General features: G+C 41.2%; 1 protein-coding gene across 3 annotated transcripts; it reads right to left on the bottom strand.

Moving 5' to 3' along the window:
* Nucleotides 1-40289: 40289 nt before the first annotated feature.
* nlk2 (nemo-like kinase, type 2) lies at nucleotides 40290-226547 on the bottom strand. 3 transcript variants are annotated; one of them, XM_087977282.1, is made up of 12 exons: nucleotides 225769-226544; nucleotides 225563-225648; nucleotides 129306-129435; nucleotides 117834-117889; nucleotides 106684-106790; nucleotides 97144-97229; nucleotides 88913-89122; nucleotides 85533-85634; nucleotides 53949-54035; nucleotides 53245-53443; nucleotides 50914-51007; nucleotides 40290-42053 (listed from the first exon to the last, which is right to left on the bottom strand). In XM_087977282.1, the coding sequence occupies exons 1-12, from the start codon at nucleotides 226207-226209 to the stop codon at nucleotides 41999-42001; spliced, it is 1653 nt and encodes a 550-aa protein (XP_087833408.1). In that variant the 5' UTR covers nucleotides 226210-226544; the 3' UTR covers nucleotides 40290-41998. The 3 variants fall into 3 exon arrangements, with proteins under 3 accessions (XP_087833408.1, XP_087833407.1, XP_087833409.1); XM_087977281.1 differs by having other exon boundaries at nucleotides 225563-226545; XM_087977283.1 differs by lacking the exon at nucleotides 88913-89122 and having other exon boundaries at nucleotides 225563-226547.
* Between the last annotated feature and the right edge of the window lie 26545 nt (nucleotides 226548-253092).

The following is a 253092-nucleotide window of genomic DNA, read 5'->3' as shown; positions in this document are numbered from 1 at the left end:
TCCGGGATTAATAAACGCTCAATTTTGTTAAATAGCCTATAAACTCTTTTCAAAGTGAACACGTGTGACTCCAGCCAGTCTGAGGGACTCTGAACTTGTGTTTTAACATGTATCGAGGATCAGCTTGAGTTTATTTTGATAATCACAGCTGAAAACCGCTATAGAGAGAGGCTGAATAGGCTGGGGCTATTTTCCCTGGAGTGTTGGAGGCTGAGGGGGTGACCTTATAGAGGTTTATAGAATCATGAGAGGTCATGGATAGAATAAATAGACAAGGTCTTTTCTCTGGGATGGGTGAGTCTAGAACTAGAGGGCATAGGTTTAGAGTGAGAGGGGAAAGATACAAAAGGGGCCTGAGATGCAACTTTTTCACGCAGAAGGTGGTACGTGTATGGAATGAACTGCCAGAGGAAGTTGTGGAGACTGGTACAATTATCACATTTAAAAGGCATCTGGATGGGTATATGAATAGGAAGGGTTTGGAGGGATATGGGCCAAGTACTGGAAAATGGGACCAGATTAATTTAGGATTTCTGGTCAGCATAGGTAAATTGGACTGAAGAGTCTGTTTCCATGCTGTATATTCACCTTGATTCTATGACCCTTAAACACCTGTGGGCTCTTGACAAAGTTAACGGTGCCATTTAAACAAGTTGTTGCTCTCTAGGAATTACGGATGGAATTAAGCCCCGGCTATGGGCATCTTATTTTTTGGGTGGTGGGTGAAACATTGATATTAAAATTGCATTTATATTTTTAAGGAGGCGGGGGTCTGGTAGACACAGCTGTGAATGTTCACAGTAATGTGATGGAGCCAGGAATTAGACATGGCTTCAAATCCCAGCATGAGAGATGGTGAAATTTGTATTCAATAAAAATCTGGATTAAAAATCTAGTTTAATGGTAACACGTAACTATCAATTTTGATTTTAAAAAATGCCATCTGGTTAGTGAAGGAAATCAGCCCCCTCATTTGGTCTGGCCTACATGTGACTCCAGAGCTAAAGCAATGTAGCTAACTCTTAATTGTCCTCCGGGCAATGGGGGATGGGCACTAAACGCTGGCCTAGCCCATAACCCATGGACACATCTTAAAATATCAACTTTCAGGACTATACAGATGTGGGAAAATTAAAGTTATTTGACTGGGCTATGCCATTGGGAACATTTGATACAACCTCCAGGACTATGTCCAATCAAAGATAATAAACCTGTTACAGATGGAAAACATGGCTAGGAATCAGACACAAAACAGAAAATGGTGGAAATATTCAGTACATCAGGCAGCATCATTGGAAAGAGAAACAGAGGGTATTGCATGATTATTTGGTCAAAACATAATGTCCAAGTGTGTGGGGAAACAACAGAAAATTGGCACTGGGTAATAATGCTGATTTAATGAGCTGGTGCAGTCATGATGGGCTGTATGTTAACACTTTTGTGATTCCGAGTTAACAGGTAGAGGCAAATGAGCAAGAGGCTTCTTTAAAATCAAGGCATCCTTTGGATCTAATTTATCGATGGCCTTTTGCAGCAGAGGGGCACAATCAAACACTTTGCAGATGAGGAAGGCTTATAGACTTGGTACTGCATCACTATAACCCTTACCTGCACATTGCCAAACCACCATTATCACCACCCTGACCCCATCTGCACTCCTACCACCACACACCCAACTCCTCTACCACACCCCTCCATTCACAACTCCCCCCATTCCCAATCCTAGTCTGTCATTGGAAGGTTACCTCAGACAGCAGCTGAACTGGCCCCTGCTGTCGTTGGAACCTGGAGCCCAACTGGAAAATCCCAGTCAGCCTCCGTTAACTGGCTTTAAGTGTCTATTCATTAGGTTAATGGACTACGTGTAGGTGCTTAGCTCTGCTATTCCCCAGCTGTGCCTCTGGGAATATGGCATGTGTGCGGGATGGGATCAGGGAACCAGCATGCAGATAGCATTGCCATTTCCAGTATCTACAATTCCTGGCTCAGAATCAAGGCTCTGCTGCTTGGAAATTCCTGTCTGAAGTCCTCTACTTCTCCCTGTTCCTTGACCAATTGTTTAATAAATTACATGGCATTAACGAAACTCTGGTCACTTTCCCTAATTTTCCCCATCAAGCCAAGAAAACTTTCATTCAGCTTAGGTTTTGTAATCTACTCCTGGAGGTGCGAGGGTAGGTTTTAAGACAGTGGACTCCTGCTCTAGTTAATTTGCTCAAGAGCCCTTGGGAAACAGAATCAGATAAAGAATGCCTGGGGATCTAGACATCAAATACATTGGTGGACTGCTACAACTTTAGCAGTCCACCAGTCTTCACTGTTAACTGAAACACGAACATCATTTGCAATACAAGTATCAGTAACTCTACCAGCTTTACATTGTCCTCCTCCTGACAGTATGTTTAAATGGAAGAATACTTAATCCATGGGTTTTACTGCTTCACAGGGACAGGACCCCTGTCTGTTAATTTCCACCTGCCAGGATTACTACCAATGGCTATTTACAGCTATTTCTCTTGGGTTTCTGCCAAACCCTCCATGAAATTCAAAGGACAATCTCAAAAATGCACATTACTATTAAAATTATACAGGCTTGCTGTGCTAATTTGGAATATATAGCACGTTCTTGTTAAAGGTTACATCTATTTTTGACTGGAGCCTTTCATGAAAATTTAAACACATTGTAATTGCTAATAAAGTTAAAATGCTCATTTATTACAAATGGTAAAATACTTCAGATGGTGGAAACCTGAATAGAAAAATGTTGGAAATACTCAATAGATCAGGCAATATCTATGGAAAGAGAAACAGATTTAGTATTTCAGGTCAGGAGCCTTCTGACAGAAGGAATATGAATAGATTTTCTGCTTCATACTCCGTTGTGGCAGGTAGATGTAGGGTTATACACAGCATAAGGAATATTATGTGATGTGGAAAGGAGCAAACCAAAACACTGCATGTTAACACTAATGGCTGGACAACATATTCCAATCTATAATGAGTTATTTTTATTCTATCATGGAATGTGGGCATTTTTGGCCAATCTAGCATTTATTCCCCAACCATAACTGCCCTTGAAAGGTGGTGTTGAGCTGCCTTCCCAATCACAAGGGACACTCGCCATGCTGTTTCGGGGAGAAAGCTTCAGGACTTTGACCCAGTGACAGTAAAGGAATGGCAATATCGTTCCAAGTCAGGATTGCGAATGGCCTGGAAGGGAACCTGGGGATGTTGGTGTTCCCTTGTGTCTGCTGCCCTTGACCTTCCAGTGATAAAGGCTGCAGGTTTGAAGGTGCTGTTGAAGGAAGCGTGGTGAGTTGTTGCAGTGCATCTTGAAGATGGTACATGCTGCTATTGGATGTTGATGGGAATGAATGTTTAAGGAGGCAGAGGAGGTGCCAATTAAATATGTTCAGACAGGATGATTTATTGTACAGGCACACAAATGTTTATTGGAAACCTTTAGGGCCAGCTAGCAATTTAAGTTAAATTCAGTAAGTTCTCAACAAGTCTTCGCCGCAATAGTTAATTCCACTACTTCTGTTATCTTGTAAATTCCAGTTTTAGTTTGACTAGTGGCTGGGGTTTCAGAACTCCAGAATCAGAAATTAATGTGTTTTCATCATTAAAAAAACTTGTTTTGAACATGACAACTAATGTATTACTATCCAACCTGAAAAATATTTCAGTTTGTGACAACTCTGACGACTCCCAGAAAAACTTCTTGTTACGTATACAAATACAGCTATTTTTGTTCATATCAAGATTTGACACAGGTCGTTTTTGGTGATGTTGGTTTTTCAGGGGAGTATCAGGTGAGACACAGGGAGACTGGACCTTGGGGTAATCACTGTTATCCAGCAAGTGTTTTTCTTCACCCAGGAGATACTGTTGCCACCTCTATTTTTATTGTTTTTTAAATTAATGACTGCCTGTTATTCTTGTTTGATTCAGAGGAAGCAGTGTCACTTCTCTCAGTCAGTTAAAGGGTCTGCATTGATATCTTTCCTTTCACTAGGACATGTCATTTGTTTGGTGCAGATAAGGCAGGCCAAGTGACCTTCTTCTACACCATAACACTGATTTTGTGAAGTCTGAATTGCTGTCATGGTCTTTTTGCAGGCAATTTGTATTCAGGAGCATCCCCAGTCAATGATAAGAGATTAAACTGATTGAGTGGTATTGGTGAGAGATAAATGCTTGTTGTAACTCCTCTGGTCTTTGAAAAGTGCCATGGGATTCTGTTAAAGCCAATAAACAGGAAGATTGGGCATCAGTGTAGCACATCTGACAATGTAGCTTTCCCATAGCATTTCGCTGAAGTGTCAGTCAAAGTAAGATGCATAATTTTCTCCCTAACAGTTAGCAAAGCTAAAAGAGAGAGAGTACAGTTTCAGAGTTAATTTGCTTATCTTTTAGAAGACTTTTTGGGATGAAGATAGAACTAACTACGGATGACTGAGAAGCCACAGGAGACTGTAGCTTTCCACAGTGCTGGTCATATTACCCTGTCAGTCTCTATCACTGTGGCCTCATATGCACACTCTTTTGTCTCCTTCCAAGGATCAGGAATGGACTTTAGCAGCATCTCTAAAGCAGCTGCACTTTGACGGTCACAGATGCCGTCTTTGCAGCAACTTGGACTTCCTCTGCCCATTTCTAAAAAAAAACTCTCAACTGTTCAGTATCCTCTTAAATGATATTTTCCATTTTGATTGCTCACCAGTCAGGGTTTCTCATGAGTCAGTAGATACACTTTGAGAACTTCTCAAAAGTGTGTCTGCTGTATTCATGGGAGTGAAAAAAAAATCATTAAAACACAGTTTTAAATGCAAATGTACCACTCTAAAAGAAGTGATATTAAGAAGTTCTCAAGTTTTCAAAGTTATAATCTACAATGTTAAGCCAACAAGGTAAATTTCATACCTCACCGGCTCCTTAACTGTGCATGACTCTGACTCTCTATTTTCCATGTTACAATTGCTGTGTCTGAGTACATCACAGAGGAAATACTCCCCGTTGTAAAGGATATTTCTCTCCAGGAACTGCTGTTCGAAAATTACTCTGTGTGAACACCAGCATGAATAATAATAGAACTGCCAGAGCAAAAAAAAATAAAACTGAGCAAGATCACCAGAAATTACATTACATACTGTTTTCCTTTTTGGGTTGTGTGTTCAACTATTTAACACTGAGACCTTACTGGTTGTAGCTATATAATTTTATTTGGCAGAGGCAAAATTTAATACACTATGCTACATGTACAGTTGTTTATAATACGATTGAGCTTGATGTTGTGTACTATCTTTTGGGTTGAAGACGTGACCATTCCCAGGGAATGACCCACACACGTTCAATCATGGGCTGATGTCGGATTCTCTAGTTGAACATACAGCGTTGCATAAACCCCCAACTCCATACACAAATACACATACATAAACACACACACACACACACACAATTAACTTTCAAAATTAACATTATGTATGAATATGAATAAACATTCCACTTTTATAATTAGAGATTTATTTTACATGAAAAAAGATTATTTTGACACTGGTTGAACCTTCTCGTTGTGCTGCATATTTCACAGGTTACGTCATGGAAGAAATGCACATCATAAACAAATGACAATGCACATGAAATAGCACCATGGATTGCTTGATGATATTATGACTAATTTGCATAATTAATAATCATTAGGATATAGTGGGCTAGATTAAATTATAATCTTTGATATTCACCAGTGTTTTCGGTGAACAAATTTTAAAAGTTGCATAGAGTGAGGAATATAGTATGAACTTGTGGTAAAGACTAATGTAAATATATAGAAACCTATATGCAGCTCAGTATATGTGGATATGTGTCAGTGGATCCAAACCTTTCTATCCCACTACTGAAGCCTGCTTGTTTAATTCTATAGTTTCACGAATTGCCTTACCATTCTCAAATTTTGCTGTTCTAGGCGACTGCCTAGTTGCTTTATGGTGGCACCAGCTCTTGTTCTTTAACCTGCAGCGTGCCCACTGTGGCTCTTCCACAACAAATGAGATCCAAACCTCCCACGAAAAAAGAACTGCAACATAATGATCATAATGATGGCATAAATCTGTTCAGGCACATGGCATGAGCCCTGCTTAATCAGAATTAACGCAGGGCTTTTCCTCTTCCTACAGTTTGTGTTTCCAAGGTCCTTCGTGTGAGGCAATAAGAGCACTGGCTGTAAAATGAAAACAAAGTTCAAAATCTCCACCTCTCGGACTCTAACAAAGGAGAAATAGGCTTTGCAAACCTAACATCAAACTGTGATCTAGCAAAGGTTCATATTGAAACACACTAAAAGGTTATATTCTAACCTGTAACAAAAGTTCTTGGTATGCAGCAGAGAGTAGATGTAAAATGTAACAACGTAACTATACTGTGATTTGCGGTAATAAGATGAATCATTCAATTCATTATTCTAAAAGCAGTCTATTTTGAAGCACAGTAGTTCCAACAAAAGCTTGAGTCATTGAATTTTTTTTAAGTCGAGTCACTGTATTTAAATCTCCCAACACAATGGGATTCCAATACACAAGACAACAATAAAACATCATGAGGGGCTGTGGCTTAATTTCAAGATTCAGCTGGCCATGTTAAGCTTCTTGAACATAATTCAGGAAGTTTAATACTTTTATAATTGGATGTTATGGTATGCAATCTTCTAACCTTTGTGATGTTTATTATTCTCTGTATTTCCTCGATGCCCATGTTAAGTCGGACCATTGCTTTGATGACAGGTTCTCTGAATCGGCCTCAAGTCTAATACTTTTCCTGTCCCAGGAGGTTGGGTAGGAGGAGAAGAAGGGCTGGAACATGTACAAAAATAGGGTGATTGCCTTTTTCAGCTGATTCATACATTTATATCATATAGATTAACTTTTGATATTTACAGTGAAACTTACCTGAATCCAATAATAACCACTAGGGGTAGCTAGTACTTCACTGCAACTGTGGCTCTCTCCTTTGTTTAATTAGTTCTTGTTGAGATCATTCTATATAAATCTACGAACAACTGGAGCCCTTTAAAAAATAATGATTACCATCTAGGCAAAAGTGAGGACTGCAGATGCTGGAGATTAGAGTCAAGATTAGTGGTGCTGGAAATGCACAGCAGGTCAGGCAACATCCGAGGAGCAGGAAAATCGACGCATCAGGAATGTCGATTTTCCTGCTTCTCGTATGCTGCCTGATCTGCTGTGCATTTCCAGCACCACTAATCTTGACAATGATTACCATCTACCGATCCTCTTCATAAAGTCTTTCCTTCATTTAGTTCAAGACCAGTTAGAGGAAAGATATTATTCAGCTGGAGAGGGTTCAGAAGAGATTTACCAGGATGTTGCCGGGTATGGAAGGTTTGAGTTATAAAGAAAAGCTGGATAGGTTGGGACCTTTTTTCACTGGAGCATAGGAAGTTGATAGTTGACCTTACAGAAATGTATAAATGATGAGGTATACAAATGGAGTTAATGGTAGTTGTCTTTTCCTCAGGATGGGGGATTTCAAGAATGGGGGCACATTTTTAAGATGAGAAGAGAGAGATTTTAAAAAAGACATAAGGGGTAATTTTGTTTACACAGAGGGTGGTTCGTGTGTGAAATGAACTTCCAGAAGAAGTTTTGGGTGCAGATACAATTACAATGTTTAAAAGACATTTGGATAAGTACATGAACAGGAAAGATTTGGAGGGATTTGATGCAGGAGCAGGCAGGTGGGACTAGTTTAGTTTAGGATTATGGTCGGCATGGGTTGATTGGACCGAAGGGTCTCTTTCCGTGCTGTATGACTCTATGAACAGTGTTTTCGATATTTTCAATCAACCTATTCAGATGTGCTTTAAGACACTACTGGAGTCAGGGCCTCCTGGCTGAGAGGTAGGGACACCACCACTGCACCACAAGAGTCTAGATTATCATCGTCTTTAAATATTTATAGATATCTTTTAATCAATCTGTCGAGTGATGTTATGACACATCCCTGGAGCAGATGGGACTTGAACCCAGGCCTCCTAGTTCAGAGGCTGGGACACTAGCGCTACACCATAGGAGCCATCTTTCATTGGAAATCTATTTTGGAAGAAGGTCATCACGGAAGATCTGAACGCAGGAATTCCTGTTTAAAGGCAGGTGCATTAACCCACTAAACAGCGGCACCGCTCCAAAGCCAGTGCCATGGATATTTTCTAATCAACCTGTTCAGAGCTGAGACATTATAACATACCTCTGGAGCTAGTGCAACTTGAACCCAGGACTCCTGGCTTAGAGGAAGGGACACTACCATTGCATCATAAAAACAACAAAACTATCTGAAAATGTTATCACACATAACCATTAGTAGCCTTTTTGTTCCCCACTGTCAAACCCCCTTTTTAAAAATCTATTAACTACTAAGTTATCCATGTTTAAATTGATTCATTTACATGCAATGTCTGTTAATGACAATGCAATAGAACAAAAAGTGACGGAGAAGTAGGGAGTGGATTAAATCAAAATGGAGTTGGATAGGAAGACCAGTTTTTTAAAAAATATCTATTTTCTTCCTAATCAACCTGTTCAGGGATATTAATACACAGCTCTGGAGCAGGTAGGACTTGAACCTAAGTTTCCTGTATCACAAGAATCCCAGTGTTACATTTTACTTTGATAGATTTGTTGCAGGTGTACAAAATCATGACAGTGTGTCTAAAATTGATCCTAAGTCATTGTGGTGCAGTGTTAATGTCTGAGCTAGGAGACTTTGGTTCACATCCCACTTGCTCCAGAGGTGTATTATAATATTAAAGAACAGCTTGATCTAGAAAATATTTTCGGGCAGGTACTGAGAACCACCAGGCACTGATTTAAGGTGGTTGGCAAAATGAAGGAGTGAAGTGAGAAAATATTTTGCATGAATTGCTTGTTTAGAATCTGAAATGCATTGAGAGTGTGGTGAAGGCAATTACATTGTGGTTTTGAAATTAGATTAGCAGTAATGGGCCAAATAGTCACCTGCTGTTCTAATGCTCCATGGACAATTATTCAAATCCCACCTTGGTAGATAATGAAATTTGCATTCAATTGTAGAGACATACAGCATGGAGACACATCCTTTGGTCCAACTCATCCATGCTGACCAATTTTCCCAAGCTAAACTAGTCCCATTTGCTTGCATTTGGCCCATATTCCTCTAAACCTTCCCTGTTCTTGTTTTTTAAATGTTGCAACTGCACCCTACATCTACCACTTCCTCTGGAAGTTCATTCCACAAATGAACCACTCTCTGTTTAAAATCAGGGATTAAAAAGCTCATCTAATGGCTAGCATGAAACAATTGTTGATTGTTGTAAAGACTCATCCGGTTCACTGAAGTCCTTTGGGAAGAAAATCTGCTATCCTTACCTGGTCTGGCTCACTTGTGACTCCAAAACCACAGCGGCGACGTTAACTCTTAACTGACACTGGACCAGCAAGCTGCTCAGTTCAAGGGCAATTAGGTTTGAGACAGGCAATAAATGACAGTTATGCCCACATCCTAAGAAAATGTAAGAATAAAATCTATGCTTCTACAGTAACTTACTTTCAGGCTGCATTTTGTAATTTGTGAGTTCTATTTGATTACATACAAATGTTCACATTGTGTACTGTACAAATCACACTCCTGTATGTCACTTCAAATCTTCTTGAATTAATTTTGTTCTTGTACAACCACATGACGAACATGTCATTCAGTCTTACTAAGCCTTTAAAATGAAGGTTTTGCACTGCTCCACATAAACTCCCTCTGGCAGAGTCAAATTTAATAACAACAGGTGAAATAATGAATTAGCACCACATCACGTTGCAGCAGTTAATTTAGATGCAAAAGGTTTTGATTGAAATCTACAGGTAGTAGATTTCACACACAAAGAGCTTGATTCATATCAGGTGAATGTTATTGCTCTGTCACTAATAACTATAAAATTAGGGCCCCCTTGTGTTGCAATGGTAGTGTTCCTGCCCCGGAGCAGGAGGACCAGGTTCAAGTCCCACCAGCTCTAGAGGTGTGTAAAAACCTGGTTGTAGAGGAAAATAGAGTTAAAAAAACCTGAACAGTTGCCTTGCAAAAACATTTTTTGTATAGACTGATGCCACACACCATCCACCTTGACTCCTATGTCTGCTGCCTGGACATGCCTAGGTGCGCTTTTTGCCACCAGGATGCTGTGGACAGCTCTCTATGTAGCAGTCCTCCCACTTTCCATTGGGGACCTGGGGTGGAGACTGTTGCATGCAGCAGTCCCACGTAACTGGAGATTGCAGTGGTTCACAGACCCCCAGCCCAAATGTTTATTTCTGAAAAACCTTTTGTTGTGCTTTTAGTTACACTTCAGCTCCATGCCCTTGATCTTTGGGTGCGAGGTGTGGGCAGATTGGAGGACTGCTTGTGGGTTTGCTCTTGGGCTTGGCCAGGCTGGTTATAGTTGAGACTATGGTGCTGGAAAAGCGCAGCAGGTCAGGCAACGTCCGAGGAGCAGGAGAATCAATGTTTCGGGTAAGAACCGAAACATCAGGATGAAGGGCTCTTGCCTGAAACATTGATTCTCTTGCTTCTCGGATGCTGCCTGACCTGCTGTGCGTTTCCAGCACCACACTTTTGACTCTGATCTCCAGCATCTACAGTCCTCACTTGCTCATGACTGGTTATAAACAGGTCCAGACAGTGGGCCATGGAGGGGGTCATTTCTGTCGACTATCTGCCCATCTTCTGTGGTTACATTTGTGTCAGGTGTCCTTGGAAAGGGAGCATCTGGTGTCCAATAATGCTCACAACGCCTTTAGAGAGAGGTGTCCCCTCCGACGCCATGTTGATTTGGTCCTTTTCTGCGCTCCCTACACCCGCTCCCACCTCCCACTCACCTTTCATCATTCGCATTGCCCATAATGGGCTTTGCTTTTATATATTCAACTGGCTACATGGAAGTTTACGGGTGGTGGTTACGAGTTTAAAAAAAGGCAAAGAAAACGTCACTGTGATTTTGGTGGTGGGGAGGTCGCTCAGCTGTACATGATAGCATTTCTGTGTAGGAAAAAAATAACTGAACAGTCTTCATTTACCTTTGCTAAACTTACCATGGGCAGCTTCTGAACTGATATAATTGGTTCTGGTGTCCCGGAGTGGAAAGAGTAAGTGTGGGAGGAAGGGGGAAGGGAAAGGCAGAGGAATGAAGGGATGCAGGAATGGGAAGAGGGAACGCAGAATCTTATTTTAAATGGCTAGGGGGAAAGTTGAAACAGGATAGAAGCAGAATAAAGTATCTTCCTTTAAAGGTGAAGCATCACTAATATTCTTTTACAGGGCATTTGACCCACTGAAAACGATTTTTAAATTAAAGAGTCCACAATCAAAATTAACATAAGGAGCTCTGATATATGTAAACTTATTCAAAGTTTTGGTTTCACAACCAATGTTTTCATGCTATATTGGGAATTGAAATATACCAGTAAGTCAACATATCAAACTCCCCTACCCTCAAAGAAAAGGCTCCATTCCACATCACAGCCCGCCTCTTTGCATACTCATGTTTCATATGCAAGAATCTCACAACAAAAAGCGTTGCCTTCTAGTGCTTACTCTCGAATGTGATTGTGAAATGGGAAATTCAGGTGCCACTTTGCAGTTTCTTGTTCACATGACACCTTTTAGTTGACATGTCAAGGAGGCAATTAGTACACACACCGCAATGCTCATGGTTGCTCAAGGCCATAATATTAAATCTGCATTCTTAGAGGAGAACTGACCTGTCCATGTTGTGCAAATTGAGGACACGTGGGTGGTGTTATGATTACTGCAATTGACTGAGCAGGATCTCAAGATCCAAGATTTTGATACTGTCCCCAAAAGAAAAACGCAGTTAATTATTCTGTCCACTTTGCGTGCACTTGCAGCCATTTTTTGAAGTTATTATGCAGTTGACTTCCAATCCAACATGGTGACATTCCAACACTGTTTCAGTGTGAGTGCCTTGCAGGTTCTGGCCTGAGACATGGATTTCCCCCTGTCCTCACCTCTCCTGTTAATGTTTCTACCACTGTGACCCTGATGACCTTTCAGCCAGGCTCTCTGTCCCTTTTCATTGAAACCCTTTGCACAACTCTTTGTGTGCCCACTTTACTTGGAAATTCCCAGGTCCTGTGGGCCCTATATCCTCCCAGTATAGAGGCCAGAAGCATCGTGACCTGTTTGAACTCACCCTCCTTTCAGAGCTTCCAGTCTCCTCCCAATCACTGTGATGTCACACTCTACAATCTCCAACTCCCTCTATCACAGTGACCACTGTATCAGTGACCCAGGGCCATGAAGCCGATTCCCATTGCTAGTAGTCCTCCTCACTCCACTAACGATTGCTCCCCTTTAACTTTCACACATCACTATTTGTATAAAGCACATTCACTGTGTTTATTGCGTAAACTGCTGCAAGTCTGACACCAACATGCCTTCTCTCTATCCAATTGATACACCGGCCAATCAGTGCTCCCCATTGGTATCTGACTTTTCCAAGGGTGATTTTCCATTTCTAGTGAGTGCCAGTCCCATAGAAAGTGCTGTTGCTATGGTAACTGTTGTTACTGATCTATTTCTATTGCCGGTGAACGGTGAACCTCTGGGACTATATGGTCATTTTGTATATAGCAGTGAGATCACACTTTCCTGATCAGCTGCCTGCAGTGAAGGCACAACTTCTCTAGTCAAAGATACATGTCTGTGGTTGCAACAATTGTTCATATTCACTGCATATAATTGAGGTAACAACTGCTCACTGTAGGTTCCAAGTTGACCCGTGGGCTGATAATTGTTGAGAGAGGTGGAAGTTCGCATTTCAACTGGATTTTCAATGCTCAGTATTGAACTGACAAGAACTTGTCAGTTTTTATCAAAGTGAAATTTGGCTTTTTGTCACTTGACCTTGATTTTGGCACACTCCTGTTACTACTTCTGGCTGGAATAGCTTTCTCATGTTTGAAAAGTAGTCTGAACGTGGAATAACATTAGTCTTCAGATTGGACAACCCTCCACACCCTCTGTAGGTGTATTTCTCCACTCAAGGATTGGCTTGTACAAGTCTTTGTTGGATTTGGTCAATTTTGTTATCAACTGTTTGGTTATTTCCAGGCATTTCAGCCTTTCCAATTGACTGGGAATAGTGTGGAGATGATGCATAGTGTTGACTTTCTGAAACCTCTATGAACAGCTGATTATTTTTTTGTTCTTGAATTGAAGACAATTGTGACTTGCAACTGAATTGTGTTTTGATGAATTCTATAATCTGATCAGAAATCATTGGCATCAGCTAGTCTAACTTCCAGTAGTCACAACAGTAGTTCAAAGCGACAAGATAAATGGTTCCTGTGAGTGTAAAGACATTTACTGTAAACTTCTTCCCTGTCCAAACTTGTGGATGGCATGTATCAAAGTGGCTGTTTTGCCCATTTAGCTCAGTATCTTTTACAAGAATTTGCCGAGTCCATCAGGAAGGATGCGAGCCTGAGAGGGGTGACTATTCCTGGCAGCGGGGGCCTGCAGGTTAAGGCCTCCCTGTACATGGATGACGTCGCCGTTTTCTGCTCGGATCCGCTGTCCGTGCGCAGACTCATGTGCATTTGTGACCAGTTCGAACGGGCCTCGGGGGCCAAGGTAAACCGAGGCAAGAGCGAGGCCATGCTCTTCGGGAACTGGGCCGACCAATCCTCGATCCCCTTCACCGTCAGGACCGACCACCTGAAGGTGCTGGGTATTTGGTTCGGAAGGGCTGGGGCGTGCGCCAAGTCTTGGGAGGAGTGTATCAGCAAAGTGAGGCAGAAACTGGGCAGATGGAAGCTACGGTCGCTCTCCATCGCGGGAAAAAACCTGGTCATCAGGTGTGAGGCACTGTCATTGCTATTATACGTGGCACAGGTCTGGCCTATTCCCAGAACCTGTGCCGCTGCAGTCACCCGGGCCATCTTCCAGTTTATATGGAGGTCAAAGATGGACCGGGTCCGAAGGGACTCACTGTATAAAGATCAGGGCAACGGAGGAAAAAATACACCCAATGCCACCCTCACCCTGATGGCCACCTTTGTGTGTGGCTGCATCAAGCTGTGCGTGGATCCCCGGTACGCAAACACCAAGTGTCACTACGTACTGAGGTTCTACCTGTCCCCGGTGTTGCCTCGCTGCCGCGGAACGCTCCGAGTAGTTGGACCGTTCCGTATCACCTGTCCTTCGTGGAGAAGTTTATAAAGAAAAACACCTTTGACCACAAGTCCATCAGGAAGTGGTCAGCACGTAGTGTCCTTGAGACCCTTCGGGAAAAGGAGAGGGCGGATCCTATTGAGCGGTTCCCTGAGCAGACTGTCAAAGCCATTTGGCAGAATGCCTCATCGCCAGAACTTTCCAACAAGCACCAAGACATGGCTTGGCTGGTGGTGAGAAGGGCTCTGCCTGTGAGATCCTTTATGCACGCCCGGACTCTCAGCCGCACCGCACGCTGCCCTCGAAGCGGCTGCGGGGGGGATGAGACTGTCACACACCTCCTTCTGGAATGTGCCTATGCAGAGGAAGTCTGGAGAGGAATGCAGTGGTGTTTGTCGAGGTTCGTCCCGAGCAGCGCCGTGACGCGGGACTCCGTGCTCTACGGTCTGTTCCCCGGGACGCACACCGAGACGAACATCAACTGTGCCTGGAGGATCATCAACTCGGTGAAGGACGCTCTCTGGGCGGTCCGAAACCTGCTGATCTTCCAGCTGAAGGAGTTGACCCCGACTGAGTGTTGCAGACTGGCACATTCAATGGTCCAGGACTACATGTTGAGGGACGCGCTGAAGCTTAGGGCAGCTGCCGCCAAGGCGCGGTGGGGAAAGACCACTGTGTAAAGTCTGCCTGCCTAACGAAGAACAGGAGGCCCATGCAGTCATTTGCGCTCTGCTGACGCCTCAGCTAATTATATGGGCATATGATCAAAAAATGTACAGACCTGCATAAAAATGATAAATTCTGATCTCTGTATGTATATGTTTACATATGTATGGCATGACCAATTGTACAGACCATCAAATTATTTTATGAATAAAGTATATTTTTGAAATAAAAAAAAAATCTTTTACAAGAACTGCACTGGTTGATGTCCTCCTTAATCCCATTGCTCAGACTTGGCCATTAGAGCATTTCTCTTGCCTTTCTTAGACTATACTCAATCACTTGATGGTTTGCATGCATGTAGTTCAGCTACGGGGCAGTGGGGTTGCTTGGTGCAGGTGTCCCAGAGATGTTCTCTGAAACAATCCTGAAGTAGGCGTCCTGTCTCCCCGATGTAGAGGAGACCACATTGCGTGCAACTGATACAGTAGATGACATTGGTGGACGCGCAGGTAAATTTCTGTCAGATGTAAGTAATCTAATCTAATCTAATCTAATCTAATCTAATCTAATCTAATGTGGAAAGATCCTTAGGGTCTTGGACGGAGGTGAGAGGAGTGGTGTGGGCGCAGGTCTCGCATTTTCTGTGGTGGCAGGGGAAGGTGCCAGTATTGGGGTGTGGGCTGGTGGGGGACGTGGCCCTGATGGGGGAGTTGTGGAGGGAATGGTCTGTCCAGAACGCTGACAGGGGTGAAAGTGAAATATGTCTCTTGGTGGGGTCCATTTGTAGGTGGTTTCATCAGGATTTTTGCCTGAAACGTCGATTTTTCTGATTGTCAGATGCTGCCTGACCTACTGTGCTTTTTCAGCACCACTCTAATCTTGAGGATAAATTGAAACCTAGGATCATGGGCCCAGCCCATGAGTGATATCACAAGAAAACTGTAAGTTCATTTTTTGCTAGTAACTTGACTGTAATAGGTTACTTTCAGATTGAAGGTAAACAGGAGAAATATTTACAGATTACAAACTAAAAGACCAGTGGTATATTTTTGAAATTACAAATAAAAAACTAAGCAAATAAAATAGAGATGCAGGGCCAGATGGTATGATATACCTGCCTGATGTGGGAGCTGGTGGACCCCGTTACCAAGTGCTGGTTGCTTGAGAAACTCCAGCTCAGAGCTGATGAGTTGGATTCTGAGTTTCAATCATCGTGCCATATCTGGGAGGGGAAGAATTTCCTGGATGCTGTGTTACTGGAGGCAGTCACACCCCTTAGATTAACTCCCTCGAATTCAGTCAGTGGTCAAGGTTAAGGTATGACTACAAGCAAGGCAGGTAGAGGGATCCAGGGGGTAGTGCTGAAGGAGCCTTAGCCCTTGATCTTGTCTAATAGATTGGAGATTGTTGCTCTCATTGTGGGGGCTGTAGGGAGGATGAGCAAACTGACCATAGCACCACGCTAGAGGGAGCCATTCAAGTGAGGGGGTAAAAAAAGAGAAATGTAGTTGTAATTGGGGCTAGTACAGTCAAGGAAAACAGACATCGTGGTCTGTGTCCAGGATCAAGAGTCCAAAAGGATATGTTGCCTGCATGGTGGCTGGGGGGTTCTGCTGAGGGAACATGAGCAGCTAGGGGTTAAGCTAAAAAGTAGGACGAGAAAGGAAATAATCTCCAGATTTCTAGGTCACAGCTAACTGGCACAGGGTCAACAAGATTAAAGAGGTAAACCTTTGGATGTGCTTGCCGGTGGGATGGTGGGAGATGGATTGGCAGGGCCCTCAGCCATGGGGTAAAGACTATGACTGCAGATGCTGGAAACCAGATTCTGGATTAGTGGTGCTGGAAGAGAACAGCAGTTCGCCCCTCAGCCATGTTTGATTCATCTCCTGCACTTCAGCCTCACCTCTTCTCTTCCTTCTCAAACAGTGATAGGGATGCCCCTCTTCCTCACCTACCATCCCACCAGCATCCATATCCATAGCATCATTAGCCACCATTTCCACCACCTCTAGCAGGATCCCACCACTGGACATATATTCTCCACCCTTCCCTTGTCAGCCTTCTGTAAGGACTGGTCGCTCCGGGATACCATGGTCCATTCCTCCTCTACCCTCAACATCTCCTCACAACCCCACAGTACCTTCCCTTACAATCACAGAAAGTGTAACACCTGTCCATTTACTTCCTCTCTTCTCACTATCCAAAGCCCCAAACACACCTTCCAAATGAAGCAGTGATTCATCTGCACATCACTCAATCTAGTCTACTTTATTTGCTGCTCCCAGTGTGGTATCCTGCACATTGGGAGACAAAGTGTGGTGTAGGTAATTATTTTGCAGAACGTTTACATTCTGTCTGCAAAAATGACCCTGAGCTTCTAGTTGCCTGCCATTTCAACACACCACCTTATTCCCTGGCCAACATCACTAACTTGGACTTGCTGCAGTGCTCCAGTGAAGCTCAGCACAAGCTGGAAGAATATCACCTGATTTTCACTTTGGGAACACTGAAACCTTCTGGATTCAAAATCGAGTTCAATCATTTTAGAGCCTGAGCACCTTCTCCCATGCCTTTACCCCAATGCCACACACCAGGCCCTATCACCACATGGGCTACTACTACAACCATCCCATTGTCAGTTACTAATGGTCCCCACTACCAGCTAATCATTCCAGCACATTAATCCTTACCCATTCTGTTGTCTACCCAACTCTTTTTCTCTGTCCTCTGGACTCTATCTCCACCTATTGTTTAGCTTATAAGTCCTGCCCTGATTTGCCTTTCCAAACTGTAGCACCTCATGTTTATCTAAATTAAATTTTATCAGCCCATCTGATCAAGATCCCATTGTACGCAGAGATAGCCATTTTTGCTGTCCACTACACCTCCAATTTTGGTATATTCTGCAATTTACTAACAATATGTCGTAAGAGCACATCAAAATCATTTATACAAATGACAAAAAGCAGTGGACCCAGCACCGATCCTTGTGGCACACCATTGGACACAGTCCTCCATTCTGAAAAGCTACCCTCCACCACCACCCTCTTTCTTCTACCTTCAAGCCAGGGTAGGACTTATACAATTAATGGTAAGGTCCTGGGGAGTGTTGCTGAACAAAGGACCTTGGACTGCAGGCTCATAGTTCCTTAAAAGCAGAGTTGTAAGTAGACAGGATAGTGAAGAAGGCGTTTGGTATGCTTGCATTTATTGGTCAGCGCATTGAGTATAGGAGTTGGGCGGTCATTTTGTGGCTGTGCAGGATATTGGTTAGGCCACTTTTGGAATACTGCGTTCATTCTGGTTTCCCTGCTACAGGAAGGATGTTATGAAACTTGAAAGGGTGCAGAAAACATTTACCAAGATGTTGCCAGGGTTGGAAAGTTTGAGCTATAGGGAGAGGTTGAATAGGCTGGGTCTATTTTCTGCAGAGCATCAGAGGCTGAGGGGTGACCTTAAAGAAGTTTATAAAATCTATGAGGGGCATAGATAGGGTAAATAGCTAAGGTCTTTTTCGCAGGATAGCAGTGTCCAAAACTAGAGGACAAATGTTTAAGGTGAAAGGGGTAAGATTTAAAAGGGACATAAGGGGCAACGTTTTCCACACAGAGGCTGGTGCGTGTGTGGAATATGCTGCCAGATGAAGTGGAGGAGATTTCTATGAGTATAACATTTAAAAGTCATCTGAGTGGGTAAATGAATAGGAAGGGTTTAGAGGGATATGGGCCAAATGCTAGCAAATGGAACTAGATTAATTTAGGATATCTGGTCAGCATGGATGGGTTGGACTGAAGGGTCTGTTTCCACGCTGTACAGCTCTATGGCTCTAAACCATTTACAGAGAGATAGTGATAGGATAAGTAAGTTGTCAAAAAATTGGTGAATGGAGTTTAATGTGGGAAAACATGAAGTTGTTCATTTTGGAAGGGAGAGTAAAAGAAGACCTTGGAGTGCATGTTCAAAGCTCCTTGAAAGTGGAGTCACAGGTAGATAGGATAGTGAAGAAGGCGTTTGGTATGCTTGCCTTTATTGGTCAGTGTATTGAGTACAGGGGTTGGGAGGTCATGTTGCGGCTGTACAGGTCATTGGTTAGGCTACTGTTGGAATATTGCATGCAATTCTGGTCTCCTTCCTATTGGAAAGATGTTGTGAAACTTGAAAGGTTTCAGAAAAGATTGACAAGGATGTTACCAAGGTTGAAGGATTTGAGCTATAAGGAAAGGCTGAACAGGCTGGGGCTGTTTTCCCTATAGCGTCGGAGGCTGAGGGGTGACCTTATAGACGTTTACAAAATTATGACGGGTATGGATAGGATAAATAGACAAAGTATTTCCCTTGGGGTGGGGGAGTCCAGAACATAGAGGGCATAGGTTTAGGGTGAGAGGGGAAAGATATAAAAGAGACCCAAGGGGCAACTTTTTCACACAGAGGGTGGTAAGTGTATGGAACGAGCTGCCAGAGGAAGTGGTGGAGGCTGGTACAATTGCAACATTTAAAAGGCATTTGGATGGGTATATGAATAGGAAGGGTTTGGAAGGATATGGGCGGGGTGTTGGTAGTTGGGACTAGATTGGATTGGGATATCTGGTCGGCATGGACAGGCTGGACCCAAGGGTCTGTTTCCATGCTGTACATCTCCAAGACTCTATGACTCTATAACAGAATATTACTTAAATGGAGAGAAACTACAGAAGCTGCAACACAAAGGACTTGAGGGTACTTGTGCATGAAACACAAAGCTAGCACAAAGCTAATCCGATGGTTAATGGAATGTTAGCCCTTATTTCAAGGGGATTGGAGTATAAAAGTCTTACTATATCTATACAAAATGCTGGTACATCTACTGTACTGTTAATAATTTTGTTTCCCTTAAGGAAAGATATCATGTCACTGAGAAGGTTCACTAGGATGATCCCTGGTATGGGGGGAGTGCCTTATGAGTAAACCATCACCAACATATGAGTCCTTTGGCAGTCCTTCCTTCCGTTCTTGCCACTGTTACTTTGTGGGAATACTCTGGTAGTATTGCCAGAGTATTAATCTAGAGAACGAGGTAATGTTCTAGAGACCTGGGCTTGAATCCTGCCATGGCAGTTGGTGGAATTTGTGGATGTAGGTTTGCTTGCTGCGTTAGAAGGTTCATTTTCACATGTTTCGTCATCATACTCGGTAAGAGTGCAGGTTCATAGCTCCTTGAAAGTGGAGTAGCAGGTAGATAGGATAGTGAAGGCGGCGTTTGGTATGCTTTCCTTTATTGGTCAGAGTATTGAGTACAGTAGTTGGGAGGTCATGTTGCGGCTGTACAGGACATTGGTTAGGCCACTGTTGGAATATTGCGAGCAGTTCAGGTCTCCTTCCTATCAGAAAGAGGTTGTGAAACTTGAAAGGGTTCAGAAAAGATTTACAAGGATGTTGCCAGGGTTGAAGGATCTGAGCTACAGGAAGAGGCTGAACAGGCTGGGGCTGTTTCCCTGGAGCATCGGAGGCTGAGGGGTGACCTTATAGAGTTTTACAAAATTATGAGGGGCATACATAGGATAAATAGACAAAGTCTTTTCCCTGGGGTCGGGGAGTCCAGAACTAGACGGCATAGGGGAAAGATATAAAAGAGACCTAAGGGGCAACATTTTCACACAGAGGGTGGTGTGTGTATGGAATGAGCTGCCAGAGGAAGTGGTGGAGGCTGGTACAATTGCAACATTTAAGAGGCATTTGAATGAGTATATGAATAGGAAGGGTTTGGAGGGATATGGGCCGGGTGTTGGCAGTTGAGACTAGATTGGGTTGGGATATCTGGTTGGCATAGACGGGTTGGACTGAAGGGTCTCTTTCCATGCTGTACATCTCTATGACATCTTCGGTGAGCCTCTGGATGAAGCACTGCTGATGTTTCCTGCTTTCTATTTATATGTTTGGGTTGGTGATGTCATTTCTTGTTCTTTTTCTCAGGGGGTGGTAAATGGGGTCCAAGTCAATGTGTTTGTTGATAAGGTTCTGCTTGGAATGCCATGCTTCTAGGAATTCTCGTGCATGTCTCTTTTTGGCTTGTCCTAGAATGGATGTGTTGTCCCAGTCGAAGTGGTGTCCTTCCTTATCTGTATGTAAAGATATTAGTGAGAGAGGGTCATGTCGCTTTGTTGATGTTCACGTATCCTGGTTGGCTAGATTTCTGCCTGTTTGTTACAGTTCTTGCACGGTATTTTGTAAATGACATTAGTTTTGCTTGTTGTCTATATAGGGTCTTCCAAGTTCATGAGCTGCTATTTTAGTGTGTTGGTGGGTTTGTGGGCAACCATGATGCAAAAGGGTCTGAATAGTCTGGCAGTCATTTCCAAGATGTCTTTGATGTAGGGGGCGAGTGGCTAGAGTTTCTGGACACGCTTTGTCTGCTTGTTTGTATTCAATTTGCGTGGAATCTGTATTCAATAATAATGAGTTTAATGACGACAATGAAACCATTGCAGATTGTCAGGAAAAATCCATCTGGTTTACTAAGGCCTTTTAAGAAAATAAATCTGCCATCCTTACCTGGTCTGACCCACATGTGGCTCCAGGACCACAGCAATGTAGTTGATTCTTCTTAACTGCTGTCTTCACAATTAGGGATGGGCAATAAATTATGGTCCAGCCAGTGATGCCCACATCCCAAAAATGAATACAAAATATAGGCTAAACACGTTAGGAGCTCATTGGAGCTTATAAGAATGAGAGGTGATCTCACTGAAACATATAGGATTCTTATGGGGAATTCTTATAGGATTCTTATCTTGACAGGATAAAAGCTGAGAGGATGTTTCCGCATAGGAGAGTCTAGGACCAGTTAGCATAGTCTCAGAATAACAGTTTGCCAACTTAAGACTCAGATGAGGAAGAATTTCTTCTTTCAGAGGATGGTGAGTCTTTGGATCTCCTTGAGGTTGGGGGGGGGGGGGGGGTCAGAGTCCTTATGTATTTTTAAGGCTGAGGTAGGTATGAATCCAACAAATGGAAAATTTAGCCCTGATACTCATTGATTCCAGTTTTGCTAGGGCTCCTAGATGCTACACTCCATTAAATGTAGCTCTGATGTATTGCATCTTATTGCTTAATTCACTTGATTTGAACAAGTGTGTTTGCCTGTAAATTTAATGTCTGAAAAACTTAAAAGCTGAAAGACTTCTCACCTTGACATAGCATCCTCAACTGTTTTCATATGGATTACTACTCTCGACAGCATGTCAGCAATATCCATCTGTTTCCATTGTTTATTTTTCACATCCAACAAGCTGCTCTTAATGACTTGTTGTTAGACAACACTGTTACTTTGTCCCTCCCAAACAGATACTGGTTTGATCTCACACTCTCAACTACTCTGAGATGATGTTCACAAGTAAGACATCCAAGATTTGTAAAACAACATTGTAATATTTTAGGGATGGTCAGCAATCAATAGCCAAGTAGCTTGTAAAGCATCATATTATATTTCCACTGGAATATTCAGTGTTACCAGTCCAAGCTTTTGATTTGCTTCAGATAGGATGGAATAATGCTGCTTATCTGTGCTATCTGAAACTTCAGATCTTTATTTTTCTCATTGCATTGAGTTCTCAGTTTAATTTGTTCTCTTGGCATGAGTATTGTTCTATCATATTGCCTCTACCTTACTTTTGAGGGTTTCAATTTTAGGTTACCTTCATAAGCCAGTTTGCTCTCATTTGTGAATCCCTTGTTGTATGAGGGCCAGTATCTATCTGGCGCTTCACATTTACATGATGTCTACATGATTGCCTTCTGATAAACTATTGTACAGTACAAAGGGATTCGTCAGAATCATCAGATGACATCTCTCTAGCAGCAATCTTTATTGGCTTATTTTGCTTCATTCTGGTGAAACATTTTTGAGCAAGATGATTCAGCTTCTTGCACTGATAAACTCCTTTCCCCACACTAGACTTGCTTCTCTTTCTTTTGTGTGATGTCCTCCACAATATTTGTACCCTATCCTTTGTAGCCTCAATCTTTTTGCTGGATTTTCGGCAAACATTACTTCCCCCCCCGCCAAATCAGTTGTTCTCAATCAATCAATCTCTAATATCTCTCAGCATAATACAAAGCCTTGTATGTTCTCCTATTAATATTCTGTAACATATCATCGACTACCTCAGAGCTTCTGCAAATGCTGATAGCTTTCTTGTGACCATGTTTCTCCTGTTTCAGCAGATAGACTCTCATGGCAGGATCAGACAATGACATCTCTGATAAGATCATCCTTCAGTTGTCCAAATGCTGAGGATTCAGCTACATGTATTTTTGCACTCATATACTAATCAATAGTCTCCCTTTCTTCCACAACTGACATGGAACACATATTCATAAGTAACATTAATATGGCATTCAAAACATGGCTTCAAAAGTTCTGCAGGCTGGGTTTTCTTTCCTCGTTGACATTTAGGTTAGAATACAGCTGATAGAACTTTTCTCCAGCACTGGTGGGAGGGTTACTATTCTTATTTGCTCAATTTTCATTTTTTTGTAGTTGTTTAATAGAGTAGAAAACATTTCAATTCAGTCTCATATCTCATTTCATTTGCACACCAGCAGGGAGTAGAAGGTGTACAGCCAATCTACTTACCCATTGGTTCAGAGTTATAGACTTGTTTTTTTTAACTTCTTCCTTGCTCTTTGAGTAGTTGGTTCTCTTACAGCTCTGAAAATTCATTCAGGCACAGCTGCACCATTCCTGACACTAAGTTTCAAGTGATGTGTGTTTAATGGCTACCACACATTGCATACAAAGGCATTTACAGCAGAAATAGAAGTCACGTGAAATAACTCCACAGACACCAGTATCTTGTCACCAAGTCACCCTTTATTTATATGTGGAGAATCCTTGACACTGATCCAAGACCTTCCTGGAAAAACTTCTGGGTATTTAATTAGGACTTAATTCAGGCAGCCACTTTCTGATTGAAAAATGTTGAGCCAATCCATGTGAATCTTCCTCAACCAATTTCACCCCATCAAACTTCGGCCTGAGCCTTTTATTACAATCAGTGCTAACTGAACCAGCTGTTTCTCATAAGACACTTGAACCGAAGTTGTATCCTTATAATCTGTAAAGGTTCCCAGTCGAGCTGGAGGTCTTGTGCAAATTTTAAGGGTTGGAGTCTAGAGAGAATTTTGTTAAAGACAGTGCCAGTATCAACCTCCAGGTGACCATTTAACCAGATACTTATTTTGATCAGTTCTGATTTGGATGTTGCTAAGCAATTTAACTGTTCCAAACCAGATGTAGGTGGATTTTCCAGAGTATGCATTCTCTTGGATACCAGCCTATGAGTTCTCTTACTCAACTCAGGACGGGTGGGACTGTTTTGCTGTCTCAAATCTTCATACCGGCAGCAACGACAATGGCTTTCTGGCCTGAATCCTGAAGAACGTTTTATCAGTTTGGTCAAGGCTTGGCTTGGTTTTGGGGTTTTGTAGTGGGCTGACCTAGAGTCCCTCTGTTTGGTATATGTCCTGAATGAGGCCTTTACTCAAGTGGAGTCTTGTGAACTCAGTAGGGCTGGTGAGGGTATCCATTTTCATTGGAATACCCTGCAACTCATATACTCCGTTTGCAACATTTCATGCATATGAAAGATTGGAGAATGATTATTTCAACTCACTGGCCTCTAAATCATTAATTGAAGTGTATGGTATTTTAAGAAGCAGAGAGGCATTCCTAAGGTTCTAAGGATTTCAGAATTTTAATAAGTTTGTTTTTGCTGGGTTGCCAACATTTATAATCTTCTAGTATGAAGATATTCATATTGAATGTGTCTTGGGACCAAACTTTGTTGCAATTAATTTTGTTGATTACAATCATTTTTGTGAGCTAAGAATGTCAAAGTGAGGATCTGAGCTGATTACAAGTTGGAGCTCTCATTTGGAATTCCTTTACTGGTACAATGCTTTAATACTGCAATTGTTAAAGTTGTTTATTTATAAATGTCAACTTCAGATTAGATTAAATCCTGAGTTTAGATTCTAACCTTGATTAGTGTCACTCCACTCCAACTGGATATGGCATGAATAATTGATTCCAGTGAAGAGTGGAACTCGGTGTACCAAGGATTCCTACAAGAAACTTACTAAATCTACCTACTGTAATTTAAATGTTTTCACAATACAAAAGATGCAGCCCACCCTCTGAAAATGCTTGCAATTTAAATGCTTAAGAAGCAACTCTATCCCAACAAATTTCTCCCAAGGTGAACAATATAAGCATCAGTCAGATAGAATACACAGGTGAAAACACACTACAACAGATCAGTTATTGCAACGCATGTGCAGCATTAAATCTATTTGTTTCTGTCTTGTGGTATTTGTTCTGCTTTTTATTTGCAGGTACAAACACAATAAACGTGAGCCTCCAGTACTGACTAGCAGGGATTTGTGCTTGCAATGATCAGCACTGTTGTTACTTTTTTTCCAGTTTGATGTTATCCTTAATTTCCCTGGTTAACCATGTATGGCTTAACCCTCTCCTAGAATCCTTCTTTGTTACTGGAATCTTTCTTTGCTGTGAGATATGATCAAATGTTTGCAATTCTTCAACTGTCTTTGCTGTTAAACTCCTTTCCCAGTTCATTCCAGCCAACTCTGCCCTCATTCCTTTGTAATTACCCACGATTTAAGCTCAGCACAGATATTTCTGACTCATGTTCCTCCCTCTCAAACTGAATGCTAAATTCTACCTTGTTATGATCACTGTTTCCTCACATATTTACACTATCATTTATCCCTAGTTGGATCCACAACATATTGTTTGAGGAAAATTATGCCTCCATGGCTATGCCAATCTCGAAGATTAAAGTACTTGCCTTTGTTACATTCCCTTATTATTTCAGTGATGGAATATAAACACCAACTTATCAATGTCACCTATGTTCTGAGAAGAAATTGTCTGTTCCCTTTTGATGGAAAGCAGTTTTAACCTTAACTGTTACAGAAAAATTGGAGTTTTTTTTCACATAAATCATGGTAAAAATTTGTAATCTTAACCCCATCCAACACCTTTACCAAAGGCAGCAGATTGTAGGATTGTTGGAGCTTTCATAATAGGTTGTTATAGATGATGTTAGTTGCAGGGTAGTAAAAAAGGCAAGAAAGTTCCAGAGATGCTGAACCATAGTGGCTCAGTGGTTAGCACTGCTGCCTCACTGTACCAGGGACTTGGGTGGAATTGATTCCAGCCTTGTGTGACTGCCTGTGTGGATTTTCACCAAGTGCTCTGGTTTCCTCCCATAGTTCTAAGGTGTGCAGGTTGGGTGGATTAGCTAAAGTAAATGTGGGGTAGAATGCTCTTCAGAGGGTTGGTGCAGACTTGATGGGCTGATTGACTTCTTTCTGAAGCGTAGGGATTCTTCTGATTCTAAAACAAAAGTTATGATCAGCTAATACTGCCATCCTATGTAGCATTCATCTCTCGTGGTTTATCATCAGCAATCTCTTTGTGTGCAAACCCCCCTTTTCTTTCTTTCTCTGGTCCCCAACTCCAACGTACTCTATTCACTCCCAATTCCCATTATCTGCATAAATACTACCCTTTCCCAGCTACTTAGATTTCTGACCCAAGGCCATTGAAATGCTAAGCTGTTTTTCAGTCCAAAGATGTTGCCAGACCTATTCAGTTACTCCAATACTTTGTTTTTCTTTCGTATTTCTAGCATCCACAGTTCATAGCTTATGTCTTTATTAAAAGCAGTCAGTTATCATGCTCTCTCGGATCCCTGATCCCCTGGCTATGACATTTTCAGTTCACAACTTCAGCAATTTTATGGGCAAAGATTTTTTTTTAAACCGGAGTGTATAGGGGCAAGTCTAATTAATAGCAAATTCATTAGACTCTCATTCTAAACTCAAAATCTAGCTGACTCTAGGTCAGGGAACTTGCTTTAAATATTCTGTTTATGACTTCGAAATCTGACCACAGTAGCTTGGAAAGGATTTCGATTGCTAATTGAAGTCTTCCAATAGGGGGCAGTCATAACACATCAAGTGGCTTCAGCGTCTGTGTTTGACAACCTTAGTTGGCCGTTTTGACAGCACTAGATTGTCGTCAGTAAGCAGCCTGTCCTCAGGTATAATTAACTATCATTTCATTCTTGCCCATTTACAAAATTCAAGCCTGCAATTATGGATGAGAGGGAAGCTGCAGTGGAGGAGCTAATCGCTTAAATCATTGCTCCTTGTAACACGGCTCCAAAAAGATTTGTTAAATCAATAGAACCCGCACTCAGAATCAACCTTAAGAGATAAAACATATTAACAAGGTTGTTATTATAGGATACCAAATGGCTAATATTCAAGAGTCGTGTAAAATGAGTTGAGCTTTTCACAAGATTAAAGGTGCTGAATTATTCAGTTATTATAAATCCAAATCTGAAGGGAACTGTAATAAATGTTATGTTGAAAAATGAGAACACGAGAAACGTGGTGGGATTTAATTTGTTAAGAGTCTCATAGTCTTCCTCGCTTATTTGGAACAAGCCATTCTCTTCTCTCCCTTTTTTTGGAACTGGAACAGTTCATCATTAATCGGAAACAAACTATTAAAATAATTGCTTAGCAGACTTTCTGTGGCTGCTGCAAGACAATCACGGGAATGGAATGGAAACTTTTTAGTTAAATTACAGTCGCGTCTCGGGTCCGCAGAAGTCGGTCTAGGCATCTTCTCATCAGAAATGTTATGACACTCGTCTGGAGCAGGTGGGACTTGAATCTAACTTTCGCGGTTAGCATCTGTCAAGTACATAAAGCTTCCCGAAATATTACCAAGCTGATATTTTAGCGGCTTTCCATTACGCGGAAGTACTGATTTTTTTTTTGTTCAGAAATATTAATTTTTCGTGTTATTCTTCAATTATTCTTTTACGGAAAGACTAACTGCACTTGAAGAATACAGGTGGTACATTTCAATCTGACGTACTTTAACCTCCACTGTCCACGTTCCTAAAACTTATTAGTCTTAGAATGAAGCAGTCTCTGGCTCAGTTTTGCAGATTGACACATTCCAAATTCTAAGGCTACCTGGTGAGAGGCGCACTAATTTATTTTGGGCAGCTGCGGCAGAGATGCAATGAGAGAAAGGTCACTGTCTTATATATATAAAAGACTTGAAAGACAAAGTGTACATGCATAGAGGAGTTAGTGGAAACCATTGAACTCCCGGAGCTGTTGCCTGATAGGGAATGGCTGTTATAAACATCAAGAGCATTGAAATTCTGTTGACAACATGGTGTAGAGAAGTTTTTTGAAAAATTGCATCATATGCAATTTCAACTCAATGTTTGGTCTTTGATGTATACTTTGATTTGATTTTTTCTTGTCACATGGAACGAGAGACAGTGAAAAGTTGTTTTGCATGCTAACCAGACAAATCATACCTTACGTAAATAGAACTGGGCAACATAAAATAGTTGTAAACATTAAGAATATTACAATTTTACTGAGTTTTTAAATTGAAATTTATCATGTGTAAAGACAAGTCAAATTTTGTTGCAACTTCTATTATTTTCAAGTTTAAAACTTTGGAACGCACCTTTTCAAATGTTATGAATAAAGTGCACTTTGGAAAATGTTTCGAGCTTCCACAAAACAGAAAACGAGAATTTAGGAGCACGTCACATGGTAGCAGAAACGAAGGTACAACATTTCCAATCGAGATCTCTCATCAGGTGCATATAAACAGTAGCAATTAGGCGGCAACTCCAGAAATGATATTTTAGCAGCAACACAAAAGAACAATCGGATCTTAATCCCTCTTGCCACACACTGACGTTCCTGCCATAAGTACAATTTGCATCCAGCGCAATTCCCATTCCTTACCAGAGACCAACTCGTTATTTCATACCAAGACAGGAATTGGTTGAGAAACTCAGCAAGTCTGACATTATCTCTACAAAGCAAAGATAATGTTTTGATTCCAGTAACCCTTTTTCCGGAGATCATTATTTTTATAATTAATGTCAGTTTGCGTTTTGGTCAGAATGAAAGCCAAGAGGCACAAACTAATAGTCCTCACTGGGACAATAATGTCAACGAAAGTTATTTAGATCACAAAAGAGTCCGACATTTGATTGATATAGCACGGAGGTGCATCTACACTAAGTTTGAACCATCCACAGCTCAAAAGTACTCATTCACTTTCTTCCCACCAGTTTTCCTCTTAGCAACAGAGGGACTACGTATCTTTGCGACTGACCAATGATGGATCAAATGTGCAACGTATATGAGGAAAACAATTACTTTAACTGTTCAACATATCCCAATTGCTTTGTGACATTATATCCATGACCATTCTACATAAGATAGCCAAATCACCTTAGCCTCCAATCGTCACCTGTACTTGATCTTGTCCTTTTAGTGCCTATTTACCTGATATTAACCACTTAGTTTAGTTGCTCTTTTTGGAGAAAGCGATGGGTACAACTTCACAGTTGCATTTGTCTACATGAATTATGAATGAACAAAATAGAATTTAAAAATGTAACTTGCTCCCAAGTATGTTTCGGAATAGCCCAAGATCTTGAGATACAAATAAACTTAAAACTAATTTTGGTGAGACAAAAATAAGCCCATCCAGTCATTAATGCTTTCAGTTTACAAGTAGCTAATGTGTTCAGAAGTCTAAATAACTAGACTTCCGTCAGCAAATGTATTGACAGAATTGACGCCTCAATCAACATTTGAACTTTGACCATAAATGAAAGTGGACGGTGCTCTCGTTAATCTAGGATAGTTACAGAGGGGGATAATAATTGGAAATTTAGGATTAATGGCGATAAATATGAACAATACATTTTCGGAGAAAGAATGAGGAGAGGCAATACCAGGCAAAAGTATAGACAAAATTAAAATCATTGGCAGAAGAACAACAGGGAAGTTGCAATTTTTTTTTGAAAACTCGCTGTTGACTGTGCTTTCCAACATAAGTTCCAAAACAGAATAGAATTTGTAAAAGAAAATTTGACAGGTCAGTGGAGAAACTAGTCGTACTTAACAGTTAGCTAAATTTCAACTATAATCCATTTCATTCTTCCTACCCGAATAGATAAACTACGTTTACCTCACCTAATGCCTGAAATTCATTTCTACGAAAGAATTTTGAATTCCAGGATATAGAAGCGAGCGTAACTGGGTTTTAAGGAGTTAAATAAGGATAAATTGTGAAACACGTCTTGTTCACCTAATGAGTTTAGATCATTCGGCGTGATCTCATCCAGATCATGAAAAGAGAAATATGTTAATTAGGTAGATAGAAAGAAAATATTTCTGCTGTTGGTGCAATCCAGAGAGAGAGAGAGAGAAAATGTTTGAATTAAATTAGGAAGCAATTTTGCATGATAGAACTCACCACCTTCTCCCAAAGACTATGGATATTATGGTAATTCAAATATTCAAGCCAGGGTATAACACTTGTACTACAAAATCAGATAAACAACTTAGATACAAATCTGATGAATCACTGAACAAAATAAAAACCGAAAGAACTGCAGATGCTGGAGATCAGAAACAAAAACATATAGCTGCAAAATCACAGCAGATCTGGCAGCATCTGTGGAGAGAAATCATTGTTAACGTTTCGACTGGAATGACGCTTCCACAGAACTGATAGTAGCTCGGAAAATGTCGGTTTATGTGCAGTTTTTTGGGGAGGAGGGGGTAAGGAGTAACCGATAGGTGGGGATAGAGCCCAAAGAGAGAAAAACAGTTGGAGAGACAAAGTAGTGGATAACAATCTGGCCAGGAGGGTGAACTGCTCTGAAATTGGGGGTGTTAGTTGCGAACAATGGATTGTGTGTAACAACAGACTTTGTGATAACAAGACCTAGTGTGGGGTGGTTAGAGTAAGAACATGGGACAGCTCAAGCCCGAAAGTTGTTGAACTTTGATAGAGTCCAGAAGGGAAAATGAGGTGCTGTTCTTCCAGCTTGCACGGAGCCTCACAAACACTAAAGCATGTCTGAAACAGAGATGTTGGCCAGGGAACAGGGTAGTGTGTTGACATGGCAAGTAGGTGAAATCATAACCGAAGGGCCAGTCTTTTTGCATACTGAATGTAGGTGTTCTGTAAAGTTGAATGACCGAATAGTTTCCCAACTATCAATCGTTTTTAGTTTACAGTCAAATCTCAGGTCCAGTGAAATTGGTCATGTGTGTGTGGTTGGCTTCTGTCAAGCAGAAGGCTTCCTGAAATATCAATCTGAAATTTTAGCTGTTTTCCATTACCTAGAACAGATTTCTTTTTGGAAATGTTCATATTTCACAACTTAATTGTACATGGCTCTGGCATACTGGGTTCCAATTATTCTTCTGCATAACAACCAAATTCACATTAGAAATGTAGGACAAGTATTTTCATTTTGAAACATTTAAAACCCACTGCCCACTTTCCCTAAAGTTGCTGGTCTTCAAGCTGTTTAACTGTTCCCAACCAACAACAGACTTCCAAGGAAAACTGCACAAATTGCCTTAAGGATTAAATTTGGGAATTCAAAACAAAACTTGGGAGGTGGAATAAAGCAGGTGATAGGTGCACTGTAACTGTACTTTAAGTATTGCAGGGCAATAATCAATTTAGGCCAGTTGTGACATGTATTTCTAAATTTAAACTGTATATTAATACATCATTCATTCATTTCAATAGAGGATGAAATTACGACACATCTGGATAGTAGTAACAGGATAGGTCAGAGTCAGCATGGATTTATTAAGGGGAAATCATGCTTGACTAATCTTCTGGAATTTTTTGAGGATGTAACTCTAAAGATGGACGAGGGAGATCCAGTAGATGTAGTGTACCTGGATAAGGCAGGAAACAGAAGTGATAAACTGCTCCATTTCGGAATGGCAGGCAGTGACCAGTGGGGTACCGCAGGGATCAGTGCTGGGACCGCAGCTTTTTACAATATATATTGATATAGTAGATGGTATTAGTAATAACATTAGCAAATTTGCTGATGATACTGAGCTGGGTGGCAGGGTGAAATGTGAGGAGGATGTTAGGAGATTACAGGGTGACCTGGACAGGTTAGGTGAGTGGTCAGGTGCATGGCAGATGCAGTTTAATGTGGATAAATGTATGGTTATCCACTTTGGTGGCAAGAAAAGGAAGGCAGATTACTACCTAAATGGAATCAATTTAGGTAAAGGGGCAGTACAAAGAGATCTAGGTGTTCTTGTACACCAGTCAATGAAGGTAAACATGCAGGTACAGCAGGTAGTGAAGAAGGCTAATAGCATGCTGGCCTTCATAACAAGAGTGATTGAGTATAGAAGCAGAGGTTCTTCTGCAGCTGTACAGGGCCCTGGTGAGACCGCACCTGGAGTATTGTGTGCAGTTCTGGTTTCCAAATTTGAGGAAAGACATTCTGGCTATTGAGGGAGTGCAGCGTAGGTTCACGAGGTCAATTCTTGAAATAGTGGGACTACCTTACACTAATGAAGGGCTTTTGCCCGAAACGTCGATTTCAAAGCTCCTTGGATGCTGCCTGAACTGCTGTGCTCTTCCAGCACCACTAATCCAGAATCTGGTTTCCAGCATCTGCAATCATTGTTTTTACCTTACAATGAAAGACTGGAGCGACTGGGCTTGTATACCCTTGAGTTTAGAAGACTGAGAGGGGATCTGATTGAGACATATAAGATTATTAAAGGATTGGACATGCTGGAGGCAGGAAATAGGTTTCCGCTGATGGGTGAATGTCGAACCAGAGGACACAGCTTAAAAATACAGGGTAGACCATTTAGGACAGAGATGAGGAGAAACTTCTTCACCCAGAGAATGGTGGCTGTGTGGAATGCTCTGCCCCAGAGGGCAGTGGAGGCCCAGTCTCTGGCTTCATTTAAGAAAGAGTTGGATAGAGCTCTCAAGGATAGTGGAATCAAGGGTTATGGAGATAAGGCAGGAACAGGATACTGATTAAGGATGATCAGCCATGATCATATTGAATGGTGGTGCAGACTCGAAGGGCAGAATGGCCTACTCCTACACCTATTGTCTATCAGAATTACCAAAGTTTAAATTATAGTTCTAAAAGGCAGACTAAGTGAAAAACAAAAAAAATCAAGGTATTATGCTCCAACTGTTAATCAATCCCAATTAGGGTACAAGCCATGGTTTGAACATACTGTTATGAAATTAAAGGAGTCTGTAACTTAAATGGCTACATTTCACAAATTAGCTTTTATCGGTCTTCATTAACCTGCCACAAAGTTCATCTAAGAACAGATTTTGCATTTGCCTGCAGAAGCACAAACCGGTGAGATGGGAAGATAGATCGAATCTTGGATCCACAGGAAGGGAAATACTTAAGGGTTCACAATTTTGTTTGCTTTGAAACTAGAGACAAAGCAATTATTGGCAGAAGAGGCAGATAATTAAAATAATAAATTTTGCAGAAGGGAGTTCTGCAGAGTTATATTAACTTCCAAAACAGAACCAGATCTCATGATTAAACATGACCAAAAGTAAAAATATTTTCAACAATTATAAAGGCTCAAGTAAAATACAGGAAAACCAATTCTACCCCCTCTACTCAGAAGTACCTTGTTTGACTGCAACATGCCTACCCCCAGTAGAGAATTGCTAAACTAGAAAAGACCAAGGATCAAACTTGAGAATCCTTTGGTCTATTTAGCTCAAGGACTCACCAAATTAACTCAATGAGCCATTGGAGAAATTCTGTAATGAAGTTTTCAGTTAAGAAAATTAATTGTCAATAACCTTCTCGCTTTTACGGATTGTGAAGTGTAGGCATAAAATCAAGAATATTCTTGGGCGCTAGCATTTGGTGCAATGTGCGCCAGCTCTTTGATAGACTGCATTGGCCCATGATAAAGATTTAGGATTAATATATTTTATTACATTTCTTTCAATAGGAAGTGCCTTCTGAAAATTGTCTTAGGCCAATGACTGAAATCAACTTATGGAGAGGATAAGAATTGAATTGTATTTTAGTTAATATCTAGGATTAATTAGGATCAAATGTTAATTTGGCTAACCTCAATGTCAGATCCTGTAAATTATTCAAGGCAATTTTCTAATGGGAAAACAAAACTTGAAAGTAGGATTTTTTTTTCTCTTGCTCATATGAAAAAGGAGTGGTTTTATACATTGGAAGGGTTTTAAAAGAAAAAATACAACAAAGCTTTATATCTGAACATGTTAATTTAATACATTAAGTACCAGGCCTTCACGGTGAAGTATTAATTAAAAAGATGTATTTTAATTGAAATGATTAAGGTCAAGGTAGCTTCAAATGAACGCAAGCTTAAGAAACAGATTACAAGTGGATCTTGATCAAATGGACCAATGGGCTGAGTGGCAGATAGAGTTTAATTTAGATAAATGTGAGGTGCTGCATTTGGACAAGCAAATCAGAACAGGACTTATACACTTAATGGTAAGGACCTGAGCTGTGTTGCTGAACAAAGACCTTGGAGTGCAGGTTAATTGTTCCTTGAAAGTAGAGTCACAGGTAGATAAGATAGTGAAGGTGGCATTTGGTATGCTTTCCTTTATTAGTCAGAACATAGAGTATAGGAGTTGGGAGGTCATGTTGCGGCTGTACAGGATATTGGTTAGGCCACTTCTGAAATATTGCGTGCAATTCTAGTCTCCTTCCTATTGGTTCCCTACAGTAAGGAAACAGGTTACTTGGCCCAGCAAGTCCACATCAACCCTCCGACAAGTAACCCACTCAGACCCATTCTTCCACTCTATAATTTACCCCTGAATAATGCACCTAACACTATGGGCAATTTAGCATGACTAATTCACCTGACCTGCACATCTTTGGATTGTGGGAGGAAACCGGAGCACAGGGAAAATGTGCAAACTCCACAGACAGTCGCCAGAGGTGGGAATCAAGCCTGGGTCGCCTGGTGCTGTAAGGCAGCAGTGCTAACCACTGAGTCACTATGGCACCCATCATTTAATTTCTAGGATATGTTACTTCCAGGATCATCTGCACCAACCCTCTGAAGAGCATTCCAACTAGACCCACTGATGTTGAGAAACTTGAAAGGGTTCAGAAAACACGTAAGGATGTTGCCAGGGTTGGAGGATTTGAGCTATAGGGAGAGGTTGAACAGGCTGGGGCTGTTTCCCTGGAGCTTCGGAGGTTGAGGGGTTTGTTGAGGTTTATAATATCATGAGGGGCATGGATAGGATAAACAGACAAGATCTTTCCCCTGAGGTGGGGGAATCTAGAACTAGATGGCGTAGGTTCAGGGTAGAGGAGAAGATATAAAAGAGACCTAAGGGACAACGTTTTCACGCAGAGAGTGGGGTTTGTGTATGGAATGAGTGGCCAGAGGAAATGGTGGAGGCTGGTACAATTAAAGCATTTAAAAAGGCATCTGGATAGGTATATGAATAGGAAGGAATATATTCCAAGTGCTGGCAAATGGGACTAGATTAGGTTGGGATATCTGGTCAGCATGGAAGAGTTGGACCATACTATACATCTGTGACTCTAAGGAGTTTAATTGAACTTGGAATGGGTATAGAAGCAGAGGTCAAGTATAAAATTAACAAACACAATAAGAATTTACAAAAGATAGTCTTTAGCCTGTGCCAACAGAGTGTAGAATTGCCTGCTATTAAAAGCAAAAATGCGATTTAGCCAGCTTTAAGTTAACATCCATATAGGAACTGACCAATGGCAATAAGCAAAAATAGGGATAAATACTTTAGGAAACAGTATTATGCCTACGATGTTCAGACTTTGAAATTGTCATCTGTTGAATGTCAGGTCTCAATGTCTAAGATTTTGGATGACTGTCCTTGGGTGTCAGAAAGAAACATTTGCAGAACTTTCCTCAAGTGAAGAGAATGCACTAATGGAAAAAGGGAAATTGATGTCTGAATGCCATTTTTCTTTTTGATGTTTTTCTTCAGTTAGCAAACCATTATAATCAAAATCTCCAAGTAAAGCAGGGCTTCTCCTACCATGTCATTTTCTATTGACTTCAATTTAGTAAATGAAATGCAGCTTTATGGACAAATGTATTTGTGAATAAGTTATACATCAATTCCAGTATTCATTGAAGTGTAGCTATGAAGCTGCCCCATTGTGCAGGATGTGGCCACTTTGAATGCAAGCTGAACAATGACCAACGCTTCATCATTACCTACTTACATAAAAAAACTACAGTACAGAAGAGTCAAGCCACATGATCATATCAAACACTGCAACTGTTGATAATTGAGTATGTAGCAATGTGTAGTAACCTTCTTCAGATTACATATAGCATATGCATGCTATTTCCATTGATGGATTAATACTAAGGTTCAGTTTTATTTCTTTAAGAAAATCTTGGGTGTCAGAAAGAAACATTTGCAGAACTTTCATTAAAAACATCTTCCTTTAATTCATTATATCACTCAATGTCTTGCTTCCAAATTGCTTAGAGATTCAGGTCAATAATTGGCACAGAATCAGAATCAATTTCAAATAACTGTATATACTATTCTTGCCGAAAAATATAGGAAACAATTCTAGTCATTAAGCAGTGGCCAAGTCAATCACTAAAATGAAAACGCATGAATTGACTGTAATCCAAAAATAACATTTTGTGATTCAATGTTTTTGGAAGGAGCCGGGCAAAGAAATTTCCACAATTATTAACTCATTATAACCCCCCTCATCCAGAATGTTTGGGAAAAGTCTTTGGAATTTTGTGGATTACAGATTGATGTTAGAAAACCTAAACACGTGTGTGAACTAGGAAACATGAGACAAATATTTACCTGAAATTTAAATCAGTAATAAAATATTATAAAGCAACAAAACTATTTAATTGTTGTATTCTCTTCCGTCTTAAGAGATGGAAAGAGCGGGTGGGGACAGAAAGGAGATGGAGAGGGAGTAGACCAACTGAGACACAGAAGTAGCATGAACAGATAAAGAAAAATGGCTTTGTAAACTTTGCATTTCATTTTCCTATCAGCATAATCTTTTTCCTAGGACTCTTTTCCTAGAATCCAATATTAGAGGGCATAGGTTTAAGGAGAGGGAGGAAAGATTTAAAAAAAGGACCTGAGGGGTAACATTTTCCACACAGAAAAAGTTACATATATGAAATGAGATGACAGAGGAATTGGAGAAGGCAGGTACAATTACAACATTTAAAAGACATCTGGATAGATATATGCATAAGGAGGGTTGAGAGGGATAAGGGTCAAAAGCTGGCAAGTGAGACAACATTAGATAAGACCATAAGACATAGGAGCGGAAGCAAGGCCATTCGGCCCATCGAGTCCACTCCGCCATTCAATCATGGCTGATGCGCATTTCAGCTCCACTTACCAGCGTTCTCCCCGTAGCCCTTAATTCCTCTAGACAACAAGAATCTATCAATCTCGGCCTTGAAGACATTTAGCGTCCCGGCTTCCACTGCACTCCGTGGCAATGAATTCCACAGGCCCACCACTCTGTCTGAAGAAATGTCTCCGCATTTCTGTTCTGAAATGACCCCCTCTAATTCTAAGGCTGTGTCCACGGGTCCTAGTCTCCTCGTCTAACGGAAACAATTTCCTAGCATCCACCTTTTCCAAGCCATGTATTATTTTGTACGTCTCTATTAAGTCTCCCCTTAATCTTCTAAACTCCAACGAATACAATCCCAGTATCCTCAGCCGTTCCTCATATGTTAGACCTGTCATTCCAGGGATCATCCGTGTGAATCTCCGCTGGACACGTTCCAGTGCCAGTATGTCCTTCCTGAGGTGTGGGGACCAAAACTGGACACAGTACTCCAAATGGGGCCTAACCAGAGCTTTATAAAGTCTTAGTAGTACATCTCTGCTTTTATATTCCAACCCTCTTGAGATAAGAGACAACATTGCATTCGCTTTCTTAATCACGGACTCAACCTGCATGTTTACCTTTAGAGAATCCTTGACTAGCACTCCCAGATCCCTTTGTGCTTTGGCTTTATTAATTTTCTCACCATTTAGAAAGTAGTCTATGCTTTTATTCTTTTTGCCAAAGTGCAAGACCTCGCACTTGCTCACGTTAAATTCCATCAGCCATTTCCTGGACCACTCTCCCAACCTGTCTAGATCCTTCTGTAGCCTCCCCACTTCCTCAGTACTACCTGCCTGTCCACCTAACTTCGTATCATCGGCAAACTTCGCTAGAATGCCCCCGGTTCCCTCATCCAAATCATTAATATATAATGCAAATAGCTGTGGCCCCAGCACCGAACCCTGCGGGACACCGCTCGTCACCGGCTGCCATTCTGAAAAAGAACCTTTTAGCCCAACTCTCTGCCTTCTGTTAGGCAGCCAATCCTCAATCCATCCCAGCAGCTCACCTCGAACACCATGGGCCCTCACCTTGCTCAGCAGCCTCCCATGTGGCACCTTATCAAAGGCCTTTTGAAAGTCTAGATAGACCACATCCACTGGGTTTCCCTGGTCTAACCTACTTGTTACCTCTTCAAAAAATTCCAACAGGTTTGTCAGGCATGACCTCCCTTTACTAAATCCATGTTGACTTGTTCTAATCAGACTCTGCTCTTCCAAGAATTTAGAAACCTCATCCTTAATGATGGATTCTAGAATTTTACCAACAACCAAGGTTAAGCTGATTGGCCTATAATTTTCCATCTTTTGCCTTGATCCTTTCTTGAACAAGGGGGTTACAACAGCCATCTTCCAATCATCTGGGACCTTTCCTGACTCCAGTGACTCTTGAAAGATCTCAACCAATGCCTGCTATTTCCTCAGCCACCTCTCTCAGAACTCTAGGGTGTATCCCATCGGGGCCAGGACATTTATCAATTTTAAGACTTTTTAACTTTTCTAGCACTATCTCTTTCGTAATGGCAACCATACTCAACTCTGCCCCGTGACGCCCTTTAATTTTTGGGATATTACTCATGTCTTCCACTGTGAAAACTGACGCAAAGTACTTGTTAAGTTCTCCTGCTATTTCCTTATCTCCCATCACTAGGCTTCCTGCATCAGTTTGAAGTGGCCCAATGTCTACTTTTGCCTGTCGTTTGTTTCTTATGTACTGAAAGAAACTTTTACTATTATTTCTAATATTACTGGCTAGCCTACCTTCATATTTGATCCTCTCATTTCTTATTACACTCTTTGTTATCCTCTGTTTGCTTTTGTATCCTTCCCAATCTTCTGATTTCCCACTGTTCTTAGCCACTTTATAGGATCTCTCTTTTTCTTTAATACATTTCCTGACTTCCTTTGTCAGCCAAGGTTGTCTAATCCCTCCCCGGTTAATCTTTCTTTTCTTGGGAATGAACCTCTGTACAGTGTCCTCAATTATACCTACAAACTCCTGCCATTTTTGCTCTACTGTCTTCCCGGTTAGCCTCTGCTTCCAGTCTATTTTAGTCAGTTCCTCTCTCATGCCCTTATAATTACCTTTATTCAACTGTAACACCATTACATCCAATTTTGCCTTCTCCCTTTCAAACTCCAGACTGAACTCTACCATATTATGGTCGCTACTTCCTAAGGGTTCCCTTACTTTAAGATCTTTTATAGAGTCTGGTTCATTGCAAAGCACTAGGATGGGATACCTGCTTAGCACATAAGCATTGTACTAAAGGGTCTGTTTCCGTGCTGTATGACTTCATGCAGTCACTACATCCCCGCCACCCTAGCCTGAAGGTGAGATAAGCAGATGCCTTCTTAATTATTTTGTCGCTGCAACAAATTGAGTGGTGAGTCTATGAGGTGCTTGGTCTGCTCAAAACATTCCAGACTACTGGTATTTCTCAATGCAGACACTGGGACGAGAGAGGTGAATAGCACAATGCTTTTGAAAGAAAAACTCTAATTCAGGGAATTATGAAGGCTTTCTATTCAGGAAAGGACACAAAATGTGGAATTAAGTAAAGCAAGAAAGTAATATCCTTATAAAACACTGTAGATGCTGGAAATCAAACACACAAATTATTTGAAATCTCAAGAGGTCTAGCAGCATCTGTGGAAAGAAATCAGTGTTAATGTTTCAGGTACAGTGACCCTTCTTCAGTACAGAGAAAGTGAGGGCTGCAGATGCTGGAGATCAGAGCTGAAAATGTGTTGCTGGAAAATGTGTTGCCCTCCTGAAGAAGGGCTTATGTCCGAAACGTCGATTCTCCTGTTCCTTGGATGGTGCCTGACCTGCTGCGCTTTTCCAGCAACACATTTTCAGCCCTCTTCAGTATGGCCTTCTTCATACAATAATATCTTTATGTTCTTTTCTACATTACAAAATAATAACACAACCAAACTCAAAAGAAATGTTGTCAATAGCTAGATACAGAAACCACAAATTGAGAAAGAACATGAGAGAATATGACTAAATATTAAAATGACAAACCGACTAAGTACCACATTGATTTTCTTTTAAATGTCACATTTAATGAATTTCCACCACTGTACTTCAAATCTACATTGTACAAAGTGACCGGCAAATGTGTCACATAGGACGATGAACCTCAGGTGAAGTCTTGAAACTGGTTTCTCAGCAGGCTCTTAGGACTTTTCTTGCTCTGTTTTCAGGAAACAGAGATCTTCAAATACAAGCCTTTAAAACTTAATTTATTATTAAAGCTCTGGAGGCTTAAAAACTTTTTCTTTACAATTCATAAACCTCTTAATTGTTCTTAATTGTTCCTAATTGTAAATAGATGCAATTTCCAGCATGACGAGTCTTTGCCACAGCAAGCTGTTACTTCATTTAAGTTAAAATTTTAAAAGGAATAAAATATTAGGGATCTAACTGAAATCTGTGCACACCTTTGCTCTGGGTCACTCGCAGCAAGAGTCCAATGCTAAATACAGATATGAACTACAGTTATTTAACAGTCAAGTAATGATGACCGAGCCTGGGGTCATATTCTCAGCTTTGAACACAATTGTGTATTTAAGACAATCCATAAAGGTTCCTTCGTACATGTGAAAAATCTTTTTTCTTAAATATAAAAGCTGGAAGGGACATTCAAGTTTTAAATCCCCACGCTGAATTGTTTTTAAAAAAAACGTGGAGGTAAACAAACCAAGTTGTATACTCCTGGAGGTAGAGCCTTCAATTTCTGTTCATATATACATATACACAGAATAGTTCAGTGTTCCAGTAGATAAGGATTTGTCAGAAAGGATATTAAAACTGCACTACTGTGACGTTTCAGATCAACACTTCCACACAGTTCTGCCTAAAGACACAAGACACAATTAACATAATCGCCTATGTGCTGCTTTTTTTCCTGTTACACTGTCCAGTGCAGAAAATAACTTTCACGGAATATTTCACAGACCTAAAATGTGCAAGCTAATTCCTCTATACAGTAATGTCAAGACTTTTAAAATCTACCCAACACTGGACCTATATACACAAGTAATGTGGGATGATGCATGCTTGAGGTTTGACTGCAGAAATAAAACAAAATGTTTTTAAAAATTGGTTAAATATAATTAAGGGACTGGGGAAACATAAGTTACTTCTGCTAGTGATAAATTCACACTCACTCCATCTCTTCCTAATCACAAAGTTATACAAACAACAGCAAACCACTGTCACAGCTCTGAAGAGAAGCTATAGAATTGATCTGTCAGGTGACATGCCCATTTCATTAAACAGCCTTATCAACCGATATGACATCATGATTGGTCGGCAGAAACTCTGTATTCTTAGCCAGTCTCAGTTCAAAGTGTCTTCAGGAATGGATGAGCGTTGATTCCTTAGAGATCCTGTACATGCCTGTTCCATGTCCCACTTAAAGCCAAGACACCCAGCTCATTTTAGTGCAGCTTTTGTTTTTCCAAAGCCCAAAAAGTGAAGGCTGCACACAGTTCCATAAATACATACAAACTGTGCAGCTCTTGCTAAAGCTGCTTTATTTCAAAGCACAACCACCAATTTAATCCCTAAAAAATACAAGTCCAGCATATTCCTAAAAGTATATTCTTTACAATTCAGTGGTTTTTTAAAACTTTTTAGAAATTTTTATAAGTAAAATTACACACTTGTCCCGACATAAATGTACTGCAAATTTTAGATTCTAGTGAGAACCTAAAATGTTTGTCATCAGTAGTTTCTTCCACTTACTCCCATACCAGTGGAGATGGGGGCATCTCAGAGGGCTGAGCAACTGTGGAGCTGTTGAAAGGACAAATGAAAAAAAATCGAAATAAACGTTCAGGGTTTACAGTGAAAATACAGTGGCATGTACATTAAAAACTTATACACATTCATTTCATATTGCTCATTTCCAACTAGGCAGTAAAAAAAAAAGAGTAGTTACCAACTGAGTCTGAGGTCACCTTGGGATTTAGGAAGGTATGAAGTAATCAGTGCCAGTACAATGGATGAGAACGGGACGACACGATGGCACAGTGGTTAGCACTGCTGCCACACAGCGCCGGAGACCCGGGTTCAATTCCCGCCTCAGGCGACTGACGACTGACTGTGGAGTTTGCACGTTCTCCCCATGTCTGCGTGGGTTTCCTCCGGGTACTCCGGTTTCCTCCCACAGTCCAAAAGATGTGCAGGTCAGGTGAATTGGCCATGCTAAATTGCCCGTAGTGTTAGGTAAGGGGTAAATATAGGGGTATGGGTGGGTTGCGCTTCGGTGGGTCGGTGTGGACTTGTTGGGCCGAAGAGCCTGTTTCCACACTGTAATGTAATTTAAAAAAAATTAAAAAAAAAAGAACACTGGTCTAGTCAGGTAGGGTGGAGGGTATCATTATGGTCAAAAATAGATGACCAAATGGTGGCTGGAGGCAAGGTAGTGCAAGGCAGTAGCAGCTTGTGGAAAATGTCACACCATAGACCAACAGACTATGGATATACCCATCTCACTAATTTTTAAATTAAAGTGTTACAACACACTACATATGGATATTATAAATTACATATAAATTGCTAATTTGTTTGAAGAAAGGTCTTAACCAAAAAGTTTGAAAACTATTGATATACAGCTTTCTTGTAAAATTTTAATATTGAGCTTAATTATTTACATTCAGTGGTTAAGAAAATTAACCAAGGACAGTTTATTACATGGTAAGTAGCTAACAGATAAGTCAATACCAAACCAATTCAAAACACTACACCTTACTTGAGTAATTAAAATCAAAATTTGAAAATCCATCATCAAAAGTGATGTACTGCAAATATCTTTAATATATTGAATGGAAACATAAATAGTATCAATGTTGTGAATGCATTATTTTGCTAAAAATTGAGAAAATAATCAAATTTGGGATGCAATGGAGGCATTTGTCCAAAATATTGCTAAACCCAAAAACTGGAAAAATGACAGACTAGACTTTTAGTCTACCCTTCAACCATGCAGATTTAAAAAAGTAAATTATTCATCCTTTATTGCTAACTAGAACTGCAATATCTTTTGTATACTACTAAAGGTCGAATATTTCATTTTCGATGCAACATTGGCTCTCAACTTTAAAATATTTGATGTCAAATGTAGACTTCAAAATTAATAATTTCTTATCAAATGCAAGGCTAGAAATTTTCTTACAACTCTTTGATGCTGAACACTAAACAGCAGAGTTAGACGTGTTGAACCATGTCTTTGTAGGGAACTCAGCTATGGCTGTTTGGCAAGTGAATAATTAGCCTTAATTCTGTGGGTTGGAAAGGGATTTCACTCATGGTCACAATTCACAGATCCCACTGGAAATGTGCCTTTGTGAAGACAGGGTGAGAGTAACATGTCAGAGTACAAGTCGGATGTCATCTACAATCAAAAAGCAAATCAATATTCATACTCAGGTATAAATAATAGTCACTACCAAAGACATCAGACAATATGTGGAATTGAAGAAGGAGAAAGTTAAAAATACAATTTCCTTCTTCCAGGAGTGAAATTCTGCAAATCAACAGAAGCAGAGGTCAAGGAGGCACTGATAAATTAAATTGCATTTATTTCAATGCAAGAGGCTTAATAGGGAAGGCAGATGAATTCAGGGCATGGGTTAGGAACATGGGACTGGGATATCATAACAATTACAGAAACATGGCTCAGGGACGGACAGAACTGGCAGCTTAATGTTCCAGGATACAAATGCAATAAGGAGAGAAAGGGAGGCAAGAGGGGAGGGGGAGTGGCGTTTTTGATAAGGGATAGCATTACAGTTGAACAGCTGAATGCTCCCAGAAATACATCCAGGGAAATTATTTGGGCAAAACTGAGAAATAAGAAAGGGATGATCACCTTATTGGGATTGTATGAGAAACCCCTCAATAGTCAGCAGGAAATGGAGAAACAAATTTGTAAGGAGATTTCAGTTATCTGTAAGAATAATAGGGTCATTATGGTAGGGATTTTAACTTTCCAAACATTGACTGGGACTGCCATAGTGTTAAAGGTTTAGATGGAGAGGAATTTGTTAAGTGCGTATAAGAAACATTTTCTGAGTCAGTATGTGGATGTACCCAATAGAGAAGATGCAAAACTTGATCTACTTTTGGGAAATAAGGCAGGACAGGTGACTGAGATGTCAGTGGAGGAAGCACCTTGGGGCCAGTGACCATAATTCTATTAGATTTAGAATAGTGATAGAAAAGGATATACCAGATCTAAAAGTTGAAGTTCTAAATTAAAGAATGGCCAATTTTGACAGTATTAGGCAAGAACTTTCAAAAGCTGATACGGGGCAGATATTCACAGGTAAAGTGACGGCTGGAAAATGGGAAGCCTTCAGAAATGAGGTAAGGAGAGAGTCCAGAGAAAGTATATTCCTGGTTAGGGTAAAAGGAAAGGCTGGTAGGTATAGGGAATGCTGGATGACTAAAGACATTGAGGGTTTGGTTAAGAAAAAGAAGGACGCACGTCAGGTATAGACAGGAGAGATGGAGTGAATCCTTAGAAGAGTATAAAGTCAGTAGGAGTATTCTTAAGAGGGAAATCAGGAGAGCAAAAAGGGGACATGAGATAACTCTATTTGCCAAAGCTAAGGAGAATCCAAAGGTTTTTAAAATACATCAAGGGCAAAAGGGTAACGATACTAAACGAGTATTTTGCATCAGTGTTTACTGTGGAAAAGGACATGGAAGATATAGAATGTGGGGAAATAGATGGTAACATCTTGAAAAATGCTCATATTACAGAGGAGAAAGTGCTGGATGTCTTGAAACGCATAAAGATGGATAAATCCCCAGGGTCTGATCAGGGGTATCTTAGAACTCTGTGGGAAACGATTGTTGGGCCCCTTGCTGTGATATTGGTATCATCGATAGTCACAGGTGAGGTGCCACAAGACTGGAGGGTAGCTAACATGGTGCCACTTTTTAAGAAAGGTGGTAAGGACAAGCCAGGGAACAGACCAGTGAGTCTGACGTCAGTGGTGGCGGGCAAGTTGTTGCGGAGGGAATCTGGAGGAGAGAATTTACATGCATTTGGAAAGGCAAGGACTGACTAGGGATAGTCAACATGGCTTTGTATGTGGGAAATCATGTCTCACAAACTTGATTGAGTTTTTTGAAGTAACAAAGAGGACTGAAGAGGGCAGAGCGGTGGACGTGATCCATATGGACTCAGCAAGGCGTTCGACTAGCTTCCCCATGGGAGACTGGTTAGCAAGGTTAGATCACATGGAATACTGGGAGAATTAGCCATTTGGATACAGAACTGGCTCAAAGGGTGGCGATGGAGAGTTGTTTTTCAGACTGGAGGCCTATGACCAGTGGAGTGCCACAGTGATCGGTGCTGGGCCCTCCACTTTATCATCATCATTTATATAAATGATTTGGATATGAACATAGGAGGTACAGTTAGTAAGTTTGCAGATGACACCAAAATTGGAGGTCTAGTGGACAGCGAAGAAGTTACCTCAGATTACAATGGGATCTTGATCAGATGGACCAATGGGGTGAGAAGTGACAGATGGGGTTTAATTTAGATAAATGTGAGGTGCTGCACTTTGGGAAAGCAAATCTTAGCAAGACTTATACACTTAATGGTAAGGTCCTAGGGAGTGTTGCTGAACAAAGAGACCTTGGGAGTGCAGGTTCATAGCTCCTTGAAAGTGAAGTCACAGGCAGATAGGATATAGTGAAGGCTCCGTTTGGTATGCTTTCCTTTATTAGTCAGTGCATTGAGTACAGGCGTTGGGAGGTCATGTTGCGGTTGCACAGGATGTTGGTTAGGCCACTGTTGGAATATTGCGTGCACTTCTGGCCTCCTTCCTATCGGAAGGATGTTGTGAAACTTGAAAGGGTTCAGAAAAAAGATTTACAAGGATGTTGCCAGGGTTGGAGGATTTGAGCTATAGGGAGAGGCTGAATAGGCTGGGGCTGTTTTCCCTGGAGCGTTGGAGGCGGAGAGGTGACCTTATAGAAGTTTATAAAATCATGAGGAGCATGAATAGCATAAACCGTCATTCCCCTGGGGTTGGTGAGCCCAGAACTAGAGGGGATAGGTTTAGGGTGAGAAGGGAAAATAGAAGCGAGACCTAAGGAGCAACCTTTTCCACACAGAGGGTGTTGTGCATCTGGAATGAGCTGCCAGAGGAAGTGGTGGAGGCTGGTACAATTGCAACATTTAAAAGGCATCTGGATGGGTATATGAATAGGAAGGGTTGTATTGGCCAAGTGCTGGAAAATGGGACTAGATTAGGTTGGGATATCTAGTCGGCATGGATGCGTTGGACTGATGGTCTGTTTCCATGCTGTACATCTCTATGACTCACTGAACCCATATTTTGAACATTTATTGCCTAAAGTTATTGGTGCATATGCTTAAATACATCTTCTGTTTTGCGCTGTCTGCACCTGCCCTTGCAATCACCCCAACAAAAATAAGTTGGTAAAAAATTGACTGCTGATATTCACACCTTCTATACAATTTATCCAAATCTTTGATAATTGAAAACAGAAACAAACTAAATGATTGTTTTCCAGCACAAATCTTTAGGTATTAGATTTGGGATACAAGATTAATCCAAGCAAATATGAAGTCTGTCTACAGTTAGCAAGACTGAGAATACTTGCCATCATGTGTGGTTCTATCACTGTGCTGAATGAGATATTTCTAACAGATCTAGCAACTTAATGCTTGGGCATCTGTGAAGTGCAGTGGGTCATTAGTGGTAGCAGAATTATACTCCAACATAATCTGCACATCATACTTCAGCATATTCCCCCCATTCTACCATTACCATCAGGCCCAAGGTTTATCTCTGGTTTAACGCAAAGGGCAGGAGGGCATAGTGGCATTTCAGGAGCAGCACCAGGTATACCTAAAAATAAGGTGTCAACTTGGTGGAGCTACAAAATAGGATTAGCCATGTGCCAAACAGCAAGTGATAAACATTTGAAGTAGAACTAAGCAATTCCACTACAGATGGATGAGAACTAAGCTCTTCAATGCTGCCACCATCTAACTATGAACAGTGACAGAAAATTAAACAAAAGGAAGAGGCTTTATAAAATATCCCTCTCCAAAACATAAGGCTGAAGCATTTGCATTCACCTTCAGCCAGTGTTGAGTGGACGATTCATCCCGGTATCCTCTTGCGCCCCAGCATCACAAATGCTAGGCTTCAGCGAATTCTATTCACTCCACATGATATTAAGAAACAGACAGAAGAACTGAATGCTGTAAAAGGTTAGGTATGCTGATAACATTCGAGGCTTGAGCTCTAGAGTTTTTTGCACCCGTAGCCAAGCTTTTCCATTCCAGTTATAACACTGATATCTATCCAATAACGTGGACACACTCTCAGATATGTCCTGTACACAAAGAACAGGACAAATCCAACCTGGCAAATGAGCACCCAATTAATCTACTTTCAAATCATCAGTTAAGTGAAAGAAGGTGTAATCAACAATACTATCAAGAAGCACTTGCTTAGCAAAAATTTCATGGAAGCTGAGTTTGGGGATTTGCTTGGGCCTCTCAGCTCCTGAGTTTTAGCTTTAGTTCAAACATAGACAAAAGAGTTAATTACAGAGGTGATGTGAGTGCCCTTAAAATTGAGACCATATTTGATGAAGTGTAGCATCAAGGAGACCCAGCAAAATTGGGTCAACAGGAATTTTGGGAAATCTGTCTGCTGGTTGGAGTCAGACTGGACAAAGGAAGCTGGTTTTGATTGCTCGGGGTCTGTCATCTCAGCTCCAGGTCACCTCTGCAGGGATTCCTCATTGTTGTGTTCGATGATTTTTTTTTATCTTATAGGTCAGAAGTGGCAATGTTCGCAGATGACAGCACAATAGTTAGCACTGTTTACAGTTTCTCAGATCCTGAAGCAGTCTATGTCCAAACGTAGCAAGGTCCGGATAACATCCAGGGTTGGGCTGACAAGTGGCAAGTAACATTTGAACCACAAGTCGTCCTGACAGGAAAGAATCTAATCACCACCCCATGACATTACCATCACTGAATCCTCCACTATGAATATCCTGGAATTTACCATTGACTAGAAACTGAACTGGACTAGCAATGTAAGTACTGTGGTTACAAGAGGAAGTCAGAGACTAGGACTCCAGTAGCAAGTAATTCACCTCCTGACTCCCAAAAGCCTGTCCACCATCTACAAGACATAAATTGGCTGTGGTGGAATAGTGCCCACTTGCCTAGATGAGCACAGCACCAACATTCAAGTTTGCCAGCCTCCTTAATTGACACATCATAACTCCTTCCACTACTGATGTTCAGTAGCAGCATTGTGTATCATTACAAGATGCACTACAGAAATTCATTAAGACTCCTTTGACATCTTTGTTCAAACTCATAACTAGCACCATCTAGAAGGACGAAGACAACTGATAGATGGGAACACCAACACTTGCAAATTCACCTCTCAGCCACTATCTTGACTTGCAATTACATTACTCTTCATTCAGTGCCACTGGGTTAACACCACAGATATCCCTCCGTAATGGCACGGTGGGTTCAACTACAGCAAATGAACAGCAGCAGTTCAAGGCGGCAGCTCACCACCTTCTCAAAGACAACTAGCAACAAGCAATAAATACTAACCTCTGGGGCAGAGCATTCCACACAGCCACCACTCTCTGGGTGAAGAAGTTTCTCCTGAGCTCTGTCCTAAACGGTCTACCCCGTATTTTTAAGCTGTGTCCTCTGGTTCGGCACTCACCCATCAGTGGAAATATGTTTCCTACTGCCAGAGTGTCCAATCCTTTCATAATCTTATACGTCTCAATCAGATCCCCTCTCAATCTTCGAAACTCAAGGGTATACAAGCCCAGTCGCTTCAATCTTCCAGTGTAAGGTAATCCTGCCATCCAGGAATTGACCTCGTGAACCTACTCTGCACTCCCTCAATAGCCAGAATGTCTTTTCTCAAATTTGGAGACCAGAACTGCACACAGTACTCCAGGTGTGGTCTCACCAGGGCCCTGTACAGCTGCAGAAGCACCTCTTTGCTTCTATACTCAATTCCTCTTGTTATGAAGGCCAGCATGCTATTAGCCTTCTTCACTACCTGCTGTACCTGCATGCTTGCCTTCATTGATTGGTGTACAAGAACACCCAGATCTCTCTGTACTGCCCCTTTACATAAATTGATTCCATTGAGGTAGTAGTCTGCCTTCCTGTTCTTGCTACCAAAGTGGATAACCATACATTTATCCACATTAAACTGCATCTGTCCACTCACCTAACTTGTCCAGGTCACCCTGTAATCTCCTAACATCCTCATCACATTTCACCCTGCCACCCAGCTTTGTATCATCAGCAAATTTGCTAATGTTATTACTGATACCATCTTCTATATCATTAACATATATTATAAAAAGCTGCGGTCCCAGCACGGATCCCTGCGGTACCCCACTGGTCACTGCCTGCCATTCCGAAATGGAGCCGTTTATCACTACCCTTTGTTTCCTATTAGCCAACCAATTTTCAATCCAATCTAGTACTTTGCCCCCAATACCATGCGCCCTAATTTTACTCACTAACCTCCTGTGTGGGACTTTATCAAAAGCTTTCTGAAAGTCCAGGTACACTATATCTACTGGATTTCCCTCGCCCAACTTCATAGTTACATCCTCAAATAATGCCAGAAGATTAGTCAAGCATGATTTCCCCTTCATAAATCCATGCTGACTCTGTCCTATCCTGTTACTACTATCCAGATGTGCAGTAATTTCATCCTTTATAATAGACTCCAGCATCTTTCCCATGACTGAGGTCAGACTAACTGGTCTATAATTTCCTGCTTTCTCTCGCCCACCTTTCTTAAAAAGTGGTACAACATTAGCGACCCTCCAATCCTCAGGAACCGACCCCGAATCTATTGAACTCTGGAAAATAATCACCAACGCATCCACGATTTCCCGAGCCACCTCCTTCAGTACCCTGGGATGCAGACCATCAGGCCCCGGAGACTTATCAACCTTCAGACCTAACAGTCTCTCCAACACCAAATCCTGGCAAATATAAATTCCCTTAAGTTCAGGTCCTTCAGCCACTGTTACCTCAGGGAGATTGCTTGTGTCTTCCCCAGTGAACACAGATCTGAAGTACCCATTTAATTCCTCTGCCATTTCTTTGTTCCTAGTAATATATTCCCCTGTTTCTGTCTTCAAGGGCCCAATTTTTGTCCTAACCATTTTTTTGCCTTGCACATACCTAAAAAAGCTTTTACTATCCTCCTTAATATTCTTGGCCAGTTTACTTTCGCACCTCATTTTTCCTCTGCGTATTTCCTTCTTCGAAATCCTCTGTTGCTCTTTAAAAGCTTCCCAGTCCTCAGTTTTCCCACTTATCTTAGCTATGTTATACTTTTTCTCTTTTAACTTTATATGTTTCTTTACTTCCCTCGTCAGCCACGGCCACCCATGCCTCCTCCTGGGATCTTTCTTCCTTTTAGGAATGAACTGATCCTGCAACCTCTGTATTATACACAGAAATATCCGCCATTGTTCCTCCACGGTTCAATATCAGCCTGCAAACAACTATCCCGCACCAAAGACAATCAGCTGTTAATAGCGAAACCATTATTACATCAAAGAAATGCCTGCATCATACCTGATAAAGCTTTTAAATGCAGCAGACTGTGGGTTGATGCATAGTGGAACCCTGTTCCCTTTCTGCTGTTCCAGAATGAATTGATGAATGAGCTCTGTAGAGCAGAAAATTAAATATATTGTCATAACAATATAACTTCCTGCTGTTTAAGCCATTGTGGCTTAAGATGTGAATAATTGAACCTGTTAACTATGTATACATGTAAACCTCTGCATCATTAAGGCTAAATCTGCACTGGAACTTCAAAACATAATAAAGGGTGATCCTGCAAGTTCCTGACACACACTTATTAAATGTTTTAATATTGTAAACTGGCTGGGGGCATTCTCAGAGCTATAAATGAAAACATAAAAGGAACACAGGGCAGGTCAAGAAGGAAGACATTAAGAGGTGCAAACAGAGCTTGGTTACATGAATGACTTCTCAGAAGGCTTTAGAAGGGGTAGTAGTAGTAGTAGTAGTAGACAGGTGTATGAGCTTTGAGGGGTCCTTTCAAAGAATTGGACCGAGGCAATGTCTTTATCACCACTAGTGGGATGAAGGTAGCAGGCAAATATAAAAAGCCACAGTCAGAGGACTGAGGGGTTTATAAAAAAAGTTTAAATAAAAAAAGAACTGTGGATGCTGGAGATCCAAAGGAAAAACAAACTGCCGGAGAAACTCAGCAGGTCTGGCAGCATCTGTGGACAGCAAAATACAGAAGTAACACTTCAAGTCTAGTGACCCTTTGTCAGAACAGCCATATGCCAAATGAAACGACTGGAAAATAGTGCAAAGACAGGGTGTACCAAGGCCCCAGTGACTTAACGATGAGGCAGATGCTTTTAAATCTAAATATGGGTGAACTGGGAATTGTCCAGAATAGGGATAATGGGGAATTGTGACATGAATGCAGAACTGGATATTAGCTGTAAAAATTTAGAAATCTTAGGAGTTAATGAAGGGTGGAGAATGGGAGGTTCACAAGGAGGACATTGGAAAGAAATTTAAAGTGGCATTCCAAAAAAGGCACAACAATAAGTTTTGTTGATGCAGAGGAGCAGATGTTGTAGAGATGGAAGCACGTGGCTTTGCTGATGGAAAGGATGGGTACTTCAAAAGCTTGTTTAAATTGAGTCATATGCCAAAGAAGTGCAGTAAGTGGTAAAAGAGGAGGATGGAATTAGTGACAAGTGGGCCGAATTGGAGTTGGGGATCAAAGGTAATAGTTTTGGTTTTCCTAATATTCACCTAGAAGAGTCTCAATATCAATTGTGTTGTTGTGTCCAAGAGTTGAAAGGAGGCCAGGCATTTCTTAGATATCTGACTTGTAAAAGAAATTATGTGCAAGGACAACTGACAATATCGTCACATGAAGCTGCTTTCATGCATTTGTAACATAATTGGATGCAAATGTTGTTATATTTTCAAACCTCCAACATCAGTGATTTCTTTACGATCAATTGGAATGTATTTCTAGTTGAAAAGTGTGACATTGAAAAAGCACAGCAGGTCAGGCAGCATCAGACACAGGAGAATCGACATTTTGAGCATAAGTCCTTCATCAGGGATGGCTTATGCACGAAATGTTGATTCATCTTCTCCTCGGATGCTGCCTGACCTGCTATGCTTTTCCAATGCCACACTTTTCGACTCTGACCTTCAGCATCTGCAGTCCTCACTTTCTCCTGGAGCACATTTCTATCAACACATCATCAAGCAAATTTGCGAATTACTGAACATTCAGTACTCAATCAAGATGGCTTTCTGTTTCATAAATTAAAGTCACAGGAAGGTGATAAAACTCAGGAATGGAAAACAGACAGCAATTCCATACACCACCCAAGTACATTTGAGCATACTTCCTCACTGCAATGTCCCCAGCTATATGATTGCCATTAAATGTTTCTCTGCTGAATGCGATAACTCATGAGAATGCTATAATACAGTTACATAGGCAAGAACCAGTTAACTGAAAATTACTATGTTAGCAAAGTGTTAAGTCTGGATAGCCCCAAAGCTGAGAAATTATTCAGTGTGTTGCAACCTGATACATTACCACATATCCGTCAAGTCAATTAATTTGGAGTGGAATCCTTGACTGACTGTAGTGTTCTACTATACTACCACCAAACCTTAATAGAAGAGGTGATTAACTTGCGACCTGCTTTGTATGACAATTGAATAGTGAAATAAGTAGCCCAACAACAGTCTTAAGAGGAAGGGTATCAAGAATAATACATTCTGTTCGATCAATAACAAAATGTTACTGGTTAAAAATAACTAGTACACAATTTTAGGCTTCAGATCAGAACGCTCTAACTATAAAATAATATTCAAAATTACACTGACCTTTAACCTGCCGAACAGATGTCAGGTTTTTTTCAAAGCTGTCATCAAATTTTGGATTAGTGATGGGCTCAAAATCATTGGTGTAAACACGTCCTGTAGAGGTGGTATAACAGCATTTGCACATACAAGTGTGGTACCGGAGCCGTCCTTCATCCAAGTATGGATGAGCCAGGGCATCCTTTGCAGAGATTCTTTTTGACTACAGCATAAGGGAACAAAAGCTTTATCCAATAACTTGATAATTTTATTGTAATTTGATGTGAGAATTGAGTAATATTATACACCTTCCTCGAGATGATGTTCTCATGAAATAAGCCAAAAAAGTTCATTTAAACCATATCTATCAATATTAAATGACCCAGCCTAATCTATTACTTTCTATGAAAGACATTTAAGTGGTTTCAAATGGGATAATATTTAGAGTAATTTGTAAAATGAAGTTGAAATGACATATGCAGAGCTGCGAAAAATGGTCATAACACCCCCAACTACAGAATTTCCCAACATTATTGCATCAACTTAATTGCAAGACTACAGGAGGCTCAAGATAGTAATCTTAAGGTTCAGTAACTGAGTACCATTATTCAAGAAATCAGTATTGGTTGAGAACTTTTTAATAAAGTATTGTAATGTAATAGAGAATGCAGACTGGCTATGTTTTCACATCAAGAAGGATTTTACAGTATAAAATACAATATACTCACAGGATCAAAAACTAACATTCTGCAGAGGAGGTGGACAGCTTCATGGGTAGCCTGGCTGGATAGTGTGTAAAGGACAGGAAGTGATGGCTGTGGGGAGAGGGTGTAATAATGTGGAAACAAAGATTACCAGTTGTACATGAAACAAGCCTTTTTTTTTATAAAGTAAATACACATACCATGGGGTAAAGTTAAGACAATAACATGACCAAAATAGTTCTGTGTTCTGCTTTACTTATTTTGTTGTTCAAAAAGGTCCTATTTAAAATCATGTTGACACTGTGTTCTAGTTTGTATTGTATCAAATATATCTTGCACTCATGTTTCTGCTTTCAAACAGTGATGCTCTTTATTCTGCCATTACCGCATTCTGGACCAATGGTTTGTTTCTTTATACAAATCCCCGGTTAGACCTTACTTGGAATAAGGAGCACAGATCTGGGCACCATACTTTAGGAAAGATGCATTGGCCTTGGAGGGAGCACAACAGTACACGTAGGTTTAAAGGATGATACCTGGACTTCAGGGATTAATTTAAAAGGTGTGATTATATTAATTAGGCTTTTTTCTCTAGAATTTAGAAGGTTAAGATATGATCTGATCAAAGTCTTCATGGTATTAACAAGAAAAAACAGGTAGATAAACTACTTCCATTCATTTGGGATTCTAGGACTAGGGGGCATAGTCTGAGAATTATGGCCAGACTGTTCAGGAAAAATGTTAGGAGGCACTTCTACACAAACTGTTAGATGTTTGGAAGTCACTTCCATAAATGGCAGTGGATGCTGGATCAATTGCTAATTTTGAATTGGAAGTAGATAAATTGTTAAGCAAAGGTATTAAGGGAACATAGAAACATCAACAAATACCAGGGTATTCAAAAGTATTCATATTGAATTAGGTCATAGATCAGTCATGATCTCATTGAATGGCAGAACTGGTTCAAAAAGCTCAACAGTCCACTCCTGTTCTTATGTTCTTCTTTCTGTGGACATCTTTGACATTTAGTCTCTTCCACTCTTTGCCCTATCTTCAATCTGCCCACTCTACTTTGCAACAGTAAAATCTATCACATTTCTACCTCTCAGTTTTGAATTAGTCTTGCTGGACTTGAAATGTTAACTGTCTCTCACTAGCAGATTGTAGCACTATTTCAGATTTCCAGCATCTGCAGTATTTTGCTTTTACTGAAGTAGAATTAGGACTCTAGGAGTATTTACTTTGGAGTCTGTGCTTGGCTTCACACCCAATTTATGCTCCAGACTAAGTGGCTTCTCACCAATGCAAACTCGAGTGTAAAGCAGGAAATGATACTTATTTTACAGAGTTGACGACTTCTCACTTATAAAACTTTGTATTTTGCAAGCTTGTGAAATCTTGTTACAAACCAATGCAATGCACTTAAAATCCCATTACTGATCTCACTATATTCACAAAATATACTTTAAAACAAAGTTGAACAGAATATTGGCAATTTGGTACAAATTTAAACATTAGCTTAAACATTTTTGTAGCAGGAAGTATATTCGTGTATTCACATTTACCTAATTTGGAAAGCATCAATTCAAATTCCTGTAGTCAGTATTAGATCAGTGGGAAGAGGAGATATGGTGATTATTAATTACAAGATAAGTCAACCTTTCCAAGACTCCACACTGGTTCAGAACTGATGTAGACAAGGAAAAGATGCTCTGCTAATCATGTGTCAGGGAATAATTAAGTGAGAGACACAATGACACAAGAAAAGAAAAATGAACCATGCTAGGCCTAATCTATGCAATTCCTTTCTTTAGGGCATTGTGATTGCTTCTTTAATCAAAGTTGAAAAGTTCTGGAAAAATTCAAATTAAGGAAGTAAAACATCTTCATTTTTACATAAGGGCAATCCACTTGTACCAGCACTTTCAATATATGTTATTTTAGACAGGAGTAGCACTCCCTGTAAAATGCAGATCTTGAGTATTGTCTCAACTGATCCTTTATACCAGGAGTTACAAGCAGTGTGCCAGAAGTTTTTATTTAACTAAATTGCTCCCCAAACTATGCATTATAGAGTGAGATACATCAGGGCAAAACGACCAGTGGCTCTCATGGATTCGTGGGTCCGGGGTCAGGTCAGGGGTCACTGACAGCTCTTAGATCATAAGTACAGCTTCTATTATTTGTTCATGAGATGACATCATCATTGGCTAGGCCAGGATTTGTTGGCTATCCATAACTGGCAGACATTTTCTCTTTCACTTATTGGATGTAGTCGTCACTGATTAAATCAGTTTTTATTACCAATTCCTAATTACCTTGCAGAAAGTGGTTGTGAGCTGCCTTCTTAAACCACAGTCTTCCTTGGGGTTAGGGACACCCACTGTATTATTAGGAAGCGAGTACCTGGATTTTGATCCAGCAGTGAGTGAGTGGAATATAGTTCCAAGTCAAGATGGTGCATTTGTAGAAGGAAGCTTGCAGGTGACGGTGGTGTTCCCTTATATTTGCTGTCCATGGCTTTCTGGGTGGTAAAGATTGTGGTTTGGCAGATGCAATTGAAACAGCCTTGGTGAGTGAATGCAGTGCATCTTTTAGATGGTAACACACTGCTGCCACTCTGCATCGACGGCAAAGAGAATACATTTGCGAAGGTGGTGGATGGGATATCAATCATGTGAACTCCTTTGACCCGAGTGGAGTAAAGCTTTATTGTTGTTGATTCAGCCAGGCAAATGGGAAATAATCCGATCAATGTTGATTTCACCAGTTTCCTCATCTCCCCTCCACCCCACTTATCCCAGATCCAACCTTCCAACTTGGCACTGCCCTCTTGATCTATCCTACCTCTCCACCTCCTTTCCCACCTATCCGCTCCATGCTCCGTTCCGACCTACCACCGTCACCTCACACCTCACCTCCATCTACCTACCGCATTCCCACTTACCTTCCCTCCCAACCCCACACCTCCCATTTATCCCTCGTCCCCTTGTGCCTCCCCCACATTCCTGATGAAGAGCTTATGCTCAAAATGTCAACACTTCTGCTTCTCAGATGCTGCCTGAACGGCTGTGTTTTTCCAGCACCACACCTTTTGACTCTGAATAATCCATCACACTCCTGGCTTGTGCCTTTTATAGGGTGGACAGTCTTTGGAACAGGGAGGGAGTTACTTGCCCCAGAATTTCAAATATCTGACTTTTCTTGTGGCTACAGTACTTAGGCAGCTGTTCCAGTTTAGTTTCTGGTTAACGGTAATCTCCCAGGATATTGATAGTGGAGCAGTGATGGTGATGGCATTGAATAAAAGCAATGGTTAGATTCTCTCATGCTCAAGATGGCCTTTATGCAGTGAGTAATGTTCATGCTATATATATCAGCCCAAGCCTGGATGTCGCACAGGTCTTGACACATATGGAAACAGACTGCTTCAGCAACTGAGGAGTCACAAACGTGATTTTGCAAACATATCCTGTTGGTGGTGAATATCTGCAGGGGAGTAAACTAAGGAATGAAATTAGATTACTTAGTGTGGAAATAGACCCTTCGGCCCAAGAAGTCCACACTGACCCTCCGAAGAATAACCCACCCAGACCCATTGCCCTACACTTACCCCTTCACCTAACACTACGGGCAATTTAGCATAGCCAATTCACCTAACCTGCACATTTTTGGACTGGTGATGGTATTATTGCTGGATTATTAATCCAAAGACTCAGTTAACATTCTAGGGACCCAGATTTGAATCCCACAATGGCAGATATGGAATATGAATTCAATAAAAACAAAATCTGGAATAAAGAGTCTAATGATGACCATGAAACTGTTGATTGTAAGAAAACCCCATCTGGTTCACTGATGTCCTTTAGGAATGGAAACTACTCTCCTTACCTCATCTAGCCTACATGTGACTCTAGACCCACAGTAAAATGTTTGATTTTGAATCGTCCTCTGCACAGTGGACACCACCGATGCCGACATGCCATGAATGAAGGGGAGAAAAAAAATTCTCTTCTCACAGAGGGATATGGAGGCCAAGTCACAAAATTGCTTTGATAGATTTGGAGAGACTTAAGGCATCAAATGTAATGGAAGACAGAACAGGAGCAGTATTGAAATCCAAGATCAGCCATGATCATGTTGAATAGTGCTGAAAATGTGTTGCTGGAAAAGTGCAGCAGGTCAGGCAGCATCCAGGGAACAGGAGAATCGACGTTTCGGGCATAAGCCCTTCTTCAGGAATTCCTGAAGAAGGGCTTATGCCCGAAACATCGATTCTCCTGTTCCCTGGAATTCCTGAAGGGCTTATGCCCGAAACGTCGATTCTCCTGTTCCCTGGATGCTGCCTGACCTGCTGCACTTTTCCAGCAACACATTTTCAGCTCTGATCTCCAGCATCTGCAGACCTCACTTTCTCCTCATGTTGAATAGTGCAATCAATGAGACAAGTTTCGAAATTATATATTCTCCTAAACTCCTGACCCTAAGTTGGAAGGAAAGTTATTTACAATGAAGCAGTTATCACTGAATGGGCCGAGGACACTATTTTGAACTCCTGCAGTGATGCTCTGGGGCTGAGATGATTGGCCTCCAACAACCACAGTCATAATCTTTATGATTTACAAGCAGGGACCTTTTCCCTCAATTCCTATTGACTTCAGTTTTGCTAGGGTTCTTTGATGTTGTTCTTGGTTCAATGCTGCCTTCATATCAAGGACAGTCACTCACACTTCACCTCCAGAGTTCAGTTCTTTTGCTGATATTTGGACCAAGGCTGTAATGAGGTCAGGAGGGGAGGGGGACCCTGGTAGAAGCTATATTGAGTAAACAGATTATTCCTTTGCAGTGGCATTTCATTGTACTGTTGACAACTCCTCCAGTTCCTGGGCTTATGATAGAGAGCAGACTGATGGGGCAGTAACTGGCTAGGTTGGATTCATCCTGCTTTTTGTGCATAGGGCATACTTAGACAATCTTCTACCTTGTTTGATGGATGCCAGTGCTGCAGCTATGTTAAAAATACTTGGGGTAAGACTCGTCCTGGAGCACATTCAGTACTATTGCCAGATTACTGTCAGAGTCCATAATCTTTACAGTATCTAGGGTCTTCAGTCATTTCTTTTTATCATGTGGTATAGACTGACGACGGGTAAATCTGTGATGCTGAGGATCTCAGGAGGACACTGAAATGGATCATCCACTTGACACTTCTGGTTGAAAATATATGCAAATACTTCAGTTATTTTTTTGCACTTATGTGCTGTACTGCCCATCATTCAGGACAGTGATACTTGTGAAGTCTCCACCTCCTGTTACCTGTTTAATTTTCAACCACCACTCATGTCATGATGGGACAGCACAGCAGACCTTAGAACAGATCTTTTAATTGCCTAATTGAATAAACCTGTTTACTGTATGCAGCCGGAGCTATTTGGCACATAAGTAGTAGTCCTGTGTTGTAGCATCATAAGGCTGCCACCATTTTTAGATATGCCTGCTGGCTCTAGTGTATCCTCTTGCACTCTTCACTGAACCAACTTAGATCGCCTGACTTGATGGTAATGGTACAGTGGGTATAGATCATGAAGTTACAGACTGTGGTCAATTATAATTCTACTGCTGATAGCTCACATTCTCATGTGGCTGCTCAGTTCTTGTTTGCTAGACCTTTTCAAAGTCTGGCCCATTTAACATGGTCATAGTGCTGCACATAGGTAGTATCCACAACTAAAGACAGGAAATCTTCTGCACAAGCAATATCCTGGACAGAATCATCAGCAGTTAGACTAGCAAGGACAAGCTCAAGGATTTTTTTTTCCCTGCCTAATGGTTCCCTTACTATTTATTGCAGATGGAACTTTAACAGCTGTGTCCTGTAGGACCCAGCCAGTAGCAGTGCTACTGAGCCACTCTTGGTGACACATGAAGCTCCACCCCCATGACCCACAACCCTACCAATACATTTTGTAAAATTCCCACTCAGCACTTCCTTCGAGTGGCGTTCAACACAGGTACACAGCTTCACCAGCTGGGAGTGGGTGTATGGATGTTCGTTCTATTTTAATTTGCTTGTGGGACTAGTTTTGCATGCTGAACCAGCATTTTATTGCTGGGCCCTAGTTGCCCTTGAGAAAGTTGTTGTGAGCTGCCTTCTTGAACAGCTGCAGTCTATGTGCTACAAGTTGATCCACAATGCCTTAGGAAAGGAACTCCAGGATTTTGACCAACGACAGTGAATGAAGAGTGATATATTTCCAAATCAGGATAGTCAGTGACTTGGAGGGGAATTTGCAGTCGACGGCATTCCCATGTATCTGCAGTTTTTGTCCTTCTAGATAGCTCCTTCCAAAACCACGATCTTTTCTATCTAAGGAACTTCTTTAAATTTCTGCAGTGCATCATGTAGACAGTACACACTGCTGCTATTCAGCGTCAGAGGAGGGGGGAGTGGCTGCCTGTCAATATGGTGCCAACGAAGCTGATCACTTTGTCCTGGATGTCAAGCTTCTGGAGTCTGGTTTGGGCTGCATCTATTCGGGCAATTGGGAAGTATTCCATCACACCCCTGACTTGTGCCTTGTCGAAGGTGGACTTGGACTCAGGAAGTGACTTACTCACAGTATTCCTGGCCTATGATCTGCTGTTGTTAGGACTGTCTTTATGTGGAGAGTCCAGTTGAGTTTCTGGTCAGTGGCAAGGATGCTGATTGTGGGAGATTAAGTGATGGTAGCAACATTGAATATCAAGGGGTGGTAATTAGATAGTCTTTTATTATAAATGGTCATTGCCTGGCATTTGTGGGGTGTAATGTTACTTGCCGTTTGTCAGCCCAAGCCTGGATATTGTCCAGAAATTCTGTATTTGAACATGGCCTGCTTCAGTATCTGAGGTGTTGTGAATGGTGCTGAATATTGGGAATGTTCTGATGATTGCACACGTCATCTCTTATGAAGGAGGGAAAGTGATTGATGAAGCAACTGAAGATGGTGGAGTCGAGGACATTAACTTGAGCTCTAGCAAAGATGTCCTGGAGGTGTGACAACTGACCTCAACAACTACAACCATCTTCCTACATACCAGAAATGATTCCATTCAGCAGAGACTTTGCCCCTGATAACCATTTGTTCTACTTTGCTTGGGCTCATTGATGCCACACTTGGTCAAATACGGCCTGTGAGTCAAGGGCCGTCACTCCGACCTCGTAAATTCAGCCCTTTTACCCAATTTGGGTGCCAGTGAGCAGGTGCTGCTTGAAAGCACTGTTGATGACACTTTAAATCATCTCGGTGATGACTGAAAAATAGGGACTGGGTTGGATTTGTCCTGCTTTGTACATACAGGACATATGTGGGCAATTTCCATATTGTCAGGTAGACACCAATGTTGTAATTGAACTGTAAGAGCTTGTTGGGGTGTCTATCTCCAGGTAGGCAAGTTGTAATCACGTGGAGGCTCTCAGTTTTCAGTTGATGCCATGAGATTTCTGGGCTCCAGAAGTAACATCGAGGACTCCCAGAGCTGCCAGCTCGAGCAATTCTATCCTGTTGACGGGATAGGATATATTCAGGGATGGAAATAGCATTGTCTGCAGAGTGTGATTCCATCAGAATGAAGGACAGCTCTCCCAATTTTGTCACAAACCCCAGATATTAAAGAAGATTTCTCAGGGTCAATTGAACAATGATTGCCTTCATACTTTTTGAAACTTAAGACGTTGGACAGTCCATTCAGTTTTGTTCCTTCTTTTGGATTTTGTCGCAGCATGATACAAAAGATTGGTTTGTTGAGCTATTTTAGAGAGCAGTTGAGAGACAATCACGTTACAAAATAATTAGCTAACTTTGAGAAAAGGGATGGAACTTTGAGCCTTTCCGGATTTACAGCTCAGTAACATTTCACAGTACATTTACCAATTGAACCATCAATTAAACTGTTTCTTTAATGATTATGCTCAGATTTGTCTTAATTTTGTCTCTAATTAGGCAAAATCCACAGACTGGCATACTTTTAGGTATTTGAAGTTAATGGGATATTAAATTATACATTTGGAATTTAAAAATAGCTGAATTATTCATCTAGCAAAATATTATTTCAACTAAAGCTATAGTCACAAATCACAGGACAGAGGTGTTTAAATAATTCTGTATTAACATTGAACATTTCCAATAATTTGAGATATTAGTGCTTGGTAAGTTGACAATACAATGATAACTGTCAGATATTTTTAATTCAACATTTCTGGTTTGCTTTGAAAAGGGTCAGCTCAGGGCAGCAGCAGGATCCCTATAGTTTTCCATATCTTTAGCATTCAAGTGAAAAACAGGAAACTTCCAAAAGCACAAATTGGCACCCGAGTGAATTTCGTTTTGGTGATGCCTATTTTCATCAGCAAAAATATTTGCACTCTGACCCATTTATGATTGATTTCTCACCTTTCTGAATCCCTCATTTCACATAAAAACAGGAACTGTTTTACTTTTTAATAATATTGTTCAAAGTGCATTAAGATTTGATTAGAATATAGGTTATTTCATTCAGTAAGAGTTACCAATTACTTATTAATAAATGTTGAAAACTGACTTCTTTAAAAAAGCTACAATAAAGAAGTTGTGACTTTTCCCTTCTCTCAAAATGCTGATTTCTCTTAATTCCATAAACCTTTCCAGCTTTTGGTACCTGAACTAAGTGGCTCTCAAGTGTGAGCTTGCATTGAATCAGCAGCGTTTAGAGCACAACAAAATTCAATCCTTCCTCTACTTGTCAATGTTGTAACAATGAATTGAAGGAAAGGTAAAGATCAGAGAGCTTGGACACAATTTCACCTCAGTTGTAATAGAAAATCAACTGTACCATTTAACAGATGTATTAGCTAAGATGACACCAATTCATATCATCAGAACTCAAGGCAATATGATTTTTAGTACACTAAGGAATATCACTCAGGGTGGTAAATCTTTAGAATATGTTTTTATATAGATTTGGTCCTGCATTTAAGGATGAATGCACTGGCATTGAAGGCATTTCAAAAGACATTCACCAGGCTGATTTCCAGGATGAAAGGTTAAATGATCAAAAACAGCTAAACAGGTTAAACCATTATTCATTATGGTTTATTGACACACAAATGCTTGAGGGGAGTTGATTGGGTATATGTTGAAAAGTTGTTTCCACTAGTGAGGGAGTTTTGAACAAAAGAATACAGTTAGAGTAAGGAAAACTCATTTAAAATTGAGATGTCAAGGATTTCTTCAGTTAGATGGTCGTGAATATCTGAAATTCTCTATCCCATAGAGTGGTGGATGCTGGATTATTGAAAGTATTTAAAGAGGAAGGAGATATTTTTGAAATATCTGGGAGCAGAAGGCTCTGATATGCTAGCATGAAAGGAAGTGGAGACCTGGGGCAGATTAACGATGATCATGTTCAATGACGTGACAGGCTTCAGGGGCCAAATGGCCTATTTCTTTTGCGGCAATTATAAATCAGATACTAACCAGTTGGAATGAACATGGTGACAGGCTGGGGGTCCCGTACTGGAGTTAGTCTGGTCTATTTTCTTTACTTTTTAAAAAAAATTGTTTTTCCAAAACGAACACTTCCAACTTTTTAAAAACTTTAAAACTTGCTCAGAAGGGAAAGAGGAAGCCAAGTTCCAGACTGCAGAGGGTCGGGAGGTGCTATGGGGGTGGTGGTGGGGAAAGGGAGCCAAGCCCTTTTGTGGACAGAAGTGAGGCCTTAAGTTTTGAAGCCTGGCATGATCTGGAGACTTGGCCTGGGTGCGGTCTGGAGGCCAGATTCTGGTATGAACTGGGGTGGAAGGACTGTAAAGGGAGTACTTTTCAAAAAGAAAAATCCTCTTACTCTTGTTGACATTTTTTTTTTTTCTATTTTATTCCAAATATACAAGTATCTAAACCTCGGTACCATAAGTGGCGACATTGCAAACTTTTCACTGCACTCATTTGAGTGCATGTGACAATAAAGCTAATGCAATGGATTCAATTCAGTTGTTAAACCAGAAACTGAAATACTTTTTGCTGCTCAAAATTAACATGTTTTATCACATCACTAACATCCAATATGATAATTAGTATCACATCTAGGCTCAGTGCAGATTGTTTTCAGTCTCCCTCTTTTCTTGAAAGGGTCACAATAGCTATTTTTCAATCTATTAAGACATTTCTAGAATCTAAGGAATTTTGGACAATAATTCATGCATCCACTATCTCTGAAATCACTTCATTTAAGACCCTAGGGTATGGCCATAAAGCCTTGGGTACTTGCCGGTCTTTAGGTGTAATGGATTTTAAAGCATCTTTTCCTTGATGATTTTGATTTTAAGCCCCTCCCACCTTTTCAAATATTTTTGGGAAATGGTGTAGGTCTTCTCCAATGAAGACTGACAAAATATTTGTTCAATGTGCTACCAACTGGTTTCTCATTATAGATTCCCCAGTTTTACTATAAGATAAACAGTAGCTTCAATTGTTATTTTCCTTTGCTGGTTAGCTTTTACTTAGTGTCTACATTTCCCTTTTTTCGAAAAAAGTAATTTGTTGCTGATCCTTAAAATCAGACCTACTACAATCTCCTGACCTACTAAAATCCCAGTTATTACTACTGGACAATTCAGATCCCAGACAGAATTCTGACTTGATAAATAAAAACCAAACAAAAAATTAGAAAACACAATCTTCAAAGTGATTCTTTACCAAGACACAAAAGAACTTAAATAGAATAAAGTTATTTTCACATTTCCAAAGACGTCAAAGCACAGTAAAAACACAATCCTACCTACGCCCAATATTATTTTATAATATTCAAATATCAGAAAAATTTTTCTCTTTTATCTCACTGATAGGTTTGGATTAAAAATATTTCTTTTGATTCCTGGACTTGAGTCTAGGGAGAGGTATTTAACTATCACACAACTAAGCTTAAATTCTCTCAGCTTTGAAAAACAGCTTGGTTTCTAGCCAAGATAGGGACTGCCAGCACTCCAAAACACTTTTAGCCCTGGAGAATGATGCTGAACAGAAAAAAAAAGAGACCTTAGAGTGCAGGTTTTTAATTCCTTGAAAGTGGAGTCACAGGTAGATAGGAGAGTGAAGGCAGCGTTTGGTAGACTTTCCTTTATTGGTCAGAGCATAGAGTATCTGAGTTGGGAGGTCATGTTGCAGCTGTACGGACATCAGTTAGGCCACTTTTGCAATATTGTGTGCACTTCTGGTCTCCCTTCTATTGAAAGGATGTTGTGAAACTTGAAAGGGTTCAGAAAAGATTTACAAGGAGGTTGTCAGGATTGGCAGTTTTGAGCTAAAGGTAGAAGCTGAATAGGCTGGGGCTGCTTTCCCTGAAGCATCAGAGGTTGAGGGATGACCTTAGAGGTTTATAAAATCATGAGGAGCATGGATAGGAAGAATAGACAAGGTCTTTTCCCTGGGGTCAGGGAGTCTAGAACTAGGTTGAGGGGGGAAAAGATTTAAAAGGGACCTAAGGGGGACCTTTTTCATGCAGAGGATGGTGCCAGAGAAAGTGGAGGTGGCTGGCATGATTCCACCATTTAAAAGGCATCTAGATGGGTATATGAATAGGAAGGGTTTAGAGGGATATGGGGCAAATGGGACCAGATTAGTTTAGGATATTTGGTTGGCATGGATGAGTTGGACCAAAGGGTCTGTTTCTGTGCTGTACATCTATATGACTAAAATCCTTACACTGAGGTAATCTATTTCCCAACCGTACTGGATCATCTTTCTTCAGGAGTAGTTGTGTTTTTATATCAACTCTCAACAGGACTACTACAAACAAACCAAAAGCTTTCTAAGCTTTGGGTTTTTCCCTAAGTTAAACAAAATCAATTCCTCATTCTTCGAAACCAAGAATGAACTTATGCTTGAAGGTTTACCCCTCTGTCCAATTGCAAAACACTCAATGCAAACAAATTTCTATTGTTACACATTGATTTAAAAAAAATCATGGCTCTAGAAATACAGACAAGTTAAGCATTCAACCCTCTCAAATAGATCAAAAGCTCACCTGAAATTCCAAGCTCTAAATTAAATAATATTAAAACATATGTAAATCACAAACTTTACAACAGACAAATGACTGATCACTTCAAACATGTACAATGTTACTTTAAATTTGGGTTATGGGGAAAATGCAAGGAAGTGGATGCAGGGAATGTCAGATCAGCTTGGTCTTAGTGAATGGTGCAGCAAGCTTGAGGGTCTGAACAGTCTACTCCCATGCCTATTTCTTATAGTCTACGGTCTTATTTGATACTATCCTTTTCACTATCTATATTCTAATTTAAAACACTGGTCAAGGACCATTCTTCACCTTTGAACTGAAACCGAAGTTGGATCACTTATGTTATCACCTAGACAGACTTACCATAAAGTTTGATTAGTTTTGTCTCAATCTCATACCAGGTCTAGAAAAACCTGTTTGGATTTGAATATGCTGCTCTAATAAATTGTCCTGAATGTACTATTCAGGACTCTTTTCAGCCCAGTTTTGCCAACTTGATTCACTCACTCAATCTGTATGTAGATGAAGCCATCATTAGTGGTACCTTTCTCACATGACCCTTCCTGTATACGGTGTCCTACAGTGTAACTAATGTTCAGGGTGCATAAACTACACCCATGTGATGTGATCTTTTACCTTTCCTTGTCTCATCATTAGTAAAACAATTTTAATCAAAAACAATTCTCACTACACTAATGACACGCTTAATCATTCGAGCTACCCCCATTACCTTTCCTGGCATCCAATCTTTTTGAAATGTTAACATCTTTCAATATTCAGGTCCCATGCTTGTCTCTGTAATGTGCATCAGGCAATGCACATTCCAGCTGTGCTAACAACTCATCTATGCTGTTAGAAATGCTGTGCGCTTTCAAGATATACAGCCTTTAACTTGCTTTTCTACAGTCTCTGGCCTTTTCTACCGGCACACACATTTGAATGTTCTGTCTCCTGAAACCTAAATTTTCACACTGTTTCTGATAGTTGATAAAGTGTGGCGCTCGAGAAAGCACAGTAGGTCAGGCAGCAGCCGAGGAGCAAGAGTGTCAAAGTTTTGGGCAGGACCCTTCTTCAGGTATTTTAGTTTATTGGTCATAGTGAATCTTGAAAAGTTGATTTTTGTATTGCAAATATTTGAGAGTCAGTTACACTAAATGTGTCTGGCATAATATAAAAAAGTATTTAAAATGACCATATGGGGGCAGTCTTAACTGAGTCAAGTTGGCATTGAATAATCATAACTTCAAAGATTATAAAATTAAACAAACTGCAAGGCAAGTAATAGTGAAATACAATGAATTTCATGACATATAAAAATAGATTTATGGTAAAATTTAAAGCTATATAATTGTAAAGTTACATTAAAATTGCGGAGATGGAAATGTGTTGCTGGAAAAGCGCAGGTCAGGCAGCATCTAGGGAACAGGAGAATCGACGTTTCGGGCATTAGCCCTTCTTCAGGAATGAGGAAAGTTGGTCCAGCAGGCTAAGATAAAAGGTAGGGAGGAGGGACTTGGGGGAGGGGCGTCAGAAATGTGATAGGTGGAAAGAGGTCAAGGTGAGGGTGATAGGTCAGACTGGGGTGGGGGCGGAGAGGTCGGGAAGAAGATTGCAGGTTAGGAAGGCGGTGCTGAATTTGATGGATTTGACTGAGACAGGCTGGGGGGAGGGGAAATGAGGAAACTGGTGAAATCAGAGTTCATCCCTTGTGGTTGGAGGGTTCCTAGCCGGAAGAGGAGGCGTTCTTCCTCCAACCGTCGTTTCACTGTGGTCTGGCGATGGAGGAGTCCAAAGACCTGCATATCCTTGGTGGAGTGGGAGGGGGAATTGAAATGTTGAGCTACAGGGTGGTTGGGTTGGTTGGTCCGGGTGTCCCAGAGGTGTTCCCTGAAACGCTCCGCAAGCAGGCGGCCCGTCTCCCCAATATAGAGGAGGCCACATCGGGTGCAAAGGATGCAATAGATGATATGTGTGGAGGTACAGGTGAATCTGTGGCGGAAGTTTCCTTTGGGGCCTTGGAGGGAGGTGAGGGGGGAGGTGTGGGCGCAAGTGTTGCACCTCCTGCGGTTGCAGGGGAAGGTGCCGGGAGTGGAGGTTGGGTTGGTGGGGGGTGTGGATCTGACGAGGGAGTCACGGAGGGAGTGGTCTTTACGGAATGCTGATAGGGGAGGGGAGGGAAATATATCCTTGGTGGTGGGGTCCGTTTGGAGGTGGCGGAAATGCGGCGGATGATGCGCTGTACATGGAGGTTAGTGGGGTGGTAGGTGAGGACCAGTGGGGTTCTGTCCTGGTGGCGGTTGGAGGGGCGGGGTTCAAGGGCGGAGGATCGGGAAGTGAAGAGATACGGTGGAGGGCATCGTCGACCACGTCGGGGGGGAAATTGCGGTCCTTGAAGAAGGAGGCCATCTGGGATGTGCGTTTTTGGAACTGGTCCTCCTGGGAGCAGATGCGGCGGAGTCGAAGGAATTGGGAGAATGGGATGGCGTTTTTACAGGGGGCAGGATGGGAGGAGGTGTAGTCCAGGTAGCTGTGGGAGTCGGTCGGTTTGTAGTAGATGTCCGTGTTGATTCAGTCGCCTGAGATAGAAATAGAAAGGTCGAGGAAGGGGAGGGAGGAATCGGAGACTGTCCAGGTGAATTTGAGGTCGGGGTGGAAGGTGTTGATGAAGTGGATGAACTGTTCAACCTCCTCGTGGGAGCACGAGGCGGCGCCGATACAGTCATCGATGTAGCGGAGGAAAAAGTGGGGGGTGGGGCCAGTGTAGTTGCGGAAGATGGATTGTTCCACATATCCTACGAAGAGGCAGGCATAGCTGGGGCCCATGCGGGTGCCCATGGCTACTCCTTTCGTTTGGAGGAAGTGGGAGGATTGGAAAGAGAATTGCATTGAGTAAGGTGTTCGATTTAAGTTAATGTACTGTTACTCTAATTGATTACACCATTAAACATTTACATTGTTTGATCCACTGGTAGATCCATAAACCAATTTTTTTTTTTTTTTTTTTTTTGAGTGTTCAAACTAACTTTAAATGATTTATTGAACAAAGTTTTAAAGCTTTGGGCCATCAACAGCAGAGGAATGTGAAAAACAGGTTGTTTTACACAGAATGGTAATGACCTGGAACACAGCTCACAAAGGTAGTGGACGCAGCAATAATCACCTGATTTCAGGAGGTGAATGGATAGGCATTCGAAGGCAATAACTGAGTACCAAGTGGGAACCAGGACTGACTGGCCTATTCTGCAGAAAATCAGCATGCACTTGTGCTGAATAACCTCCTTCTGCCCTGTAAAACTTTGTGATTTAACACATTTTATCAGCCTTTTCCAAAGACGCTTGCCTATTAGCGCTGGGTAAAGATTTTTGTCAGACAAAATTTAAACCATAATGTCTCAGTCCCAACCCTTGAACTCAGCACTACTTTCCTAACCTGCAATCTTCTTCCTGACCTCTCCGCGCCCACCCCCACTCTGGCCTATCACCCTCACCTTAACCTCCTTCCACCTTTCGCATTTCCAACACCCCTCCCCCAAGTCCCTCCTCCCTACCTTTTACTTTAGCCTGCTGGGCACACTTTCCTCATTCCTGAAGGGCTCATGCCCGAAATGTCGATTCTCCTGCTCCTTGGATGCTGCCTGACCTGCCGCGCTTTTCCAGCAACACATTTTCAGCTCTGATCTCCAGCATCTGCAGTCCTCACTTTCTCCTCGAAGATTTTAAACCTACTGCAAATCCTCTTGCAAGGATGCCTTCCTTGAAGAAGCTCTCTTCCTCCCTCTACAAGGATTTCAGTGAGTCCCTCTCTCACTGCACACCCCAGGTCATCTCCTCTGCCCAGAAGCTCTTCAGCCACGTTCTCAAACAGACTCGCTACCACAGCCACATCTCCTTCGTCAGCACCTGCCTATGGAACTGACTGACCACACACGGACTCCGGACTACGTTCAACAAAATTTGGACCCAACCAGGACAACCAGTACCTACAACAAATCTGAAGCCTCCAGCAACAGACCTCCCTCCGGATCCTCCACTCCACGTTTGCAGCCATGCACCGCTACCTACATTCCCTACAATTAGACCTACCCAGCTCAGGACAACACTCTCACAGACTTGCAAAGGACCTCTACTGTTCTTCATCCACACAAGAATCCATACACTAAACAAACAGTTCTTCCTAGCCACATCAGAAATTAAAGTACCAAAAACTTTCATGTACTTACCCCCGCACTCTGGGTTCCTCAACTGTTCCAGAATCTTCCATCGGCCTCCGAAATCACTCGGGCGCCATTAACCACACAGCCACTGCAGCGCCCACGGCAACAACCACCGCCGCGAACCATGATGTCACTTCTGCCCCCACCGACCTTGCAGCCTCCGCGATCACCGCCCAGACAACCGCCTCCACGATCGCCAGGACAGATTCGCAGCCTCCACAGGGTCCACAGCTATCGGGAACAACACTGTTTCTGTTGTTGTCACAGCCACTTCCGCCCCCTGGGTTGCTGCCGCCGCAGCCACCTCAACCCCAGTGACATCACTAACCTGCACAACGGCCACGCCGCATGCGTCTCCGCCCCCACGCCAATCTCCGTCACCATGCCTAACCCCACCCCCACGCCAATCTGCGTCTGCACGCCTAACCCTGCCCCCAACGCCGATCTCCGCCCCCAGCCCCACTCCCAGCTCCAGCCCCACACCAGGTCCTAGCTCCCAGCCCTGCCGTGTTTTCACCATCCCTCCAGAATTACCCCTCTCTGAGGATGAAAGATCAGTCCTCAGCAGAGGCCTCACCTTCATTCCCCTACGCTTTCGGATTAACGAGTTCAACACACGGCGAGACATCGAACAATTCTTCCGCCGCCTTCGCCTCCGCGCCTACTTCTTCAACCAGGATTCTCGCCCACCCTCTGACGACCCCTTCTCCCCCCTCCAACACATCCCATCCACCTGGACACCCGTGCTGGCCTCTTACCTGCCCTCTATCTCTTCATAGCCAACTGCCGCCACAACATTAACCGCCTCAACCTCTCCACCCCTCTAACCCACTCCAACCTCTCACCCTCGGAACGTGCAGCCCTCCACTCCCTCCGTTCCAACCCCAACCTCACTATCAAACCGGCAGACAAGGGAGGCGCGGTAGTAGTTTGGCGCACCGATCTTTACACTGCTGAGGCTAAACGCCAGCTCGCGGACACCTCCTCCGCCTGCCCCCTTGACCATGACCCCACCTCCCACCACCAAACCATCATCTCCCAGACCATCCAGAATCTCATCACCTCAGGGGATCTCCCATCCACCGCCTCCAACCTCAGTCCCACAACCCCGCACCGCCCGTTTCTACCTTCTGCCCAAAGTCCACAAACCTGACTGCCCTGCTGACCCATTGTCTCAGCCTGCTCCTGCCCCACCGAACTCATCTCTGCATACCTTGACACAGTCCTGTCCTCCTTAGTCCAAGAACTCCCCACCTACATTCGGGACACCACCCACGCCCTCCATGATTTGCGCTTCCCCGGTCCCCAACGCCTTATCTTCACCATGGACACCTCCATCCCCCATCACGAAGGACTCAAAGCCCTCCGATTCTTCCTTTCCCGCCGTACCAATCAGTACCCTTCCACTGACACCTTCCTTCGACTGACTGAACTGGTCCTCACTCTGAACAACTTCTCTTTCCAATCCTCCCACTTCCTCCAAACCAAAGGAGTAGCCATGGGCACCCGCATGGGCCCCAGCTATGCCTACCTCTTTGTAGGATATGTGGAACAGTCCATCTTCGCAGCTACACTGGCACCACCCCCTACCTTTTCCTCCGCTACATTGATGACTGTATCAGCGCTGCCTCATGCTCCCACGAGGAGGTTGAACAGTTCATCCACTTTACCAACACCTTCCACCCAGACCTCAAATTTACCCGGACCGTCTCAGACACCTCCCTCCCCTTCCTAGACCTCACTATTTCTATCTCAGGCGACTGAATCAATACGGACATGTACTATAAACTGACAGACTCCCACAGCTACCTAGACTACACCTCCTCCCACCCTGCCATCCCATATTCCCAATTCCTTCGTCTCTGCCGCAACTGCTCCCAGGAGGACCAGTTCCAATACCGTACAACCCAGATGGCCTCCTTCTTCAAAGGCCGCAATTTACCCCCAGACGTGATCGACGATGCTCTCCACCGCATCTCCTCCACTTCCCACTCCTCCGCCCTTCAGCCCCGCCCCTCCAATCACCACCAGGGCAGAACCCCACTGGTCCGCACCTACCCCCCACCACCCTCATATACATCGTATCATCCGTCGTCATTTCCGCCACCTCCAAATGGACCCCACCACCAGGGATATATTTTCCTCCCCTCCCCTATCAGCGTTCTGAAAAACCACTCCCTCCGTGACTCCCTCGTCAAGTCCACACACCCCACAACCCAACCTCCACTCCCGGCACCTTCCCCTGCAACCGCAAAACTTGCGCCCACACCTCCCCCCTTACTTCCCTCCAAGGCCCCAAGGGACACTTCCATATCCGCCACAAATTCACCTGCACCTCCACACACATCATTTACTACATCCGCTGCACCCGATGTGGCCTCCTCTATATTGGGGAGACAGGCCGCCTACTTGCGGAACGTTTCAGAGAACACCTCTGGGACACCTGGACCAACCAACCCAACCACCCTGTGGCTCAACACTTCAACTCTCCCTCCCACTCCACCAAGGACATTCAGGTCCTTGGACTCCTCCATTGCCAGACTATAGAAACATGACAGCTGGAGGAAGGGCGCCTCATCTTCCGCCTAGGAACCCTGCAACCACAAGGGATGAACTCAGATTTCTCCAGTTTCCTCATTTCCCCTCCCCCCACCTTGTCTCAGTCCCAACCCTCGAACTCAGCACCACCTTCCTAACTTGCAATCTTCTTCCTGACCTCTCCGCCTCCACCCCGGCCCATCATCCTCACCTTAACCTCCTTCCACCTATCTCATTTCCAACGCCCCTCCCCCAAGTCCCTCCTCCCTACCTTTTATCTTAGCCTGCTGGGCACATTTTCCTCATTCCTGAAGAAGGGCTCATGCCCGAAACATCGATTCTCCTGCTCCTTGGATGCTGCCTGACCTGCTGCACTTTTTCAGCAACACATTTTCAGCTTTGCTCTGATCTTTTAAACCATAGATCTTGTATGATATTGATTTAAAACTGTTCTTTTATATTAGCAATGATTGCACTTGGCCTGCATACTATCCTAGTCAACGAAGTTTCAAACAATTAGATTTTAAGCAGCTTAATATCGCAAGATTTCCAAGATACCACGCACATTCCATAAATTTGTAAAGAGCAAAAGTACAAATGATTAAAAATAATTGTTCAATAAATTTTTGCTGGGTAGAAGTTGAGGACAATCTCTCAAAGAGCTTCAGATTTTGAGATGTGAACAGATTGTTCCTATTAACGCCTATTCTGTATCAATATCACTCCTCTAGAACCAACAGCACTCCTTTACCTTCACCATCTGTTCTACTTGCTCCACTTCCTCTTGCCAACAGTATAAAAAACATTTTCCAACGACCCTCCATTTCGAAGAGTTATATTAAACATAATGGTAATTCTGCTTCTTTCCCCAGAGAATCTGCAGACGTGCTGAATTTCTCTAGGACATTTTTATTTGTGGTATTAGCCAAGGTCTGTTTAAATATTTGTGGCAAATGAGTACTTTAAATAGCATGGAATAAAACAAATGCATAATATTTCAGTACCATAAAACAGGCTATTCTATATTTGTTTACAAAGGCCCAACAGCCAGTTGAGGAAATTTGGCATGACAGCAAATACCCTTGCCAACTTTTATAGGTGTGCCAGAGAGCATTTTGTCTGGATGTATCAGTACCTGGCACGGCAACTGTACCATTCAAGATCAGAGACAGTTACAGGGAGTGGTGAACTCGGCCTGAACAATCACAAAGGTCAACCTCCCATCTATAGAATCCATTACCAGGCCCACTGTCAAGGAAAGGCCGCCAACATTCTTAAAGATCCATCTCACCCTGGCAATGTTTTTCTACAACCTCCACCATCGGGGAGAAGGTACAGAAGTCTGAACATGCACACCAGCCGGTTTGAAACAGTTTCTACCCTACTGTTAAACATCACAACACAAGGTTAGAATCCAACAGGTTTAATTGGAAGCACACTAGCGTTCCAATTAAACCTGTTGGACTATAGCCTGGTGCTGTGAGATTTTTAAACTTTGTACACCCCAGTCCAACACCGGCATTTCCAAATCATACCCTACTGTTGTTAGAGTACTGAATGGACTCTAACTCTAAACATTCGCCTGTACCTGTGTGTTTTTGCTTTTGCCACTGTTTACCTATTATTTACTTATCTATGCTACTTAACTCTAATCTGCCTGTATTGCTTGCAAGACAAAGCTTTTCACTGTGCCTTGGTAGACCTCACAATAAATTAATATTGCACGAGGATGGAATATTGAACATAACAGGAGACAGTGAGGACTGCAGATACTGGAGATCAGAGTTGACTGTGGTGCTGGAAAAGCGCGGGTCAGGCAGCATGAGGATCAGGAGAATCGACATTTTGGGCATAAGCCTGATGAAGGGCTTATGCCCAAAACATCAATTCTCCTGCTCAAATGGTGCCTGACCTGCAATGCTTTTCCAGCACCACACTCTTAACTACTGAACATGGTACAATGTTATAGGACAAACAGGAAGACAGCTAACAATCCGCATATATGAACATCAACTAGCCACGAAACGACATGACCAGCTATCCTTAGTAGCCACACACGCAGACAACAAGCAACATGAATTCGACTGGGACAACACTACTATCATAGGGCAAGCCAGACAGAGAACAGCCAGGGAATTCCTAGAGGCATGGCATTCTCCAATCACAAACTCCATCAACAAACACATCGACCTGGACCCAATATACCAACCACTACAGCGGACAGCTGAAACTGACAACCGGAAGCAGCAGGGACAGACCACTATAAACACCGGAGGAAACATCAAAGAAGCGCTTTGCAGGAGGCTCCCAAGCACTGATGATGTCGCCTAGCCAGGGGACGAAACGTTTGCAACAAAAACTTCCAGCTCGGCGAACAGAACCACAACATAGTACAATGATTTAATGAAACTCCGCTTGCGTTCAACAGCAAACTAACAAATACAATGATTACATACTGTGGTGTAAAATTCCAAGCGGTGGAATGTGGTGAAACGGTTGGAAGTTGTGTCCCAATACATGTGTGAATCTGGCCGGGGTGGAGGTGTTGCTTGGTCCCGTGTGAATCTTATTGCGCACCTCCCCGTGTGAATCTTCTTGTCTGTATGTAACCAGAATGGAATGTGTTTTTTGGCCTTGCTCTGCTGTTCACATGAATGTTTATATCTGGAAAAGAGTATATCAGCTGTAAAAGTCTCCAGTTCGGTGAGTCTGCTCCGGGGTTGCGTTTAGCCGCCGAGCGTGGGTTGTTGGCAACCGCTCTGCGAGGGCTGACGGCTCCCAGTTCCGGTGACATGTAGAGTGAGTATAAGCCAGACCCGTTGTGGCGACGCTGCGGGGAATAAAATGCCCATGTTCTAGCAGACTCGCCTCTTGGTCGTTTGTTCTGTGTCAGACTACTCTCCTACGAACCTGACCTTGAGAATTTTTTAAAACATTTGGCGTAGTCGAGCAGGGTCAATCGCAATTGAGGAGAGATTTTGATACAGAACAATGTTACTAAGAAACCAGAAGAACAAACTGTGGAGGTCCCGACCGTCCCGGGATGGCATGGATGTGGGCATGTACGTGGCAGTTTGTTTGAGAGAGGATCCCAGTCCTGCCGAAGAACCCCTTGCCTGGGGTGCAGCGGAGGATGTGGGCATGTAAGCGGAGTTAACAGAATTGAATGGGATTGAACTGAACTGAACTGAGTGGAACTGAAGTGAATCAAATTGAATGGAACAAAATGGAACTGAGCTAAATTGAATTGAAATGGACGGAACTGAATTGAACACAATTGAATTGAACTGAACAGACCTGAACTGAGCTGAATTGAACTACACTGAATTGACTGAACTGAAATTAACTGAAACGAATTGAACTGAATTAAGCATAATTTAACACATGTATTGGGCCAAGCAGTGGAATGTGGTGTAAAATTCCAAGCGGTGGAATGTGGTGAAACGGTTGGAAGTTGTGTCCCAATACATGTGTGAATCTGGCCGGGGTGGAGGTGTTGCTTGGTCCCGTGTGAATCTTATTGCGCACCTCCCCGTGTGAATCTTCTTGTCTGTATGTAACCAGAATGGAATGTGTTTTTTGGCCTTGCTCTGCTGTTCACATGAATGTTTATATCTGGAAAAGAGTATATCAGCTGTAAAAGTCTCCAGTTCGGTGAGTCTGCTCCGGGGTTGCGTTTAGCCGCCGAGCGTGGGTTGTTGGCAACCGCTCTGCGAGGGCTGACGGCTCCCAGTTCCGGTGACATGTAGAGTGAGTATAAGCCAGACCCGTTGTGGCGACGCTGCGGGGAATAAAATGCCCATGTTCTAGCAGACTCGCCTCTTGGTCGTTTGTTCTGTGTCAGACTACTCTCCTACGAACCTGACCTTGAGAATTTTTTAAAACACATACCCAACTCACTCTCACGCAATTAAAATTGGGAATTAAACAGTGTCAGAGTCACAAAGATGTACAACACGGAAACAGACCCTTCGGTCCAACTTGTCCATGTGGACTAGATAGTCCAATCCAATCTAGTCCTACCTGCCAGCACGTGCCCATATCCCTCCAAATCCTTCCTATTCAGATGCTTTTTAAATGTTGCAATTGTACTAGCCTCTACCACTTCCTCTGGCAGCTTATTCCATACACGTACCACCGAGTGAAAAAGTTGCCCCTTGGGTCTCTTTTATATCTTTCCCCTCTCACCCTAAACATATGCCCTCTAGTTCTGGACTCCCCACCCCAGGGAAAAGATTTTGCTTATTTATACTATCCATGCCCCTCATGATTGTATAAAGCTCTAAGGTCACCCCTCAGCCTCCGACACTCCAGGGAAAACAGCCCAGCCTGTTCAGCCTCTCCCTATAGCTCAAATCCTCCAACCCTGGCAACATCCTTGTAAATCTTTTCTGAAACCTTTCAAGTTTCACAACATCTTTCCGATAAGGAGGAGACCAGAACGGCATGCAATATTCCAACAGTGGTCTAACCAATGTCCTGTACAGTCACAACATGACCTCCCAACTCCTGTACTCCATACTCTGACCAATAAAGGAAAGCATACCAAACACCGTCTTCACTATCCTGTCTACCTGTGACTCCACTTTTAAGGAGCTATGAACCTGCACTCCAAGGTCTCTTTGTTCAGCAACACTCCCTAGGACCTTACCATTAAATGTAGAAGTCCTGCTAAGATTTGCTTTCCCAAAATGCAGCAATGTAAATGCTTTGATCGTGCAATGAATTAGAATAACAGTATATAGATTAGCTTAAACCAAACAAGTTACAATGCAATTTCAATATAACTTTTAATACTTCAGCCTTTAATTTTATCATAAAATCTTCAGTGAATGGATCTTGACAACTAACTTTTGAAAAATCAAGTTCTGTAACATCAAATTTCATTCATTTGCTGCTATGTTGTGTTGTGTTTTTTAAAATGAGATTACGGAGGGGCTTTTTACAAAGAACAGTTATAAAGTCCAAGTCATATAGCATGGAAACAGGCCCTTTGCTCAACTGTCCAAATCAAACAAGTCCTATTGCTTGCATCTTGCCCATATCGCTCTAAACCTCTCCTATTTATGCACCTATCCAAATGTCTTAAATGTTGTAACTGTACTTGCATTTTACCACTTTATGTGACAGTTCATTCCGCATACAAATCCATGTGAAAAAGTTGCCCTTCATGTCCTTTTTAAATCTTTCTGTTCTCACCCAAAAAACATGTCCCCTGGTTTTGAAATCACCAAGGGAAAAGACCTTTGCTATTCATCTTAGTCATGCCCCTCATGATTTTATAAACCTTTATAAAGGTCACCCCTCAATCCCCTACGCTCCAGTGAAAAAAAGTCCCAGCCTATCCGGATAACTCGTTCGCCAGGAATAGGAGCACAAACTTCCTCCAGATAATAAAAAACACAGATACGATGCTTCAGCATTTTTAGTGGCAATTTATTACAGAGACATAACAAGTATCTTCAGTAGGAGTCAAAGCTTCTGAAAAAAAAAATTGAGATGGGGCCTGAGCCCAACCTCAAGTACACATTTTCCATCCCCCCACATTATCCCAGTCCCAAGCCTCCAACTCGGCAGTGCCCTCCGGACCTGTCCATCATTTACCTCCCCCCCCCCACAACACCTAACTCCTTACCTTCATCCATCTATCGCTTTCTCAACTACCCCCCCCAAAATTTAAATCGCTCAGCCCTGGCCCATCAATTCTCCTGCTCCTCGGATGCTGCCTGACCTGCTGTGCTTTTCCAGCAACACACACTCCTTTGATCTACAGAATCCACAGACCTCTCTCTCTCTCTCTCTCTCTCTCCCCCCTCCCCACCATGTCTAATCAATGTCCTGTATAGCCACAACATGACCTCCCAACTCCTGTACTCAATACTCTGACCAATAAAGGAAAGCATACCAAATGCCTTCTTCACTATCCTATCTACCTGGGACTCCACTTTCAAGGAGCTATGAACCTGCACTTCAAGGTCGCTTTGTTCAATAACATTCCCTAGGACCTTACCATTAAGTGTATAAGTCCTGCTAAGATTTGCTTTCCCAAAATGCAACACTTCGCATTTATTTAAATTAAGCTCCATCTGTCACTTCTCATCCCATTGGTCCATCTGATCAAGATCCCATTGTAATCTGAGGTAACCTCCTTCGCTGTCCACTACACCTCCAATTTTGGGGTCATCTGCAAACTTACTAACTATACCTCTTATGCTCACATCCAAATCATTTATATAAATCATAAACTAGTGGATCTCCTATGGAAACATGCTTGCAATTTCCGTCAAGGTGTCCTATAACTTTCCGAAAGACACCTAGTCAAACATTCTCAGGTAAACCATTGATCATAAAAACTGGCACTGAAACCTTGACTATGTTGTTTGAATAAACCTAAATAGAATTTTTATTCCCCCTCGATTAATATAATGTCCATCCCTGCAGTCATGATGGACTGAGGGTCAAAAAGTAAAAATGCTTCACAATTTAGGTTGCTGTTGTCAGTATATCAAAGTTTCCATTTACAAAAGGCTACAGCAAACTTAACTAGATGCAACTTCAAACAGCAAAGTTTGCAACAGAAATTCCATCCACTTGCCCAAGAAATAAATTGCCAATCATTACAATGAAGCAAAGTTCATAATGACATGCCAGTCAACTGCTCTACCAGACAATTTAGCTTAACTGCAACATGATTTATGCTACTTTGAAGAAATGTTCTCCAGCACAGGTTAAATAATTGGCTCTTTTAAACAGAAAAGTAACCCAATGTGAATAGCAAGGACTTGCATTTACCATAGAACCCTAGAGTACAGGAGACATGGTAGGCCAAAGGGTCTGTTTCTATGCGGTATGACTAATTCAAACAATATTTAAATGACAGTTTTTTTGAAAAAATATCCAAATGATTACACTTTCCCACTGTTTACCCTTAGTGTAGTGAATTCTGTACTTTAAATGCACATATTATGTCCTTTGAAAGTTGCTATTCAAATTACTTTTTGGGTAGTATATACTAGTTTGTGACTCACCTCTATACAATTGGATTGTTGATATACAGCAGGAATTTTCTACGTGGCTTCTTGTACACAGAATAAGTCTAATTTCCCCTAGCTATTTTACCAATTATCTTAAAATGTGTCCTCTGGTTATTGGCCCTTCTGTGTACACTTTGTAACCTCATTCAAATCTCTTCTTAACCTTCTCAGTGCAGCACAATTCCTGTTGCAAAAAAATCTGCCAACTGCATGTTACAGGTAGACAAATAGTTGAGGCACAAAAAAAAGTGTCAGGCTTAGCTTTTTTAAGTTCATAATGCTCAAAATTATTTTCAACATTTACCCATAAGTTATGCTTAGAGGTAACTAAGTTTTAGCGGTTCTTTTTAAACCTTAGGCTATTCTGCCATTCACATCCACCACTTCAGTCCTGGATAGAAAGTTATACCACCATCGCCACTATTCTACAAGTGTATGCATTCGTTCATCAAAGGAAAACCTAGAACTGAATCAAACACTAATCATTGACAGCAATAGAAATTTCATCAGATCAAAATGAGATGCTTTTCTAAAATTATACAGATGGATAGCCATTCTTGCACACTTTAATAAAGTATGTAATTTTGTAAATAGCACTCCTGTATTCTTGCGAGAATCATTTTTAGATTTCACTTGATTGATAAAAAGAAACATTTTAGATAATTTAGTTAAGCTAAAAACAGAAATGGTCAGGGCCCAATATTTGAAGTCAGAATCATAGTACAGAAAAGGCATTTTGGTCCATCGAGTATGCACCGACGGAACACCCAACTCAATTTACACTAGTCCACTTTTCAGCACTTGGTCCACAGCCCTGAACATTATGACTTTTCAAATGCTCATTCAAGTACTTTTTGAAAAGTTTGCAGGTTTCTCATTTCAACTTCCCTCCTAGGCAGCGCATTCCAGATTCTTACCACCTTCCAGGATAAAATTCTTTTCCTCAAATCCCCTCAATCTCCTGCCTTTCACTTTAAAAAGTACACCACCTTGTTATTGACCTTGTAACAAAGGGGGGCAAAGCTGCTTCCTATCCACTGTCCACGCCCCTCAATCTCATACTTCAATCATGCCCCCAATGAGCCTTCTCTGCTCCAAAGAAAACAACGTGAGCTTATCCAGTCTCTCCTCTTAGTTAAATTCATAGCTTCACCCCAAGCAACATTTTGGTTAGTCGTCTCTGTATTTCCAGTGCAATCATTTCCTTAAAAGTGCAGTGGCCAGAAACGTTCTCCAGCTGTAGCTAAGCAAAGTCTTGTACAGGTACAGTTCCAACATAACCTCCCTGCTGCTATAATCTCTGCTGTGGTTGTTTAGGGCAAGTGTCCTCTCTGCAACTACCCAATTAACCTATTCTGCCACCTTTAGGGGTCGGTGAACAAGATCCCCCTCATTTTTCTAGGGTTCTGCCATTTGATGTGTATCCCCTAGTCTTGCACTTAGGAAGAAGTAACATCACCTCACAGGGGTGATAGATGGTCAAATAGCAGATCAGTGGTAGATGGAACTTAATTTACACTTATTAGGGTTAAGATCTTTTTCCTTACAGTCAACAACCTGGTCATTGTCATCTAAACGTGCTCATCACTTCCCCAATATTTTCTTTATTATTGTACACATCTCTCATGGACATCACTGTACACAGGCCTCCAGCCATAGAAATGGCCTTCTACCATTACCCTCTGTCTCCTACCATTAAGCCAATTTTGAATCCAAATTACCGAAGTTACCTTAGATCCCACATGGTTTTACTTCTTTAGTCTCTCATATGGGACCTTGTCAAAAGCTTTGCTGAAATCCATACAAACTACAACTGCACTACTGTCATCTAGACCCCGGTCACCACCTCGAAAAATTCAAATTTGTCAGGCATGACCTCCCTCTGACAAAGCCACACTAACTATCCTTGATCAAACCTTGCCTTTCCAGATGAAGATTTATTCTATCCTTCAGAATGTTCTCCAATAGTTCTCCCACCACTGATGAGCATGCCACTGGTGTGTAATTGCCTGATTTATCTCTACCACACTTTGTAAAGTGGAACCATATTAGTTGTCCTCCAATTCTCTGGAACCGCTTCGGTGGTCGGAGGGAATTTAAAATTTGAGTTAGAGCCCTTGTAATTTTCTCTCTAGTCTCCCACAGCAGCCTGGTTTACAACTTATCTGGAGATATGCCCATAGATACGCCTACGAAAACCTCCAATACCTCCTCACTCCCTATGTCAAACTGCTCAAGATCCTCAGTCCCTCTTCCCGAATTCTGTCCCTACATCCTCCTTCTCCAAAAGAAAAATGAGAGTACTCGTTTAACACCCTACACCAATGCCCTCCTGCCCCATGCACAGATTGCCTCCTTGAGTCCTGCTATTTCCGAATTATCCTCTTCTCTTTGATAGAGAATATTTCGGGATTTTCCATAATCTGACATGCCTGTGCTTCTTCATGCCTCCTTTTTGCTTCCTGATCATGTTACGGAGGGACAACTATGAACTGAGAAATAAGAGGAGGAGGAGTATAGACATTTGGAAGCATTGGTGCAACGGGGAGATACCCATTTCAGGATATTTTATGGCTCAATTAGGACCACTACAATGCTACGCGAGAGTAAGAAACCAAATTGGAGATGATAAACAACATGCAAAAGTGTGAAATTACAGCAAGCTGAAGTGAAACATGGTTGTCACAAAAGGCAAGTCTTCAGGGATAATAAATAATTCCAAATCAAATGAAGGGTGCTATCTGAAGAAAATCATAGGTGCATTTTACATAAAAGAATAAAACATACAACTTGAAGAGGTATAGTTGGTCCTTTTAAATAAAAAACAGCCAGTCTAAGTCAGAATTAGGAAGTCTCAAGTTCAGTATCTTCTCAACAGTTAGCTGTTCTCAACTACAATGTTAGTGGGAAAGCCAGACTTTCAGCACCTTGAGTTAGAAACAGGAAAATAAACCAAGGCTCCTATTCGTGATTCCCATTCATTAATCCCTGTTTGGTACAGTGCATGGGAATTTCCTGTGAAACTAATATGAATTGTGAAGTTGTGAATATGAAAGAGCCTGATTAACATAAGAAAATGGCCAGTACTGTAGGTAGTACGTGGTGGTGTAGTATACTCAGTACCTTCAGTAGCGACAGTGATAATATCAAAAACAATGATTCAGAAAGGCACTTTTAATTTTGCATCATTCAAATGTGGGGATTAAATCACCAGTAGAAATTTCAAACCAAGTTTGAATTCCAAACAAATAACTGTACATTTCATTTTTGATAAAATGTTACATTTGTTCAAATATGAACCATGCTTACTTTTAATCAAAGATAATTAAATTATTTGGAATCCATTTTGGTTTGTTTAAACAAATTGAGGGATCCAATTTGAAGAGTGAACCAGCTGCTCCTGTGGTGAATACACTAACTACAAATGCTCAAAAATCAGTTCAGCTAATTTCTTAATTATAACTGATATGAAAATGTGATGTAAATATACATTAACTGAAAGCACCACTCTAATCTCGACTCTGATTTCCAGCATCTGCAGTCTTCACTTTTGCCTGTTAACCAAAAGCAGCCCAATGAATCAATTCCTTTGAGAACCGCCTGAGCCCGAATCAAATTGCTCTTAAACTTGATGCCATAAGCCTCAGATAGGCTTGCAACCAGCAAGATTGCCCATTATCCCTCAGTAATATCACCTGACTCCACCCTTGCCCCAGCTCAACTGCTTCTGAAATCTTTATTCATATTTCTTATCAGTTGACTTTTCCCAACCAGCCAGCATTCCATACTCCATAATCTCAAGGTCATCCAAAACTGCAGCTTTCACACTGTCCCATTTACAAAATACCCATATGTTCACATAATTCAGTTCAGAAGACACCCATGCTGAGTTCAGAAGCAAGTTTAGTTCCTTTTGTAGGAGGATGATTCAGGGCAAGTCACTCGAACTGAGAAAGCTTAGACCTCACATTTGTTAAAAGTTCACACTGGCAGATTTGGAAAGGACTCATTGTCTTGCTTTATTAGTTCATGGCAAAGGAAATATCAGGTGTCAGTTAAGTAGAATGTTGAAGAGGTGACAGATTTTTAACTCCTTTGGACTGGAGTCTCAGTGTTAGAAATAGGGAGAAACTTTGTTTTACTTTGCACATTAAGATCATTCTGATTATCTTCATTATTTAGTTTATATTTTCTCCTTCTTTTGTGAAATCAACTTCTGTTCAGTTGTAATTAAAAATGTGAGGCACCTGCTTGCAGGGTTGCAATGACATCACCATCATGTTACCTAAGTTAACAATTTTTAAAACGTGTTCTCTCAGCTGGAGGGCCAGTGGCCAGTTGGCTCAAAGGCAGCAGGCAGAATGCCACAGAAGGTAGGTGAAGTAGAAGGTACTTGGTGCGCTGGCTTGATGGAAAGTCACCTTATAGGGTGGCTTGTGGTTGCTGAAGCAGGTTAGACCTCTGGGCCTGTCTGGAAAGTGGAATGCGACCCACTCCAAGGCTCCCATCGCTTGCCCGGCATCTAAAAAGCTGCCTCCAGGCAATTAAACTGGTCCTGACAACTGTGGGAACAAACAAGCATGAGTTTGGAGCAAATGTAGGCAGATTTAAAATTAACAGTTGATGCTGCGTCCACTGTTGTTTGTGGAAGAAAGGTTCAAAACATCTACCACCCAGTGTAGATGTGCTTCCAATCATCATTCCCGAATGGTCTGGCCCCAGCGCTGAGACTCTATCCCTAGTTCTAGAATCCCCAATCAACGGGGATAATTTGTTATCTATTATGCTTTCTCTGGTTAATATTTTGAAGACTTTGATCAGATCACCCCATAACCTTCTAATCCGAGAAGAAACAGGCCATTCCAAGTTTTCTGAAACATCCACTTAAAAGTCTGCCACTGCTGCTGTATTGATCCATCCTAATTCTCTTCAACTCATTCAGTTTTCATAGCCACATAATTACCTGTAAGTTTAACATACCAGTCCTCAACTTACTCTTTTCTATTTCAAATGGAATGTAAAATACAATCCCGATGGATGTTGTTACCTAGAGTGCCTTTACTGAGGTCATTCATTAACACTGTCATCGAAAATCCTGGAACCTGGAGGTCAACCAAAAAATCAAGTTGGCCTCTTAACAGGCCTTAATAGGCACTTAATTATTCAGATCATTGCACATGATTTTTGATCCAATTCTATGACTATGAAAAATGGAGCTAGGTAACATGCATGCAAACTATTGATATTATATTTAGCAGCTGCCAGCCTCCAAATCTCATGTATGTGGGACCCAAAAATCAAGTCCATGATCTTGGCTCACAGCTTTGAAGATGATTGTCCAAAAGGGACCACTGATATCAGAAGAATCAAATTCCATGTACAAGCAGGTGCCAAGAAAATTGTACAGGTCATTCTGATATAACACATTTCATCAGCGCAAATTGGCTATGATGAGATTGATGAATTGTGGATGCTATTTGGATAACGCAAACTTTCTACCGAACAGGTATAGCAATTTTCTAAAGTGATCTTCTACAGTGTGATTTCCTATAGTGCGAGGTTGTGGAGGAACGCAACTGCCGCACCATACCAGAACGCATTGTATTAAAAGGGAAATATAATTTTAACCATTTTAAATTAATATTCCTTTAGATTGATAAAAGACAAAATATAAAAACTAGTTTGAAACTATTTTTCTGACAAGTGCAATTCATAATTTTAGGATTGGAGTTACTTCCATTCACTAAGCAGTGCTGTTCAAAGACAAGCTATGACTAGAATCTTACCTGTTTATGAGGACCCCTGAGTATGTGAGCCTTGGCACCTTCACATGCTGTCCGCATGGCTTCTAGTGATGGAGTTCCCAAAAGATCTGTGATCAAGTCCAACTGCCAGAGGAATATAATTCACTGTTTAGGATAGTCATGAACTTTGCACTCTTTTGATCAGCAAGTTTCTTTTGAAATATTATGACTAGTAATTGGCATGTATAAATCATTTTAAGGATAGCCATTTATTGTTGAGAACAATTTATCTTTCAGCGCAACTTAAAGTTGAATTCACTTGTGCCATAGGTCTAGTCAGAATCAAGAATTTTTTCATTTTGTAAATAATCAAATTACATGGTCCAACTTCAGCATTTTTGAACGACAATGTTTTGCTTTTTTTAATAAACAATTTTACTTATCAAATGCATCTTTTCATAACAAACATCTTTATTATATAATTAGTACTGGAAATTCACACAATATTCATTGTCACGAACATACAGACTGCAGCATTTTTGGCAAAGTTGAAATTGTGCTAGATTTGAAACAATTTCTAGAGACTGAACTACAGGCATATATTAAATTTATCTGCTACTGAGAAATTGGTGACCAGTTGTTGTAACTATATACTTTATATAATATATACATTTGTGATTTCAAATAACTTGCATCCACAGAACATAGGAAACCAGCTCAAAATACTTATTCACACCAGCTGCATATTAATAAATCTAGTCCTGGATTACACCAACCAGCTATTTACATAATTCAATTGCTCACTTGACTGTTAGAATATATATTAATTGAATGCACAAATAATTGAAAATACATTAAGTAAAACAGAAAAATTACTTTCCACATTAAAATATGTTTGTACAAGACTAAAACAATGGCAGATATAAATCTTCGAAAGACATACCATTATTCTAAGAGTTTTAGTTTCGTCTGACAGACAATGTGGATACACAAGTGTTCTTGTTGGATATCATAATAGCACTTTACTGAATATAATCCTAAATTAATATGCTCTGTTTTTTGTATCATTGCACCTTAAAATTGTATTGCTTGGGGGAGACAGCAGTGTAGTGGCAATTTCATTGAATTAGTATTCCAGACAAGCTAATGCTCTGGAGCAGATGGCTCAAAATGACCATGTCAAGTAGTGGAATTTAAATTTAATTAATAAATTGAAAACAAAGGTAACCTCAGTATTAATTATCATGAAAACGATCATAGGTATTTTTTCATAACAATTTGTTTCACTAACGCTGTTTCGGAAAGGACATCAGCTGTCCTTAGTTTGCCTGACCTACAAGTGATTCAGAACTCTAATGGCATGGACTCTAAAATTGCTTAAATGGCCTGTTAAGACTCTCTAGTTCAAGGGCAATAAGGGATAGGTAATAAATACTGGTCTTACCAGCAATCATCCATATCCCATAAAAGAAAAAAATTTTGATTTTGCAGATTGTTCATGCTTATATGTACTGTGACTTCATATTCCAGCAGAAAGCCATGATCCATGCACAAGTCAAACACCATTCCACACATTGATATTCTCTCAGTTATCTCCTTCCTGTTGGCAATATTGTTTAGAAAAAAAAACTTTTGATTCAGCACTCAATTTAGCCCTCAAAAAAATAACCTAGATGACTTTGCCAGATATCCTTCAGTTATACAGGAACAGCTGGTCAGGCAGCACTTCTAGTGGACAGCGAGATTGGTTCTGTAGTTGACAAAGCATCTTTCTAGCTGACAGACAGGTCAGACAAGGGAGGTACTTTGAGTATTTGGACATCAGCACTGGACATGCTTGGAGGGGAAGGCAGATTCAGGGCTGGATGCAACAGGAAACAAAGGCTAAACTTTATGAAGAATTATTTTGAAAAAAAAATATAGGAAAGAGATTTTGTTTGAGGGTACCCATATATTTATTTTATGCAATGCATTTTAGAACAGTGCAGTAAAGCCATAATGGCACATGCCAGTTTACAATCTTGACTTCAAAAAATGCTTGCAACTGTTCCTGTAACATTAGCATCCATTTTTGTGGTTTTACGTCATTAGAGATATACAATTTTAAAGTAGGAGAAAAATGGGAACAACGCCAGACACAATTTGAAAAGTATCGTGCTGCTCAACAATCGACTCTTACTAGTCGAAGTCAACAATTAAAAAGCCCTCATATCAGAAGTTTTGTTCAATAACTGCCTCAACTGAAACATAGTAAACTGCAAGGATATAGTAGGAAGTTGTACAGAGTTATGAACACACAAGTGGGGAAAAAAGCTGGCAGGTTAAAGCTCAATTTGGTACGTATGAAGTCACCCACTGAAAATAAAATTAGAATATTTTCATTGGAGTGGGACAGAGCGAATTTATTTACATGCCCATAGACATACCATCTCAATGCTAATACAGGGCAGAAAAATGGAATTGCGTTCCCTTACAATAGAATATTGAGGTTTAATATAATCCAAGTCTTTTGATATGGCAAAAGATTTTGCAGCAGGCGTATTAAAAAAAAATCTGCTATTTCAGCAGGACAATCCAAAACATAGAAACAGTCTAAAAGTTAAGAATTGGTCATTTAGCAGTTAAATCAGGCAATACCTTTTGATACTTTGAGTAATGAAAAATCTAAACTGTCGTCCACAACACTGCAGACACTAGGTCAATTTAAATTTTCATTTACTTACTGTTTTGCTAGGTAAATGTATCAAGGAATAAATAAGGCAGTTTATTGAGTTGGCATACAAATCAGCTAGTTGAGCAGCTGTAAAAAGCCTCAGTGGCATATGCAGTATGCTTGCTTAGTCTAGCCAAGATAAACTACAGGCCCTTTAAGTTCTAATAATAACTAGTTTATCACATATTAAGGAAGAATGTACAGCTTTGTAGAAATATTACTAACTCTGAAGTATTAATGATTTCCCTCAGTGGAAGATGCTAGTTACACTTTCCTGGATATTACCCTGTCAAATCTTTATACTACTGTACACTCCTGTTACTCCCTTATGTCAATGAATGTACTGATAGTATTTATAAATAGAGATGAAAGATCTCTATTACTTTAAATTATCAACTTTTGAAAAAGCTGACGTTTATATGGTGGATCTTTTCACCCATCTATTGATACCAAGGTACCAAAATTAATGGTATTAGGTTAGTACGCAACAAATCTTCAAATCTCAATTAAACCATCTGAATGGTTTAAAATAGGAGGTCTTGTATGTAATCTTACGAAAACCGCTACACTTACAAGAAGGGATGATAAATGAAGACTTTGCGGTATGTCTAAAAGTGAGGTTATCTCAACAGTACAAAGAAGTTTTATGCCCTTAAAACACAAGGCTCCTTATCTTGAAGCAAAAATTCACATCAATCAGCTGGATTACCTGTTGAATGGGACTTTGAGCCTGGAATAAGATTCTACGGCCTAAAAGCTCTGCAAAGATGCACCCTACAGACCAGATATCGATGGCATTAGTGTAATGGCGGCTACCCATCAGGATTTCTGGTGCTCGGTAATACTGAGTGACAACTTCCTGGGTCATATGACGGGACTCATCAAGTTCTTCTACTCTGGCAAGACCAAAGTCACAAATCTGCAAGAAAACAAAATATTTTGGAACACTAGCAACAAATTTCTTCAATCTACAGTCTCAAAGTAAGAATGGTTACAACACTTGCTTTCTAGGCAACAGTAATGCTCATCAACTTTAAAGATGATTAAAAATAACAACTGCCCTCATACCATGCCATGAAGTTTGCACTTGTAAGATCAAAGCTATGAAAAACAACACTATTCTGGATTTTAAGGAACTTGTTGATGAGCAACAAAGTCTCCTGAACGATACACTTAATATTACAGAGGAGTGGCATCTAGCTAAGCAACCTACAGGTAAAATATAATAGTTAAGAGCTACTGAAATATGAATCAACATCCTTTTGAAGATTATACTTCCAATATTAAACTAATATTTAACTGCAGGTTAAAAAGGTGAAATACATATGAGATTTTTTTTAACCCCCAATCTGCTCATGAAATATGAGCATTCTGGCAAGGCTCGCAATTAATGCTCATCCCTAATAGCTCAAGGGGTGACAGGCTGACATTTTGCTCCATTGACTTAGCTGGAAAGCTAAAATTCAAAAGATCAGAAGTTCGATCTAAAGCTCCAGTTCTTATGATCTTACATTAATACAAATTTTGCATTGATTAGCTAATTTAAATAAATAGCTGAGTATAATTAGTTTCTTCATGGTTTAGACAAACAGGAAATTGTAAGCCAAGTTTCTCATTGTTGATTGCTACTCAAAAATTCCTTAGACTTGGGGGGGGAAAAAAAAAAGACTTAGACTCAACTAGGTTGAGAAGACCTCTCTACCCAAACAGCCTGCCAAGACTTCATGGTTGGGTGCACTGATGAGGAATGTCCAAATGGACGTGGCAAGAAAGAATGCGCATGAAGCTATGTTGTACGTTTCTTCTGAAATCAGCAAAGTTAACATTCCTAAAAAATTTAAATTAGTTTAGCACAATTGGCCAGATGTGGTTTTTCACCCTAACTCAGACTAATAAAAGGGACTTCATTATGTATAATTAAGTCAGTTTTAATTTTAAATTGTAGGTGCTATGTAGATGAATTTCATTTATAATAACCACACAAGATTAATGAGCCACATAGTAACACGTTGGCAATTACATGGAACTTGAACTTCTCCCATCAAATGACAGACAGCAGAGCATAACAGTATCACTTTAGTGTATGAAGTGGTAATGTTTTTAAGAGGGAGAAGAGGAAAAGGCAGAACTTCTAAATGTAGTCACTTATCATCGACTAACGTCATGTCACAAATTCAATGCCTAAATTTAAGGATAAGAAAAAGAGCACTAAGCGAAAATGAGGAAATCTCTTTTTTAAAAAATGAACTAACTATATTTACATACTCCACTCTTTCAACCATTTCTCTTTCCCAAATTGCATCTTCTTATGGACTATGTTCCTTTCTTATACCTAACTATTTAAATTTGGGATTTCTAAGCATTCAAAGACTCTCAATAAAATTCCTGTCTAAAAAATTGTTTATTTACTTTATAAACCAAAAAAAAGTGTTTAATGTGAAGTCTGAAACACAGGCCCAAAAGAAAAGATCTTAAATCTAAATTCCAAATATCAAGAAATGAGCTATGTCGCTCATCGGGGTACCCTCGAGGGCAGTAACTTATAAACTTAGGCAGTTAGAACTGGACACAATACATAAGGTTTGACCAATGCTTCTATAGCAACAATACAATTCTTACTTAATGCTGATGGTTTGCCATTTACTGCAGGTCATGCTGTACTGATAGTTTGTACTTATCCACTCTAACCCTAGTTACACCTTTAATTGTTGCAGTACTGCTCCACTTGAATCACCCCCTCAATTTGTTTCCGCACTAATTATTTTACATGTTGACAGCACTAAATTAATATGATTATTTAAATCAATAACCTAAAACCAAAATTTCTCTCAAGTTACATTACACCATTGTTCATTATTTCATAATTTCTGCTATGTGCTTGCCCAATTCAATTTATGGACATCTCCTTAGGCATTGCTTAAAGCATATGATGTCTTGCAAATAGCTTTCTCAAGACAGTTCATTTATACTGTTAGAAAAATCTCTATTTAAACATAAAGATTCCCTTTGTATTATGCTACATGTTGTGCACACATCAAACTATGCAATACTAGTGTTTTGCACAAGTAGTCAAGGCACAATATAGTTTCTGTATAAAACAAGCTTGCAGTACAACTGAACCCAAGCATGCAGATGTATTCTAATATTCCCTTTTCTTTATAATACTGCATTTTTATTTCACATTAGTAAATCATAAAACAAACATTTTGAAAGTAGTGGAACAGTGTTTCTCAACAATACAAATGAAGGAGTTGGGAAATGGAAAATTAGGATGACAGTGATGTGAAGTGGTAATCATAGTATGATCATTTTACATTGGCTGTTCCTTTATAAACATGGCAAAAAGTAGTGGTGAAATGGAGACATGTGACCCAAAAATGACAGCACAAATAAAGTTTATATACGTAGAAGTGGGCACAGATAATCTTTTCAATAAACATTAAATACAGGAAATGAAAATCTTGGAGGTTTATAGGAATGGATAGTGAAATTATTTTGGTCTGTTCCAAAACCATAAAATTATATACTTTGCAATCAAGTGCTCTATAAATAAATACATCCGGAAGGAAATTTAGAGTGGCAGCTAGTGGCAAATGTGAAACACATCAAGACCAAGTGTTTCCAGTTGAAGGATGAGACATTGAGATTTGGTCCTAATTTGAAAACATACTTGAGCCATCTATAGCAGGATATTCTGTGCCACTCCTAATGTGATCAGTGGGACGTGCTCTTTTATCCCATAAAATGCAAAATACTGGACTAGCAGGATAGTGGTGGTGGGTGAGAGATGGGACTGACAAGGGGAAAGAAAAAATGTTTTCTGACTGTGAAATAAAGCAAACTGATGGATGGAGGGAAAGGTTGGGAGAATATTTTTCATCACTTCCCGAAAGGCTAAAAATCACAACACCAGATTATAGTCCAACAGATTTATTTGGAAGCAATAGCTTGAGGCACTGCCTCTTCATCAAGGTGGTTGCCCACCTGATGAAGCAGCAATGCCTCAAAGGCCAGTGCTTAAAATAAACCTTCTGGACTATAACCTGGTGTTGTGTGACTTTTGAACTTTGTCCACCCCAGTCCAATACCAGCACCTCATGATTCTCAAAAAGCGCTAGTGTTATTTCAGCAAGGACTTGGTGTCACAACTGAGTGGAAAAAGCTTCCTTTCTACCATCATCAATTTTGTATCTAACATTATACTTCAGCTCCCAAACTGGACAGGTTAGAAAGAACTGCAGCATGAACTTCAAGTAGATCAGTGTACACTTTCAGTATCTTGTTACAAGCATTTTAATAAATCCTGCAAATACTCAGGCCGCATCTGTGGAAAAGACAAAAAAAATTATCAGATCTGTGCCCTTTCATTAGAACCATGGAAAGTTTGAAATGTAATAGAATGTGAACAAGAGAAAGATCAGGTAAAGGAGAACAAAATTTGATATTTGATATGGAGGAGTGCAAGAAAAATTAAATTTCAGATTTCAAGGTTCAAACTCTAAAGGGAACAATAATGGGGCAACTGAAGGAACTAAGATGTACAATGATATAGTAACACTCAAAACACTTCTAACCTTCCTCCATTATCTTGAAAAGGACATCCAAGGTAATGTTCTCTTTCCACAGATGCCACTTGATCTGCCAAGTATTTCCAGCATTTTGTTTCATATTTCTAGCATCCACAATATTTGTGTTTGCTTTATCAGACTGACTGAATCTCCATTAAGGATGAAAGCAAAGGTCAAACCCAAGTTCAAAAGAAATGTACACAATCTGAAAAAGAACTAGCTTGTGTAGATATGATGCAAAGCTGCATACCCTCAAAGCAGAAAAGAATAGCCCATTGCCACATCTATGACTGCTTACGTCCATTATAACAATTCCACCAATCCCAACTCACGTAAATGAACTGGAAGAAATTGCTGTGAATATACAAAAAATGCAATCTGAGATCTATTTTGCATTAAACATGTGTTGAATTTCCAGTAACAGCTGTACAGATGTTTAGTTTATGTAAAGCAGGCATTTCTCCATTAAAATAAAACTCATTTCATTGTACGTACAATTAGAGTCATTTGGCGATTTCAAACTCCAAAACCAACTAATTATGAATGGCTGATCCTTTAGGGGTAAGCAACTACCTTTCAATTGCATCGCATGTAATCTGTGGGGAAAGGTGATTTTTACATGATAATTGACATCGATGATTCTCACTTTAATCAAAGAATTAATAGTCACTTACTCTAAACTAATTTTAAGAAAGCTTGCTTATTATTATCGTATATTTGACCAGATAGCAACAGCCAAGTCGTTAAGCATTATTTACATTCCCTACCTCTCCCTCTCTCTCTACCATCCTACCTGTGCTTTGGAGATTGCTTGGAGATATGTCACAGAACTGGTACAGGAGGCAACAGTTCAGTCCATCACGTTCACACTGGTTCTCATTGAGAATTATGCCTTATTACAAATCTCCTACCTTTTCCCCCCCACAGCATTAAAGTTGTTCGAATAGAAACAATCTAATGACCACATGAATGTGACTGAACCCATCTCCAACACAATAGCAGATGCTGCATTCCAGACTCTATCCATTCACTTCATGAAAAGATTTTGCACATTGCATTAGCTTCTTTCACAAGTCACTGAATCTCTTGTTCTTGATCCTTTGGGTCGTCTCCTTTTGGCTTTTTCCTTTGCAAAGAGAGGCTTCCCAACTTCTCCAAACTATCTTTGCAACTATAATTTCCTACACCCATAACTATTGTTATAAAGCTCTTCTGAACACTTTCCGATTTGTACACATTCTTAAAGTGTGATGCTCACAACTGTACGCAGTAAACAATCTGAGGTCCAATTACCAACTCATACAAATTCAGCATCATCTCCTTGCTCTAAGCCTCAAGTAACAAAGTCAAGAGTACTGTGTTGTTTATCAATTACACACTCCACCTATCCAGTCATCTTCATGTACATACATACAGAGACTCCTCTGCTTCTGCACTTCCTTTAGAACCACACCATTTGCTACTTATCTGCCCATTCCAACTTGAAGTTTTACCCTGTCCTCCTCCTCCTCAGTTTACAATGCTTCCTAGTTTTGTATCATGGGCAAACTTTGAAACTGTCTCCTGTACATCATCATCAAGAGCAATAACATTAGGAAAAAAAAAAAAGAGGGGCTGACTCCAGGGAACCCCACAAAAAAACCTTGTCTGTAATCTGAAAATATTCATTAACCTTTTGTTTTCTATTACTCGGGTTATTCTGTATCACTGTTACTGTCCATTGTATCCCATAAGCTACAACTTTGCTCACAAGTCTGTTACATGGCACTATAATGTCTTTTGAAAGTCCATGTACTTCACCTCAACAGCATTCTCTCATCAACCCTTAATTCAACCAACCCTCCCAACAAGTTAGTCAAAGAATATTTCTCTTATGTAGTCCATACTGGCTGTTCCTAACCAACCCACATTTTTCCAAGTGACTTAATTCAATCCTGAATAAACTTCTCTAGAAACTCTCCCACCACTGAAGTTAGACTGACTGACCTGTAAGTACTGGGGTCATTCTTTCAAGCATCTTTTGAAAGAGGGCAGAAATTTTGCAAGTCTCCAGTTCTTTAGCATCTTTCCCAAATCGAGAGAAGACAAAGATAATGGCCAGTACCTCCACAAATTCCATTCTCAATTCTTTCAAGATCCTTGGATGCACAGAGCCATACAGCACAGTAACAGACCCTTTGGTCCACGCCGACCAGACATCCTAATCTGTCCAAGTCCCATGTGCTAGCACTTGGCCCACTCTAAACCCTTGCTATTCAAATACCCATCCAAATTATTTTTATATGTTGTAATTGTACATGCCTCTACCACTTACTATGGCAGCTTCTCATGGTGCTGGTGCCTTGCCAATTTCAAACAGAGTTTATGCAATACCAGCACTGCATAAATTTTGAACTCTTCTTATGACTGCAAACTGTTCTTGCCAAGATGACAAAAGTATTAATTGAGTAATTGAACATCTCAGCCAAACAGCCTGTTTCCATAATTAATTTTTTTTTGGTATCTAATCAGCCTATTTCCTTTTTATACTCTTATTACATAGCACCCACAGAAGACGAGATATTTTTTGTTGGCTGCCAGTTTTTTCCTCAATCCTTATTTCTCATTTGTTTTTTGACCACTTCTGAACTTTGGCATTCAGCTTTGTTTTCAATTGGATTTTCTAGCTGATACCCATCAAAAACAATTTCTATACTTTTCATCCAGAGTCTCTGGATTTATTTGCCATCTTCTCCTTTTTGAGGACATACCTTAACTGTGTCAAAACAATTCCTTTTTTTGAAGGTAGTCCATCATTCAGCTACAGTTTTAGCTGCCAATCTTTAGCTCAATTTGTTCAGTCCAGCTCTGTACTTGCCCGATTGAAGCTGGTTCTCTCCCAGTTGACTATTCTTACTTGAGATTGCCCACTATCCTTTGACAGTCATCCTAAACCTCATGATATATGATCATAACGTCTCCTAGTTGTTCCTCCAATGACATTCTATCTTCTTGGTATATCACATTTCCTAGAACCAGGTCCAACAGTGCATCATTTTGATTTCTCCACAGAAACTGCCAGAATTGCTCAGTTTCTCCAGCATTCATATTTCCAGCACCAGCAGTATTTTGCCTTTATTCAAGTGTCTCCTTTCTTGTTGGACTTGGCATATTCTGTAGAAAATTCCCCTGAACTCAATTTAGAATACTTTTCTCCTTTACTGTATCACTATCCCAGTATTTCTGGGAAGTAAAATCCATTAGAACTAATCAAGAATTTACACTGAATTTCCATTCAGTTTTGCTTCTCTACATCTTTTTATATAATTTATGTAGAACTGACAACTTCAATAGTCAATTAATCCATTATTAAGGCAATGTATTTAACAAAACAGGTTCAGAGTTGAGGCTTTGATCAATGTTGTAGATGTTAGATTCCTCGTGTTTGGAATCTATACTGCCACATGTCGACGTGCTGCTAGGATAGTACTTGAAGTTGAGCTTCAGTTAATGCAAGTGTAATTTATAGCAGGAAAGCATATAACAGTCAGCTCATCACTCATTTTTATCTCTAAGTTGGAGAACATTGACAAAATAAACTTTAAAATGCATCCATATCACAGCTTTTTTTCCTCCATTGGAAAATAGGTATTCTTTCCAATTTTCTCTCCTTCCCTAGGCATGGTACTAATCACCCTCAAGAATAAAAAATGATCATTATTCACTCCAGTCTTGGCGTGCCTTGTGAGACATTAGCATAGATCGATTACTGAGCAGTAGCAACAAGGCAGTACCAATGTTGACCTCCCTACCTGAAGAGGCCAAGATCAACTGAAGTAGGTTCACAGAGCAAGAAAGGCTAATTTGAGGCCTAAAGCTGGATCATCTTGGTTCCACTCAATCCATTGATCCATGAGGGGACTTGTGCCAAGAGATTTTCCAAGTCAAGCTAACAATTATTTTTGGCCAATTTAAGAGTTTGCAATTGAAATAAATGCCTTTGAGACTAATTCTTAATTTGTACATTACTACCAAATGAATTGTGAAGTTGTGTACTGATCCACAAAATCTGAGATAATTAAAAAGCAATATTCTTTTGTAAAACAAAAATATTGCAATAAGTGATATTTACAGTGATGTCTTACAGTAACCTTAAATTATTTGGTTTGCTTTATGTATTAACCATGCTATAATATCGTTCCAGTATGTTGTGCCTTACTTGATTTTACTGAAAGTTGCATCAGTAATTCTATACTAAGCAGCAATATTTGGGCATACAGAAAGGAATATACTTCACCCTATAAATCAAATCGAACACTTACTTTAATTAGCTCATTAGCTCTTACTGGTGCACAATTTTAGTTAATACTGTAGTAATGTAGATAAAACTAACCTTTAGGACACAGTTGCTGTTCACAAGCAGGTTCCCTGGTTTGATATCTCTGTGTAAAATGCCAGCTGAATGCAGATACTTCAGCCCTAAGATTAAAAGTAATTAAATATTTAAAACTATACAAATATTTAAAATTGAACATTTGTCAAACTATATTCACCTAAAAAATCTCTAGTGGTCTTGAGGTCACAAAAGCCACTACAGTATATTCCTTTCTTTCACTGGGGCATAAAAAATTGCAAGTGTTTTGAAAAGAAAGGTTAGCATTTTAAGTGTATCCTGAGATATGATCTGCTTCTTATTCTTTCAGTTACCTGTGCCCTCCTGTGATTTTCCACCATTATGTTTCACTTCAGATGACTTCAGTTCTTTTTTAATTCACAACTTGGTCTTGAAATGTGATACTATCACATTCACATGACAATTTTCTTCTCTTAATTAGTACTTTTCCTTATTTTGCAGTTACACCCAAGTACTTCACTGGTTGCCCATTCACTGATTTGAACTGACAGCGCTGAGCACATACTAAAATTCTCTTTCTTGACAGACTCAACAGGAGGTGGGCACATGCATCACAAGCTTCTTCTGTGATGGGGTTTCCTGAGTGAGGAGGGACTGAGGGCCCAATAGCCAAGATGACAAGTACAGCACAAGAGTTTGGGACGGGGGTGGGGTGTCTCAACAATTAGGACACAGGTCCTCTGCCTCCTCCTCTGTCCCTGGCTCCTGATCTCTCCTTCCCTGGGCCACATCCACCCTCACCATTTGTATGTGCACATGCGACTTTAAAGCCATGCATCACCGGGGTTAGTTAATGCAGCCTTCTACCAACTTTAGTGCAAAATCTAGGTTGACATTCCAGTACTTGTCAAAGGCAAGTCTTTCAAATGAAATGTTAAATGGAGGCTCTATCCACCATCTTGGGATAGAAAAGATATCTTGGAAAAACTTTAAAGGGGACCAGGGATTTATCCCTTGTCTCTTGGGCAACAATTATCCTATAAGCACTTTTTTGATGTTGATTATCTGGGCTTTAGCACAATGCTGTTCAGTGATGTGTGGTGTACACGTGGACCACCTCTTTCTAACTATTACATCACTGACTACACTTCAAAAATATTTCACTGGCTGCAAAGTGCCAATGGGACATCCTCAGATCACACTACATAAATGCAACATTTTGTTTCAAAGTGAAAAAGTACATTGATTAATGTTAGTTTTTACATTTTAAGACAGACCAGTTCTAGATTGTGAAGCTGTTCAATATGCAGCCTGAGGGCAATCATGTGGTATTAGAAGACTACATTAGTTGCTGAAAAATCCAAGATTTTTCTTTAATATGAACTTCAATATTTTGATGCAACATGGCAAGACACAGTAGATTTAATTAATTTAAATCTAGATAGATCATGGACAATACTTGACCATAAACACTAGCTTGTCCTTACATTCAAGGTATTATTCTTTCATCATACTAAATTTAGCCACCTGAACTTGCAACTTACCCCTTACCCAATGATGCTGCAATCCAAGTTCAAGCCATCATATCATTCTTCTTGGCTCTCACCAAACTTCAGCTTTTAACAAGGCCGAAAAGTGTGGTGCTGGAAAAGCACAAGTCAGGCAGCATTAGAGAAGCAGGGGAGTCGACATCAGGAACGATGAAAGGCTCATGTCCAAAATGTCAACTCGCCTGCTCCTTGGAAGCTGCCTGAGCTGCTATGCTTTTCCAGCTCCACACTTTTCAACTCTGATCTCCAGCATGTACAGTCCTCACTTACTCCTTCAGCTCTTAACAAGTTCAACTCGTCCATAACCCATAATCCATAGCTTAGCTTTGAAGTCACATCAGCATTACCCTATATTATTTAACCTCTATTACCTCAAAGGACACCAGTGACTCAACCTATACATTTTCATCCTTCCTTTCAAATCTCTATCAATTTGATTTACTGTGGCAATCACCTAGCATCCGAAAATGCATGTTTGGCTAAAGGAATGGCAATGCATTTATTTTTATTTAAATTATGTAATAAAATGGAATTTCTCAAGGCACTTGAAGGGAGCATTGTTAAATGAAGAATGACACCAAGCCACAAAAGGATACATAAGGTCAGATGTCAAAAAATCTGGTCAAAGAGGCTTATTAAAGGAGTAAAGCAAGGTACAGTAGTACAGTTTTTTCAAGGGGCTGACTTATGGTTGAGGTGCTGCCAATTAGATCTATTGAGCAAGTGTGGGGGATAGTCTCTCAGGGGAAAAATAGCAGCAGCAGTCAGGGTTTTGGCATCATGACTGGTTCTGCTGTAAAACAGGGTACGGCAAAGTCCAAGCGAGCAATTGTGCTAGGGGACTCTCTAGTCAGGAGCACAGGCAGGAATTTCTGCGGCCTTCCTGGTGCCAGCAAAGATATCTTGGAATAATTGCAGCAAATTCTCAAAGGGCTGCGTGAGCAACCGGATGTCATTGCACACATTGGTACCAATAACATAGGTAGAAAATGGGATGAGGTCCTGCACTAGATATAGGGAGTTAGGCAGGAGGTTTAAAAGCAGGTTCTGGATTAGTGGCGCTGGAAGAGCACAGCAATTCAGGCAGCATCCATGGAGCTTCGAAATCGACGTTTCGGGCAAAAGCCCTTCATCAGGAATAAAGGCAGTGAGCCTGGAGCGTGGAGAGATAAGCTAGAGGAGGGTGGGGGTGAGGAGAAAGTAGCATAGAGTACAATGGGTGAGTGGGGGAGGGGATGAAGGTGATAGGTCAGGGAGGAGAGGGTGGAGTGGATAGGTGGAAAAGGAGATAGGCAGGTAGGACAAGTCCGGACAAGTCATGGGGAGAGTGCTGAGCTGGAAGTTTAGAACTAGGGTAAGGTGGGGGAAGGGGAAATGAGGAAACTGTTGAAGTCCACATTGATGCCCTGGGTTGAAGTGTTCCGAGGGGGAAGATGAGACGTTCTTCCTCCAGGCATCTGGTGGTAAGGGAGTGGCGGTGAAGGAGGCCCAGGATCTCCATGTCCTCTACTGAGTGGGACGGGGAGTTGAAATTTTGGGCCACGGGGCGGTGTGGTTGATTGGTGCGGGTGTCCCGGAGATGTTCCCTAAAGCGCTCTGCTAGGAAGCGCCCAGTCTCCCCAATGTAGAGGAGACCGCATTGGAAGCAACGGATACAATAAATGATATTAGTGGATGTGCAAGTAAAACTTTGATGGATGTGGAAGGCTCCTTTAGGGCCTTGGATAGAGGTGAGGGAGGAGACGTGGGCGCAGGTTTTACAGTTCCTGCGGTGGCAGGGGAAAGTGCCAGGATGGGAGGGTGGGTTGTAGGGGGGCGTGGACCTGACCAGGTAGTCACGGAGGGAACGGTCTTTGCGGAAGGCGGAAAGGGGTGGGGAGGGAAATATATCCCTGGTGGTGGGGTCTGTTTGGAGGTGGCAGAAATGTCGGCGGATGATTTGGTTTATGCGAAGGTTGGTAGGGTGCAAGGTGAGCACCAGGGGTGTTCTGTCCTTGTTACGGTTGGAGGCGTGGGGTCTGAGGGCGGAGGTGCGGGATGTAGGCGAGATGCGTTGGAGGGCATCTTTAACCACGTGGGAAGGGAAATTGCAGTCTCTAAAGAAGAAGGCCATCTGGTGTGTTCTGTGGTGGAACTGGTCCTCCTGGGAGCAGATCCGGCGGAGGAATTGGGAATACGGGATGGCATTTTTGCAAGAGGTAGGGTGGGAAGAGGTGTAATCCAGGTAGCTGTGGGAGTCGGTGGGTTTGTAAAAAATGTCAGTGTCAAGTCGGTCGTCATTAATGGAGAGGTCCAGGAGATGGAGAGGTCCAGGAAGGGGAGGGAGGTGTCAGAGATGGTCCAGGTAAATTTCAGGTCAGGGTGGAATGTGTTGGTGAAGTTGATGAATTTCGAAGCTCCTTGGATGCTGCCTGAACTGCTGTGCTCTTCCAGCACCACTAATCCAGAATCTGGTTTCCAGCATCTGCAGTCATTGTTTTTACCTCGTTGGTTAAAAAGCAGGACCTATAGGGTAGTATATCCTTGGATTACTTCTGATGCCATGTGCTAGAGAGTAGGAACAGGAGGATAGGGCAAATGAATACATGGCTGAGGAGTTGAAGGGATTCAGATGATTTTTGTATCACTGGGATCTCTTCTGAGTACAGGCGAGATATATGAGTGTGGTGCTGGAAAAACACAGCAGGCCAAACAACATCTGAGAAACAGGAGAATCGACATTTCGAGTATAAGCCAGTCATCAGGAATTGATAAGTCAGCCCTTCCTGAAGGGCTTATGCCCAAAACGTAGATTGGCCTGCTCTGCAGATGCTACCTGATCTGCTGTGCTTTTCAAGCACCTCACACTTGACTCTGATCTCCACCATCTATAGTCCTCACTTTCTCCAGGGATGGAGATTACTTGTGTAAAAGGGATGGGTTGCAACCAAACTGGAGGGAAATTAATATCCTGACAGGGAGATTTGTTAGGGCTACTTGGAAAGGTTTAAATAGTATTGGGGGGTCCCTAGGCAGTAGCAAGGCAAGAGAGAAGGTGGAGGCTGGTACAGAAGTTAAAGTGAGCAAGTTGAATAGACAAGGCAGACAAGAGCACAGCAGGTAACAAGGGAAGACTAAACTTAATTAGTTTAATAAGTTTGTGGATGACACCAAAATTAGTGGTATCTAATGAAGGTTAACTAGAACTACAAATGGGATTTTGATCAACTGGGCCAGTGGGCTGAGGAATGTCAAGTGGAATTTAATTCAGATAAATGCAAGGTGTTGCATTTTGGTAAGACAAAACAAGGCAGAACTTAGTGTTAATGGTAAGGCCATGGGGGAGTGTTGTTGAACACAAACCTCTAGTGGTGCAGATACACTGTTCCTTGAAAGTAATGCCACAGGTAAACAAGGGTGGTGTAGGTGGAGTTTGGCACGCTTGCCAAATTGTTCAGAGTGTTCAGTACACAAGTTGGGACCAAAATAGAAATTGCAGGGAAAACTCAGCAGATTGGCAACATCTGTGGAGAGAAAGCAGAGTTAACATTACATGTCCAGTGACTCCTCTTCAGAACAGGAGTATGGACATGTTACAGCTGTACAAAATATTGATAAGGCCATATTTGGAGTTATAAGTAGAGGTTGGGGCACAGGAGGCTGAGGGGTGAACTTAGAGAGGCTTAGGTCTTTTCCCCAGGACAGGAAGCCCAAAACTCAAGGCATAGGTTTAAGGTGAGGGGAGCAAGATTTAGAAGGAATCCAAGGGGCAACTTTTTCACAAAGGGTGGTGTATATATGGGGAGAAAGTGAGGTCTGCAGACGCTGGAGATCAAAGCTGAAACTTTATTGCTGGAACAGCACAGCAGGTCAGGCAGCATCTAGGGAACAGAAGATTCGACGTTTCGGGCACATGCCCGTCTTCAGGAATGGTGTATATATGGACCAAGCTGCCAGAGAAAGTGGTAGAGGTGGGTACAATTAGAATATCTAAAAGACATTTGGACAGGGACACGGTAAGGAAAGGTTTGGAGAGATATCAAACGGGACTAGTTCAGTTTAGGAAACTTGGTGGCATGGATGAATTGGGTCAAAGTGCTGTACGACTCAAACTCTAAGATTTTGGCTCTGTTCAAGCAACATAAGTCAGCAAGTTTATGGAGATTAGAATAAAAGATGCTTGCTAAATATTCAAATAATCAAGTCTGGAATAATAACTTAAATGAACAAGAGCTTCAGCAGCATCAGCTAAAACAGGTTAAGTTAAGCAACACTATGGAGGGGAAAATCAGGTAGCTTGTGATGGTGCAAAAGATCAGAATCTCATCTAGGATTCAAAACGTGGCACCAAGGCTACAAACAAAGAGGCTTAATCTCCATTTGTCTCCCTTACAACGGAGTCAGTATCTAAGAAACGGGAGGTTGGAATGAGGCCTGAAAATGTCTTCAGTCTTTCAATACATAACTGAATAACCAACCAATACTGGATGTCTGGATGTCAGATAATCAAACTGATAACAGTCCAATTAAAAAGAGTGATAGTGAGGTAGAGCCAAGTGTCATCAATATACATGTGAAAACTAATCCTTGTCTTTGGCTTATGTCACTGAGGGGCAGCACACATAAAAAGGGGGCCAGGGAGAGATATTTGGGGGAATATCAGAGATAGCAGTATGGGAACTAGAAGAGAACCTATTTCAAACAATTCTCTCCTTATGATTAGAAAACAGAACAGAACAGAACATGAGCGCAGTCCCACCCACATGCATGCCAAAGGTGGAAGTGGAAGAGGATAGTCTAATTATATTACAGAGGAGGAAGTGCTGGATGTCTTGAAACGGGTAAAGGTGGATAAATCCCCAGGACCTGATCAGGTGTACCCTAGAACTCTGTCAGAAGCTAAGGAAGTGATTGCTGGGCAACTTGCTGAGATATTTGTATCATTGATAGTCACAGGTGATGTACCAGAAGACTAACGTAGTGCCACTGTTTAAGAAGGGTGGTAAGGACAAGCCAGGGAACTACAGACCAGTGAGCCTGATGTCAGTGGTGGGCAAGTTGTTGGAGGGAATCCTGAGGGACAAGATGTACATGTATTTGGAAAGACAAGAACTGATTAGGGATGGTCAACATGACTGTGCATGGGAAATCATGTCTCACAAACTTGATTGAGTTTTTTGAGAAAGTAACAAAGAGGATTGATGAGGACAGAGTGGTAGATGTGGTCTATATGGACTTCAGTAAGGCGTTTGACAAGGTTCCCCATGGGGACTGATTAGCAAGGTTAGATCTCATGGATACAGGGAGAACTAGCCATTTGGATACAGAACTGGCTCAAAAGGTAGAAGATAGAGGGTGGTGGTGGAGGGTTTTTTTCAGACTGGAGGCCTGTGACCAGTGGAGTGCCACAAGGATCGGTGCTGGGTCCTCTACTTTTTGTCATTTACATAAATGATTTGGAAACAAGCAGAAGAGGTACAGTTAGTAAACTTGCAGATGACACCAAAATGTGGAGATGTAGTGGACAGTGAAGGAGGATACCTCAGATTACAACAGGATCTTGACCAGATGGGCTGAGAAGTGGCAGATGGAGTTTAATTCAGATAAATGCAAGGTGCTGCATTTTGGGAAAGAAAATCAGAGCAGGACCTATACACTTAATGGTAAGGTCCTAGGGTGTGTTGCTGAACAAAGAGACCTTGGAGTGCAGGTTCATAGCTCCTTGAAAGTGGAGTTGCAGGTAGATAGGATAGTGAAGGCAGTGTTTGGTATGCTTTCCTTTATTGATCAGAGTATTGAGTACAGGAGTTGGGAGGTCATGTTGCGGCTGTACGGAACATTGGTTAGACCACTGTTGGAATATTGCACGCCATTCTGGTCTCCTTTCTATTGGAAAGATGTTGTGAAACTTGAAAGGTTTCAGAAAAGATTTGCAAGGATGTTGCCAAGGTTGGAGGATTTGAGCTATAGGGAGAGGCTGAACAGGCTGGGGCTCTTTTTCCTGGAGTGTCGGAGGCTGAGGGGTGACCTTATAGAGGTTTATAAAATTATGAGGGGCATAGATAGGATAAATAGACAAAGTCTTTTCCCTGAGATCAGGGAGTCCAGAACTAGAGGGCATAAGTTTAGGGTGAGGGGGAAAAGATATAAAAGAGACCTATAGGGTAAGTTTTTCACACAGAGTGATATGTGTATGGAATGAGCTGCCAGAGGAAGTGGTGGAGGCTGGTACAATTGCAACATTTAAGAGGCATTTGGATGGGTATATGAATAGGAAGGGTTTGGAGGGATATGGGCCGGGTGTTGGCAGGTGGGACTAGATTGGGTTGGGATATCTGATCCGCTTGGACTGTTTGGACCGAAGGGTCTGTTTCCATGCTGTACATCTCTATGACTATGACTCTAGGACTCTAAGTGTCAAGGCCTTCATACTGGCCAAAGAGGACAGCAGAGTAATATTATCTTTGTTACAGTTGCATAGGATGTTACTTGTCAAGAGTTGTTTCAGTGCCTTGGCAGGGCAGAAACCTGACTGGAGGGATTCAGAGTTTCAAGAAAAGTGGGATTAGATTTGGGAAATGACCTATGGAGAGTCATTTCCCAAATCTAAACTATAAACAGTGTTTTAGAATAAGAGCTCCCGATTTCCAGTCTTTCCAATCTTCAAAAGGTCCCTTAAAGCCTTACTTCAACTGCAATCCCTCACATCAACTTGCATTTTTTTCTTTCCTACTTTGTTTAGAATTTTTTTTTCTCTTTAACAGAAAACTGCAATGTCCTCCTGCTCAAGGTGTCTTAGACTACTAGTGACAGCTTTGCCAAAAAGGCTTAAATGACCAGCATGTGCTGCTTTTGGTTGGAAAAACTAACAACTGATCTCAGGTGTGATTATCATGAATGATTTTAGCACATGTAAGAATCCAGTAGTGGAAACATTTAACAGTTCCGACACTGCACATATATGCACTTGTGCAAGTTACTCCTACATACAATTACTCCAACATAAAGAATTCAGTCTTAAATATGTACAATATATACACAAGTAGAGAGGTGCCCTGGACCTCATTCTCTAAACAGAATTATGTTAAAGGGAGAAACCAGATAGTAATTTATTTTTTCACTCCTTAACTCTCTATTTGGATTTCTTGGATTGCATTCCTCCACCAGACAAGTATCATCTTTGGTCTTTGTCAATAAGATGGCATAGTAACACTTCACCACAAAATAACATATAGCATATAGAAACATGTCCTGCACCATAACAGTTGAGATGTGCACTGCACCATTACGGATTTTCCAATTTTCTCCAATGGTATCATTATTCTAGCGATTTTCCAATTATTCCAGCACTGGAAATACTAAAAGTTAAATCCATTTATATACTGCATCCAACAACCCCACAATGTCCTCAAATGCTTACATTAAAAGTGACAATATTTTGAATATAATGTATGATTACACAGCAGCGAATTTGTACACAGCAAGATACCACAAAGCAATATAGTTGAACAGATAATATTAGTGATATTGGCTGATGAATAAAAATGGACCACAACACCAGGCAGAACTTAGCAAGTTTTGAGAAGATTTGTAGCTCAGATTGAGGTTCTGGATGTAGGCTTGCTTGCTGTGGTGGAAGGTTCATTTTTAGAGTTTCGTTACCATATTAGGTAACATCTTCAGTCAGCCTCCAGACGAAGTCTTTGTCCAGAGGCTGACTGAAGATGCTACCTAGTATGGTGGCGAAACGTCTGAAAATGAACTTTCCAGCTCAGCGAGCAAACCTATATCCAGAACCAGATAGAAATCCCCAAAGAATCGAAAGATTACCTCATCTAAAAAGACTAACAATGCAGTACTCCCTTGGCTCTGAACTGGAATATCCGCCTAGATTGTGCTGAAGTGCTGGATTGGGTCTTGAACCCCAAACCTTTGGAATCAGGTAGGAAGGTCAACACTTCCACATGGGTTACTACATACGTAATATTAAGTTTTACAATGAGGATAAATTCTGATATAAGTTTTACGTGGTACTGAATGTTTTACCCACCTCTCAAAATCTGGTACAGGAAAACTTTGACATGATCTGAACTCAATGGTTGTGGAGACACGATGATCTTGTGAAGGTCACTTTGCATTAGCTCTGTGACAACATAGCTGAGGAAGGGGAAAGAAAGTCAAGGAGAAAACACTAGTTGCATAAATCAATCCCATTGTAGCTGCAATTCGAGCACTTTAGTTACTGTTACTAGAGATCAAAGTTTAGCAGACCAAGTTGGAATAAAGAAAGCACTTTTGACATCAGAATATTTCAATGCGCTTTGCAGCAATAAATACAATACGAAGCACAAGATGTTACAATAGTCTGTTTTCAGTTTAATTCTGACTTACAGAATAGTTAATAGTGATAAATATTTACATCAAAATATATACTTTTAAATCCTCAAATTTTAATCTTATGAAACCAGACTAATAAGTGGGAAAACTTCCTTTAGTTATACCAGCAATCTCACTGATTATTCATTTTGCTTAACCGCAGCATGGGTTTGGGTTTAATAATTTTCTAACAATTCTCCAAAAAGACAATTTAGATAAAATCTCTAATTTTAATTGTATTTTAATACAACATTCTGGAAAAAAACTGCCAGTTCTTAAAAGGTTCAATAGTTAAATGCACACCCGGTGTTCCAATCAGCTTACAGAGGTTCCAAGTGTGTTTTTCCATCTCTGGCCAGTTCTTTCAGCCAAGTTAATTAAAATAAACAAACTGAGGATTCTTATGGGAAGGTGTGCATGTGGATGTCAGTTGAAATGGAAATGAGTTTGCCGTCTTTTATGGTCGATAACTTTAACATTCATTTTTAGGTTGGCATAAAGGGTAAATGGAAAGCCATTAAAAATTATATTCGCACATGAAGTCCTTGACTCAAAGAAAACTAACATACGTCATATCCAAAGGTAACCAGGATTTATAAAACAAATTAAAATCATTTATTATTTGGAGAATCTTCAATGGAATCCAGATTTTATTAGAATCCTTTGATTCGAAAAATATAACAAACATCAGCACATTGCCAAACTTTCGTGCTTATAGAAATACTTCTATTTGCAAATAGTCATTTGCAGAAAAAAAAACAACTATCAGCAGAAAACTGCATTTTAAAGCAGCTCTGTAGAATTCAAAAGGTGACATTACTCAACAGGTTTAAATTCTGTTCGAAGCAAAAATATTTATCCGTGAAGACAGTAGATCCAACAGTTTTTAATTATTTTTGTTTTAAATGGTCAGCTGCTGAGAAAAGGGGAAATGCTTTTGAAACAAGTGATCATATAAATTAGCTAGTGTGTGACATATGTCAATTTGAAACAAGCTCATATGCAATGAGTCAATGTCCAAGTGAGGAATGTGCAAATTCTGTTTAAAGAGTCAACTTCAGGCTAAAAGAAAAACAAGTCACAAATAACTCAAAATATAAATTATTTCACAGAACTGGTAGTACAAGGAGGCAGCCATTTGCCCAAAGTTGCATTTAAATTGCATAAAAGGCCCTTCTACATGTGTATTTATCACAACATCCAAAATGAAGCCTCATTATAGACAGTATTTTAAATGCCAACTTCAAAACAGAGGCCATTTGTTTTTACTTCATAAATGAAGTAACTGGCAGAACAGTAAATCTCAACTGCTGTAGAGTTGGTTATTTGCTAATCTGATTTTAACTTAGTTTAAAAACAAGTTGTTTTAAAACACAACAGAAAAAAGTGAAAAATTTTAATACCAACTATTAGTTCTGTAGCTTCCTATGTTCATAAGTCACCTTTATAGTTCTGGATAATCTGATTTTACCAATGCTACTAGACCGTTTTTTTTTGCAACAAATGGTCTTCCAAACCAAGCTCACCATGACATGTTTTTTTTTATGGCTCAGTAACTAAAATAGTAAGCAGCCATGGCTAACGCTTGCTGTCAAAGCTCGTTGTTCTGAGGGATATGCTTTTTTCCAGTTCACAGCTCCATGGAGGTTATCCACACAGCCCCTCATATGCATTATCATAGAATAAAGTTTACCTTTCACGCTGCTGTATATTCCAAATGCATAACTTGATTACAAGGCAAACTCATAAGCATTGCAGCCCAGTTGAACAAGTTCACAAATTGATCTGTGAACTTAGCATGTCTGCTCATAATTGTTACAAGCATACCCAGGTAGAAAACTTTGCAACATGTACTGAATTTAGCAAGTCACATTTTTGAAAGTTATACACTGGAATAATTTCAAAATGTTCAAATCTTAAGGCATTCATCTAGCAATTTTTAAAAAGCATGAAATGAGAATCTCAAACAACCGTTAAAATTTTCTTTGCCACAGATTCAAAGTTTTAAAAATTTCCATTCTTAGCATATAATATCATTGATCCTCCAACTAACTGTCATGACAATACTTAAATTAAGGCTGAAAGACACTTGCACTACCCATGGTGTAACGATGAAACTGCTACACACTAACAAACTCTTGACAGGAGATTCAAGGTTCATAGTTATGCCGCTGGATAATTTAATGGAAGTCTGAAGGTTGGGATAAGAGCCAGGGTTGGCTTGTGCTTCCAACTTCGTGCTTGAATTCACTAGCCATGATCAGATGGTGTCTGACAGGATCCTTTTCTCTAAAAAAAACTTCTATAGTTTAATAATGAGACTGGCTAGGCCTGACATTGGTTTTCAACATTTTAAACAGATCTTCTTTCTTTGTATTGCAGATTAATGCACTCGCATTTCAAACGCATTTAAAAGCCTCAAAACTGCACGACTTATTTTAGGTTAAAATTTAATTTAAACAAATAAATACATAGCAATATTTAATAGATGTTTTTGGTAATTGTTAAACACTGTTCAAGTACTCCTTTAACCTGTGAGCAAAGGAACCTTAGCTTAAAATTTTCCAAAAGAGGCAGTTATTGTCAGTAAAACTTTCCATCAGATTGAAGTGAACTTTTTCAATGTACACAAACTAGTAAAAATAATTGCATGTACCTAAAAAGAGTCAGGCTTTTTCTTGGTGGTTTAATAACTAATGTCTCAGTTTTTGGCACAATTATACAGGTACAATCCATTTTCAATAGAACATTAAATTGGCTGTTAGGGTAGTTCGTGTCTCAAAAGTTTGAACAACACAAAACTCCCTGCTTCATGCCGTTCATCTGTAGTACACAATGCATTCATCATCAACAAGATGCTGCTGTCAGCCAAAATGCGCTTGAGTCCATCACACAAATAAGTATTGTACAGTATGTGAATTTCATGCCAATAAGGTGCCAGGTATGTATCATGTACCAAAGATTACTGTATTGTATCCAACAGCACATTTCTTCAGTGCTTTGCAAAAAGGTAGTGACAATATGCAATCTGCCCATGCTTGCAAAACTCTCACTGATTCCAAAGCTAGACAGGATTCCCAATTGGACACAGTTTGCTGGATAATTCAGACCGTGCAAAGAATAAGCTGACAACAAATTTAGGATTGTCAGTTGGGTATGCAACTTGGTGCAACTGTGTATACTGGAAGCTACATGGTTTTATACACCAATCCCTATTCTTTGCAGACAGCAAGAACAGAGTCATATACTGCATCTGTGGAACACAAGATAGTGATAGCCATCAATTCTCAAGGCAATGCTTTTGCCAGAGTCAACTTGCTTGGTTGAAAATTTAAACAAAGCCTGGCAGTAAACTATCAAACTGGTGCACACTTTCTCTGGCAAGACCTCTACCAAAGTTCATTTAGGAACCAAAATATCCTAATGAGTCCAGGATGAAAAGCTACAAACTTGTAATCATTGTCTTTAGATTCTTTCTGTTGATCTCTCAAAGACTGCCCCAGGAACAGGTGTGGAGCTGATATTAATGGAGTTGAATTTAAACAGTTGCAGTGACACTTGCTAAGCACCGTGAATTAATATCTACATACTCCAATATGTTTATTTATGCTCCTCTCTGCTTTAGTTAGTTATTAATCCATGTTTAAGATAATATTTGTACACTGAGAAAATGAGGACTGCAGTTCGGAGAAGGGAAAGGGTGCTGGAAAAACAAGGTCAGGCAGCATCCAAGGAGGAGAATTGATATTTTGGGCATAAGCCCTATTCATCAGGAATGAGACTTGTTGGCCAGGCCAGTGGGGTTGCTGGGAATGCAATAGTTAGATTTGTACACATTTGATTTCAAAAAGAATTTGTGAAAGTCTAACACAGCTTCTAGGGGCTTCATGCCTACTTTATTCAAGACAGTTGAGTTTATAGTTCAAACCGTCTTTTTTTAAATTGATACACTAATGCCAACAACTAGGCTATTAGTGCCTATAGGTGTCAATATTTATTTGAACACTTGTGTATCAAAGATACTAGTTTGTTTAGATTAGATTCTCTACAGAGTGGAAACAGGTCATTTGGCCCAACAAGCTTACACTGTCCCTCCGAAGAGTAACCCATCCATTTCCCTCTGACTAATGCACCTAACACTATGGGCAATTTAGCGTGGCCAATTCACCTGATCTGTACATCTTTGGACTGTGGGAGGAAACCAGAGCAACGAGAGGAAACCCACGCAGACACGGGGAGAATGTGCAAACTCCACATAGTCACCAGAGATGGGAATTGAACCCGGCTCCTTGGCGCTGTGAGGCAGCAGTGCTAACCACTGAACCAAGAATGACATTTGTACACAAATTCTCCTTCCACAATACAATACATTTTAACTTGCATTTGATTTGTCCTCAGCTGTGCAACAATTCAACTGCATTAGCATAGTACAATACAAAAGAGCTATAATTAGTGTATGCAATTTTAATTGTGAAGTAAATTAGTTTAATATAGCTTACCTTTGAAGACATTCAACTATTGCAAATTGCAAAAACAAGGGACCTCAAAAAATCCATGCAAAACACCAACTGATATTATCCCACAATGCATTTTAGAAATAGGGCACTAACAAAAAAAACTACCGCAACATGTGCGTACTTTTTGCTTGCCATCAGCTGTTGATAAATTCAGGCTCCTTGTACTACAGTCTCTTTCCCATTGCCAAGGATGAGAAAAGAAAACAGACGAGCCATGTCATAATGATCTAATAGCTGCCAGTGGTATCTGCCAAGTATTGGAGCAGGTTGCCTACTTACCTCTCAACAGTGACCTGTAGCACTGTAAAGGGGGAGTAGAGGGAAGAGAGAATAAAAGCTAGCAGGCAGAAAGTTCCAACATATTAAAATGCATTTAAAAACTTGCAAAAAAATAGGAATAAAGATCATTGCTTCAAACATTCAAGTTACAAATTTTCTACTTTATCAAAAGTTCACTTGATCTATTGTATTCCAGTGTCAAGTTCAAGTGTCTGGATATAGCTGTTTATTTTGGTCAATTTCTGAATAGTATTAACAATCTCTTTCAAGTTAATACTCGAACAACTAAGAGAAAGGTGTTTCCCACCCCCCAAAATTACAATCTGTGCACAACGGTTTACCTTCAACAATGAAATGTTAGCAGGCATTGGGTCCTTTATTCCTGATGAAGGGCTTTTGCCTGAAACATCAATTTTGCTGCTCCTCGGATGCTGCCTGACCTGCTGTGCTTTTCCAGCACCACTCTAATCTAGACATTTGGTTTTTGTTGTACTAATTTATCCACACTTCCTACTGGACACTTTTAGACACTCCCCTCAATTTCCAGTAATCTAGTCTGGGATCTACCAAACAATACCACTATTCTCTGGGCCATGTGCTTTCCCTATTAAGCAATCTTTCAATATCTAGTCATCAATATTAAACACAAACTATTAAGCAATTTGAGATGATCTCAAATTGTACAGCTGATGGTGTACTTTAAAATCTAGCACACCATTCTCTGTCAATACAATACAATCTGGAAATGGGCTCGATTTCTTCCAACAATGATTGAAACAGAAAATTTATCTGCCACTTTTTTTGTTGCGATTAGGCTCAAAATGAATGTTTCAGAGCTTGACAGAGCTAAAATTCCTAAGTATTGGCTAACTAATTTGAAACCTAATTTAAAGTAGCAAATAGCTGAACGTCAGACTGCAAGTAAACATCAAAAATAGTGTTTGAATTGCTGATGTGAAATCTATTCTCTGGGAGGTCAGTGGTCACAAGCATTCAAATCACATGCAAATATGAATGCATATAGAGCCACTTAAAGGGTTGAAACATTAGAAGCAACAATTGCTATTGACTGAAAAATTCACCTTGGTAATGGCAAATTGCTCGCACCAACAGTAAGTATCTACTGCCTAACGTATGGCCTCAGGCACAACAAATCATTAGGTCTTTGGACAAGTTGGGCCGAAGGGTCTGTTTCTGTGCTATACAAGTCTATGACTAAGTGTCATAAACACCTCGAGACCTCAGGTCTATAAAATCGCAAGTATTTACTTTCAAAAACATTGTGCAGTTGTGTGAAGTTACAGTAACATTATTTTTTGCTAGAACACATTATAAAAATCACAGTAAAAGAGATTCAGCACATTGGTGTTCATGTCAGCATACTGGCAGTGTTATAGAGTCATACAAGATGGAAACAGATCCTTCATGTCTAATCAGTCCATGCTGACCATATGCCCCCCCCACCCCTACCTGCGCTTAGACCATATCCCTTCAAAAACTTTATTCATGTACTTATCCAAATGTCTTTTAAACATTGTAACTGTACCCTCATCCACCACTTCCCCGGACGCTCATCTCACACACAAACCACTTTTTAAAAAAACTGCCCGTCTTTTTAAAATCTTTCTCCTCTAACCTTAAAAACAAGCCCCCAGTCTTGAAAGATTTCATATTAAGACATTTTGACTTTAAGAACACACTAAAAGCACAATTAACTGAAAACCATCTTTGAGTTGACTTTTTCTTACTTTTACTTTCCTTTTTCAGTTTCTTCTGCTTAACACTATATTTTACATTCTGTTCTATTACCTTAATGTACTTATATTATGATTTGCCTGGATTGCATACAAAACAATACTTTTAACCATCTCAGTCCATATGACAAATAGATCAAATCAGCTTGGGAATTTTTAAATCACAGAATTGACTTTGAAATTCTACCAGGAAATGCCCTTCCTCAGATTCTTCCTCTAGTGCAAGTTAGACAAATCTTCCTTGTTTCATCTCACTACGTTGGTATTTTCAATCCAAGTATGAGCTTCCAATTGGAATACTGCACGGTTAACCTGTGTCTTGTGCTGCTCCTTTCTAAGACCCTGGGAGATTAACCTTGTTCGAGCTTTCTTTGACACTTCTCTTCTCAAAACAGACATGAATCATCTTGTGTACAGGCAGCATTACTGATTTGTACTCAAGACCCAACTTTCTTTTAAAAAAAATGAACACAAAGCACAAGTGTTTACAATGTGACAATACCATCATTTTTGAGGGCCTTCAGAAACTCAGTTTATCCACTGTTAGTGCCAGGAGAGGAAGCAAGGAGTATTTTACACCAGCTAACCTAATATTCTTTGCTAGGAAACTGCTTAGGGCAACAATTAAGGATTGCTACCTGAACATCTTGAAAATATTTTGATCAGAGGATGGTGGATTTGTAAAAAGTCAGTCAAGCCTGACTGAATTTTATGATTAAAATAGCAGACAAGGAAATGTAGTGCATGGATGCTATTTACATGGTCTTTAAGGCAGCACTTAAAGTCCCTCATGAAAGACTATTAGCTAAAGTTAAAGCTGTTGAAAGTGAAGGTAAACTGACTTAATAGGATATTAGAGCAGCCTTATGGTTCTAGTGAGATCATGGATTTAGAGGTTACTGTTGGCATCCCTTCAGATTGTGTTTAGGCTTCAATTGTTCAAAAGTATTTATTAGCATTAGGGCAAAAAAAAAAACAAAATTCCAAGTTCACCTGTGAGAGAAAAATATAGAAATCACTAAATAGTTCATCATGCCAAACATTGTTGAATGTTTTGCTGAAGATCATATTACTCTACCTTCAATCATCTTTTGTCACTTCTTCAAAAACCTCAAGTTAGTGAGACATCATTTCTCAAACAAAACCATCAACTTAAACACACTCTCCCCCCACTACTGGTAAACAATGGCAACAAATGCCCCATTTCACAACAGCAAATTACCAAGGCAGATGCAACAGCACCTACAAAAACCATGACCTTTGCCAAGGATAAAAGAATCAGATACAAGGGAAGACAATGCATATACCATTCTGACTTGAAAATACATTGTTGCTCTTCCTTGTCCCTGGGGTTAAAAATATGGCACTGCCTTCAATAGGACATGGAGTATACCAACACCAAATGGACTGCAGTGGTTTTGCAGGGTGCAAAAAGGACAATTGAGGATGGGCAACAAACATTGGCCTTCCCGTGATTCACATCCCATTAAAAAATAAAAAAGGATGGAAGTAAAGGGCACAGCATTCAAGTGAATGGCATATATGCTCTCCTACTACTACACAAATAAGCATGCTTTCAGCCCTCCTCTTCAAACGCTGAGCTCTGTACACAAGACTCTAGACCACAACAGTCTCTGCTGTTTTCCTCACTGGTAAGCTTTACTTCCTGTAATTTCTATCAATCCTCCAGTTCCATTTACCATCCCTTGTATCGTACCCCAACATTTCTCTTCACACATAATTGCATTAACACTCCAATTTAAGTTCCCACCTTTCCTCAGTGCTTACTTCCTCTCCACATTCCATTCTTCCTGGTTCCTAACATAACTTTCATTATCTTCTATTCTTCTAAATAGCCCAAATAATGTTGACTACCCATCAGCAATTCAGCAAACCAAGTTATATCTTAAAATGCAATCCATAAGTACATTTTATGAATCAATCGTAACAGGTGTAATACCAGTTATTCACACAGGCACAGCATGATGAATGTTTTCAATGTTAAAGAGTGTCAAACGTTGATAAACCACTCAAAAACAAATTGGAGTAACTCCAGTCCGGCAGCATCTGTGGGGAGGAGTAGTCAACTTTGACCCCAGTGACTTCCTCAAAACTGGCTCTGGTTCCAGAAGGTATAAGCTTCAGATAGTGCTTTACATTGTGTCAGTTCACATGATGTTGGAGTTTCCAGGAAACAGCCACCTTAAGCATCTAAGTATTTCAGTCTTTCCTCTTCGTTTAAGACTAGATTGAATAGGTAGGTGAAAGAAGAGGATAAAAATAATGAGAACTCTAAATATGACTAGGCTGTTTTTCTCAGAAGTAGTGGAACACTGCTGAGTGGCTAAATTGTGTTAATAGCTGCATTTATATATAGGAAGCCCTCCGTTTCCAACTTCAGTTCTTCACTTCCAAATCTCAAAGTTTGTTTACAATAAATATTACATTGAAACAACTGAATACAAGACTAATTTGCCACAGTCATCCACAGTCATCATTTGAATGCACTCAGCCTTGATGTCTATTGTGCCACACGAAGGGAGTGAAAATAGTTGCTATATACGGCGTTTTGGGATTTTGATAACAAACAAGCTCATTGTGATTTTAATTTGGAGGTGCCAGTGCTGGACTGGGGTGGACAAAGTTAAAAATCACAACAACACGTTATAGTCCAACAGGTTTATTTGGATGCACTGGCTTTTGAAGCGCTGCTTCTTCTTCAGGTGGTTGTGGAGCAGAATCATACAACACAGAATTTATAGCAACAGGATTGCAGTGTCATGGAATGTAATATTAAATTAATTTAGCTTGAGTCTTTCATCTTTTAGAATGATCATGTTAGTTTTGGTTCCAGATTTACATATGTGCAGCACTTCAAAAGCTAGTGCTTCCAAATAAACCTGTTGGACTATAACTTGTTGTTGTGTGATTTTTAACATTGTGATTTTGATGGTCAAGTGTCAATTGTACCAGCAAAATGGTCAGCGTGGAACACCTTCACTAGTGACATTTTGTTCAGACAATGCATAGTATAAAAGTGTCCTTCATACTGAATGATTCCAGATTCATAAGAAATTTAAATTCTCTGCTTTGCCAACAGCATAGTGATAACTTGTGGAACACTAATGACATTTTACAGATTTTTTTTAAACCAGCCATTTCTGAAACAGGTTTGTCTTGAATCCAGGCCTTCTGGCCTACAGAAAGGGATACTACCACTGTCACATGAGCCCTAACAATTCATGTAATTGTTTATTTTACATTTTGATTAAACTTTCTGCTGTTTGTTTTGGCCCTACACAGATTGCACTACAAAATGAGCAACTATCTTCTTAAAGTACTGAAGTATTTGATTTTATTTTCAGTAGACAGAGGGTGGAATGGAGAGGGAACCAAAACATTCTTCATAATTATAAATCGCATGATTGCCACACAGACATTGTTTGAAATATAGCCAACACATACCAAGTAATTAATTATAAAAATAATTACATCATACCTCCATTTTAAAAGGAACAATGCATGCCGTAATCTCACTGATTATATACTCTGGCATCTTAAACTGCCATCTCTATTTTGCAGCTGAGTTTTACATTTCACAATTCTCAAAGTTCATTTTTATAACTTTCCACAATTCCTTCTCATAGGGAATGATCTGAACTTTAAACAATGATGATCATATACTTTTACTCTGGCATTTAAGTGGTAAAATCATTGGAATGTTACATCATACAAAAATCAATATCAGAAGACATGCCTATGATAATCAGAAGATTAGTACACATTAAGAGGTTAGGTGGGCTTGTTAAGCTCCAGATAATATACTTGAAGTACCCATATCCAGGGAGAAATTCTCTTTATGGAGTTGAACATTTTGAACTCATTTGTTTTGTAACCAAAGCTTTTCTAAATTGGATAAGATGTTAAAGGTTAAAAAATATACCAAATACGCTGCCCCACCAAAACATATTTGGTTAGCTGCCTCTGCATAAAGTATTAATCACAATCCAAGGTGCTCACAAATGGGATTAAACAGCACAAGTGGAAATTATTAGTTTATCAAGTCTTTTGGCTTCTTCTCACTGCTGGTATTAATTATGAAACAATATAGTCATCAGCAAGTGATCAGAAAAAATGTTTTGCAATATTATGGCACTCAAATAGAAAACTTCAGTTTTCAAGAAATGTTTTCCAACAAAATTCTAGCTATATTTATGACAACTATCTAAAAAACTTACAGCAGTTTAACATATTAAATTTGACTGGTAGGATACATTTCTTCAAAGTAGTCAATGTGTGGAGGTTGGAGTATATCAAGCGCAGAAAGCACCTGAAACAAAACAGAAAATGAAATTAGTGTTCATTAAATGAACAATGGCAAAAATCTAAAGGAAAAAGTGGTTCTGCTCTTCTGATTGCAAAATCTGGACCATTAAATTCATGAAAGATTAAAGATGAATTACAATTTATTTTAGTCCTAGACATGCTAAAAGGACTCTGGTTCAATCCCTAGTTTTTCAGAAGCACTCATCTAGAGAAGAAATTAATTTTAATTCTTTGATTCAATTTATCAAGCAAAAGCAATTGCTACCAGATCAGTGCCAACATATTAGCTGTGACCTCCTTTGTATTTGGAAGGTGCGTTTAGGATAATAGCTTTTTTGTGCAGAATTGTCTGTAATTTTGAAAAAGTTTTATTGTTAACTTATGTCTGCTGTCTATGCCAATTTACATAGCTATGTCAAAGAAATTCATGTTTGTGTTGTGGCCTTTTTTAATCAAGAGTTGATATTGATGAATTTTGCTTCTGTGCAAGTCCAAATACTGGTGATACGGTTACTACATGACAGCCTCCACTATTAAATGAGTTTGAGAGAATAGTTTTTAAAAGGCTTCTTTTTCAAATGGTAGCCCCAAAAATCAGAAAGTAGGCTGAGAAAATCTCAAGAAAAATATTCTAACACCAGTTTTCATAGGTAGCAGCTGCCCTCCAGTATTTTGTGAATTAGCAATTTTTGTCAAAACATTCTCCATAGCAGATAAAGCACCGACTTACAGGGCACCACAATTGGACCCGGTGTTGTGCTTGCTGCATACTACACATCGGACTTCAGTTTTCTTTTGTGGTGCATGTTTAACATAGGACAAACAGATCAATTGTGATGGCAACTATAATTAATAAAGAACACACTTTTTTTGGTCTTTATTTTAATATTTTGCAAACTGACTATATTTGGGAACCTGAAGGTTTCTCAACAAGTGAATAAAAATAAAAAGATAAATGGTCTCTTAAATGCTGAAATTATAGGTGGTAAAAATTTGGTAGATCCAATTATAAACAGTTAAGCAGGGTAGATGCTAAGTCATGTCAAAAAAGCTTACAAAACTCAAGCTTCACAATATGGTTACATTCAAATAAATCATGGCATAACAGCATAATAATATGATAGTAATGACCTCTGGACTGATCACAACAGGGACAGGAAAGCACTCTGCTCATCAATGTTGGTGTACAACAATCATTTTTGAAAAAAATCTAAATTTGCATCCCATACCAAGGCAGCACATAAATACCAAATATTTCAATCATTCAAATGTCAGGTTGTGATTACAATAGAACATGTTTTTTTTCCCCACTATTAATCAAAACTGTCAGAATCAAAGTTAAACCCATTTTTTTAAACCCATTTTCAAATTTGATCCAAAAGGAAACTTGTTACCTTCATTGCACTATTTGAAAGTACCAAAATTACAAGTTTCATATTGTCCTTGCAGTTCTTGGTTTGTCTTGATTCAGTCCAAGATTAGAGATTTTTTGAAGCACTTAGCTACATAAGAAATTGGGGAACCTCAAATTGTTGCTATCAGACATCAGTGTATATGACATTATTCAATAGCTTGAATATCCTAAAAAAATTTCACTTGGCTAATCAATATTGAGGTAAATTGAGAGTTAGGACTTTCTAACAGTTGCTTTATATCAATCTAGTGCAATAGAGATTCAGAACAAATCTAAAAGTGCAAATAAACTATCAAGACTAAATTAGTTTTCAGAATATTGGAGCACAACGATCAATTCTAGATCTATGTCACAGCTGTTTCAGACATCCACTTTAGGTGGTGTTCTATGACTTGCTTTCAGGTGCCATTAGTACAGTTGCAAATAAAATGTTTAAAAGCATCTAAAAATTGAGTTCACAATCAGAGAATTATTTTTAGCTATATTGAAAGCCTTTGCGTATATAACTTAAGTCATTTCAATGTTTTGAAAACAGCTTTAACAAAAGGCAATGGCTGTTAATTCTCACATTTAAGCTTAAAACTTGTGTCGTTGACTATTACAGTTAATGACAACTGAGGTTTTAGTAATGCAAGATTAACCGGTTACATTCTTGAACTAAAGATCACTAGGCTATGAATCTGCAACTGCTACAATTATTCTATTAATAACCAGCTATTTACAATCTACATGAACGATTTGGATACAGTGTTAGAAGGCTGTATAGCCAAATTTGCAGATGACAAAAATAGGCAGGACAGTAAATTGCATTGAGGAAATAAGAATCTTACACATGGATATGTAAGGTTAGGACAGTGGGCCAAAATGTGGCAGGTGCAGAGTTTACTGTAGATAAATGTGAAGCCATGCATTTCAGTTGGAAAAAATGGAAAGGCAACCTATTATCTAGATTGGGAGACATGGTAATAGAGGGACATGGGTATCCTCATTCACGAGTCACAGAAAACAACATGCAGGTACAACATATCATAAAGAAAGTGAATGGAATGTTGGCTTTTATACTAAAGGGATAGAATATAAAAAGGTAAGGAAGTATTGTTACAACTATACAAGGCACGGTGAGACCGCACCTGGAATATCGTGCGCAGCTTTGGCCCCCTTATTTGAGGAAAGATGATATGCATTGGAGGCATGTTCTCTAGATTGACCCCAGAGATGAGGGATTTGTCATAAGAAGAGAGATTGAATAATTTAGGCCTACACTCTCTGGAATTTAGAAAAATGAGGGAGATCAAATTGAGGTATTCAAGATAAAAAGGTACAGATAAAATAGACATGGAGCGGATGCTTCCTTTTGTGGAGTACTCTAGGACGAGAGGTCATCATCTTAGGATGAGCGATAGTAAAATTTAAAGCAGCGTTGAGAAACTACTTCACCCAAAGGGTTGTGAATCTGTGGAATTTGCTACCCCAAAGTGCGGTGGACGCTGGGAGAGAGAGTAAATTTAAGAGTTAGACAGATTTTTTAATTGGTTGACGGGCTATGGGGAGAAGGCAGGAGAATGGCGGTGAGGAGCATATCAACCATGATCAAATGGCAGAGCAGACTCGATGGACCGAATGGCCTAACTCTGCTCCTATATCTTATGAACCTATGAACTGCCCAACGTCTAAGTGCTCTTTGCATCTTAAAATCTGTTCACCAATAAAAAGGTGTGCAATGACATCTATGAAATGTTTATAAAATTTGGATATATTTCAACAATTCAGATTTATAATTTATCAAATATTTATACAATTTTTATATCGGTTAGGATTGGAAACTCTTTGGATGCATTTCACTTTCAGAACACTTTCCCATGCAATTCACAAACACACAACAAATACTTGCTCTCTATGCTGAAACTGATTAACTAATACAGACATTGGCCTGGATTTTGTAATGACAAATAGGAGTTATCAGTGCTTGCTGTCTACAGTACAACAGCTTTTGACAAACGTAGTTAATAAATCAGGAAGAGGCCATGAGACATGCCTCATTCCTCTAGAAGCTTTGCGATTGTATGTCTTAACCAGAGAGTGTACTATGTCAAAATACGAACGGACAAAACAGCAGGTCTTACATGATTGATACCATAAACTTTCCAGATATATTTAAAGATTATCCATTCCAGTGAAAATAATTTATAGGTCTTAAAAACTATTGAGCAACCTCTCCACCAGTGAAAATTAATTTATGAATTTGGAATGGCAGCCCTCCAGCTTTCAATTATTGAAGATTTTAGAAAATGCAGCAAAATATGTACAAAGTGTACCTATACAAATACGTATTTTTAAAATTCTTTGGGATTTTGTTGTAAAATAGAGGCAAATGGATTCTAGTAAAGGGTCTTGAGAATCAGAGTCATTTGAACTGATTTACATACATTTCTAAAGGTGCAGTAGAATTACAGTCAAAGCCTGGAAGTATCTGTGTAGTGTTAAGTGGATGAAATGTTTAGACCATTGAGATTTAAAAAAACACTAAAACAATTAATTCAGTTTTGACTTCAGAATAGAAGGTTCAAAGCTTTACTCAAAAGAACTCAGTTCAGTTCTGAATTTGGACTAGTTTCTCCAAGAAGGAAAACAGAGGATCTTTCCAGTTCAGTTCAGGGAAGCCAATCACTTCAGCATAAATGATTTATAAACCGTAAAGCTTCAAAGCCAGAAGAGTTTGAACAGATATCAGTTGAAATCCCTCTGTTCAGAAAAATTCATGCTAACAGATTCAAAGGAATCATTTTTTAAAAATCTGAACAGCTACAAGAGAGAGAAACTGGAAAATGTCAGTGAAGTTGGGACTGATGTTTTCAGTCTCTGAAATGGACAATATTTGGAAACAAGTGGAAATCTTGTCTATGTTTGTGTTAAGATTTAACTATCTTCTTACATAAAGCTTTGTCTTGTTGTCAAAGGACATAACTTTCAGTGAGTAACAAACTATAGAAATATAGGATCTATCAAGTCAGGTTTCATTCTGAGATATCACTTGTCATTAATTGGGATCATAATGTTTTTAAAATAAAAAAACATATTTGCACTTCATTTTCCATACCTTCTTTGTTTCACTTTGCACATGACCCGACATTGAATTAACTACTTCAACTGACGCAACCTGGCATAGATTCTTAGTATCGGTAAAGATCCTTAATTCTAACTGGCTGAGGAGATAGTGATTTAAGCTGTTCAGAAGGATTAAGGTTTCCTTTAGCGGATACTGCACTGCTTTGAGTGTTTAATCTATACAAACCCAGAGCAAAAGCCCAAAGAAAGTCTAAGACAGCGTAACATGAAAGGTTAAAGTCAAATTACAATGTACTTTAGAACTAGACAGGCTACAGCAGGCATCTAGAATGAAGAAATTAATCTGAACCAAAGAATTAAACCAGTCAAAGGAAGGTAACAACAACCAAGTTGGTGATTTGGTTTCAGGTATATGCAATAGAAATAAATTAGTTGTGGCCTCCTTTGTCTATGCAAGGTGTGTTTAGGATGATTGTTTTTTGTGCAGAATTGGTTCTGTAATTTTGAAAGAATTCTGTTGTTAACATATGCCCATTGTCTATGCCAATTTTATTGAAAAAAAAAGGTGTTGTGCCTTTGAATTTAATCAAGAATTGGTAATGGAAGACTGATAAATTCTGCTTCTGCGCAAGTCAAAATATTGATGAAATTGTTACTACATGGCAGTCTTGCCTATTAAATGAGTTCAAGAATATGAAAAAGGAGCTGTTAAAAGCCAAAAGATCCACCCCAAAAATCTCAAGTCCTTAAAAGATGCTGACCTCAGTTTCTGTACGTATTACCAGTCCTCCAGCACCTTAATTGGTAGCTTTCATCAAAAGACTTGTCATAACAGGCAAAGTATTGACCTACAGTTGAGCCCAGTGTTGTGCACATTCAGCAAAGGTTGAACAGACCAGTTGTGATAGCAACAGAAATTGATAAAGATCATTTTTGGTCATAGTCTATTCACTATAAGTAATAAATTATGTATTTGTGGTATTGAAGGCATCTCAACAATCAAGGATGGGGGGAATTTGAGGGGAAATTATAGAAACAGGATTAGCCACTCAGTCCCCCGAGCCTGTTCCACGAATGATGTGGAAAGGCTGGCGTTGGACTAGGGTGGACAAAACCACAAGTCACATGACACTAGATTTAGTCAAATAGGTTTATTTGAGATCACAAGCTTTCAGAACACTGCTTCGCCTGACTTTACCTGGTGTCATGACAAAAAATGAGATCACCATATACCTGCCTTTGGCCTATGTCCCTTAATATGTTGCATAAAAACCACAGGTTCAAAACCAACAACTGGCCCAACATCTGTTGCTTTTTGCAAAAACCATTGAGGTTTTGACCAGAAAAAGAGGGGTCTGGCTCAGGTACAGGCAGCTGGGATCAAAGGAATCCTTGAAGGTATACAGGGGAAACAGAAGTTTACTGAAAGAGGAAATCAGGAAGGCAAAAAGGGGGCACAGAATAGCCTCGGCTGAGAAGATTAGGGTGAATCCAAAGAGGTTCTTTAAGTATATTAAAGAAAAAGAACTAGAGAGAATAGGACCCCTCAAGGGCTAAAGTGGACATGTGTAGAATTGCAGGAGGTAGGCAAGGCCCTCAATGACTGCTTCTCCTGTGTTTACAGTGGACAAAGACAAGACAACTCAGGAACTTTGGGCGGTTAGTGGTCGTATCTTGGAGACTTTACAGTAGAAATAGTGTTGGATGTATTAGAATGTATGACGGTGGATAAATCTCCTGGTCCTGACCAGATTATATCCAAGAACATGAAGAGGCTGAAGAAAATGAGTGGGCCCTGGCTGATATTTTTGCATCATTAGTCCTAGAAGACTGGACGGTAGCAAATATTGTGCCCTATTCAACAGCTGCAAAGCAAAACCTGGGAACTATAGACCAGTTAAGCCTAACATCTGTGGTAGATAAGTTACTTGAGAAGATTCTGAGGGATAAGATATACATGCATTTGGAAAGACAGGGCTTGATTAGGAATAGTCAGCATGGCTTTATGCATGGGAGATCATGTCTCAAATTTGTTAGCGTTCTTTAATAAAGTGACCAGGAACGTTGCTGAGGGCAGGGCGGTAGATGTAGTCTATGTGGATTCAGTAAGGCCTTTGATAAGGTTCCACATGGCAGACTACTCTAGAAGGTTAGATCGTTTGGAATCCAGGGGGACCTGGCAAATTGGATGCACAATTACCTTCTTGGTAGGAAGCAGAGGGTAGTAGTGGAAGGATGCTTGTTGGACTGGAGGCCTGTGATTAGTGGCACTTCAGGGTTCAGTGCTGGACCCATTGCTGTTTGTTATCTATATCAATGATTTGGATGAGAACGTACAAGGCATGATTAGTAAGTTTGCAGATGGCACTAAAATAGGGGGTATCGTGAACTGTGAAGATTATCAGAAATTGCAGCAGGACCTTGATCAGCTGGGGAAATGGGCTGAAAAATGGCAAATGGAGTTTAATATAGATAAGTGTGAGGTCTTGCATTTTGGAACATCAAATCAAGGTAGGAGTTTCATGGTGAATGGTAGGCCCTTAAGGAGTGCAGCAGAAAAGAAGGACCTTGGAGTTCAGGTGCACAAATCTCAAGAGTCAAGACAGGGCAGTGAAATTTTACTTTAAATAGTGACTTTAGGATAGTTTTTGGCTTCTCAAATTTTCGCAGACTACTGCATAGGATATATCATGTGTGTTGCTGGTTTAAATTAAGCAGAGGGGCTTACTTGTGTCATAACACTATCCAGGCCTCTGAAACACAGGATACCCTCAGGATACAATCAGATCCCCTCCTCCTTCTAAACTTCATTGAGTACAGGTCTAGAACTGTTCCTCATATGACAAACCCTTTATTCCTGGCATTATTCTTACTAACCTTCTCTGGACCCCATCCAAAAGCAGCAATTCCTTCCTTAGATATGAGGTCCAAACCTGCTCACAATATTCCAAATGGAGTCTGACCAGAACCTTACATAGCCTCAGCGGTTACTTTTCTGCTCTTCTATTCTAGCCCTCTGGAAATGAATGTTGAGATGTGGAGATGCCAGTGTTGGACTGAGGTGAACAAAGTCAGATTATAGTCCAACAGGTCTATTTGAATTTACAAGCTTTCGGAGCACAGCCTCTATCGGGTGAAGTGGAGAAAAGTGCACCAAAGAGATGAAGGCTAACATTGTATTTGCATGCCTAACAGCCAAATGAGTTTGCATTTTAACCTCCAGAGTCCCAGTTCAGGATGCTTTTATGCTTCAGATTTACAAAGTCTTTCCTCATTTAGAAAATGGACCATGATTCCATTCTTCCAAACAAAAGAGCATGACTTCACACTTTCCCACATTATATTCCACATGTCGCTTCTTTGCCTGTTCACATCCTTCTCCATCCTCCCCACTTCCTCAACACTACTTGCTCCCCCATCTTTGTGTCATCTGCAAACATAGCAACAATTCCCTCCGTTCCTTTGTCCAAATTGTTAATATACAATGTGAATAGTTGTGGTCTCAACACAACCTCGCAGAACTCCAGTAGTCACCGGCTGCCATCCTGAAAAAGACTCCTTTGCCCCCACACACTGCCTTATGTCAGTCAACCATTCCTCTTCATGCTAGTACCCTGCCCCTAATACCATGAGCTCCACCTTATTTAGCAGCGTCCTGTGCAGAACCTTGTCAAAGGCCTTCTGGAAATCAAAATAGATCACATCCATTGCTTTCTTTGAAAAGGTAACAAACAAGTTAGACAAAGATTTGTCAGGAACGATCTCATCTTGATGAAGTCATGCTGACTCAGCCTTATTTTACCATGCACTTCCAAGTACTCCACAATTGCATCCTTAATCATGAACTCTAAAATATTTACAACCGAGATCAGGCTAACCAGATTAAATAATTTCCTTTCGTTTTCCTCCCTTCCTTCTTACACATGGCTGTCATAGGAGCTATTTTCCAGTCCTCTGGAACCCTCCCTGATTCTAGTGATTCCTAAAAGATCACCTGTGCCTCTAAGATCTCCACAGCTATCTCCATCAAAATTCTGGGATGTAGACTGAAGGCAGATAAACCACTTGGACCAGACAGACATTTCAGTTTTCACAGCGCCATCTCCTTCGTGATGGCCACTATACTCACCTCTATTCCCTGACTCACTTGAATGTTTGTTATGTTGCTGTTTTCCACTGTGAAAACTGATGCAAATTACTTATTCATTTCTTCCACCATGTCTTTGTTCCTATTACTACCTCTCCAGGCTCATTTTCCAGTGATCCAATACTCAATGTTGCCTTTTATACATCTGAATAGAACACCTGCAATTTTTTTATTAGCTAGATTACTCTTATATGTCATCTTGCCTACCCTCCTTTTTCAGTTGTCCTCTGGTTTTAAAAGGCTTCCTACTAATATTCACCACACTATGTATTTTCTTTTGCTTTTATGGCTGTTCCTGACTTCCCTCATCAGCTATAGTTGCCTCAACATCCCCTTAGTAAATTTCTTCTATTTCCTACACAAGTACAAGTGCCGAGAGTATGGTGTTGGAAAAGCACAGCAGGTCAGCCAGCATCCGAGGAGCAGGATAATCGACATTTTGAGCATAAGCCGCTCCACCCTCCTCTCTGACCCACCTTCTCCCCCACCTTCATCTACCTAGTGCATTCTCAGCTACATTTGCACCTTGGCTCCCACCATCCCCATAACCCTCCCATTTATCTCTCCGCCCCCTGGTCCACAAGCCTCTGCAGTCCTCACTGTCTCTTACAATATTTTTGAGGTTAACATTCATCGCACATGCATTTACATGACTGAAATCACTGCATGACTAATTTACATGACTGAAATCATTACGTATAATCTACAAGCTGCATTTTAGCATTTCACTAATTGATGCACCTCTTATCCCTATGAACTCCACCAATGAATGACAACAGTAGTAATGTTATGGGAACACCATGCTCAAATATTTGTTCTTTCTTAGATGTTTGAAAATCCCGGAACTCCCTATCATTGGAATGCTGTCCACCATAAAAGGTAATCACCAATGCTCAAGGAAAGAAGTCCATTATCCTTCGAGTAACTAAGAAAACATTAAAATGCCTTGTCAGTAGTAACCCCTACAACAAATAAATAAAAGAATATTGATGAAATAAACTTTATTTTGGTTGATTTCAACAACTTTCACTTTCAACATTCTCAAAGAATGACTTCAGCCATTCACTTTCGAGTGCAACGGACTAAAGACCAAAACTCCAAGCATAAATCTTTCACTTTTGCATTTCTTTTAGACAACAAAAGGTAACAGGTGCTAGAAGAGAGAATGGTTTTCACAGAAGATTCAGTGTGGTGTTAAGGATCCTTATTCATGCAATGCAGAGCAATCTTACATGTTCTAAGTTTGCTTGCTGAGCTGGAAGGTTTGTTTTCAGACATTTCGTCACCATGCTAGGTAACATCCGGTGAAGCGCTGGTGTTCTGTCCTGCTTTGTGTCTGAGTCTCTTACGGTGGGTGATATCATTTCTGGTTCTTTTTCTCAGAGGTTGGTAATGGGGTCCAAATTGATGTGTTTATTGATGGAGTTCCGGTTTGAATGCCAGGCCTCTAGGAATTCCCGTGCGTGTCTCTGTTTAGCCTGTCCTAGGATGGATGTGTTGCCCCAGTTAAAGTGATGTCCTCCTTCATATGTATGTAAGGATTCTAGTGATAGTGCACCACGTCTTTTGGTGGCTAGTTGGTGTTTGTGTATCCTGGTGGCTAGTTTTCTACCTATCTGTCTGATGTAGTGTTTGTTACAGTCCTTGCAGGGTATTTTGTAAATGACATTGGTTTGGCTGGTTGTCGGTATAGGGTCCTTTAGTTTCATCAATAGCTGTTTCAGTGTGGTGGTAGGTCTGTGGGCTACCATGATGCCAAGGAGTTGGAGTAGTCTGGTAGTCATCGGAGATATCTTTGACGTATGGTCGTGTGGTTAGAGCTTCTGGGCGTACTGAGTTTATTTGTTTGTGTTTGTTAAGAATCGGCGGACTGTGTTTAATCGGGTACCTGCTGTTCTTGAATACGCTGTACAAGTATTTTTCTCTGCTGCTCATAGTTCCTGGATACTGCAGTGTGTTGTGGCCCGTTTAAATAATGTCCTGATGCAGCTCCGTTTTTGGGTGTTGAGATGATTGCTTCTGTAGTTAAATATCTGGCCTGTGTGTTGCTTTCCTGTAGACACTGGTCTGCAGTTCTCCTATGCCAACAACCAGCAAAATGAATACCCTGCAAGGACTTAAACACTACATCCGACAGACAGGCAAACAACTACAAACCTTCTCAAAAATTGCAATCTTACATGTAATCAGACATGGTCTTTTTTGTACCTACAAACAATCTTTAATTTTGATTAATTGAATTTAAAAAGGCATCAATACCACAGAAAATAAACATGATTACACTGATAACAAATCATTGACCAGCAAGATTAAGTTTCTTTCCACAAATGCTGCCAATCCTAACATTTTTGCTTTTTATGGCTACATGATAAACCTGGACAAAAATCACAATAAAAACAAATGAATTGTTAGCTGAAAAATTACATTTTGATCTTCTAGCTGTTTAAAACCTAGTCTATGGAGTAAAAAGACAAAATTCAAAAGGAAGTGCACAGAATTAATAGAGCTTCCCTGACTGCAATGAGAAATAGATGTGGATCACAGTTTGGTTTTTGCATGTAACTAAATAATGCATACATTGGCAATCAACGATGCACCTAATCATTAAAAAAAATAAAAGAACACGTACCCAATTTTTAAAAAAAAAAAAGTATTTGGCTGTTCAATCATTTCAAAATGGATATCAAAGACTTGCTACTTAAATGATTCTGAACAAATCAATCCAATGCATGGAATACATTTTCACAATTGTTTTCCCCCACCCCATTAGTATTCATTTTTAAATTCACTTACATTATCATGTTTGAAAAAGCAGAGCATCTTCAGCTCACGGAAGACCCTCTTGCAGGAAACTAGATTCTGGAAGACGTTGGGCATCTTTTTGAGTGCAACTCTCTTTCCATCCCTAGGATCCGTCACTGACCTGGATTGGAAAATATGAATTATATAAATTACCTTGAAGGCACAGAACCAATATCTATCTTAATCGCACTAAAGTTATTAACACCACTGTATTGACAAGCAAAGATGAATGTAAACTTATTTTTTTCATCACCTTCATCTCACTTTCTGTACTTATTCTATCAAATAAGATTCTAACTACCAACGATGTCAGAGTCTCTTTGGAGTTTGTACTGGTTTTACAACGGTCACCAACTTGAAGAATAAAGTGGTAGCACTACTGAGTGCATTTTACTGAATAGTATGTCATATCGACAATGACCAGAATAGCATTAACCGAGCACGTAACAATTACTCAAGCTCACTGGATAGAATCTGGCTGAGCTGGTGTTATTATTCTGCTGCAGTAATTCAGGCAGCCATTAAATATTCCAGATCATCTACATAAGCAAAGTCACTGCTGTTGCATAATGACTCCATTACTTATTCCATATTTGCTCCAAAGTTTCATGTTTTTATATTGACAATTGCAATAAAAAACTAGATGTAGCTATCAGACACAAAGTGTCATTAGAAGGTCTTACCTGCAATGAAATAAAGTCAAAATGTGACAAAATATTTTAACAGGACAACTATCAGTTTCAACTACCAGAAATTGCCACCAGTCGACTCCAAGATTGATATCCAGACTGTTAAAAATTCAAAGTGATTCACTAGTCCTTTAAGAAATGACATTTACTGTCATTACGGGGAACTCCATACTCATGCAAAGTGGTCGATATATCTGCTTTCTGAAATGGCTTGGCAAGACACTCAATTGTATCCAATGGTACGAAATTAGGTTCAGACTGAACTGGACAGACTACTAGAATCAACATTTAATGAAACAATGAGAATGTGTATCGGGTAATGAGCAGGTTGGGAAAGAGTTAAGTTTTGAGTTTTGTGAAAAGAGTTTCAGCTGAGCATGACTCAGATCAGATAAGAACTTGCAGTTAACAATGGGGTGCTGGAGGCAAGGGTAATGGGTTAACAAGGTGGAAAAGCATTCATTATGTAGAGCCATTTAACAATATTGGAAGCATTCCATATGTAATATCAGATCAACAAGGTGAAAAGTATTCATTGTGTAAACCCAGTTAAGGTTAAGGTTAAGAACATTGTGTAACAGCAGATGGCTTAATCTTTACTGTTGATGCTCGCTGATTGTGAAGGTCATCCAATCAATATGTATGTTGCCTTATCAGGATGCTCCTCACTGTAACGTGACTATATAAAATCATTACAAAACTGCAATTCCAGAGAAGACCGTGAACTCGTGTCTCTGTGCACACAGGTAATCATTCTCTCTCCCTCCAGGACCCGGAATAAAGATGAAGGAGGTAAAACTATACCGTGTCTCTGAGCAATTTGCTTCAAACGAGGGAGGAAATGGAACAACAACAAAAGCACTCAAAATCCCATGGATAATACAAATTCAAAGATGAACAAGGGAACAAAGTGCTAATTACTAACGATCAGAGACTTGCATGGGCTCAAGCTATGCCTGCTCTGCCACAACTACACCAGCATCATCCCTCATCTCTCTACTATTTTGATGACAGCATTAGTGCTGCCTTTTGCTCCCATGAGGAGCTCAAGCAGTTAATCAACTTCCCTAACCCTCAAATTCACCTGGACCATATCTAACACCTCCCTCCTCTTCCATGACATCTCAGTCTCCATCTCCGGAAACCCATTCATCACTGACATCCATTTCAAACCCACTGGCTCCTACACTTGGACTACACCTTCTCTGACCCACCATCCTCCAAAAATGCTATCCCATACACCTCAATTCCTTCATCTCTACCCAGGAGTTGTCATTCTAGTCCAGGACATCCCAGATAACCTCCCACTTTATGTAGTGTAGATGCCCTCCACCCCATTACCTGCGCTTCTGCCCTCAAACAAGGATAGAGTCCCCTTGGCCCTCACATAAGATCCCACCCACCTCAGAATCCAATGCATCATTCTCAGACATTTTCACCACCTACAGACCCCATCAAGAAGGTATTTCCTTCCCAACCTGTCAGTTTTCAGCAGGGACTGTTCATTCTGTAACTCGTTCGTCAACTCTACACTCCCACCAACTTCTCCACCATACGCTGTATCTTTCCCAGCAACTGCAAGAGGTGTAACACCTACTCCTTCACCTCCTCTCACCTCTGTCCAAGGCCCCAAACAATCCATCCAGATCTAGCAGAGATTCACATGAACTTTATCCAACCTGATCTATTGGACCCATTGCTCTCGATGTGGTCTCCTCTACATCAGGGAAACCAAACGCAGACTCGGGGATTGACTTGTGGAGCACCTGCACTCATCAACAACCCAACATTTTTGTTGCCATTCATTTTAATTCCTACTCCCTAGCGACATCCCCTGGTCCCTTCCACTGTCAGAGTGAGGCCAAAAGTAAACTGGAGGAATAATACCTGACATTTCACCTTATAGCCGAATGGCCTCAATATTGACTTCACCAGCTTCACGATGTCTCCATCCACAATCTTATCCCACGTCCAGTGCCTCCCTGACCTAACCTGTCCACTTAGAGTCAAAGATGTACAGCACGGAAACAGACCCTTCAGTCCGACTATCCATTCTGGCCAGATATCCTAACCTAATCTAGGCCTATTTGCCAGCACTTGGCCCATATCCTTCTAAGATGAAAGTGGTGCTGGAAAAGCACAGCAGGTCCAGCAGCATACGAGGAGCAGGAAAATCGACATCTCAGACAAAAGTCCTTCATCAGCCCATTCCTGATTGAGGAAAATAATGTTTCTCAAACTTGAGGGTTTTTTTTGAGGAAATCAAGAGATTGAAGGCAGAGCAGTAGACATTGTTTATTTGGATTTTAGTAAAGCCTTTGACAAGGTTCTGCATGGTAGACTAATTAGTAAAGTTAGGTCACATGGGATTCAGTCAAAAAGTGTAGTGCTGGAAAAAGAAGAGGAGAGTCTATGTTTTGGGCACAAGCCCTTCATGACATTCCTGAAGGGCTTATGCCCAAAATGTCAATTCTCTTGTTCCTTGGATGCTACCTGACCTGCTGTGCTTTTCCAGTGCCCCACTTTTCAACTCTGATCTCCAGCATCTGCAGTCCTCACTCTCTCCACATGGGACTTAGGGTGAGTTTGCCAACTGGATATACAATTGGCTTAACGGCAGGAGACAGTAATGTTGGAAGGTTGCTTTTCCTGACTGGAAGCCTGTGACCGGCAGTGTTCCACAGGGATCACAGCAGAGGTCCCAGAGCAGATCCCTGCAGAACACCACTGGTCACAGTGTTCCAGGCTGAAAACTTTCCATCTACTACCACCCTCTGGCTTCTATGGGCCAGCTAGTTGTGTATCCAGACAGCCAAATTTCCCTGTATCCTGTGCCTCCTTACGTTTTGAATGAGTCTACCATAGGAAACTTAATCAAATGCCTTGCTAATATCCATGTACACCACATCCACTGTTCTACCTTCAATGTGCTTTGTCATATCCTCAATTAATTCAATGAGGCTTGCGAGGCAAGACCTGCTCCTCACAAACCCTGACGATTTCTAATCAAACTATGGTTTTCCAAGTAATTATAAATCCTGTCTCAGAATCCTCTCCAATACTTTGCCCAACATAGACGTAAGACTGACTGGTTTGTAATTTCCAGGATTATCCCTAAACCCTTTCTTGAACAAGGGAATAACATTTGCCAACTTCCAATCATCTGGCACTACTCCAGTGGACAGTGAACATACAAAGATCGCAAAGGCACAGCAATCTCTTCCCTCACTTCCTTTAGAAACCTTGAGTATATCCCATCTGGCCCAGGGGACTTACCTATGCTCATGTTTTTCAAACTTTTTAGTACATCATCTATCAACAACCTGTTTCATGCTGTCCTCACAAACGTCAAGGTCCCTCTCAGTAGTGGATACTGAAGCAAAGTATTCATTAAGGACTTCCTCTACCTCTTCCAACTACGTCCACAATTTCCGTCCACAAGTTCCCTCCACTATCCTTGATTGGCTCTACCCTCACCCTTGCTATCCTCTTGTTCCTCATAAGTTTAGAATGCCCTAGGGTTTTCCTCAATCCTACCCGTGAAAGCTTTTCCATGCCCCCTTCTAGCTCTAAGTCCAGTCTTCAGTTCCTTCTGGGCTCCCTTGTAACCTTCTAGAACTGTTGAATTCTTGCCTTTGTTTCATTCACCTCACTTTGGGAATATCACCTCTTTTCTGTCCATGTATAAACCAGGAATAAGTGGCTCTGACAGAACCTGAACTTGGTGTCAGTGAGCATCTTATTGCTGAGCAGATGCTGCTTGATAGCACTGTTGGTGACACCTTCCATCACTTTGCTGATATCGAAAATACCCTGATGGGGTGGTAATTGGTTGTGTTGGATTTGTCCCTTTTTTTGTACAGGATATACCTCGACAATTTTCCACATTGTCAGGTAGATGCAGGTGTCATAACTGCACTAGACCAACTTGGCTGTAAGAGTGGCAGTTCTGGAGCACAAGTCTTCAGTATTATTGCCAGAATCTTGTCAGGGCAGTAAGAGTTATTATAGTGGCAAAACAAGGGGGAGGGGAGCATATGTGTTGGGGGTGAGGAGTGGAGTAGATTTCAGAGGAAACAGTCCAGAATGTAGACAGGGATGAAAAGTGTTGTGATGATGACAAAAGATAGTTTTTTGAATGTGAAGACTAGGGTAGTGGAAAATTATGAAAAGGGTAACTGATTGTGGTCATAGGATGTGAAGGGGCAAAAGCTGAACTTCGTAAAAGATTGGACACTGTTTAGAGCTCTTATTCACAACTAAGGAGAAATGCTTGGTTCAGGAAAAAAGAAAGGAAATACACCGGAAGTGCTGCTATGGAAGATAGCGTCATTGGAACAGTTGCAACGGAGATAAAGAAATTGGGAAGATGAAATGGAGTCCGAACAGGAAGTGTCACTCATGCAGCTGAGGGAGTCTGTGGGATTAGGGACTATTAAACACCTTGTAAATGGAAATAGTGGAATCTAGGAAAAGGGCAGAAAGACAAGGTGAAGGAGGGAAGGCAGGAGAGCAGTGGAAAGTGGAAATTGGAAGCAAAAGAGGAATTTTTCCAGTTCCAGACAAGAGACAGAAGCAGATCAAGTAAAAGCTCTGTCACATTAGTCGTAAATGGTGGAGGATGATTAGAATAATTAAAGAGAAGAGGCAGCTTCTTGAACATTCTTTTCCTTAAATGGTCTCACAGCCCAGCATATCAGTACAAACGACAAAGCTGATTGCTATTTTCAGCCTTGAGGACAATCCATCTCTACTTCACTGAAGTCACCAGAATCACAAGCTTTCAGTCAATTTGATTCACTGATGTCAAGAAAAGATCAAGCCAACGAGATATATCAAAGGCTACAGGCCTGGACAATAACCCAGGTCTAATGTGGAGGACCTGTACTTCAAAATTAGCTGTACCTAATGTTTGAGTGTAATTGCAATGCTTGCATTTGTCCAACAATGTAGATTAGATTAGATTACTTAGTATGGAAACAGGCCCTTCAGCCCAACAAGTCCACACCTACCCTCCGAAGAGCAACCCACCCAGACCCATTCCCTTCCATCCCCTTCACCTAACACTATGGGCAATTTAGCATGGCCAATTCACCTTGCCTGCACATTTTTGGACTGTGGGAGGAAACCGGAGCACCCGGAGGAAACCCACGCAGACACAGGGAGAATGTGCAAACTCCCCACAGACAGTTGCCTGAGGCAGGAACTGAACCCGGTCTCTGGCGCTGAGGCAGCAGTGCTAATCACCGTGCCACCCAATTGCCCAAATATCCTGCCACACACACAAAAAAAAATGCACAATCAGGCAGTTATCAAATACTATTATAATCTATTCAGTGACAGAAGGTACGGTCCATTGTTGGATTACCTAGCATTTACTCTCCAACATGCTCAATGATATACTTTAAATTCTGCCGGCACCGCAGTATAGCTTTACTTCCCCCATTAAAAGTTGCCACTGCAAGGGGACAAGGTAACTTTAAAAGCATTAATACTCATTTTAGCATGGTGGGTTTTGATACCTCCCCTTGTCCAAAACTGGGTGGAAGCAGATGGATAGAAGTGGAGATGTTTGCTGATTGTATTTTTAAGACTCCTCAGATACTAAAGTAGCCCACGTTCAAATAAAAGATCTGGATAATGTCCAGCCTTGGGCTGGCAAGTAATATTCACCCCACATAAATGCCAGGCAATGACAATCTCCAAGAACAGACGATCTAACCACCACCTCTTGACATTCAATTGTGTTACCATCACTGAATCCACTGCTGTCAATATCCTTGGGATTACCATTGACCAGAAGCTCAACTGGACTCGCCACGAAAACCACAGCGGCTATAAGAGCAGGTTAAAGACTGGGAATACTGCTGTGAACTCATCGCTTGACTGCCCAAAAATTCAGCAGCTACAAAGCACGAGTGAGAAGTATGATTGAATACACCCCACTTGCCAGGATGAGTGCAGCTACAACAATATCCAGCTTGACACCATGCAGGACAAAGGACATCGCTTGACTGGCACCAAGTCCACAACCATCCACTTCCTATACCACCAATGCTCAGCAGTACTATGTACCACCTACAAAATGCTCTGCAGAAATGTACCAAAAAATTCTTAGACAGCTCCTTCCAAAAGCATGACCTTTTCCTCTAGAAGGACAAGGGTAGCAGATACATGGGAACACTACCACCTGCAGGTTCCCCTTCAAGCTACCAACCATTCTGACTTGGAAATACATTTCCATCCCTTCATTGGTGATGGGTCAGAATCTGGGAATTCCCTCCCTCAGGGCACTATTGGTCAACCTACAGCAGTGGTTCCAGAAGGCAGCTGACCAGCACTTCAAGGTCAACTAGGGATGGACAATAAATGCTGACCAGCCAGCGCCATCCAAATCCCATGAGTGAATAAAAAAGATTTTTCACCCCACCCCCCCAACCCCCAAATTGTCACTTTTAGCTGGAATGACTATACGGGGTGCGGGGTTGGGGTGGGGGAGAGAATGGTGTTCAGGAGCTTTGATTGGATTTGATTTATTATTGGCATACTGACGTACAGTGAAAAAGTGTTGCCTTATATAGCACAATTTGCCTGTAAAGCATAGGTAAAAACAATGACTGCAGGTGCTGGAAACCAGATTCTGGATTAGTGGTGCTGGAAAGGCACAGCAGTTCAGGCAGCATCCGAGGAGCAAGAAAATCGAAGTTTCGGGCAAAAGCCCTTCATTTGGATTAGAGGCAGAGTGCCTGAAGGGTGGAGAGATAAATGAGAGGAGGGTGGGGGTGGGGAGAAAGTAGCATAGAGTACAATAGGTGAGTGGGAGTGGGGATGAAGGTGATAGGTCAGGGATGAGGGTGGAGTGGATAGGTGGAAAGGAAGATAGGCAGGTAGGACAAGTCATGGGGACAGTGTTGAGCTGGAAGTTTGGAACTGGGGCAAGGTGGGGGAAGGGGAAATGAGGAAACTGGTGAAGTCCACATTGATGCCCTGGGGTTGAAGTGTTCCGAGGCGGAAGGTGAGGTGTTCTTCCTCCAGGCGTCAGGTGGTGAGGGAGCGGTGGTGGAGGCAGCCCAGGACCTGCATGCCCTCGGTAGAGTGGGTGGGGGTATTGAAATGTTGGGCCACAGGGCGGGGTGGTTGATTGGTGCAGATGTCCCAGAGATGTTCCCTCTGCTAGGAGGCGTCCAGTCTCCCCAACGTAGAGGAGACTACATCGGGAGCAGCGGATACAATAAATGACATTGGTGGATGTGCAGGTAAAACTTTGATGGTTGTGGAAGACTCCTTTGGGGCCTTGGATGGAGGTGAGGGAGGTGGTCTGGGCGCAGGTTTTAAAATTCCTGCAGTGGCAGGGGAAGGTGCCAGGACGGGAAGGTGGGTTGTTGGGGGTGCGTGGACCTGACCAGGTAGTCACGGAGGGAACGGTCTTTGCGGGAGACGGAAAGGGGTGGGAAGGGAAATATGTCCCTGTTTGGGGGTGGCAGAAATGTCGTCAGATGATTTGGTTTACACGAACGTTGGTAGGGTGGAAGTTGAGCACCGGGGGGGGGGGGGGGGGGGGGGGGGGGGGGGGGGGGCGGAGGGTTCTGTTCTTGTTACGGTTGGAGGGGTGGGGTCTGAGTGCGGAAGTGCTGCCGGGACATTAGCTGCCTCAACCTGTCTACCCCACTCCCATCTCACCGCCACAACACGCTGCCCTCCACTCCATCTGCTCCAATCCCGACCTCACCATTAAGCCAACAGATAAAGAGGGTGCAGTGGTAGTCTGGCGCACTGACCTCTATACTGCTGATGCCAGATGCCAACTCGAGGACACCCCCTCCTACTGCCCCCTCGACCATGACCCCACCCCCTATCACCAAACCATCTCCCAGACCATACAGAACCTCATCACCTCAGGAGATCTCCCACCCACAGCTTCCAACCTCAGTCCGGGAACCCTGCACTGCCCAGTTCTACCTCCTTCCCAAGATCCACAAGCCTGACCAGCCTGGCCGACCCATTGTCTCAGCATGCTGCTCACGCCCCATTGAACTCCTCTCTACCTACCTCGACACTGTCCTATCCTCCCTAGTCCAGGAATTCCCCATATATGTTTGGGACACCACTCATGCCCTTCACCTCCTCCAAGACTTCTGTTTTCCCAGCCCCCAATGCCTCATCTTCACCATGGATATCCAATCCCTCTACACCTCCATCCGCCATGAACAGGGCCTCCAAGCCCTCCGTTTCCTCCTCTCCAGACGTCCCCAACAGTATCCTTCCACCAACACGCTCATTCGTTTGGCCGAACTGGTCCTCACCATTAACAATTTCTCCTTCGAATCCTCCCACTTCCTCCAGACCAAAGGGGTAGCCATGGGCACCCGTATGGGCCCCAGCTATGCCAGTCTCTTTGTTGGCGACGTAGAACAGTCCATCTTCTGTAGTTACACCGGACCCACTCCCCACCTCTTCCTCCGCTACACTGATGACTGCATTAGCGCCACCTCGTGCTCCCGTGAGGTGGTTGAGCAATTCATCAACTTCACCAACACATTCCACCCGGACCTTAAATTTACCTGGAACATTTCTGACACCCCCCTCCCCTTCCTGGACCTCTCAATCTCCATTAATGGCGACCGATTTGACACCGACATTTTTTTTTTCTTTTTTACAAACCCACCGACTCCCAAAGCTACCTGGATTACACCTCTTCCCACCCTACCTCCTGCAAAAATGCCATCCCGTATTCCCAATTCCTCTGCCGTATCTGTTCCCAGGAGGACCAGTTGCACCACAGAACACACCAGATGGCCTCCTTCTTTAGAGACCGCAATTTCCCTTCCCCCGTGATTAAAGAGGTCCTCCAATGCATCTCATCCACATCACGCACCTCCGCCCTCACCCCTCCAACCGTAACAAGGACAGAACCACCACCACCACCACCCCCGTGCTTACCTTCCACCCTACCAATGTTCGCATAAACCAAATCATCAGACGACATTTCCACCACCTCCAAATGGACCCCACCACCAGGGATATATTTCCCTTCCCACCCCTTTCCGCCTTCCGCAATGACCGTTCCCTCCGTGATACCTGGTCAGGTCTACGCTCCCCAACAACCCACCCTCCCCTCCTGCCACCGCAGGAATTGCAAAACCTGCGTCCACACCTCCTCCCTCACCTTCATCCAAGGCCCCAAAGGAGCCTTCCACATCCAAAGTTTTACCTGCACATCCACCAATATAATTTATTGTATCCGTTGCTCCCGATGTGGTCTCCTCTACATTGTGGAGACTGGACGCCTCCCAGCAGAGCGCTTTAGGGAACATCTCCGGGACACCCGCACCAATCAACCACACCACCCTGTGGCCCAACATTTCAAATCCCCCTCTCACTCAGTAGAGGACATGGAGGTCCTGGGCCTCCTTCACCGCCACTCCCTCACCACCTGACGCCTGGAGGAAGAACACCTCACCTTCCACCTCGGAACACTTCAACCCAGGGCATCAATGTGGACTTCACCAGTTTCCTCATTCCCCCTTCCCTCACCTGACCCCAGTTCCAAACTTCCAGTCAACACTGTCCCCATGACTTGCCCTACCTGCCTATCTTCCTTTCCACTCCATCCTCCTCTCTGACCTATCACCTTCATCCCCACCCCCACTCACCTATTGTACTTTATGCTACTTTCTCCCCACCCCCACCCTCCTCTCATTTATCTCTCCACCCTTCAGGCACTCTGCCTCTATTCCTGATGAAGGGCTTTTGTCCAAAATGTCGATTTTCCTGCTCCTCAGATACTGCCTGAACTGCTGTGCTTTTCCAGCTCCACTCTAATCCAGAATCCTGCCTGTAAAGCATGTAAGTGCATTAGGGTAACAGAACAATGTGAAGGATATGCAATATTACAGCTACCGAGGTGGTGTAGAGAGAGAGATAATATTAAAAAATTAAAGAGGTCCATTCAAAATCGCAGGAAGATTATGTTCTTGAATTTGTTTGGAAGCGTAAGTGTATCTAGAGGAACCTTAATTATCTGAACGAAACGGGCGGGGAGTACTTTGTTTGGATAATTGAATGCCGGATAACAGTTTAGCCAAGCATCGGGACCTTGCGATCTTGTACGGATAATCTGAAAATTGGATAATTGAATCAAGTTACGTACAAACTTTTCAATCTTCTGCCCGACAGGTGGGGGAAAGGTAGTGTAACTGGGATGGGAGAGGTCTTTGATTTATTGGTTGCTTTCCTGAGATAGCAGGAATATAGCTGAAGTTAATGGACAGGAAGTGGGTTTGTAAGATGGACTGGGCTGTGTTCACAACTCCCTGCAGTTTCTTTTAGTCTTGGGAAGAGCTGTTGCCATGCCAAGCTATGATGCATCCAGGATGCTTTCTATGATGCAACTATAAAAAAAAAGCTTCTGGCAATATGATTAGGCTTGGTGGCTTTGATTTTTGTAAAAGTTGCCTACTTTTTGAAAAGAAAGTTTTAAAATGAAAAGAAAATAGTTTAGAGATTTCTCATCATGCCTTCTGGCTATGTCAACATCCTAGTGGTCATCTGGCTCTCAATCTCACCATACAAGAATTTCTTAGGATTGCGGCGATCAACTAAACATGCCAGAGCCAACTTCAACCTGATGAATACCAATGTACCTTGGGAGCTTTGCTTTGAAGACAGCCGCATTTATGATTTTCATATTTCCATGAAATACTTTCAACATGCCACAAATGAAAATTGAAGTTGCTGAGCTCCTTTCTTGATAGCAAGTCAATGCCTTACAGTCATACAAAAATGTGCTGTGAAGACAAGCCTCCTAAATCCATGTCAATTTGATGTTATTCAAAGCATGTTTCTTGAGTGCACCAAAAAGGTGGGAAATACATTCCCCAAGTGAGAATACATTCTGTACTAAATGATGATTGTTTCCTTGTTGGAAATGTGCTGCTGGAAAAGCGCAGGTCAGGCAGCATCCAGGGAACAGGACAATCGACATTTCGGGCATAAGCCCTTCTTCAGGAATGAGGAAAGTTTGTCCAGCAGGTTAAGATAAAAGGTAGGGAGGAGGGACTTGGGGGAGGGGCGTCAGAAATGTGATAGGTGGAAAGAGGTCAAGGTGAGGGTGATAGGTCAGACTGGGGTGGGGGCGGAGAGGTCGGGAAGAAGATTGCAGGTTAGGAAGGCGGTGCTGAATTTGATGGATTTGACTGAGACAGGGTGGGGGGAGGGGAAATGAGGAAACTGGTGAAATCCGAGTTCATCCCTCGTGGTTGGAGGGTTCCTAGCCGGAAGATGAGGCGTTCTTCCTCCAACCGTCGTTTTGTTGTGGTCTGACGATGGAGGAGTCCAAAGACCTGCATATCCTTGGTGGAGTGGGAGGGAGAATTGAAATGTTGAGCCACAGGCTGGTTGGGTTGGTTGGTCCGGGTGTCCCAGAGGTGTTCTCTGAAACGCTCCGCAAGTAGCCGGCCTGTCTCCCCAATATAGAGGAGGCCACATCTGGTGCAGAGGATGCAATAGATGATATGTGTGGAGGTGCAGGTGAATCTGTGGCAGATATGGAAGTTTCCTTTGGGGCCTTGGAGGGAGGTGAGGGGGGAGGTGTGGGCGCAAGTCTTGCACCTCCTGCGGTTGCAGGGGAAGGTGCCGGGAGTGGAGGTTGGGTTGGTGGGGGGTGTGGATCTAACGAGGGAGTCACGGAGGGAGTGGTCTTTACGGAATGCTGATAGGGGAGGGGAGGGAAATATATCCTTGGTAGTGGGGTCCGTTTGGAGGTAGCGGAAATGACGGCGGATGATGCGCTGTACATGGAGATTGGTGGGGTGGTAGGTGAGGACCAGTGGGGTTCTGTCCTGGTGGCGGTTGGAGGGGCGGGGTTCAAGGGCGGAGGAGCGGGAAGTGGAAGAGATGCGGTGGAGGGCATCGTCGACCACGTCGGGGGGGAAATTGCGTTCCTTGAAGAAGGAGGCCATCTGGGATGTGCGTTTTTGGAACTGGTCCTCCTGGGAGCAGATGCGGCGGAGTCGAAGGAATTAGGAGAATGGGATGGCGTTTCTACAGGGGGCAGGATGGGAGGAGGTGTAGTCCAGGTAGCTGTGGGAGTCGGTCGGTTTGTAGTAGATGTCCGTGTTGATTCAGTCGCCTGAGATAGAAATAGAAAGGTCGAGGAAGGGGAGTGAGGAATCTGAGACTGTCCAGGTGAATTTGAGGTCGGGGTGGAAGGTGTTGGTGAAGTGGCTGAACTGTTCAACCTCCTCGTGGGAGCACGAGGCGGCGCCGATACAGTCATCGATGTAGCGGAGGAAAAGGTGGGGGGTGGGCCAGTGTAGTTGCGGAAGATGGATTGTTCCACATATCCTACGAAGAGGCAGGCATAGCTGGGGCCCATGCGGGTGCCCATGGCTACTCCTTTCGTTTGGAGGAAGTGGGAGGATTGGAAAGAGAAGTTGTTCAGGATGAGGACCAGTTCAGTCAGTCGAAGGAGGGTGTCAGTGGAAGGGTACTGGTCGGTACGGCGAGAAAGAAAGAAGCGGAGGGCTTTGAGTCCTTAGTGATGGGGGATGGAGGTGTACAGGGACTGGATGTCCATGGTGAAAATAAGGCGTTGGGGACCGGGGAAGCGAAAAATCATGGAGCAGGTGGAGGGCATGGGTGGTGTCCCGAACGTAGGTGGGGAGTTCTTGGACTAAGGGGGACAGGACCGTGTCAAGGTACGCGGAGATGAGATCGGTGGGGCAGGAGCAGGCGGAGACAATGGGTCGGCCGGGGCAGTCAGGTTTGTGGATTTTGGGCAGGAGGTAGAAGCGGGAGGTGCGGGGTTGTGGGACTATGAGGTTGGAGGCGGTGGATGGGAGATCCCCCGAGGTGATGAGGTTATGGACGGTCTGGGAGATGATGGTTTGGTGGTGGGGGGTGGTGTCATGGTCAAGGGGGCAGTAGGAGGAGGTATCTGCGAGCTGGCGTTTGGCCTCAGCGGTGTAGAGGTAGTTGCGCCAAACTACTACCGCGCCTCCCTTGTCTGCTGGTTTGATAGTGAGGTTGGGGTTGCAACGGAGTGAGTGGAGGGCTGCGCGTTCCGAGGGTGAGAGGTTGGAGTGGGTGAGTGGGGTGGGGGAGTTCAGGTGGCGGTTAATATCGCGGCGGCAGTTGGCTATGAAGAGGTTGAGGGCAGGTAGGAGGCCAGCACGGGGTTTCCTTGTGACAGAATCAGTAATTCTTCCAGCAGGATATCATTTAGCATTATTAGTTTGATGAGAGCAGAAATGTGACACCTTGTCTGATGACCATAGTTTTCTTGATAGTCTATAGTCAGGGATGGAACAAATTACAGGAATGTGAAAGGAAATCCATGAATCTTTGCAACAGAAACTACCTGACTTTAACTATCATAGCATCATCATCAGCATGGAGGCATTTTTTGATTGTTCTGCTGTATCTTTGTCTTCGCTGTCAGTCTGGATAAATCACCTGCATACTAAGACATAATTTATAGCAAAAGTTTACAGTGTGATGTAACTGAAATTATACATTGAAAAATACCTTGATTGTTTGTTAAATCTCTCATCTGCTAGAATGACCATATTAGTTTCACTTCTTTCATATGTAAATCACAAAACTTTTTTTTTAAAAAAACATTACATTCTCAGGTTAACTTTAACAATTGGTGTCAGGTTAAAGTTAATGAAATGTGCGAATGGAATTCTGCAGGACAAATTTACTAAAAACTCACTCTCGAAACAGGACTGAACTGGCTAAAGGTCCTGCCCCTTGCCCTGTACCACACTTGCATTACTCCCCAAACTGGTACCGGTCTCTCAGCAGAAATAATATGGTTGCCCTGGACAAACTCCATGGGATGGCAACCAGGCCCCATCATCCCAGATTTATCTGCAGATAATGGGAGATGAAATGCAGCACTATTTCAAACAACTAACAATGTCTCTAAAGTCTCTCCACTCACAGTAGAAACTGGTGAGCAGGTCTTAATCAGAGACTGGGAAAGACCGAAGCTGGGACACTGCTGGAAAGGACCATTCCAGGTGCTGCTCCAAACCCCCATTGCAGTGAAGGTTAAAAGGATCACTGGATTCACCCGAGTGACTGTAAACGGTGGATGTTAGACCAAGAGGAGGAGGAAAAGGATGAAGGACTGAAAAAAAAACCTTTAATCTGTACCTCTGTATTGCCAGCCCTGCTGTTGATACACTGCATGCCTCTACACTTGCCTCCGGTAAGGTGATGGAATGGAGTTGTCAAGCATATGATAGGCTTAGAAGGGATACATGTCTACTTCTCTCCAGCCAGGGTACCGAAGGGATGTTCAAGATTTGCAGGCAGGGTAGACGCAACCGGGTCCATCATTTATGCAAGGGAGACATTCTCATTTGTACCCATAAGCAAGGGAACCAGTTTGGGATATGGAAAGTGATTAAAAAGAGATTACTGCAATGGATTGCTTGTCCAAAAACAGATCACAAGTTGATCCTGGACCAAAGAAATCTGTGGCAACTCCCATGTTGGCACTGGGGCTGCAAGTTTGACTTTACCTGCAGAAAGCACCCCCTGGAAGGGAGAGACCATCACCTATTGTATGACAGGAAATGTTGTAGGGAGGCCCTAGAAGATAACCCCTCCAAGGAACATAGGGTCTATAAAGGAGGGCATGAGATGGGTGGATGGGGGGGGGGGGGGGGGGGGGGGGGAGATAAAGAGACTGGGGGCTTGGAGGGTGAAAGGAATGGTGAGTTAATATGGCTATTTACGCAGGGGTAGTTATAATAGGGATCTTCCTAGGAACTTATGTCTCTGTGCACATGGGTGATTGTTCTCTTCTTCCTTGGTCTGGAATAAAGATGGAGGTGGTAAAACTACTGTGTCTGAGCTATTCCATACCCTAATGTGGAGAGTCCCCCAACTAGGGAAGACATCTCCCCCCCTTCCCCACTCCCCCAAATCTAGTCCATTTAGTTAAAAGCCCTGCAGTCTAACACAATAGAAATACAAGTATTTGTTTTGCCTAGTTTGTGACTTTTCAATTCTGTAGTCAAAAGTACAATTTTCATTTTAGCCAGTACCTTTCAGAACTAAGCCACAAGGCAGAAATACATATTTTCCATAGGCAAATGTTTATTTCATTGACATTCTTTTCTGTTTGTTGATGCACACATTGAAAGTGCATCTAATGATCCAAAACTTATTGAAAACTTAAGGAAGGTCTCCCTTAACGTTCTTTCCTGCAGTTAACTACATCCAATATGTTTAAAGTAAGACAATTACTGACTTGGTTTTAGGAAATGTTTTAGTACTTTATCTATAAAAACACTGCAGTCATTTTATGGTATATTGGGTTAATTTGCAAATAACTTTCAGCAGCAGCTGCTTTAATTCTGCACAAACTGTACCAGTGACCAGAGATAAGGACTGATGCCAAGAATATAGGAATGTTTTCAATTTCTTTGTTTCTAAAAAGCTTATTGTACGGAGCTCTACTGTTGTCGTGACAAGTTAGTTATCTCATCTACACTAGCTAATGAATCTTAGGCTTTTTCTGATGATGCACAGCTGCTGTTATCTACATTCAAATGATTTTCCATGTGGTTTGGCATTGCCCCAATTAAGGATTACTCCTTTGGAAAACAAATACTGCAAATATTCCTCCAAACTAAGCAGAATTTTCTACAACAAAATTTTAAGTGTCATTTTCACGTTTGATGCTACTAATGCATTAAATTGTTTAGTGCGGAAAATGAGCAAAGCTTCAAGTTATAAGTACTCAATTTCTTCCAAGTAAAGTTATTAAACCTTTGCTCTAATCTAGTCAATGGGAATGAAGACTATTCAATAAAGTCAGATGGATTTTGGAAGTTATGATAACCATATTCAATATAATCTAACCTTTGAGTAAGAAGCATCTTGTCTATGTGTTTTGATTTCAGTGCTGGATATATTCTGTGTCATGCAAACATTTAATTTTAAAATGTTTTTAAATCTATAGAAACAAAATGTATCAATGCCAAAGCTGCTTCAGTTTTTGTGTAACACATTCAACAAGACGTCAGAAGAGGAGTTAAAAATGTGCAAAGTGGTCACATCACATGGAGTGAAAATTGCTCCGTAGATGGGTTAGCCAAGAGAATGCAGGGTTAAAGGAATAGGTCTGGGATGTCCTTTGGAGGGTCGGTGCAGACTCAATGGGTGAAATGGCCTGTTTCCATGCTGTAGGGATTCTAATGATTTATGCAAAGTTTTAAAAATTGCTCAAAAGCTTCAGTACTTAGCCAGTGAATAAGTTAGTTTTGATCCAGAAGGTTCCATGTACCTGCAAAGTAGATTTAGTGATAAGGAGGGTAGATTTGAAGATAACAGAATTGCATATTCAATTAGAAGCACTTTAAAATGGAGATTGTAAACATACTTGAATAGAACACCAGCTCTTAACTCGAGATTTCTTTATTAAAAGCATCAGGAAAAACAGATCGCTTTCCCATATTGGATGTACGTGTATTTGGAAAGGTAAGCACTGATTAGGGATAGTCAATATGGCTTTGTGTGAGAAACTTGATTTAGTTTTTTGAAGTAACAAAGAGGATTAATGAGGGCAGAGCAGTAGATGTGGTCTATATGGATTTCAGTAAAGGCGTTCGACAAGGTTCCCCATGGGAGACTGATTAGCAAAGTTAGATCTCACGGAATACAGGGAGAACTAGCCATTTGGATACAGAACTACCAGAACTGGTAGAAGACAGAAGGTGGTGGTGGAGGGTTGTTTTTCAGACTGGAAACCTGTGACCAGTGGAGTGCCACAAGGATCGGTGCTGGGTCCTCTTCTTTTTGTCATTTACATAAGTGATTTGGATGAGAGCAGATGAGGTACAGTTAGTAAGTTTGCAGATGACACAAAAATTGGAGGTGCAGTGGACAGCAAAGAGGGTTACCTCAGATTACAACAGGATCTTGACCAGATGGGCCAATGGGCTAAGAAGTGGCAGATGGAGTTTAATTCAGATAAATGCAAATCTTAGCAAGATTTATACACTTAATGGCAAGGTCCTAGGGACTGTTGCTGAACAAAGAGACCTAGGTTTAGGGTGAGAGGGGAAAGATATAAAAGAGACCTAAGGGGCAACTTTTTCACGCATACAGTGGTACGTGTATGGAATGAGCCGCCAGAGGATGTGGAGGCTGGTACAACTGCAACTTTTAAGAGGCATTTGGATGGGTATATGAATAGGAAGGGTTTGGAGGGATATGGGCCGGGTGCTGGCAGGTGGGACTAGATTGGGTTGGGTTATCTGATCGGCATGGACGGGTTGGACCAAAGGGTCTGTTTCCATGCTGTACACCTCTATGGAGTGCAGGTTCATAGCTCCTTGAAAGTGGAGTCACCGGTAGATAGGATAGTGAAGGTGGCGTTTTGTATGCTTTCGTTTATTGAGCAGAGTATTGAGTACAGGTGTTGGGAGGTCATGGTGTGGCTGGACAGGACACTGGTTAGGCCACTGTTGGAATATTGCATGCCATTCTGGTCTCCTTCCTATCAGAAAGATGATGCGAAACTTGAAAGGGTTCAGAAAAGATTTACAAGGATATTATCAGGGTGCGAGGATTTGAGCTAGAGGGGCTGAACAGGCTGGGGGTGGTTTCCCTGGAGCATCGGAGGCTGAGGGGTGACCTTTTAGAGGTTTACAAAATTTGAGGGGCATAGATAGGGTAAATAGACAAAGTCTTTTCCCCTGAGGTCGGAGAGCCCAGAACTAGAGGGCATAGGTTTAGGGTGAGAGGGAAAAGATATAAAAGAGACCTAAGGGGCAACTTTTTCCACACAGAGGGTGGTACGTGTATGCAATGAGCTGGCTGAGGAACTAGTGGAGGCTGGTACAATTGCAACATTTAAGAGGCATTTGGATGGGTATAGGAATAGGAAGGGTTTGGCGGGATATGGGTGGGGTGTTGGCAGGTGGGACTAGATTGGGTTGGGATATCTGGTCAGCATGGACAGGTTGGACCAAAGGGTCCATTTCCATGCTGTATGGCAGCATGGTGGCTGAGTAGTTAGCATTGCTGCCTCACAGCACAAGGGACCTGGGTTCGAATCCAGCCTTGGACGACTGAGTGGAGTTTGCACACTCTCCACATATCTGCATGGGTTTCCTCTGGGTGCCCGGTTTCCTCCCACAGTCCAAAGATGTGCAGGTCAGGTGAATTGGCTATGCTAAATTGCCCATAGTGATAGGTGCATTAGTAGGGAGTGGGGGAATGGGTCTGGGTGGGTTACTCTTCGGAGGGTCGGTGTGAACTTGTTGGGCTGAAGGGCCTGTTTTCATACTGTAGGGAATCTAACCTAATCATATCTCTATGAGTCTGACTCATTGCAAGAGAACTGCCCACTTTGGGCAACTTGAAGGGTACCTACATTTTTTGGGAGCAGGTCCATGTAGAACTTAAAACTTAACCTTGTGTGCAAAGTGATTAGTATGCAGCATGCTTAAAAAATAATTCACCATAATCTATGGTAATAGAGTAAAGGCATCTTCAATTTTTAAAAAGTGAAATGTATAGCAGATATGCAGCAAATCAAAGATCAGGCTATGTCTTTCAATTTTGGAAATCTGCTAAATCTATTAGATTCTGTATAAATCTCTTAAAATAATTGGTTTTTACTCAGGCTACAAATCTGTTCTTTTAAATCAGGTATATATGGGCAGTGATAATGAGAATACTAGACAAAAAAACCAGGTCTGACAACATCTGTACAGACAGAAACGGTTAATATAGAGTTCAGTTAGAGTTCAGTAAGAGTTCTTCAGAAGTCTATTTCAGATTTCCAGCATCTGTACAATTTTACCTTGAAATATATGATATGCATCTATCCCAGCAGATTGCAATACTGATCATTCTGTCAGCAAAAGTGAGGATCCAAGCCCAAATATTTCACAGCTCTGAATATGACAATCCATCATACATCAAAATCCCTAGTACAGGATATGTCTATTACTAGCACTTGGGTTTTTTTCTGAATCAAAGATTATGCTTATTTTGGTGAAGCTTGGAAATTGGCAAATACAATAGTTTATGAAACTGTAGCAGCAACACTTGTCAAAGATAAAACCCACAGCAGACAGCTTTGAGATTCATTCAGCTGAGATGACATTGTTTAATGAAGTAAAAAGCAAATGTTTGAAATGCAACATAAACCCAACAGCGGGGTTACTACCTAATTTGAAAGTAACAAAACGGACATGTGAAAGACTGGGGAATACTATGAAAAACACGATCAACCTATACCAAAAAAATCTAAACTGCCTGCAACAATGGATGATTTGGAGCTGAAACAATATGCCAGGTTCTTTGTGACCTGCAACACATTATCAACGAGGATGAGCACCTCACCAAGACCTTCCCCACACCGCCACCACTTGCCTTTAAACAACCGCCAAACCTCAAACAGATCGTTGTTCGTAGTAAGCTGCCCGGCTCTCAGGACAACTCCATACAACCCTGTCACAGTAGGTACTGCAAGGCGTGTCAGATACCACCATTACGCGTGGGGACACCTCCCACCTTGTACATGGCAGGTACTCATGTGACTCAGCCAACACTGTCTATCTTATACGTTGCAGGCAAGGATGTCCAGAGGCATGGTACATTGGGGAAATCGAGCAAAGGCTACGACAATGGATGAAGGGGCACCGCACAATAATCAACAGACAGGAGTGTTCCCTCCCAGGTGGGGAACACTTCAGTGGTCCAGGACATTCGACCTCGGACCTTCGGGTGACCATCCTCCAAGGTGGACTTCAGGACAGGCAGCAGAGAAAAGTGGCCGAGCAGAGGCTGACAGCTAAGTTTGGTACCCACAGGGAGGGCCTCAACCGGGACCTTGGATTCATGTCACATTACAGGTGACCACCATTGCACCACACACACACACACCCCAACCCAGACAGACACACACACAGACAGATAAAGACCCACATGCGCACACATTTTGTGGGGTGAATTTGTACTTGCAGGGTTACATTGTACTTTGCTCAAAAACTGCACGCATTCATGTAAAACTCTATTATCTCATTTTTTAAGATTAGAATCAATCTAAACATCATGGCATAGACAGAGAACACAGGGGGCCAACACCTTCAATATTTTGACTAGCTATCACCATTGTTAACAGCTAACCCGAGAATGCAACTTTTAAAAAAAGTTTTGTGATTTACACATGAAAGAAGTGAAACTATCACTGTATTCTAACAGATGAAAGGCTTTACAGACAATCAATTTTTCAATGTATAATTTCAGTTACATCATACTGTAAATTCTTGCTATAAATTCTGTGTTAGGATTGAGCCCTCCACTACCACCTGAAGGAGCGATGCTCCGAAAGCTAGTGTGCTTCCAATTAAACCTGTTGGACTATAACCTGGTGTTGAGAGATTTTTAACTTTGCAACAATGAAAATCTACATAGAACGTATAATTGTTGTTCTGGTTCTCTATCCCCTTATCAGTCAAAGCAAACACTCAGACACAGTATTGTTTTACCTCCTACATCTTTATTCCAGGCCCTGGTGGGAAAGGACATGATTGCCCATGAGCACAGGGACATGAGTTCTGTCTTCTCTTGAACAGCAGGTTCTTAAGGAAATATATAGTCACTTACAGGGAGCAATATCCAAATAAGGTAACATCTATATTGATTGGGTACCGTTACAATCAGCGAGCATCAAAAGTAAAGATTAAGCCATTGGCATTATACAATGGATGCTCTTAACCTTGTTAACTGGCATTACATAATGGATGTTTTTCACCTTGTTAACCCACTACCCTTACCTCCAGCACCTCATTGTTTACTGCAAGTTCTTATCTAGTCAAAGACATGCTAGCTGAGCCTGTTACACAACTCTTTCTCTGCTCATACCTTATACACTTTCTAATTAATGAGGTCAAGTAGTTGCTTTGGTTGCACTCCTGAAAATCAGCAGATTGTTCAGCACTCAATGTCCCACTGGGTTGAAAACTACTGCAATATTTGCTTGACAGACATTACCCAATTCACATTCAACTCTCTCTACACTTCCTACCATGGTCAAATTAGATGAAGAATCTTTATCACAATCTCAAAGGCCATTGCAGATGATCAGAAAGACACCCAACAAGGATGGAGCTCTCACTGAATGGTTACAGTCCTAATGCCACATCTTCATGATTTCCTATTAGGGATAGCCTGTGTAACTCAAAAATAACCACGTAATAACATGATTTGCAGGTGCTGAGTGTTGGACTGGGCTGTACAAATTTAAAAATCACATCACCAGGTTATAATCCAACAGGTTTATTTGGAAGCACTAGCTTTCAGAGCACTGCTCCTTCATCAGGAAGGCACAATATTTATATCAAATGAAACCTGCGGTTTACACCTGGTTGAAGAAATCCTTATTTCTGTCTGATACATCTCCCTCACATCTATCTCGCCAAAGGCACCATTTCCTCCAAAGAAGATACTTTTGTTTACTTTTGATGCCCTGCTCAGCATCCTCTCATACCACTGCCACCTGCTGTTTAAGGCTGTTATGCATTTTGCTTTGCAAATGAGACTTACCATTCCAGCAACTACACATAGCTCAAAGTGATCCTTTGCTAAGCAATTCTGTGACTGGCTGGTTGAATTGCACCAAGACAATGTTCACGCCCAGTTTTGAGACAACATTCTCTTCTTGCATCACCAAGTGTTCCCAAATGGGAAGTGTTGGTGATATTCAGTATTTGCACAAGAGGATCCTATACTCTTATCTAGATTGGTCTCTTCTCGGGGATCTCGGCTCAATGGCAGACCATTCATGTTAGAATCTAGGTTGGTTTGGGCTCCAACAGCCATATCAGCCACATGGCAAGTCTTCCCTGCACATCTTCTAGGATGAGAGTAGGCATCCCCACATTGGGATGCACCCCTTGTGTCATCACTCCAAGACTCCTCATTGTTAGTTGATTCTATTTCACCCAAACCACCATACACCATCTCTTTAGATCCTGCAATACTACAATGAGCTGTTTGCCTTCACATCCTTGACCAGACATGTGGTCTCAAACAGCTCCCATGTGTGCAGTTTTCCAAGGCTGTCCCTCAACTATTAGTTCAACAAGACATGGTTTGGCCATCTGTGTCCAGCTGCATGACAACATTCTGGGGTGATCCCAGGCATCCTGTATCTTTTCCAATCCCCAATATTCTGATTTCAGAGGAATACTCTTGCACCAATTGTAAGGTCAGTCCAATCAAGCTTGCAATAACATTTATCCTTTCTATCCTTCCCTAGTTCAATGCTACCTCAACACTTGGCTTATTGTTATGTTCAGCAATCCACTTGCTGATCTGATCTGTAAGAGTGTGATCTGAAGGAGACAGTACTTGGCAAGGACTGGACCTAGAGAGAACAGATTTGTGGAGAGCAGTTTCTGGTTGAGTGGTGCTTTCATAAAAATGAACCTGCTTCTGAAGATGCACTGGTCTCTTGTTTGCACTCAGGTGGTGAGGTGCATAGATGGTCATGCAGACTTCAGTTGAAACACTCACTGTCCATTATCTTGCCTGATAAATGATGGTACACATGTGGTAATGCCACTAGCCCTACAAAGCTCCTGTAGGATCTTTCTCACTGAATCCAACATGAAACACATGGACAAAACAAATCATGCGATGACACTAGCTATACTTAAGACCTTTTGTTCACAAGTGGGAATGGCCTGCACAAACCTGGTAAAGACATACCAAGTACAAGAACATGGTCGGTGCCGTTGCTACTAGGGTCAAGGAAGTAAAATCCATTGCAAATACTTTTAGACGTGTCTTGGCAACTTGAAATCACTACTGTTTTGGCCAAAATACACCTTTCAATAGTATTCAAACATCAGCAGCTGGGCTTAAAACACCTTTCTGAACGGGCAATCATCTTTTCTGACTTTTGGTGCTCTGCTTGATCATGAACTACTACTAAGCTCACAATACTTGAAGTGGTCAGGAAGGATGTTTTGCTTCACCTTTCTTTCTTGGTCAACAGTCAGTAGAAGACTCTGCAATCTATTCCAGCAAAGAGTTCCACACCTGTTTGGAGATCCTCATTATTGCTTACCTTCCAATAATGATGCCCACATCAATCAGCTGAAGCAGTTGGTTTTTATTAGTTTTAAAATGAGTTTTCCAAACTAGATTCAAAATAGTAAATATTCACAAGTACCAAATTTTGTTCCTATTCCTATGCACAAAAAAAATTTCCAATGCTTACGTAGCATGAAGATGGCTACATAATTCTTATTACAAGACAGATGCCACGCAGAACGAAATAAGGAGTCAATGTACACTTACTGAAACAAAAAAGGAGCAAGCATTTACACACAGCCTTAAGGTCTATAATTTTCAAGCTGCCTACTTCATTGACTGTGGTTTCAAAACTAATATTTTTTGAAATGCTCCAACTGAAATGAAACAGACAAAGCTGGTTGAAGCAAGTTTTCTTTTTAAAAACTGAACCATTTGAGTTGAGAGATACACCAGTAGTGTAGTACAGGCAGACTGAAGAGGATGCAGCCTGGATCCAGAACAGGAAATAAACAATTGGTGCACCTGTTTGTTACTTGAAAACAGTGTGTGGGGATCAGCATCAACATCTTTGGCAGAATACGGAGGTGGTTCTACCCTTTTAGTAAAAGCAGTGCCCACACAACTTTGGTTGATTAGAGGTTAAATCTTCAGATAGGAGGAATTAGAATTCTACTTTGAGGAACTTGTTGCCATATATACTGAGCTGAAAATGTGTTGCTGGGAAAGCGCAGGTCAGGCAGCATCCAAGGAGCAGGAGATGCTGCCTGACCTGTTGCGCTTTTCCAGCAACACATTTTCAGCTCTGATCTCCAGCATCTGCAGTCCTCACTTTCTCCTCGCCATATATACTGAGTAGACTGCCAGAAAACCAGAGATCTTTGTCACGTAGGGTCAGTTTCCATGCTGTACATCTCTATGACTAAGAGGATGTGCAATTTGGAGCTTCTATTGATTAGACGCTGCCTGTTAACTGAAGCTTGAATTTTTGTTGATTTTGATTTGATTGGCAAACTTGGGGTGAAATCTTGCTTACGATCTTGTTGAGGTTGTTCACAAAGCTTGGTTCAGATTACTGATCTCCACAGGGATCACAATATTTAAACACAGAACATTGTAAAGTACCATTAATGTAAAACATTACAAGACAATGCCACAAACACTGCAGAATAAAACATGGCAATCACGTAAGGAGATACGTCAGATCAAAAGCTCGAAGAAAGATGATTTTCACTCAAGAGTAAAGCAAGCAAGAAAGGAAGGTGATACAATGGTCAGAATTCCAGAACTGAGCGCCAAGAAACTGAACATAGTGTCAAGGAATGCACAAGAATCCACAATCAAGAGGGCAGGAAACTTGAAAGATTATTGATTTGAAGGAGATAAGGAGAGAGGGGCAAAGGTACGGAGGGATTTGAAATCAAGCATTAAAATTTAAAACTTGAGATGGTGCTTCACCAGGATCTAAGACAAACTTGAACATGTAATCTTGTTCAGGTATGACCCCAGTGAAAAAAGACAGGGAGCAGAATCTTGATTTACAAAGTCATGGTTACATAAAGAACATGTGAAAACAGCCTGCACTGCACCGCAACTCTCAAGTCTGAAGGTAACGAAAGCATGAATGCTGAGCAAAAGCAGCAAGGTCTCACTGATGGTGTGAACGTATGATAAATAGTTCATCTCAGGGTCAAATGTGTCAGTTTGCAAGGAGAATGGTTTAATCTCAAATTGCTGCCAAGAGGGATAGAGTCAGCTGCTTGGGAATAGAGTTTTGATTAAGGACAGAAAACAATAGCTTTAGTCCTTTCAATGTTTAAGTAATGGAAAATTTCTGTTCATTCAGAATTGAGTGAGCAGTTTGATAATTTAGCAGTTGAGTTGGGTGCTAAAAGTTTTAATATATAATTTGTAAATTTGGATGTTAAAGTTGAGGCCAAAGTCAGATTTGTACAGCATGGAAACAGACTTCAGTCCAACTTGTTCTTGCTGACCAGATATCCTAAATAAATTTGCCAGCATTTGGCCCAAATCCCTCTAAACCCTTCCTAATATTCAGCCAGATGCCTTTTAAAAAGTGTCGTAATTGTACCAGCTTCCATTATTTCCTCTGGCAGCTCATTCCATGCATGCACCACCCTCTGGAAAAAGTCACCCCTTGGCTCACTTTTATATCTTTCCCCTCTCACGTTAAACCCATGCCCTCTAGTTCTGGACTCCCTTACTCTGTGGGGGGAAAAAAAAAATTGTCTATTCGCCCTATTCATGCCCTTCATGAATTTATAAACATCTACATGAACAAAGAATGCCTATAAGGACCAGAACAGGCCCTTCAGCCCATGATGTCGTGACCATAATGCTAAACCAAACTAATCGCTTCTGGCTGCCCTTAGTCCATACTCCTCCATTGCTGAATATTTATGCGCTTATCTAAAAATGTCTTAAACACCTTACCTTTTCTGCCTCCACCACCACTCCTGGCAGAGCATTCCATATTCTACTACACTTAAAAGAAAGGAAACTTGCCCCTCATCTCCATCTCTCATCTTAAAATGCACACTCTACTTTAGACATTTCAACTCTGGGAAACGATTCTGATAGTCAAGCCTATCTATGCATCTCAATTTTATAGACTTCTGTCAAGTCTCCCCTTAGCCTCTGCCACAGAAAACAATGAGTTTTTCTAGCCTCTCCTTATAGTTCATACCCTTTAACCCAGGCTGCATACTAGTAAACCTCTTTTTGGGCGGCACGGTGGCACAGTGGTTAGTACTGCTGCCTCACAGCGCTAGAGACCCGGGTTCAATTCCCGACTCAGGCGACTGTGTAGAGTTTACACGTTCTCCCCGTGTCTGCGTGGGTTTCCTCCGGGTGCTCCGGTTTCCTCCCACAGTCCAAAGATGTGCAGGTCAGGTGAATTGGCCATGCTAAATTGTCCGTAGTGCTAGGTAAGGGGTAAATGTAGGGGTATGGGTGGGTTGCGCTTCGGCGGGTCGATGTGGACTTGTTGGGCCGAAGGGCCTGTTTCCACACTGTAAGTAATCTAATCTGCACCCTCTCCAAAGCCTCCACATCTGTTCCAAAATGTGGCAGCCAGAATTGAATGCAATACTCAAGTGTAGCCCAACCAAAGTCTTATAAAGCTGCAACATAACATCCTGACTTTTGTGCTCAATTCCCTGGCCAATAAAGGCAAGCATGTCATACACATTCTTTATCACCCTATTTACTTGCACAGCCACTTTCAGGGAGCTATTGACTTGAATTCCTCTGTACATCAATGCTGTTTAAGGTGCTGCATATTTTTCCTTTACATTTGATCACCCAAAGTGCAGCACTTCACACTTCCATGGAAGCTCCATTTGCCATTTCCGTAACTGACCTATATCCCCTGCATCCTTTGACAACCTTCTTTATTATCCACAACTCCACCAATCTTTGTACTGTCTGCAAACTTACTAACACACCCATCTACATTTTCATCCAAGGTCATTTACACATTTTAAGAGGTCAGAGTATGGATCCCAGTGGAACATCACTCGTCGTGAACCTCCAGCTGCGATCCTCTATGGGTAAGCCAATTCTGAATCCCCACAGCCAAGTCACCTTAGATCACATGTATAAGGTCAACCCTCTGCCTCAAACACTTCATGGAAAATAGCCCCAGCCTATTCAGCCTGTCCCTAGAGCTCAAACCCTCCAATCCTGGCAACATCCTTGTAAAGCTTTTCTGCACCTTTTCATGTTTAATGACATCTTTCCTACAAGAAGGAGACCAGAATTGAATGCTGTATTCTAAAAGTGACTTAAATCTATTGACTGTATAGGACAATGATTAAGTTTTAAGTTTGAACAGCAGAGCTCAAACATATCTAAGAAAACAACTTAAACTAAATGACTATATTAACTATCTGGGCAGTTAATTGATTAAATACTTACAAAGATGAACTTTTGACATACAAAAAGACAGACTGAGGCCACATTCAGGTTTTGATGAGCAGAACAAGTTCATATCAAGAGAAGAATAGTTTGTGGTAACTCAGGCTTCAAAAGATGGGAAGAGGGAAAAAAAAAGTTTTAGCAATTTAAAAGAAAAAGGAAAAGCCAGTGAAGTACGTCTATGTATCTCAGGAACAAAGAAATCACATCTGACGAATACAACAGAAACACCATGAGGGAATGCTTACAGCCCTGCAGTTAAGAAATAACCTTAAGAGTATAGGTGTGATACTTCACTGGAGTTGGAGTGTTTGTAAATGAAATTGCTGAGAATGGCTGAATTTTTCTTTGTTGGTTTTAAGATCTAAATTGTCATGTATAGTGTTTGCGTAACTTTATTACAAGAGCATTGGACATATTGACACGAGTCTGTCAATGATAAACCACCACACTTTCCAAATCTTGAAAATAAAAATTCTGATCTATCAAGCCAGGTTTCACTCAGATCAGACTTGTCTAGTATTGCCATTAACTGGGATCATAACAGTGGAAAGGCAACAAAAGAGGATAGTTTGGTCAAACAAAGGCTACCGAAAAAAAGTGTTAAAGAATGAGGGAGGGTAGTTATCCTGATCACAGTGACATAGGATGCTATTTGTAACAACAACAGGGGCAGAAAAGCAAGCTATTAAAAGCATTGACTTGATCAGGCAGGAAACAACATACATACAAAAACCACTACTTTTATCACTGACATGCTAAGTTGCTGATTCAAGTTTCCAATGTACCAGTTGGGATAAATTATTAATGCTAAACTTACATGCATCTTAAACATTTCAATTTAAGAAAAAATATACACAAGACATTTAGACATGAAAATTAGTACAGGTTGTAAATTATAATTTACAAGAATGTTGCCAGGGCAGGAAAATGACAGCTGAGGAAAGACTGGAGAAGCTAGGATTATTTTTCTTAAACAAAAGACGACTAAGGGAAGAGTTCATAAAAGGAGTACAAAATTATGAGAGATCAATTGGAAAGGTCAATCAGCAGCATGGATTTAGAAAAATCAAGGGATGCAAGGAAAAAATATTTACACCCAGGAGAATGGTGAATGCCCAGAATTTACAATGAAAACCATCAACTCATTTAAATAAACTGACACATGGATTTGCAAAAAGCACTGCAACCTGCAAGGCTATGGGACCAGTAATAGATAGTGGTTCAAATGGGCAGCTCATTTATTTTTCCCAGTAGCACAGACAATGGACTGAATGACCTCTCCCTGCACAATAATATCTGTGCCACAAATACCCAATGTGTCTGAACCCTGCAGACTGCAGTAGTTCAAGAGAACAGCTCACCAAAAGGGTAATAAAGTGCTAATAATGCTTGCATCCTCCAAATGAAAAATTGCTTGAGATAATTAAAACTTTTTTAAAAACTCTTCCTGTCACAATGGTCAATCTTATATTTAGGTCAGAACAGTCTGATTAACTCCTACTTACATGCATGCTGAAGAATTTTCAGATCGATAGGAGCATTATCCTTGCATACAAAAGTTACAGCTTCTGGTTTTAGGATCTCACTCACGTCTGCACCCAAAAATGCTCTATGCCCTTGTGCATCAAAACAAAATCTCGAACTAATTCAGCAACCTTCACTGCTTTCGAGGAACAGAATTACACATCAACACTCAAAAAAAACCTCGTCTTAAGACAGTGATCCTCATATTAAATAGTCCATTAGTTCATATCTCCCACTATCCCAACCCAAAACGGGAAAAGCCTTTTAATAACCTCCCCAGTCATGTCCCCTCACTATCTTGTATTTCAGTAAAATCAATTTTCACTCTTCTGAACTCCAACAGGTTTAGAATTACCCAGTTCAACCATTTTTTGATAAGCCAAGCCCTTCACTCCAAGAGTGAGCAGAGTTGAACTGCTTTATAAAGAACATAAGAAATAGGAACTGGAGTAGGCCTTTCAACATGTCAAGACTGCCTTGCTATTCAAAATGATCAGCGCAAGGTCTCAACTGGTTTCCTGTCACATCATAGTCATCAACTCTGATATTTCAAAAATCTTAATTTGCCCTCACTAAATATTTTCAGTGATCTAGACTTCACAACTCTCTGGGATACAAAATTCTAGACATTCCCAGCCCTCTGGGAGAAGAAATTCTTTTGCATTTTTGTTACACAACAGGAAAACTTTTACTTAAAAACGCCCCCTAGTTCAAGACTCTCCATTAATGGAAAAGTCATAACATTTACCCATCAAGCCCCCTCACAATCTTGTTTGCTTCAATAAAGTTACCCCTCATTCTTCTAAACTTGAATGACTACAGGCCTAACCTGTTTCGTCAACTCCTCCCCACCCCCACCCCTCAGGAATCAGCCTAGTAAATCTTTTGGATTGCCTCCAATGCCAGCATATCCTTTTGTAAATATCAAAACTCCAGGTGCAGCCTCACCAACATCCTTTACAGTTGCAACAAGCATTTTTTTTTAACTCCAAGCCCCTAACAATAACGATCAAAATTTAATTACTTCCTTAATTATTTGTTGCACTGCCTAACATTCATGCAAAAGAACCCACAATCCCTATGCTCTGCCTTTTTTTTGGTGCCTGTCCATCTAAATAATAATCTGCCTTTGATTCTTCCTACTATAATAAATGGTCTTACACTTAAACAGCATCTGCCATGATTTCACCTACCCACCAATTAAGGGAAGTAAAATTTGGCCCTTATAGCTAAAGGAATTTTAAAATAGAGGGGCCTTTTGCAGGGTATTGCCGAGGCTGCACCTGGAATGTTGTATAGTTTTTGCCCACCCACTCAACGTTTCCATTTCCCCTTGCAGATCCCTTATATCATAACACACACCCCCCACCTATTTTTATATGATCATTAAATTTGGACACATTATACTCTGCCCCTACAACTCAAAAATAGTAAATAACTGAGGCCCTACTGTCGCCCTGTTCTCCACACCCCGCCCCCCCCCCCTTCTCAATCAAAGCAAAAATGCTCAGAGATACCATATGGTTTTACATCCATCAATATTCCTGGAGGGAGAGAGAACGATCGCCCATTGCACAGGGACTCTAATTCCACGGTCTTCTCTTGAACAACAACTTTCTCAATGAATTATATAGTCATTTTCAGGGAGGAGCATCCAGATAAGGCAAAATACACATTGTAACGGTCACCCAATCAATCAGCAAGCATCAATAAAGATTAAGCCATCTGCTGTTACACAATGTTTGTTCCGATCTTTAACTGGCTTCACATAATGAATACCTTTCACCTTGTTAAACTGACCTTACATACTGAATGCTTCCAATATTGTTAAATGGCTCGACATAATGAATGTTTTTCCACCTTGTTTACCCATTACCCTTGCCTCCAGCATCCCATTGTTAACTGCAAGTTCTTATCTGATCTGAGTCATGCTCAGCTGAACCTCATTTTAAAAAATTCAAAACTTAACTCTTTCCCTGTCTGCTTATACTCTATACACATTCTCACTGGGACTCATCCTTGTGCACTCCATTTCTTAAGTCTTTTCAATCTGAAAAATACCCATTAATCGAGACTATGCATTAATTAATCCTCAATCCATACTAATACATTATCCTCAATACCATGAACTCCTATCTTATGCATTAGCTTTCAACTGGGCACCTTATCAAACCGTTTGATATTGTTTTTCTGGGAGGCCACTATACAAATGCATAGCAAACTCCTGTTTAACATTAACATTCTTGAATAGATGGTGACATTAGTTTAACATTGAATTTCAATTAATGTTGCTTCGCATTGATTTCCTATTCTGAGGTCTGCCTGATCAAGACCTTCTGACCGTATGCTTCCACTCTCATGCTAGTTCTGAAGTCCTCTTGGCCTACTCTCTGGTTTCTACCCAAGCTGAGGCCCTCATCACTTCACAGCCAATCCAGTATCTGCCCTCAGTTCTTGACTTTAATGTCTCCAGCAGCCGCTGCTATTCGCTCCAATTCTGAACGCTCACTGAAGCTCTGGATTCCACCTAGTGGCTGAGGTTGGTAGTCTAAGTGGCTCTGTCTGCACCAACCAGGTCCTGCCACGAGATGGAGCCTTGTCAATTAAAACATCCATTTAGTGAGTCATTTCAATATTTACAGTACTGACCTTTATACAGATGCTTCTAATTTTAAATTGATGTTGGCATGCAGTAATGTACACCATTTCAAGATAATAAAGTGGTTTTATTGTGAAAAAAGGTTCTGAAATACCCAACTACACTGTTTTTACCTTTGGTGATTTAGTTTATTTCAGCTAGAAATACATTATACTGCACACAAATGTATGGTGCCTGCAATTTTTCCCCAAGCAAATGTATGAAGGAACAAAAACAAAGAAAATTCACAGCCCAGGAACAGGCCCTTCGGTCCTCCCAGCCTGAGTGAATCCAAATCCACTGTCTAAACCTGTTGCCCAACTCTAAGCATCTGTATCCCTCTGCTCCCCACCTACTCATGCATCTATCCAGATGTGTCTACCATGCCTGCCTCTACTACCTCTGCTGGCAACACATTCCAGGCACCTACCACCCTGTGTAAAGTACTTGCCACGTATATCCCTCTTAAAAACTTTTCACCCCTTACCTCGTTATTGAATCCTTCACCCTTGGAAAAAGCTTATCTCTATCGACCCTTCATGATTTTGTAGACCTCAAATCAGGTTCCCCCTCAATTTCCTTTTGCCTAATGAAAACAATCCTAACCTACTCAACCTCTCTTCATAGCTAGCACCTTCCATACCAGGTAACAATCTCGTAAACCTTCTCTGCACCCTCTCTAAAGCGTCCACATTCTTTTGGTAATGTGGCGACCTGAACTGTACATAGTATTCTAAATGTGGCCGAACCAACGTTGTGTACAATTTTAACATGACCTGCCAGCTCTTATACTCAATACCCGAAGGCAAGCATACCATATGCCTTCTTGACCACTATCCACCTGTGCAGCCACCTTCAAGGTACAATGGAACCTGAACTCCCAGAAAAGTTTTCCCAAGGCTCTTCCGTTTACTGTATAATTTGGTCTAGAATTAGGCTTCCCAAAATGCATCACCTCACATTTTCATGGATTGAACTCCATCTGCTACTTATCTGCCCAACTCTCCAGTCTATCTATATTCTCCTGTATTCTGACAGTCCCCTAGCTTTCTGCTACTTCACCAATCTTAGTGTCATCTGCAAACTTACTGATTAGACCAACAATGCCCTCTTCCAGATCATTTATGTATATCACAAACAACAGTGGTCCTAGCACTAATCCCTGTGGAACATCACTGGTCACCTTTCTTCATTTAGAGAAACTCCCTTCAACTACTACTGTCTCCTGTTGCTCAACCAGTTCCTTATCCACATAACTAGAACAACCTGCACACCATGTGACTACACTTTCTCCATTAGTTTATCATGGGGAACCTTATCAAAAACACCTTACTAAAGTCCATATATGTGACATCTACAACCCTTCCTTCATCTATCAACTTGGTCACTTCCTCAAAAGAACTCTATTAAGTTGGTAAGGCATGATCTGCCCTGCACAAAACCATGTTGCCCATCTCTGATAAGTCCATTCTTTTCTAAATATAAATAGATTTTATCCGTCAGTACCTTCTCCAGCAACTTTCCCACCACTGACTTCAAGTTCACTGGTCTGTAGTTACCCAGAATATCCTACTACCCTTCTTGTACAGGGGGACATCATGAGGAAATCTCCAGTCCTCCAGCACCTCACCTGTGTTTAAGGATGCTACAAAGCTAATCAGTCAGTGCCCCAGCCATTTCCCCTCTCACCTCACTCAGCAACCTAGGATAGATTCCATCTAGTCCTGGGGATTTGTCCACCTTAATAGCCTACCTCTAGCCTACCCAACACATCTTCCCTACTTATGTCAACATGATCCAGAGTAATCAAATTCCTATCTCTAATCTCAACTTTCATCATGTCGCTCTCCTCAATGAACACTGATGCAAAGTATTCATTCAGAATCTCACCCATTCTCTCAGGTTCGACACACAGCCTTCCTTCATTATCCTTTAGTGGACCAATCCTTTCTCTGGTTACCTGCTTGCTTCTTAAGAATAAAAGGCTTTGGGATTCTCCTTAATTCTGCTCACTAAAGCTATTTCATGACGCCTTTTAGCCCACTTGATTCCTCGTTTAACACTGGTCCTACTCTTCCAATATTCCTCCAGGGCCCACTCTGTGCTTAGCTGCCTGGACCTTATGTACACTTCCCATTCCCTCTTGGCTAATCATATGATTTGTCCTGTCATTCACAGTTCACAAATCTTGTCTTTCCTATTCTTTGCTTTCAACAGGACATGCCTATCCTGCACTATCTTTGGAAGCATCCCACATATCAAATGTAGTCTTCCCTTCAAACAGCTGTGTCCAATCCACGTTTTCCACCTCCTGCCTAATTGATAGATTTGGCCTTGACCGAGTATAATACTCTTCCCTTTGGACCACTCTTCTTTGTCTACAAGTACTCTAAAACTTACAGAATTGTGGTCATTGTTCCCAAAGAAATCCCCCACCACAACTTTGGCTCATTCCAACACCAGGTCCAATATGGCCCCTTCCCTCTTCAGACTATTGACATACTGCTCTAGAAAGCTCTTGGATGTTTCTTACAAATTCTGCCCTCTCCGGACCTCTGACACGAAGTGTATTCTAGTCAACGTTGGGAAAATTAAAATCTCCCATTACCACCACCCTGTTGCCTCTACATCTTTCCATAATCTATTTACCTATTTGTTTCTCTACTTCATGTTTACTGTTGGGAGGCTAGTAATACAGCCCCCAGAATGTAACTGCACCCTTATTTCTCAGTTCACCCATAATGCTGCACTACTCAAGCCCTCCATACTGTCCTCTTTTAGCACAGTTACGATATAATCCCTGACCAGTAACTCCTCCCCACTTTTTACTTCCCTCCCTGTCCCGTCTGAAGCATCTATATCCTGGAACGTTTAGTTACCAATCATGCCCTTCCGTCAACCAAGTCTCTGATTGTAATAACGTCATACTCTCAGGCACCAATCCAAGGAACTTAAGTTCACTCAATACTGATTTCAAAGGGAACCTACCATTTACTGAAATGAGCCTTCCAGGAAAACATTCATAAATTAATTTCTTACTGTACTCCAGCACCTTACCTACCAAGGCTTCAAAGCACTGGAGGGGTCACCTAGACAGCAGACGAAGTGTCTGGAAATTTCCCAGCTTGGCAAACATACCCACAACTTGCCTACCAAGGTAGTGTCATAATACATGGGAATTTTTTCTTCCATCCTGACAAAGATCATTCCTTATTTCAGGATTTGGAGATGCCAGTGTTGGACTGGGGTGTACAAAGACACCAGGTTATAGTCCAATAGGTTTAATTGGAAGCACCAGCTTTCAGAGCACTGCTCCTTCATCAGGTGGTTGTGGAGTACACAATTGTAAGACTCAGAATTTATAGCAAATGTTTACAGTGTGATGTAACTGAAATAACACATTGAAAAATACCTTGATTGTTTGTTAAGTCTCTCATCTGTTAGTTTCACTTCTTTCATATGTAAATCACAAAACGTTTTTTAAAAGTTGCATTCTCAGGTTAACTTTAACAATTGGTGTCAGCTCAGATAATATGTTGAAGGTGTTAGCCTCCAGTGTGCTGTTGTCCATGTCATAACGTTTAGACTGAGTCTAATCTAAAAAAATGAGTTAACAGAGTCTGACATGGATTCATGCAGTTTTTGAGCAAAGTACAATGTAACTCTTGGGGTGGGGAGGTGGGGGGAGGGGGGAAGAGAAGAGAAACCCACATTGCTAATTGACAGAGCAGTGACTCTGCAGTTAGTGCCTTTGCTGTTGAACTCATGAATCGCTGAACATCGGAGTGTATCTGGGAAAATTTAAAAAACAGACATTTACAACTGATCTTGGAGAAAACTATTTGGGAGACATCATAGCACAGAAACAGATAAGTAGATTTTAAACGTGGCCTTACAATAAGTCTGCAGTAGTCAGTAGAGTGTTTTTTTCCTGATTATATGCTTTATAGAGTTAGGTCTCTTGATTAAATTTAAAATATAAGCCATACTATTAATTTAAACTGGAGCAGTGTTTTGTAGAGGAATAAGAGTGCTATTTTCTGGATCGGTAGATTGAAAGAAACAAAAATGGCTTTTAGCCAATACAGTCACATGGATGGATTAACTCCAGGAAAGGTAAGAGAGGTGGACAGGTAGTGCAGGAGTAGTCTTCTGTGGCTCTCCAATTTCAAGCAACTATGCTGTTTTGGAAAATGTAGGGAGTGATGGGTTCCAGAGGAACGTAGCACAAACAGCCAAGTTTCTGGTAGAGACAGGCTCTGACGTAATGAGGTACGTCGGGTTCCAAGCGATTTATTGTGTAAGAGGACTCTAGTCAGAGGTACAGACAGACGTTTCTGCAGCCCGCAGGAAAAAATCAGAATGGTATATTGTTTCCCTGGTGCCAGGATCAATGATGTCTCAGACGGTGCAGAATGCTCTCAAGGGGGAAGAGGGTCCAGCAGGAGGTCATTGCACACATTGGAACTAATGACATAGGAAGGGAAAATATTGAGATTCTGAAGGGAGATTACAGAGAGTTAGGCAGGAATTTAAAAAGGTCTCAAGAGTAGTAATATCTGGATTACTCCCGATGCTATGAGCTAGTGAGGGCAGGAATAGGAGGATAGAGCAGATGAATGCGTGGCTGAAGAGCTGGTTTATGGGAGAAGGATTCACATTTTTGGATCATTGGAAGCTTTTTGGTGTAGAAGTGACCTGTACAAGGAGGACAGATTGCACCTAAATTGAAAGGGGACTAATAAGCTGGCAGGGAGATTTGCTAGGAGAAAGTGAGGACTGCAGATGCTGGAGATCAGAGCTGAAAAATGTGTTGCTGGAGAAGCGCAGGTCAGGCAGCATCCAAGGAGCAGGAGAATCGACATTTCGGACATAAGCCCTTCTTCAGGAATGCCCAAAACGTCGATTCTCCTGCTCCTTGGATGCTGCCTGACCTGCTGCGCTTTCCCAGCAACACATTTTTCAGGGAGATTTGCTAGTGCTGCTTAGGAAGAATTAAACTAGTAAGAGGGGGTGGATGGATGGGAGGGAGGGACCCAGGGAGGTAGTGAGGAAAGAGATCAACCCGAGACTCGTACAGTTGAGAACAAAAGGCGAGTCAAAAACACACACACAAAGTCAGGGCAGGCCGGGACAAAAGTAGAGAACAAGGTAGGACTGATAAGTTAAACTGCATTTCAATGCAACAGGCCTAACAGGGAAGGCAGATGAACTCAGGGCATGGTTAGGAACATGGGACTGGGATATCATAGCAATTACAGAAACATGGCTCAGGGATGGACAGAACTGGCAGCTTAATGTTCCAGGATAAAATGCTACAGGAAGGACAGAAAGGGAGGCAAGAGAGGAGGGGGAGTGATATTTTTGATAAGGGATATTATAGCTGTACTGAGGGAGGATATTTCCAGAAATATATCCAAGGGAGTTATTTGGGTGAAACTGAGAAATAAGAAACCTAATTGGGATTGTATTATCGACCCCCTAATAGTAAGAGAGAAATTGAGAAACAAACTTGTAAGGAGATCTCAGCTATCTCTAAGAATAATAGGGTGGTTATGGTAGGGGATTTTAACTTTCCAAACATAGACTGGGACTGCCATAGTGTTAAGGGTTTAGATGGAGAGGAATTTGTTATGTACAAGAAAATTTTGATTCACAATGTGGATGTACCTACTAAGAAAAGGTGCAAAACTTGACCTACTCTTGGGAAATAAGGCAGGGCAGGTGACTGAGGTGTCAGTGGGGGAGCACTTTGGGGCCAGGGACCATAATTCTATTAGTTTTAAAATAGTGATGGAAAAGGATAGACCAGATCTAAAAGATGAAGTTCTAAACTGAAGAAAGGCCAATTTTGACAGCATTAGGCAAGAACTTTCAAAAGCTGACTGGGGGCAGATGTTCGCAGGTAAAGGGATGGCTGGAAAATGGGAAGCCTTCAGAAACGAGCTAACTAGAGTACAGAGACAGTAATATTCCTGTTAGGGTGAAAGGAAAGGCTGATAGGTATAGACTAAAGACATTGAGGGTTTCGTTAAGAAAAAGGAGGAAGCTTGTGTCAGGTATAGACAGGTGAATCCTTTGAAGAGTATAAAGGATGTAGGAGTATACTTAAGAAGGAAATCAGGAGGGCAAAAAGGGGACATGAAGTAGCTTTGGAAAATAGAGTTAAGGAGAATTCAAAGGGCTTTACAAATACATCAAGGACAAAAGGGTAACTAGGGAGAGAATAGGGCCCCTCAAAGATCAGCAAGGCAGCCTGTGTGTGGAGTCACAGGGGATGGTGATATCAAACGAGTATTTTGCATCAGTGTTTACTGTGGAAAAGGACATGGAAGATATAGAATGCGAGGAAATAAATGGTGACATCTCTGTAATATGGACATTTTTCATGGAGGAAGTGTTGAATTTCTTGAAATGCATAAAGGTGGATAAATCCCCAGGGTTGATCAGGTGTACCCTAGAACTCTGTGGGAAGATAGAGAAGTGATTGCTGGGCTCATTGCTGAGATATCTGTATGATCGATAGTCACAGATGACGTGCCAGATGACTGGAGGTTGGCTAATGTGGTGCCACTGTTTACAAAAGGTGGTAAGGACAAGCCAGGGAACTACAGACTGGTGAGCCTGATGTTGGTGCTGGGCAAGTTGTTGCTGAGGAAATCCTGTCCCTCAGGATTCACATACATTGGGAAAGGCAAGGATTGATTAGGGATAGTCAACGTGGCTTTGTGCGTGGGATATCATGTCTCCCAAACCTGATAGAGTTTTTTGAGGAAGTAACAGAGAGGATTGATGAGGGCAGAACGGTAGATGTGATCTATATGAACTTCAGTAAGGCGTTCAACAAGGTTCCACATGGGAGACTGGCTAGCAAGGTTAGATCTCACGGAATTCAGGGAGAACTAGCTCAAACTAGACAGAGGGTGGTGGAGGGCTATTTTCCAGACTGGATGCCGGTGTCTAGTGGAGTGCCTCAAAGATCATTGCTGGGTCTACTACTTTTCTTCATTTATTTAAATGATTTGGACGTGAACACAAGAGGTATAGCTAGTAGGTTTGCAGATGACACCAAAAGTGGAGGTGTAGCAGACAGCGAAGGAGGTTACCTCAGATTACAACGGGATACTGATCAGATGGGCTAATGGGTTGAGGTGGGAGATGGAGTTTAATTTAGATAAATGTGAGGTGCTGCATTTTGGAAAAGCAAATCTTAACAGAACCTATCCACTTAATGAAACAGATCTTGAAGTGTAGTTTCATAGCTCTTTGAAAGTGGAGTTGCAGGTAGATCATATAATGAAGAAAGCGTTCCTTTATTGGTCAGAGTATCGAGTACATGAGTTGGGAGGTCATGTTATGCCTGTACAGGACATTGGTTAGGCCACTGTTGGAATAATGCATGCAATTCTGGTCTCCTTCCTATCATAAAGACGTTGTGAAACAGGAAAGGGTTCAGAAAAGATTTACAAGTATGTTGCCAGAGTTGGAGAATTTGAGTCCAGGGAGAGGTTGACTAGGCTGGGGCTGTTTTACCTGGAGCATCAGAGATGGAGGGGTGTCCTTATAGAGGTTTATAAAATCATGAGGGGCATAGATAGGATAAATAGGAAAAATCTTTTCCCTGGGATGGGGGAGTCCAGAACTAGAGGGCATAGGTTTAGGATGAGGGGAAAGATATATAAAAAAAAAAAGAGACCGTAGGGGGAACTTTTTCACTCAGGGTGGTACGTGTATGGAATGAGCTGCCAGAGGAAGTGGTAGAGGCTAGTACAATTGCAACATTTAAAAGGCCTCTAGATGCGTATATGAATGGGAAGGGTTTGGAGGGATATGGGCTGGGTGCTGACAGGTGGGACTAGATTGGGTTGGGATATCTGGTCGGCATGGACGAGTTGGACCGAAGGGTCTGTTTCCGTGCTGTACACCTCTATGACTACTATGTCTAAGACATTGGGGCCTGAAACCGCATCAGGTAGAAGTTTAACTTTATAAGAATACCTGATCTGACTGATACCATTCTAAGACGCTGTTCCTCTTGAGATGCAAGGCTGGACTGAGCCTTCTGACTTCCTGCTGCATTGCGCCGTACCACTTAAGTTACCATATTTCAACTGAAAGGGTGCAGACATTACGTTTGAAACATTTTCTAAGAAAGGTCCTACCAAACCTAACCTGTTTTAAAATTAATTCCTAGAGGAATCAATGCTTTGTTTAAAGTCAGTTCACTTAAAGTTGCAATTTTCAGGAACACAATCAACTTTAACTGAGGCTTTCTTGTAATGGTAATGAAATCTTTGAAACTTAGCAAAGCATGATAGATATAAAGATGGGCATGTTGCATGTAAGCCAATTGGAAAATATGGGTATTATCATTGGATAATATATCTAATCCTTAATCTCAAAGAAATTACAAAGTCAAAAGAATTAATCAAAAACCCAAAATGGAAAACCATTTGAAGATGCAAACTAGATTTGATTGGTCTATTTAAATATACCACATTTTGTGACTGAGATTCAAGGCAACAGCACGCTACTACCTTTCCAAGTGCATATAGGGATGCTTAATAAGTGCTGGCCCAGCCATGTAAATGACATGTTTTTAAAAATTTCAGATCCCACAATAAGTTGCATACTGCAGCTGGTTTCATAAGCAATTGATAAAACCCACGCGGGATTTTTTTTGTTAAAAAATTCGTTCACGGCAGGTCAACATTGCTGGCATTTATTTCTCATCCCCAAATCACCCAGAAAGCAGTTAAAAGTCAACAACATAGATTCGAGGTGTTCTCAGAATTATGGCCCTTCATATGTTTTTCCTGAATGATGGTCTCCCAGGTGTTGACATCTACATTGAAGGTATCCCTCAACAAATACAAAGAGTCTTTGAAACACTTCCTTTATCCCTCCTCTCCTTAGTCCCTTCCTTGAGTTGTGTGAAGATGATTTGCTCTGCTAGTCAGAACTTGGGCATCCTAAGTAAGTGACTGGCCCAGCAGAGTTGATTTCAGATGATCATGGCTTTGGTATTGGTACTATTGGCTGCTTCAAGTACGCTGATGTTTGTATGCCTGTACTTGCAGGTGATGTGGAGAATTCATCTCAAACAGCATTTGGTACCTCTCAAGGGTCTTGCGGAGGCACCTAAAATCCAAGTTTCAGAACCTGATAGAAGAGTCGAAAGGACAACAGTCTTTTACACCAAGATCTTGGTATTATGTTAACTATTTAATGACTGACAAATAATGAGAATAGGGACACTTCCTCATCCAAAAGCCTGTATGCGTTGTTTCAGAAAAAGGTTTTCACAAAACAAAATACTGTGGCCTACAACGGTCAACTGCAGTAGTCAGTTAACATAAAATGTATGCAATATAGCAGTTGCTGCAAGCTTAGTTTGGGTTTCAGCAGGGAAAGTTGGCTCCTGATCTCACTGCAACTTTGGTTCAAACATGGACGAAAGAGCTAAATTCTAGACATAAGGAGACACTAACTGCCATTGACAACAAGCAAGTGTTTGACCAGGTATGGAATCATGAACCGCAGTAAAACTGTAATAAATGGGAATCAGTAGAAATCTGTGCTCGATAGGATTTCATCTAAAAGATGATCGCCAATCACACTAAGATAGATCATCCCAATCATAGGACATCACTGCAGCAGCTCCTCTGATTAATGTCCTAGGCCCAATCACCTTCAGCTGTTTCAACGACAAAGTGGAAAACATATTTATGAACAATGTGAGACTGGAATACAGAATTGCTTGGACAATTTGATTGAAGAGGCTTTATCATGTGATTTCTTGGAAACAAGTCAAAGTCAAACAGAACTGTGGATCATCTGCTGTTTGCCAGAAAAGCTGGCAATTTTTGGGAGAAAGAGTCTAATTAGGATTGTTGAGAACTGATACGGGTGGATTTTATTGCTTATTTGTTGGACAGAGACTTTGCACTGCTTGTTGCATATAACCCGAAATGACAGGAAGAACAGTCCCAAACACTTCAGCACACTCATCAATATCAAGACCTTTGAACTGAAATTGCTTTCTCAATTCAGAGACATCAAGCTGAACAACTGTTGAACAAGGCTGGAACTGAAAGCAGCACTCTGTCTCAGGCAGTAAGACAGAAGCTCTCAGTAAAACCAGCCAAAGGGTCTGAAGTATTTGCAAAACCAGGTAAAGTTAGGCTCAGAGATCCTAACTGGTTTCCACCTAAAACGGAAATCTGGACTAAATATTCCATCATTCCATAACAGTCCACAACTGTATTACCAAAAGGGAACCGAAGAAACTGCAGAACAGTTTTATCTTCTGAATTCCAGGACATGGGTATTGTTACATTTTTGTCTACTTTTTCTCGCTACCATATTGCTGCAGAGCAGTGCTGTTTTAGGAGTATGCTTTGGATCAAGGGCTTTAGTATAATTCAGTAGTTTAGTTGATACCTTTCAGCCAAATGGCAAAACTGGTTTGTTTATAACAAAAGTTATGAGTTAACTGGAGAAACATGGTGAAAGTTTCCTCTTTCCAAATAGTATCAAGAGAAACAAATTGGCCATTTTAGGGACTAAGGCGCTCACATTTCTGGAACAGCTCTGGTAGGGCTTGATTACCAGTGTACTACTCCTGTCAGTTCTAACATGTTCCCTCTATCATGAGGTCAGAAGGAAGGACACTCAAATAATTGCACAATTTTAAGCACCATTCAAGTTCTCTGAAGCAGTTAGTGGCTATGTAGCAAGACCATATGACATCCAGGTTGACCTGATGAGTGCAATGACACAGTCACATCACAAGTGCCAAACAACAACCACTGCCAACAAAAGAGCCTAACCATCACCGCTTGATGATCAATGGTATTGCTAACAAGAGTCCTACTATCAACATTTTAGAGTTACCTACAAGAGCATATTAGAGCCCAAGTGTTCTGCAACAAATAACTCATCTTGTCTTTCCAGTGCTTGTCCACCACCATCAAGGTAGAATTGAGGAGTCTGAAGGCATGCTTTCCACTTGTCTTGATGGCTGCAGCTCCAATTACTTGAAGTTCAACTCCATCCACGACAAAGCACCTTGATCAGCATCCAATCTACCACATTCAACATTTGCTCATTTCAGACAGCGATGCATGCCATCGAGAAAATACACTGCAATAACAAGGTTCAGTAGCACATTCCAAACACACCAAGTTTACCAGCTAGCAGGACAAAAGCAGAAGCATTAGAACTACAGATGGGTGCACCACCACTCGCACTATCCCCTCAAGGTCCCTCACCATCTGGAATTTAAACTACAATCACTGTTTCTACACTGTCCTGGGATCAAATCATTGAACTTCCATTATGAATTGCAACAATTCAAGCATTCAAGCAGGCAGCTCACTACCACTTTCTCCAGGTGAATTAGGAATAAGCAACAATGTTGACCTAGCCAGCATTGTCCACTTCTCAATTTAAAAACTGTAAAACTGTTAAAAACCACATCGGAAGTTGGCTATGTTGGTTATGTTATGCTGCAACTTTAGTCAGATCATTTCAAAAATTGTTTGCAATCCAACTTACACTGATAAACAAGACAGAATAGGAAGACAAACAGAAATAGCTTCTTCAATCCTCAAGACTGTTTAAGCATTTTATTTACACAACTTTATTTATGTTTTCTCAGTTTCATCAATTTAAACTTAGCTAGTTTCACAGTCCTCGAAAGGCAATGTGCCAGATTTCACCACTGTTGAAACGAGAAAAGTTTATTTTAATTCACTCTTTAGGAGTCACTGGCTGGACCAACATTCATGAGTCCACCCATGAATCCAGGACTGTTCTCGGCAGCACTTTTACTCACTGTAAACAAAAGATGTGATCAGTGTTAGACACTTTGATGTAATATTTCTGTCGGGACTCGAGACCTACTTCGGAAATCTGAATAATTGGTATTCAGATAATCAACGTTCCCCCATATACTGCTGCCATCGACTGTCAGCAGAATAGCACCACATCCATGAACAAGGGTGGTGTCAAGCTTCTGAGATCAATCTCGATAACCTGCTTCGAGTCTAGATTTTTTTCAACAGTGGAAATAGTTTATCTACCTGATCATTCTAAAAAGGCTGATGTCACACCTCATCCACACCGATAAATGCAAAAGGAGTCAAGCAGAGCTGTATTATCGCACCAATGCTCTTCTCCAGCTTCCTCATCAGAGCACTCTACCCCATCTCCATAAAGCTCCTCACTGGAATGGAGCCAATGTGCAGAACAAATAATGAAGTGTTCAACCTTCGCCGCATCAGAGCCAGAACCAACTCTTCCTGACAGACATTGAAATCCCTGAACACCCACATTACAGCTTGTGCCACAACCTCAGAATTTGTATAGGGTATACAGGCAGGGAAAGAGTTAAGTTTAGAGTTTTGGGAAACAAGCGGATCAGCTGAGCATGACTCAGAGTCAGAGATGTACAGCATGGAACTGGATCAGTCGGTCCAACTTGTCCATACCGACCAGATATCCTCTTAAATGACGAAAAGTAGTGGACACAGCACTGATCCTTGTGGCACTCCATTGGTCACAGGCCTCCAGTTTGAAAAACAGCTCTCCACCACCAGCCTTCTACCTTTGAGCCAGTTGTATCCAAATGGCTAGTTCTCCCTGTATTCCATGAGAATCAAACCTTGTTAACCAGTCTCCCATGGGGAAACCTTGTCAAATGCCTTACTGAAGTCCATATAGATCACATTTACTGCTCTGCCCTCAATCCTCTTTGTTACTTTTTCAAAAAGTAAAATGAAGTTTTGAGACACGATTTCCCACAAACAAAGCCACGTTGACTATCCATAATCACTCCTTGCATTCCAAATACACGTACATCTTGTCCCTCAGGATTCTCTCCAACAACATGCCCACCACTGACATCAGGCTCACTGGATTATAATTCCCTGGCTTGTCCTTACCACCTTTTTTGAGGAGTCTTCCAGCACATACCTGTGACTATTGATGATACACTTACCTCAGTAGGAGGACCAGCAATCACTTCCCTAATTACCCAGAGTTCTTGGGTACACCTGATCAAGTCCTGGGGATTTCTCCACTTTTATGCATTTCAAGACATCTGCCACTTCCTCCTCTGTAATATGGCCATATTTCAAGATGTCATCACCTATTTCCCTACATTCTACACCTACGTCCTTTTTTCACAGTAAATACAGATGCAAAATACACATTTAGCATCTCCCCATCTCCTGCGGCTCCACACAAAGGCTGCCTTGCTGATCTTTGAAGGGCCCTATTCTCTCCCTAGTTACCCTTTTGTCCTTGAGGTATTTGTAAAAATCCTTTGAATTCTTCTTAACTATTTGCCAAAGCTATCTTGTCCCCTTTTTGCCCTCCCGATTTCCCTCAAGTATACTCCTACTGCCTTTATACTCTAAAGATTCACTCGATCTATCCTGCCTATCCTTCCTTTTTCTTAACCAAAACCTCAATTTCTTTAGTCATCCAACATTCTCTATACCTACCAGCCTTTCCTTTCACACTTGCAGGAATATTACTGTCTCTGGACTCTCGTTAGCTTGTTTCTGAAGGCTTCCCATTTTCCAGCCATCCCTTTACCTGCAAACATCTGCCCCCAACCAGCTTTTGAAAGTTCTTGCCGAATGCAGTCAAAATTGGCCTTCCTCCAATTTAGAACTTTAACGTTTAGATCTGGTCTATCCTTTTCTATCACTATTTTAAGCTAATAGAATTATGATCGTTGGCCCCAAAATGCTCCCCCACTGATACCTCAGTCACCTACCCTGCCCTATTTCCCAGGAGTAGGGAAAGTTTTGCACCTTCTCTAGTGGGTACATCCACATACTGAATCAGAAAATTTTCTTGTACACACATTAAATTCCTCTCCATTTAAACCCTTAACAATATGAGCAGTCCCAGTCTAATGTTTGGAAAGTTAAAATCACCTACCATTACCACTATTATTCTTACACACAACTGAGATCTCCTTACAAATTTGTTTCTCAATTTCCCTATTAGGGGGACTATAATATAACCCCAATAAAAGCAATCATTCCTTCATGTCTCAGTTTCACCCAAATAACTTCCTGGGAGATGTTTTTCTGGGAACATCCTCCCTCAGTACAGCTGTATTGCTGTCCCTTATCAAAAAGGCCACTCCCCCTCCTCTCTTGCCTCCCTTTCTATCCTTCCTGTCATATATTTGTATCCTAGAACATTAAGCTGCCAGTCTTGTCCATCCCTGAGCCATGTTTCTATAATTGCTATGATATCCCAGTCCTATGTTCCCAACCATGCCCTGATCAGATAAGAACTTGCAGTTATCAATGGGGTGTGGAGGCAAGGGTACTGGGTTAACATGGTGGAAAAGCAGTCATTATGTACAGCCATTTAATATTGCAAGCATTCAGTATGGAAGGTCAGTTTAACAGGGTGAAAAGTATTCATTATGTGAAGTCAGTTATTCATTATTAACAGTAGATGGCTTAATCTTTACAGTTGACACTCACTGATTGTAACGGTCACCCAATATGTATGTTGCCTTATCTGGATGTTCCTCCCTATAAAAGATTTTAAACCTTGGCCTCTCTCGATATTCTTGTTCGCTGAAGACAGACCCCTTGTTCAATCGCTTTGTCCTATGGGGATTCCTCGAACGGTAATTAGTTCAGTCAAGAGAGATAGTTTCACTAGCATACTAACAGGCAGAGGTTCAAGCCTCTGCACTGCATTGTGGGGAGGGGTTGTTGTTGAGATTCAAGTCCTCTGCGTGGTACTGGAGTTCAAGTCTCCTGCGTGAATCTGGTTGAGGTTAGCATCCTCTGCACAGTACTGGGGCTAAAGTCCCCTGGGGAGGTTTGATTGAGGTTCAAGTCCGGTGTACTGTGTGGAGGTTTGAGCTTTGTGTTTAATTGGGGTTCGAGCACCCATGAGAAGTAAAGTGAGAAAGTGGTTAAAGTCCCTTTGAGGCTGAGTCAAGTTCTGGGGGAAAGTGCGAGATTTCGATTGCAGTGTCATGTGGTCTGCTGCGAGGGCTCTTTTTACAAGTATAATTTCACTGAGAGGATGCAAAAAAAACAGGAAATGCTGAAATTAAGGTTTATTAATACGTGGGTTGAAAAAAGAAAGTTTCAATGTAAATTGTGCCATGCTGGGAGTGTTTGATGTTTAAAAATTTTGGTTTGTTAAAATATTGGCTCAGAAACTTCTTTTAAGTAACTGCTTTGCAATGTTTGAATCAGAGTCTCAACTAATTGATTGAGTGTCTTGAGCCCCTGATGTGTTGAAATTCTACAACGCCTGTTAAAAAACTTGGGTCAGTGGTCATGCTTTAGCCAGCTGCTGTGTTTTAATGCAATGTTCACAAAAAGAAGCGTGCATTTTGAGTTTGATGTTTTGCTAAGATTTTAGAGAATATTACAACTCGAGGCGGAGCTGTTTCAGTTCTGTTAATTATTGTTTAGACTTCACTGGCTCCCTTCATATTGCAAATTCAAAAAATGTTGAGGTCTGCAAAATTTGCCACCGTAATTTCAACTGTTTTATTTGGAAAGTTTCATTTGGAGAACATATTTTAAAATATTCAGCATTTGTTTCCCATAACTATGAGATCCTGTGGAGATTGGAGGGGTGCTAAACAAATATTTCTCATTGGTTTTCACGCAGGAAAAGGAGAATATTGAGGAGGAGAAGAATGAGATAGGAGATATTAGACTAGAAAGGATCGAGGTTAGTAAGGAAGAGGTGTTATCAATTCTAGAAAGTAGATAAGTCTCCAGGGCTGGATGAGATTTATCTGAAGATTCTCTGGGAAGCTAGGGAGGTGTGTTGGAGCCTTTGGCTTTGATCTTTGAGTCATCATCGTCTACAGGTTTAGTACCAGAGGACTGGAGGATTGCCAATGTTTTGAACCCTTTTCAAGGGCAGTAGAGATTCATGCAGTTTTTGAGCACAGAGTTCTACATGAATGCAAGCAGTTTGAATTTATGTAAAACTCCATCATCTCACTTTTTAGATAGAATCAATCTAAACATCATGGTATAGACAGAGAACACAGGGGACCAACACCTTCAATATATTGTCTAGCTATCATCATCGTTAACAGCTAACCCTAGAATGCAACTTTTAAAAAATAAAGGATTTGTGATTTACACATGAAAGAAGTGAAACTATCACTGTATTCTAACAGATGAAAAGCTTAACAGACAGACAATGTATAATTTCAGTTACATCACTGTAAATTTTTGCTATAAATTCTGTGTTAGGATTGAGCCCTCCACTATCACCTGATGGAGCGTTGCTCCAAAAGCTAGTGTGCTTCCAATTAAACCTCTTGGACTATAACCTGGTGTTGTGTGATTTTTAATTTTGTACAAGACGAGAGGATTAGATAGGGTAGACAGTGAAAGTATTTTTTCTAGGATGATGACATCAGCTTGTATGAGGGGGCATAGCTACAGATTGAGGGGTGATAGATTTAAGACAGATGTCAGAGGTAGGTTCTTAACTCAGAGTGATATGGGCATGGAATGCCCTACCTGCTAATGTAGTTAACTCAGCCACATTAGGGAGATTTAAACAATCCTTGGATAAGCACATGGATGATGGGATAGTATAGGGGGATGGGCTTAGATTAGCTTGCAGGTCAGTGCAACATTAAGGGCTGAAGAGCCTGTTCTGCAGTGTATTGTTCTGTGTTCTATGAGAGAGGAAATGCAAAGATACTTTCAGAGGCTAACAATCTCTAGAGTTTCTCCATTTACAGGTAAAGCACGTCTTTGGACCACCGCCCACCCCTCCACAGCCTGACCCAGTCAGCCAAGTCATGAAGACAAAAAGTGAAGAAATTAACAGTGAAGGGGAGGTCGGTACACATTTTGTCAGTGGCCTTCCTATGGACATTCAATCATTTAAGAGATATGAAGGTTCACTGATCAAGCCAACATCACAACAGCCAGTTGGCTTTGTTACATTTAACAGCAGAGGAGGAACAGAAGCAGCAAAGAATGCTACATTCACCTAGCCTGCTGCTGCTGCACTGCATACACTGATGCGCTGGTATCCTCCATCTGAAGGATAAACATCTTGTCAGTTTTGTGAAGTATTTAACTGCCCTTATCCAAGAAATCAGAACTCTCCATGGAGTGATGCACAAGGACAGACTGAATTTTGTTTTCAGGTTGAACTTTACTGAAGGAGATTTGGGAGAACTGGCTCGTTTCCACTCAACTTGGAAGGGATGGAGTGGTCACTAAGGACTGTGGATTTAAGAACTTTACTGTTGTAGGCCAGATGTTGAACAATGAGGAGACCAAATACGTGGTGTCATTGTGCAAAGATAACAACTCTCCCACAATGTCAGCAAAACCAAGGAGCAACTTCAGGAGGGAAAAAAAACACACCCCTAACTACATTAACAGAGCAGAGGTGGAGAAGGTCCAGAGCGTCAAGCTCCTAGGAGCGACGATAACCAAATCTGTCCTGGACCAGCCTGTAGATGCGATGATCAAGGCAGCATGGCCTCCTGAGGAAGAACAGGTGTTAACGAAATTTGGCAAGTCCATGAGGACCCTCACACCTTTTATGGACATACCACATAAAGCATTTTATCTGGATACACAGTTTGGAACGGCAACTCCTCTGCCCAGGACTGTGAAAAACTACAGAAAGTTGTGAACATAACCCAGACCATCACGTAAGACAACCTCCCATCCATCGACTCCATCTACACTTCTCGCTGCCTCAAAAGTAGCCACCAGTCCCACCCCAGTTAGAATCTCTCCCAACCTATCCTGTCAGGCAGGAAATACAAAAGCTAAAAACACATGTACCAACAGATTCAAGAGCAGCTTCTTCCCCTGCTGTTATTAGCCTGCTGAATGTACCTCTATTTCAAATCTAATGTAGATTTTCCTTTTGTACTCATGTGTAGCCATAATTTTGTATGCCTCATTGTTCAATCACCCTATACTGTATATTATGACCTGCCTGCACACAAAACAAATTTCACTGTACTTAGTACTTGGCAATAAAATCAAATATTTAGTGAGCTTTCCACTTCTACAATCATTCTCTCAATTTGCCTCCGCCTCATTCATATTTATGCCTACATTTGATAATGTTCTTCTTGCTCTCCAGAAACAGTTCCTTGAAATGTTATTTCTTTGCTGGAAGTGAGACATTACATAAAAGGCATTTCATAAGACAGTCTTATTCATAAATGCAAAGAACTTAGCATTAGTTAAGGCTCAGGTGCCCATTGTCTAATCAATCATATTCAATGGATGTTGATTTCAGTTTGTTAGCTAAAGGTACGAAAGTGAAACACTGCCCTTTGATTGCTTCTGATCATTTGGGAAATTAATCTTTTTAATAAAAACAAAATCAATGATCACAGGGATCACATCAAATATTTTAAATCTGTTAAGGAAAAAAGACGTACATATTAGGAGTGAATAGTATGACGAGCTCTGATTAATCAGTTTAAACAAAGCCCTAACCAAATTCTTCGCATCCATTTCTAAAATTATTGAGATCACTTGTTAGACTGGGTCTAAAAACCTTGAACAGTTTGTTTTTTTAAAAAAATTATCCTTTATCCATTTTCATACTTTGACCAGAGACCATTAATTTGTCACCATATAGAATAATAAATCTGCGTCAACTTTCAAGGTGAACCTTTTCAAATAGGATCAGGACAACAACCATATGGCATTCTGACACGATTACTAATTAAGCAGGATTCCCCACAAGGGCATGTGCTTAAGATCTGAAAGCGTTTGAGGATGAGCTTAACTGAACTGATATGTAGCATTACTTTTATAGTATTTTTGCATTTACTCAGCTCCTAAAGGTTGTTATTTTCAAGTGACTATTTTAAAATTGCAATGTTTAAGATTGAAATCAAAATCAACGTGACTTTAAAAGAATAAAAATCCTTCTAAAAGGCAATTGCCTGATGTTTAAATGGTAACTTTCAAGTGGTTACTTTAGTAGAAACCTCCCATTGAACTTTATTCAAAACTAAACCAGTGTTTGAAAATTGAAGTTACATCCTCCAAGACTGCTATGAAAGAAATTCAAAGATTAAAACAGGAAATCAAGAATCAACCCAGGCACAGAATACAAAAAGCACACAAGTTAACCTTGCAAAGTCCTCAAAAACATGGGAGCGCTAATCCATAAATTTGTGAAGCAATAACTTGATATGATCAAGAAAATGGCTATCTTCTTGCTATTGTCCCAAACTCCATTACCATCACTGGCTATGCTCTGCACTACCACCAGAGCAGACTATCCAAACAGTGGCTAAAAACAAAAAATAAAGCAGTTCTGGGCCCAACAATATCTGCACAAAACAATCACAGAACTACTACTATTCAGCCCACTGCATCTGCACTGGCTCTCCAAATGGGCATGCCAGGAGCATCACCAGGCATACTTGAATGAGAGACGTCAACCTAGTGAAGCCATCAAAGAGAACTACTTGCTAAACAACAAACAGGAAGTGATAGAACTAAGCGATTCCACAATCAACAGATCAGATCTAAGCTCTGCAGTCCTGCCACATCCCAGTCGTGAACGGTGGTGGACGATCAAGTAACTCACTGGAGAAGGCAGCTCCACAAATACCCCAACCTCAAATGATGGAAGAGGCCAGCAACTCAGTGTAAAAGATATGGCTGAAGCTTTCACAGCAATCTTCAACCAGAAGCGCCACGTGGATGATCCATCCTGGCTTCCTCCAGTGGTCGCCAGCATTATTGGTACCAGCCTTCAGCCAATTCCATTCACTCTACATGATATCAAGAAACGGTTGGGGACACTGGATACGGCAAAGGCTACAGGCCCTGAAAACATTCTGGTAATACTTCTGAAGACTTGTGCTCCAGAACCTGCTGCTTCCTGAGCCAAGCTGCTCTAGTACAGTTACAACACTGGCATCTATCTGACATTGTTGAAAATTGCCCAAGTATGTATGTATGTAAAAAGCAGGACAAATCCAACCTGGCAAATAACCGCCACAGTTTAATCTAATCTACTGTCGATCATCAGTACAGAGATGAAGGTGTCATCAATAGTGCAATCAAGCAGCACCTGCTCAGTGATGCCCAGTTGGGGCTCTGCCAGGGCCACTCAGCTCCTGATCTCATTACAGCATTGGTCCAAACATGGACAGAACAGCTGATCTCCAGAAGACCATAAAACGTAGGAGTGGAAGTAAGGCCATTCGGCCCATCGAGTCCACTTCGCCATTTAATCATGGCTGATGGGCGTTTCAACTCCACTTACCCGCATTCTCCCCGTAGCCCTTAATTCCTTGTGACATCAAGAATTTATCAATCTCTGCCTTGAAGACATTTAGCGTCCTGGCCTCCACTGCACTCCACGGCAATGAATTCCACAGGCCCACCACTCTCTGGCTGAAGAAATGTCTCTGCTTTTCTGTTCTGAATTGACCCCCTCTAATTTTAAGGCTGTGCCCACGGGTCCTAGTCTCCCCGCCTAACGGAAACAATTTCTTAGCGTCCACCCTTTCCAAGTCATGTATTATCTTGTAAGTTTCTATTAGATCTCCCCTTAACCTTCTAAATTCCAATGAGTACAATCCCAGGATCCTCAGGCGTTCCTCGTATGTTAGACCTACCATTTCAGGGATCATCCATGTGAATCTTCAGAGTTAGAGTCAGAGGTGTACAGCACGGAAACAGACCCTTCAGTCCAACCTGCCCATGCCGACCAGATATCCCAATCCAATCTAGTCCCACCTGCCAGCACCCAGCCGCTATCCCTCCAAACCCTTCCTTTGCAAATACACATCCAGATGCCTCTTAAATGATGCAATTGTACCAGCCTCCGCCACTTCCTCTGGCGGTTCATTCCACACACATACCACTCTGCATGAAACGTTGCCCCTTATGTCTCATCTTTCCCCTCTTGCCCTAAATCTATGCCCTCTCATTCTGGACTCCCCCACCCCAGGGAAAGGACTTTGTCTATTTATCCTATCCATGCCCCTCATGATTTTGTAAACCTCTATGAAGGTCACCCCTCAACCTCCGATGCTCCAGGGAAAAACAGCCCCAGCCTGTGCAGCCTCTCCCTATAGCTCAAATTCTCCAACCCTGGCAATATCCTTGTAAATCTTTTCTGAACCCTTTCAAGTTTCACAACATCCTTCAGATAGGAAGGAGACCAGAATTGAACGCAATATTCCAACAGTGGCATAACCAATGTCCTGTACAGCCGCAACATGACATCTCAACTCTTGACCTCAATACTCTGACCAATAAAGGAAAGCAAACCAAACAACTTCTTCACTATCCTATCTATCTGTGACTCCACTTTCAAAGGAGCTATGAACCTGCACTCAAGGTTTCTTTGTTCAGTATCACTCCAGAGGACCTTACCATTAAGTGTATAATTCTTGCTAAGATTTGCTTTCCCAAAAAGCAGCACCTTGCATTTATCTGAATTAAACTCCATCTGCCACTCCTCAGCCCATTGGCCCACCCCATCAAGATCCCGTTACAATCAGAGGTAACTTTTTTCGCTGGCCACTACACCTCCAATTTTGGGGTCATCTGCAAACTTACTAACTATACCTCACGCTCACATCCAAATCATTTATATGACTAAAAGTAGTGGACCCAGCACTGATCCTTGTAGCACTACTGGTCACAGGTCTCCAATCTGAAAAACAAGCCACCACCACCACTCTGTCTTCTACCTTTGAGCCAGTCTGTATCCAAATGGCTAGTTCTCCCTGTACTCCATGAGAATCTAACCTTGATAACCAGTCTCGCATGGGGAAACCTTGTCGAATGCCTTACTGAAGTCCATATAGATCACATCTACCACTTTGTCCTCAATCCTCTTTGTTACTTCTTCAAAAAACTAATCAAGTTTGTGAGGCATGATCTCCCATGCACAAAGCCATGTTGACTATCCCGAATCAGTCCTTGCCTTTCCAAATACATGTACAACCTGTCCCTCAGGATTCCTCCAACAACTTGACTACCATCGATATCAGGCTCACTGGTCTAGAGTTCCCTGGCTTGTCCTTACCACCCTTCTAAATCAGTGGCACCATGTAGCCAACCTCCAGGTCTTCCAGCACCTCACCTGTGACTATCGATGATACAACTATCTCAGCAAGAGGCCCAGCAATCACTTCTCTAGCCTCCCACAGAATTCTAGGGTACACCTGATCAGGTCCTGGGGATTTATCCATCTTTATGCGTTTCAAGATATCCATCGCTTCCTCCACTGTAATCTGGACAATTCTCAAAATGTCGTCATTAGCAATTTCCCCACATTCTATATCTTCCATGTCCTTTTCCACAGTAAATACTGATGCAAAATACTCATTTAGTATCTCGCCCATCTCCTGTAGCTTCACACGAAGGTCACCTTGCTGGTCTTTCAGGGGCCCTATTCTCTCCCTAGTTACCCTTTTGTCCTTGATGTAGTGGTAAAAACCTTTTGGATTCTCCTTAATTCTATTTGCCAAAGCTATCTCATGTCCTTTTTGCCCTCCTGATTTCCCACTTAAGAATACTCCTACGGCTTTTCTACTCGAAGATTCACTTGACCTACCTCTCTATACCGTACATATGCTTCCTCCTTTTTCTTAACCAAACCCTCAATTTGTTTAGTCATTCAGCATTCCCTTTCACCTTAACAGGAATATACGTCCGCGGAACACCCATTATTTCATTTCTGAAGGCTTCCCATTTTCCAGCCATCCCTTTACCTGCGAACATCTGCACCCAGTCAGCTTTTGAAAGTTCTTGGAGGAGAAAGTGAGGTCTGCAGATGCTGGAGATCAGAGCTGAAAATGTGTTGCTGGAAAAGCGCAGCAGGTCAGGCAGCATCCAGGGAACAGGAGAATCAATGTTTCGGGCATAAGCCCTTCTTCAGGAATGAGGAAAGTTTGTCCAGCAGGCAAGATAAAAGGTAGGGAGGAGGGACTTGGGGGAGGGGCGTCTGAAATGTGATAGGTGGAAAGAGGTCAAGGTGAGGGTGATAGGTCAGACTGGGGTGGGGGCAGAGAGGTCAGGAAGAAGATTGCAGGTTAGGAAGGCGGTGCTGAATTCGATGGATTTGACTGAGACAAGGTTGGGGCGGGGGGGGGGGGGGGGGGAGGGGAAATGAGGAAACTGGTGAAACCCGAGTTCATCCCTTGTGGTTGGAGGGTTTCTAGGCGGAAGATGAGGCGCTCTTCCTCCAACCGTCGTGTTGTTGTGGTCTGGCGATGGAGGAGTCCAAAGACCTGCATATCCTTGGTGGAGTGGGAGGGGGAGTTGAAGTGTTGAACCACAGGGTGGTTGGGTTGGTTGGTCCGGGTGTCCCAGAGGTGTTCTCTGAAACGCTCCGCAAGTAGGCGGCCTGTCTCCCCAATATAGAGGAGGCCACATCGGATGCAGAGGATGCAATAGATGGTGTGTGTGGAGGTGTAGGTGAATCTGTCCACTCCCAGCACCTTCCCCTGCAACCGCAGGAGGTACAAGACTTGCGCCTACACCTCCCCCCTCACCTCCCTCCAAGGCCCCAAAGGAAACTTCCATATCCGCCACAGGTTCACCTGCACCTCCACACTCATCTATTGCATCCTCTGCACCAGATATGGCCTCTTCTATATTGGGGAGACAGGCCACCTACTTGCGGAGTGTTTCAGAGAACACCTCTGGGACACCCGGACCAACCAACCCAACCACCCTGTGGCTCAACACTTCAACTCCCCCTCCCACTACACCAAGGACATGCAGGTCCTTGGACTCCTCCATCGCCAGACCATAGCAACACGACGGTTGGAGGAAGAGCGCCTCATCTTCCGCCTAGGAACCCTCCAACCACAAGGGATGAACTCAGATTTCTCCAGTTTCCTCATTTCCCCTCCCCCCACCTTGTCTCAGTCAAATCCCTCAAACTCAGCACCGCCTTCCTAACCTGCAATCTTCTTCCTGACCTCTCTGCCCCCAACCCAGTCTGACCTATCACCCTCACCTTGACCTCTTTCCGCCCATCACATTTCCGACGCCCCTCCCCCAAGTCCCCCCTCCCTACCTTTTATCTTAGCCTGCTGGACAAACTTGCCTCATTCCTGAAGAACGGCTTATGCCCGAAACATCGATTCTCCTGTTCCCTGGATGCTGCCTGACCTGCTGCGCTTTTCCAGCAACACATTTTCAGTTTTGAAAGTTCTTGCCTAATACCATCAAAATTGGCCTTTCTCCAATTTAGAACTTCAACTTTTCAACCTGGTTTATCCTTTTCCATCACTTTTAAAACTAATAGAATTATGACCGCTGGCCCTAATGTGCTCCCCCACTGACACCTCAGTCACCTGCCCGGCCTTGTTTCCCAAGAGGAGAAAGTGAGGTCTGCAGATGCTGGAGATCAGAGCTGAAAATGTGTTGCTGGAAAAGCGCAGGTCAGGCAGCATCCAGGGAACAGGAGAATCGATGTTTCGGGCATAAGCCCTTCTTCATTCCTGAAGGGCTTATGCCCAAAACGTCGATTCTCCTGTTCCCTGGATGCTGCCTGACCTGCTGCACTTTTCCAGCAACACATTTTCAGCTTGTTTCCCAAGAGTAAATCAAGTTTTGCACTCTAATAGGTACATCCACATCCTGAATCAGAAAATGTTCTTGTACACACTTAAATTCCTCTCCATTTAAACCCCTAATACTATGGCAGCCCCATTCTATGTTTGGAAAGTTAAAATCCCCTACCATAATCACTCTATTATTCTTACAGATAACAGATCTCCTTACAAATCTATTTCTCAACTTCTCTCTGACCATTAGGGGGTCGATAATAATACAAAGCCAATCAGGTAATCATCCCTTTCTTATTTCTCAGTTCCACCCAAATAACATCCTTTGATGTATTTCCAGGAATATCCTCCCTCAGCACAGCTGTGATGATATCTCATCAAATACACCACTCCCCCTCCTCTCTTGCCTCCCTCCCTTTCTGTCCTTCCTGTAGCATTCATATGTTAGAACACTAAGCTGCCAGTCTTGCCCATCCCTGAGCCATGTTTCTGTAATTGCTATGATATCCCAGTCCCATGTTCCTAACCATGCCCTGAGTTCATCTGCCTTCCCTGTTAGGCCTCTTGCATTGAAATAAATGCAGTTTCATTTATCAGTCCGACTTTGTTCTCTACTTTTCTTGGCCCGATTGTTTGACTTGCTTTTGTTCTCAACTGTACCAGTCTCAGGTTGATCTCTTTCCTCACCATCTCCCTGGGTCCCACCGCCCCACCTTATTAGTTTAATTCCTCCCGAGCAGCGCTAGCAAATCTCCCTGCCCGTTTATTAGTCCCCTTCCAATTTAGGTGTAATCCATCCTTCTTGTACAAGTCACTTCTACCCCAAAAGAGATTCCAATGATCCAAAACTGTGAATCCTTCTCCCATACACCAGCTCCTCAGTCATTCATTCATCTGCTCTATCCTCCTTATTCCTGTCCTCACTAGCTCAAAGCACCTGGAGTAATCCAGATATTACTATTCTCTAGGACCTCCTTTTTAAATTCCTGCTTAAGTCTCTAATCTCCCTTCAGAATCTCAACCTTTTCCCTTCCTATGCCATTGTACACATTGGAACCAATGACCTCTTGCTGGCCCCTCTCCCCCTCGAGGACATTCTGCACCCTCTGAGGCATCCTTGATTCTGGCACCAGAGAAGCAACACTAATCTGATTTTTCACTTCTGGCCACAGAAACGTCTGTCTATACCTAAGACTAGAGAGAGAGCCCCCTAACACAACTGATCTCTTGGAACCTGACGTACCCCTCATTGCATTAGAGCCAGTCTCAATACCAGAAACTTGGCTGTGTGTGCTATGTTCCCCTGGAATCCATCACCCCCTACATCTTCCAAAACAGCATACTTGTTTGAAATTGGGATAGCCACTGAAGACTGCTGCACTAACTGTTTCTTTCTTGGAATTAATTCATCTGACTGTATCGGTGACTTCTCCTCCTTACTATAACGGTCATCCATCACATCCCCTTGCTCTTGTAAATTCCTCATTGCCTCTAACTGTTGCTCCAACCAATCCACTCAATCTGATAGGATTTGCATCCAATGGCATTTACAACCTACGGACCCAAAAAATAGCACCATCTTATTCCTCTACAAAACACTGCTCCAGGTTAAAATTAAGAGTTGTGGCTTATATTTTCAGTTTAATCAAGAGACGTATCCCAAAACATAATCAAGAACGAACCTACTCTCTTCATTACTGCACACCTGTAAGGCCACGCTTAAATATTCACTTGTTTCTGTGCTGTGACCTCTCCCAAACAGGTTCCTCCAAGATTAGTTGTGAATTTCACTGTTTGTTAATTTCCCCAGACGCACTCCAATGTCCAGCCATACATGAATTTAAACAGCAAAGGCAGCAACTGTGCAGGTTCACTGCTGTCAGTTTCTTTCTCTCTCGTGCACTGACCTCATCATGTACTTCCTTTGTCTGTTCCTCTGCCTTTCTAAAACTGCTGTTTTGACTTTTTTTTGCCGATGTTCTGAAACAATGCAGAGTATAAACCAGTAATTGCTACTCCTGGAATTCGAGGAAATCAACACCTAAAACACCTCAAAGAGCAGCTTGTTACAGCCAGAAACTTTTCCTGCCCTCCATCTTTGATTACCCAGAATCCTAGACTGGAGGAACAACGCCTCATCTTTCACCTAGGGACCCTGCAACCACACTGGATTAATGCGGATTTCACCGGTTTCCTCGGTGAGTGACAGCCCTTGACATCAAGGTGCATTTAACTGAGTATGGCATCATGGAAGCCTAGCAAAACTGAAATCAATGGGTATTGGGGGAAAGCTCTTCAGTGAGTGTTGCTGAACAAAGACCTTGGAGTGCAGGTTCATAGCTCCTTGAAAGTGGAGTCGCAGGTAGATAGGATAGTGAAGGCGGCGTTTGGTATGCTTTCCTTAATTGGGCGGAGTATTGAGTACAGGAGTTAGGAGGTCATGTTGCAGCTGTACAGGCCACTGTTGGACTATTGCGTGCAATTCTGGACTCCTTCCTATCGGAAAGATGTTGCAAAACTTGAAAGGGTTCAGAAAAGATTTACAAGGATGTTGCCAAGGTTTGAAGATTTGAGCTATAGGGAGAGGCTGGGGCTGTTTTCCCTGGAACATCAAGGGTGAGGGGTGACCTTGTAGAGGTTTACAAAGTTATGAGGGGCATGGATAGGATAAATAGACAAAGTCTTGTCCCTGGGGTCGGGGAGTCCAGAACTAGAGGGCATAGGTTTAGGGTGAGAGGGGAAAGATATAAAAAGAGACCTAAGGGGCAACGTTTTCACACAGAGGGTAGTATGTGTATGGAATGAGCTGCCAGAGGAAGTGGTGGAGGCTGGTACAATTGTAACATTTAAGAGGCATTTGGATGGGTATATGTATAGGAAGGGTTTGGAGGGATATGGGCCGGGTGCTGTCAGGTGGGACTAGATCGGGTTGGGATATCTGGTCCAACCTGTCCATGTCGACCAAAGGGTCTGTTTCCATGCTGTACATCTCTATGACTATGGTCAGATTTATATTTGATTCATTGGAAGATGGTTGCAGTTGTTGGAGGTCAGTCATCTCAGCTCCAGAACATCTCTGCAAGAGTTCTTCAGGGTAGCGTCCTCGGCCTAACCATCCTCAGCTGCTTCAATGACCTTCCCAGCATAAGGTCTGAAGTGGGGATGCTCACTGATGATTGCAGTAGGTTCAACATTCGCAACTCCTCAAATACATACAGTCCGTGTCCAAACGCAACAAGATACGGACAGCATGCAGGCTTGGGCTGACAAATGGCAAGTAACATTTGTGCCACTCTATGCCCATCACCGACAAGAGACAATCTAACCATGCCTCTCACAATCAATGGTGTTACCATCATTGTAACTCCCATGATGTTGAAAGTAGGGATATCATTGATCAGAAACTCAACTGGACTCACCACAAGTGCAGGGACTACAAGAGCAGGTCAGAGGCTAGGAATACTGCACAAGTAATTCACCTTCTGACTCCCCAAATCCTGTCCACTATCTACAAGGCACAAGTCAGGAGAGAGATAGAATACTTCTCACTTGCTGGATGAGTGCAGCCTCAACCATACAAGATACTTGACACCATCCAGGACAAAGCAGCTTGCCTGATTGGCAGTGTATCCACAAGCATTTAAGTCCACCACCACCAATGCTCAGTACACACTGCTGCTACTACAAAGATGCACAGCATAAAGTCAAAGATCCTCAGACAACACCTTTCAAACCAACAACCACTTTCATCCAGATTGACAAGATGGGCAACATACATATGGGAACACCAGCGCCTGTAAGTTCCTCTCCAAGCCACTCACCACCCTAAATTGCTGTTTCTTCACTGGGTCAAAATCCTGGAATTCTCTTCTTTATGGCATTATGGGTCAACCCACAGCAGCTCATCACCTTCTCAAGGGTAACTAGGGACAGGCAGTAACTGCTGGTCAGCCAGCGATACCCACATTCTACAAAATGAAATTTTAAAAAAAGATCAGGGCTTAGACCCATTTTCCATCATTTCTTTATCTTCTTGGACATTGCTTCTATTTAAATAACCAAAGCCCTCTTGAATGCCTCAATAAAATCTGCCTGCATCACACTTCCTGGCAGTACATTCTTGACCTGCACTCATGAGTTTTCTCTCACCTTCCATTCGCTTTCTTTGCAAATCATTAAATCTGTGCCTTCTCATTTTCATTCTTTTAATGAGCAGAAATAGTTTATTGTATCCAGCCTTGATTTTGAACATATGTAAACCTCTTCTGCACACCCTCCAATGCGCTCACATTCTTCCTATAACAGTGCCCAGAATTATACATAACACTCCAGAGATCTAACGTGTCCTATACATGATCATAATCTACCTGCTCTTGTACTCTCGTCCTATTTATGAAATCCAGGAATATTAACTGGCTTAAATCAGCTCTTCTCTCGATCCCACCCTTCCACCTTCAAATGAGGTGTGCACATATACACCCAGGCCTCTCTGCTCTGGCACCTGCTATATTGTCTGCCCATGTTCTTCCTACCAAAGTGCACTATCTCTCACTTCTCTCCATTGAGCTGAATCTGCCACCTATTTGCATACTGTATCAATGTGTCTCAGTCTTTTTAAAGTTCTGCATTGTCCTCCTTCATGGACCTCCTCTCAGCTCACAATGCTAAGAGTCTTGTGGCACAATCGCACTACCCCTACATCTAGACTAGAAGATCGGTTCAAGCCACATCTAAAAGACCAGAAAAAAATTCTCTTTCCTTGGCACATGGCGCCCAGGTAAACTCCGGATTTGTTTATTCTACCTTTCCCATTTGAGGGAATATACTTTGCACCCAAACAATCTCCTGCTTGAAGGCTCAGTTACAGTTTTTCCCCCAATGTTTCACTTGAGTCTATCCTCCCCAATTCAGTTCTTGACCATTGTAGTTAGTTCTCCAACAATTGTTTTCTCTTGCTCTGGATTGACAATTGCCATTCCTCATCATCCTAAACATTATGATACAATAATCATCTCTTCAATATTTCCTCACTGACTTAATTCACTGGCACACCTAAATTTCCAAGAACCAGGTCCACCAGTGCATCTTTTTTGGTGGAGTAGACACACGGCGGTAGGACATTCTCCTGAACATATTCCACGAACACTTGCCTTTCACTGACCTTTGCACGAGCACCATCCAAGTCCAAATACAGTAATTAAAGTCCCCCACTAGAACTATTCCAAACTGTTGGCACCTCTATTTCCTTTCTCATTTGTTCCTCTATATCCTTCCCACATTTCCCTGCCAATTTGTTCCTCTACATACTTCCCATCTGGTGTCATACTGAAAACTGCATTCCTTATCTAATTGTGACTCTACTCAAGCTGCTCCTGTACAACTACAACAGTCTCCTACCTGACAACATTAAAATTGCCTTTCATATCTTATCTACAAACAGAACAAATCACATTAATCTCTTCTCAAAGTGATACGTAGGGTCAGTGCTGTCGAGCATACAACATACAGCAATAAATCAGTTTGTATTGCTGAGTTTGGATTCTCCAAAGGCGACTCACAGCTGCTGACTTCACGACAGCCTTGTGGCAAACAGATGAAAGAGCTGAACACCAGGAATGCAGGAGATTAAATGCCCTTGATATCAACATAACATTGTTCAGGTGAGGCAATTAAGAAGCTCTAGCAAAACTGTGGGAATTAGGGTAAATTCTCTGCTAGTCATCATCCTATGCACCATAAAAATAGTTGTTGGAAGTCAGTCATCTTATCCTTCAAGGTCACTCTCTGCTCCAGTTCCTCCTCTCCTCACCATGGAGGAGACATGGTTGAAGGCACATGGACATTTACTATAAACCGACCAACTCACACAGCTACCTAGACTACACCTCCTCCCACCCTGCCCCCTGTAAAAACGCCATCCCATATTCCCAATTCCTTCGTCTCCGCCGCATCTGCTCCCAGGAGTACCAGTTCCAAAACCGTACAACCCAGATGGCCTCCTCCTTCAAGGACTGCAATTTCCCACCAGACATAGTCAACGATGCCCTCCACCGCATCTCTTCCACTTCCCGCTCCTCCGCCCTTGAGCCCCGCCCCTCCAACCGCCACCAGGACAGAACTCCACTGGTCCTCACCTACCACCCCACCAACCTCCATGTACAATGTATCATCCGCCGTCATTTCCGCCACCTCCAAACGGACCCCACCAGCAGGGATATATTCCCCTTCCCTCCCCAATCAGCGTTCCGAAAAGACCACTCCCTCCGTGACTCCGTCAGGTCCACACTCCCCACCAACCCAACCTCCACTCCCGGCACCTTCCCCTGCAACCGCAAGAAATGCAAAACTTGCGCCCACACCTCCCCCCTTACTTCCCTCCAAGGCCCCAAGGGACACTTCATATCCGCCACAAATTCATCTGCACCTCCACACACACCATCTATTGCATCCGCTGCACCCGATGTGGCCTCCTCTATATTGGGGAGACAGGCGGAACGTTTCAGAGAACACCTCTGGGACACCCGGACCAACCAACCCAACCACCCCGTAGCCCAACACTTTAACTCCCCCTCCCACTCCACCAAGGACATGCAGGTCCTTGGACTCCTTCATCGCCAGACCATAGCAACACGACGGTTGGAGGAAGAGCGCCTCATCTTCCGCCTAGGAACCCTCCAACCACAAGGGATGAACTCAGATTTCTCCAGTTTCATTTCCCCTCCCCCCACCTTGTTTCAGTCAAATCCCTCTAACTCAGCACCGCCTTCCTAACCTGCAATCTTCTTCCTGACCTCTCCGCCCCCACCCCACTCCGGCCTATCACCCTCACCTTGACCTCCCTCCACCTATCGCATTTCCAACGCCCCTCCCCCAAGTCCCTCCTCCCTACCTTTTATCGTAGCCTGCTGGACACACTTTCCTCATTCCTGAAGAAGGGCTTATGCCCGAAACGTCGATTCTCCTGTTCCTTGGATGCTGCCTGACCTGCTGCGCTTTTCCAGCAACACATTTTCAGCACTGGTGATCAGGCAAGGGGAAATTGTAGTCCTTGAAGTAGGAGGACATCTAGGATGACCATGGTACTATGGTGCAGAAGACCATTCAAAAGTGGGGAGCAAAATAGACAAGTAGTTGTTATAGGGGATTCTACAATTAGGGGGACAGAGTATCCTTTGCGAGCCGGATCAGGAGTCCTGCATGGCGTGTTGCCTACCCGGTGCCAGTGTGCAGGACATCTCCGATTGGCTGGAAAAGACAAAGGAGGGAGAAGATCCAGCTGTGGTCCACGTTGACATGAACATAGGCAAGGCTAGGACCACCTGTTTGGGGAGTATCAAGCAGAAGGAAGGAAATTGAAGAACAGGTCCTTGAGGGTCATAATCTCATGATTACTGCCTGACCCATGTGCTAATTGACATTGGGATAAGAAAATTAGGGAAGTAAACACATGGCTAAGAGATGGGTGTGGGAAAGAGGGATTGCATTTCATGGGACATTGGCATCAGTTTTGGAACCAGGGCGATCTGACATGGACGGCCATGGCTGACGAAGGAAGCCAGGAAATGTATCAAAGGAAACAAGAGCGCTTATAAAGTAGCAAGAGTACTGGGAAATCAGAAGATTGGGAAGACAACAAAGAGGATTATAGAGAAATAAGGAAGGAGATGATCAAACATGAAGGTAAGCTAGCTAGTAATATTAGAAATGATAGTAAAAGTTTATTTCAATACATAAGAAATGAACAAAAAGGCAAAAGTAGAAATTAGGCTGCTCCAAATTTATGCAGAAGGCTAGTGATGGGAGATAAGAAAGTAGCTGAAGACCTTGAGCACTTTGTGTCAGTCTTCAGAGTGGAAGACGAGTAATATCCCAACAATTAAGCAGAGTCGGGAGCAGAGTTCAGTATGGTATCCATTACAAGAGAAAGTGCGAGAGAAACTAAGGTGGTCTAAAACTGATAAATCTCCTGGCCCCAATGGGCTACATCCTAGACTTTGAGGGAGGTGGCTGAAGTAATAGCAGAGGCATTGGTTGTGATCTTTCAAAAATCACGGGAGTCAGGGAAGTCCCAGATGATTAGAAATTGCTTTTGTAACACCCCCATTCAAGAAAGGATGAAAAAAGATGGAAAATTATAGGCTGATTCGCCTAACTGCTGCTGTGTGTAAAATTCTAGAATCTATCGTTAAGGATGAGATTTCTAAATTCTTTAAAGTACAGGATCAGTTTAAAACAAGTCAGCATGGATTTAGTAAGGGGAGATTGTGCCTGACAAACCCATTAGAATTCTTTGAAGAGGTAACAAATAGGTTAGACCAGAGAAACCCAGTGGATGTTATCTTTCTAGACTTCCAAAAGCCTTTGATAAGGTGCGTCATAGGAGGCTGCTGAGCAAGGTGAGGGCCCATGGCGTTCGAGGTGAGCTACTGACATGGATTGAGGATTGGCTGTCTGACAGAAGGCAGAAAGTTGGGGTAAAAAGGTTCTTTTTCAGAATGGCAGCTGGTGACAAATGGTGTCCCGCAGGGTTCAGTGTTGGGGCAGCAACTATTCACTTTATACATTAATGATCTGGATGGAGGGACTGGGGACATTCTGGCAAAATTCACCGATGATACAAAGTTAGACAGGCAGGTAGTACTGAGGTGGTGGGGAGGCTGCAGAAAGATTTAGACGGCTTAGGAGGGTGATCCAGGAAATGGCTGGTGAAATTCAACATGAGCAAATGCGAGGTCTTGTGCTTAGGAAAAAGGAATATAGGCATAGACTATTTTCTAAAATGGTGAGAAAATTCATAAAGCCAAAGTACAAAGGGTTATGAGAGTGCTAGTCCAGGATTCTCAAAAGGTTGACTTGCAGGTCGAGTGCGATTAAGAAAGCAAATGTAATGTTTCATTTATCTCAAGAAGGTTGGAATATAAAAGCAGCAATGTGCTCCTGAGCATTTATAAAGCTCTAGTTAGGCCCCATTTAGAATACTGTGTCCAATTTTGTGCCCCACATACTGGCACTGGAGGGTGTCCAGCGGAGATTCACATTCCCTAGAATGGTATGCCTAACATACGATGAACAGCTGAGGATCCTGAGATTGTATTCATTAGAATTTAGAAGGTTGAGGGGAGATCTAATAGAAGATTAGAAGGTAATGCATAGCTTAAGAAAAGGTGGATGCTGGCAATTTGTTTCCGTTAGGCGGGGAGATTAGGACCCATGGGCACAGCCTTAGAATTAGAAAGGGTCAATTTAGAATGGAAACGAGGAGACATTCCTTCAGTTAGAGTGTGGGGGCCAGTGGACATTAAATGTCTTCAAGGCAGAGATTGATAAATTCTTGATCTTGCAAGGAATTAAGGGCTATGGGGGAAGAGTGCAGGTAAGTGGAGTTGAAATGCCCATCAGCCATGATTAAATGGCGGAGTGGACTCTATTGGCCAAATGGCCTCACTCCCACTCCTATGCCTTATGGAATCACTCATGCGGAGAGCAGATACAGCAGAGATGGGGGAATTAGAAGTAGGGGGAAATGAGAGGTGGTGCAGTCAAGGTCTATCCATCATAGAGAGCAGTGGGAGTGTTTGCTGATTATTGTACAGTATTCAGCATCATGCACAAGTCCTCAAATACTTAAGTGTTCAGTGTCATTACACAAGACTGGGCAACATCCAGGCTTGCACTGATGGTCAATGGTTACTACCTTGCACTAGATTTTAACTGTTTCCTCTTTATATTAATTGGCAGTATCAGGTCTATCAAGGTTTTGGGTGTTGCCACTGACCAGAAACTAAACTGGACCAGCCATATAAATAACATAAGAGGTGGTCAGATGAGTGAGTAACTCATCTCCCCACAGCCTGTCCACCATCTGTAAGGCACAACAAAGTAATATGATGGAATATCCTCTACTTGCCTAGATAAGTGGAACTCCAATAACACAACAGATCAAAGCACTGCAGATCTGTTTTTCCACAGACTCTAATCTGAATAGGAGAATGCTTCTCTCAAAATTAGTGCTTCAAGTGCCACCCATAAATTAGTTGTAAATTTAACAGGTGGCTAGATTGCCAGAATATTCCAAAGTATTCACTTGACTGACACCATTCACACATCTTCAATCAATCCCTCAATCACTGATTCAGAGGCAGTGAGCACCATCTACAAAATGCATTAAAGAAATTAAAAGGCTCCTTCAACAGCACCTCAAGACCTGCAACTCTTAACACCTATGACAAGGGCAGCAGACACACTGGAAAAACCATGTGCTAGACCTTTCCCCAAACCACAGACCGTTCTGATCTGCAACTTAAAATTACAGATACTGGAAATTGAACAAAAAGCACTGTGCTAGAAAAAAAACAGCAGGTCTGCAGCCATCTGTGGACAGAAAGCAGAATAAAGGCTTCAGATCCAGTGACTCTTCTTTAGAATGAAAGGTTAGGTAAAAATCCAAGAACTCTTCTCTTAAAAGCCTGTGCATGTGCCTACATCATAAAGATGGCAACAGGTCAGAAAAAGGTAAATCAATCATCACTTTCTCAAACACTATTCAGGATGAGCATTCGATGCTGGCCTAACCAATGGCACCCAGACCTCCTGAATAAATAGGAAAAAAATTTACAAGGAGCACTTTATAAGTACAGTCACTGCAGTAACATAAATGCAACAGTCAATTGCCACACAGCAAGATTCCAGAGTAATGGGACAATGACTAGATGATCTATTGACTAAAGGGATAAATATTAACTAGAGCACTAAAGAGAACTCTCTTCATTAAAGCATATTGAGATCTTTAAGCTCAAACCAAAGCTCAAGATTTTGGGCCTTGGTTTAATCTCATTTCAAAGATAGGATTTCTGACTCTGCAGCACTAGTATGTCAGCATACATTTTTGTGCTCTTATGTCTGAAGTGAAGAATGAGTTTAACCTACTGGGTCAGGGAAGTGTCACTCAATTGACAGCGGTTGGAAACTGTTAAGTGCTTGGATCTGTTCCCCACCCCAGACCCTGCTCTGATGTAAATGGGAGATCGCTACAGAACACTTCAAATTAGTGGTGCGAGTGTCATCTATAAAGGAGTTGTATAATTTAACAAAAGGCTAGACTGCTGGGATATGCCTAAGTTTGAAGCCTACATATAGTTATGAACAAAGCCAACAGGGAATTCAGGAGGAACGCAAGTCCCTAGCAGGTGATTAGCTATAGAATTAGCTATCAAATAATGCTTGATAATCAAAATGTCTTGAAAGGAAACAGTTTAAATTTATTTAAAAAGCAAAAACATCCCATAGCTAAAAATTAGCAATAATAAAGTAAGCTTTCAGCAATCTAAAAAATTTATCATGCTTCACATATATAATGTATACAGCTTTATGCCACAATCTTAACATTGCTGCCATAAAGTAAATTAGGTAGACAAGCAGAAAACTGGAGGAACACAGCAAGCCAGACAGCATCAGGAGAAGTCAGCGGTTCAGATAAACAGATTCAAATTGTTTAATAGAAGATTTAAAATGAAGCTGCTAGACAGACAGGCAGAATACTTCTCCTACAGGTGCAAACCTGAAATTCAATACTCTTACTCTATCCACCTAAAGGTTATTTTTTCCACCTAGGAAAACTAAGAATTTGTATTTTCCACTAAGCAAATACGTACAATTCATCTGTTATTCAGAATTACAAAATCCATGTCACATCAGGACATGGTAAAACAAGTAACCTTTGACAGGAAGACATCGAGAAATACTCATTGTAACTCCTGAAGAAGGGCTTATGCCCGAAACGTCGATTCTCCTGTTCCCTGGATGCTGCCAAACCTGCTGCGCTTTTCCAGCAACACATTTTCAGCTCGAATCTCCAGCATCTGCAGACCTCACTTTCTCTTCACTGTAACTTGTGCCATTCAAATATAGTCAGATTACATATAACATATGAAGCAGTTATAACTATGAGAGGATTTTGTAAAAATGCTCAAGAACCTACAAGTTCATTTCCTCCAGGCTTTGGGTGGTTAGGGTTCAGCAATAGAGGTGGCCCAGGACCTGCATGCCCTTGGTGAAGCTGTGTTGGGGGGGGGGGGGGGGGGGGGGAGAACATCAGGTGCAACAAATACAGTCGATAATGCGTGTGATAGCACAGGTAAATTTCTGTTTGATGTGGAAGGATCCTTTGGGCCTTGGATGGAGTGTGTTGTTGAGTGGGGGGGTGGACCTGACAAGGGAAGATTGTCAGGTCCACGCCTCATCAACCCACCCTCCTCCCCAACCCCAGCACTTTCCTCTGTCACTGCAAGTAGTGCTAAACCTGCGCCCGCACCTCCTCCCTCAACTCCATCCACAGCCCCAAAGGATCCTTCCATATGCAACAAATTCACCTGTACTTCCACATGTCATCTACTGTGTCTGTCGCACTCAATGTGGTCTCCTCTACATTGGGGAGACAGGATGTCAGCTTGCGGATCATTCCAGAGAACATTTCTGGGACACCAGCATTAACCAACCCTACCGCCCTATGGCTGAACACTAACTCTATCTCCAACTCTGCCAAGGAGATGCAGGTGCTGGGCCTCCATCACCAAACCCTACCCACCAGACACGTCTAGAAAGAACGCATCTTCTGCCTTGCAACCCACCAACCATATGGGAACAATGTGGATTTCACTAGTTTCCCCATTTCCCTTCCCCACCAACCTTATTGCAGATTCAACCTTCCAAATCTGCACCGCTCTCAACCATTCTACCTGTCCATCTTCCTTCCCACCTACCTGCTCCACTCTCCTGTGGAATCACCGTCACCCCCCACCTTCATCTACCCATCGCATTCCCAGCCCCACCCATTTATCTCCGCTCCCTTTGCCAACAAGACTCATTCCTGATAAAGGCTTAAAACAGATGTCAATTCTCCTGCTCCTCAGATGCTGCCTGAGACTGTGCTTTCCCAGCATCACATTCAGACTCTGATCTCCAGCACCTGCTGTCCTCACTTTCTCCCAGCACTGACGGAATACTAAAATGAGAAAATGATAGAGGAAAAAGTTACCAGAACTGAATCAAAGTTTGAATACTTCTGTGTACTTACTGTTTCCCCTTTAAGATAAACAGCATTCTTTCCTCTCTATGACTACTAAAAACAGACATTGCTTCATCAGTATATAGGAAAGATGATCTTTTGGCACAGTGAATTGTGAACCATAGAATCTCTACAATGCAGATAGACACTGTTTGGCCCATTATGCCTGCATTGACCTTCTGAACAGCATCCCACTCAGATCTTCACTACCACAATTACACTTAAATGTCAACCAAGAATACAAATTCAAGTCCTGGGAGATGGATTATGAAGTGAGAACGTTTTCATAGAGTCCAACTGAACTGAAACCTATTAAAAAGTTTAACACTTAACAGCACTAATATTCCCTTGAAGCGAGATTCATTTTGTGCATATTCTAGCTGAGAATCCAAAACATGCAATTCAACTTTTCCACAACCATTCACATGGTGCAAATAACCAGATTTGAACACATTTGCTTTCTTTCAGCTGTTACAAATGTTTGCACATAATTAGCCTCAGGAATCAGGTTGCAAGACAAGCAAAACCAACAGCATAGCAGAATGTTCTGTACAATGCTACCAACAATTGATTGACCAATGTGCATCGAACAGGAATAGACTATCCAGCTCTTCAAGTTAATTAGTTTATGGCTCCTTTTCAACCATCGCTTTACTTTTCTACCTGATCCCCTTTATCCCAAGGCGCCAGCAACGTTGAAAACTTTGATTATACTCAATGACTGAACCAGCCAGGCAGCATCCGAGCAGCAAGAGAATGGACGATTTGAGCATAAGCTCTTCACTAAGAACCCCTTTCCTGATGGAGAGCTTATGCTTAAAACTTTGATTCTCCTGCTCCTCGGATGCTACCTGACCGGCTGTGCTTTTCCAACACCACACTCTCAACAGAATTTCCAGAACCTGCAGTCCTCACTTCCTCGTCGATGACTGAACATCCACAGCTTTCTGGAGTACAGAACTCCAAAGATTCGTAACACCAAATAGAATTCTCATCTCAATGAGAAATTATTGACATTCTTCCAGACTCCACTTTGTCCATTAGGAGAAACAGCCACTCAAAAATGTGGTATTTCAACATCAGATAAGTCATTGACAAAGCACAGCTCATACTAACCCTTACACACCACTGAAATATGAGTGTCCATATGTCCTAAAGACTACAGAGGTTCAAAGAAACTACTCACCATCAGGAGAGCAATTAGGAATGGGTAATAAACACTGGTCAGTTAGTGAATGCAAATTCCAACGAATAAATCAATCACATTTATCACAATTTGAACATCACAGCTTCTTCCACTATCCTCTTTACAAAACCATTCTAGACTCTCAATTCATATGAGCAGCAATTTTGGACATCAGTCTTGAACACAAACTGACGAAAGGCAAATTTATGCCCTGGCAACATTTAGTGCTTGAAATTAACTATACAATTAATCATATCCGTTTTGCTTCTACTTGGCTTGCTTGTCATGTACTTCGGTCAAGTTTGTTTTTAAAATCCCCCACAACCTGACCCTTTAGCTGCACAGGGACAATCTGGATGGGCACAATCTTTCCATAATTTGGAGATGCCGATACTGAACTGGGGGGTACAAAGGTTAAAAATCACAACACCAGGTTATAGTCCAACAGGTTTATTTGGAAGCAGTGGCTTTTGGATCGCTGCTCCATCATCTGGTGGTTATGACAACCACCTGATGAAGGAGCAGTGCTCTTAAAGCTAGTGCTTCCAAATGAACCTGTTAGACTCGAACTAGGTGTTGTGAGATTTTTAATTTTTCCATGTGCTTCTTCCAGACTCTACATATTTATTATTCACAAGTATAAAAAGGGAATATATATATTCAACCTCAAAAGATCAGACAAATAAGCCACATCCACACCAGAATTTTAAACCTTTTTAAAAGGGTGCCCCAGGTACCCCCAAGGTGGGGGGAGGGGAAATAAGGAAACCTCGTCTCAGTCCCAACCCTCGAACTCAGCACCACCTTCCTAACCTGTAATCTTCTTCCTGACCTCTCTGCGCCCACCCCCACTCCAGCCTATCACCCTCACCTTACCTCCTTCCACCTATTGCATTTCCAATGCCCCTCCGCCAAGTCCCTCCTCCCTACCTTTTATCTTAGCCTGCTTGGCACTCTCCCCTCATTCCTGAAGAAGGGCTCATGCTCAAAATGTCGATTCTCCTGCTCCTTGGATGTTGCCTGACCTGCTGCGCTTTTCCAGCAACATTTTTCAACTCTGATCTCCAGCATCTGCAGTCCTCACTTTCTCCTACAATATACTTATTAGTCTAATATAAAAATGTGCTAAACCTCTAAATAGACAGCATATTAAAACAAGACATTTTAAAAAAAACATTTAGCCTATTCCAAATTAGGCTTGCAATTAATTTTCATATTTTCCAATTCTTCATTAATAAATGCATAGTGCCAGAGGAAACACCATATTTTCAATTCAAATTATTTGTTGACAATCTTTAAAAACCATTCTAAACATTGAGATAGGCTTCAAACACCTTGTGTAAATTACTTAACCAGAAGAATCAGTAACACATGTGAATGTGAACCAGTCCAAGCAGTTTTGCCCCCAGACTGAAGACAATAGTATAAACAAAGGATTGAATTTGAGGCATAAAGAAATGGTCATTTTCAGTGTAGCTGCCACAGTGAAGTACCTGATATCATTAGAATCATTGCCTGTACATAGAGTTTAGTCTGGGTATGAATGCCAGAAAAGTCAGAAGTACATTCAAGGAATGTGTATGTCTTCAATATATAAAAATACATTTCAGAAGATCTTTAAACTACAGTTAAATGCTCAAATTGTTCTATTTTAAACTTGAGTTTTATATAAAAATGCCTCACTTGAGCATTTTAAAACTACAGCAATTTGTCTCATACACCTTAACCTAACCAGCATGAAAATGAGCAGTTTGAAGATTAACAGTACATGTTTTGTAGACCTTCATTTGGTTCAGACATTCATATACAAAACTAGAAAGCCTTTATACATTTGTTCCTTGTATGGAAAAAGTAATAGATATTAAGATGTATTGTCATTTGTCAGATGTCTTTCATGAAGAAACACCTTTACGCCATTGAAGGGAAGGAATTCTAAAAGTTTTCTGCAATTTGCAGCTTAGCCACATTGCTGATTAAAGCATTATTTCAAGTTCAAGCATTCAGAGCAGGCTCAAAGAGTTGAATGTTCCATTCCTCCTCACCATTGTCATTGTTTTTCTATACAAAGGGCAACAGTCTCACTTGTAAACAAACTTTTTCATCTGGCAGCATAAATAACAGAGTTCCTCATTATTTTCACCAGTGATTTTTTTTTAAAAACTTTTCAACGGCTTATTAACAGTCTGAACAATTAAGATCAAACCAGAGGATGAGAAAGTGCCATTAATTCCAGTACATTCTGACACAAACAACAAATGATTTCTCAAAAAGTAACCAAATCCTATGTCTTAGTGGAATTTCTATAAGAGTGTTGGGCCTGTGGAATTTCATACTGTTCTCAGACTACACAGGATAATGCAAATTAATATGACCCAGTTCAAATTGACTATAAAAAGTTGAGAAATATTAAATGGTGATGCTTGAACAATATCTTAAAGTATTTTAAATAAAACAACTCATGTCTTGAGACCACACTAAACATACAGAGTGCTAGATGGCACTTCCAAATGGTGACAAGTCGAGCATAATGTACAGTCCCCTGTATAATGCAATCTGGATTGGTCTGCTGCTTTCTCCCCATGCCACCAGACTTAAGATCAAAAACTATTTGTCCTAGTCTTGAATGTTCTATATGAAGCATCCAGAGCACTGTGGAGTAGACAATTGCAAAGATTCACAACTGAGTGAATACATTTCTTTCAATAGCAATCCTGAATAATTATCCCCTTTTTCAGAATCCAGAGAACCTAATGAACCAGAGTTCACTCTACCATCTTCACAGATATGTATGCGCCAAGGAAATTAAGAGGTGCACATTTGAAACTTTAACAATAAGGATATCTTTCTTTGGCTGTAATCAATTTCAAACCTGCAACAAACTGATTTTGACCAGGAAGGGAATCAAGAGTTATGGGATATGGCAGGAAAGTGGAATTGAGGATTATTAGCCATGAATTCAACTTTAGGCTGAAAGGTCTACTTCTGCTCCTACATTTTATGGCCTAATGGATTACCTCACATTATTCTAACCTCCAGACAGTACATACCCAATTCACTCAGCATATCATAAACAATTATCCCAGGTGTCACACCTCATTAGGTTAGTGCACTGGAAATCAATTTCTACTATTCCAGGTCTACAAAGTTTAAAAATTTATCAAAATAAGAGAAGTCCCTAACTTACATGTCATAGGCAGACTAACAGAAAATAAGAACTAGGTTTCTATAGTTGACAAGAACAACCTTCATTACAAATAGATTCTAATCACAGGTAAACATCTATGAATTGTCGACTTGCAACTCTACTGGCTAAAATTCTAACCCCCTCAAAACTACCATTACTCCCCTGACACAGGCTAAAAGAAAATTGATAGTACTGACAGATAAAAAAAAATTGAGAAAGCAGTTCAATAATCCCAGTCCACAATATCCACCAATAGGAATCCAAACCAGGATTTTCTGTTCAATCTCTTTTCTCCAGATTATTTTGACTTCTTTGCAAAAGCCACAGGCAATTGGTATGCAAACTGCAAAGTGTCTTAGTTGCTGTTAAAAACCACAGTTTACAGCAACTGGCAAGGGGAAAGTGAACTGGTTTTCTTCAGACTCTAGGTACAGCTCTTTTACTGTATGGAAAGACAAAGGGAGCATAAACCATATTATGATAAATTCACCCTGCTTTGAGAGGGAGAAGCTTGAATCAGATGCAACCACATTATAGCCGAGTAAAGATAATAGCAGAGACATGAAACAAAAGGTGGCCAGACCCAATTGCAAATTGAGCCTAGCAGGGAAGTCAGTGGAGCAATGGCAGGAATTCCTGGGGTTAATTCAGGAGGCACGAGAGATATCAGGGACATCATTAAGCAAAAGCATACAATGTGGTGAAATTAGTGGAAGCCAGAGAATTGGGAAGCCTTAAAAATCCAGCATCAGTAACTAAAAAAAAAGTGTTAAAGGAAGTGAAGCAAAGATATATTGCTAGAGCTTTTTTTTAAAAAAGATAATGAGAGAGGCGATTATAGAATCTTTACAGAGATTAAGAGGGGAAAAAATGGACATTGGATCACAGGAAATGAGGCTGGAGAAGCAACAATGAGGAAGATTGGTGGAGGAACTGAGTAGGTACTTTGTATGTCTTCAGTGGCTCAGTGGTTAGCACTGCTGCCTCACAGCACCAGGGACCTGGGTTCGATTCCAGCCTTAGGTGACTATGTATAGAGCTTGCACATTCTTCCCGTGTCTGCGTGGGTTTCCTCCCACTATCCAAAGACATGCAGGGGAGGTGAACTCCCCATGTTAAATGGCCCATAGTGTTCATGGATGTGTAGGTTAGGTGCATTAGTCAGGGGTAAATATAGGATAATAGGGTAGGGGAATGAGTCTGGGCGAGTTACTCTTCGGAGCTTTGGTGCGGACTTTTTGGGCTAAAGGGCCAGGTTCCACACTGTAGAAAGAAACTGCCTTACAAATACACACTGGCAAACAGTGGTGGGGGTGCGGGGAATGAGTGCAGTGACCATCACTACAGAGAAAAGGTGCTGGGGAAACTGACATGTCTGAAGGTATATTAAACATTCGGACTAGGGGGGTGATCTAAGATGACGGCGATCTGAGAAGATCGCAGCAGGGTCCTTTAACCCGCCAAACCAAGGTCATCAGGAATTCTTGGGGCATTGGAAAGAGTGTGGAGCCCCAAGAAACATTTAAAAATTGACTTACCTGTATTTTCAGCTGTCGAGAAATGCCTAAAAAAGGGAGGAGCAGCATCAGAGGCCGGGTCTGCATTGAGCTCAGCCTGCAGCGAGCTCAGCCTGCAGCAGCCTCGGAGCCAATTACTCTCCAAGACCTGGTGAACCAGCTCTCAAAATCTCGCGAGATGCTGGGGAAACAGATTGAAGAGAAGCTGGCTCCAGTTCTCATACTGCAGAAGCATGAGCAGCAGCTGGAGACCTGGGGAAGAGGACGGATGAGGTGGAGCACAGGGTCACAGTGGTGGAAGCTGATGCCAGTTCATCCAAGAATGAGATCCAAGCCCTGAAGACGCAGGTTCGCAATTTGTGTGACCAAGTGGATGACCTTAAACAGGGGCAGGAGAAAAAACATTCTGATCATCGGTCTGCCGGAGGGTAAGGAAGGTGAGTGGCCTGCGGAATTTGTTGAAGATTGGCTTCCGAAATTCCTTGACTTGGAGACTAGCATGAGGGGGCTCACCGGGTCACAGCGCGGAGGTTGGGTCTGGGTCAATGCCCTCATCCTTTCCTGGTGCGGTTCCATCAATACTGGGATAAGGAGAGAGTCCGTCATGGAGGCTTCCAGATTCCAGGGGAAGGATCCAAAGGCCCTAATTTACGAGGGGTCTAAGATCATGTTTTTTCAGGACGTTTCAGCGGCGGGACAGGTAGTTGCCCCCTCCAGGCAGGGGGTGAGTTCCCCTACTCAGCACTATTGGCGCTTTATATGTTGGTTTATTTTCTGGTTTTTGTTGTTTTTTATTTTTAATAACTTTGTATATTTGTTAAGTGTAGTGGTTTTAGTTTATGTAGTTTTTATATTTGGTGGACCATGCGACACTAAGGCTCAGCAATTTGTGGTTCGGGTTCCTCCTCTCTGGAATTTAAATGTAATTGCAGAAGGTTATGGCTAATGATTTGATTAAATGGCGTACCTAGAATATCAAGGGAAGTCACTCACCAATTAAGAGGAAGAAGGTACTAGAGTCTTAGGAAGGAGAAGGTGGATATTGCTTTGTTACAGGAGACACATTTGGATGACAAAGAGCAGAATGGCTTTGACTGAGTTTATTTTTCATCATTTAATACAAGTAGGGGAGTGGCTATATTGGTTAGGAAAAATCACTCATTTAAATTGTTGGAATGTGTTAAAGACACATACGGGAGGTTTATAATTCTTAAAGCCTTGATAAGTGGGGAAGAATATGGTGTTTTAAATGTTTATTGTCCCCCAGCTCATCCTCTTAAATTCTTAGTAGATGCTTTTTCTAAACTGATAAGTCTCAAGTCTCGGCACATTATAGGGGGAGATCTTAACTGCCTCATGGACCCCACAGTAGACAGGTTGCCTAAAGGTCCCTCGATACCCTCTCACAAACTAAACAGTTATTGGGTCTGTGTGGGGAATTAGGGTTGGCGGATGTCTGGAGGTGTCTCCACCCTACAGGTAGGGATTTAACATTTGTCTCCATGATGATTGATTTTTTTTTTGACCCCTGCGGTAACCCTGGATCTGGTGGCATCCTGTATGATCGGTAATATTGCCATCTCTGATCATGCTCCAGTGTACCTCATGGTTAAAATTAAGGATGTTACAGTGGATTCAAGGTACTGGCAAATGGACCCCTTTATTCTCATGGACAGTATGTTTGTGGAGTATTTCGCGAGGGAATTTCAGGCATTCCTAGACATCAACATAGGCTCAGTTGATAGCTCATCTGTTCTCTGGGAAACTGCCAAAGCTTATGCCAGGAGGTTAGTTATTTCATATTCCACCAGTAGGAAGCGGCAGAAGGGTGAGCAGCAATGTCTCCTTGAAGCACGGTTGAAGGCAGCAGAGAAGGCCTATTTTGACAGACCGTCATTGGTCAAACTACAGAGGATTACGGCATTGAGGTCTGCACTAAAGTCAATGCTCACGCAGACGACAAAGAAGGAGCTGGCTTTTGCAAAGCAACGGTTATACGAGCATGGTGACAAGCCAGGCAACTACCTTGCCAGAAAGAGATGTGCCCCACAAACCATTACAGTGATTAGGGAAGGGTCTGGGAACCTAATGTGATTCTAAAAAGATTAATGTGGCGCTCCAGAGATTCTACTCTAAGTTAGATCAGTCTGAGAATTGTGAGGAGGGGCAGGCCAAAATGGAATCCTTTTTTTAGAGATCTGAAGCTCCTGGGTCTGACTCCCGAACAGTCCTTTCTCAATGCCCCATTATCAGAGCAGGAAGTTGTGAGGCAGCTTCAGTGGAAAGGTGCCTGGCCCTGACAGTCTTCCCAGTGAATTCTATAAGGAATTTATAAGTATACTGTCAGGCTCGATGCTGAATATGTTTAATGATTCATACAGTCATGATTGTCTCCCACCATCTGAGAGGGACCAATATTTCACATCCTTAAAAAAAAGGGAAGGATCCGGAAGATGTGCTTCATAAAGTCCACATTTAAGAGAGAGATGGGCCTGTAAGATCCTCTCTAAGGCTCTTGCATTAAGGCTGGAGACTGTGCTACCCTCTATTATTAAAGAGGATCAGACGGGCTTCATAAAAGGGTCACAGATCCTCCATTAATGTTAGGAGGCTGCTTAACGTAATTCAAGCATGCCAGCAGCAGTCAATACAGGGATTGGTGATTTCTTTAGATGCAGAGAAGTCATTTGACCGAGTTGAGTGGCCGTACCTTTTCTATACTCTAGACCGATTTGGTCTGGGCGAAGTTTTCATAAGATGGGTAAAGGTTCTCTACAGTGTACCTCTCGCGGCAGTCATTACCAATGGGATACAATCAAGCAATTTTAATATTTCTAGGGGCAGCCAGCAGGGCTGCCCCCTTTCACCATTACTTTTTACTTTGAACCGTTGGCAGAGGTCATTCATGGGGATCTCAATATATCAGCTCCAGAAGTGGGGTCAAAATTAAATAAGATCTTGCTGTATGCAGGCAATGTTCTAATTTTCTTGACAAATCCAGCAGTTTCAGTGCCTTGCCTGATACAAGCATTCACACGTTTGGCACTTTTTCAGGGTATAAGATTAATTTTGTTAAGTCAGAGGCTATGCCTATGGGTGGTCTTACGAAAGAGTTGGCTCTTGAGTGACTATAGATTCCCATTTAGGTGGTCACGGAGGGTTTTGTGTATTTGGGCATATTTATTAATTCAGTTCTGGATTGGCTGTTCAAAGTCAATTTTACTCAATTATTTGAAAAAATTAAACAGGATCTCCAAAGGTGGGAGGCACTTCCAGTCTCGTGATTGGGTCAGATAGCGCTTAAGATGAATATTCTCCCTCGTTTGCTACACCCTATACGGTTGCTCCCCCTGATTTTCAATAAACAAACACCCAGGAGACTGAATGGTTGGTTCAGCTCCTTTATCTGGCACCATAAATGGCACCTCATTAAATTAGCCAAACTGCAGTTGCCTCACAGATTGGGGAGAGTAGACCTTACGGACATTAATTACCAATTAAGCTTGCTTTTGACCTATGTGAGTGATTGGGTTTGTGGGGACTCTCTTTCAATATGGCTAGATACAGAAGCCTCCAAGGCAAGGTGCCCCTTACTAGTTTGCTGTTTTTGGACAGTTAGGGAATATTGTCATAACCCAATAGTCATCAATACCGTTAAAGCATGGAGGGCAATTTGGCAGAGGGAAGGTAATATTGGCAAAACATCTTTGTTTACACCTTTAGTGGGTATGCCGGGTTTTCAACTGGGTATGATAGATTCAGGATTTAAACGTTGGGCAGCTAGGGGTGTATCTTGAATGGGTGATTTATTTGAGGGAGACGTGATGTCCTTCGATCAGTTAGTACAGAAGTACAAGTTACCTAATAGAGACCTCTTTCATTTTTTTCAAGTTAGGGATTTTATTCAAAAAAACGACCACATCTTTGACTGATCCCTACAAATCTGACATAGAAAGAGGGGTACTAAGGGCTAAGAGTACACTCTCTGTCAGTACTTTATATCACCAAATGGGGGGTGCCACCTCAGATGAGTCTAATCGACTCTGCAAGATGTGGAAAAGAGAGCTGGGTGTTGAAGTTCAGAGGCATGGGAGGAAATTTGGGAGAATGCAAGGAAGATACCAATTTGCAATAGGACTCATACTTTACAGTAGAAGATTCTCGACAGGGTCCACTTAGCCCCAGACCTTTTGTCAAAATTTAAGCCAGGGGTATCTTCAGCATATCCCAAGTGCAAGGTCTGCACGGGACTCTTTGATCTTGTGACAGGCTTCAAACATATTAGAGCACTGTGGCGGGTGCAATGGAGAGGATTTTAGGTGTAGGGGTGGAGAAGGACCCTATTTCTCTCCTTTTGGGCCTACCCATTGTATTTCCTGCAGACGAGCATAAGAATATTGAAAAATTTTTTTTCTTAAGTTCTGTGCAAGGAAAAACCCCCAGGCCTGTCGGGTTGGCAGAAGATTGTTATGGAGCATATTCCCCTGGATTCTCTCAAATATGGTACACCACAAAACTGAGAATTTTTACAAGACATGGCAACCCTTTTTGAAATACCTGGACACAGATTTATCTGCCACACTAACAAGGGCTTTTATATAGCCATAACGATTGTGTTTCATGAGTCCAATATCCAGGGAGGAGGAACTGTGAATGAGTGTTTTGTTTGGCTGGGCTGAGTTCTTACTATTTGTTTGTTGTTAGGTACTTATTTAAATAGCTAGTTTGGTTTTTCTTTACTTTTATACTTCTCTATATATATGTTTATACATTTGTATAGGAGGGTGGGTTGGGGAATTATTTTGTTATTTGGGTTTAGTTTTGTACTGTTTTGAATTGCATTGTTTTGTATTTGTTGTAATATTTAAAAATCTATTTTTTCTTAATAAAAATATATTATAAAAAAATTCAGACTAGATGGACTACACCCCAGAGCTCTAATGGAGACAGCAGAGGAGACTGTAGAGGCACTGGTGCCAACAGATCTGAGTTGCCAGTGAGGTAGAACATACTGCTGTGGGTAATTCACCATAAGTTATTAATTTAGCTACTTAAATCTCTTAGACAATCAAACACTGAAACAATGATTTAAACTTTATTGATATAGCAACCAAAATAACATTCCTTAATTTAGGTCTCACAACCAAACTTGGCTATTATCCGATTAATGATGAAATCCTGGCCAGATTCTACCAACAGTGGTCAGTTTCTAGAAATATCTAGGGTTCAAACATTGCTTAGTATTGTTCTTCAAAGTTCTGCTACTGACTTGTTCTGTTGTTGGATTCTTACACAATTTTTACTCTTTCAAGTTTGTGGTGTAACATTTAATAGATTCCCAACAGTGATGACATTTCTGTAGACTTCAAGTCTGCAGTTTGCCTCATCAAAAGTAGCTCCTCTGTTCCTCGTTACATTGTGTCTCTTTAAAACAGGTTTTCTTGCAATTAACCCTTTACTTCAGAATATTAAGTCTGCATGTAGAATTAATTGCCCGTTTGTCATGAGGCAACATATTATCAAGCAGTTATCATAAACTTGTTTATGCTCCTTCAACTCCTTTCCAAGAGTTCCTCCTTATCCATTTCATCTCAGGAAAGTTTATTCCAGAAAGTTTATTGCAGGTTCTTTCAACTATGAACAGTTAAAGTTCAAGGTTTGTGTAAAGATTTGTAGCTCAGAGGTCGGTTGCATTAGGCGTGTGTATGTTTGCCAAGTTGGAAAGTTGGTTTGCTAAGTTAGGAAGTTGATTTGCAGATATTTCACCCCCTGTCTAGGTGACATCTTTAGTGCTTTGGAGCCTCCTGAGGGGCACTGCTGCATCTGGTTGCTCATTCTAGAGGCCGGTATACAGAGGAATCTCTATTATCCGAATGAGATGGGAGGGAACTATTTCATTTGGATAATTGAGTATTCAGTTAATTAAATACCTTTCTTCTGGGGCTCGGTTTTCTGTTAAGTCCTCTCCCCATGCAGGCCCACCCCCCCAACCTCCATCCAACACTGCCCCCACCCCCTCTCTCCAGGGCAGCTGGACTGGACACTAACAGGACCGCTGCTGCCGCCTTTCGGGGAATGAGTCTCCAAATAGCGCCTGAACCTACACAACGTTGTGATATTGGAGGGAGTAGGTGTACGTAGTCATTCAAAGACAGTGCCTGGGCTTCCATTAGTCCAGGGCTGTTCTCAGCAGCATTTCAGGAAGCGGAGTTCACTTTTAATCACTAAACAAAAGACGCCAGTGTTGGAAACTCATCTTTGATGTAATGTTTTTATCGGGACCTCGAGATCTCCTTCGGATAATCAGATATTCAGATACTCCTCTGTATTGAGTCTACATCTGTGTTTGTTGATGGAGTCCATGGACGAGTGGCATGGTTCTAAAAATTTTCCACCTGTCCTGTTTAGCTTGTCCTATGGTCGTTGTGTTGTCCCAGTCAAATTTGTGCTGCTTGTCATCTGTGTGTATGGCGACTAGGGACAACTGGTCATGGTGTTTAGTGGCTAGTTGGTGGTTGTGGATACGGATTGCTAAGTTGTCTGCCTGTTTCGTGCAGTCTTTGCATGGAATCTGGTAAATTATGCTTACCTTGCACATGTTGGGCATAGGGTCTTTTGTTCTGGTGAGTTGTTGTCTGAAGGTGGCTGTTGGTTTAAGGACTGTAATGAATCCAAGTGATTGGAGAAGTCTAGCTGTCAGCTCAGAGACTTTTTTAATATACGATAGAGTGGCTAGTGTGTTGGGTTGTGGCATGTCCTTTTCACGCTGTCTCTTAGACATCTGCAGATGAAGAAGTTGCAGCGCTATTCTTAGATTCCCTACAGTGTGGAAACAGGCCCTTCAGCCCAACAAGTCCACACCGACTCTCCGAAGAGCAACCCACCCAGACCCATTCCCTTACATTTATCCCTGCACTTAACACTATGGGCAATTTAGCATGGTCAATTCACCTAACCTGCACATCTTTGGATTGTGGGAGGAAACTGGAGCACCTGGAGGACACCCATGCAGACACGGGGAGAATGTGCAAACTCCACACAGACAGTTGCTTGAGACAGGAATTGAACTCGGGTCTCTGGCACTGTGAGGCAGTAGTGATAACCACTGTGCCATCGCACCATTATTGAAGTCTCGGTAAAGATGTTCCTCCTCTCTTCGCAGATTGTTAATTGCAAAAACAACCAAACAGAAGTGGAGCACAACAATTAAACAGGTCATCGCCATAGGACAGAACAGAACCACATACAGAAAGAACAGTACTACAAGACAAAATGACTAAACTAACCAACAGCAGAGAAGACAACACACCAGACATGTGGGCAATAAATCTCTCCAATAGCTTACAGACACAAAAAGCCATATTAGCCAAGAGACTCAACTACAACCACAAGGACGCAAAAACAACAGACTTCCTAGCTCCACTGGAATGTACGCTCAGAACTAACGGACTAACCGAAGAGAAACAGCAAACCAGTCAGACAAACCATTGTACCCTTAGTAATAATAAAATGAACAACCTCAACAATGAGAGAAGCCCTAACATCCAAATATGACAATAACAATCATAGTACCAGCAATAAAGGTAGAATGATAGTTGTTATGGACAAGGCAGAACATATTCAGCAAGCAGAGAAACTACCTGCAGATGCTGACACCTACCTATAGAGGGTAGGTGACCCCACACCATAGTTAACTAATAGAATAAACCCCCACCCCCCAACCAAATCTACAAAAAAAAAGGCTGATAACCAGGATTGACCGACAAAGGATGACGTCAAAAAGCAAAAACACTGCTTATCCAAGGTACACAAAGCAGACATATCACTTAGACCCACGGTGACACTTCCAGGAACTAAATAAAACTGACAAAAGAACTTCAACAGAAACTGAAACATCTTATCAATGGATTCGAACACTCCATACAATCACAAGAATTCCTAGACAACATTGAGAATAATAGACAAGCACGAAGCAACGGTCTCATTCAATGTAACGGTACTGTTCACTTCAATTGGCAAAAATCTAACCAGACAAATAATAATCAACCTCCTGGACAAACAGAACAGATGATATGAGGGGGAACGTATCAACAAGGACTGCATACTCAAACTACTAGACCTGCGCTTGAGGAAACGCTTAACATTCAACCACCAAATATATGAACAGACCAATGGGACATCTATGGGCTCAGCCACCTCTGGGCTTATAGCAGAAGCAGTGATGTAAAGGCTGGAACAAACAGCCCTCCCACAAATCCAACCCAAATTTTGGATCAGATATGTAGACAACATTTTTGTAATGATTAAGAGAACAAATCAAAAACATACACCGGATTATCAGCACTATGCTCACAGGGATCAGATTTACGAGACAGGAGGAAACCAATCAACTCCCATCCCTAGATATGATGTGTACAGAAAGACTACACGACACACCCACCCACACCCACGAAGTTGCAATAGGACCTTGTTCAAAAAAGGTTACAATATACTGTGCAGAGAAAAACACCTCTACATTCTTCACCAAGAATGGATATGCCTGCAACTTCACCTACAGATGCTTAAGAGACAAACAATGTAACAAGGACATGTCACAACCCAACACACCACCCACTATCTTATATAAAAGTAGTCTCCGAACTGACAAACTTCTCCGACCACTCGGATTCATTACAGCCCATAAACCAACAGCCATGCTCACACAACAACTCACCAGAACACAAGACCCTATACCCAACATGTGCTAGACAAACAAATTACCAGATTCCATGCAAAGACTGCATGAAACACTATCGTACAAACAGGCAGACAATTAGCAATCAGCATCCACGAACACCAACTAGTCACTAAATGCCACGACAAGCTGTCCCTACCCATCTGTGTGTATGGCTAAAGCACCACAAATTCTACTGGGACAATACATGATCATAGGACAAGCTAAACAGAAGACAGCTAGAGAATTTCTAGAAGCACGACATTCACCCTTGGACGTCACCAACAAACATTAAACATATTAAAGTTGTGTATAATATTATATGCAGGTACCAAGGTAAGGTGATATTGTCTCTAAATTGGTATGCAAGATATGATTCAGTGTATAACTAATCAGGTTATTACACATCTGAGAGACTGGTCTCACAATTTGGCACTAACCACAACTGTAAGGAGGATTTTGCAGGATTAACAGGACCAAGTATGACATAATTTCCTATACATAGGTCAATGTAAGGTGGACCATGCAGTTTCACACCCCCATGTTTTAAAACTACGTTTTAGTCGAGCCATAGCCCGTGCCCTATCATCTCCACTTAACTCTACTTATTACTAAATTAATAAAATCAGTTTATAAATGTAAGGTAAAGTGATAACAAGTAACAGCTCATTAGCTTTGGGACAAAAGACTGAGGGCAAAATAAAAAGCTGCACCACCCGTTTTATCCTCTGCACTGACTTTCCACACCAAATTCTGTGGTTCCCAAATTTGTGCACTTCACAATTCTAAGTCATTCCACCAACACTAGCCATGCTTACAACTCCACAGCTCCAGTTCTGAAATGCCAGCTAAAAACACTCTCTCTCTCTTCCCCCTCAAAGCACCCCATAAAACTGACCTCACCTTTCCTGATAAACAAAGTTTGAGTATTATCCAAAGGTTGATGACTGTCAATGATACAGTTTGACTCCTTCAATATAGGAAAAAAGTCCATTTAAATGCAAGTTTATTGCACCAAACATAAAAGACATTTAAGACATCTAGAATTGCAACTGGTAAAGACTTTTTACAGCTGGTGGAAATGTGTTGCTGGAAAAGCGCAGCAGGTCAGGCAGCATCTAGGGAACAGGAGAATCGACGTTTCGGGCATAATGCCCGAAACGTCGATTCTCCTGTTCCCTAGATGCTGCCTGACCTGCTGCGCTTTTCCAGCAACACATTTCCAGCTCTGATCTCCAGCATCTGCAGACCTCACTTTCTCCTCAAAGACTTTTTACAGCCTCAAAAACAAAATTCAACAGTTCAGAATACTAAATACATCACCCAAACCACATTAAACTCAATATTATTCAGTTCTATCTACTCTAGACTTGATAGACCATTGCTTAGAGAGTTAATAATCAGACTTATGTCTTTCCACTCATCTTGTGACAGGAATGTGATAGAATACTTCCTAGTTTCCTAAGTGAGTGTATTTTCACCTATACTCTAAGTTGGAAACCATCCAGGACAAAGCAGTCCACTTGATTAGCACTCCTAGTATCATCTTCAATAATCACTACCCCACCACTGGCACACTACAGCCACATGTCCCCCCCTACTAGATGCATTGCAGCTACTCAAGGATTCTTCAATGGCATCTTCTAATCTGAAACCTCTCAGAAATGCAAGGACAGCAGGAAGCTAGAAACACATTTGTACATTATCCTCCATGTCACATAGCATCTAGACTATGACAATTCCTTCATCATTGCTGTATGAAAATTCTGAAATTGCCTACTTAATGCCATAGGAGCAACTTCGTCACAAACCACAGCAGTTCAAGAAGCCAGCTCGCCACCTTTAAGAGCAATATATGCCAATGACAAATACCCACATCCTAGGAACAAAAAAAAGTTAAAGTACGCCATTTAACAATGACATAATACTAAATAGGTTCAATGGGTAATCAAAAGCAAACCGCTGAAATATAAATGAGTTTACTTTAGTCATTGCAAAAAAAATCTCCTACCCGATGTTCCCCACACCCCAAAATTACATTATGGGCAAACTGGAAGGGTGGGGAAGAATCATTGAGGCTAACCAAAATTCAACACAATGGAAATGTGCATCATAATGAACAGTGACAAGTGAGTACCCTCTTTAAAAAAAAAAGCAGAAATTACAGATCAAGTCAGTCAATTTCACTGTGGTTAAACATTGGGTAAAATCATCAAAACATAGGCTGCACATGACCAATTTATTAGAAATTTTGGGAGGAACAGGACAAATGATTTGAGAACTGACTGCTGACAGCTGGAGTGCAAGATAGTTTTAATTGTTTTGCACAAATCTAATTTTGTTTGTAGCTGGCATTAATGCGTATTTAGCTAGAATTTAGACTGTAGATTTCAAAGTTCCTAGCCTTAAACAAAATTTTAACAAGATGTGTACTGAAGAGCAGTTGAGCTTAATTAAAGCAGCTTAAACTAGCTCTGGATCAGTTAGGCCTTTTGCATAAGGAGCATATGCTATGTGCCAACTTTGTCCATTCAGCATTTGAGTGAGACTTATGATGGAGTGCTGGAGTTGGGTGATCATGAGAGTTAGCAAAAGATTTATTTTTGCTTTTTCTAACTGTCAGCCTCTATGAATTAGTTCTTACGCTGCTACAGGAGAAACCGCTGGCTATTTAGAGTATCTGGTAAATGATTAAGGTCCTAACTAATTAAGTAGCTAGTTAGAACACATTAAGGATAGCAGAATGGATATCATCATAGCTGCCTACCAGTGAGAGTCAGGACAGAACAGTGGCAATAGGTGTCTGAAGTTCAAGCAGCTTTAAATCAAAGCTCAAGAGCTGGAGGCTGTACTATATAAAGTGCAATTGCCTCAGAATGGGTAGAAATTAATTGGATTATTTGCACTGGCAGACAGTCACACCTATTACGATAGAGTCTCCTGATTTGATCAGTGTTCTGCAACAGTAGTATGACTGAGTGAGGGCAGGAACCTCAACCTTTGCAGCTACCCAAATTATATGCACTCTTTTCAGCTTGTTTGGATGAAAGTGGAAGCTAGTGGTTGAGCTAATTGGTCATAGCATTGCAGCACAGAAATCCAATCAAGGAGGAGGTGGAGGGAGCAAAGTACTTGTAATGCTAGTAGAGTATACAGAGGAACCTCAATTATTCAAGTATCAATTATCCGAATATCAGATTATCCGAAGAAGATCTCGAGGTCTCAATAGAAACATTACATCAAAGATGTGTTTCCAACACTGATCGCGTCTTTTGGATAGTGATTAAAAGCGAACTCCGCTTCCGGAAATGCTGCCGAGAACAGTCTGGACTGATGGGAGCATAGGCAGAGTCTCCAACTGACACACCACCCTCCATCTCTCTCTCCCCACACTTTCCCTAGAGTTTTACACAGGGGTGTATCCTAAACCCCCTTCCCCAAATAATCTCTCCAAAATTGTCTTGTACAGGACAAAGGTGGAAAAGAACACGAGAGAACGAGCATCTAGCCCAGAGAGGGGATGGGGCACTTGGGGGTGACAGTGTTGGAAAGGGTTGAGGGGGCAGTGTTGAATGGATTTCAGGGATGGACAGGTTTGGGAGGGGGTTGTTGTTGTTGGACAGGCAGAGGGGCAGTGTTGGATGGGGTTGGAGGGCGGATGGGGGACAGGGGTTGCACAGTGTGCTGCTGTCTCATCTCCTGAACAGGGAGCGGACTTAACAGAAAAGTCCAAGCCCCAGAGGAAAGGCATTTAATCAATTAACTGAATAATTAATTATCCGAACAAAATAGTACCCACTCATCTCATTTGGATATTCTCAGAGGGAGTGACAACATCCTCCCCAGAACTAGATTCCAGATGGCCGTATGCTGCCTTGTTTCAGGGTTTAGGACATTTGCTCAGGATGAAAGATGAACTTGAGTGGGAAGGATACAGCTAATGTGGTCTATGTCGTTAGATATTAAAAATAGACAGGTCAAAGGAGGCGATTCTGTAACAGAACATAACAACGTAGTACAGGCCCTTCAGCCCTCTATGTTGCGTCGACCTGTGAACCCAATCTGAAGCCCATGTAACCTATACTATTCCATTATCATCCATATGTTTATCCAATGACCATTTAAATGCTCTTAAACTTGGCAAATCTACTACTATTGCAGGCAAGGCATTCTATGCCCTTCCTACTAAGAACCTACCTCATTTGTCCTATATTTATCACCCCTCAATTTAAAGCTATGTCCCCTTGTGCAAGCTATCACCATCTGAGGAAAAAGGTTTTCACTGTCCACTACCTAATCCTCCGATCATCTTGTATGTCTCCATTAAGTCACCTCTTAACCTTTCTAACGAAAACAGCCTAAAGTCCCTCAGCCTTTCCTCATAAGACCTTCCCTCTACACCCGGCAATATCCTTGTAAATCTCCTCTGCACCCTTTGCAATGCTTCCACATCCTTCCTATAATGCAGTGACCAGAACTGTACGCAGTACTTGGCAAGTGTGGCCGTACCAGAGTTTTGTACAGCTGCAACATGACCTCATAGCTCTGAAACTCAATCCCTCTACCAATAAAACCTAACACACAGTACACCTTCGTAAAAACCCTATCCACCTAGGTGGCAACCTTCAGAGATCTATGCACATGGACATAAGTCTTTCTGCTCATCCACACTACCAAAGATTACCATTAGCGTAGTACTCTGCATTTCTGTTACTCCTTCCAAAGTGAACCACCTCACACTTTTCACATTAAACTCCATTTGCCGCCTCTCAGCCCAGCTCTGCTGCTTATCTTCATCTCTGTAACCTGCAACATCCTTCTGCACCATCCACAACTCCACCGACCTTCGTGCAATCTGCAAATTTATGAACCCATCCTATTACACCCTCATTCACGTCATTTATAAAAGTGACGAACAGCAGTGGCCCCAAAACAGATTCTTGCGGTACATCACTAGTAATTGAACTCCAGGATGAACATTTCCCATTAACCATCACCCTCTCTTCTTACAGTTAGCCAATTTCTGACCCAAACCACTAAATCACCCTCAAACCTATGCCTCTATTTTCTGCAATAGCCTACATGGGGAACCTTATCAAATGCTTTACTGAAATCTACATACACCACAGCAACTGTTTTACCCTCATCCATCTGTTTAGTGACCTTCTCAAAGAACTCTAAGGTTTGAGAGGCACGACTTACCCTTCACAAAACGGTGTTGACTATCCCTAATCAAATTATTCCTTTTAAAAATCCTTTCTAACACTTTACCCACAACCACTGGTAGGATTAGCTGGATACCAAATTAAGCAGCACTTCAAAAGGTTTTAAATATTTTGATCATCACTGGAGGCATATGCAAATGGCATTGGCCAAATAGTTTAGAGAAATGAATGTATAGGCTCAAACTCAGGTGTGGGAGTCCTAAATTCTGATGAGTTGGGAAAAGTCAGATCAACACTGTTAGGACAGTCTCCGTCTGAAAGTGCTGAGATTGATGGGGCAAAACTAGGCAAAGAGAGGGCACATTAAACTATACAGTGGGGGCAGAGATCAAATTTAAGAGGTGGTAAATTCAAGGCAAGTGAGAAAGGTACTAATTTGGGATAAGAAAAACTGTGACAGAGAGTATATAAATCCAACAGTAAATCAGAGAAGGATAGAAGCTACAAAAGGAACTTTAAAAAAGGACAAGATTGAAGACTGAATGGAAATAACATCTTAAGAGATGAACTGAATGTGCTTAGAAATTTAAATAGCCCAACCAGGACACAGCTGTAGGATACTGTGGATTGGTTAACAAATACTGAAAGGCACATGACGCTTAGAGAAGAAAGGGAGGCAGGTTAAAAAAGTGGATGGCTGGCTGTTAATTATAGTATTAGCACAATAAAGGGGGATGCCCTCAAACCAGGAATCTAGGATGTAAGAACAGTTTGGATAGAGGGGAGAAATGACAAAGGCACACTTGTGGCAATTGTGCACCACCCCGAGAGGAACCACACTATTGGATAGTATAAAGGGAAGAAGGGCTTGCAAGTTTGTCAGAAAGGAATGGTGATAATCATTGGAGATTTTGAATTACATGTAGACTGGAAAAGTCAGATGAGCAAAGACAACTAAATGAGGAGTTCACGACAGTTTCTGAAAACAATTCTGGAGCCAAACAAAGCAGGTTATACTCGACCTGGTAGTGTGCAACAAAATAGAAGTAATGACCTTATAGTGAAGGTGTCCTAACTAGCAGCAATTTAATTGGATTAATTTAACGTTCAGCTGAGGGAGAGAGGAATATGTCCATGACTAGTAATTTACAACTTGAAGGAGAACAATTAAGGAAAGGCTACTTTAAGAGAGCAGGGTAAGCTAAAGTGTAATAGCAATTTAGGTTAAGGGATTTTAATAGATGCAATGACAACATTTAAGGGGATAATTTAGAATGCATAGAATTAGGAACTCTTGTGCCACAGTGGCAGTGTCTCTACTGTATATCAAAGCCAACAGGCTAGAGTTCAGGTCCCACCTGCTCCTGTGGTGTAATAATATCTCTAAACAGGGCAATTAGAAAATCTCTAGAATATATGGGAAAAAAACATTCCAACAATCAAGAAAGATCCTAAGGAACAGATCCTTTACTTATTAAGTAGAGAAAAGGTAGAAAGCATTGAGCTTAAAGAAAAAGTATATAACCAAGCAAAGATGGAGGCAGATTAGACAGATTAAGATCAAAAAAATTAAAGAAATTAAGTAGGGAAAAATTACAGTACAAGAGAAAGCCAACCAGAAGCACAATATAGTAAGGATTTCTAAATATTAAATGAATACAATTAAAATGGACATTGATCCTAAAGAAATTGAATCAGAAGAATTGATAATAGACAATAAAGAGATGACAAATTGAACAAAGGTTTTGCATTAGTTTTTGCTACAGACTATACACTTGACATTCCTGAAGCAGTTATAAAATGGAGAAATGGAAAGGAAGTAGTTCAAGATGACTACAATCAGAAGTGACACGAAACATTGTTGAAGTTGCAACCTGGGCAAGAACCCAGCACCTGATGAATTTCATCCTAGGACCTTAAAAAGTGGCTAATGAGATTGTTGATGCAATGGTTTGTGTAACTGTCCAAACCTTCCCCAAAAATCTAAATGAGATTATTTTATTGGAAAGACAAAAGAAACTCCTTTATTTTAAAAATGTAGACAAAACAGAAAGCTTAACATCTGTCATAGGGAAAATATTGCAGATGTTATAACACGGATCTTAGGTAAGTTCAAAGTAATCAGGCAGAATCAACAATGTTAGGAAAGGAAAAATGTTAATCAGTCTATTGGAGTCATTTGAGGAAGTAATATTTGCTGTGGATAAAATGGGAACAGTGGACGTACTGCACTTGGATTTCTAGAAGGCATTTGGTAAAGTGCCTCAAAAGGTTATTGTGGAAAATAAAAGATTGCGGTGTATGGCATAACATGTTAACCATTCAATCTTTTGTCTATGCCAACAAGAAACAAATATGCATAAATGGATATTTTTTCAGATTTGCAAGCTACCACAGGGATAACTGCTCTGGCAAAAACTGTTTACCACATATGATTGACATAGTTAAACAGAAACAAGGGATGGCTGCTAAAAATCAATGACTCAAAAGATAGGCAGTACAGTAATGTGGGAAAAAAAAAGGAAGAGGACATGAGAAGGTTACAAAATGTGATATTTAGTGAATAAATAGAACTGTCAAACAAAGTACATGTCAGAAAATGTGGACTGTCCATTTTGGCATGGGAAAAAAATTATAACATTACCTAAATGACAAGAGACTTCAAAGCTCTGAGATAGAGATCTGGATATCCTCATCCAAGAATCACCAGACGTTAGTGTGCAACTAAAGCAAGTACATGTGAGGTATCATTGTGAGGGCAATTTACCTCATTTGTGAGGGCAATTAAATAAAAAGGTTGTGCATACAGGGTACTAGCAAAACCATAACTGGTGTACAGCATACATCGTTGGTCATCTTGGTTAAGGATGAAAATGTCAGAAGTTCACAAAAGGTTTACCATACTAATACATGGCATAGAGACAAAAAAAAACTGCAAATGCTGGAATCTAAAGTAGACAAACAGAAGACTGGAAGAACACAGCAAGCCAGTCAGCATCAGGTTTGTCAAATACATGGAATAGGCAGTTACCCTTATGAGGGAAGGTTAGTCAGGTTAGGTTTTTTTTTTAAAAATCTGGCATTTACAAGAGTAGAGGCAACTTGATTGAAACATAAAAGATCCTGAGGGATCCACCTTGACAAAAATCGATTCCTTTCACAGGAGAGCACAGGATTTGGGGTCACTATTTAAACTAAAGGGCCACCTATTTCAATAAAGAGTCAGTTTTATTTTCTCAGAGGGTGGTCAGTCTTTGGAACTCTTCCTGAATAGGCAGTGGAAACAGTTTTTAATGTTAAGGCAGAGATATATAGAGTTTAAGTAAGTAAGTGGGTGAAAGGTGATATGGGAAAGTTGGAAATGTGGACTCGAGGTTGCAATCAAATCCATCATGTTCTTATTAAATGGTGGTGCAGGTTCATGAGGCCAAATGCCTATCCCTGGTTCCTTGTTTGTACGTATGAAATCTGAACAAATCTTACTTCAATTCAAACACATTTGATAAACTACTGCAGCAAAAACTAAAGCTCAAGGTAAAAGATTTTTCTCTGAAAAGTTATAGCAACTGGTGGTCTACTGAAGTCAGCATTGGGAAAGCTTGTTTAATATACACATAAGGACTCAAGTGAAAGATATGACGTTTGCGAATAGCTTTAATTTTGGTGAATGGCAAAATGTAAAAACTGCAAGATAAACTAACATGTATGGCAGATGCAGCTCAACAAAAGAAAATTAAGAAAGTAAGTTATTATCTTCCACAAAGCAGTCGCTCAATGGTCTACTTTAATATAGCAACCTGCTTGTACAAAACAAACCTCACATTAGATAAAAAGCTGCTAACCTGTTTAGCTGATGCCGATCAACAGAAAATCTGTTAAAAGTCTCCACTTTAACTTGCACTATGGGATCTATTAGATCTACTTGAACACTACCAATTTACATTTGTATATATAAAAAAAAATCCAGCACCAATATGGCAACACTTCTCCCTCAGAACTTCACAGCAGTGTCCTAGAGTGAAAACTAGAGGAAACTGAATCAAAGTAACACTTTGAACATTTGGAAGAAAAGGTGCATTTCAAGTACAAGTAGGGGAGAAGAGGAATATTACAAAGATACAAAAGGCATGAAAGACCAAGCAACCATACAAAATTACAAGACAAAGAAACATCAAATATAGTTGCCAAACACAAAAGGAGAGCCATACTGAATGCTTAAAATGTCTTAGGCTACAACTGCTTACACAACATATTTGCGTACAGGAATAAGGATGTAAACCTATCTGGAAAGGTGCACCATAGACCCACAGGAATATTAGTTACCAGGGTAGCTGATATTCAGTCCGCAGAAAAGTGAGCGTTGTACCTGCCGGAGTGGTTCGAGTATCCAAAAGAAGTGCCACTGAATTAGGGGTAGTAATATATATAAGTTTATCCCCATTACTTTACAGTATATAAACAAGGCAGTATTAATTTAACAAGCACAAAATAAATTGAGGGGTGATAAGAAAATGTCCTTTGGGAGTGGTCAGAATATGGAATTCTCTGCCACAATAAGTTGTAGTAAAGTAGATGGATCACTGTTTGAAATCAGAAAAATAGAATATGCAGGAGGATAACTCTAAATTAGGGACTTTGTGAAGAAAGACTGAACACTGCAGTCCATTTGTGTGCTGCATAATTTATGATTTCTCTTACCTTGCAAAGTGACCAACCGAGGCTGGGACACCACTCCCAAGAATCCACTGATATTCAAAAGATCTTCAGTGAAATAAGTGAACAAAAATACAATTTTGAAGATACATCAATTTTTTTTCCCCCCTTTGGTCAAAGAGAATGCAAGTAGTGCCTAGCAAGGTTATTTATAAATAATACAGCACTTGTATTTCCCACCCAAGCACTAAAACCAATGAGAATTTGTCTCAGCTGTAACAAGACAAGCCAGAAATTAAGTCTTCCTTCTTACATAGCATTGCAACAAGTAATGCAATCATACAAGACATCAGGACAGCACAAAAAGATTAGAACATACTTATGTAGCAAGCAATGCAAAATTACCACCACCGAATGCAGGTCTAGATTTACTTTAAGGCTGTTAATATGTTGAAAGAATTTTATTCCAATTGATGGGCAATATTAAGCCAAAGTAGACATGTTGAAAATAGTGCAAAAAATCTGCTTTGATATTTTAGAATTTTAGAAGAATTAAATATTCAAATTTATCAAATGTACCATCTTGTAACAAGAAATTTCACTTCCAATCTTCCAGCTAAAACTACAATTAATTTGGTATGGCTTCCATTCGATAGAGTGAGGAAGTTTGAAAGGCTATCATTCCACGAGCCATTTTCTCCAGACCCTCATATCGCCTGTATTTTCCAGACATGCATAAACAACATATACAATGCTTTTTATCCAAATTATTCACATTCAGAACAAAGAGTAGATCATTGAGCACCTCAAGCATCTTTTCATTTATTGGCACTTTAAAAAGACTTCAAGTTATTAATATCTAGTTATTCTATTAACCTAGAAAGTTATTTTTGCCCCCATAAAAATCTTAAGCCAAATATAATCCATCCACAAAATCTAACATTTCCTTGAACTGCAATAAACTGTAAATTAGGACTGGGGTTTATAACCATTGTGTTACAAATTCTTTGAATACAACATTATAGCTTTTAGCAAAGCCAAACCAAATTGCCTACTTACAAAGTAAATTTCCTCAAAACAAACAAAAGGGTCAACAAAATGATACATAAAACATTACACAGTGCGATCAGGTTAAGAAAAATGACTTAACAGATACAAAAAAAGGACAGGAATTTAAATCATCCCTCCAGGTACACTATTTAGTAGCATTCATAATATACACCAGCTGGCAATTTATGCCATCGGAACCACTCAGATGAATTACTGCATTTCAACACCTCTACAATTATTATTCCAAACTGCACGAGCACCTGTTATCAAGTTCAAAGGAAATAGCATTATCTGTAGCAAGTACTTCCACCATTACAAAAACAATTCCTGTTATTATAGAATTGAATTGACTTTAAATTCTGAAAACACAAAACATGAAGGATATTAATTGGGATAGTTATTGTTAAAAAAAATCCAAAATTAACTTGAGTCATTTCACACACTCCTGAAGTAAATGGAGCAGTAATCTCACAGACAATAATGGATCTGTTCCTTCAAATTAAATACAGTTATAGAATAGCAAATTATACAACATATCTTCACCCTAAAAGTGGCATGCTTCAAAGCAACCAAGCACTGTCTCCCACTTTGGCTACCACTAAATTATTGCTTAATGCAAAGCAAGACCTTTAAAAAAATTCCAAGTCAATTTTCATCACCAGGCTCAGTTTCTTCAAACAAAGGCAAATTTTAATTTGTTTTTGGCAATTTACCATTGCAAAAAATAAACCGATTTACACAGACAGTTATAATAAATATTGTCGGATGTCATCCAGCAACCTGAGTCAAAATATCTCACTTTGTTCTTTATTAAAAAATTAAAACCAGTTGGCCATCAAGAGGCCTTATAACTCAAGGTCGAAAAGGAAATCTGACCAAGCAGTCTCTGGTTCGTGTCGAGCAAGAAGCTTTAAAAAGGGGCACCTTAGTGACAAAAGCACCTTCCAGTGCCGTACGAAAATACACCCAAATAATGGCCAATTTCCGCCACCCGCCAAGCAATGTCACTTTATAACTGATTTAGATCCCTGGCGTTACAGTGCGTTCTGTTAGACGCCAAGCTCACCTAACCCACAGACATTTGGACAAGCTAAACATTTTGAAACTCCTAACAAGTTCAACATTGTCACCGCATTTATGGAAACACCCTTACTGCACAAAGTTGATAAGATGTTTATCTGAAGTAAAAGTAACTGGCGAAAAAAATTGCGACTTTTTTTGAAAAACATTAATATTTGAAAATATTCGCAAAACTTAAAATTCTTGTCCAGGAAACCTACCAGACTACTCCGAAGGCTCCGTATCCGATGGGTCTGTCGGGCTCGATGTCCAGTTGATGTGCCTTGGCAGCGGCCGCGGCGGCGGCGGCGGCGTGAATCTGCACCGAGGCGGCGGCGGCGGCCGGCGCCGGGGACGGGAAATACGGCGCCTGGCCCGGGTTCAGCATCGCCGCCGCCGCCGCCGCGGCCGCCGCCGTGGCGGCGGCCGAGGCGGCGGCGGCGGACGACGACGACGAAGAGGACGAGGACGACGAGACGGCGGCCGAACTCGCGGCGGCGGCGGCGGCAGCAGCAGCAGCCGGGTGATGGTGATGCTGGACCGGGTGTACCGCCGTGCCGATACCACCACCACCTCCGGCAGCAGCGGCACCGCCGCCACCACCAGTCGCAGCGGCGGCGGTGGCGGCAGCAGCCCCGGGGTGTATTTGATGGTGATGATGATGAGGTGGTGGCGGCGGCGGATGTTGGTGATGGCTGTTGCTGCTGCCGCTGTTGTTGTGGTGATGATGGTTGTTGTGATGGTGGTGGTGGTGGTGATGATGATGATGATGATGGGCGGCCCCGGCGCCGTTATAAGCCATCAGCTTGGCGACGCTTTGGCGCTGCTGCTGGCCCGCCGCCGCCGCCGTGGTGCCGCACAGCGCCATGACCAACGGCCGTACCGCGCGCCCAGCCCGCGCTCCACCGGCCGCCGCCGCCTCGCCGCTCGAGCTCCGCCTCGGCCGCACTCTCCTCGCTCCGTCCTTCCTAAACCATTTTCCAGCAAATTCCACACCCGGTTTTCCTCAGGAAATTCAATAATCCGGCTTTTCAACTCCTCGGAGAGTGAGAGAAAAAAGATTCTTCAAAAAGACTTTGGCTTTCACTTCGCATACATTTTTTTTGAGGGGAAAGTCCTTCAGTTTTCCTCGGGAAACATCATCGGAACAATTATAGAGCTTATTTTTGGCTTTTTCCTTTAAAAATAAAAAATACTTCCCCCCCTCCCACCCCCCCAAAAGCCACCAAGAGGAGAGCAACTAAACACGGAACCCTCGAAAGCCGGATAGTCCCTCCCCCCCCACACTGACTGCTCCCGCCCCTCTCGCTCGGAAGCCCAGTCGCGCGCATCCCAACATGATCGTCTCCAGCTCAGCCCGCCTCCTTCCATAGACCGTCCCCTACCGGCGCCTGATTGACATCACCTTTGTCCAATAGAAATGCACGCTTGACCCATAGTGCTACGGCGTCCAGGTGCCGAGCGTGCTGCAAGGGTGGGTCACCCCGTACTGCAAGCAAGTCTGGTTGAGGGAGCACAAAGGGCACGTGATCCAAATCTTCTCCCACAAAGCCCAGCGGTGCTAGAAAGAGGTCAACTGTTGTATTGATGGGACCCCAACTGGTTAATGGAGGGAATCACACAGAGCACCAGTGCATTTTATCCTGGAGCTTTAAACCATTGGAGGGGATTTGCTTCCCCCTCCTCCTCCTCTCCCGCCGTGGAATTCAAAAATAAACTTCGACTTTTTTTTAAGTTCAGCTCTTAATGTGTCCTTTTTATGTTATGGATGAAATAATATTTTAAGTCCTGTACAAGTAGATTATCTTCAGTTCTCCTTAGTTTACTACAAAGGTCCAATATAGTAATATTGAAAACGGTAACAGCTTGAACTAAAAAAGAAGTTATTGGAAAAGCTCAGCAGGTCTGTGCAGAGAAATCAAAGTTAACGTTTCGGGTCCGGTGACCCTTCCTCAGAACAGCTTGAACTAGTTCTAATCTCTAAGTTGTAAAAATGCTAAAAGTTATGTTTTGAATTAAACAAAATCTGCATTTTAATGCTTAGTCGCTAGAGACTGATTTTTCAATAACTGTATTGAATAAGAGGGACATTAGTTACCTAATCGAGAGGGTTTCATTTTTCTTTGCTCATTTTCCAGGTCAGCTGCCCACTTGCACATGTACCATATATGGCCTGGGGAAAGTGGGTCAGGATACAGATGGGCAAAAACACGTATTTATAATGTTCAGCATGTCTTTGTGCAAAATGACAGCCATGTCAGCATCATAGGAGAGACTTGCTTTTGGAAGTTAATATGTGTTTTTGAATTTATTAGATTGCTGATTATACTACTACCACATTTATAATTGTGGCAAAATGCAAAATTAAGGACTCTATCCCATGTATTGCTGAATTGAGTGGTAATCTGAATTGTATGATCCATAGATAAGATTTAAAATATCTCATGAAAACATTAATTGGAAAGAAATGATTAAAATCCAGTTTTTTTCCATTTGTTGTTACATCACTGAAAAATTAATTTGCGATGTTGAAGACAGGAATAAGGCCATAATTGAATCAGACATGATGCTCAGTGCAGGGAAAATGTCAATTTTACCACAAAGTAAAGAAGAAAATTTCAAAGAAAACATGTCTGTTGTCAATAGATTGTTGTAAATAGCTGTACAATTAACTAACTTCCTTTCAGTAAGATCTTCTAGAAATAGAAAGAGATACATCATGTTCTGTTTTAAGGACGTGTGGAAGTACAATTCGTTGAATGATTCCTTCCATTCATAATCATGAAGAAACATGATCAGTGTGGTAGAGTTACTAATTGTTATCTCATAAAGACAATGCAGCCAACTAAAAAAGATTTGGCAAAACTTTTTCCACCACTTTAGGAAGGTGCAAAGTGTTATTTAGACACAGTACTATCATGATAAAAATGGTGCACTGCTTTCTTTACAAAAACTGATTTGCTAAATACTGCAGTGTTTCTTCAATAAGCGAAGCAAAGGTAAGTGGAATTTGGCTGTCCCTCCACTAGCCTGTGATAGGTTGGACCAATTTACCATCATAACAATCACTGTACTTAGATAAATACATTGATTCTAAAATGGGAGTTTGTGAAAATGATATAAAAATCTACAATTCAAATATAAAATACTCTTCCTTGTGTGGCAGCTCCTCATGATAGTGATAACTAGTTCCCTCATGATAGTGATAACTAGTTATGTCAGTTAATAAAGTTTTGTATTATAAATTTTCCATATTACCTTGGAAAGTGTGAGGTAAATAGTTCTTGAATACTAGTTATGTCTTTTTTTGGCCATTAATCATTCCATTTTACATTTATGTTTCATATATATTCAGTACAATTATTTCATCTTGAAGATACATACACCAATAGAATATTAAGGTGCAAAGCTAGAGTAGGTGGTCAGAAGAGGTCATCAGTGAATGATTTGGAGACACTGGTGTTGAACTGGGGTGTACAAAGTTAAAAATCGCACAACACCAGATTATGGTCCAACAGGTTTATTTGAAATTTAGTGCTTCCAAATAAACCTGTTGGACTATAACCTGGTGTTGTGTGATTTTTAACTTCATCAGTGAATATCAGCTTTGGCAATTATTGATAAAACACCCAGCACCCAAAGTCATTTAAGCCAAACTGATACACATTGTGTACCACCATCCTATTTGTAAATTTCAAAGATTTCTAATAAAATGTATTTGTTGCTTTAAAATATGTGCACACTTTAGATCTTTCAAAGACAAAGAAGATGCTGACTTGATATAAAATCTAAATGTTTGAAACAAATTAATAAATTGGTGTTAGGCATTTGGTACAATCTGATATAATGTCTGCCTACACAATTGGTTTTTACGAAAAGGAAACAATTTGCATCTTTATTCCAAACACTGGGGATAGCTCTGAAATTAAGAACTGAACATACACCACAAGATAATTTGGCTACAAAACATTTGCAAGAAGCATCTGCTAAATGTGAGAAGTTTGAAAGGTGGCACTTAGCGTAATGTACATCCTAATTGCAGAGAGGAATGTGTGGATCTGATTATATTAAGTGATTTGCTCAGAGGGTGGGGATAGGCTTTTAGATTTCAGTAGGGGAAAAGCCACTGAAGGGATCCTCCAGATCACTATCATTTTCTTCCTGTTTAGAGAAGAGATAATAACCTATCATAGTATGAGGGTTTGAAGAAAAAGAAGGAAAAATAGGTTTTCATGAAAAAAAATTGTCAATTTATTGAAGCAACAAAACTGGTTTGTAAGATATGGCACCTATAATTTAAGGATAGAAACTTGGCTTTTGATAATAATCAATGTAATAATAAGACAGGCTACATATTAAATTCACAAAAAAGTCTGTTATTTCCGAAGTCAGCGAGTTGACACAAAAATAAGCTTTACTTAAACATGTGATTCTTTATACAAGAAAATCGAACTGGTGAATAGGTATAGCTATTGATGCTCAACAGACTGCAAACCCGTGGTGATGCTTAAGCTATTAATTTGGAACGACAAAACACAGACAGTAATCTTAAAAATTAAGTGAGCTACCTAGTTTTTCTGCAGAGAGCCACACATTTATTAGACAGATATGTTAACATTCCCATCCAGTGCAGATTTGTTAAATATATAATCCTTTCAAAAAAATAAAAATCCAACTGTCAGCAGTAATTTTACAAAGTCTTGCATTTACAGGAAATTCTTTTAGGAAAATAAATCTAGGCTGAATTAAATTTGTCAATTCTTAACAGACTTGTAGTGTATTGGAAGAATTACTGTTAGTACCTTCTAGGTGCCTTGGTGAAGAACCATCTCTGCTGTTACACATAGCAGAGTAGTTTCAAATCAAATCAGTCTCCTACCCAAATTCCCAAGAGAGTTTAAGTGATTATGCTATTTGAAAATAGTAACAGATTTAGCATTTTGTTTTCAAAAATGTTTTAGAGAACATTAATTCCAGCTCTTGGTAGTACTCACACTGAGTTTTACCATCTTTTCTGTTATTCATTCGGATTTACTCCCAGTTCAGAGTGACAAGCTGATATCCTAAGTTCATGTCTCTGCCAAATAAGTTAAATGGAACATGTGATTCAATTTGGAAACTAGGTTGTTGCATGCAGTATCAAGAAAAAAAATTGTCTTCCTGGGTAGCCCCAGACAACATTCCAAACTTCAGCAGTGCTATCAGGTAAGAATCAATACAGTCAGTCAGAATCCAACTATTCCATGACATCTTACATTGAATCATAAATATATTACCATTTTCAAAGAACAAATCTCATATGTTTTGCAAGTCATATCCTAATTTAAGACTCATACTTATGATTCTTGATCCACCTATTCAGAAAGTATTGCCAAATTGGCTTCCTGTTACCTTTATCATGCTTTTGTATCTACAGTGCACCTTCTGTTAGATGAGCTACAGTGAATGATTGTAGAATCCTATCAACTCTTTACCTAATTGGATAGTGTGAGGACATATCTTTGTAAATAAGGGTTGAGAGTGTGGTGCTGGAAAAGCACAGCAGGTCAGGTAGCATCTGAGGAGCAAGAGAATTGACGTTTTGGGCATAAGTTCTTCCTCCAGACGTCGGGTGGTTAGGATTTGGCGATGGAGGACGCCAAACCCAAACCTCCCAACACCTGGAGGAAGAACGCCTCATCTTCCTCCTTGGGACCCTGCAACCACACAGGATTAATGAGTATTTCACCAGTTTCCTCATTTCCCCTCCCACCCACCATATCCCAGTCCCAAGCCTTCAACTCAGCACTGCCCTCTTCACCTGTCCATTGTCTTTGCCATCTATCCACTCCACCCTCCTCTCTGACTTATCATTTTCTCCCCCACCTTAATTTACCTATTGCTTTCTCAGTTACCTTCCCCCAGCCCCACCCACTCATCTCTCAGCGCTCCGACCCACAAGCTTCATTCCTGATGAAGGGCTTATTCCCGAAACATCGATTCTCCTACTCCTCAGATGCTGCCTGACCTGCTGTGCTTTTTTCCAGCACCACACTCTTGACTCTGATCTTCAGCATCTGCAGGCTTCAGCTCCTCCTTGTTATCAAGGGTGGTCTGGTATTGGGCCTGCAAGCAAGTTGCAGGGTGAGTATCTCAAATTTCAGAATGTTGGACTTGGCAAACTGAGTTGATGTCTTGGAGGTGCCGATATTGGACTGGGGTGGACGAAGGTAAGAATCACACAACATCAGGTAATAGTCCAGCAAGTTTATTTGGAAGCACTAACTTTCGTGGTGCTGCCTCTTCACCTGAGGCTCAATGAATTCCCAGTTAATGGCCACCACCTGCCTACAACTATATAACTGCCCACTACAACTATAGTGGGAAAAATGGTCTTTTCCATTTCTGAGATTTGGAAGCAAGGATTTTGTATCTTTGCTGACTTTGTGAATTGGATTCTCCATGCTTAAATTGAAAATTGAGTTATGATAAATGATCATTTTTTTATTTGCAATGTTTGCAAACCCTTACCTGAGGGATATATATTTAGAGCTGAAAATGTGTTGCTGGAAAAGTGCAGCAGGTCAGGCAGCATCCAAGGAACAGGAGAATCGTCGTTTCGGGCATAAGCCCTTCTTCATATATTTAGAACCATTTTGCTCTCTGCTATTTTGTGATAGATATCTTCAAAGGTTTTGTTTATTTTGCTCAAGATAGTACTGTATGCAGAGTAGCTGCTGAATGGTCAACCGCAAACTATACGCTGTGGACAAACAGAAAAAAGGAAACATATACTTCAATAACAAGAATACTAAGGCATTAATAATCAAGAATGCTGTGAAGTAACTCACATTTCTACTAATAAGTGAAAGGGATAGTCTATTCTTCAGTCAGCCACATTGGTAATTATATCCAGCTGTGCTGGGATTAACAGCTGGCTACATTTTGTACACCTTGAATTCCAAGCAGTCTCAGCATTTTCACAACTCAGCTGCTACCACAGTATTCCTCAAATCATGCTCCTGCTCAGAAATGCAGAGGGGTTTCACACTGCAGAGAAAAACATGAAGCTTTCCTAAATGACATTAAAACCATTCGAGAAACTATTTCCTCTAACATCACAAAGCCTTACACAAGATTATTGGAGCAGCACCATGAAAGAAACTTGTGTTTAAACCACACCCCTATATTTTTCCCAGGAACTCGCAATTTTGTGTGATTGCCTGCTGAACCACTGTTGTTGAATTTTGTATTAAGCCACAGGAGACTGTGAACTTCCCTCTACTTGCATGCTTGATTCAAATCTTCTCAGTTTTTTGTGTCAAGCCATTTTAGTAATCTAAGGAATTTTAAAAATAGAAGCAATTATAGTTCTCATGAATCCTCAATAAGATCATGGCAGACCTTCTGCAGCAACTCCCCATTTATGCACTATGTCTATATCACTTGTTGCAGTTATTTCCCTTGTACATAACATGCTTGGAGAAAAAAATAATGGTGAATCATGGGTTTGGCTGTCAGACAAATTATTTATTTGTATTATTAGTATTGCAGGCTCCAGTTTAGAATAATATCTTGGGAGATGGAGGGAATGAAGATAATGAAAAAGTTGTAGGAGAACCTATTTTGGGATATGATCTATCTTTACCAACTTCTGATGTCTATTATGCAGATCTCCTAATCTGTTCCTTTATTTTGAATCAGAAAAGATTGCTTTGTATGTGATATGAGTTTATTGCCATGGTTGATAGAATTTGAATTCTTGTTTCTTTGTCTGTAATGCCCAGACATTGCCTATGATCTAAAGAGCAGATGGCCTCAATGATTTAATTAACAAAGGTTTCCTGTGACAGAGTAAAAATATTTGATTAGTTCACTAACAAAGCAATTTAATTTGTGCATGAAACTTGTTTGTCTGTCCCTCATTAGAAGGGCTTATATATTTTCCATTGTATATGACAAGATGTGTTTTCGATCAGATGTACGCATTAAAGTATCTTTCAATATGTTTTATAACACTGCAATAATTTCTGAAGTTTGTTGGAAATTTAATCAAAAATTGCTTGGTTTTTGATCTGGAAAGGCATTATTGAAATATTTAAAAAGTATTGATTTGACACAGTTATGAAGAAAAAAGATTTTGAAGAAAGAGTTAATTTTGAAATCCTGCTGACATAAAGAGTATTTTCCACTCCAGACATTGTGCTAGATGATATATGAATCAAATATATGATTTTGATTACTATGGGTAACTAACCTGTAATAGACTTTCTCTTGTATTCTTGTTATTGAACTTTTAGTATTTGTCATTTGTATACTTTATATTGCTGTTTGTAAACCAAGTTAACATTTACTTGAATTTGTAAGTTCCTGGTCTATATTACACTCTGGGGTCTCACTACAAATGTTTGATACATAACAGCTGCCATTTAAAATAGACATTGGTAATATGGTATGAAAATATATTGGCCTAGATTTTGCAGTAGAAATAATGGCAAAACTGTTAGCATTTAATGTACTTAGTCCTTTAAAACTGACTGCAAATTCTAGAGTCTAATATAATGGAAGAAGGGAAATCCAGAAGTTGCTATTAGTGGTACAGCATTCCCCACAGAGTGTGCTGTTGACACTACCCAAGACTGTAACCATGTAAAAATCACTGAACTGACGAGAGCTTATCCTTCTATACTATTAATTTAGCTGTTAGAACATTGGAAAAAAGCTATATTTCATTGAATATAGTGTAGCTGGGATTTTAATGATGTGCTAAACTTAAATTCCTGCTGAAAAATGTATCTGGCTCTGGGAAGTTATATTTATATTTGTGGACTGGCAACTTCCTTCATTATAAGAAATAGCTTTGCCACAATATTATTTTTTGAAACAGTTGTTTGTGATATTTCAGCTTCTACCATATCCTTATATATGTTCTACTCATTTATTGAACTTTGTAACACTTAATTGAAGTGAAGGATAATCAGTGCATTTTATTTCCTAGTGTATAGGGAAGCGATGGCTTAGTGGTATTATTGCTAGACTATTAATCCAGAAACTAAGCTAATATTCAAGGGATCTAAGTTGTATCTGCCATGGCAGATTGTGGAATTTGAATTCTATAAATATCTGGATTTAAGAATCTAATGATGACCTTGAAACCATTTTCAATTGTCAAGAAAAACCCATCTGATTCACTCATGTCAATTATCTACAATTCACACTGGTCTAGCCTCAAGCGTCAAGTTGACTCTCAACTGCCCTCTGAAATGGCCTAGCAAGCTACTCAGTTGTATGGTCTACCTACATTACATGAACTGCAACAGTTCAAGAAACTAGCTCGTTACCACCTTTTCAAAGGCAACTGGACACAGGCAATAAATACTGACCCAGAGAACAATGCCCATGTTCCATGAGTGAATGAAAAAAATGTTTGTTGTCTTTTAGAATGCTTCAGTGTAATTGGGTGCTTAGCTTGGTTCTCTATTGCTTTATGCCTGGAGATTCCTTTAGCTTGGTAGCAGATTCAATGCGATGCGAGGAAAGGAAATATTCATCGCACAGAGATTACTGCATATCTGTGAGAAGCTTTCTTTACCACTTTACCATTGACCACAAAATCAAAAACATTAAGGAATTAGTAACCTTTCAGCTCACACTTGTAGAGAATGGATTATAAAAAAATTCAACTGTCAAATCCTTAGTGACAATGAAAACTTTTAGATCATTATAAATGTTCAAACTTTGAAAATATAATTCACATTTATGTAGTGCTTTTTAAAGGTAAAAATAAAGAAACATAAGTGTAAAAAGTATCTTCATTGTAAGAACAATTAAGTACATAAAATAAGAATACTGCAGTGTTTGCACTTACTTTTGCTTTCAGTGTGAAGCTTATAATTGGATCAGTGACTGGCCTCCATTTGCAGACTGCCACTACATAAATTTAAGAACATCCTTCTAATGAAATGTTGTAAGCAACGACTCTAATGTTGACCATGTCACAAGTTAGATTAGGAAATTGATTTTTTATTGTATTATTTTGTTAATGCTTTCTTAAATTTTTTTGATCAAATAGTTTACCGAATTGATGTCATCGAAATCTCACCCTTCTAAACTGTTTGTGGTAATGAAAAATGTAATTAAACCTAACATAAATATTGATACTCAGATGGTCTATGGTTACATTGCAGCTACAAAAATGAAAACATTTTACTTGGAAAAATGCTACAAAAGTCAAAATCTTATCATTTGGAAAGTTGCAGCATGTTGGAATGGCGAGCAAGACTCCATGAGCATACGTTCTCAGTAATCCTCCAGATGATCACATTTGAATGAAACATTCACCTGCATATTTTCTTAGGTGGACAGTTCACACACACTATAGTGGGATTGCGTAGGGGTCTGAACAATGTGAGCTATGATAAATTGTGTAGTAGAATTGGGCAACAATTGTGGCAAGGCCAATCTGTATGTTGCAATCTTATTTTTACTTTTCACAAGCATGCGGCGAGATTCTCAGTAGGCAGCAGTGGGATGCGAATTGACTGGGATTATTGCTTGTTAAACGCCTTGTTAATGGCATAACTCACCTCTTTAACATTCATTCCCTGCCCCCCACCCCCCCTCCCCTCCCACCCCCCCCACCCCCACCTCCCATCTCACCTAACTCACCAAGGAAACTCAACATTGGGAAAACTTAACAATGAAACCAGAGCAGATACCAGGTAGGTGCAGCTCGCCACTTGCTCCAAATGACCTCCATGTTGAAAATTGAGTACCAACATCTCACTCCATGGTCAGTAGCAACACACATCCACAGACATGTGACAGCTGCTAAGAATCTCCATGGTACATCTCTAATTCACTTACAGAATCTTCTGTACTTCAGTGCTACATCACTGATTACACCGGCAAGTGTCCTTATAATGCTGCACCCTGGGACAAGCACCCAGCTCATGGATTGGACCAAGTTAGAGATGCCAGGCTCATTTTGATGCTGTCTTGGTATGCCACTTACCACAGCCACAAAACCAGAAAGCTTTTTATAGTTGTCAACAGGCTTCAGTCGTCGGGGGGATTAGCCTTCGCTAGGGGATCCTGGCACAGTAAGTCAGGGCCAGCTTGGGCCGGTCACAGTTAAGACCTCATCCTCTTAAGGGGCGAAGAACAGAACAACAAGCAGCCCACCGCCTGCCTTGACTCTTTCTTCCTTATTGTGGGCTGTTTCATCTTACAATGACAGAGAGAGAGACAGGTATTCCCGGTGATGAAAGTGGGTGGCACAGTTTTCACTGTTCTAATGTTATACAATTCCAAAGGGGTGTATTATGTACACAGATCATTGAAGGACAGATGCAGACAGCAGTTAATAAAGTATACAGTGTCTTCAGCCTATTCATAGGAATATAGAGTACAGAGCAAGAAAAAACTAGGAGCAGGAGTAGGCCATCTGGTCCCTTGAGTCTCCTCTACCATTCAATAAGATCATGGCTGATCTTTTTGTGGCTTCAGTGCCACTTACCCCTGCTCTCTCTATAATCCTTAATTCCCTTACTGTTCAAAATAATTATCTATCTTAGCTTTAAAAACATTTACAGAGAAAGCCTCAACTACTTCACTGGGCAGGGAATTTCGTAGATTCACAACCCTCTGGGTGAAGAAGTTCCTTCTCAATTCTGTCCTAAATCTGGTCCCCCTCATTTTGAGGCTATGCCCTCTTGTCCTAGTTATACCTGTCAGTGGAAACATCCTCTCTACTTCTATCCTATCTATTCCCTTCATAATTTTATATGTTTCTATTAGATCCCCCCCCTCCCCATTCTTCTAAAATCCAATAATATAATCCCAGTCTACTCAGTCTCCCCTCATAAGCCAACCCCTTCAACTCCGGAATCAACCTAGTGAACTTCCTCTGCAGCCACTCTAGTGCCAATACATCCTTTCTCAAGTAAGGAGATCAAAACTGCATGCAGTACTCCAGGTGTGGCCTCACCAGCACCCTATACAGCTGCAACATAACCTCACTGCTATTAAACTCCATCTCTTTAGCAATGAAGGACAAAATTCCATTTGCTTTCTTAATTACCTGTTGCATCTGCAGACCAACCTTCATGCACAAGGACACCCGATCCCTCTGCACAACAGCATGCTGCAATTCTTTTTTACCATTCAAGTAATCTTTTTCACTGTTATTTCTACCAAAATGGATGACTTCACGTTTATTAACATTGTACTCCATCTGCCAGTTCTTTGCCCACTCACTTTAAAAATTTATGTCCCTTTGTAAAGTTTCACAGTCCTCTGCACACTTTGCTTTACCACTCATCTTAGTGTCATCCACAAAATTTGACACAATACACACAGTCCCCAACTCCAAATCATCTATGTAAGTTGTGAATAATTGCAGTCCAAACACTGATCTCTAAGCCACACCACTAGTCACTGATTGCCAACCAGAAAAGCAAACATTTATCCCCACTCTTTGCTTCCTGTCAGTTAGCCAATTCTCTATCTTGACTCTTTCTGCCTTATTGTGGGCTGTTTCATCTTACAATGACAGAGAGAGAGAGAGAGATATGGATGCCATGAATTTTTACCTTATGCAGCAGCCTTTTGTGCAGCACTTTGTCAAATGCCTTTAGGAAATCTAGATACATCACATCTACTGGGTTCCTATTGTCAACTGTGCTCATAATGTCTTCACAGAATTCCAATAGGTTGGTTAAGCATGACCTGTCCTTCATGAACCCATGCTGCATCTGCCCAATGGGATATTTTCTAACTAGATGCCTTGCAATTTCTTCCTTGACAATAGACTCAAGCATTTTACCCACTACAGACATTAAGCTAACTGGTCTATAGTTCTCCATCTTTTGTCAACCTTTGTTTTTGAACAGTGGTGTCACATTTGCTGTTTTGCAATCTGCTGGAGCTACCCCGGAGTCCAGTGAAGTTTGGAAAATGATCACAAGTGCATTTGCTATTTCTCCCACCATCTGTTTTAGTACATTGGAATGCATTTCATCTGGGCCAGGAGACTGGTCTACACTTAGCTCCATGAACTTTCCCAACACTGCCTCTTTTGTGATAGTGGTTGTTTCCAGGTCCCTACCTACCTTTGCCTCTTTGTCAATTACTGGCATGTTTTTCGTGTCCTCCACTGTGAAGACTGACTCAAAATACCTGTTCAATGACTTGGTCATTTCCCCATATCCGATTATTAAATCCCCCTTCTCATCCTTTAAAGGACCAATGTTTACTTTAGCCACTCTTTTTTATTTTATATATTTATAGAAGCTTTTGCTATCTGTCATTATAATTTGCTAGTTTATTCTCATAATCCATCTTATTTTTCTTTATGCTTTTTTTGACGGCTGTCTGTTGACATTTAAAGTTTTCCCAATCTTCTGGTTTCCTGTTGATCATGGCCACTTTGAATTTGATAGCCTCTTTCAATTTGATAGCCTCCCTTATTTCCTTAGACACCCACGGCAGATTACCCCTTTTCCTTCAACCCTTACTTTTCACTGATATATTCTTTTGCTGAGCACTTTGAAAGTCCTCCACTGTTCGTCAACTGTCCAACCATAAAGTCTTTGCTTCCAGTCTACTTTATCCAACTCCCCCCTCATCCTATTGTAGTTTCCTTTGTTTAAGCACAGGAACCAGTTATTGGATTTTATCTTTGTACTTTCCATCTGTATTCTACATTCAACCATATGGTATTCTAAATTCGCTCCTTCCTAACTATGACATCTTTAATTATTCCTGTTTCAGTAGACAGGACCAGATCTAGGATAGTTTGCTCTTCCTCATCAGCTGCATTACATACTGTTCAAGAAAACTATTGCAGATACATTCAATTAACTCCTCCTCAAGGCTACCCTGACTGACCTGTTCCAACCAATTGACATGTAGATTAAAATCCCCCGCGATAATTGCCATACTATTTTTACAGGCATTTGTTATTTCTTTGTTTATTGTCCACCCCAATGTGATATTATTATTTGGTGGTCTATAAACTATGTCTACAGTGACATTGAATTGATAATGAACTTGTGTAAGACACTTTTAGGCTTCAGCTGGAGTCTTGCGTACAGATGGAGCTGCCATATTATAATAAAGATGTGAATGCACTGTAGATTGGTTCCAGAAATGAAAATGTTCAGTTATGAGGATAGATGGAAAAGGTTGGGACTGTTCTCCTTGGAGAAAAAATGGGATTTATTGAGGTTTCCAAAATCATGAGTGGGCAGGTGAACATAGATTAGGAGAAGTTGTTCCCACTCATAAAAGGAACAAGAATGAAAGGGCATAGATTTAAAGTGGCATGCAAAAGAAGCAAGGTGATGTGAGAAAGAACTTTTTACACAGTGACTAGTTAGGCCATGGAAACCTCTGCCTGGAAATGTGATTCAATTGAGACATTCAGGAAGGTGTGGGATGATTATTTGAATAGAGCTAGTGTGCAAGGATATGGAGAAGAAGCATGCGATTGGCAATAGGTTATGATGCACTTTTGAAGAGGCAGTCAGGCAGGATAGGCTGAATGGCTTCATTCTGCTCCATAATGATTCTGTGATTGTTGGTTCAGGTGGGGAGCTGCCCTGAGTAAGTAAGTAAGCAGAAGCGAGTGCATGCAGGTTTAGTGATGGAGGGGTTTGGAGTCAGAATGAGTGAGGAAGATGTTGCAATCAATTGTGGGACTGCTACAGCATAACCTTTAGCGGACAATGATAGCAGATATAGAGTGAGACAAGGTATCGGAGAGAAGATAGGGTGGCACTTAGCCTGACAGAGTAAAGAATGACATTGACCTTCTTCCCTCAGTGCCAGGCATTCATCTGGACAGCTTGAGAGTGTTTTAATCCAGGTAGCATACTTGAATCAAGTTGACATGGCCTCTATTGTTGGTCCTAGGGGGAGAGAGAGTATCATGTCAGCATCATCATCCCATCCAGCAGGACCTATAAAACCCCACACATAAAATGGGGCAAAAATTGCCTGCCCTTTCCAAGACAAATGTCAGCGACTGTGTTCTCAGCTCCAGACTGTCAGTGCTTCTTAGGGTACATTATGGACTTTTAAAGATGATGTGGGTGCAATGGATATGTTGTTTTGTCAGATATCCATTGCGTGGTGTGTTCCAAGAATGGCACATGATAGGATGGGGCAAAAATCAAACATGAGAGATACTATAAGGACGTAGTAGGTAATTAATAAAGCAAGGAGACAGTGAGGTCTACAGATGCTGCAGGGCAGGAATAGGAGGATAGAGCAGATTAATGCATGGCTGAGGAGCTGCTGTATAGGAGAAGGATTCACATTTTTGGATCATTGGAATCTCTTTTGGGGTAAAAGTGACCTGTACAAGAAGGACGGATTGCACCTAAATTAGAAGGGGATAAATATACTGGCAGAGAAATTTGCTAGAGCTGCTCGGGAGGATTTAAACTTGTAAGATGGGGAGGTTTGGGACCCAGGGAGATAGTGAGGAAAGAGATCAATCTGAGACTGGTACAGTTGAGAACAGAAGCGAGTCAAATAGTCAGGGCAGGCCGGGACAAGGTAGGACTAATAAATTAAACTGCATTTATTTCAATGCAAGGGGCCTAACAGAGCAGGCAGATGAACTCAGGGCATGGTTAGGAACACGGGACTGGGATAACATAGCAATTACAGAAACATGGCTCAGGGATGAGCAGGACTGGCAGCTTAATGTTCCAGGATACAAATGCTACAGGAAGGATAGAAAGGTAGGCAAGAGAGGAGGGGGGTTGGCATTTTTGATAAGAGATAACATTACAGCTGTGCTGAGGGAGGATATTCCCAGAAATACATCCAGGGAAGTTATTTGGGTGGAACTGAGAAATAAGAAAGTGATGATAACCTTATTGGGATTGTATTATAGACCCTCTAATAGTCAAAGGGAAATTGAGAAATAAACTTGTAAGGAGATCTCAGCTATCTGTAAGAATAATAGAGTGGTTATGGTAGGGGATTTTAACTTTCCAAACATAGACTGGGACTGCCATAGTGTTAAGGGTTTAGATGGAGAGGATTTTGTTAAGTGTGTACAAGACAACTTTCTGATTCAGTATTTGGATGTACCTTGTAGAGAAGGTGCAAAACTTGATCTACTCTTGGGAATAAGGCAGGGCAGGTGACTGAGGTGTCAGTGGGGAAGCACTTTGGGGCCAACGACCATAATTCTATTAGATTTAAAATAATGATGGAAAAGGATAGACCAGATCTAAAAGTTGAAGTTCTAAATTGGAGGAAGGCCAATTTTGACGGTATTAGGCAAGAACTTTCGAAAGCTGACTGGGGGCAGATGTTCGCAGGTGAAGGGACGGCTGGAAAATGGGAAGCCTTCAGAAATGAGATAACGAGAATCCAGAGAAAGTATATTCCTGTCAGGGTGAAAGGAAAGGCTGGTAGGTGTAGGGAATGCTGGATGACGAAAGATATTGAGGGTTTGGTTAAGAAAAAGAAGGAAGCATATGTCAGGATACATCAAGTAAATTTGAGAAAGGCTAATTTTGACAGCATTAGGCAAGAACTTTCACAAGCTGACTGGGGGCAGATGTTCGCAGGTAAAGGGATGGCTGGAAAATGGGAAGCCTTCAGAAACGAGCTAACGAGAGTACAAAGACAGTAATATTCCTGTTAGGGTGAAAGGAAAGGCTGGTAGGTATAGACTAAAGACATTGAGGGTTTCGTTAAGAAGAAGGAGGAAGCATGTGTCAGGTATAGACAGGATAGATCAAGTGAATCCTTTGAAGAGTATAAAGGAAGTAGGAGTATACTTAAGAGGGAAATCAGGAGGGCAAAAAGGGGACATGAGATAGCTTTGACAAATAGAATTAAGGAGAATCCAAAGAGTTTTTACAAATACATTAGGGACAAAAGGGAAACTAGGGAGAGAATATGGCCCCTCAAAGATCAGCAAGGCGACCTTTGTGTGGAGCTGCAGAAAATGGGGGAGATACTAAATGAGCATTTTGCATCAGTATTTACTGTGGAAAAGGATATGGAAATATATGGTGACATCTTGCAGAATGTCCATATTACAGAGGAGGAAGTGCTGGATGTCTTGAAATGGGTAACAGTGGATAAATCTCAGGACCAGATCAGGTGTGCCCTAGAACTCTGTGGGAAGCTAGAGAAGTGATTGTTGGGCCTCTTGCTGAGATATTTGTATCATCAATAGTCACAGGTGAGACTGAAGACTGAAGGTTGGCTAATGTGGTGCCAATGTTTAAGAAGGGTGGTAAGGACAAGCCAGGGAACTATAGACCTTGAGCCTGACATCAGTGGTGGGCAAGTTGTTGGAGGAAATCGTGAGGGACAGGATGTACATGTATTTGGAAAGGCAAGGACTAATTAGGGATAGTCAACATGGCTTTGTGCATGGGAAATCATGTCTCACAAACTTGATTGAGTTTTTTGAGGAAGTAACAAAGAGGATTGATGAGGGCAGAGCGGTAGATGTCATCTATATGGAGTTTAGATCAGAGTGGTGCTGGAAAAGCAGAGCAGGTCAGGCAGCATCCGAGAAACAGGAAAATTGGCGTTTCGGGCAAAAGCCCTTCATCAGGAATAGAGGCAGGAAGCCTCCAGGGTAGAGAGATAAATGGGGGGGAGGGGAGGGGGGGGGGGGGGTGCTGGGGAGAAGGTAGCAAAGAGTACAATAGGTGAATGGGGGTGGGGATGGAGGTGATAGGTCAGAGAGGAGGGTGGAGCGGATAGGTGGGAAGGGAGATTGGCAGGTAGGACAGGTCATGAGGACATCTATATGGATTTCAGTAAGGGTTCGACAAGGTTCTCCATGGGAGACTGATTAGCAAGGTTAGATCTCACGGAATACAGGGAGAAGTAACCATCTAGATACAGAACTGGCTCAAAGGTAGAAGACAGAGGGTGGTGGTGGAGGGTTGTTTTTCAAACTGGAGGCCTGTGACCAGTGGAGTGCCACAAGGATCGGTGCTGGGTCCTCTACTTTTTTACATTTACATGAATGAGTTGGATGCAAGCATAAGAGGTACAGTTAGTAAGTTTGCAGATGACACCAAAATTGGAAGTGTAGTGGACAGCAAAGAGGGTTACCTCAGGTTACAACAGGATCTTGACCAGATGGGCCAATGGGCTAAGAAGTGGCAGATGGAGTTTAATTCAGATAAATGCGAGGTGTTGCATTTTGGGAAAGCAAATATTAGCAGGACTTATACACTTAATGGTAAGGTCCTAGGGAGTGTTGCTGAACAAAGAGACCTTGGAGTGCAAGTTCACAGCTCCTTGAAAGTGGAGTCGCAGGTAGATAGGATAGTGAAGAAGGCGTTTGGTATGCTTTCCTCTCTTGGTCAGAGTATTGAGTATAGGAGTTGGGAGATCATGTTGCGGCTGTTGGTTAGGCCATTGTTGGAATATTGCATGCAGTTCTGGTCTCCTTCCTATTGGAAAGATGTTGTGAAACTTGAAAGGGTTCAGAAAAGATTTACAAGGATATTGCCAGGATTGGAGGATTTGAGCTATAGGGAAATGTTGAACAGGCTGGGGCTGTTTTCCCTGGAGCGTTGGAGGCTGAGGGGTGACCTCATTGAGGTTTATAAAATTATGAGGGGCATGGATAGGGTAAATAGGCAAAGTCTTTTCCCTGGGATCCGGGAGTCCAGAACTAGAGGGCATAGGTTTAGGGTGAGAGGGATAGACATAAAAGAGACCTAAGGGGCAACGTTTTCACGCAGAGGGTGGTGCATGTATGGAATGAGCTGCCAGGGGAAGTGGTGGAGGCTGGTACAATTGCAACATTTAAGAGGCATTTGGATGGGTATATGAATAGGAAGGGTTTGGAGGGATATGGGCCGGGTGCTGGCAGGTGGGACTAGATTGGGTTGGGATATCTGGTCAGCATGGACGGTTTGGACCGAAGGGTCTGTTTCCATGCCGTACATCTCTATGACTCTATCAGAGATGAGAGTGTGGTGCTGGAAAAGCACAGCAGGTCAGGCAGCATCCAAGGAGCAGAAAAATTGACATGTTGGGCTGGAGCTCTTCCTCAAGATGAAGGGCTCCAGCCCGAAATGCCAATTTTCCTGCTCCTTGAATGCTGCATGACAATCAATGAAGCAATTTTGGTCAGATATGGTGAGAGAACCTGCTAAACCTCGTGATGAAAAGCCCATCAAAAAACTCAATACAACTTGGACTTAACCAAACAAAGTTAAGATCCAGTCTACAATCTAATTTGATATTTTCCCATTTATTTTGAGTTGGCTTCAAAGCGATATAAATTTCAATTGTTATTAAAGACTTGTCATCCGCAAAATGCACACGAGAACACAATACATAGATGTACATTTTGCCCTCTCTATCCAGTGCCCTGTCTTTGGACAAGCAAGAAAATGGGAACCTATGCCAAAGAATTGAAATATCAATTCAATAAGATTAGGAATTTAAAAATAAATCAACATTATCACAATTATGCATTAGCCTTCTTACCAATTATATACTAGATGCTGCTGAGATTACAGAAGTATCTGAAGACCTATGTGGAATAATCTTCACAATCTTCACAATGGAGCATTTTGAGATTTACAGCTTTGTTTAGACTGATAACATGAATTTCTGTCTTTTTACATGGCAATCAACAAGTCTTTTTAGAGTAGGAAGCAGGCTGAGTTCTACTCCCACACTACATTTTTATGATGTGCTGTGACCAGTGCTGTTAATGTCAGCTTTTATTCTACTCCACTGAGATGAATTGCTTTCTCTTGAAAACGTGAACCCAGATCCTAAAAACTTTGGCACATGTGCTCACACTACTTTTAAAGTATTATATTTTAACTGAATTAGTTTAATTACAACCTTTCAATTAAATGCACTGGTGATGAAGTCTTTTTTATGCAGAGGAGCATACATGAATAAAATATCTTCATTTTGAAAATTTACCATTTCTTCCAGATTGGCGATTAATTTCAAACCCATATATTCTGTTCATTCATGTCATTGACTAGTACTTTTCATTCTTTTATCTTATTTTGTAATTGGCAGGGGCCAAACATAAAATGTAGCTGTGAGTTGCACATCTGCACAAAATCCCATGTTCAAAATGTAGAAGCTGTGCAAAAGTTTTAGTATTTGTCAAATGATAAATCGGAAGAAAAATTCAATAGATGGCAATTTTAATTGGGTCATATACATTGGAAATATTTAACAATTGCCTATTCACATTCAACTGGCTACATCCTCCTCCTAAATATGAGGACTGTGTTTTCCTTTTAACTTTGCTAAATTTGAAGTTTTCTAAATGAATAAATCCTTTAATCCTCTCAATGAAAACAAAACAATATTTCTAGTTTTACATTATTTCATAGTTGAGTAGTTCTGAAATTTGTGCACTGACTTCAGCAAAATTCTTGTGTTGCACTAACTATGGGTGCTAGTGGCATAAAGTCCAAAAAATGTTATCCATTACAGAGAATACAGAAGCAATATGTATTGCTAAGTAATCCATGTGTCCTATATATATCAGGACAAGCAAAAGCTAGGAAGGTCAAATGAGGATGATGGGTGGACCATACCATTCACTGGTTCTTAGTGTGCAAGAGTGTAATTATGTATTCATAGTATATTCTTAACAATGCTTGATGTTAGCTTGCTTCTGTGAATAAACACAAGAGGGTTAATCTGATAAATTTTGGATTGAGGTGGATAAATCAGAATCCAATTGAAGAGTAATTTACCAGCATTCATATGTAGATAAATGACACACAGCCCCTCCTTGAATCTATGTTTGATATCAACATCTCCCATTACATTAGGATCTGGACAAGCCAAAACATAATGCAGCTTAATGTCAGCAAAATCAATGAAATCCACAAAGTACTTTGAGCCTTGGCTCCATCTTCCTCCCTGACTGCCAGCTCAGGCTTAGCTGTAAACTAAACTTGGCTTCCTTCATCCAATCCAATCTGTCATCCAAATTACTCCTGCAATACCACAGATTTCCACCACCAGCCCTTCTTCCCTGCTGTTAGAACTCTAATTCATAGTTAAAACACCTCACATTAGTTTCTTTCCCCAACATTTTCCATGCTAACATCTTTGTTGCCATTCATGATTTCCCACAGTCCTCTTGCATGGCCCATGACTTTGCCAAGCAATATTGTTGACCATTGTACAGAGAAATGATTTAAAACCTTCAGTTTCTTCTATTTACCCTATCTTGCCACTGTAATCTTTGCAAGTCCTGCATTCTTGCTCGCACCATCTGGTCCTCGAACATCAGCTTATTTTTCATTTTCCATTCTCTCTGCTTCAACACTTGTGGGTGTTCCTTCAACCACTTTACCTCTGCGAGTTTTTTTCATCACTAATTCTAAGATCTCCTCATATCCTCAGCAATCATACTTCTCCCCTCCTTTCTTCTTACTACCTATTCTGTACCTATTCACTATCTGTTACCTTATAAAATGCATTGAGATGTTTCATTATCTGTAAAAGGCATTCTACATGTATTTTGCACAAAGTCTATCAGTTGCAAAAGGCCACACCATCCTAAGTTGATGTGTGCTGAAGCTAATGTGGAAAACAAAAAGCAGACAAGAAGAAACATATCAATTTTACATGGTTGCTGCAAACCTAAAACATACATATCTGTCCAGTTCAATAAAAAACTGACTGAAGTCACAAGTACAACTTAGTAACTTTAGGGAATACTGTGGATTTGAATTGGAAATACATGTTACACTCCATTCAATTTTACTCCATTTTACCTAAACTATGATTTGGAGATGCCGGTGTTGGACTGGGGTGTACAAAGTAAAAAATCACACAACACCAGGTTATAGTCCAACAGGTTTAATTGGAAGCACACTAGTTTTCGGAGCGACGCTCCTTCATCAGGTGATAGTCTATCACCTGATGAAGGAGCGTCACTCCGAAAGCTAGTGTGTTTCCAATTAAACCTGTTGGACTATAACCTGATGTTGTGTGATTTTTAACTTTACCTAAACTAGTTATGATTTTAAAAGATGTACAGGTATTTTATACTTTTGTCCTACTTTCACATATTGCTTCAGTTCAGGTGGCGTGAAAATGTTCACTGGTTAAATGTTAAATCTTTGTGAGTAGGATTTGGAAATATCAGCTGGTGCATTTATTTACTTTGGGCCACAAGATCCTACAATTTCTATTTAAATTGAGTTTGAAGTTAGCTTATACTGGAATGTGTGTACGTAAAATTTTGGGATTTTGTCCTTGTCAGAGCTAGTTGCTCCAAGTGGTTTGCACACATTTCAAAATGATGAACCTTTTTTTAAAGAGTTAGTCCCTTTGCAAAATATTTCACATACCAAAACACTTCACTGTTTACAAATTAGTTTGAATAATCACTTATGTAGACAGCCGTGACAGTTAATTTGCATCTGTACTTCAAACAGTAAATAATTGACCTGTTAATCTCATTTCAGTAATGTTGGATATCAGCATAATTCCTCTGTTCCCCTTCAGATAGTATCCTGGTGTATGTTAGCACCTGTACAGGAGTGGAATTGACTTTCGTTTTAAATCTCATCCAAAAGGCAAGCAGCACCAATGAAATATCAATTTAGATTATTTGTAGGATGCAGCTCTAGCCTGAGATTTCTTATTCAGAAGCATGAATCTTATCACTAAGTCAAACTGATGGTTAATATTAGCTTTTATAGTGTGGAAGGGCGGAGTTTGGTTAGCACAGTTGGCTGGACTGATGGTTTGCGATGCAGAGTCTTACCAGCAACATAGGTGTCCTGGCTGAGGTTATCATGAAGGTCCCTCCTTCATAACTTCTCCCTCCGCCTGAGGCGCATAGTCCCAAGGGTTAAGCCACCACCAATCATCTCTCTCTAATGAGAGAGCAGTCTATGGTCTCTTGAATATGGCAACTTTACATAATATTGTGTGCCTACCTATTATCCATGTTACAGAGGTTCAACTTAGTAATATGTTTAAAATAATTGTAGGTAAACATTCCTATTTTACCCTTATTTGTTCAATTTTCTCATACAATGGAACAGGTACTCCCCAACTGCATTACCGAAGGTCACAGTTATACTGCAGCTATCAATCTGAAACAGAATCTGTGGTGTGATCACAGTCAGCAGACTTTTGCTATGTTTGCAGACATATTGAAAACACATACTGGATTATGCTCTATCTGCTGCTTAATTTAATACTGAGAAATAGAAGTAAGAATTCACTTTTCTCAAGCATCAAAGAAATTAAATGGTGATTTTTAAAAAATTCCATTTTAAAAAAATTGGCATTCATACAAAGTAAATATATATCACTGTGTCAGCAAATCTTTTGGATAGATATTGCATTATTTGCCTTCAGTGCACTCGTGACATGAAATGAGTTGGTTTTTTTTGCACCGATACAGATCAAATACTGATTTCACATCAAAACGGACTTTATCGCTACAACCAGGATGTCCCCCATTGAGACAGGTAGCCTTCCAGTGATATTCACATATGGAATTCTTGATGAGATTCTGCTTCCTTTCCCTTTGCCTGAGCCTCCTGTAGCATTATTTGATGTGGAGAAGGAGAAAAGTTCTTATGATGTAGTAAAACAAATCCTGCACATCAACACCAACAATATTGAACTTTATGTAAAGCTGCCAAAAATAAGACTATTTAGTACTGAAGTTGCTAATTTCTTAGTTAATGTAAGCAAACTCTTATCTACTTGGGGTTGTTATGATATATTTTTAACGGCAGAGAGAACCAAGCAACATTTCCCCAATTATTTATTTAAAGGCATATTTTTTATCTTTGTTTAGCTGTTTTTTTTAATATGTACATTTTCCTTCTAGAAACTCGATAAGCAAATGTATTCAATTTAAAGTGTGCTGTAACTTCATATTTTTAACTTTTCCCCTCTCATTCTGTGATAAGATTTGACCTGTAGCTAGGAAGTTGGATGAACCAATCATAATCTTAGATTTCCTATTATTCAGTGCCTCTGGACCACCTCGGTTGCTGTGCTGTCTGTATTGAGATAAGTGGCAAGTAATTTAAGAGGCAACAGCATCAAACCTTTGTTGGAGGCTATTGCAGGGTCAGTGCCTGTCAGTTCACAGCGGCTTTGCTGCGTGGGTGGTAAGCTTAGGCCACAAAGGAAGTTACTAAATAGCAGTGACAACAGTCACTTCAAATACTGCTTCTCATTTAGACTTATCACAGGAAGAATTAACTTAAATGCAGTTGTAGATCTAAGCAAATAACTATACTTCGAAATGTTGTTAATATATGTATATAACACACACACACACACACACACAAAGGATACTTAACAATAATAATTGGGTATAGAGTCAACACTGCCTCAAAATAAAGAAATGAGTCAGACCCATACCAAAATATCCAAGATTCTTGTATGAAAAGTGAGCAATTTTTTTAAAGACCAGAAAGTCTAAGCCAGATAAATAGTAAGAAAAATGTCTGCTTTAACAGGGGGATTTGATTAAATTTCTTCTGATCAGGAGTAAAGATTGGAATTCCATGGAGAAATGAAGAGATTAAATCAAAAGTAAGGTCCAGAAAAGATGCTGATGGTAATTAGAAGGGGATTAGTACACAAATTGTGAGAAATACATAATGTATAGAAGAGAGACAAAAAAAGGACATAAATGAAGATGGATAGCAAGGTTTGTTGTAGACAGCAGAGAGATCAACAAATTGTTCAAAAAGGAAGATATTCAATTAATTCGAGTGAGAGAATAGTGCAAGTTATTCAGTAAGTGTTCCATCTCAGTTATGTAGAGGAGATTAAAGAAGGCCAAGAGTATATTTAACTCTGTCAGCAGATAAAACTGTTCAAATCTGCTGCAAACCTCTCTTCTCCTTTCCACTTTCATTGTGACAGTCTCTAAAATGAAGGACAACAGGTGTCATAGAATAGTTAAGGACAGAAAGAGGCCAGTCATAAGCTTCATTCAATACAAAGTATGTCAAAGAGCAATTTAGTTTCCCCAATTGTTGTGAAACTTGAAAGAGTTCAGACAAGATTTACAAGGATTTTGCCAGGATTGGAGGATTTGAGCTATCGGGAGAGGCTGAACAGGCTGGGGCTGTTTTCACTGGAGTGTCGGAGGCTGAGGGGTGACCTCATAGAAGTTTACAAAATTATGAGGGGCATGGATAGGGTAAATAGGCAAAGTCTTTTCCCTGGGGTCGGGGAGTCAAGAACTAGAGGGCATAGGTTTAGGGTGAGAGGGATAGATATAAAAGAGACCTAAGGGGCAACTTTTTCACGTAGAGGGTGGTACACTATGGAATGAGCTGCCAGAGGAAGTGGTGGAGGCTGGTACAATTGCAACATTTAAAAGGCATTTGGATGGGTATATGAATAGGAAGGGTTTGGAGGGATATAGGCTGAGTGCTGTCAGGTGAAACTGTATCCACTGTATCATCAGGCAGTGCAACCAAACCCTAAACAGTCATTGAGGGAAAAAGAATTTCCTCATGTTGCCCATGACTGTTACCAATCACTTCCAACCTGCCACCTCTGGTTATCCACCTTATCTTTAAACATATTATCTAAACCCTTCTTGAAAGTAGCCTATGAATGTTGAATTGTGAAAGTGCACATCACTGAATGATCAAAGAAGGGTCACAGGAAACACAACCTCCTTTTTAGCTCATATTCAGTTGTAGTACTTGTTTGCATTGTTTGCCAACTTGCATAAGTATATCTAAAATGAAAAGATATTAAAATATACATGTGGAAGTTATCTTTGATATAAGCACCACTGAATAGCTAATGAATATCCTAACTGCAAATCAGTTACAAGAATCCTGATGAAAAGTGAGATGAATTCTATATTTAATAACATATTATCCAATTTTCCTTCTATTCCCCAAGTGGAGAATAAAATAAGAACAAAGAAGATAGGAATAGACCAATCAGTCCGTTGAGCTACATTTGACATTTTGGTAGCCATTCTAACTCTTCATATTTATATTTATCTTCTTTTTAACCACCTCAGATGACCCAATTATCTTTCAGGGCAGTTATGTTTTATGTTTACACAATCCCTGGATTCAACTTTAATCAAACCACCATTATCAGGTTTTACAGCCTGTGCAATTGTAAATGTAGAAGGTACTTTGGTAAGTCCCATGATATTATGTAAGGAGACTTTCTTTCATCTTCCTATTAAATTATATCTGCCAGCTTGAAAATCTCATTAGCAGGGATTAGAATTGAAGTTATAGTCAGGTACTGGACAAACCATCTTCCCATTTAATTGCTTGATATGTAGCCCCAATGCCTGAACTTAAAATATTAGAATAGAAATTAATTTTACCAAGGTGCATTTGAAACTAGTGACTGGTATCACCGATGGGCTTTCTTGGGATGGTTTTTAATAAAGAATGTCTAAGCGCTAATGAGTTACAAAGGTAGACATTTACTTGAACTTGACAACATGCGAAAAGGTATTGTATTTTGAACTGAAGGGGCAACAGCAGTATACAGGTAAGATAATATAGAAATTTATAGACCAAACAAGCCTGGTTGTTAAAATTGTATCATGGCAAATTATGAATTTTAAGTTAATACATCTGGTAATTTTTGAACTAGCCCCAGTGTAGAGAGATGCTCAGCCTGATACTATATTGTAATCCCAGTTAGTTAATCCACTTAATTCAGATTCAGATTCAGAAAATAATTGTATCAAAGTACTTGATGCAGAAGAGGATTGAATTGCCAGATAGAAAAGTTCATGATACAAAACTCAAAAAATATTTCATTAGTGGGCAGTTCTCTGAGTAGAATGATTTGTGATGTAAGTTTAATTGGCATTCATGGACTGGCCATTTCAGAATTCAGCTTCTCCTAACTTGGCAAATGAACTTGATACTACAATTTTCTGGCAACTACAAAGGCAAGACTAAACCATAAGAAACTCAGGATAATATATGCCCACCCCACACCCCCGAAAAGTCTGCCACCCCTCCTATGCCTCTTCCACAATTCAATAAAAGTGACCCTCTTTCTAATGGAGCAAACATGGTGTGTTTATCTGTTGACCAGAAATCTACACTAACAACTATACCCGCAATCCACACGCTGATTGGAAGCTATAATTGTCAAACCCTTTCCCACATGCATTGGCTGACAAACCCCAGGCAAATCTATACTTACTATTTCAGATTAGAAAAATTCAACCCAGAACAGTTGACCCCTGCTGACTGTAAATCATATGGTTTTGAACATCCCCACATAGGAAGTTTCCCCATTCAAAATTTTGCAACTCTGTTTGTAACAAAAGATATATTGCTTTCTGTCCATAGTATCGCAAAGTAATCATAGATGATTGCAATCCAACAAGACACAAAATGTAACCCTTCTTTTCAGCTTTGTATTTTTAATCTCTCTTTTTTTGTTTTTCCACTTGGCCATCTTCTAATCAATTCCCAGTACAGTCTATACCTTCACACTATTCTTCAGAGCATCCACCAACAAAGGCCTCTGTTCATGTAACTTTTGTACTTGATCTAAGTCAACCTGATACCAAACAACTAGACTGTACATCTTTATATCCATCCACACCAGTTATGATTTGGCCAGAGTCACTTCTTTTTTCAGTTTGAAAGAAACACCACAGGAGAAAAGTTAGTTAGTTGGTTAGTTCTTGATTTAGTTCTACATTAAACTAAAATGGAAAGAGAATTTGTAACAGAAGCACAAAATGCTAGACATAAAACAATTGCAACTTTATAAAGAG

The sequence above is a fragment of the Chiloscyllium plagiosum genome, unplaced genomic scaffold (genome assembly GCF_037043375.1).
Source record: "Chiloscyllium plagiosum isolate Xiang-an unplaced genomic scaffold, Cpla_swu_hap1 HiC_scaffold_31, whole genome shotgun sequence".
Lineage (NCBI taxonomy): Eukaryota > Metazoa > Chordata > Chondrichthyes > Orectolobiformes > Hemiscylliidae > Chiloscyllium > Chiloscyllium plagiosum.
This window is presented reverse-complemented; position numbering and strand designations above follow the sequence as displayed.

Coding starts and splice junctions, on each gene's coding strand:
- nlk2 (XM_087977281.1), bottom strand. CDS start 226,209: ATGGCGCTGTGCGGCACCACGGCGGCGGCGGCGGGCCAGCAGCAGCGC. Junction 129,436..225,562: donor GGAGCCTTCGGAGTAGTCTG/GTAGGTTTCCTG, acceptor TTTCCAATCCAG/GTCAGTGACGGATCCTAGGG. Junction 85,635..88,912: donor CTCAAAGTCCCATTCAACAG/GTAATCCAGCTG, acceptor TTCCTCTGGCAG/TTGGACTTGATCACAGATCT.